The sequence below is a fragment of the Dermacentor silvarum genome, chromosome 2 (genome assembly GCF_013339745.2).
Source record: "Dermacentor silvarum isolate Dsil-2018 chromosome 2, BIME_Dsil_1.4, whole genome shotgun sequence".
NCBI classification, from domain to species: Eukaryota; Metazoa; Arthropoda; class Arachnida; order Ixodida; family Ixodidae; genus Dermacentor; species Dermacentor silvarum.
Genome location: NC_051155.1, coordinates 29,279,160 through 29,567,517, shown reverse-complemented (window position 1 = coordinate 29,567,517; position 288,358 = coordinate 29,279,160). Strand labels below are relative to the sequence as shown.

Genomic DNA, 288,358 nt, shown 5'->3' with positions numbered 1-288,358 from the left:
AATGTGCTATTCCTGATAATACTTATGTTTTGTTTAGTTTTTTTTTACTTTCAGTACCAAGTCGATTGGCTTTTTCTTACTATTGCACAATTAACTACGCTTACAGTACTTAATTCAACTACGCTTACACAATTAAATATAATTTACCATTACCGATACCACCACTCTGCTGAGTGCCAAGTGCAAGGTCTATCTACTCATGAACTCGCCGTACACCCAGTCAGCCTACGCGGCTATCAATTCGACTGCGCACAAGTAACTTCGAGAGGTCAGTTATCTTTGACTCACCTCCGTATGAGTACGTTTGTTTGAACCGTATAATGTGTCCAAGTCACAAGTCATCACAATCATAATTAATTGTACTCTTAGTTAAAGGCTCATTGCCGTTTATGACATGAGGCCGGCAGTGTTAAAATATGTTGACGTTCAACGGTCAAGTGAGTTGCTACATGAAATGATAAATTGTACAAACACTCCCTGAAGCAGTAAAAATAACTAAAACCGTAACAGTTGAAGATAAGAATACTAAACAACAAATCAATGAAGAGAGATATGATGCAGTACATTAAAACCTCGATTAACAAGTTTTTCACGTTTTACGATCACAACAGGGGTCACCATACAACTCCTCGTAGACCAGGGAAGCTGCAATACAGCTTGTAAAAAAAGGACAAAGCTGGCTGGCGCAAGAACAGAGGCGTAAGACCAAGGTTTCATTTGACGTTTGCAAGCGAAGCTTGTTATAACTCACACATTTTGGTGACGTCCGTGTACGCACAAAATTATCATCACCAGCATTGGCTCGAGCGTCGTCGTCTTCTTCCGCAGCTGGTTCGTTGGCGCCGCTCGGTTTGCGCTCGTAGGGAGCCTACTCTCTATGCGGTCGTGTCACTGCTCACGCGTTCGTCGTCGTCTGCTTCCACAGCTGGCTGCGTTGCCGCTAGCCATTCCAGCGTATAATTTAACTTCTCTTTTGTCGTCGTAATGGGGAGGCCGAGTTTACGGCGGTATGAGCCACTGCTTAAGGGGATTGTACGTAACGTACAGATTTAATTTTGAAGCAATTTTATGGATCTTGTTGACTGACGATGGGTGGGTCGCGTTGACGTAACGGGCCAGGGCAGACCAAGGTAGTCACCGGGGCAGCGGGTTGTGGTTGTGGTGGTCCTTTTTCCGGCATAATGAAGACAGGCTGTAGTGTCCGGTTGCGAAGTTCCAGATTTCCTGTTGTACCCAGCACTTCCACCAATTGTAAAGGGGGTTTATTTGGGTCGTAGAGCGGCAGCGGACAAACACAGCACCAGCAGGTAGGGCGTAGCCAGAGAGCTAACTGGGTACAAGCCAAACGATGGCAAGGGAGCTGTTCAGCGTGCCGATCTTCTTCCTCACAATCACCCCACCGTTATGGAAGATTAGCCATCCTGGCGACCTAGAGATAGTTCAGCGGATCGTAGTACGGCTTGAGCCGGTCAATGTGTACAGTCTCTCGCCCGCGACAACGGGGATCGGAAGATGGCGACACGGATTCAATCACGTAACTAACTGGTGATGTTTGCGCAACCACGCGGTAGGGCCCGTGGTACTTGGGAAGGAGCTTCGACGAAAGGCCAAGAGCACCAACAGGCGGGACCCAAAGCCGCACGAGGACTCGATGGCGAAAGGGTGAGGATGTGGTTTGAGGTCATGACGCTGTTTTTGGCGACACTGTTGAGCAGACGTCAACGAACGGGCAAGTTGTCCGCATTTCTCGGCGTGCTGAGCGGCCGCAGCAACAGGTGAACAGTCGGCAGGGTCCAGCCGATACGGGACAACCGTATCAATGGTGCTGGAGGGCTGGCGACCGTAAAGCAGAAAGAATAGTGAAAACCCGGTAGTGGCTTGGGAGGCAGTGTTATATGCGTATGTGACGAAGGGAAGTACAAGATCCCAGTTGGAGTGGTCTGACGCCACATACATTGATAGCATGTCACCAAGAGTTCTGTTGAATCGTTCTGTTAGGCCATTCGTCTGTGAGTGATAAGCGGTAGCTGTACGGTGAATAATTTGGTATTCCGATAGAAGTGACTGCAGCATGTCCGAGAGGAATACGCGACCCCGATCGCTCAGCAGTTCACGAGGTGCACCATGGCGGAGAACAAAGTTCTGTAGAATGAACGAGGCGACGTCTTTTGCTGATGCGGCAGGTAAGGCGGCGGTTTCAGCATATATCGTGTCAAATCATCTACGGCGACGACAATCCATCGGCTGCCAGCACCAGTAGATGGAAGAGGCCCGATAAATCAATGCCGACACGGTCAAATGGGTGAGCTGGGCAGGGAAGTGGCTGGAGAGGTGCGGTGGAGAGATGCGAAATACATTTCCGTCGCTGGCAGGCAATGCAGGAGCGTACGTATTTTCGGATGAAGGTGTACATGCCACCCCAATAGTAGCGTAGGCGAAGCCGTGGGTAGCTCTTGTGGAGATGGGTTTGCACAAGGCTTACCCTACGAGCGACGGTCAGAAAAGGACACGAAGCTCCTCCACTCCGCAACGCACAAAGGCGCTACGGCAGGGTTCGTCGACTCTCCGACACGGCGCAGAGAAGGCTCCGGAGTGAGATCGCCAACAAACACGGGTTTATTCACCCAAGATACAGCACAGTGTGACAGTCACGGCGCTTACGGGCCAAGGCTCAGCGCAAGACCGATCGAGTACGCGCGCCCGCTGCGCTAGGGCTAACCGGGTAGCGGTCTACCAAGTGCGAGAACGAGGAGTCGCGAGAACAAAGGTCTCATGCAACCACCTCGTTGCGGACCTGTGAGCATCTGCCGAGGCGAGAAAGCGCTCAGCGGACAAGAGCTCGGGTGGAGAAGGTGCCCGGGGGCCGCCGCTCGGGAGGCCAATCAGGGCGCGTCTCGCGGGAAAGTAGGTCCGGCGCGCTAGCCATGTCGACATGTTGCCGCTACGGCGGCGGTTCCCGGAGATCGAGTTAAGCGGAACGCGCGAGCTGGGGGACGAGGCGCGGGAAGGCACCTCAATCCCCACATTACCCCCTCCTAAAGACCGAGGCCAGCCTCCAAAGGTGGCTGACCGAGGCCAAGTGGCAAGGTTGACTCAGCCAAAGAGGGCTAAGCCAACGGGGCAAATTCCAAGAGGGTGTCGTCATCTTCACTTGATACGAAGCCAGGGGCTTGCCTTAGCTACCAAAGTTCCACACACCAAGAAGGGCTCACTGGCAGGAGGAAGAGTCGGCAGTAGAGCACTGCACGGGCCCGCTTTACGAGGCCCGAGCCCAGCCCGGGCCCGTAATACAAAGCCCGAGCCCGGCCCGGGCACGGGCGTACATGACCGAGACCAGCCCGGGCCCGGCCCGGTCCCGTGGTTCCAAGCCCGGGCCCGGCCCGGGCTCGGGCGTTCATTAGTAAGCTTAGCTAGTGCCCGCGTGTGCATGACCAGGCCCGGCCTGTAAGAAAAAAATTCTTTTTTTTTTACTTACAGATTGTACCGTATCTGTCAGCCTCACCTTCTCGAGGTTTAATCAGCTGCAGTATATAAGCAATAAAAGGCCGAAATCTTTGTTTCTCCCACGGAAACATCAGTAATCCGGCCCATTGCCTGTGCGACTATTTTTCTGGTGGTGCGCATGCACTTACCTTGATTTGCACAATATGGTTTTATGATGTCATTTAGCATGCAAATATACCGGGCGTTTCATTTTAGCTGAACCAAATTTTTAAAGATTGCCTGTGGCAGATAGCACAGTTATAATCCTTGATCTAAACAATAATTCACATATATTTGCAGCTATTGCTGGAATTCCTCATAGACGAAATAGCTATGAGCGGAAAGACAAAGAATATTTGCGTCACGGCGAGTTAACCGAATTGGAAAAAGTTTTAACAGAATGCATTTTAAACAACACTAGCTATACAAAACAACGCAACACCAGCTATACAAGATAGCATGAGACTGAATTTTACAAGATCATCATTTGCTAAGAAAACGAAACAGGATTTACACTATATACTCAGAACCATACATATTAACGACTGATGCTTATAAAGTGTTCTGAAGTATGGAATTGAGCATATATCTCAGGATTTCTTGTGTTCGCATTATTGCGACTACGCTCTAAGGAGGCTAATTGTTTTATGTAGTTCCAAGCTAATTCTGGCATGGATGGCCTAGTGGATGGTCGAAACGCCTAATTGAATATTTAACATAATTACGCGAATAAACTTTTTATTAATTAGTGTACGGCACATCTTTCAATCTACGAATTATAGCCGCTGAGTTCGCAAGGCGTATCCACTTGGAACGAATTCTCAGGACTGAACTAGTTTCGAGATATTAATTTTCAAAGTGTCCGACGAAATGCGTGGGCGTTCCAGTTAACTTTTTGAGGGAAACGCTGTTTTATGCATTTAAGCACAAAAGTAACTGGCCTTAGCGCTAAAATAATGCCATAGTATCGACACTGGTAATAGTGCGATCGCAAAAGCGGTAACATGGAAATGGTTTTAGGAGTGGTTCTTTGTATAATTAAATTTTCCTTTCGCGGAAACAATCTTCGTTTTTGCGGAAAAGAAAAAAATTAGCGTAGCTTGCACTGGCGGCGCAATGCTAAAGAGACAGCCGAGATGATGGTCACCTAGCTAGTCCTGGCTTTTGGGCTAGACTAAGCACTACCAAGTCATCCCCAGCATTTCCCGGAATTTATTTATTATTGATTGATTATCGATTAGCTATTGCTTGGCTATCGATTGTCTACTGCAAGATATTGGCCAAGTACTTGGGATAGGCTAAGCACTACCAAGTTATCCGAATTTATTGATTATTGATCCATTATTGATTAGCCATTGATTAGCTGTCGATTGGCTATCGTAAGATATCGGCCACGTATTTGGGCTAGGCTAAGCACTACCAAGTCATCCCCAGCATTTTCGGGAATTTATTGATTATTGATCGATTATCGACTAGCTATTGATTGGCTATCAATTACCTATCGATAGGCAATTACTCCTCACCATTCTTAGCTAGACTTATCCAGCGCAGCTTCGCTAGTTCACAGGTGTATGTGCCATTGCGCTTGGACCCTTTCTGCACTGCTGCCAGGATCGGACCACATTTTTGGATTCAGCGGACACATTAGGCCCGGCTGAAACAGTTCCGCTGTTAAAAATGAGAACTTCATCTGTTTTAGCATTTTCTTTGATAAGATATAGTCATGTGATAAGATATACTGTCAAGAGAGCGGTGTGGATCTGAGAACAAACGGGGATAACCGATATTCTAGTTGACATTAAGCGGAAAAAATGGAGCTGGGCCGGCCATGTAATGCGCAGGATGGATAACCGATGGACCATTAGAGCTACAGAATGGATACCAAGAGAAGGGAAGCGCAGTCCAGGACGGCAGAAGACTAGGTGGGGTGATGAAGTTGGGAAATTCGCAGGTGCAAGTTGGAATCAGCTAGCGCAAGACAGGGTTAATTGGAGATCGCAGGGAGAGGCCTTCGTCCTGCAGTGGACAAAAATACAGGCTGATGATGATGATGACAGTCATCTCGCACGTGTCACTTCAGCTTGGCACAGAATGCACTGAACCATGCAATGCATAACGGTCGCGTGTGCTCGAAGGCCTACTTGGGCCCTTCAATGAGCGGGCCCGAGTCGGGCCCGGCCCGTGGTTTCAAGCCCGAGTCCGGTCCGGGCCCGCGTCCTCAAGCGCGAGCCCGGCCCGGGCCCGTGGCTTTAAGCCCGGGCCCGGCCCGAGCCCGACGACAAACGCTTCGGCCGGCCCGGGCCCGTGCAGTGCTCTAGTCGGCAGCCTAGGAAGGACGGGATGGGGCAGCACCATGGGACAGCCAGCAACACTTGAGGTCCGCCGGCCAGGAGCTGCCAGGAACGCGCGCGGTGTCGCTGCCCTTTTGGCGCAGCAGCTACCACGGAGGTCACAGGGCTCTCCGGATTGCGCGCTAGCAGCAACAGCAGGCCGGGATGACCGGCAGCCAGGTCAGCAGCGGAAGCCGGAGTGACCATCCTCGGTCAGGGGTCAGCGTCTGACTGGGCGGACCAGCCACAGTTAGCGGCAGCCAAGGCAGCAGGAGGCAAGGCTGCTCGAGTTTGAGGCCCCCAAGGCAGGAGTCAGTCATGGCTGAAGGACCAGGAGCAGCAGGCCTTGAGGTGAGCAACAGACTGGCATGGTAGGACCTGGGACAGCTGGCTTCGTGGTCAGGAAGACTGGTGGCACAGTGGAGCCAGGCACGGGGAGAAGACTTGACGACAGAAGGGAAAGGACAGGAAAACCCCCCGGCATAGCTGGCGTGCCAAGAAAGTTGCCCGCCTGGCTGACTGCCCAAAAAGGGGAGTTTGCCAGGCTGAGGCTTGGGCAACACATAAGAGGGTTTACTAGGCTACATGGGCCTGTCACCGCTTCCATGTGCGCCCTCGCACGGTAGCTACATTTCTCCATTCACCGCCATGGTAGGGAATGAAGTAAAGCTACCGGCTAGTGGGAGAAAGCTGACTAGGCGCGTCAGAAGGCGGGTGAGCACGAGAGGGTATATTAGGCCAAAAGGGCCTGTCACCGCTTCAACGTGCGATCTCGCACCGTAGCTGTCTCTCACCGCTCACCGGCGTGGTAGGGAATAAAGTCCTGCTACCAGCTGCTGGGAGAAAGCCTGCCTAGGTGCGTTTCCGCAGGTTGTACCGGTGGCGTGGCCTGGGGTCAGCCGTGTCACGGTTTGCCTGCGGTTCGTTGACCGCCTCCCCCTCTCCCCAGTCGTTCCTACGGGCAACGAAAGGTTTGTGGTCGGAGACGTGAACTGGACCGCCGACTGGTCTCCCTTGGAGGTCAGCCAGCTTATATACCAGAGGGGACATATTTTGGTCTCCACTCGGTACGGGGCCAACCATTTGGCCGACAGGGAGGCAGAGATGCCTTTGGCGGCATCACTCAAGACATGGTTGCGTCTGAGGACGAGATCGCCGACACCATAGTGCATGTCCCGATGTGACCGGTCGTATTGGGCTTTTTGTCCAGCTCGCGCTTTTGCCAAGTTAGAACGGGTCAGGTCATGGATGGATGGATGGATGAATAACTTTATTAGTGTCCTTTAGGGCGCGTGCTAGCGCGCAGCGGGCCGCTCCCACGTCGGGACAGAAAGGCCGAGCCTCTCCGCCGCGTCGCGGGCCCGTTGGACAGCCCATAACTGTTCTTCGAGGTTGGGGCTGCGTAGAACCGCATCCCAACGTGAAGAACTGTTGCTTTCATCGCCGCGTAACGCGGGACACCGCCAGAGCATGTGAGGTAAGCTCGCTAAGTCATTGCATAGTGCACATGTGTTTGTTGTCTGAATTTCGGGGTACATTTTGTGAAGAAGTAGGGGGTTTGGGTATGCCCCCGTCTGTAGAAGCCTTAGTGTTAAAGCCTGAGGTCTATTGAGTTTACAATGCGGGAGGGGGTAGATCCTGCGAGCCAAGTAAAAATGCTTAGTAATTTCGTTGTACGAGAGAGGAGAGTCCCGATAGTCAGTACCCCCAACGTCATGCTGCCCGGTGGTACTCGTAGCTACGCGGTTGATAATTCCTCGCGCAGCATTGTGTGCCGACTCATTGAGGTTGGGTGGGGCACCCTCGATCTGTCCCATGTGGGCTGGAAACCAGATCACTGTGTGTGGCTTGATCTGCTTGCTTCCTAGTATCCCTAGGGCCAGCTCGGATATGGTTCCTTTGGCAAATGCCCGAACGGCTGATCTCGAGTCACTGTAGATTGATGTCCTCTTGTCGTCCAATAAGGCCATCGCTATTGCAGCCTGCTCTGCGGTCTCAGAGGACGTCGTCCGAATCGAGATTGCGTTCGTTACTTTACTTTCATGGTCTACGCTAACCGCAGCGAAGGCCTGTCCGTCGGCGTAGCGAGCTGCGTCTACAAAACTGTTCTCCGAAGCCCGTTCCCGAGCCTTTTCCAGGAGGGCCTTCGCGCGCGCCCGACGTCTTCCCACGTTGTGTTCCGGATGGACGTTTCGTGGGATCGGGGCGACAGTGATGCGGTCCCGCTGCTCTCGAGGGATGCTGCAGAACTTTGTTTTGACTACTGTGGGGGGAACGCCCAGCTCCTGCAGGATGTGTCTTCCAGCTTGTGTGGTAGATAGCCTGACGAACTGGGCCCTCTCCTGCGCTTCCGCCAATTCCTCGAGCGTGTTATGCATGCCGAGTTGAAGTAAGCTTTCCGTGTGTGTGTATATGGGGAGCCCGAGGGCTCTCTTGATTGCCTTCCTGATTAATGCGTTCAGCTTATCCCGCTCCGATCTTTGCCAGTTGTGCATGGCCGCGACGTAAGGGAAATGACACATTACGAACGCATGCACCAATCTCACGAGGTTGTCTTCTCCGAGGCCTTGCTGCCGGTTGGCCACTCTTCTTATTAATCTGATGGCATTGTCCGTCTTCTTAGTGAGACGCAGCACTGTCTGGTTGTTAGAGCCACTCGACTCGACCATCATGCCGAGAATCCGGATGGCATCCACCCTCGGAATATAGCCTCCGTCGTTTGTCCGTAGTTTGATGTCGCATTCGGCGAGTGGCTTCCATCCCTTTGGTTTGGGGCCTCTGCGCTTGGGTCGATATAGTAGCAGTTCCGACTTGTGAGGTGAGCACCGAAGGCCCGTGGACTCGAGGTATCTCTCGGTAGCATCAATCGCCTCTTGCAGGGCCGTCTCTACCTGTCCATCACTACCTCCCGTACACCAGATGGTAACGTCGTCTGCGTATATGGTATGACTGATACCGTCGATAGCAGAGAGTTTCCTGGATAGACCAATCATGGCGAGGTTAAAGAGGGTTGGGGATATGACTGCCCCTTGTGGCGTCCCCTTAGACCCCAGCTTGATCATGTCTGAAGTCAGGTCCCCGATCTTTAGGGTGGCTTCTCTGTCTGACAGAAAAGATTTCGTGTATGAATGGAAGTGCTTCCCCAGGTTAAGGCTCGAGATTGTGTCTAAAACGAACGAGTGAAGAATGTTGTCAAAGGCCTTTTCCAGATCTAGACCTAGTATGGCTCTCGTGTCCCGCGTATTAGAGTCAATAATGTGATGCTTGATGAGCTTCATCGCGTCCTGCGTCGATAGCCCAGCCCTGAAGCCGATCATGTTGTATGGGTAAATGTCGTGCTCCTCCAGGTAGCGAGAAAGCCTGTTTAGGATTGCGTGTTCAGCAACCTTCCCCACGCACGATGTGAGCGAAATTGGGCGGAGGTTATCGAGGCTGGGCGGCTTGCCTGGCTTGGGGATGAGAATGGTGTTGGCCGATTTCCACATTTCCGGAACTATACCACTGCTCCATGCTTGGTTAATGATGTCCTTTAGGAATTCGATAGACTTGTCGTCCAGGTTCCGTAGAGCTTTGTTCGTGATCTTGTCCGGACCCGGAGCCGATCTGCCGTTGAGGGCGTGGAGCGCCTGCCTGATCTCCTCAATCCCGAATTCTGCGTCAAGTTCAGGGTTCCCGGAGCCGTCGTAGTCAGGAGAAGGTGGTGTAGGGCCCGATGCGACAGACAGGTATTTCTTCACGAGTCTGGATAAAATTTCCTCGCTCGAATATTCTCGCTTGGCTGCGTGTAGGGTGCGCGCCAGTGTGTTGTGTTGGTTGGTTTTAGTGTTCGTCTCGTCGAGGAGATGCTTTAGGAGGTTCCAGGTTCCCCCGTTACGCATCTGCCCGTCGATCGAGTTGCACACCTCATCCCATTGCTGTTTAGAGAGGGCTCTGCAGTGTTCCTCTATAGTTCTGTTGATTTCTGCGATCTTTTTTCTGAGCCTGCGGTTGAGCCTTTGTCCCTTCCACCTGGCGAGGAGGGACTGCTTGGCCTCCAACAGGTGAGCCAGACGACTGTCCATCTTTTCCACCGGGAGGTCGGTACAAACCTCTTTTGTGGTAGCCTTGATGTCGTCTCTAACTTGTGCCACCCATTGTTCGAGGCTAGGCTTGCCCTCACTCTCCGTTCGCTCTTCCCTAATCTTGCGAAACTTGTTCCAGTCTGTGTACTGGAACATGCGCTGTCTCTTCTGCTCGACCTGGAGGTGTGTGGCCAAGATATAATGGTCGCTACCAAAGTCTACCCCGAGGTTCGTCCACTTAACCGCTGCGATGCTCCTGACAAAGGTGAGATCCGGTGTCGTGTCACGGCTCGACGAGGTCCCGCATCTGGTGGGGAATGCCGGGTCCGTGACTAGCATCAAGTTTAGGTTTAGAGCCTCACGCCAGAGGTCCTCGCCCTTGTTAGTGTTGTATGGGTAGCCCCAGGTGTGGTAGGGGGCGTTGAAGTCACCAGCTACGATCAAAGGGGAGTCTCGCGCTAGTTGCGTGGCCTTGGTGATTAGGGCTTTGAAGCGTTGTCTTGGGTTTTTGGGACTACTGTATACATTTAGGATGAATATACTGGCGCGGTTCGCTGGGCTTGGGATGATTTCTATCATTATATATTCCACTTTACTTGCGGTCATCCTAAGGTCGTGAGTGATGTGGGTCAGCTTGTTGCTAATCAGTACATCGACCCCCCGTCCTTCTTCGTGCTTCGCTACGGGCCTGTAGCCGGACAGCGTGACGTTAGATGTGAGTGTTTCTTGTATAATGATGACATGTGGCTTCTCTGTGTGTGATCGAATATATTGCTGCAGGGGAGCCCTCTTGGGAAGGAAACCCCTGCAATTCCATTGCCACATCCTGAATGAGCTAGTTTGAGTGGCCATCGTATTGCTGTGGAGCTGCTGTGCTAGCCTTCGGAGGCCCGATTGCCCCCGTGCTGTGAATAGTCGATGCTGTTGTTGGGGGCGTAGGAGCTTTAGGTACCAGCACAGGTGCTACGACGTTTTCCAAGAAGGATTCAATTTTGCTGATGCGCTTATTAGTGCGCTCCTCCATGGAAGCCATGTTGCTTTGGAAGAGCGAGAACTTCTCATTTATCTCTTTAATGCTGTCACTGAGAGCGGAGAGCATCTCGCGAATCTCAGATTTGGCCCTACCTGATGCTCTTTCTGGCTCATTAGTGATTGCCCTCTTTTTAGCTGGCCTCTCCGTATCGCTCGTCTCAACCATGGGGACTTCAATTGGCTGGGGAGCGGCCGGTTGATTATCCGTATCGTTCTCCTCCGCCATGGCGACTTCCATTGGCTGGGGAGTGGCAGGTTGCTTGTCTGCCATGGCCGGTTTCCTATTGCTGCCCCTCTTAATCTCGGCAATTTCTGTCATGAGTCGAGCTATTGTGTTCTTCATCATCTCGTTTTCGCGCTCAAGTTGTGCTAGTCTGTTGTTACCTCTATCATGCTCTGGCGGTGAGCCCCGCGTTACCTTTTCCGGCGTTCCTCGAACTCGGTCGGCCCAGGTCGGGTGGTACTCGGGTCGGCGATCCCTGGAGCAGGACCTCGAGCAGGACTTGAACCGGACTTGACTGCCTCGGCGCTGGGATCCGGAGCGACCCCTGGAGCGGGATCTGGTCCTGGTTCTGGAACAAGAGCGCCCTCTGGATCGAGAGCGTCTCCGGGAGCTCCCTCTGGAGCGAGAACGTCCCCTGGATCGGGAGCGTTCCCTATGCTCGTGCGGTGGAGCTTGCTGCAACTTATTTTTGATCTCGCTGCTCTGTGGTGGTGGCGAAGCCCCATTTCTCGAAGCTTCCACAGTCGCTCTCTTCCATCGTCTCCTTCTGACGACGTACGGGATCTGGAATCTCTCCTTGCATGTTTTGTCCGCCGTAGGGTGTGGGCCCCCGCACAACCCACACTTTGGCGTGCACTGGTGTTGATCGTCCGGGTTGACTGCCCCACATCCCCTGCAGGTGGACTCTTCAGGAGTCGGGCAAACGTCGGCACGATGGCCGAGCTTGCCGCACGCGTACCAGATATCGACTTGTTTGCAAAAGAGAAAGCACTTCACAAGGACTGGGCCATAGCGTACGAAGTTCGGAACCTTGAGCCCGTCGAAAGCTATGATGATTGTGCCTGTGTTCTTAATTCTCTTGACCGCCAAGGCCAGCGGGTTTCTCTCGTTGACGATGTTGCGTTCGAGGTCCGATTGACTGTCGTTCAGGTCGATGTGTCTGATTATTCCTTTACACGTTGTGTGGGGAGCGGCCTCGTATGCACTGACTTGAAACATTCTTCCAGCCACATGAAGTGTCCTGATTCTCGTGTATTTTGAAGCGTTGTCTCGGTTGGGCGTGCTGGCCACCATAATGTTTTGTTGTATGTTAGGACAAATTACGTCCGAGCTTATCTGCGTCGAGGTAAGACCCGCCGCTTCCACGATCGCCTTACCGATCACGGTCGGTCCTGTCTTGGCAATATTCAGCCCTCCGCGGGGTCGTATGATAATTTTGGCATGTTCCTTGGGCATGGGAGGCATCCGCGACGCCCTGATGATCTTGCTCTTGAGTTTATTTCCATTGTCCTGTGTTCTGAATAAGGCGCCGGCGTTAGGCCTATTCTCCCATATGCCGCAGCCAGGGCGGTTGGCCGAGTCCACCTTGGCAGACATACGCTTCGAAACTGCCGACTGCCATCCAAATTCTGGCGAAAATTCTTCAGGAGGAAGGTCCTCCCCTTCAACCGTCATCTGCATAGTCACTGACATCTCGGAATCGTTGCTCTAGCAACACTTGGTGGCGCCGATCGGCGCTACGCCGGGCTAGGCTTGTCGTTAGGGCCAGCAAGGCGGCAGCGTGGTCCGAGCACAAACACGTTCATAAAATGGAAAAGAGACCACCCACCGGAGAAAGTCCAATATCGATGTGATCCTCTTCCGCTTAGACGTGCGTTGGTACCAGCATTTTGGAGATTAGAAGCGACAATCTTGCCGAAATCATTCAAGAGTGCAGGAGCCGAGATGGAACCGGGTCAGGTCATGGGCCACATCCATCATGGGCCACATCCATCCGTGAGCGCAGTTCCGCCGCGTAGCCGGAAAGGCCGCCTTTCGTGGCGCACACCCTGCTGCCGGGCCGCAGAACACGGACCATGGGGTTTGGCAGCTCTCTCCCGAAGTTAAGGAAAGCGGGCGTGTACCCAGTCGAACGGTTCACCGTGGACTGCAAGGAGAAGCCTATCTCGTTAAGACAGACATCCCAATCCCTGTGTTGCTCGACAAAGGCAGCGAGCAAGGGCTTGAGGTTCCGGTTAATCCGCTCTGTCGGGTTGGCCTGTGGGTGATACGTGGTTGTCTTGCGGTGCTTAATGCAGCACACGCATCCACGAACATCTTGGCCGTGAAGTAGGACGCGTTGTCCGTTATCAACTCCGTCAGAAAGCCGAAGCGGTTAAAGACCTCGGTCAACTTGCCCCAGATTGCGGGTGCGGGTGCCGTTAACTTCCGAAGAGGAAAAAGTTCAACCCATTTCGTAAAGTTATCTGTGACAGCCAGGAGAAAAACTTAGCCTCGCCGGCTTCTGGGAAACGGTCCCATAATGTCACAGGCCGCGACTTGCCAGGGTAGCTGGCTGTCGATTGGCTGCATAAGCCCGGGGGGTTCGACCGCGCGAGGCTAAACACATTGGCACACGCGGCATGAGCGGATGTATTGAAGAGCGTCACGCTTCATGACTGGGCAGGTAGCGGAGCGGCACAACCTTTGGATAGTCTTAAGGCCACTCGCATGTCCGGCCACCCGCGAGTCGTGGAAATAGCTCAGGGTGGCTTTCCTTACAGTGCGGGGTATCACCACCTTGAAAGACTCCTGGGGAGCCTTATCAGATAGAATATAGCGCAGGAGAACTCCATCGGCGTCAAGCAGATACGTATCCAACGTGCCCGCAGCAATACCAGCTGCGTCGCACTCAGCGCCAACAGCAATACCAGCTGTCCGGGTGCGCCCGGCGGCTTTGCCGCCCCGCTCCTCTTTGGAGCTCGGCTCTTTGAGCCTGTCAACGATTTATATTTACAAAATGGATCGTTCTGCTTAAGCAGATACGGATCCTACGTGCCCGAAACAATACAAGCTGCGTGGCACTCGGCGCCAGCAGCAATACCAGCTTTCAGTGTGCGCCCGACGGCTTTGCCGCCCCGCTCCTCTTTGGAGCTCGGCTCTTTGAGCCTGTCAACGATTTCTATTTACAAAATGGATCGCTCTGCTGAGCCTTTAGCAGCTCTTGTCTGCTGAAGACGATACCAGCGGGAGTAATGGAGTTCGCCGGGTATATACGTCCTCTCCCGAGGCTGGCAATCCAGGGATCGCTTCGCCGTCGGGGGTAGCGCCTTTCGAGTTATTGGAGACACAGGCTCCGGTCTCTACTAAGTGCGTGAGGTTCGCGCCTTTTGAGCCATTGGAGACTGAGGAGTCCGCCTTCTACTTGATGCGAATGCTCACGGGAGTGGCAGACCAAAGGATCAGACACCGAAACGGTGGCTCGCGACAAGGCGTCTGTCACAAAAGAGCGCGTAATCCAAGCGCGCGCCGAGTGTCGCGCAAGCCAGCGAAAGAACACGCCGGCCCCGCGGCAACTTCAATAGAGGGGGAGAGCGCATACGCCTCAAGCAACAACGCTAACAACGGCGCCGAAACGTCTGGAAGAGGCTCGACAAAGCGACGTTAACCGGAGAGAGAGAGAGAGAGAGCACACGCGCGCGCCGAGACACCTTTTCACCCGGCGAGTCGACAGACATAACTACAGCGTGAACGCGCGTTAACAGCATGAGTCATAAACCCCCCCCCCCCCTCGAGAATGCTCCGAAAGCGGCGGTCGAAGGTACGAGAAAAGAGTAGAAGCTTCCCAAGCTTTGGCAATGCTACGAGATCACGACACCGATAGGAATGTTCGAGAACGCCTGTGGAAGCTATATAACCGCCGTGCGAGAATCGTTTAGCGGAAATCCAGGAATTCGGGAATTCAGGAGTTCAGTCCGCACCGGTGAAGTGATGTAACGTGAAGACCGAGCGTCTGCGGAAGAAGGGGATTCCCCGGCAAGCTAGTCGACGGGTTCATCGAGCGTCTGTATTTCCGGAAGAAGTTCCTTCTTCGAGATTTGCCCTGAGTTACGCCGAGATCGTCTGACTTCAAGACCAACACGGTGAATACGATTGGACACTTAGTGTTCCTATTTATTTTGTACTTTATGTGTTGGACTCTTAGTGCTTGTCGTTAATTATTTTATTGTGTTTGTTAATACCCATCTGATTTGTATTGTGTTGTGTCTAGCCTAAGTGTGCAAGTGTGTGTGTAACTGCCTTGTGTGAAGAATATATTTTGTTGTGTTTTGACAACTCTGGGCTCTGACTCGGTCTTTGCACAGCAACCGGCGTTCGCTGGTGCACCAGAGGGCCCACTCTTAATTGTCCTTGCTTTCGTGGGATTATTTTCGGAAGCTGATAAGTCGGCTTTGGAATTTAGTCCGGCGTCTGCGCCTCGTTCACCGGGGTCTGTGACAATATTTCTGGCGTCCGCGACAGGACCTTTCTGGTGCAAATTGTGTGTCCATAGTAGGGAGAAAGAGCCTAGGGTCGTTTACATTGCTATTGTAAACGATTTTGAGTGTTGCACCACGTTTTGCTAACTTGTGTGCAGAGAGCGGTTCGATTGTTGAAATCTAGACAGATAATTTTTGCACGCGGCTAGATCTTTGAAGGGCATTATGGATCTAGAGAAATTAGTTGCCCTTGGTGAGAAGATGGGTCTTTCCGGAGCGGAACTACGGAAGTGGGTTAGTCAGAAGGAATAAGAAGCTGTAGAAAGAGAAAAGCTAGCGGCCGAACGGGCCAAAGAGGAACGAGAAGCAAAGGAGCGACAGATAAGAGAGAAAAGAGAAGCAAAGAAGCGACAGATAAGAGAGGAAAGAGAAGCAAAGGAGCGACAGATCAGAGAAGAAAGGGAAGCTGAAATAGCTGAGAGAGAAAGACAGAGACAGCATGAGTTAGAACTCGAACGACTTCGATTGCAGCAGCTTACAGACGCTCCCGCCCAGGCAAGAGTCGATAGCACTGAAAGGGAAGAAACTAGCTTCCGTCTGAACCCAAGCAAACTGCTTGTGGCATTCGATGAAAGAAAAGATGATCTGGATGCTTACTTGCACAGATTTGAGACAGTTGCTAAAAGCCAGAATTGGCCAGAGGATCAATGGGCCACTGCGTTGAGCACGTGTTTGAGTGGCGAAGCACTTAGTGTGTACGGTCGGCTGACGCCAACCGATGCCTCTAATTATGGAAGGGTGAAAGCTGCTTTACTGAAAAGATTTAGGTTCACCGTAGAAGGCTTCCGAGATAAGTTTAGGACTGGAAAGCCAGCCGATGGCGAGACTGCCACGCAATTTGCCGCGCGGCTCAGTCACTATTTTGATAGGTGGACCGAACTTTCAGAGACTGCACAGGAGTACGGTGCGCTTGGAGAGCTTCTGATCAAGGAGCAGTTCCTCATCAGTTGCCACCCGAGCCTGTCCTCTATCTGAAAGAAAGGAAAGCTAAATCGCTTCAAGATATGTTGGAATTGGCAGATCAATTTTTGGAAGCACAGGGAGGAACGAATCTCTCCAAGATCAGAAAAGAGGAGCCAGGGGACGCAAAGAAACCGGCATCCGATGAAAGAAGAAACCCTCCGAAGCCTGTTCCGAGGTGTTATCTCTGTAACCGACTAGGCCACCATGCTAGCAGTTGTCGAACCAACTTTACGCGCCCCAACGAGGTTAAATGTTTTAAATGTGGGCGAACGGGGCACAAAGCCGATTCATGTCGCAACGGAGTGAAGGAAACTCCCCAAGCATCCTGTGTGTATGCCCCGCCAAAACACCAAGAAGACATAAACGCCGGATTTGTAGAACTACGAAATGGGAAAAGAATTCCGGTAGTTAACGCTGTGATGACACCACGCCCCGAATTTCTAGTTATAGGAATGCCTGTACTTGCGGGGAAAATCGCAGGAAAACAAGTCACGGTGTTACGAGATACCGGCAGCAGCACAGTGATTGTGCGAAGAGACTTGGTCAATGACGACGAGCTCACGGGTGAAACCAGTTTGGTTTACCTGATCGATGGCACGGTTAGGAAGCTTGCCGAAGCCAACATTGAGGTCGAGACCCCCTATTACAGTGGGAATGTCACAGCGCTTTGCATGGACAGCCCACTGTACGACCTAATCATAGGAAACGTCGAGGGAGTTCGCGCCCCAGACGATCCGAAACCTTTGGAAGAAGAGCCGAAGACCGAACCCTCGACGATTGAAGAGCCACGCGGAAAAACATCAACTGCTGACGAGAACAACGCGGCAGCTGTCACCCGAACTCAAGTGAAGGCCCAGGCAAGACCTTTCCAGCCCCTTTCCAGACCCAATTCCGAAAATAAACCGACCGGGACCCATAACCACGCCAAACACCACCATCGAAAAACCAAGGACAGGAAATTTAAATTTAAGAACCGTTAACGATTAGTGTATGGTGCAAAGTGTTTTGGTTGAGTGCACCGAGTGTTTGTTTGTGTTCTGTAAACTACCCTGTCATAGTTTTGTATACTTGTTGCACATGTTATATTTCAAATGATTGTCTTGTTACGCGAGATATGTATTATTGTATAGTGCAAGTGTACATGTTATGCGAGGGATGTGTCATTGTGTAATCTAAGTGAACCTGTGTGACTTGTGTTTGTATTCGATGTATCGCGAGTGATGTGTGATTTGTGGTGGACTGAATTATGGACCTACGGACTCGTGCGCAGTGGACTTTTGTGCGCGCTTCTTTTGTGGTTTCTTGAACATTATTGCATAATATTCTTAAAGTGGGGGGCAGTAAAAGAGCGCGTAATCCAAGCGCGCGCCGAGTGTCGCGCAAGCCAGCGAAAGAACACGCCGGCCCCGCGGCAACTTCAACAGAGGGGGAAAGCGCATACGCCTCAAGCAGCAACGCTAACAACGGCGCCGAAACGTCTGGAAGAGGCTCGACGAAGCGACGTTAACCGGAGAGAGAGAGAGAGAGCACACGCGCGCGCCGAGACACCTTCTCACCCGGCGAGTCGACAGACATAACTACAGCGTGAACGCGCGCCAACAGCATGAGTCATCAACCCCCCCCCCCCCCTCGAGAATGCTCCGAAAGCGGCGGTCGAAGGTACGAGAAGAGAGTAGAAGCTTCCCAAGCTTTGGCAATGCTACGGGATCACGACACCGATAGGAATGTTCGAGAACGCCTGTGGAAGCTATATAACCGCCGTGCGAGAATCGTTTAGTGGAAATCCAGGAATTCGGGAATTCAGGAGTTCAGTCCGCACCGGTGAACTGATGTAACGTGAAGACCGAGCGTCTGCGGAAGAAGGGGATTCCCCGGCAAGCTAGTCGACGGTTCATCGAGCGTCTGTATTCCCGGAAGAAGTTCCTTCTTCGAGATTTGCCCTGAGTTACGCCGAGATCGTCTGACTTCAAGACCAACACGGTGAATACGATTGGACACTTAGTGTTCCTATTTATTTTGTACTTTATGTGTTGGACTCTTAGTGCTTGTCGTTAATTATTTTATTGTGTTTGTTAATACCCATCTGATTTGTATTGTGTTGTGTCTAGCCTAAGTGTGCAAGTGTGTGTGTAACTGCCTTGTGTGAAGAATATATTTTGTTGTGTTTTGACAACTCTGGGCTCTGACTCGGTCTTTGGACAGCAACCGGCGTTCGCTAGCGCACCAGAGGGCCCACTCTTAATTGTCCTTGATTTCGTGGGATTATTTTCGGAAGCTGATAAGTCGGCTTTGGAATTTAGTCCGGCGTCTGCGCCTCGTTCACCGGGGTCTGTGACAGCGTCCGCCACCACGTTGGAACTCCCTTTCCGGTAGCGCATAACAAGGTACCGCTGCCATGTCAACGCCAAGCGCGCGAGGCAGCCAGATGTCTCGCACAAGCGCTTAAAATGACACTAAAGAGAAACAGGAAGTTCAGCTGGAATAAAAGAGGGACCTTTTGGGATGCATGCAGTTTTTGTTGGGTGCAAAAATATGAGTTATTAGCGGAGAAATTCGTAAACAAAGACGAAATATCTCTTCCTCAATTTCTCTCACCCCAGATTTGGCGCTGAAGCAGTTTCGTCACAGATTTCATTGCTCTCAGCGAATCAGAATGTGCCATGATACGTCACCGCTTGCGTAAACGGCCGAGGCGCTGGATGCATCATGGCTGCATGCATGGTCGCTGCGTTTGCGTTCGCCGCGATGAATACCGTTGCTGCAGCTGACCCTTGCAACGAAGAGCTCGCCAGGGAAGCAGGACTGCATTTCAGCGATATTCAGCGAAACGGAGCGCGAAATGATCCTCCGTGCTCGAGCGGTAGGTGTTTCCGCGTGCGATGGTGGTGAGCCGCCGGCCGCGCCGGCGGAAGGCAGAGCTTTGTTTTCGTCGACGGAAGGCGACGATGTTCCCGACAGAACAAGCGTAGAAAGTTGCTCACGTACTCGGTATGGTTATTTCGTGGCTTTATTTAATGACATTCAGCACTCACCAAGCCGCCAGTTTGCTGCTGCAGGGACACCGGTAGGGGGTTTAATGAAGGCCGCATTGACAGAACAGCTGCTCGATAAAGGACTGGCCTCTGGGGCACGCCAAGATACTTTCCGAGGGCAGGATTATACACATAATCCGAGGGTGAGAAATGCAGAGAGCACACCATCGGTTTCTCTGGCTCTTTTGCCGTTTTATCTTCGGCAGAGCACTGAGCCATTGCGAACGCCGGGGAGCCGGGGCTCACCGCGCGACACCACATGAAAGGACACAATCGAGTTAACACTGCCGCTGCCCCTGAGCAAGCGCCTTGGGCCATTTCAATACCAGGAATTAGGGACATTTCGTAAAGTTTCCTTTTTTCGCCACCACGTGGCGTATCGACCTTAAAGAATTCGAAATTCCCGCTATGACGTATGCTATGACGCTCAACTAAAGAAAGCGCAATAACAAGAAACACACCCTGAAGCTGTCGCTTCACCTCGGTGCATGGAAACGAGCGCGCTTGTGTATCAGCGTTATCTCGAAGACGGCCAGCTTAAAGCCCCTATATTTATAAATATAGGGGCTTTAGGCCAACTACTTGCTCTACTGACAATGAACCGACGGCTTTGCTAGACACCTGGCCAGAAAGCTCGTCCGCATTCTGGAGAGATGTCTGTCTAAGATAAAGGCTCCCGCGAAGATTCCGTTGAATATCTATTTTTTTTTCCTTGAGCAGACTTTTTATTTGTGCACCACTGCATCCACGGTCTTGCATATACGTCAGGGTTCTGTTTCATGGGTTTCCTATAGAACTGGCGTGATCCATTGTTTAAGAGGAAGCTTTAGCTCGGGCCTATCTTCGATGCCGGATTCTCAAATACAAATAAAATTCACGAATGCTTTTATGAGAAAACCGCTGAACCGATTTGAATGAAATGTGTTGCATTAAGAGGGAAAGTTAAATTGCAGACACTGCAGCAAATAGAATTTTCGTTTATATAGTGTAATGTTGTCAAAGAATCGCAGGATGTTCGTAAATTTGAAAAAAAATAGAAGCATGAAGTTTCCAAATCCGCAACTCAGCCATTAAAAACAAATATGGCATTTCTATAAACTGCACCCGTTGGAGCATCAAAAGCTAAGAATTTTTTTTGCTATACCTTAAAACTTACGTGAATTTGTTATGTTTGGAAGGGTTTTGCAAATGCAACTTCACAACATAGTGGTATATTTCAGGATGGTGTATGATATATGATTGCTATCCGTTTTGGATGTATTATTAGGTGCAGTTTACAGAATTTCGATATCATTTTTGCTGCTGAGGTACATAGCTCTATAAGTCAAGTTTTCTTTTTCGAAATTTGGCAATTCTTTAAAATTTTACGTAAAAAAGTAGACTGCCTATAATAAAATATCCCTCTCTGGATTCACTACATTTTATTTTTTTTCAAATTCAACATAACTCATCAGATTTAGTGCATCGGTTGCTATGAGAAACTATTGCCGATTTCCCATGTATTTCGATAAAAGCCCCCAAGCTCAATGTTCCCCCTAAGTTCGAGCTTGAATAATATACTTGTTGGCAAGATACGTTTGTAAACGTGTGGTCGTGGCCTAATGAGCTAGAGCACCGGCGTACTGAGCTCAACGGCCGAGGATATGTTTGTAAAGCGTCTTGGGAAGGAATAGGAGAAAAGAAAGGGAGAAAAGAAAGGGAGAAGGCTGGTATGTTATTCAGAAGCGTGCCTGGTTGGCTAAAAATTACTAAATGCTTTGGTGGTCATACCACCTTACGTTCCATCAGCAGAATTTCTATTTCATTCCGCAAGTATTGTGCTATTATTGTCAATCAATCGAGATTAGATCACCGGCGTCATGGCATTGTATCCGTCGCAATTATTTATCGCCATCACTTCAGAATCACCTCATCATCGTCATGCCGTCGTCCTTATATGCCTGAGTCGTTCTATCGACATCATTCCTACCTCGTAATTCCAGCGTCGTCACTGCATGCACAGTCGGCCTGCGGTCCTTGTTCTACCATCGTGAGGTAACATTGGCGAGCGATGGTCATAACAAAGCGGGTCAATCAGGGAGACAGTGCATGTCCGCCTATATCCGAATCACTTGAAACATCAGGGGAAACACTATGGATTCTAAATAAAGGTGTCTTAGCTATAACACGGTGTGTCGCTTCTTGCTCGCTAGATTGTGTGAATGTTAATCGCATTAACTTCTATAATCATATTAACATGGGTTCTGCAGGAATTCTTTCGTCTTCGCGACACTAACGAACTCTTAATTTATTTATTTATTTATTTCAAAATACCTTACAGGCCCCATGAGGGGCATTGAGTAAGGGGGGCAATACTGCAAGACAGTTTTACACGTGAATTCCAAAACTCGAGGACCACAAAAAAGAGCAGAAATCATCGTCGCAATACAGGATACAAATGAAGAAGACGTGTTAGCGTACAAAACATCAGCCAAATATTATCACGCATATCGTTCGCGCACATATCGAATATCGTGTAAAAATGTCTATTTCAAAGTATGAAAGAAAAAAAAACAATACAAACAATACGTAGATAAACAGAAATAACAGTTCAAGGTAGTGTACAAAATACCAGATAAATATTCCCAAGCACATTGTTCACGCATATAATCAAACATTGTGTAAGAAAAGTTTACTTTAAAGCATGAATAGGAAACAATAGTCAGCGTGACGTTACATACAAATAGAGAGCATGGCATACAGAATGACACATTTTTTGGACAGAAACTGCAAGTTCAGGAGTTTCCTAAATTTATCGCTGTCCGTTTGCATGACAGCGCTGTCAGGGAGGGAATTCCACAAGCGGATGGCTCGTGGCAAAGCCGACAAATTAAATTCATCAGTGTTTCCGTAGATGCGAGTGAAACTTAAATCATTATTCAGTCGTCGGGATATGCAGGTTGCACGTTCTAGCAGCAAAGACGATGACTTCAATTGTTGAACATATTTATGGAAGGACAGCAATGCCACGTCACGACGACTGCTTAGTGCAGGAAGCGAAAGGTCAAGTTTGATTCGAGTTATGCTTGACTGCCTATTGTAATTGCGGGAAATGAAACGACTAGCTCGGTTTTGGATAGCTTCTAGCATGCAGATTAGGTACTCATGATGAGGAGACCAAATCGGGGACGCGAACTCAAGCTGTGGACGGACGAACGTCAGGAAGGCTTACTTGCGGATGTCAGATGGAGAATTGCGTAGGTTGCGACGAATGTACCCTAGTGTTTTTGAATCATTAGCGCATGTTTCTTATATGAGAGGCACAGGAAAGATTTGGTGCGAGATGAACGCCTAGATATTTGTACAGTGAAGCTTCGGATACTAGATCCGCATTTATATAATAAGTTCCCAGCCTATTAACATTGTTCCCAGCCTATTAACACCTCGAATTCCTAGAGGTGATCGTGCTCAGGCATGTGATGGACGACGCGAAGTTTGATGGAGGTAGCGGTATGATTTCGACAGCGGCGCCGCCAATCGACAAGGGGAAACACATTTGGATGGGTGGGCATAGCGGCGAAAGGCACACTTCAAGAGTGCCAGAGAGTTAGAAATATATATGCATTGCCGTCGCGCTAAAGAAATGAAAAACTATTGGATAGGTGTGAGACTCGCTGCAAAAACATTCATTAGACTGTTTCAGGTATCCGAGCTATCCTTAACGGGCATCAATGAGATGAGTTTCGATTGAGCTCGTTACATTTTTCAAAAGCGGAAGACGTGCCTATATAGAGGCAGAGTCGACTGCAATATTTTGTTGCTGCACAAAAATATCTAGATTTTCGGCGCGATCATTTTAAAGGAAAAACAAAAATTAAATAAGTTTTCAAAAATTACTTAGAGTACCTCGATAAAATTGTAGCAAATAAATCCTGAAAAGTTCAATTGCAACTTTTTTGTATCTTAAGGCACAGGGCAACTTACTACTGGTTTCCATTAATTTTCTTCATTATATTTTCAAGCGAGTTGAATATTCTGCCGTAGGTTAATTCACAATTAGCCCAACTAATTAAACTGAGACTTTCAAGTGTATATTGTTCTTACACAAATGCTTTAAGTCTGCGCGGATGCTGCAAAATTTCTCAATATTAGGGAGGGGAATATGAAAAACAAAATAGAAATGCAGAGCATTTTATTGCCTCAGTAAATTCTTATTTTGAATGCTATTTCCACTCGTTAAGTGGCTCGACCCTCGTGTTCGCAGCCTTGTATATGTTTTTGTAGCACTAGGTGCGTTGTCTGCGAATTGACCTGAATAAGCAAGCAAATCATACTTTAATCTGGGCGGAGAAAAAAAACAAGGAAATCCTACGCTGTAGATGTACTGTACTGAAACACAATTAGGCAGAGTCTAAATTTGCATATATTTCTAAACAAGGATGCCTAAATTGTCGATTAAAAATTGACATAATTATAATGAAGCCGAATAAATCAATAAAAATGACATGTCCCGTGTGAAAATATGATGAGCGTTAGCCTTGTCGGTCAACAACTTCTGTTTAATGGAAAAAAAAAAGCTCCTAGTGGCCGTGTATTATCGTATTCCTGAAAGCCAGTAACCAGCGTATCTAAATTTACATTCGCGCCAAAATTATTGGCTCGAGTTCCATCACTGTATCCGAATGACTATACGAGATTCAAAAGTGAGATTAAATGGCGGGCCACGGCGTGTACGGTAGTGTTCACCTATGCCTTCGCTATAGTATGTTGCCGCACTCTTTAAAGCACGAGCATGGTGATCAACCGATGTGCTTTTCTACAACTTCATCCCTAAATGTAAGCCGGGGTTCTGCCACTCCCGGTGGTTGTTAGCCTGATCCCTCCTTATTTTCTTAACTGTCGATTGTATGGTTTGTTTTCATACCAAATATTCATATAATAATCTGTGCGTGTTCGGCTAGTAATGAAATGTTTATTTCTCTCACAGTTAAATTAACAAGTAACCAGCAAGAAGGGATGCAGGGCAAAAACCTGCTTTCATGCAGCTTGAAGACCACCCGGCGGCCGTTGATCACATGACAGTATATTCACAATAATCGAGAACTCGAGCTATCTTCGTATAGGCAAAAAGGCTAATGGGTCAAACAGAACCGGGCCGGCCGACATATGTTACTTTCGGGCTCGGGTCAGGCCCGGACTTGAAAAACCGGCCCGTGCAGTGCTCTACTTCAGATAGATTCCCATACCGTCACGTAGTAGTGACGTTGAAGTAAACAGCCGTAAAACTGTGTATGACGAAACTGATTCTTTATTGGGCAAACATGTGCCCACGAAAGCAAGCTACACTTGAAGCACAACGAAAGCGGCGAATACAGTCGGCGATCGTCGAAATCTGATCAGCGGCGAAACGCGTCGGCTTTTATACATGAGTCATTGAAGGCCCCAGAATAATCCCTGGTACCCGCATTTCTTCCAGAAAGTTCTAGATAATTCGCGTCGCTCATACAATCAGATTACATCAGCGTCGGTGACAAGAGACAACCGATAGAAGCATCGATAACGTTCGAGAAACTTCCCATACATGCAGGCGCGTACTGTGCCTAGCGATAACGTCTAACAATTTTTAGCCGGTGAAAAGCGGTCACCGGTGAAAGATAAACATATATACGTGTCAATACCCACCCCTTAAAAAACATCGTCCCGATGCTACAAACAAGAAAGCGAAAACAAAACCACGCGTACAGAGTGAGAGAAAAAAACAACAACAAACAATAACAAAGTAACAAAGTACCGAAGTTCTTTAGCGGGCGTAGAAAGGGTTAAGACGCACCACGTAGATCACTTCAGGTCGTGCCCGGCGCCGCTGTGCGAAATGCCGTCTGGCACGACCTCATAGTCCAGTGTGCCAATACGTCGGATTATCTTGTATGGTCCGAAATAGCGACGTAACAGTTTCTCGCTAAGTCCTCGTCGGCGTATCGGAGTCCAGTCCCAAACACGGTCGCTGGGCTGGTTACGCGACGTAGCGTCGTCGAAGATTGTAGTGTCGGCTGTCGGTCCTCTGCTGGTTCTTGATGCACAGGCGGGCGAGCTGTCGAACTTCTTCGGCATGCTGCAAATAGCTGGCAACGTTGAGATTTTCTTCGTCGCTGACGTCCGGTAGCATAGCATCAAGCGTCGTTGCCGGGTTCCTTCCGTAGACCAGGTTGAACAGCGCCACGTGCGTCATTTCTTGCACGGCCATGTTGTATGCGAAGGTCACGTGTGGAAGGATGGCATCCCACGTCTTGTGTTCGACGTCTACGCACATTGCCAGCATGTCGGCGATGGTCTTATTTAGGCGCTCGGTGAGGCCATTCGTCGGTGATGAGAACTTCTGGGGCACCGTGACGCAGGAGGGTGTTCTCAACGAATAATCGGGCTACCTCGGCGGCGCTGCCTTTGGGCAAGGCTTTTGTTTTGGCGTAGCGGGTGAGGTAGTCCGTAGCTACGGCGATCCATTTATTCCCAGATGTCCACGTCGGAAAAGGCCCCAGTAAGTCCATCCCGATCAGCTGGAACGGTCGGCGAGGTGGCTCGATCGGCTGTAGAAGTCCGGCTGGCCTTGTCGGCGGTGTTTTGCGTCGCTGACAGTCTCGGCATGTCCTTATGTATTGGGAGACGTCGGCAGAGAGGCGAGGCCAGCAGTATTTTTCTTGTATCCTCGCGAGCGTGCGGGAAAAACCGAGGGTCCAGCGGTTGGGTCGTCATGGAGAGCTTGCAGAACCTCTGGACGCAATGCTGAGGGTACCACGAGGAGGTAGTTGGCTCGAAGAGGCGAGAAGTTCGTTTTTAAGAGAATGTCGTTTCGCAAGAAAAACGACGCCAATCCTCGCTTGATCACCTTGGGCACAATGACGGTCTTGCCTTCCAGGTAGTCTACAAGGCTCCTTAGTGACCTTAGTCATTCTATATGCTAATCTATGGCCGTAAGCCGTACGTGGAATTTTTTTGTTTCCAGTCAAAACTTCAAAAAAGAAAAAGAAGAAAGAAAGCCTGCGCGGTAGCCTAATTAGTGCCTATATCGTGGATACGGCTTTGCGCTGCTAAACTGGAGCTCGCGGGTTCAATCCAGGTGGGAACGAAACGGGAAAAGACTCGTGTACTTCTATTTAGGTGCGCTTTAAGGAACCCCAGGTGGCAAAAACTAAACCGGGCACCTCATAATCATATCGTGGTTTTGTCACGTAAAACCGAAGAATTTGCTTATATTAAAAAAAGAAAAAAGCAGGTGGCTGCGTTCTTCGGCTTATTTCTGGGGGTGTAAACAACATAAATTATTCTCCAGTCTGATTTCCGAGAAAAACATGTTACGCTTATCCTATATTTCATACTTTATATAAAGGTAATGCCGTTCTCAAATGTATGACCGCTCAACTCTGCAGCTTGTATATCATAAACGGCTGCGTTCAGTTAACCGGTGCACTATCATAACGACCCTAATGAAACAATTAAAGGAACGGCTTGTCTCACATACACGCAGAGATATGTGCAGATCTGTTGCGTTCGTTGAAGAAGACTACGTACCACATGGGGCACCCAGTTTTAATGGGTTGCAAACATGGTGAGACTTTCAAACTAAGTTTTCCTTGTCTGAATCAAGTTAGCAGATTTACAGGCTGCCCCAAAACGGGGCGTTTATATTGAATGAGAGCTAGGAACTTGTTAATCAGGACTTATTAACACCCGTCTGTTAATTCTCTCAGGAACTCCGCCTCTACGCAACAGCCACGACTCTTCGGCAGCACAATCATCCGGAATAACAGTCCTCACTTGCACGCAGTCACTCACCTTTGAGATTTCAATAGTGCTGTCATGCGTTACATTCGAACGGAAATGACTATTCGGCGTCGTACAGTATATCAATGACACTTGCAGACACACACACACACACATTATATATATATATATATATATATATATATATATATATATATATAAGATGGTTTTGCCTGCTAAGAATATTATTGTTGCGAATGAGAGTTTTATTTCCAGTATTCACTAATAAGTGTGTTTGTTACTGCAAACACGTGCGCTTATTCCGGTCGCGAGTTCTCACTTTGTCATTTCAATTATTGCGTTTAGAATATTTATTTTTCCCTTACCTATATATATCGTAAATATATATGTCTATGTACCCTTTGATTTAATTATTTAGAAATACATTGGTCCTTCGTCGCGCCACGCAGTTAATAAATCTGGTTTATTTCACTCTAATAATGTTTTCTTCGATCATTGGCCCTGATCAATATCCACCAACAAGAAGCGCGCGTAAAATGACACGATATTAATAATAAAATGTTCTTACGTAGTAGCTTCATGTAGCAGAGATACTAGTTACTTTCAAAAGACAGTGGTAAAAACAGCAGTTCAATTGGCTAAAACTACACTTGGTACGTGCCTTCAAGAGTCATGGGCGCACCAAAGCAACTAAAACATTTAAAAACGTACTGCACAGACGTTCTGCTAGAAAAACTGGGCGTCCACCAAGCAACACTACATTTGCTAGTAGGTACAGCGTTTGACCGCTGGCGCCACGCTGCGCCGCTCGCACGTACCGCGTTTCTAGGTGGTTCCGTTCACCGAGGGCGCTCGAACACAATGATATGGTTTGCACGAATACAACCCCTGGAAGCGTGGCTGTATGGCTGAGTGGTTACGGCGCTCGCTTCGAGATCTTGCGTACGCGGGTTCGAAACTCGCTCTAACTACTTTTTTTTTATTGCGATAGCAATTATATGGACACTTCAACCGGATTTCTGACGTTGGCGTCGTCGTCGCCATCGCCGTTGCCGTCAGGTTCCCTATAGATAAAATCTTCGCCGCCCGCCGTATGCCCGAGCGGAAGCGTGCGGGGACGCGCGCTATCATGGAGAGCGAACGCACTCAATCTCCCACGCGCAAGCAAGGAAGCGGGAAGCCAGCGCCGGAGGGAGCTGGGGGGGGGGGGGGGGCGCACTTCTACTCTGCCAGCAACCGCGCTCGTCGCTCGCTCGCACCGTCGCTTATCTCCACACGGCTCTGACCTTTATGCGCCGTGCATTCGCCGCTCAGTTTCCGTTGAAGCGATAGACCGCACGTACCTTCGCCCGCTGCTTGCTGCCAGAGTTTTGACAGTCGTTGTCTGCAGTCATTCAGTGTGATCTATTCATGTTTGTTTGTGCGCGCTCACACCACGCTTGTTCATTCAGTTAGTAATAGTCGGGCCACATTTTCCAACGCACGCTACACATGCAATGCTGCCCGGATCGGCAGTGCAGCGCTACAGGTGTGTCCCTTCGCACGCGCTGCCCACGGGAAGCGCTTCTCATCAACACCACCGTTTCACACGCGCCTTCTCGTGGTCATCGAGTCTCTCTTCATGTCGGTCTACTTACGGCGCAGCACACCTGCTTACTTAATCAGCTCATGTTTACTACAATTCATATTGCTACCAAAGCCGCTCACCTTACTCCGTATGGCATTGCTGTGTTGCTGTCGCATTCATTGCTTCGCCCTTAGGGCGAAACTGTGTCATATTTTTTAATATCACGCTTTTCCCTTTTTTTTCTCTCACTGTTTGCCAGCGCGGTCGCTTGAACCCCGGCGCCACGGCGGCAGCCGTGGTGCCGGGCGCCGACGCGAAGCGGCGGTCGTTGGGGTGTTGCGGAGCGCAGCGTAGCAACACCCCAAATAAAAAAATACTGCTCCAGTCAGGTAGACTGCTCCCTCCCTGAGATTATATTTGGATCATCAAAACAGTGATGCGTTTATAATACCACCGATCCCAACGGCAGGCTAAGTCACCACCAGCCCAGCGTTTTCTCCGTCAACGCCTCCTCCGTTCCAACGGCGGCGGCTCGAAACATGGTACGCGCGAGCGGCGCAGCGTGGCGCCAGCGGTCAAGCGCTGTACCTACTAGCAAATGGAAATACGCGTCCGACAGTGCCCGCGCAGCGAACGCGCACTCGCTAGCAGACGACGCACTTGACAACGACAGCAAAATTGAAGATGTCGCGTTGTATAATGCATGCCTCAAATATATATGTTTGGCAAAATGGTGTAAACATAACTTTGCAGTTGAAATAAAGCACTATTTGAAGAGCGCACTATGCGCAATCGGCCTCGGCGCCCGCAGCGAAAGCACGTTGAATATGCCGCGGAGCGCGTCTCCGCCCCAATCCAGTTAAAGTTTTAAATCCAGTTCGCTCGCAGCGCCCTCGCATAATTTTACCACACGCGGCGCCTCAGCGGGAGAGCGCCGTTCGGCCCACTCGACCATTGTCTAGTACACTCTAGCGCGGGGGCGGTCAAAGGATGGCACCACCCTGAACGGCGGCGCTGGCATCGAGGCACCCTATGCCGATCAGGCTGCCCACGTACGTCTACGAAGCTCCTTCATCACAGCGGTATGGAGGGGCTTTAGTTTACGCATCTGGATATCCGTGAAAACACCCAGCCCTTCTGTGGTTACCGGAATACCGGACACGCTCGGCTCGGACACGCTCGCTGCTTGATCGCTCTCGCTGGGTATCGACGGCCGGGCGGCTAGCGGAGAGGTTGGCGAGCCTTCGCGCGCTGGAGCAAAGACAACCGGACGTCACAAAATGGCGTAGAGCCAGCGCAGGAGGAGCTTATCCCCGATCACTCGGCGAGCGAGTTGAGGAGGAAATGCATGGCTAGGAAGGAGGGTAACTTGTAATCGTCCGTAGCTCTCTTAATATTCGCGTCACTTAAATTGTGACGCGAATGTTTTACTGTAGCTACACCCTACGCGTCTACGAAATTTGTCCGAACCGTTTCAGGGACCCTTTAACATATTTTGTACTTTGAGGTGGGTGAAATTTCACCCCTGCCTTGATTTTAGCCACCAATCAGATAACCTCCGTTTGGTTATTTCTACCCGCTTAAAGTCTATTTTGCCTTCACTGTCCCTAAATCCCAATGCTTTGAAAAAAATCAGCCCCGTTAGTTTGCACTGTAGGGTTAAGCCCTTTACAGAAAAGTATGAGGTGTTCAGCCGTTTCCTCTTCTTCTCCACACGCACAGCGCAACGTGTCTATACCTTGGTACTTGACTCGGTACATCTTAGTCCGCAATACTCCCGTCCTGGCTTCAAACAACGAAGAGCTTCCCCTAGAATTATCATAGATATTTTCTTTGGCAATTTCTTGCTTGAAAGTTCTGTATGTTCCCAGTGCTGATTTCGTCTGCATCCCTGTTTTCCACAGACCCCTCTCTGTTTCTTTAACCTTTTTCTTAACCACTGTTTCCTGGTTTGCCCTCCTCCTGCAGTCCAAATATTTGATTGACAATTTTCTGGTCAGCTTTCTCCATTTTGTGTCAACATTCCTCATGTACAAATAACTGAAAGCTCTCCTTGCCCACCGCTTTTCTGCCATTTCTCTCAATTGCTCCTCAATTTCTATCTTGCTGCTGGCTTCCCTGCCCTCGAATGACGTCCATCCCATGTCACCCTGTACCCCCTGATTTAGTGTATTTCCGTGTGCTCCCAGAGCCAGTCTACCTACCCCTCGCTGCTTAACTTCCAACCTTGCTCGAATCTCTGATCTCATGCACAGGATCGCGTTGCCGAAAGTCAAACTAGGGACCATCACCCCTTTCCAAATCCCTCTCACCACTTCGTACCTATTGTAATTCCACAGTGCCCTATTTTTCATCACAGCTGCATTTCTGCTACCTTTAGCCATTACATATTTTTCATGTTCCGTTAGGTCATTGTTTATCGACACTCCAAGATATTTGTACTTATCCACCACCTCCAGCGTAACCTCCTGTATCCTATGCTCGCTGCCCTGATTATCATTAAAAATCATGACTGCCGATTTTTCTTTACTAATCTTCAAACCTAAGCTATCTCCCTCTTTACCACAGATGTCCATTAATCTCTGCAAGTCTTCCTTGATGTCAGCCATAAGTACAATGTCATCTGCGTACATCAGTCCTGGTAATGACTGTTTAATCCATTCTCCTTGCTTGAAAAAGGAAGGGGACACAATGGAGCGGAGTCACCTAGTGGTGATAATGGTCGGAGTGATTGACGTACTGCACGGACGACGAGCAGGGATCCCAAAGCAAATAGCCAAAGGTGTCACCGACCTGCGGAATGTTTCAAAGGAAGTACAAATCGCGGTGTGCACCGTGCCAGAGGTTGAAAGGCAGCATTATTAAATTGAAAGGGCAGTTCTTGCAGTAAACAGGGAAATTTGGATTCTAGCTAAAGCAATGAATTTTACGGTCGTTGACATCAACCGAGAAGTGCACCGAGCAGGCCGCGAAGGCGCTTTTGTGCGTGACGGGATACATATTTTAGTGAAAGGGTAGCAACACCGGTCGGACGTCGATTTGCGGCGCGAACTGTAGCTTTTTTAGGCGGGCCCCAGGCAATCAGGAAGCAGAATTAAGTATTGAACGTAGCGAAACACCAGCAAAGGGCAGAATTAGACGATCAGGAGTAGAGATGGGTTGCTCAGGAGCGAGCCGGATCTTGTGAGCGGCTCTTTTTGAAGAGCGAGCGAGCGGTCGTTCAGTAAAAATGAGCGGCGGTTCTTTTGGAGAAAGGGAGCCTGCCGATGCGTCCTGTCAGAGCCGGGTCTTCTGCTGGGTGCGACTTCCGCGCCATCTATTAGCCGTACGAGAAAGCAACTGCCCTCCCGCCCTTCCTCGCAAGAGTCGCCTTCGCCCCCTCGCCTTTGGCTGAAGAACGGAAGAACCGCCGCTCACTTACTGAACCACCGCTCCCTCGCTCTTCAAAAGAGCGGATCAAAAGACCCGGCTCGCTCCTGAGCGCTCAGGAGCGGGCCGCTCTTTTGAAGAGCGAGGGAGCCGTGGTTCAGTAAGTGAGCGGCGATTCTTTCGGAGTGAGGAAGCCGGTTCTCTCTCCTTGAATGAGCCATGCCGAACCGTTCAGAGCTGGGTCTTCTGCTGGGTTTCGATGTTTTTCGATTTCTGACCGACGAATGGTGGCCAGTGTGGGCCGACTCGCGCTACTGGTACTCGCTCGCAGTGTGCGCTGTGCGCAGCAGTCCCCTTGGTTTTTTTGTGCGTCTTATGGTGTGGCACCCGATGCCACCGAGGGGAGAAGTAAAGAATCCTTAATTGGCAAACAATGGTACCGTTCGTTGCCTGCTGCTGTTCGAACGATGTCGCACGACTCTCACCGATCGCACATCGTGCGCTGGTTCAATAACAGAAGATAGCGTCAACCTTTCCTTTTCCATACGAACCACTTACTACTCCAATAACACTTCGAACATGGTCTTCCGTGTCTTTAAAGGGCCCCTAAACCACCTCAGATATTTTTATTGCGATAGCAATTATATGGACACTCCAAAGCAGATTTCTGCCGTCGGCGTCGCCGTCGCCGTGAGGTTCCGTATGACGTCCGTGCTCCCTTAAGGGCTGCAGAAGTAGGCGTCTCTTTCCTCCTTTACAATCACCATATATGTAGAGCAAACGCGCCTTCTTCCGACGCACGAGAGGCCTTGGGGGAGGTGGGGGGCAGGGGGAGGGAAGGGAGGCGACGTTTAGCTGGGGCACCAAGTGCCTATTTATATCACAGGCTCCGGCAACAGTCACCAACGCCGCACGCATTTTGTGAGAACGCGGGCAAAACGCCGACGGCGTCGACAACAGTTCTGCGTGTTGCCGGTGCTGCTGCATGTCGAAGTTTATACTGATAAGTCTGCTATCATTACTCCGTATAGCTCTCTACAAATTTGCTATCGCAATTGATGCTTCGCCTTTCAGGTGAAACTGCGACTGCCATAGAGCGAGTGATTAGAACAAAGAATATTCCCGTTGGATGGCGTGAAAGCAAGATCAATCTCATCTACAAAGGCAAAGGAGATAAGGATAAGACGAGCTCGTACAGGCCAGTTACAGTAACGTCGGTGATATATAGAATGGCAATGCAAGCCATAAAATTAGAACTGTCGAAGTGGGTGGAGAAAAACGATGTGTTGGGGGAACTACAGAATGGGTTCAGGCCAGGCAGACGCTTAGAAGATAATATGTTTGTACTAACTCATTGCATAGAGATCTGTGATGTGTGGTGCGCGACGGTGATATTTGTGGTGTGCGACAAGGTGCGGTGCATTGAAACAAGGAGCAGACGACAACTAGTGTGCACGCCGAGGCGAATTCCATGCTGTTGGAAAACGACGACGCCGAAGACAGTCCGGCGCGTGAACACGCGGCACAAGAAAAACAACAAAAGAAAGCCAATCCAATCACAAAGAAACACGGAGCTTCGAGCAGCCAATGAGAAATCGACGAATCGACCAGAGCAGTAGAAAAAGGAGCCGCGCTGGCAGCAGAAGGGAAGAGTTCCAGAAGCGGCACCAGGACAAGGTCGGTCACCGGATCGGGGGTTGAAGACGGCCGTCGGGTTCTGGACCCGAGCCACCAGGGCTTCAACCGACTGGGGCCTCCTGCCAACCCATTCCTGGGCGTCGCCATTCCATCCACTGGGGAACTGCTGCCCGAGGCCGATGAGCGTCTACGCCCGTGGGCAGAACGAGAGCTGTCGGGCTACGGGCCCGAGCTCCACGACCAGCTGCCCGGCCAGAACGCCGCCGCCGTCAACCTGTACTGCCAAGCCGCCTGCCTTCCTGGGCATCGTCATTCTGCCCCAGGGGCGTAGCCAGGGGGGGGGGGGGTTCAACCCCCCCCCCCTTACCCACCCTTTGTTCTCGTCGCTTCGCGCTGACATAATTCATGAAACCGGTGCTACTATCACAATTTCATTCCTGGGCGCTTCCGTTTGGGTTGGTAATTTACAGCGAATCATGTCTGCATATGGAAAAAACTGTCACGCTGTTTGTCAAGGCTTTGACACTCTGTGAAGTTTTGGGCGAGAATGTCGCGGCCGCATTCTGAAGCAACAAATGCACAACAAATGAAGCAACAAATAATGCAGCCGCATTTTAGATGATGGCGAAAACGCTCGAGGCCCGTTTACTTAGATTTAGGTGCACGTTAAAGACCCCAGGTGGTCGAAATCTCCGGTATACATTTCCGCCGCTGCCCTTCATGTGCCGGTTAGGCCGCGCTCGCGCAGGATCTTTTTGTCTGCGCAAGAAACGTCTCTTGTTTGCGATTGCGCCCCTACGAAAGGCTGGTAATTACTGTTGTGTTGTTGAATCCCAAACCAGCAATTACGGAAGGCTGGTAGTTGCTGTTTTGTTGTGAAATCCCAAACCAGCAATGTACACACGAAGGGGTTGATGACAGCAGTGAAATTCCACCGACTCGCAACAGAATGCACGAAACAGACAGCCGACAAGCATGAATTACTGCTGTGCGCAGTACAGCGTAAGTAAACTCTTGTTGCAGGCGCTGACAGTTCTCGTCGGAGTTCACGCGTCCTGAGAAATTCATTATGTGCACTATGCACTGAACAAGACCGCAGTTCATTCCTACATCACTAGTACACCAATCAGTCGAGATTCTGTGAGGTACAAGGCCGCTTCCTGTTTGCACCGGCGTAAGTAGTGAAGCAGAAATGAGTTGCACGCACTACTTAAAATGCGTACACATACCATATCTATGCTGTGCGGTGAAATATTCTGTACAATTCTGAATCTGCTGACGTAAAGGCAAATGACGGCTGCACGCTCGCACACAGCCGAAGACACAGCGGCCCACGTACTTGCCGCAGGAAATTCAACCCTGTCGTATGAGGGAGCAGGGCGACGAAAGCTTCGAAAAAAAAAAAAGCCTTACGCGTTTTTGCGCGTATTTAAGTTTTCTAGCGCAAAGACGCAGCGAACAAGCTATTGCTACGGGAGTAGGTATAGCCTGGTCACACGTGCATTTTCACGTGAAACTCAATTCGCCCCGACGAGGTCGACGCCACCTACGCTTAACGGAAATTAACAATTAATTATGTCTTCTCCGATCGCACGGGTCGTCTCAATGATGCGTTTTCGAAGACTGGTCCATTCAGTGGTGCGTTTAGAGAGCGTTGCTCCAAACGCCCACTGTACCTGTCGTACTTACTCTATTTACTGCGCTTACTTTACTTTTTAATTTCTGCACAAGCACACGCGTATGCGAGGGGGGAGGGGGCGGTCCCATGTCTTTGATATACATGTATAGAGTCTGCTTCAAGTACCGATATTTACTATCGATCACGTGACGTAGAGGACAGCAGAAGCTTGCCCCCCCCCCCCTCCCCGGTCGGGCCGGTGACCCCCCCCCCCCGAAAAAAATTTCTGGCTACGCCCCTGCTCTGCCCGATAGTCAACTGCTGCTGCCCGAGGCCGGTGAGCGTCTGCGCCCGTGGGCGGAACGAGAGCTGTCGGGCTACGGGCCCGAGCTCCACGACCAGCTGCCCGGCCAGAACGCCAGCGCCATCTTCCCGTGCTGCCGAGCCGCCTGTCTTCTCAATCCACACCAGAGCTGCCCCGCACTGGTAGCCTGTACGACGGTCCGATACAACGACCTTCTATGGTGAGACCAACACCACTTCTCTCGTCGTTTCGTCTCCGCTGCTTCGCGTCGAGACTATAGCACGCACACACGCCCGCTTCCTGCCCGAACTTTCCTGTGTTTGTTGCTGTAATGTCTCGCTAAGTGTTTACTTTGATTCTTTATTCTCGCTTCTAGTTTTATTAAAAGTTTGTGTGTTTTTCAACAAATGGCTTTGTCCTCAATGGGGTTGTCCCCCAATTGAAGAACCGTCAGCAGTCACGCTGCATCACAAATTGGCGTCCGCGACAGGACGAAGCCGTTTGTTTTCTTTTATTGCGATAGCAATTATATGGACACTCCAAAGCAGATTTCGGCCGTCGGCGTCGCCGTGAGGTTCCGTATGACGTCAATAGAGATGAAATTGTCGCCGCACGCCGCCGAACGCTGTGTGTGCGAGTGAAAGGTCGCGAGGGACGCGCGCTTTCACGGGGAGTGAACCCACGGCGGAGAACAAACGCGCGTTCTGGGCCGTGCTCTCTTAAGGGTTGCAGAAGTAGGCGTGTCTTTTCTCCTTTACAATCACCATATATGTAGAGCAAACGCGCCTTCTTACGACGCGCGAGAGGCCGTGGGGGAGCGGGGAGGGAGGCGACGTTTAGCTGCGGCACCAAGTGACTATTTATATCAGAGGCTCCGGCAACAGTCACCAACGCCACACTCATTTTGAGCGAACGCGGGCAAAACGCCGACGGCGTCGACAACAGTTCTGCGTGTTGCCGGTGATGCTGCATGTCCAAGTTCATACAGCTGATAAAGCTAATATCATTACTCCGTATAGCTCTCTACAAATTTGCTATCGCAATTGATGCTTCGCCTTTCATGTGAAACTGCGACATTTTTTGTTGTTGTTGTTAGTTTAAGAGCGTAGCACCATGGCTAGCCCACGAGAGTTATTGGCTTTAGCGGAGCGCATGGGGCTTGAAGGGGCAGAGTTAAAATAAGCGTGGTTCGCCGAGCGGCAGGCGCGAGCGGGAGAAGAACGCGCTGCGGAGCGAGAAGGGAAAAGAGAACAGATTGAGCGCGAGGCACGTGTTTTGCAGTTGCGTCTGAGGGTCGCGGAGGCTGAAAGGGCACGCTCACTGAGAGAGATTTGCGAGCTGAAGTCGTATGCAAGCTCTATTGCGCAAGCATTTGACGCGGGCTCCAGACTCAGCAGTTCGAAAAATCTGTCTAGCGATTGCCCTGAACGCCGTCGCGGCCTTCCGTTCGAAAAAGGCACTAAACAAGAGGGCAGCAGAGAAATGAACAGGAAAATAACCAGCCTAGATCTTGAAATTAACCTCAAGGAGGCTGAGGATAGCTCGGAGAGCAGGGAGCAGGCAACTACCAGTGAAATCGAGGCACCCATGCGCATCTGTGCTAGTAAAAGCACCTTGAATAAAGAGGCACAAATGCCTTCAGAAAGCCCGATTGACTGGGCAACGGTGCGCAGTGGTAGTGACCTCGAAGAGGACACCACCGACAAGGAGGTACGCTTGCGAACCAGTGCAGTTGAAAGCACATCGCATAAAGAGGCGCAGATACCTCTACAAAGCCCGACTGATTGGGCAAAGGTTCGTAATGCCAATGACCTCGAAGAGTGCGAGGCGAGCAATGAAATGCTCCCCCACTCTTCCGGTGTACCACCTGCGGTGGTGATAAGTGGCCTCAATAATTTTGAGGACGACTCGAATAGCTTACCTCAATTGAGGATAAGTTCGCCTGCCTACAACCTCGACGGCCACATAGGCCAATATAAAATGAATTTGAGTACCGAGGTACTCACAAATGAGACGTGTGCAGATGGCTCACCTCAAGTGAAGGTGATCTTGCCTGTCTGCTTCCATGAAGGCCACATAGGCCAAGATGCAAGGATGAGTACAGAGGTACTCGATAAACAGATAAGTGCAAGCTCGAAAGTAGGGGCTCGTGACTGGCGAAGCAGGTCACCATTCATGTCAGCACTTAGTGATGACGTCTGCATGCTAGATGTAATGGAATGCATGATCGGAAATATTGAGACAGGACAGTGTCGTTCCACTGGGGAACACAATCGGGTCATCTCACGGGGTGATCTCCGAGATGTTAGCATAGTGCCTTTGCATTCCTGTTCTTGTAATGAGGAAACAGATCAGTCCTCTCTGTCAGCAGAAGCAGAAAGCATTTCCGGTGAAGTGCCGGGTACAGGTTCTGCCGATAGATCAGAACTTCAATCGAACGCACCCAACCCAGTGTCTAAGACATATTTCAGTCTCAGTGCATGCAGCTAAAGGGTTGTGGATCCAGAGTCAATGATGTCCTGGACAAGACTAAAGTGGTTCCAGGGCGGTCGTCCCAAATGCAGAAGAGACGCGCGGTTCGTCTCATCTGGGACGGGATAACTTAAGTAGCTGATAAACAGCCGGTCGCCATCCCGAGATCTTTGACCCTGGACCGAATAGAAACATTTGAGTGTATTACTATTTTCTTTGGGCCTGGTGTTACCAAAACTCATGATTGTTATGCATTACATGCCCTGTGAACCTTCTTTAGGACATGAAAGTGCTATGTGTTTGAACCAAGATTAAGTGAACTTTAAGTGATAGCTGTGTGAACTTGTCGCGCACTAGCGGCAGTTTTTCTTGTGGAAAAATTTGTCCCAAAAAGGGGCTTATGTGATATGTGGTGCGCGACGGTGATATTTGTGGTGTGCGACAAGGTGCGGTGCATTGAAACAAGGAGCAGACGACAAGTAGTGCGCACGCCGAGGCGAATTCCATGCTGTTGGAAAACGCCGACGCCGAAGACCGTCAGGCGCGTGAACACGCGGCACAAGAAAAACAACAAAAGAAAGCCAATCCAATCACAAAGAAACACGGAGCTTCGAGCAGCCAATGAGAAATCGACGAATCGACCAGAGCAGCAGAAAAAGAAGCCGCGCTGGCAGCAGAGGGGAAGAGTTCCAGAAGCGGCACCAGGACAAGGTCGGTCACCGCATCGGGGGTTGAAGACGGTCGTCGGGTTCTGGACCCGAGCCACCAGGACTTCAACCGACCGGGGCCTCCTGCCAACCAATTCCTGGGCGTCGCCATTCCATCCATTGGGGAACTGCTGCCTGAGGCCGATGAGCGTCTACGCCCGTGGGCAGAACGAGAGCTGTCGGGCTACGGGCCCGAGCTCCACGACCAGCTGCCCGGCCAGAATGCCGCCGCCGTCAACCCGTACTGCCAAGCCGCCTGCCTTCCTGGGCATCGTCACTCTGCCCGATAGTCAACTGCTGCTGCCCGAGGCCGGTGAGCGTCTGCGCCCGTGGGCGGAACGAGAGCTGTCGGGCTACAGGCCCGAGCTCCACGACCAGCTGCCCGGCCAGAACGCCAGCGCCATCTTCCCGTGATGCCGAGCCGCCTGTCTTCTCACTCCACACCAGAGCTGCCCCGCACTGGTAGCCTGTACGACGGTCCGATACAACGACCTTCTATGGTGAGACCAACACCACTTCTCTCTTCGTCTCGTCTCCGCTGCTTCGCGTCGAGACTATAGTACGCGCACACGCCCGCTTCCTGCCCGAACTTTTCTGTGTTTGTTGCTGTAATGTCTTGCTAAGTGTTTACTTTGATTCTTTATTCTCGCTTCTAGTTTTATTAAGTTTGTGTTTTTCAACAAATGGCTTTGTCCTTAATGGGGTTGTCCCCCAATTGAAGAACCGTCTGCAGTCACGCTGCATCACAAAATCTCAGTAGCTCAGAAAAGACCTTTATGGATAGCATTTCTAGATATTAAAGGAGCTTATGACAACGTAGACGGGGAATTGTTGTGGGATATTCTTCAATACGAAGGCATAGATGACGATTTCGTGGAGCTGCTGAGGGAGATATATAGAGACAACCAAGTACAAGTGGTCTGGGAAGGCCGAAAAGGAAATGAAATGGTGGGAATTCACCAAGGATTGAAGCAAAGATGCCCTGTGTCACCAATGTTGTTCACGCTTTACGTCAAGGGTATAGAAAGATGACTGGAAAACAGCGAATTAGGTTTTATTTATCCTACATGCGTAATGGACAAATGGTGCAACAGAATGTCCATGGACTGATGTACGCAGACGACATTGTGCTACTAGCGGACAATAAAAAAGATTTACAGATACTTGTGAATATCTGTGGGAATGCAGCAACAAATCTAGGTCTTAAGTTTAGCACAGAGAAATCGGGAATTATGATCTTTAATGAAGAGACGAGCAACTTCGTGGTGTCAATTTAACAGCAAGTAATACCCATAGTGAAGCAATATAAGTACCTCGGCGTACACATAGGAAAGAATTACTCAAGCAACCACCAAGATAATCTTAAAATAAAGGGGAAGCGGAATGCAGCAATAATGAAACACAGAGCACTGTGGGGCCACAATAAGTATGAGGTGGTGCGTGGAATCTGGAAAGTAGTAATAGTGCCAGCGTTCGCAAATGCCATTCTGTGCTTAAAATCGGATACCTTGTCGGGTTTGGAAGTTAACCAAAGATCAGTAGGCTGGTTGGCTTTAGGAGCCCACGTTAAGACAAGACTACAAATGAGGCAGTGCAGGGTGACATGGGTTGGGCATCTTTTGAAGTCAGAGAAGCACAGAGCAAAATTAGTTTTGAAGAAAGGCTCAGGAAAATGGATGAAAATAAATGGGCGGCCAAAGTGCACAAGCATCTCTACATGAAAAGTGTGGACACAGAATGGAGGAAGAGGTCAAGGAAGTTGGCAACCAAGTACAGGATAATCGAAACTGTAAATAGACAACGAGGAGTCATCAGAGAGAAAGTGAGAGAAATAGAAACCGTGAATTGGATGCAAAGAATGAGAAGAAAGAAATTAGAAGGGTAAATCTGTACGATAACACAATGGGCAGTGCATTGCTATTTGAGGCTCGAGCCGGTTGCCTAAGGACCAAAATATACCGGAGCAAATATTCGGAACTAGATGAGGCATGTGTATGCTCCAGTAAAGATCTAGAGACCACTCAGCACATCCTAATGGAATGCGACGGGATCCACCCAGCGAGAATCGTAGGTAACGTGCAACTCCCACAAGTGCTTGGGTTTAAAGTGGAAGGGAACATCAACAGATCAGCCGTAGAGATAAGCAAGAGACGATTAGAGTGCTGGTGGAAAAAAAGCAGGGAAAAGATGGATACGACCTGATCTCTTAAAATCATAAGTAGCGGTACAAGGTAAATTTTTGAAAAAGAAAAAGAATAATGAGAGGTACGTGTACAAAAATGCTAGATAAAGGACATGTATAGTATACCTGATTAAATCAAGCAGGCTAGGTGACTATTTGTCGCCGCCCCGTTTCAAAGGGGATGCCAATAAATCATCATTATCATCATCATGCTCGGGGTTCCATGTTCAAAAGCTTCTTGTCATTCAGAGCGCTTTTTTTTTTACTTTAGGAAACAGGAGATGTGTGTAAAGTGTATGTGTAAAGTGTATGACAGTGTACAAACGTATTCACTGGTTTGAAGATGATTCATTGCGACCTTATGCTTGTTTTTTTTCCAGAGTTGTACATATGTGCCCCTTGTACAATGCTTTTCATATAAACCAAGAATCACTTCCTTGGTTACTTGAATGAAACTTTCAGTGCAATAGTGTTAATTTCCAGGTTTATATAAGTTTGTAATATGAGGCTTATACACCCATGTCTCGTGTACTAGAATGCTAAGATTATTGTATTTATGTAGCATTGCTCAGTCTCATCGTACACTGCAATAGAATGGTGCACACTTGTGACACTGATTTCCCCGTTTGAGTATTCTATACTATTTTTACTTGATTGTTGCTTTTTGGTTTTATGGTTCTTTTATTTACACCATTACATTATCTGACGTATCCCAAAGGCAGTATTGTTTATTTTAACATGTTCCCAGTGTTTGTTTTTGATACTATGCGGCGTTATTCCTTTTTGTGTTCTTTTCAAGCTTCTAGATTATTGGTAACATTACTTGTAGGCAGCTACCATGCGATTAAATCTCACATTTCTCAGTCTGCTTCTTGCAATTGCTGTGATATCAATCTCTGAATAACTCTAGTCTGTTCATCTAACTGCATGGGCTGTTTACTTTGCTAAATAAGAAACTTTACAAATTTTGTTTGTATATTGTAGTTATTGTTTATCAGTTTCTAGTTCATTAGGAATTGTATCTGTGAACTTTAGTCATTGTTGGGGTACTTTTAATTTAATTTACTTTGTATTTCTCATACATTTTGCTGAAATCTTGCACTTTTTCAATAAACTTTTGCTTCGTCGTACTGTCCTCATTCCATGCGCATTTGGCGCAGAAGCCCTGGCCTGGACGCTCGTCCAGACACGCCTATTTTTTCTTAGCGGGATTTCATTTCCATTTTGGTTGTAAAAATCGTTGCTCCATACCAAAGACAGTATTCTAGATTCATTTTTATGGACATGTTCATTTTCATGTGACTTGGTTAGAGTATGCGTCGGCGGGGATAGTCAACAGTGCTTGGAACTGCACCAGGAGCTCTTTTGCACTCGACACCGACGCTTCAACTCATCTGGAATCCCCGAAAATTAGCTTCAGATTATCGTAAACCTTCCAAGACCATTTCTAGACCATCTTTTTGATAACGTCTTAAAAACGTTTAGAAATTGGATATGAATAGCTTTGGCAAATGGCTTATTTGTTTCTTTCCCAATCGTATTTCTAGACGAGCTTTTCGAATACGTCTTTAAGACATGTTATAGATCGTCTCAGAAAAGTAATTAAGCCGGACGTTAGCCGATATATACGACGTTTTACCGACGAAGTTGTCTCACTAATGTCTTTTTTAAACCATTGTTATCGTCTTGGATAAACGCTACGAAAATGTTATGCATCTCTTTTGTCCTACCAGGGATATCAAAGGTGTAAAGTAAGTTACACAAATTTCATAGGCACACTTATCACTCAATATTACCGGCCGTTGCTCAATGCACAGTATCAAGTTCCGGTTAAGGTCGGCCGAGCCCAGACTTGGTGGACGGTGAAGTTGCCATTTCGCGGTGTGCTGTTGCTGTGTCATGAAAGCTCGTTGCCATTTGGCAGTGGCAAAATGCCTCGTCGATGTGCTTGTTGTACCTTTTGATACGCGCCGGTGAAATATCAAACTATGCGACCCCTCTCTGATGCGCACTGATTCACCAAGAGCGGCAAAGAAGGACGTCACATTGAGAACGCATCAACTTGTTTGTTTTGGCGCGGGCGATTCAAATTGAGCCACTACGAGACCTTCGGTGCCAATTTCCTAATTAAGCTACATATTGGCACACAAAAAACTCTAGTAGACTTTAGACGAATATTATATCGATCTAACTCGGCTTAATATTTGCGCTTAGCATCCCTTTAATTATTTCATTAGCAAGAACTTCGCCTTACCGGCAGTTATCGTACGTCTACCACTGGTGGTCCAACCACTGGTGGTCCAACAAAACTTGTCATTTCGTCGCAGATTAGTCTTTTTCAAATAGGGTAACCTGGTTACCGAGACACCGCATCCGTCTCTTACCACGCATTGAGTGCAGAAAAAGTCCAATCAGGGTATAACGGCGCTGACATACTGTGGTTAGCACTATGCAGTGAAATATTACCGTTACTGGGAGGATCATGATTGGAATGATTGCAGAAGGAATGATTGCAGAAGGCGACTTGGGTAACTGGGTATGTGCCCCTTTTCGGTGACGATAAAGGTCCTTTAAGATTTCTCCGGTGCCAGGCGGAATCACACCCGCACCATGCGCACACTTCGCGGTGGTGCCGCTAGATGGTGCAGCGTGTGCAGTGGGAGGCGCAAAATAGAAGCCCTGCAGTGTGCACGTTTCGGCGTCGGTACAGGGTACATTGCATTAATGCATATCGCATTAACCTCGACATTCACGCGAGTCGGGCTCTGCCCAAATGTTTTTGTTAGATATTTCTTCTTCTGCTGCATATACATGGGACGCCAAGAAAAAAGTGAGAGCTCGCAATTGTTTTCCGCAAACGCGTCTTTACTTACTTTCAGCACCTCTCTTCCTTGAAGACAAGAACAGTGCTTGCCTTCGTTTATGTTATTGTTTTTGTGCTGTGAATTTGCCTCCAGCAGCACCAGCAAACTGATCAGTATGCAGTCATCTTATATATAAAAGTGTCGAGGTTGTGGTTAAAGCTGCTATATAATTGAATCAGAATACAGTTTTTCTTATCAAGAAATTATTTTATTCTGACAAGAAAGTGTTCTATACCAGCATGTTGTTGGCATTAATTCAGAAACACTTCCGCACATACCTTTCAATCCAGGCACCTTAGAAAATTTGACTAAGCAGCTATATTTACATGCTATGATGCACTAATAATGTAGTATTTTCAGGTTGACGTGCAGGCCTGTAGTGTGAACAGCAGTTCTATGAATTTATTTTGTCAAAACGGTTTCATTTAGTTTCCTAACTAAACCATCCACAAACACAAAACCAGAGCCACATATGCTCCTCTCTGCAGCACACTTGATTCCAGTGACATGAACAGTCAAATATATGCACACGGCATTAATTACTGTTGTGCACATAAAAGACATAACATTAATGTGCTCAAGTATACAGTCACAGCGTTAATTTTGTGTGGCACTAATGCCTTCAATACACAACCTGCACAATCCTGGGAGTGTAGCCTATATATAATAATCATAATTGACAAACTTCTTTCGAGCCACATGCCGATTAGCAGAACTCTGCACAATTTAGGACATTTTACAGTGGGCACTTAACCTGTTGGCAATATGCAGCTGCCTGGTAGACATAGAATCCTCACTCTGTTCCTAATCTCTTTCACATAGGTCAAGCAGAGGCCCTTTTTGCAAACTACCAATGCTATGATATTCACCACATTGACTAAAACTATGCTTACATTAATTATGCACACGAATACAATACAAGCTTTTTTGTGCATGAAATTACCAACTCAGGAAATCACCTTACGTTATACCTGAAACCACGCTCCTAACTTAATGCGAGATCTTTCCCTCTCCACTACTTGGTGAACTCAACGACTCAGCAGAGTGGGTTGAATTAAAAAAAAACAGCCTCTCAGACATCGTAGGTGGAATGCAGCTATGCATAGTGGCACGTGTCTGCACAGATGCGTAAGGTCCCTGTGTACAGTAATAGCAGCGCCATTATTTCATACTGCCGCCGTCCTCCTCCATGCCTTGACCTTTCAATGCTTTTTTTTGTTTCACAAATCAAATGGTATATAAAAACATTCAGAGCGCTGAATGGCCCAATTGCAACCTTCTTCTAGGTATTAGCCAATGACAGTGATCGCAGTTGACAAGTATGCACAAGAAGAAAACAAATCAAGAAAGAGGGAATTGCACAACTTCGAAAAATGAAAGGGTAAGAATACGGCGGTGCATAACAGCTGAAGGCCCGATTGTGTATTGACAAACCATATCTTGTACAAGTTCTACATGAGAATATTGTGAAAGTGATTATATTGCCTGTCAGACGCAATCACCATTCACTGAAACTGACATTCCTGGAAGTGATTCAAACAGTGTAAGGCCAATGATATTTGGGACTTGCGATTGTCATTATATGTGTACTGCATTGCACACACTAATGGGCAGACTCGAGACTCTGCTTAAACATCAGTGAGCAGTGCGACACAGGCACACACATAATGACAGATGACATGAAGCGCTACTTCCAATTTAATTTACCTTAAACTAGCACTGCTAAATGCTGCTGTGACTTATTTTCGTATGAACTGACCAAGAACTCTGAAATAGGGTTATAACAGCGAAACATATACCTCAGTGTTGCATCTATTACACTTCCAAAAATCAAATGCATCTTTCTGAACCACAAATAACAACTATCATCTATATGTGCAATATGCAATATTTTGAGTGTCCCATGTTTTATGCAGTTCTTTCACTCTCTGACACATCTGCCCATTCAAAGCATACTACAACCTAGAGTCGGAAATGACACTCCCTGCTGTCTCTCTTACCTCATTTGTCCTTCCACATCGCAATAAACTTCTGAACACCACAACATTAATTGCTTTCCAACTTAAAAGCGAATCCTTGCAGTGAAATTCGGCGCAGTAAATTAAATGCACACCACAAGCACACCAAAAGACAGCACATGCCAGCAGGAATGCGAGCAAATGCAAGGCACCACATTGGATTTTGTGCCATGCAAAAGTAAAAGCATTGCCCGAAATTATTTTTCAAGAATAGGGGCTTTGGTCTCCTACTCTTCAGCACTTGCTCACTCACTGTGAATGCTGTCTACATCATATTCTTAATAAATCACTTACTTTCTGATGTAAGCCACCAGTCACTGACACGATGAGCGGTAAAATTGCTATGACAATAACGAGAAGGCTCAGGCACCCAAACTCTGTAAAACTTACTACACCATCATACTCACACTTATAGCACTTGTGTGGCATTGCATTGCGCTGACTGGTACTACCTCACAAATAGCAGAAGTCTGGACACTTGGGCTACTTGGTTTTTGCTAAATATTACTTAAATAAGAGCACCACATATACATGACTCTTTTGGTTAAACAGCTGGCTCATTCGCACTCAAGTTTCAGAAAATTGCAATTTCGTGGTGCGTGCAGTTAACACATTTGGGTGCATCACTTTGCCTGTTTTGTCCAGAACGAATTGCAGCCGATGTAGTACATGAGTCCTGTATAGCCGGTACTCTTATTTACGTAGCAAAAGGTACCAAAGCATTGACGAAAACAGCATTACAGTTGCCAATTTTCAACACAATCCCTTCACTGTGCCCTTTCCATCAGACCGGGAATGATTCTTACCATGTTTTGCTCCCGTGAGGTAGCAGCTAATGTAAATAAATAAAAGAGAAATAATATTTCTGCAACAACTGCCAGGGTGCCGCTGATAAATGCACAACACACTTTTCTGAACTGAAAAGCCTCCTTGAAGCCCTTGTGGCCAGCAGCTACCTTGTTGTATGTACAGTCACTGACCGATTCTTTAGACACAGGCAGAACTGCAAAAGTGTTTCAATACTAGGGCAGTCGAGAAAAAACTTCGCATTTAAAAATGACGGACATTATCTGTCTTGCGATGACAGCGGCATGGAAAGCTGTTGTGGGCTTTTGCTCGGTCTTGCACTTCATGCAATAACATTTTCATGCCGGTCATGTATTTCGTGTTCACCTGATTTCTAGATTTATGTGTGTTGTATGGCACTGCAGCAACATGAAGTGCAGATGTTGCATGTGACACGGATAACACACCGCTGGAACCAATTGTGCTAGTTCACTTTTCAAAAGCCTTCCGCTAGTGCGCGAGCTTTCCCCATTCCACCGAGCAAGTGCAACTGTTGTAGGGTATGAACTTGCAGTGGTTTATAGCCAGTATGGCCAGACATGCTTGACCGTGCACAAGGACTACCATGATTATTGTGCTCGCTTTCAAAAGAGTCCAGCTCGGTCACCCCACTCGAGTGCAATGTCTTGGAATAGCAGCATTAAGTGAGAAACTGGCACAAATCAAGCTGGAATTTCTTGTTGCAAATAAAGAATAAGCTGCGCCGAGTCCGAGCAGCGGCTACAGGTGCTGGCTCACTCAATTGCCTCCAGATGGCAAACGAGTCAGACGTCCGAGTTTGAGTCTAATGCCTGTCGTTGTTTAGACACAGTTTGTGTGGTGCTGCAACCCACCCTGCCATCTGGCCCTCGACTTCCGACAATAGAGCAACTGAGTGAGCCAGCGCCCGTGGCCATTGCTCGTGCTTTGCACACCTTCTTCTTTATTTGCAACTATTCTCAATGTTGAATGTCTCCATGCCAACATTCATTCAACTATAACGTTTTGTAGGGAGCCTTGCTGGCCCGTAGAGTGCATCACCTGAATGTTGCTGCTGCGGTGCTGATTATAAATGTCTCTTCACTATTAGTCGTAGAAACCAAACAGATCTCACAATGCCGAAAAATAATTTTCCTAATTAAGGCAGCAGCTTTGCTGATGATTGTAATACAATGTAGACAACTTATATACAACGCTAGTGTCAGGATTTACAGATACCTGCACTGCATGTAACGAAAACAAGTTTTCAAAGCCTGCACCGATGCAAAAGACGTGGACCATGCAGACACACGTATTTGACAATCATACATGTGACCAAGATGTTTGCACCCTTTTAGATTTGCTAACATCAAAATGTTAATGCCTTTACAGGCGCGCATGAGGCGAAAAAAATAGCCCATAAAATGTAAAAGAGGAACATATTTACTTTCCATATAAAGAAACTGGTAAGCTGAAGAGTGACAATGCGCATGCTAGCTTGAAAAAAATTTTTGTAAAAATACACAAAAGAAAGCTCGGTGCAGAGCGCACGTGCTGACCCCGCTAACCTGTATGGGTCCGAAGAGCACCATATACCTAGTGACTTATCAGTGTCTCACTGTGGCTGCCACCATAACAGGCACATTGTCGTTTTGTTTCTGCTCCTTGTTCAATCACTCTGCGTGTCGCCCTCTTCCACACTGACCCTATTGCTCTCCCCTCTGTTGATGCATCCCACTGACAAGCGCATTTTCTGCCTTACTTGGCTGCAGGATTTTCTGGCAGCTGCATTATAACCGGTATCTCGTCTCATGAAACTGCAGCTTAAGCAGTATGCATATACACTGAGTTCTATGGGAGGGTAAAGGGGGCTCGGAAAAGATCTACATTATGTTCAGCCCTGCACTATACACGGTTAGGTTATAAGTGGGCTGAAACGTATTTAAAACATTGAGCATGTCTTAAATATTGAGCACTACACCGCCAACATCCAAAACTTCGTCCATTGTCATTAATTTGTTCTATAATGTACGCAGTGGCGCAATAGAAAGAGCACGATAGTTCAAGATTTGAGTGTCTGGAGAATCGGTCAGTGACTGTACTAAATTGGCCTCGACGTCTGTTCCTACTCACAGCAAAAGAGTTCAATACTTTCCTGAGTGCAACCAGAACAAGAAGTTCAATATCTGCTAGAGAAGTTCACCAGTGTTTCACACCATTTTGTAATGCAAAGCAAGAACAAGTATGACATACACACACACATACAAAAAAATACACACAAAACAGCAAACAGCTGTGCCCTGTGACCCTTTAGGGTGCCGCTCACAGCTGGCAAAAATGAGACTGATTATATACATATTTTTTGTCATATGACAATGACTTCGTGAGGACAGGTGAAGACTCTCAGGTAAAAGTGTGACAGTGACATGCATGAATGTACAGTAGTGACAGGCACAGTAGAACTGCCCTTAACAGGTGTAAAAATGAGTATCCGAGGCACTCGAGAGATGAGGTACCGGCGCTGCCGAATGTTCCCAACAGTCTGCCAGCAGATGCATAATTCGTCTGCATAAACATGACAGAACTCAGCAAGCTCCTTTGAGGTGTTCGCTGTGTCTTTGTTCGAGTCGTGCAGCCTGGTCAAACCTGGCTCTTGTTCTGTTCATCACTCAGGCGTCACCTGGTCTCCTGGATCCACACATAAACTGGTTTTAAGCACGCACAGTTGTGCTTGTTCCACGATGACAATGGCAGTGATGACAAGCCATTGCAAGCAGGTACTTGACTGTGACTGCCGTACAACAGCGCTCACGGTGGATGAGAGATGAGCCTCGCACACTTGTCAACGCACTCCAATGGCCGAATGCCATGACGAGCGTGAGTGCAGCTGTTCCCACCTCGCACGTCAAGTAATGCGTGCTTGAACAGTTCACAGTTGGTGGCAACATTGAAGACGACAAATGTCTGAGGGCATGGTAGCGATGCAGCCGACGTGTGAGGCTCACGATGGGTTCTCTTCGGCACAGTCCACGAGGCTGGTTGAAGTCTCTGCCATGCTGCAGGGTGGGCCACTGCCAACAGAGTCTGTGGTGGCGTCAGATGAAAGAGGTGGCAATAGGCCGTCCATGCCTGTGGCCACCTTGAGCCTTTTGACGGTGTTTTTGAATGCCTGGCGCTTATTGCAGAACCAGACACGAACCACTTCACGGTCGTAATTGAGCTGCTCGGCCAGCTCGGTCATCTCGGCTCCTGCACAGCACAGGTGGGCGAAAAAGGCTTACTCACCCGCCTGCTTCGTCACGCTACAGCAGTGAAACAGTGTCAAGTAGGAGTGTGCGAATATCGAATATCACGGAATCAAATCGATTAGTAAACATTAGAATAATTCGATTTATACCATTGGATTTTTAGAATATTCGATATATTAGAGGCAAAGGTACCCGTGCAGTGCCACATGTTGCGTGCACCACAGACAGTGCTGCTAATCCTAGGGGAAGTTCCCTAGATCTAGGGTTTCTAGGCTTTACATAGGAAAAAAACAAACTCAGCGACTTGATAAACCACTGCGGCAACGCCACAATGACTGATATGATGAATTGCTGATGTGACATGACGGCGTTTTTTAATTTCAGTCAGCCAGAATTACTTTTGCATTAGCATGCTAACTATGACTTGTGGTCGCATTGCAGTGCAATGGATGCCTCTAGTCAAGTAATTGACAAGGTGTGGATGTCCCCCTTTAAATCAAATATTTATCTGTAAATGGCAAAACAAGCATATGCTGCAATTCCAAACAAAGCAGCACCTGCGAATCTCGGCATAAGCAGACACATATACTACCTAGCGCTGAGCATGACTAGGTGGCCTAGCGCTGCGTAGCCAACTATGAGCTCAAATTTACCGTTCGTAAGCAGAGCAACAGACTCGCATTGTCGAGTTCCAGTGGTCACACGTTAGGGTGAGTTTTGGCATAGAGGAACGAAAAAAACTGGAGGTGTCAGTGTGCTTCGCTGCAAATGACTTGCAAGCACGCAAACGTGGTGCTGCTACGTCGGTACATCCCAGCATGCAAGAAAAATTTATTGCATATACTTTTTATTGGAGTCGTGAAGGGACACACTGTTTTGACATTGCTACATATTCTGTAATCCAGGGTAGTCCAGTGCCAGCTTCCTTATAATTCAAATAAGGTTCTGTGTTAATCCGGGCATTTTGTTGCTGTGCAAATTTATTTTACACGTGGAGTGAGCATGCACGTGCTGACGTCTCATTCTGTTATTGTAGTTTCAAGCAGCAGCCTGTGTTATTAACACGAAGAATTCAGGTTAGCATGGCTTGCACTGCAGCATCATTTCAGCTTGAATGCAGCAACTTTATTTAAATTTATAAAACGAGCTTGGGAATAAATTGAAAATATAAACTGTCAATCTATTTGCATAACAAAAAAGTATATCTTTACAAAAACCATATTGACAGACTGAACAAGTGTATATTCCAAAAATCTTGCGAAATCTAGGGAATTTCTTTATCCTATTTAAGGGAAAGCTGGCTTCGGAGGTTGGCAGCACTGGCCGCGGAGCCCCTCATGTGTGATGCCCCCAAGTGAGCGTTTCACTTCGTTTTCAGCGCAAAAGAAACACCGAATGTGCTGTGAATGAGCATGGCATGAAGTTACTGTGGCCCTGCAGATTTCACAATGTTTGACAGGTGGCAAATCACTGCCAACCTAATGAAACGGCTCAGACAGCGCCCAATTTTTACTGTCGGCGCAGGCTATGTGCGGAGTGGTCACCGAGTCACGTGATGCCTGGTCCTTTCGTCTGTTGCGCACATTCGCCTTACGATAACCCATCTGCCGTAAAGCTGGGATAACACTTCTGTACTTTGGAGAAAAACTGGAAAGCAAAACTTTCTACGCAATAAATAAAAGATTGATGCAAGAAACAGATCCACCATTAAACTGACAACCCCATTGGTATTTAGTACAAGAGAAAGTCACTAATTCATTAGTTTCAGAGGAAAAAAAGCACTGAATTCTATTCAACAGAAATTCTATTGATAAAAAAAAAAACATTTTCCAGACCTTCATATACACACTAGAAATGAGCTGTAATCAGTGGCACATGAATTTGTTGTCCCCTTTAATAAGATTACACTGTACTGCATATCTTGCTTTCTATGTGCCTATGTTATTGATAGCTTGATACATTCTTGTTATGCAATGCTAGGAGACCCCCGAGTAACTGCTGCACCGTATTGTTCTTGCCCAAAATTTGTAAGCATTAAATTTAGTGACAAACTTTTTTTCGATTCCATATTTCACTTTTTTTTTTCTTGATTCAATTTGATATTCCATTCGAAATCTACCATTCGGTATTCATAGTGTCAAGGTATCCTCAACTGGGATGGCTAACAATGGCCCCTGCAACATCTGTGGTCGCAGAGAAACAACTGGACATCTATTTGACTGCTTTTCCGTTGAAGGTAAACAACTTGCTCTCCACGCCAGCCTTGCCCAGCAAAATGGAAGGTCTTCCTCTGAGAGCAGTATCTTGGGGTCGTGACCTCACAGCAGCAGAAAGCCACAAGAGTACTGCTGAGGTTTCTGAAGTCTGCCAGAGTAAGCAGCCATTCATGAGGCAGTGATGAACAATACAGTTTGCCCTGCAGCTGAAACTCTGCCCTCTCTCCTCTTTATTTCCCCCAGTGAAGGATACCTAATTGGGCTCAGTCATGGTTAACCTCCCTGCTTTCCTTTCCACTTGTGTGAATGCTAGTGAATAAGCATTTATTACAGACTCGTGTAAGGGCTGCAGTTTTTTTTTCTCACTATTTTCACGACATGTGGCCCTTGCATGGGGGCAAACCTTTTGGCCTAAATGGTTCTAGCACAGCCGGCGACTTGTGCACACCGTGGCTCTAGCCATCTAGTAGTGGCACAGGGAAGTACGCAGCATGCAAAAATTCACTGATGCGCATGCGTGGCATCGGAGCACCGAACGCGATTGCTTCTCCATTGGAAATTTTTTTCCACAAATTTTGGGCTGCTAAGTTGGGGGTGCTGCCCTTACACGAGTCTATACAGTATGTATATATAGCATTACGGTTTCATTTTACATGCTTTTACAGCCATCTCAAGCTGTTACACAAATAATTTCTCAATTTTGTGCGCAGTGGCATCAAATTAGAATTGTGATGTAACACTCCACGCATCCATGTAACCATTTTCATACTTATAAATCGACTAAAGCACCATGCATTTGCTTTATATAGATAAGGAATTTCAGCGCTAGTAGCCCAAGATGGCAGCACTCAAACACACTTCTGTAAAAGAGTCTAGACGTACATGTGTGTATGTATATCATAAGAAGCCACCAAACAAAGACACCAAGGACAGTATAGGGGAAATTACTTGTACTTAATGCATTGAATTAAAGAAGTGACCGCTTACAGTGACCGCTTTCAGAGAAAAAGAAAGCAGGAAACAAATACGGATTTCTTTAGTAATTTCGTCACAGTCCTTCTTTCTGTATCTTTTACAGAATGAAAATAAACTTGATTGATTGAAATAAAAAGTGATGGTTCCATAGGTGCCCTCCCACTTCTTTCATCATTAAATATAGCCTTCTCTTTATCACTTTCGTTAGTTCGAATTCAGTGAGCATCACCGTGAAATTCTAAATAAAAAATTTACAGTTTAATCCCTACAATCACTGTAGTTTCAAAGTACTGTTATTCAGACATTTTCACGTGAAAATGCAAGTTAAGCACTTTTTACAGCCCAACAGCACAGAAAATTTGTTTACTGACTTTTGCTAAGTGTTGTCATTCTGTCTACTGGAACGTTCGCAATGGTTGAGGCCGCAGGAACATTTCGCATTCACCCATCGTCACACTGGAAATTTTGGCTATGTTGTGGAAATTAAAGGGTGGTATTCTTGGGCGATCAACTTTCGGAAGTACTATCACTTCCGCAAGATTTCACGTGACTCGGCATCGGACGTGTCAAAGGTTCTATCTTGTTCTATCTGCACTGTGTGCAGATAGAACAAGATTACGGTTTCGTGCCGAGTCGACGCAAATCTATTCGCAGCGGCCGTACGGTTCTCGGGAAGTTGATAAACGATATTGCCAGTGAAAGTAAGAGCATGAAGAACAAACTGAATGGGGCAATTTTTCTTCACAGCAGCCATTATTAACAACATCGTGCATTTCTTGGTGCACACTTTTTGACAACTTTTGGCATCCGTAACTTTGGTGACTGTCATACACTGGTTCAAGAGAGGCCATGAGTCCGATGTTCGAATAATCAAGCAGGTGTAAAAGCAAAATGAATTCTCGTCTTTGGCTTGTCTTGGCTATGAGCCGTGTTATGGCAATGAAACTTGCTCACTGAAACTGTTGATTATATGTGTTTTTAAATTTATATTCGTTCATTTCGAAAACTTTGAATTCTGAAATTCAAGCTGAAGCGAATATCAAATAGCATAATATTCGATCAAATATACGAAAATATAAAATATCTGCAGGAGCCTAATTTAGATAGAAGCCCCAAAGCTAGTTTCCTCTAAAAGGATCTGCAACATCTAGTAAGGAAGGCCTAAAATGCATCTCGGGCATCCCCTCAGGAATCTGTTCCAACTAAATGTTTTTCCAATGTGCCTTATATTAGGTGACAGCAGTTAGGCAGTTCCCCTTACTCTACTGCATAGAGTAAGGGTAAAAAAGTGGTTAGGGCTTTGAAAAGTTGAATAAAAGCAAGAGGTCTTTGCACTGTAACTATGAGCTGTCAACTGCATTTACAGGAATAATATTTGGCCCAGATGTTGATGGCCGTATTGGCTACTCAAGTTTATTTACCATGTTCAAAAAAATGCTGCGGGGCCATGGCAGGGAGGGTGGAGTGCATCGTGATGCTCACCGGTGGGATGCGTGCTCTTCTCGAAGAAGCGGTTGAGCACTTCGAGGGCTTGTGGCGTGAAGGAGGTCCGCTGCTTGCGCTTCTTGGTCGGCTCGACCCCACCCCCACCCACAAGGTCAGCCAGGGCATGGCTGCCACCAGACTGCAGTCGCTCCTCAGCCTCGCGCATCCATCGCTCCAGCACGGGCTTGATCTTCTGCGCACTCTTTGGTGTGATGTCCAGCTTCTCGAACCTGCAAGGAGGCACCGCAGAGCAGATGATCACCCGTTGCCTCAGACAGTTCCCTCAAGCGTTTGGACAAGTTGCAGGTAATGTATCAGCATGACGAAAAAGGGCAGATGCTTACCAAAGACAAGTTTTTTAAAACTTGGGTGTTTCAGCCCTCACATATGAACCTTGCTCACAACAAAGGAAAAAACCAATGAGCGCCGGGTCACATGTGGCTCGGCATATAGATGAACTCTCATGGTGCCGTGCCCGAGTAAAGCTGTGTCACGCTTTCTGCATGCTCCCTCCTTTTCCCAATATACACTTGAACCTCATTATAACGAAGTTGAAGGGGAGCCGAAATTACTTTTTTTATATTCGTTACTTCGTTATATCCATTTTCCCATTTACTGCAACATATGCCCAATGGGGTGCACAATTGTAAATGTGGAAATAAGAAGACGGCCTTGCGGCCCGCAGAACCGCTATACGGCCACGCATGCGATGAAATTTGAATAAAACAAAAAAGTCCTCGGCGCGTGCAACACGCAACCTGACACGACAGTCTTTAGATAGCTGCCTTCTGTTCCATTGTGATGATCTTTCACGTCCCCTTTCCATTTGGCTCGTCCCGGTTGAGCAGCACGTGGCACGCAACACAGTGCTCCATTGTGTGATCGAGGAGACAAGCAAATTTTGCTGCACCGGCTTGGCTCGGACGGCTTGTGGCTACCGAGATTGCACCGATGCCAATGCGATTTCGGAGGCCACGCCCAGCTGTCAGCTCGCTCGGCATGCCGCAGGGAGAGGGAGAAGCGAGTGCACAGCTTGGGCGTGACGCCCGAGAGCGCTGGGGAGGTCTCAGAGACCACACCTAGCTGCGCCTGCCTGCTTGGCGCACCGCTGAGAAAGATAGAAGTGAATGCACAAATCTTTCACACTGCCAAGCGTAGCCACGCAGCATGCCACGACTTGCACAAGCATGTGCGTGACCCGCGAGGGTGTGTCGGAGAAATCTCAAAGGTCACACCCAGCTCTGCCTGTCTGCGTGGCGCACCGCGCAAAAATAAATGCGCTAATCTTTGGCACCACCGTCCGTTGCTGCACAGTGTGGTACGGCTTACACAGCCAGACACGCGCAAGAGAGGGCTGCTGCTTGTGTGCAGGTGTGCGTGGCGGTGAGAAGGACGAGTGTTGCTCGACGACGCATTCGACACGGGGAAAGAGTGAATTTTCAAATGCCGCAACGAACGAGTGCAGAACCCCACGGAAAGCGATGTACTCAGTGCGCAACGGTCAGTATTTTTGGTTTTGTAGATTAATCTACTTCGTTATATCTACTGGCAGGACAATTTCACTTCCTTAATACGAGGCATACATGTACCTCTATGGAGATTTCAAGGGGAATCTCATTTACTTTGTTATATCTCGTTTTGTTATAACAAGGTTTGAGTGTAATTCAAGAGCGCAACACATCCATAGTCTCACAATATCATTTAAACAAAAGTAGGTTGCACTAAAATTGTATGGCAGCTCTTATTGACCATTGGTGTTACTTGTGTCTTCTTTTTTGGCATGATGGACCAGCACAATAAGCTCATGTGTTTTTTGAACGACGCAGAAATTCAAGAACTGCAACAAACTACACTGAGAGGCATTGGCCGCATGCCTTCGTAACTGTGTAGGCGCCATCCATGATCGCGTCAATAGCCACCACGGTTTCATCCGCAGCGGTTGCGGCAAACAGTAGTTTCGTTTTGACTCTGTGCGCGCATCGGCTGCGTGCCTTCGCAACTGTGTAGTCGCCATTTATGATCGCGTCAATAGTGGCCGCGGTATCGTGTGTAGTTGTTGTGGCAAAGGGTAGTTCCGTTTTGACTTGGTGCACGCGTCGGCCGCGTGCCTTCAAAATTGCGTAATCGCCATCCATGATCGCATCGATTAGCTGCCGCGGTGTGTCGTCCGCAATTGCTACAAATAGTAGTTTCGGTTTGACTCGGTTCGAAACTGTCGAGGATGGGAAGCACCGGCTACGTTGTGATGGATGGGTGATCTGTTGGTGACCAGCTCACTGGCTAAAAAATAACCAGAATGTGCGCGCTGTAGTGAAAAGCGTGTCTCGGATGAAGGCACGCGCCGCGACCGCGTTGAGAAGGAATTCTCAAGGCCATTGCCGCTGCGAGGGCCAATCAGTCACGACGTGACGAGAATTGCAGCTTCAGCACTGCTTTTGAGCAAAATAAAAACAGGATTTGCTCATTCGTTCAGTAAATAAAAGTGTGTTGACGTAGTAAGCAGTTTATTGTTTTTTTTATAGCCTCGATAATTCGAGATTTGGTTAATTCGGACATTTTTTTCAGTCCCGTGAAATCCGATTTAACGAGGCTTTACTGTAGTGCAGAAAGGGTCCAAGCTCAATGGCACATACCAGGGACAAAAAGAAAGAGAGAGGAAGAAAGAAAATCACCACAAAGGTCAGATACACAACAAGCTTCGCTTAACCCCATTTTTTCGACAGGGGAAGGGCTGGTATTTGTCTTGATTTTTCAACCACTCAGTAAATTTTTGATAGGATGAGCCCATGCTATCGCCGCAGCTTCCGTGATGTAAACGCAGGTTGTGCATGCTCAGTCACTCCCTCACCCACCTGCAGATGGCACTCTGGCTGTAGGAAGGCCCCTCCGAGGAAGTCAGGGCCAGGCCAACCTGTGTCTGGGTGAGGCCCAGGCTGAGTCGGCGCAGCTTGAATGCCTTGGCAAAGTGCTTGATCTCCTCCAGGTCGATGCCGTCCACCATGTTGGCCGACGTGTGGCTGATGGTTGCTGCAGTCGGATGGGCGGATGCACTTTTTTAAACACACTCACCTCTCATAAGGGAACTATCACTTCTACTCAAAGCAGCCCCAGCAGCTTGATTGGCTACAATAAACCACATCACACACCAAGGTGAAGCGGTGCCACATGTAGGTGGGATAACGCCACCATGGTACGTGGTGCGCAAGAGAGGCCAAAATTCTATAACCTTAGTGAGCAATTCATTGCTCACAAAGCCCATAATTGTATTCACTGCAAGACAAACACCTTTCCAAGCAATCTCCTAAACGTGTGTGTTGCATAAAAATGGCAACTTTACAACCTTCCGTGCAAGGTTTGGCAACTGGACCTGTCAGGGACGCAATCACGTTTCAATTCTATGGCAAACTAATCTTACATTAGGATTCTGTCACAAGTTACCCATCTAACCCAGTTTCATAGAGTAAACCAATGCCCTAAACTGCATAATGATCTCATTGCTCAACCACAGCACATATCATTGCAGCGATCATTGCTATTTTACATGAGAGCTTTTTCTAGTCATTTCTGTCTTGCATGTCTCAAGGCTGGCATCATCTTCTGCCAATATTGTTGACATTGTTTATGATAAATACGCTTTTGTGCCCACATGAATGAATATTGTACAAGTACAGTGGAACCTCAGTTATGCGTCCCTCGATTTTGCGACATCCCAGATTTTATGATGAATTAATGCAGTCCCGCCGAACTTTACACGGAGAGAATGCATTGAAAACCTCGAATAAATGATGCTAGATTACGCATGTCCATGTCATACAGCGACCGAACCCGACGGCGGGCGCATGTGAAGGCTACCAGCCATAGGAAGCTCCCTGCGGCTCCGTCCCCCTCCGTCAGGAAAAGGAGAGCGACCTTTCACATGCGGAAAGCTCCGACTGATTTCCAGGCTCCCTCCTAGCACGGTGGCTGATTGGGTTAGTTGGTGATCTCTCCTAACCTCCTTTTTCCTTCCCTCGTGTTCGCTGCCATCTCACTGTTCACTTCCCTTCCCCCTCTTCGCATCGCCCAACTGCGGCCTGCCTTTGTCCCTTCATTGCCATCTCACTGTGCTTTCTCTCTCAGTGTTTTTATTGCAATAGCAATTATGTAAGGACATACCAGGTGAATTTTTGGGCGTCACCATCCCCAATGCTGTGATGTTCCGTGTATGTTTAAATACAGTTATACCTCGATATAACGAAGTTGGTAAAATCGGCACTTTATTTTCGTATATCAAAATTTCGTTACATTAAAATTTTACCTTTTATGTAAATAGGTACAGCAGCCCACACATATTTTTTACACAGAAGGGGCCGTAAGAACTTCCGGGTTATCTGACAATAAAAAAAACATGCAAGTTTCAAAGACAAAAACAAAAAAAAAAATTTATTGTGTTCAATTTAAGAGTCAGCAACCAAAGATACGGTCTCATGCTGTGTTGACGATATCTTCACATTGGCGGGACGAAACAAAGCCTGCAAAGCTCTCATGTCCACTCCGCTGCCACGACTGATAGTGTTGCCTACGGTGAGACAACACCATCAGCAGCACGATCTCTACACAGTACAACCAATGCAGCATGAAAACCCGGTCGGATGCCGCAAAGAAAACTTCGCTTTAAAATAGCATGAAATCAAGGTGACGGGTGACAGCGCGTTGTTCACTGCTGCCATGTTGGTTGTAAATTTGCGACATTGCACACACCTGTCATGTCCAAGAGATCAAGCTAGACCCGTTATGCCATTTGAGATTTCAACAGCTGTTGTGTTGATTCTATGAGTAAAGAAGTTGCAGTTTCGCCCGAAAAGGTAAAGCACCGATAACGATAGCAAAGTATTGGACAACTAATGAACATTCTTAGTTTTATCAGCCATATAAATTGCAGCAAACATCCGCTTACGAATTAAATTAACAAAGACGGTGGCACGCGTGCACAGACAAATATGAACATATGTCCCTCGACTGTGAACACTCGCTGTCACAATGCTGGCATGATAAAGCACGCAGGCAGAGGGGAGCGAATGCTTAGTCTGCCTGATCAGTGGGCACGGCGGACCTGGCAATACCATGACGCTAAACAGCAAACTGTTTTTTGTACTGCAGGGTTTGCTGGGAATTGCCGCTGGTTTAACAACCACTGGTCACGTGTGCCACGAGGCACACCACACCAACGATGCATACCAGCTTCTGAACTTGATCCCATCAGCAAATCAACAAGCGTCATCTCATGATGGTGTGGAACTACTAGCGACACCTATCAAACAACGCGGTGTGACGTCATCAGCAGCCGAGCACATAAAAGAGACACTTCACGACTACAACTTCAGTGGGCACGGCGGACCTGGCAATACCATGACGCTAAACAGGAAACTGTTTTTCGTACTGCAGGGTTTGCTGGGAATTGCCGCCGGTTTAACAACCACTGGTCACGTGTGCCACGAGGCACGCCACACCAACGATGCATACCAGCTTCTGAACTTGGTCCCATCAGCAAATCAACAAGCGTCATCTCATGATGGTGTGGAACTACTAGCGACACCTATCAATCAACGCGGTGTGACGTCATCAGCAGCCGAGCACATAAAAAAGACACTTCACAACTACAACTTCAGTGGGCACGGCGGACGTGGCAATGCCATGACGCTAAACAGGAAACCGTTTTTCGTACTGCAGGTTAGTTGCCATTCCTGTACATTTCGAAGTAACTGTCCTGGCATTGTAGTCCTGCCGTGCCCCAAACGGTGTTATAGCATTGCCCATAATTGTTTTTTGATGATCAGATTGTTGTTATGTGGCGATGTGGAAACTAAACCCCGGACCTACACAAAAAGAACTTTTTGAAGAGCTACTTGAGGGTCAGAAGGCCATGCGATGTGACATGGCTGAATTAAGGGCAGAAATAGCAGAAATGAAAAAGACAGTAGAGAAGCGGTACGATAGAATGTTCGAAAACAGCTCTCAGCCCTCCCTCCCTGTAGGACAAGCTGATAAAGTGCAGGCGGCACTGCAATCAGTAGAGCATATCATAAACTTTCAAGCAAAAAACCAGCAGATCTGGAGGACCGAAGTAGATGGTCTAACCTGATAATTCACGGAATACCCGAATCGTCCGATGAAACAGAAATTTCACTTAAAGACAAAGTGGTCAAAGAGATATTCGAAGAAAAACTTGGCGTGAAATGTAAATCCATTGGCCGCATCCAACTTGGACAGTGGAAGGGCAAACGCCCAGTAATCATTCACCTTCAAGATTTCAATGAAACGAAGGCAATGTTCGCCAATGTCAAAAAGTTAAAAGGCAGCACAACGTTTATCCAAAATGATTATTCAGCATCAACGTTAAGAAAACGTAAACTGCTCTGGGAAAGTGCTAAAAATGAAAAGCAGCTGGGAAAAAGGGTCTCGCTTATCCACGACAGAATAAGAATTGACAAGGAATTCTTTTTGGATGAATCACTCAACAAACGTGTTAAAGTTGTAAAAAACGGATCATCCACGCCCGTGGAAGGTGAGCAAGATAATACATCCGTATTATCTTGCGATTGACATGATGCCTGTGAAGCTCATAAACGTCTCCGAATGTTGAATATAAATGCTCGCAGTGTCAAAAACAAAACCGAGGCCTTAGAGATCTTGCTACTAGAGTACGATCCTCATGTAACTGTTTTAACAGAGACCTGGTTGAACGAAGAAATATGTGATAACGACATTTTCCCTCCTTCTTATAAAGTTTATCGTAAGGACCGGCACACTAGGGGTGGTGGTGTAGCGATTTTAATTAAAGATAGCGTTCAGGCTGTTTTGCTGGACGATATTGTCGACCTCAAATGCCTGCACGTCAAAATCTCTTACTGGGGTCACAGTTTTACATTATACGCTTTTTATAGACCTCCGGATGCTCCACCAGATATATTAGAGAGACTGAGTATAGAAATGTCCATGCATGAAAGGAACAAAATTGTTCTGCTTGGTGATTTTAACCTGCCAGGAGTGGATTGGGAACGCCTTATGGCAAGTAGCCAACATAACAAACATGTCAACATTATGTTTGAAATTATGTTGCAATACAACTTGATGCAGGTAGTCCATGAACCAACTCGTGTACAAAATGCATTGAGCTCGGTGTTAGACTTGGTATTCATCAGTTGAGCAAGGGCTCTCCGATCACCATCTCGTAAGCATATTGCTACCACTAGTACCACTACGTAAGCATAAACCCCCCTCTGCGCTCTACTTTAAAGATTTTTCTAATGCCAATGATGCAAGCATTGTCGAATACATGCAAACCTGTTTGGGTGATTTCGATAGCACCAATATTCAATTACTTTGGAACAAGTTCAAGGAAATGTGTCATTATTGTCTAGTTAACTTCGTCCCAAACAAACTGAAAAAAGTTAACAAACAAACGCCTTGCATGAATCAGAATATCATTCAACTGAAACGCAGAATAAAAAGATTTAAAAAGAAGCATGCGCAGTGCAACAAAATACGAGAGATGCAAGACAACCTCGCACGTGCAGTTCACACCGCGAAAGATTATTTCAAGATATCGCTTCCTAACTTCATAAAAAATGATCCTGCTAAGTTCTAGCAGTACATAAAAGAAAAGAAGAAACCAGTTTCGCAAATATCAGTTGACAGGAATGCAGTGACGGATCGGAGTGCCATTTCTCAGCACTTCAACAATTACTTTCAAAGTGTGTTCTCTGGTTCAACGGTGTGCGCATGCGACGTCACACCGCTCCATTTAATGGATGTAAATTTCATATCTTATGCTGGTGTAATTAATATGCTGCTTAACTTGAAAACAAAGAGCTCATGTGGTCCGGATGAAATTCCTAACGTATTTCTCAAGCGATATGCTGAAATTCTTGCCAAATTTCTTGTGATTTTATTCAGTGTCTCACTCATTACAGCACAATTGCCAAATGACTGGAAGACTGCCCGGGTTGTCCCTGTGTTTAAGAAAGGCGACGGGTTACTTATGCATAATTATCGACCAATATCACTAACCTCCCAATGCTGTAAACTTGTAGAACATATAATTGCTAATTGTATACACAAATGTTTGGAAAATAATGCCACATTAACCGAGTACCAACACGGCTTTCGAAAAGGGTATTCTACAGTAACCCAACTTATAACGGCAGTTCACTCATTCGCTTTATCTCTTGATCGTAACGGCCAAATAGACGTAATATTTCTTGACTTTAGTAAAGCTTTTGATAAGATCCTGCATGATAAACTAATTTTAAAGCTTAAAATCCTTGGCATCCCTGAAATCTTTATCAACTAGATTTCCGCATGCCTGACTAACAGGAAACAACACACTGGCATTGGAGGACAACTTTCTGGCAGTCTTCCAGTCACGTCAGGGGTTCCACAGGGTAGTGTCCTGGGCCCCCTGCTCTTCTTGGCTTATATTAATGATATTGTAAATGTAATAACTCCTGGTTTGCAAATCTGGCTGTTTGCAGATGACTGCGTTTTGTTCAAAGAAGTTTTTTGTTCCGATGATCAAATTGAGCTGAATAACAACCTGAATAACATATTGAAGTGGTGCAAAGATTGGGGGATGGTTGTTAACAATGACAAAACTGTATTCCTCCCTATAACACATAAAAAACACCGCTGTCTTTTACTTACAGACTTGGCCCATCGTCATTGAAAAAAGTCGACAATTACAAATACTTAGGTGTTATATTAACAACTAATTTATCCTGGAATATACATGTTAGCAATATTTGTTCATTGGCCTTTCGAAAGCTTTGCTTCCTAAAACATAAATTTCAAACCACCCCAAGCAATGTTAAACTACTTCGCTATTATTCCTTAATCAGACCCAAATTGGAGTACGCCAGTGCAGTATGGGACCCGTATATTCAAATAAACATTAAGTGTCTTGAAAGAATACAGAGGAAAGCAGTCCGGTTTATTTATAACAAATTCTCACGAACTGACCCTCCATCCGATATAATGATAGCCAATGACATTCCCCTTCTTAAAACATGTCGAAAACAGTTCCGAATCCACTTCCTCTCACTGCTTCTTAATCACGAACTTGCGATAGATCTATCACCGTATCTATCACCCTTACTAACCAGACCTACAAGGCACCATCAGCCCAACTCTTTAACACCTTATTTTGCTAGAACTGACACTTATAAGTATTCCTTTTTTCCACACACGGTCTTAGATTGAAATGAATTAATCCAGACATCTTAGTCTCTCCTACCACACCGAAGTATCACTGTTGCACTATTTCACATCTGTTATTGTAGCACTATTTTTGCAAAAATCTACCGTAAAATTCCGAGCAAGCGCCCCCCTTCGAGCAAGTCGAAATTACTGGAAAAGTTAGGAGGGGCGCTATCCCGGAACGGCACCAAAATTCAAGATGGCCCCGACAAAATTTTCCGGCAAAAAAAAAATTCGCAGTGGGAATAGCATTAAAATTTTATTGAACATGAACTTTATTAAGCCAAAGATGTGTTAGTGGTGTTTATCACTCTCAAAGCCACCGAAAGAACTACAGAAAGAGCGCATCGATGCTGCACGGGCGCGTCGCCGCGACCGGCGACACGAACATTGGTTATGCAGCTTCTATTCCAGGCAAAATTATGTCCGCTAGAGTAAAGTGACGCGTAATGTTCACTTTATTAAAAACCATGGTCACGGTGAAACGTTTAGCACTAATGAGAGTTTCGATACAAGTGAAGCTCAGCTGCAGTGCATGGCTACCGACGGCGGACAGCGAACCGCGGCTCGGCCATGCTCGCATCGCAGCTGGTGGCACCGCAAATATCAGCATGTTTTCTTCATCGTGTGAAATTATTGCGAGGAGAGGGTAAAGCGGCAATGACGGTAACAAAACATTGCTGCTTGGGAGCGTCGGCGGTTCGTGCTGAAGTGCCGTCCGCTACAGATTCGAAGTGAACTGAAAAAGGCCTAGCGACGATATCGGTGGCAAGTGACAGCAGTGGTGAAGCTAACGGCGATGCCAGAGCGTAGCCGCGACCACTCCTCTGTCGCCGAGTGGTCATGTCGCTGTGCCGCAGGGAACTCCTTTGTGCCGTGCGAGAGGTAGAACTCGCCGTCGGCCAGCGGTCCGTGAACTACAGACCGCCAGCCGCAGTTCGCCCCGATGCACTCTTGTGCCCACTGGGGCGCCTGGGTACGACCATGATTCGATGAAATGGCTCATCGGGGTGCCCCGATGCGCACCAGTGTTATTTGCCGAATTTGCGATTATTTTCGTGGACTGGATGTGGCAGGCCAGTGTTGGTGCGGAGCGGGAAGGGGAGGGGGGCGCTCTCCCGGAACGGCACGGAAATTTGAAATTAGCAGTGAAGTTAGGGGGGGGGGGGGGGCTATTGCACGGGTGGGGGCGCTTGCTCGGAATTTTACAGTAGGAACAGATTCCGTTGTTGTTTTGTATTCAGTTGTATTATATCTTATTGCACTAATCTTGAAACAGATTCCATTGTTGCTCTTTTGTGTTTTATTATCTATGTTATTGCGTTAATCTTCAAACAGTTTGTATTGTCGCTTTTTGTAATATGACTGTTTTTTTGAAACTACCCACCTGCTTGGACTCAAGGGTCTGCAGTATGTAATAAATAATAATCCCGCTTCAACGTGTCTTGACATTGACATTACCTTGATATTACGACCTCCAGCACTAAATGCACTGGAAGACTGCATATTACCTCCCAGATGCACATTATCTCCCAGAGAGGTGACGTCTCAGGTTAATGCACTAGTCGAAGATGACTCTGATCCTTTATGTAGCACAAACACTGCAGTTAAAATGATCTACCAGAACATCAGTACACCTGAATAGAGGTGCATATGTTATTTGTATGGCAATGTGTGTCTAATATGGCAACCTAATGTATATGCAGTCTATTGGTCACTCATTCAAATTACTACTTTTTCAGTGTTTTTATTTTTTGTACGAATAAATGTTCTCAGTACATATGTAAAAGTACTGAAAGTTGGGCGAGTTGGCAGCTATTCACTAAGCGCTTGTGCGTTACCTTTGCCTTGTGTCCTACCTTTGCCTTGTGTCCTTGTTTCTTATGTGCGCGCTTCAGTTTCATAATGAATACATATGTGCTTCTCATTAACTTCTTGTTTGATTTATGCTATGCCAAGTATGCTATTGATATCTTTTTGTGCTTTTTTTCTGTGGTTTTTCTTAGCTGTAAATATTTTTCAAATGTCTATTAGGCTGTTTTAGGAAAGATGCTGTTTGCTACCGTGCTGTTGATTGTAAAAGAGGGCAGGACCCTTGTCAAGCTGCTTCAACTTTTTTCCTGCCTCTTTTTTTCACATTGAAAAGAAAACAAAAGTGATTGATTGATTGAGGTAGAGCATGCAGGCAGTGTAGTTCGCAGCCTGTGTTGTGCGCAGTGATGGCTGGGCTAGAGGAGAGGAAATGCGCACTCACCCATCTCCCCCAGCGAGTGCTTGATCCCATTACCGCATGCTCGCTCACCCTGTTTTCGTGCATGAGAAGATGGTGTGCATCAAGGCACCATCCTTCTTGGCTCGCCGTTACACACTTTACCTCGCACCCACAGCACGCTGCGTGCAGTGTAATAGGATCTTATCACTCTTGGACTTTACACGGAACCGCTACTCAGGTTTATCAGATGGTGCTCCACTTCAGCGCCCACTCTCTGTCACGCTGCGCACAATTTCAGAGGTGCCTTCACAAGCAACATCATGTAATTCAACCATTTCACCATCTGAGCCCACAGCAGTTTCTTTTCATTGCCTCAGAATTCCTTTGCGACAGTAGTGAAATTTCGTTATACAGTAGCCGACCTAGTTTCCCGATCTCGCGGGGACCGATAAATAGTCCGAAAAACTTGTGAAGCTAAAAAATAAAATTTATAAGGCTTAGAGCGGCTTAAAACAACTCTAATAATGCCCTACCTCATGCTACTCTTGAGGCTATCAGATTTGCTTCGATTTGCACAAGAGTGACGTCGTCTCCGTACAGTCGACAAGAGCGTCACCACGTTTGCGATCTCCGCCAACGGAGTTTGCCATGGAGATCAAAGAAACGAGCCACGTTTTTTCGCACCTCTTGGCTCTCGTGAAGGCACAGAAGGTGGTGCCAATCACACAAATGCGAAGCCGCACAAACATACACAAAGATGCGTCAACGTCTCCGCGACACACCTGCTCAGTGGACACACCATGTGCAAAATAGCAACCAAAACTTTAGAAAAGAGAGACAGACAAAAAAAAAAAGAAAAGACACAGATCTCGCATAGTGATTACGACGAGAGTGCTGACCAAAAAAAGAAAGAAAGAAAAGAGAAAAAGTGCCATCCCCTGGAGCATTTTGTCAGCGAAGGAAGAGCGGGCATGGGCTCCAAAATGAGAGGATGGCACGCCTCCCAATCTTGGAGGCTATAGCGTCGGCCACTGGAAGCCAAGCCTTGCCAAGTCAGTGAAATATCCAACATGGTGGCATCCAAGATCAGATAGCGAGGCATGGAACGAGCGATTTAGTCTGGAAAATCTAGCTTTTGCGAGAATGCATTAGCTCTATGGGAACCCTGACGGCACATTTATGAAGTCCGGAATATCCATGAAGACCGAACTTTTGGAGTCCGAAAAATTTGTTGGCTACTGTACTGAAACCACATATAAACACATTTTGTTATACAGTCGAACCCACTTATATTATACCGATACCGCTTTTAACAATATATCAGTTATAACAATGAGAAGCTTCTGCACCGTCAGCTTTCGTATCTTTTCTTGGTCAAATAACCCGCTTACTACAATGAAGTCTGGCTAATGGGTGTCCGTGCTGGAAGAGAATGAAATGTGAAATCCTTGAAAACAAAAAAAAAAGAAATTCAAGCTGCTGCATGCCGCCGCACGCTGTTTTCCAGCATTCTTCGCATTGCCAGCCTCACGCGCCTCTCTCCCGTCACCCTTCCACCCCTCCGAACACGAATGGGCTGTGCCCATAGCTTTACGCCGCACCACCCTCTGAAACACTAATGGACCGTGCCAACGCACTGCGCAGTTCTGCCGACGGATTACTACGAGTGTTGCACGGCGTACTTTTTATCGCAATCAAGCCTGTTCCGAATCAAATTTCTCGGTCGTGATTGACTCCTTTGCGCAAGTTGCGCGAGGAAGTCAATCGCAGCCGAGAATTTCGACGCGGGTCGGGCTTCATCACGATAAAAAGTGGTCGTGTGACACCGATATAAGTCGTTCCGGGCCACGTGGTTTCTCAGCCTCGTTTGATTCGCCGCCGAAATGGAAGATGGCTGATCCACCCACTGATCATCAGCAATGCACAACGTTGCCAGTGAATAGAAAGCGCACTGCTATAGATTTGGAAACGAAGTGCTTCTCACTCATGAGGTGATCGTTGTGAACGTGCTTGCATCGTATAGCAACAGCAGTATCGACAAGGATGAGGCCTGCAGACGATTCAGTCCCTCCGGGGCTTCGTTTTCACGAGGGACCTTCACGAGGGACCTTCACGAGGGACCTTCACGAGAGAAGGATGTCGGCAAGCTTCGCGTAAAGCAAGCAAAGGTGACGGACATGGGGTTTTCTCGTGCAAGCCAATGAGAAGTACGTGGCGAGATGCTTGTGACGATCTCGCCCCAGCATTGGTTCTGGATTTCTTAAGCTGAGAGGCTGCTGCGGCAACCTTCTTGCATTTTTTAACAGGCCCCGTTTGAGCCCAGCAAAGTGATGCCTTGGCGGAGACCGCATGTCACTTGCCGCCCGTGAATACAGCTTTGCAGTTGTTATTGCAGTATCATTCTTGAACGCTGACAGCCGCGGCATGTTACACGCAATCGGAGCGCACAGAAAGCAAAGTTAAACAGTTAAACGAGTCAACACAATCAGCAGCCGGATGGAGGAACGTGGTGGGAAGGGGCACTGCCATCCCCTTCATTATAGTTTTCTCAAACAACTCTGCCATGCTTCTACCGTATTTACTTGCATAATGATCGCACTCGCGTAATGATTGCACCCCTAAATTTTGTCGTAAAATTCGATTTTTTTTTCCCCCCGCGTAATGATCGCACCCCGAACTTGCCGCAGCAATATGTCGTGTGCCAAGTCTAGCTGATGATCATCATGTTTACCATCTGTCGAATGTTACGTAAATAACTCTTCGAGACTCCAAGTGAACTGCACACACCAAACACATTCCCAATTTTTGCCCACCCTTGGTGGAAACGTGCCGTATTAGCATAGCAGTAAACACAAATGTCGTAGTTTTCACCACATGCCCGCCATGTGTTTCTACGTCTGTGGCAGCTGAATGCGCCCATCTCTGTTTCTGTCCTCTAAAAGTGGACATGGCTATGCTGTTGCCGCAGATTTACCGATTTAAACGAAATAATTCATTATTTCGATGGAAGAAACTGTTCTGACGCGCGTGACGCACTCACGACCTCCATGACTCACGAGAAAAAACGCGTTCGCTTTGCTCTGTCAGCCGCTATGTTTGTTTTGATCACGTGGTTTTGATATCCCGCAGTGTTACAGCGGCAGCCGCCTGTTGGTTGACTTGTCCTCCCGCAGCAACAAGCTGCCGACGCGTTCCCATAATTCCTGAATAAGCCGCGTCGCCGCCATCTCCACGTTTTTTCACCATTCTGTAACGCAGTGATGCTACTGCGCACTTATGATTTGGAGCAATTTTTGGAGCATCAGAAATTTCATTTTGGAGCACTTTGGAGCAGACAATTTGGCATTTTGGAGCAGCTTGGAGCAGCTGAATTTTCACATCCTGAAGTATTTCGAAAAAGTGAGTTGCAATTTACATTCAATTACCTGAATAATTCTTATGTTCTCACGAGAAGCTTCGTAAACATTTCCATCTATTGCGGATCTCGTGGAGAAAAAAATGCACTTGTGTGCATGCGACACACACAGACACAAATTGATATCATTTTGTATATTGCTAGTTTTCCCAGATGCCATCGGTAATATCCAGAAACAGAAATGATGGACACATTGGCGGCACACAGTTATTATAACCACGTCATGCTGCGCTTCAAACAAGCTACTGGCTGCGTTTCCGGAGTAGATAACGTCCGCCGATGAATCGCCAATTAACCTTGAAGCCACGAGCCTCGGCAGAAACCGCACTTTGCCGTCGAGCCGCCTTGCAAGGCAGACACCGCGTCGGCGCCGTACGTGGCACTGCTAAAGTCACTGGAACCTGGAGCTCTGAAAGTACCGCAACCGCCGGAGCGAGCGCAGGCAACACTGCGCGGAAAAGACGAGCAGCTCTTCCTCGGGTTTTCTAGGCTTGCTACAGGGAAGAACAGCACGATGGCTGCCGCAGTGGGCCCTGTGAAATCCACAAATAAAACCGCACTTCGTTTCGCTAGATACGATGTAAATTACAAGTACAGTAGCCGACGGATTTTTCGGACTCCAAAAATTCGGACTTGTTGGATATTCCGGACTTCATAGATGTACCGGCAGGATTCCCATAGAGCTAATGCATTTTCGCGAGCGATTTTTCGGACGAATCTAGGAGCCAATGTTCGATTTTCCGGACTAAATCACTCGCTCCGAGCCACGCTACCCGATCTTGGAAGCCGCCATGTTGGATTATCCGCTGGCTTGGCTGCCAGTGCCCCCCTGTATAGCCTTCAAGATCCGTACACGCACGCTATGCCCTCGTCTCCGAGGCCATGTCCGCTCTTCCTTGGCCGACAAAACGTTCTAAAAAGCTGCACTTGCTTTTCTTTTCTTTTTGTTCAGTCTGTACGCTGTCTGCGGGTGAAAGCTTGCGAGGGTCAGCCAGCAACCGCAATTTATTCTCACGCACGTGAGAGAAGAAGGCGGCCGGAGGCGCGCGCGGACTTCGTTCGCTCGCGGGGCATGGGGAGAAGGCGGCGGAGATAGTGGGTAGTTGCATTCTGCTCTTGCGGCTGCCGACGGAGCTGCCGCGCAGGCACCGTATCTTGAAAGCGATCTGCCATGTGGCCAAAGTGTGCGCCCGCGATCTGCGATGGGTACAAAGGGAGTGCGCGGAGTGCCACTAGCTTCGTATGCGCCGTTATTTCCCCCCTTTTTTTCGACGTCCGCGTTGAAGCGACAGAATAGACAGCGCGAAGGTCAATATGCCCGCGGTCATCGAGTGAGATGTGTTCATGTAACCTGCGCGCGCGTGACACCGTGCTTATTTAGTTAGTAAGCGCATATTTACAACTTTATACGGCCGATAAAACTAACATCCTTACTTCGTACCGCTGTCTATTAATTGGCTATCGCAATCGATGCTCCGCCTTTTGGGCGAAAGTGCGACATTTTTCTTAAGCCGCTCTAAGCCTCATAATTTTTTTTTCTCTTAGGGGGTGGGGCGAGTTTTTCGGACTGTTCGGTTTTGCGGACTGCTCGATTTTTCAGTCCCCGCGAAGTCCGGAAAATCGGTCGGCTACTGCACTCGGAAAGTGAAGCATTCAACTGTGCGCCACCCGTTCTAAATGCAAAGCGATCCCGATGCTCGTGTGTCACACAAGATTTTTTTTTCGGATGACTAGGTATTAAGCGCTGCCACAAAATCGTTTGTATGCGTGGATATTATCGCTTTCTAACGTGGCTACTGATTTAACCGCGCACGAAATGTTCCATGCAGATATATTTCGACGAAAATAAACGGTCCTTGACTGCACTACAAGAAAAGGGATGCTAAAACAGAATTAACCAGGTCATTTTCGTGTTGTTTTAAACAACACACGAGAAAATCTATATTTTAATTTTCAACATTGACAGGTCGATCGATCTTCTCACTACAGTTTGTTATTTTTGACACAGCCGCCCGTATTGCGTTACTCTTCGGTTTGCTCGGTTCTGCATATTTCTGAGCATCTCCTCGCTTTGTTTACTCAAGGCAGACCGCAGTCTTTGAATGCGCGAAGAAGCTTTTCCATCACATTATCGCATTTAGGGAGTTCGATGAAATACCGCAAGGAGCTTCTCAGCTTTGCGATATCAACAAGTTCACCAAGTGGGAGTGAACTTGTCGCTCTTTATCCGGTGCCGCCAGAGATAGCACGGCGCTTGCTGTCGCTCTTTCCGCTTAACTGGTATCGCGAAAAGCGCTTTCCCGGACTCCCGGCGGTTGCTGCACCCGAACGTGCAGCACCCGGGCATTTCCTTTCGTTTTGTTTTAAGTCTACGAAAGTTACATATACACTAAATTATACAAAATGCAAAATCTGACCTCGTTGATGACTCGTACGCGCAGCGTGTGCGAGCGATGTCTGTCTGCTTATCTCCTCCGACGCGGCTTAGATCCGCCATCTATAGTGGAAAGTGATCACCTGACGGCAACTGACCAATCGGCGGCGCAGCGGCTAAGAGAAAAGGGCTGCGGTACTTTCCAGGTTCCAGTGACTTTAATTAGGACGTACGCGCTAGAGCTTTCTTGTCTCCTGTTTGCAGCTAAGGTTGCAACTAAGGCTCGCCCTATCGTCACGTTGAACGTTTTAATTCCCCGGTGGTGCAATTGGCGATAGACATCGTCAAATCCGAGACTGTTTGGCGCAGTTAGGCGCAATTTTCGTCGATTGTATCAGGATGGCGCAGTAAATCCCAATTGGCGCAGTTTGGCGCAGTTGGCGCAGGAATGGAATCACTGTGTAACGTGGTGGCGTGCTTTGTAGTTGCTTGTTTGAGTGCCGGTTCACGATGGGGCGATACGCCAGTTTCACTGCCGCGTTTAAGCTGAAGGCGGTTGATTATGTGCTCAAGCACGGCAACCGCGCTGCCGACAGGCATTTCGGCGTCGACGAAATCAGAATTAGGTATTAAAAAAATCAGCGTGAGAAGCTCATGGCTACCAACAGCACGCGCCGAGCTTTCCGCAGACCCAAAACTGGCAAGTTCCCTCACATTGAGAAAGCAGTCTTCAAATACGTGAGGGACATGCGTAAAGACGGTTGTGCAGTGTCGTTAGAAATGATACGGACGCAGGCACGTACAATTTTCCGGAGGCTGGGAATTGCCACAAAGGACTTCCGCGCTAGTTCCGGGTGGATGACACGCTTCATGCGGTGAAATGGACTGTCACTGAGGTGGCAGACGTCGTTGTGCCAGCGACTCCCATCCGCGTACGAAGACAAAGTCGACTTCCATAGGTTTGTCATGAGAATACGTGAGAAGAACGGCTTCCTGTTATCACAAATAGGCAACGTGGACCAAACACCTCACCTTTGACATTTGACATGCCTCGAAGCACTACCGTCAACGAAAGATGTGCTCGGAGTGTCCTCGTAAAAACGTGTGGTGCGAAGAAGCAGCAATGCACCGTGATGCTCGCAGTGACGGCAGACGGGCGGAAGCTGCCGCCATATGTTATTCTAAAGTGGAAAACTATTCCGAAGGGAAAGTTTCCACGTGGGATCCACATCCGCACTCAAGAGAAAGGGTGGATGACAGCAGAACTCATGGTAGACTGGATTAGGACGGTCTGGGGACGAAGTGCAGGAGCGCTTCTGCTTCCTTCACTGCTTGTGCTGGATAGCTTTCGAGGCCATCTCGTCGACAGTGTCTGTGTTGAACATAAGGAGCGGCGTACGAAACTTGCAGTGATCCCTGGGGGTCTAACGTCGCTGCTACAGCCTCTGGAGGTATCACTGAACAAACCGTTCAAGGACAACGTTCGGAGGCTGTACGCAGAGTGGATGGTGGCGGGCGACCATGATTTCACGCCAAGCGGGAAAATCAGGAGACCGTCCGTGGAAGTCCTTTGCTCATGGATTGTCGAAGCCTGCAGTAGCATCTCTGACGAGGTAGTCACCAACAGCTTCAAGAAGACAGGCATATCTAACGCGCTCGACGGAACGGAAGATAACCTTCTGTGGGACTGCGATGACACTGCCGGTTCCAACAGGGAATTGAGCGACGACGACACTGACGCCACTGACGCTTCAGACTCTGAATGAAAGTTAGGGGGTCAGTGAATGAAAAAATTAAAGGGAAATATGCAATGCATGTAGTTCCTGTGTAACGTGTGCGTTTATTACAAAGGTAAGCTTTACTCTACTTTTATTTTTGGTTATGTTCATGATAGCTATCATAAGAATTCTGATACAAGACTTGTTTGCGTTTTCAGTGCTCAAAATATTATTTCGCGGAAAATTTACCCCGCGTAATGATCGCACCCGGAAATTTGCGTCAATTAAAAAAAAAAGTGCGATCATTATGCGAGTAAATACGGTATTTTGATTTTTTTCATGCAACCCGGTTAGAACAATTATTGGTTTTAACAATGGAATTTTTTAGGCACGTGAATATTGTTATAAGTGGGTTTGACTGTACTGGGGATCAAAATACACGGTGTTCTATGGACAAGAAATTATAAAAGGTTATATACTTTGTTATATTGAGAATTTCATTATAATGAAGTTAATTATGTCGAGATTTAACTGTATATGTATGCTATAGGTTTACTTTCATATGTACAAGTTAGATAGCAACCCCTTTAGTAGCAGCGTCTGTGTTGGTGGAGCTTAGGGGACAATGAATGCATTGACATGTCAAATCTCGAGTTGAAAATGCCTATGTTTGGCCTGCCCTAGAAATATATTCAACCATACCTGTAACTCACAATGTCTGATTAGAGTATTTACATGATTATAATGCACAACTTTATTTCTTTTTTCCCTGAAAATTGGGGCCGGAAATTTCCTGCGCAGTGCAATCGGACACGAAGCCAAAACTGCCTTCAGAGGGTTTGTATGCTTTACAGCATAACCACTGTGTACTGCAGTGAAGCTGACTTTATGAAACCGGCCACCATTGTGCAACACATATTAGACCCTTGCCCATTTTTATTGCCGAAAAATCAGGTGCACGTTAGACTTTTACCTTGATTAGGAGCTTTAATGTCATTTCTCTGTTAGTTTTCTGCTTTGGACGCATAGAAAATAGGCATGCGTTTGATTCAGGGGCTTTTAGGTTTAAGCAAATACAGTAAAATCTTGTTACAAGAGACACTGTTACAAGAGACACTCAGTTATAAGAGACGTTTGAAAATGGTTTGGTTGGATTTTTTATGTTCGCCATGTTAACAATACAGTAAAACCTCGTTATTTCAGATTTCACGGGACCGAAAGAAATGTCCGAATTAGCCAAATGTCGAATTATCAAGGCTATCCAGAAAACAATAAGTAAATGCTTACTATGTCAACACGCTTTTATTTAGTGAATGAGTGAGCAACTCCTGTTGCTATTTTGCACAAAAGCAGAGCGGAAGCTGAAATTATCATCTCAATGAGTCGCAGTAGCGATCGAGGCCTGCGACTTCCTTTGCCACGGCGCGTGCCTTCATTTTTGACACGTTTCGCACTATTGTGCGCATATCCTGATCATGACTTGCGCAAACATAATCGCGATGTAGCCGGTGCTCCTCATCCTCGACAGCTTTTCACCAAGTCAAAACGAAACAAGTGTTTGTCGCAACCACTGCGGAGAAAACCGTGACCGCTATCGACGCGATTATGAACAGCGACTTTGCGGTGGTGAAGGCACGCAGCCCCCGCACGCACCGAGTCAGAACGCAACTACCGTACGCTGCAACAACTACGGACGAAAACACGCTCGCTATCTATGCAATCATCGATGGTGACAACGGAGTTTTTTAGGCACACGGCCGACGCGCTGTCATGAGCCACAAAAGGGAGAAAGAAAGAAGAAGAAAAAGCAGAAGAAGAGAACAAGAAGAGAAGTGGAGTCGATGGCAGAAATAAAGAAAGAAGAAGTTAGAAAATAAGAGCGTCTGAATAAAAGGAATACAACACGAAAGCAAAAGAAGAAGCGCAAAAGTGCACGTGCAGCTACCTGGCCAATGGGAGAAGGGACACGTAGCCGAAGAGAGCAGCCCAGCTACGCTCTCAGACGACGAGGGGCAGAAGGAGCTGGAGGCCGAACAGGATGGGTGTATCGCGGAGACGGCGGCAACCCAATGGAAGCTGTGGTTCAGCTGCCGCGGCCACGACCCGCGAGCTGAGCCCCATCGGCCCATCGGAAGCCGCAGCTACAGGATGACGGCGCTGCTTCCCGGATCCCCTGCGGCTACGATTCGCAGGCTTGCGGAGTTGACCGGGTGATCCAGGCGCGTCGGTCACCCCACCATCCTGACCTCCTGATCAGCTCAACCAAGGGCCGAACATCGGAATCAGCGACGCCGACTCTACGACACATCAGCGGGCCCAACAACATGTCGCCGGAAGCAGCGACGACGAGGTGACATGGCCACGTCGATGGACTTCATGTAAATATTTTGAACTGCTTAATACGTCGTGTGAGAGGACTTAAAATAATATAACCAGTTTTGTACATAGTCTGTTGTGTGTTAGGGTTTGGGTATTGGGTTGATAACACATGCTTTTTTTAATATTTGTATTTTTATTACGCTCTTGCCCCATAAAGGCTTTTCCTAACACAAATGTTCCTTGCGTCGTGTTATACCACCCTGAGACCGTGACACGCGCATACAGAGTAAAAACGAAACTACTGTTTGTCGCAACCACGGCGGAGAAAACTGCGGCCGCTATCGACGCGATCACAGATGACGACTCCATAATTATGAAAGCCCGCAGCCAACGCGGCGTTATGTGTGGCGGTAAACGCAAGAATAAATCCTTTAAGGGGGGAGGAGAGGATGAAAAATAACTTTTTTGTTTCTTGACAGAAAGGGCTGAAATTTGGCACACACGCTGGTTCGCCATACTTGGCGCGCTGGTTCGCCAAGACATTGCAATAGAGAGGCAAATATAAAATTTCATTAAGATATCTTCATTAGTTTTTGTTTTATAATAATTTACAAAAGTTTACAAGTTCCTTGCTCGTGGAAAGCCTGGCACAGTAACGAAACATGGTACGGAACTGGGAATACTGTGTACGTTTGCCCAAATGTCTAATCTATATCAAGACAGCGTTAGATTTTTTTTTTAGTGCCCTCATAATTTTTTACTCGATATGACATGCATGTGACTTGTGTTTCACTGCATAGAGCCATGTAGTTATTCTGAAATAATTCAATAATTCAAAAATAAAGGAACATTTCAAGACTGTCTTGATGTGCAGCACAGTTTATGGATCACAGCAAAACAAACTGGACCAATATCGGTCCAGCCATTGTTGTGCTATGCTTTCCACGAGCGAGGTGACCAACAAAAAAAAAAAAAAAAAACACTATTGAGAAAACGACCTGCAAAGTTTTGCAAGCAGTGCAGGTTTATTAGAATGCATCAGGGCGGTAATTTTTGGCATCAGTGCTGCCAAGCATCTTCTTGCACCTTTGCCTCTTCGTTTGGTGGGCTTTGAAAATTTCATAGCCTGGCTAGTCCGTCAAATTGAACTTCCGTTCAGTTGTCGACACCGCGTGAAGGAGTCAGCGATTCTGCCGTCACCGCTGACACGAAACGCGTCTGAATCGTGCGCCGTTCGGGCGACTATTTGTCCGGTGAATCTTCAGTTATCACACTGTAGCTTGTCGATGGTTGGGGCTCGCTCGGAGGCGGCGTGTCCGTGTCGCACGATGCACCAAACTAAGTACAGTAAAACCTCGATAATTCGAAGGTCGCCGGACCGCGAAAATTCTTCGAATAAGCGGGTTTTCGAATTAACCGAAATGAATAATAAAAAAAAGAAAACAAGCAAGAACTTGCCGCAAAAAGAAATCACCTTTATTTTCCATGTCCGAGAAAAATTACTCAATGTAATCACCGATGCGGGATTACTTGGCGCGCTGGTTCGCCGCTCCTAGTGCCATGCTCTCCAGCTGGCTCAAAAAATGTAGCATACAAATATCACCCGCACTGCACTCAACAAAGTTGCGGACGATGTTCATGGAATCGATAACTGCCGCGAAAGCGGGCGTGGTGGTGCTTGACTCCAAAAATTTGGACTTGCTGGATATTCCGGACTTCAAAAATGCACCGTCAGGATTCCCATTGAGTTCATGCATTTTCGCACCCAATTTTTCCGACGAATTGAGACCCCAAAGTTCGATTTTGCGGACTAAATCGCTCTTTCCGAGCCGCGCTACCCAATCTTGGAGGCCGCCATGTTGGATTTTGCACTGGCTTGGATTCCAGTGGCTCGCTGTATAGCCTCCAGTCTCGGAGGCCATGCCCGCTCTTCCTTGACTGACAAAACGCTCCAGAGTACTGCTCTTTTTCTTTTTTCTTAGTATATGCGCTCAGCACTATCGTTGTAAGCATTTATTGTGGGATGTTTTTTTATTGCGACAGCAATTATATGGACGCTTCAAGCGCGGATTTTCGCCGTCGGCGTCGCCGCCCTGAGGTTCCATACAAAGTCCAAGGGCGATAAAATCATCGTCGCGCACCAGCCGTATGTGCGAGTGACAGCGCGCGGGGGACGCGCGCTTTCATGGAGAGCGAACGCACGGCGGAGCGTAAACGCGACTTCCTCCCTCGTGCGAAAGGCCTTGGGGGTATGGGAGGGATGCTTCTACTCTTCTAACAACTGAGTACTTAGCGCCGGAGCAGTTTCTCGCGCGCACCGTATCTTGAAAGCGATCTCCAGACGGCTCTGACCTTTTGTATGCGCTGTGCTCTCGCCGCTCAGTTTCCGTTGAAGCGATAGACCGCACGAACCTTCGCTCGCTGCGGCGGCCGGGCTCGTTCGTGCGCGCTAACACCACGCTTGTTAATTCAGTGAGTTATTTTTTTTTTCTCAAGTTTCGGTTGCTATTTTGAACATGGCGTGTACACTGAGCAGGTGTCTCGGAGATCCATGTCTCAGTGATCGGTGCTACTTCCTGTACTTTCGCGAGAGCTAAGCGGTGCGAAGCTCGTTTCTTGGATCTCCATGGCGAACTCCGTTGGTGGAGATCGCCAACGCGGTGACGTTCGTGTCGACTGTACACGGAGACGTCATTGCTGCGCAAATCCAAGCAAGTCGATCCCCTCCAAGCGTAGTATGAGGCAGGGCATTATTAGAGATTTTTTTTAAGCCGCACTAATTTTTTTTTTCGGACGAACGAGCTTTACGGACTATTTTTCAGTCCCCACGAGCTCGGAAAATCGGTTGGCGACTGTACGGAGCGCCCTAACCTAACCGCCGCACGTTGCTACTAGCCGGAAACTTCAAATTATCCGAATAGAGCCGCGCGGGCCATTCAAATTATCCGGTAGAATTTGCATTGAGAATGACGGGACTCCTCAAATTCTTCGAATTAACCGAATTTTCGAATTAACCGAGTTCGAATTATCGAGGTTTTACTGTACACCGTCTTTGCCGGCGATGGTGACCTTCGACCCGCGTCTATACAATCTCGGCTGATTCGCGCGGCCGTACGCCGAGGCGCGGGACCTTCCCTAGGCGCGTCTTCCGTCGACTGCGTTGTCGGTACCGATGGCACAGGGCAATTGTCGGTTTCGCTGCTTGAGTCAGACGGTGCAAGATAGCGCGGCACGTAATCCACGGTGCAAGGTAGCGCGGCACGTTCAGTCGGGTGCTCCTCCGCTTCTCCCGCTAATCGCCGTATTTTTCTCGCCGTAGGAGGCTTGCGCTTCCGTATTCTGAAGGCGTGCTTCGTCCAAACTTTCATCTCCAACAAGCGACGATCCATAACTAAACTGGCCACTCTCAGAAATCTGAATTCTGCGTGCCAAGTGAAGACGCCGGCATGGTTTGTGAAGCAGACAACTGCGGTTGCCATCTTGCCCGCTGCCGCAGCAGTAACCAATGGGAAGACGCCTTTCACCACGGCAGCCAATCGGAGGCCCGCTTTCATCGGAGGGTCCGTGTGACTACCTCCAGCAGACCCGCGCTACTTTTGTGTTTGTGCGTTACAAGATGACGACGACCGATGAATTGAGAAGCGGAACGGCGAAACTTTGAGCTTTCGAACGATACCAAGATGGCGGCGCTCGGTGGCAGGAAATACGAAATATGGCTCCGTGAACGGCGGTGATTTTGCGCGATTTAAAGCTGTTTTCTCGCCCTGCGCACTAAGAAATTAATTTTTTTTCGGGCACTTTTAGCGCGTTTTCAGCCGAACAATTTTGATACAGCATAGATTAGGCGTTGCAGATACCGAAATGCGGGTTTTCCAAAAACCGATTTTTCTCATGGTTTTCGCGATCTGATCCCCGCGTCCCACCTTAAAGACACAAACAGGCACGAAGCTTTCTGGCAATGCTGTCATTCACGTACGATTTCTGCTGATGACTATGGCGATGCGGATTCTGCCGCTTCGTTTTGGTTGGACGCTAGCGCCGTTCTTGCTCTTTTGCGTTGCACATTTGCAGTGCTCCTCGCTCGTCGAGCTCCGAAAGTTGTCCAAATTAACCAATGTGCAGCCAAGTACGTCCGAATTAACGAGAGTTTGATTGCATTGAATAATGCATACGCTGGCCGGGACCAGAGGACGAGTCCGAATTATTAGATTTTCCGAATAACGAGGGTCGAATTAACAAGGTTTTACTGTATTGCATACATGAGACATGGTTACAAGAGACATCGGTTACTAAGGACAACATTTTTAGGTCCGTAGAGAAAATTCTTCGCTATTTAGCAGAGACGCAACCCAGACACTCACGAAACGCGGCCAATGTTGTACCAACCGGTATGCGCTGCAATTTTCATTCCCTTGGCTCGATTTTGTTCGTTCCGCAGCCAGCTGTTATTCCTCGCATGGTTGCAACTACAAATTGCACTGAATTTTCTGTCATTATACTTTTATGATTGCTGTCGCGCTCCCACACCGACTCTGCAACAGAGTACCATTGAGTTGGATTTCCGTCACAGCATCTGCGGTGCTGGTCGCTTTGTATGCCGGTAGTCGGACTCCGGAGCCATCGCCATGTTTCCATGAGACAGCTCTGTTCACATCAAAGATGTGTTTAAACACACTTTTATGCTGATGTATATTAAAGTGGTCTAGTTTGACTCCTCAGTGCTTTTAGAATTTTTGGTTACAAGAGACCTTGGTTACAAGAGACATGTTTCCAGAGTCCCTTGAGTGTCTCTTCTAACAAGGCTTAACTGTACTGCCAAAGAATTAGTGGTATGTTTTGATGTTTTTTCTGCATCTTGTTTAATTTGATCCACTGGATAATTGATCTAATTTGCCAACAGCAGCTATGAATGTCTGACACCCTCCCAACTTCTAGAGCTGTGTACAGGAAAAAGCAGGTGACAGCGCCTTCTCTACATCCTCACACCTCAGCTTCCCAGTTGCAGAGACCGTCCTGAATTAGGTTTTATTCTTCTACATGAAATGACATCTATGGCACGCATCTGCTTTGTCTTCATCAATCTTCTTCTCGTGTTTGCTAGATGACGCTGACGTCTTGTTTGTGACAAGAAGAGGAACAAAAAGCTGCATCTTTTCACTTCACCACCACAGAGCAGCACAACTTCTACAAATCAGTACTACTCACACTTATTTTTCTTCCCGAAAGTAGATTGCCCGAAAGTAGATTGCCAGCAAGCATTTTCGAGTGTTTACTATAACCAATACTGTGCAATGCAGTGAAAGGCTTACAGCGCATCATATTTCACCAGCTATTGAATAATTACTTTGCATTGCAGGCAAAACTGCATTATTTCTTAAGGTGAAAAAAACTGAGCAGCAAGGGGTAAGGGGGTGCTGTTTTTTTGCTTTGTACTCTGTCTGTTTACAGATAACGGCGTATACCTTCTGGTTTCGGGGCACTGCTACTGATGGGCACATCAGCTGTTGGTGAACTGGTAACAGGCACACTGCTGGCTGGTGCAATGCTCACTGGTGCACAGCCGACCAGTCCACTGGTGACAGGTGTGCTGGTGACTGGCACAAGACCAACAGGAGGCGACGACGCCAGGGCAGGTGTCTCAGCAGCTGAGCACATCTGTGCATCATGACAGAGCAAGGAAACACATAGTTCTAGTAGAGAAAAAGAATACATGTGCACAAATAGTAAAATTTCAGCTTGAATAAAATTGAAAGCAAACAGCGCTAAATAATAGTAAAACAACATTATGGTCAAATCAAGTTCGAATAGTACCATATTTATTCTATTGTAACGCAAGTTTTTTTTGTGACTTTCGTCGCTTGAACTCGACCCTGGCTTTACATTTGAATAATGGCAAAATTGGTCATTTTAAAACAATTATTCTAAATGCTGCAATTTTAGCATAACGTTGGCAGCCTATAACTTTACGTCTTGATCCAATCCATAGACAAGTTGACCGAAGTCGGAACTTGTTTTTCATTGGAATCGACGCTGTTTTCGCTGTGCTTGTGACTGGTTATGATGCTGTAATACCCTACGGACTTTTGAAGTTAAACTCCATTCATTCGTGACGTTCTGGTGACACGGTGCATTTGGTATGACGACCGCTTCAAGAGACGAGCAATTTTGATGGCTGAGGAGCTGGAAAAGTCCACTGCGGCTCGATGTCGCGACGATTTGCAGATGGCGGGAACAGCGGCAGGCCCTCTTTAAATGTGAGGCCAGTTGGAAAGGCCCTGTGGAAATTGAAGTGGCCTGGTACTGACCCCAAAGGAAATGGTTGTGTGGTTTTTTAAGAAGTACTTAAATCTCACACAAGCTCGACGGAACGGAAGATGACTTGATTTCAGCGTGCCAAACGCTTGACACACAATGTTTAGAAGTATAAATAAACGTTTAATTTGTCACAGCCTACTTTCTACAACGTCGATTTTTTATCGCAAGTGGCAAATTTGATTTTGGAGCTATAGAGGTATGTTCAGCCGCTTTTTTTTTTTTATGGCAGTCCAGATAGAGCGATGATCGGTTATAACGGTCGAATTTTTCGTTCTTGACATTATTATAAGTGGACTGCACTGTATGCCCCCTGATGCAATATGCTGAAAACTGTACTAACCGTGTTGCTACTTTAAAATCACAGGAGGATGGTGTGTATTTACATGTCAGGTAGCCTAGTTGAGCCAGAAGTGCTAGCAATGCATGGATGGAAACCTCTAGAAAAGGCAGTCCACCTAAATCGAAAACAGTTATTTTCTTTCTTTTGGCTTCGTTCCGGAGTGCAAAAAAAATCATAACATCCTGGCAAAATTTCAGTTCAAGCAAAAATAATGTTTTTTTGCTGGTTTAGGGTTCAGTTCCAGTTCGATACCCTGGTCTTATGCAGACTAATGTCTGCAAGAGACTTTCCTTCCCTGCCTTCTCCCAGATCAATGCTGAAGGCCTGCGTCATACAGTACAGTAAAACCTCGTTAATTCAACCGTTGTTAATTTGGAAAATCGGATAACTCGGACTTGTCCTCTGGTCCCACCCAGCATATGCATTATTCAATGCAGTCAAACTCTCGTTAATTCAGATGTATTTGGCTGCACATCAGTTAATTCGGACAATAATTTTCAGAGCTCGACAAGCGATAAGCGCCGAAAATGTGCGATGCAAAAGAGCAAAAACGGCGCTCTTTCATCAAAAACGGCGCTCAGTCATCAGCAAAAAAGGCAACACCGGAATGCTTCGCACCTATTTGTGCCTTTAAAGCCTTTATTCTTGCGTTTACTGCTGCGCATAACACCACGTTGGGCGCGGGCTTTCATAAATGCGTAGTGTAGTCGCCATCCATAATCGCGTCCACAGCGGCCGCGTTTTTTTCCGCAGCAGTTGCAGCAAACAGTATAGTGGAACCTTGTTGATACGATTCTGCGTAATACGATGGCAAACTGGTCTTTCTGAAACTTGTAGCTTTATACTCAAGTGTACTAAATTAAATTAAATTCCAACAATCCACGAAAACATGTTATGAGCCGGCGACACTAGCGGAAAAATGCGGGCCACAAAAGCTGCCGCGAAGCAGGTATTTTATGCTGTGAGAGGGATCGGTCCTGGACCGATTTTAATTGCCACGCGCCCCAGCGGTAAACGAGCCGCGAGCGAAGCAGACCAATGAAAGCTACCCCTTTCAGTGATGTACACGCGGGCACGGTCGGTCTGGAGATGCACGCCTCCAGACCGGCTGTTTGCACCGAGTCAAAACGAAATAACTGTCCGCAGACAGTTGTTACGTTTTGACTCTGTGCAAAGCTGTTGAGGATGAAGAACACCAGCTACATCGCGATGGACAGACGATCTGTTGGCGATCAGCTCACTGGCAAAAACATAACCGGGATGTGCGCGCAATAGTGAAATGCATGTCGCAAATGAAGGCGCACGCCACAGCCGTACCGCGAAGGAAGTCACGAGGCCTCGATCACCTCTGAGAGAGCCAATGAGTCACAAGATGATGAGAATTTCAGCTCATTAATTCACCAAGTAAAAGCTTGTTGGAATAGTAAGCATTTGCTTATTGTTTGCTGGATACCCTGGATAATTCGACATTCGGTTAATTCGGATATTTCCCTCGGTCCCGTGAAATCCAATTTACCGAGGTTTTACAGTTACGTCACAAGCCCCAACTTCCGTTTTTTTTTTTAGAGGTGCACTTCCAGTCATAGTTCTGTGAGTTTGTGCCAGAGTTCTCACACATCTTTCTTGTTATTCGTTCCCCTGAATTGGATTGAGAACATACGATGGCATCGACAGACAAGGCCACCACCAAAACACTCGTTCGGCCTTAGATTACCAAGGCACCGATATGAGACAGTGGGTGCAAGAAGCAATGTGCGACAAAATAAAACATCCAAAAAAATAATAAAAATATAATAATAAAATTATATATATATAATAAAAAAATAAAACATCCAGTGCATGCTTTGGACACCACCCAAAGCGCCTTCACTGCACATCATGCAACATGGTACAGAATCTTGTGCTCCAGAAGAGGGGGGCTAAGGATGCTTGAGACTGGCAATGTGATGCTCACCACAGTGTGGTTTCCCTGCAGCAAGACAGCAGGGGATCCAGATGCTGGTGGTGACTGGATGTCTGGGCTCACTGCACTCATGCCCAAGATCTCGGTGGGGTCCGAACCCTCGTCCTCGTCCTGTGGCTCTGCCAAGTCCTACCAAGGGCGAGACGTAACTTGTGAGGTGCAGCAGAAAAAAGAAAGGGTGAAGAGGAACCTTATGTTTTGCACCATCATTCGCAATTTTCTCTATAGCTGAACCATCTCTTTGAATGAAATGAGCGAGTCTTCTAGAAGGGTCGTCTAACCGTTAAGACTGACTGAGCCTTTTTCCCTTAGTGCCCTCCTTTCAAGTAGTGTTTGCAATGAAACAATCCAAAGCAGCTGCCTCACCCTGGGGGATTCCTCAGTGTACATGTCCTCAGCTGGTTGATGTGTCTGGTATTCATCATCTTCGTCCTTGACGTCACCTTCAGACCCTTCCTCTTCCTCTGTCACCACCATCTGCTGCTGCAGATGCCAAGCAACAAGCAAACTGTCAAGGACCCATGCACCAGCACCGGATTTACTGATGTCACATCAGGTGACAAGTGGGAAAGCTACTGTGGAAAAATTTGACGGGAACACGAGTGCTCTTACGAGGAAGCTTTAGCTCTCAGGTCAACTCGAATTTTCCCATTCAAGTTATTGCACATGAAATACAGAAATGCTCTTGTTACACAGTTAACAAACTGATCCTAATGACATCTGCTGCATTCAAGACAGCAAGATAAGTATACAGTCGGGGTCCGCACAGGTTTCCAAGGCAAAAATTCAAGGATATTCAAGGACTCGAAGCGGCATCCAAAGTAGGATTTGTTTACTCTAACATTTCCAAAAATGACTAGTTTTATTGCACTTACAATAAATAAATGTATATCACAATTTTAATAAAAATGTCTAGCCTTAATAACTTCTCAAGATCACAACAGAAAATGATCGCTTACAACAGCGACTGAGATTTCTCCGGTATAGGCTGGGTAAAGTTCACCAAAAATATTCACAACATTCAATAGGGTTGTTGCACTAAAATAAGAAGAAATAAATGTATATCCCAATGATGTTAATAATGTCTAGCCTTGATCACTTTGCAAGTTCACAACAATGCAAAAAAAAAAAAAGTTCACAAAACACAATGAATGCTCCCAACAGCTACTCTGACTTCTCCAGTATTAACTAGGCAAGTTCACCAAACATTTCCAAACCATTCAGTGTAGTCTTGCTACACATCTATATTATAAAAAATAGATGAATATTGCAATTTAGTAAAACATGTCTTGTCTTGATCATTTCTCGTCTGCAATATTAACAGTTAACACAACGAACACTGGCAACAGCTGCACAGGCTTCTGCAGAATAAGCTGGGTTGGTTCATCAAACATTTCCAAAACATTCAGCATAATGTTATTGCACTTATTCTATATATTATGATAAATAATATAACAAACCTCCACCCAAAGGCACTGAGCATCAATGGTAAAGTTGCTCTACTATCGCTCTCTTTAGCATCACAAGCTTCACCTCGCGTGCAAAAGTGAAAGTGGGACAAGGCAGACCGACGGGCGAAGAGTGAAACGAACGAGAGGGTGCGGAAAGCAGCGTAAACATCATCAGCCGAGCCACTGAGCCAGCTCCGAAGCGTGCACGGGTCCCTCGCTCCATTCGCGGTTTGACATGGTGAAGCCTTTTCTTTTTTCTGCGCAGTTCTGCAAAACCATGTGCGCTCGCGCTGGCGTATTGTTTCTGAAATGGGGAGTTTATCAGATCAACGCTGATCTACTAAAGAAAGGAGGTCGCAATGTCGATATCAGAGTGCATTGCTCGCGAAATTGAAGGATTTTCAAGGAAGGAAAAAATTCCGGGACTTTCAAGGGCCTTGAAAACGCACTTTTCAATTTCAAGGGTTTTCAAGGATTCAAGGATACGCACCCTGCATACTGGTGTTTGGAAGCAGAATACCGATTCATAAACTCAAATATAAAAAAAAGATATTGCATAAAATTGTAAATTAGGAGACAGAAAACACCTACAGCAAAAAAGTTTGCAAATTTGCATAAAGAACTTAACAATTAAAGAACTTAACAATTCTGTAAAGGCTAGTATCTGTTAAGATTGTCCAAAGAGGCCATATGTGATCTACAGTAGGCGTCCATTAATTTGACTGGCTACTTCAATAGTGACCACAGGTCCTAGCGGGCGCACACGCAATTTCTAAGGCTAAAGGCTATCATTACTTTGATCCCTACTCGCACCTGACCCCAGTCATAAACCCAATGGCTGCAGCATCGGTCCAGACAGGGCTAAGGGACAGTGACCTGCATCAAAGACAAATTACCTGTCTCTTAACAAAACGTCGACTTCTGGCCTGCCCTTAGCAGAGCTTCCAGTGAAAACAGCAGCTCACAATGAATGATTACAGTGCAGTCCACTTATAACGATACCACATATAACGATATATCGGTTAAAACAATATATCAGTTATAACGAAGAGTCAATTTAAAAGTATCAACTTATGCATTAGGGCAGGGGTTCTCAGGTACGTTCATCCCAGGGAACCCTGCTAAGCTCCATAATGTGCCAAGGACCCCCCCCCCCATTTAACCGAATTATCGAGGGTATCAAGAAAACAAAAAAATGCAGCACTACGTCAACACGCTTTTATTTACTCAATGAATCGTCAAATCTTGTTTCTATTTAGCACAAGACCAGTGCGGAAGCTGAAATTCTCTTCATCTCATGACTGATTAGCGCTAGCAGCGGCGAAGGCCTCGCGACATCCTTCGCGGCGCGAGTTTTCATCTGAGACGCGCTTTGCACCAACGGGCGCACATCCCGATTATTTTTTCGCCACTCAGCTGCTCGCCAACAAATTGTCCGTCCGTCGCGATGTAGCCGGTGCTTTTTATCTTCGACAGCTTTGCACTGAGTAAAAGCGAAACTACCGCTTGCCGCAACCGCTGTCGACGAAACCGCGGCCGCTATCGACGCGATCATGGACGGCGACCTTGCGGTTCAGAAGGCAGGCGGCTGACGCACGCACGAAGTCAAAACGAAACTACCGTTCGCTGCAAGAAGTGTGGACAAAACCGCGGTCGCTATCGACGCGATCATGGACGGCCACTTTACGGTTCAGAAGGCAGGTGGCTGACAAACGCACCAAGTAAAAACGAAACTACCTTTCGCTGCAAGAAGTGCGGACGAAACTGCGGTCCCTATCGACGCTGCCAAGGGAGGCGACTACGCAGTTGTGAAGGCACGCAGCCGACGCGCGCATCGAGTGAAAATGAAACTACTATCAGCCGAAACTGCGGTAGTTATCGACGCGATCAGAGATAGCGACTACGCACTTACGGAGGCACGCGACTAGCCGCGAACGCGGTGTTACGCGTGGCGATAAACGCAAGAATAAAGGCTTTAAAGGCACAATTAGGCACGAAGCGCTTCGGTGTTGCTGTCAGTCACGTGCCGCGTACGATTGCCGCTGCGGACCACGGTGCAAGCTGAGGACCACGGCGATGTGGACTGCGCCACTTTGTTTCGGTTGGACGCTACACCGTTCTTGCTCTTCTGCGGCGCGCATTTGCGGTGCTCCGCGTTTTTTTTTTTCCTCCAACGTATAGGTCAGTGCGCACGCTATCGGCACCTACCCTATCTACAAATAGGAGAAAGGCGCATGGTGGTAAGTTACGGCCTCCGAGATTCAAGTGCGAAAGCTTAGGCGCGCTGCCCGTTCTCAGAGGTTGGGTGGCTACAAGCTGCTTGCGTATTTATTGCGCAGTTCGCGCGTTGCTGTTACGCACTGTGATGTTCTTCTTGACACTCGGGCATGGGTAATGGAGGTTCTTTGGATCAAGCGCACCTCATGTTCGCCGTTTTAGACACTTGTCGAGAGCAGGACCAGGGAAAATTTATCAGTGGCTCGCGGAACCCCAAGCAGGGGCCTGCGGAACCCGTAGGTTGCGCGGAACCCACTTTGAGAACCCATGCATTAGGGCTATGAGAAAAAAAAACGTCATATTGACCCTTTTCGCGGAGCAGTTTGTTTTAGAGAAACGAGGTGGCGCTCACGGCGGCGCGCCATACCTCTCCTCAGCGACCGCGCACGAATACGAAACCATTACCGCTTCTATCTTGCTTCTGTGCGATCAGCTGTCGGAAATGCAACTGAGTTTTCGCTAACACACTGTGCTCCAATCATGCTAGATTGAATCATGTGGATTGAAGACGTGTGCAATAGTTGGCTGCAAAAATAGTGACTGGCATGTTAAGGAATAGAATGAATCTACATGGCCAAGTGCGCGGACCGCTGCTGCAACTGTCCGAACGTATTAACGGCACTTCGTGATGTACGTACGGCTTTCCTCGAGGATACAGAAATCTGCTCATCCGCCAGCTTTGTATCGCTAACCTTCGAAGAAAGGGCTTCATCCCCAGAACGTCGGCAAGAGTGAGTACCACTCGTTAAACAATGACAAAGGGAGTAGCACCGCTTCCTGTCATAGTAAGTTTCGCGCACGTTATCTATACACATCTGTCCCAAATGGCAGGAAAACTTATGCCCACTCTATCGCCGACGTATCAAGAATAAGTGAATGAGCTCACACTTGCATATGTGCACACTGTATACGCACAATAAATGACGGACTACACGGATCGCGCACGAATTGTCGAAGCTGAATGTTTCGTGACGGTCCACAAGAGTAAGCGAGTTACTAGCTGTAATATATATTTGCTACAAGGTATTACAATGTCCACCGGTTATCCATCCTAGGCCATATAATGCGTAGGATGGATACCAAGAGAAGGGAAGCGCAGTCGAGGATGGCAGAAAACCAGGTGGGATGATGAAGTTAGGAAATTCGCAGGTGCAAGTTGGAATACGCTAGCGCAAGACAGGGGTAATTGAAGATCGCAGGGAGAGGCCTTCATCCTGCAGTGGACATAAATGTAGGCTGATGATGATTACAATGTACAAAACAGCTACGTTTCAAGCCTTGTGCGCAGCAAGAACAAATCTATCGGAACTGAGCACACCCGCGAGCGATTAGGCAAAAAATAATCAGATAGTGGTCGTACCGAAGAACTTCACTGAGTCAGAAACTGACAAGCCGCGGCTTCAAAATATTTGCCAAATAAAGTACAAAGAGCAAAACACACTAATCCTGATTCAATTCATGAGCGGAATGTTTGGATAGCTTGGAATACATATTTAGCCCCGCTTTCAGAACAAGCACCATATACGCTGCTTGCGCCGTTTGGACATAGCTTAATCAGCTCCGAAAGCACTTTTGCATGTTCTCTGAAGCTGTGATCAAAGCTTCGTGTCGTCCACCTAGTCACCGTCGACGATATCTCCGAAAACAGAGGTTTTCTAAGCCGCGCCAGCGTCATACACTTCCATTGTAAACAAGGAGGCAACGGAGGCAGTTGAGGCAAGCAATGGACGCGTCACCACGTGATCAAACAAGGCAGCGCCCACGGGATCGCCGCGAAAAGGGTCAATACAGTAGAACGCCGCTGTTACGTTTCCGGGTGCTGCGTTTTCCCGGCTGTTACGTCGTTTTCGACCGGTCTCGGCACAGCTCCCATAGAACCCAATGCATTGCTAACCCCGCTGTTACGTCGCAACTGTGGAACTGTTCCCGCATCATACGTTGCGAACTCCCACACCGCGCCGGCCCGAGCGGCCATTTTGACTTTTCATGTCGCTTGGCTTGGTGGCTTGACGATGGCATTGGCCGCCCAAAGTGCCGGGGGCGACACTTAATAAGTATTTTCGGTATCCGCCAGCAAAAGTATGGCCTTTGAGATCCGCATTTGCTATCTAAAGATGGTGTCTATGACGCGTTGCGGCCCTAAAATTGGTTTTGGCTCATAGACGTTCCGTATAAAGTCCAAGGGCGATAACACTGTCGCCGCGTGCCGTATGCTTTCTTTCGCGCGCGAGACGCGGTCGTCTGCTCCCCTCGCACGCTTTCACTCGCGCATGCAGCATACGGCGCCGTATGCTGCATGTGTGAGCGAAAGCGTGCGAGAGGAGCCGACGACCGTGTCTCGCGTGCAAAAGAAAGAAAAGCAGGAAGGAAGCGCGCCTCCTTCCGTTGCGCTTGAGGCACCGGCGAGGGAGCGAGGCGGGAGGGATAGCGGGCAGCATTGTGCTCTGGCATCATACTGCGCGGCGGCGCGTGGTCGCATGGGCCGTATCTTGAAAGCGATCTGCGTGGGGGCAGAGTCTACGCAGTGTAGGTGCATCAGCGGCTCGTAGCTTTGTGCGTGCTGCGTGTTCTCAGCGCTCAGTTTGCGTTGAAGCGATAGACAACAGCCCGACGGTCACTTCACTCGCTTCTGCAGTGGCGCTTAACTGTGCAGACAACTGCGCGTGTCCGCGCTCATCGAGTGTGATGTGTTCATGTTTGCCTGTGGGCGCTGACACCATGTTTGTTAATTAGTTAATAAGCGAATGTTTACAAGTTTATACGGACGATAAAACTACTATTCTTACTTTGTATAGCTCATTGCAATCGATACTTCGACTGTCGGGCGAAACTACTTTTTGTTACACGTAAGAATTAAAATAATATTGTGTGCAGTTCAACACTACTCCCATTTCTAAATTTTTCCTGTTTCCTGGCTCTTGTGTTTCTCGGCTCTTACTGTTTTTTTTACGGTCCCGTGAAAAACGTAACAGCGGGGTTCTACTGTACTATAATGATATGTTATTCACTGCATATGGGATATAATGATAGAAATCTTGCCTTCTGGGTGGTGTTTTTCATGCAGAATAATTGTGAAATTTGCATTGCTAGTTCCCCTTAGCCGAGACAAGGCGAAAAGTTTGCCTACACAAGTTTACATCTACCGTCATTACCGCACAGTGCGTCCCGCCTACGCGCCGTGAAAGCCACAGAAAGCATCACAAGTTGGCGCAGTATGCCACAAGATGGCACCAACTGCATCGCGTCCACGTCGCCGGTGATTGTGTGAGCATCCAGAGAAGAGAAAAGGGGGGCAGATATAAAAAAAGCAAGAAAAAAAAGCAAGAAGTGAACGGCACCTGCACTTCCTTTCCACACTCTCCCTCTCACTCAGCGAGCGCGGAAATACACTGCGGAAGCAGAGGCAGGTGCGCCAACGAAGCTGCAAATGTTGCAACACTCAAAAAAGTATGAGCTCACACAGTCGATGATATGACAATTCTGAAAACCGGGAGCAATATGATTATGAAGGCTAGAACCAGTGGCCATGCCGATCGACGGTGCGTCTGGGCGAAACCCCCTATGGGTGAAGCCAACACGGTGGAAGCCGCTCACATTACCGAACTCTGGGAGCTGGTCACTACTGACGATGAAATATGTGGTGCTTCAATGGAGGAGTTTGAGTGCAGATAGTGCTGCCTCGTTCTGCAAAGAGATCTCCGACGGTCATTGTCCCGACAAATGATGATGTTGTGCAATGGCCGTAACGACAGCAGCGGCAGTAATGACAAGATTGGTGTCTGACATCGGCCACGATGTTCACCCAAAGTGCACTGTTGTCGATCGAGTCACTCATTGATTTCATGCACGCTAAATTATAACCGCCAGTGTTAACGCAGCAGCTGGACACAATGCACACCGCAGTAGTGAACCTGAAACTTCCGTGAAAGCAAGCGCAGATTTCTGACTATTTCAGCGCACCTAACGCTTGACACACTGTTTAGAGGTATAAATAAGCGTTTCATTTTTCACAGTCTACTTTTTATAACGTCGACTTTTTATCGCAAATGGCAAATTTGGCTTCGGAGCTACAAAGATTTAGCGATGATCATCGGATTTTTCGTTCTTGATACAGTTAAACCTGGATATAACGAAATTGACAAATTCCCGAAAAACTTCGTTATAAAGAGGATTTCATTATATGCAGGTTCAGCACGAAAATTCGAAAAAGAAATGCTTACCGTATTTACTCGATTCTAACGCGCCCTCGATTGTAACGCACACCCGTTTTCCGTTTTCGTCGAAGCACTCATCCTTGTAATGTCACACCAGGTACTAGATGCGTGGACGCGTGTCAATTCGCACAAGCGCGAGGCATCGGAAACGAAGAGCGAGCGTCACGATGGCGTCGTAGCGTTGTATAGTGTTACAGTAGAACCCCGCTGATACGTTCCCGGGTGCTGCGTTTTCCCGGCTGTTAGTCGTTTTCAGTCGGTTCCGGCACAGCTCCCATAGAACCCAATGCATAGGTAACCCCGCTGTTGCGTCGCAACTGTGGGACCGTTCCCACATCATATGTTGCAAACTGCCACCCCGCGCCGGCCCGAGCGGCCATTTTGACTTTTCATATCGCTTGGCTTGGTGGCTTGACGATGGCATCGGCCGCCCAAAGTGCTGGGCACCGGCGCCGGCGAGGGAGCAAGGCACCGGCGAGGCACCGGCGAGGGAGCGAGGGGGGAGGGATAGCAGGCGGCGTTGTACTGTACTCTGGCATCAACTGCATACTGCACGGCAGCGCGCGGTTACAGAATTCTAGCCACTGTAGCACGGTCGTGCGGACCGTATCTTGAAAGCGATCTGCATTGGGACAGAGTCTAGACAGTGTAGGTACGTCGGCGGCTCGTAGCTTTGTGCGTGCTGTGTGTTCTCGGCACTCAGTTTGCGTTGAAGCGATAAACAGGACGAAACAGGACGCCGCCAGCGTTTGACAGTTCGTGTCCACGCTCATCGAGTGTGATGTGTCACAGCGTCTGCTAGCGCTTCGGCAACATCAACTGGAAAAGGAGAGTGCCAGCTTGGCGGGTTAGGCCAGCTGCAGCAAGCGGCAGGATCAGGTTTGAATGAAGGGAGGGGGAAAGGTCACGCCCGCGGCGGCAAGATCGCAGGGTCGAGGGATGCAGGCCCGCCTCGCACATGATCGCACGCACGCACATGCGCGCTCGCTTCGCATTCCGTCCAGCGGAGAAGGTGCTTCTGATTGCTGCTAGCGCAAAAATGACAAAATCTGGGGCGAAATCTCTAGGTTGTTGGCGGGGAAAATTCGTTATATCGAGGGGGTCTCCCGCTGCCACTTCATTATGTAGAGGTCTCAAATACATGTGCTTCTATAGAGTAATGGCGGGGAATAGAAAAACTTCGTTATATCCAGGAATTCGTTATATGGTGGTTCGTTATAAGCAGGTTTAACTGTAGCATTATAAGTGGAATGAACTGTATCATATTTAGGCAGTCTTAACCTGCACTTTATTCCGAGGAAGTGGCAAAAAGTGCCAGCACATTACAGTCGCATAAAAAACAAAACCATGTTTGTGGTGTTGGCAAAAGCATACCATCAGAATCGTGTCAAGAGAAGAATTGTGATAATGGGCTTTGACCTGGCCTGAACTTGTGCATCTTCACTCACCTGTCCTGCTGCAGTAGTGGGCTGTGCTGGGAGTGCAGCGTTGAGCATGAGCATTTGGGAGAGGGGCATGCCTTGCGGCTGTAGCACTAGTTGTCCACCGGGCATCGGCTGTCCCAACACCTGCACACAATTGCCGAGTGACGATGCTAGAAGGACACAGGCACTCTAGAGAACAAAGCATCAGGCTCACTAAAAGAGAAAACCCACTCAAAGAAGATCACACTCTTAAAGGAAAGTTTTGAAGTGCCACCAAGTTAAAGACACAGAACTAGGCTTGTGTGACTATCAATTTTTTCAGTTCAAAGTGAAGTCAAAGCAAATGCTCAGTGGTGTTGAATAATTTCGTCGCCGACCAATTTTGCGGACCTCGCGGAGACTGAAAAATAGTCAGAAAAATCGAAGTCTGGAAAAATCTTTCACCAAAAGAAATAAAATTTATTAGGCTTAGAGTGGCATAAAAAATATCTAACAATGCCCTGCCTCATATTACGCTTGGAAGCGATCATATTTGCTTGGATTTGCGCAAGAGTGACGCTGTCTACGTATACAGTCGACAAGAGCGTCGCCGCGTTGGCCATCTCCGTTGACGGAGATTGCCACGGAGATTGAAGAAACGAGCCATGATACTTCGCACCATTTCGCTCTCGCGAAAGCACATGAGCTGACGCCGATCACACAAATGCAAAACCATACAAACAGGCACACATATGCAACAACATCTCCGAGACACACCTGCTCTGTGAACACACCAGGTGCAAATAGCGCAAGAGCGGAATCTAGAACACGTTGTGTTTTTAAATGTTTAAAATGTTTTACACTTGGTTACAGCAATATTAGCTCTGTGTTTGGCTGGTTAAGCTCTGCGCCACCAGGTGGCTGGACTGTGCATGCCAATCCAGCCACTCATGTACGTCTACACTAAAGCTCCTTCATCACAGCGGTAGTAGTATGGAGAGGCTTTAGTTTATGCCTCTGCCTATCTGTCAAAACACCCAGCTCGCCTGTGGTTACCGGAATACCGGACATGCTTGGCGCTGCGACAGAACAGTCGCAGCGCACGCTGCTTGGATCACTTTCGCTAGGGATCAATGGCCAGGCGGCTAGCGAAAAGGTTGGAGAGACTGCGCGATGGCTCCAAGACAACCAAAAGTCACAACACCACGTGACATCATGACATAGAGCCAGTGAAGGCAGAGCTTAGCCCCGATCACTCGGCGAACAAGTTGAGGAGAAAAAGCATGGCTAGGGAGGAGGGAAACTTCTAATCGTCCGTAGCTCTTTAAATATGAGACACTTCACTTAAATTGTGACGAGAATGTTTTATTGTCGCTGAACCCTACGCATCTACAAAATTTATCCGAACCATTTCAGGGACCCTTTAAGGGGGGACGCGGCTTTCGGTACCAACTTTCTTGTTTCTTGGTGGATGTCAATGAAAATTGGTACATAGAATAAGAATGGCTCTATGATGCTTTCATAAAAATTTTAAAGCGGTACCATGAAAACTTTTTGCTAGACAAATTATTTCTTTCTTGAACCTCGTGGAGGGACTGGAGGATTTACGAAATCAAGTGAAAAGTTTGTTAAATACTGTATGCACAGCCAAATGTATGCAGAAGGGGATAGCGTTCTCGAAATAATTTTTTTTCAACACTAAAATTTGTAGTTTATGTTTTCTCCAGTCCCAGTGCAGTGAGCACGCTTACACTGCAAACAAGGAACGCTACTACGAATTCTTAAAACACTAGGATAAAAAAAGAAGAGCGCTATCCACTAAAGTACAGTTCAGTGAGTCTGACAAAACAAATGCAATCAAAATGTGTAAAGTAGTTACCAAGATATCTGCTCCACGAGCTGAGCAACATGCCAAAAAAACTGTACTGAGAAAACAAGGTTCAAAGTTGTCAAAATTTAATAGGCACCAGGGTTATAGTCCTTTGTGTCCTTTGCGATGCGGCATCGCTTGACCATCTGACCTGACGGTCTGATGAGCTTTTGCAGCTATCTTTTTCCGCATTGCATCTTTTTCGGCTGGCTTCCTGAACAGTTTCGCCAATACGCGCGGACGATGTTCCATCCGTGCTTGAGGTGCTCAGCTGCACGTCCGCGTCGCGCTGCATGCCACCGTCATTGTCACTGCTGAAGTCGCCGGAGCAAACTTTGTTTTAGAGATCGGTGGCTTCGACTTACGAGCACCAAATTGATGCGCAGTCTTGCGTTTCTTCTTGAACAATCGCCGGCCCATGATAACAGACGAGAGCCGTTCTCTAAGCTAAGAAGGGCTGAGCTTGACAACGTTTTTCGTTTCTCTAACAAGCGAGCGCCGGTCCGTTATCATAAGTGAGATACAATCTCTAAACCACGCCGCGACGACTTAAAAAGACGCGAAATCGGCTCCTCAGCGCCGTCAGCGCGGCGATTCTAGCCACCGTAGCGGCGAGCAGACGACCTTTCCGCCGGTTGCTAAGGGCAACCGCCCGGGAGACCAATCCGGAGCCGCGTACAGTCACGTGGCGCGCGCTGCCGATCAGAAACCGCCGCGAGACCTTGAAACTTTTGCTTGCTGTGCGCTTGCTCTTGCCTGGTGCAGCTGGCCGAGGCGCCAGATTTGAAGACGGAGAATCGCGCTATCCATAGAGACCAAGATGGCGGCGCTAGGTTACGCGGTTGCGGAGATATCGCGGTTTGAAAAATGCCGTTTTTTCGCTATTTTCGAGAAACTCCTCGCCACCTTAGCTTCGATAAACATTTTTTACATCATTTCCGCGCGATTTTCCGTGACGAAATTTTGAAATAAAATAGAAAAGAAGTCATACAAACTGAAAATGTGATTTTCAAAAAATCGGTTTTTTGGCCAAATATCGCGATGCGAAAGCCGCGATATTAAACAATTTGTTTAAGTTGGACTCATTCATTAAAAACTGAGTGTAGTTAGCCAACATGTTTGTTCCATGCTTTTGCATTGACATCTCTGGGCGCTCATATGACTGGCGTGTGCGCATGCCTTGTTCGTTAGAGATTTCTTGACATGTGGGTTCAGCCCTTCTCTGCTAACTTGTATCTTCTCATCCCCGTCTTCGCTTTCACTGCGTTTTCTTAAGATGATTTGGACGGTTGCTCGTTACAAGGCAACAGGCAGTTAGCACCTATGACAGCGCTTATGCACAACTTGATCACAACATATAGTTTTTGTCCAACTACCATATTTACTCGAATCGAACACGCACTTTTCTTCCGATAAAACGGGTCAAAAATGGCGTACGCGTTAGAATCGAGTACGACTCTAAATCTGCGTTACCATATCGCCATTGGCATTTCAAAATGGCCGCCTCGTGCGTGCTTCAAACCTAGCTTCCTCGATGCGCTGTAGTACGTGTGCTTAGGCATTGGTCTACTATCTGTCTTCCCATTTTCTGCATTTGCTCTATCAGCACGAAGTGCCGAGTTCATAGTGATGTCGCATTTAAAAGAAAAGTGATCATGTGGGCCGAGACAGACGGAAATCAGGCTGCGTTAAGGGAGTTCGGAGAATCCGAAACCTGCATGCAGGACTGGCGCAAACAGGAGGAGAGGATTTTCGCTAGCAAAGCAAACGCGGAAGGGTTTCAGTGGACCGAAGCAGGACGTATTCTGTGACGGTCCACTTCGGCAATATGATCGCCTTGGCCCTATCTTGAAAGCGATCTGCGACGGGGAGAGTCGGGCGCGCGTTGTGTTTTTGCCGCTTATAGTTCCCGTTGAAGCGAGAGGCGTGCTAGCACAAAGGTCAATTCGCTCACCGTTGCTGCTGCGCTTTGCCACTCCAGCGTTTTGACAGCGAGTTTCTGCGGTCATCAAGCGAGATACGTTCACCTTTGCTTGTGCACATGTGACACCATGCTTGTTAATTTAGTTAGTAAGCAAATGTTTACAAGTTGACACGGCCGATAAAAATACTATCCTTACTTCGTATAGCTGTCTACTAATTTGCTATCACAATCGATGCTTCGCCTTTCGGGCGAAACTAGAAAGTTCATACGATATGCTTCTGTCGCATTCATGTAAACGCTGCTACGGTAAACCTTACTACTACGCTATACAGCCATGCTTGCAGATCATGCATTTGTGCGAATCATATGATTGCATTCGAGCATCGTCGCTGTCATCCACAGCTGGCGTGTTCACACGGTCGTGCTCTGCGAAGTGAAGGAGAGGTTTTACGCGCTATGAGAGCGAGAGAGAGAGAGAGACGCATTAACACAGCGGGTCTGCTGGAACGCGTTGTCGGTATTGCAACGCGGTGGAACGCGGTGTCGGCATTGGTGTTGCAAGCTGCGCTATGCAACGCGCTGTGACAGCCGGAAGTCCGAGACGCGCGAAAAGAAATTATCATCATCGTGAGTAATAAGATGAAAAGCTCACGCGCATTTCCGGAAAATGCTGGGCTACGATCGCCCAGCTTCCCTGTTTCAAGCGTTGCGCGGCCGAGTGCAAGGTTATTTGTTTCCATCGAATAAATGCATTAAGATTATTGAAAGGATACCTCACCAGTCTGAACTGATTATGTAATACTTCATTTAATGGTTTAGTGATACTCTCTTTAGCGCCTCTTTGAGGGCTTTTGTGAATGTTTGAAGGACCACTACAGAGCACAATGTGAACAACGGACAGGCCTTCTGCAGTCTGCCTGAAAAAAAAAATGTTGTTTACCTGAGGTGACACAGCCACCAGCTGGCCATTGATGTTGGCGTACAATTGAGGTACGGCGGCTGAAGCCATCGCAGCCGAGGAAGCACCAGATGCCAGGGCAGCAAAGTTGCTGGGCGTGGCAGCAAACAGTTGCTGCAGTTGCTGTTGCTGTAGCTGCTGTTGCAACTGCTGTTGCATCTGTTGTTGCTGATGCATCTGCTGTTGCTGATGCATCTGCTGTTGCTGATGCATCTGTTGTTGCTGATGCATCTGCTGTTGCTGTTGCTGCTGCTGTTGTTGCTGCTGTTGCTGCTGCTGCTGCTGTGAATGGTGGGCTGCCATGGCCACTGCAGTAACACAGACATGGGGCCTCTTCAGGTCACTTGTTCTAAAGTAGTGAATTTCGAATAGGGGCCCTTAAAGGGCAACTCCGGCGATATTTTGATCTCCATTGACCTTACTAGACTTTGAATATGCATTCTCTTCTTTAGGCCTCTCATTATCTGTGCCAGACAATATAGCTGCGAGTCATTTAGTTTTCCTGAAAATGAATTTTAAAGAATAGTTCCGTGTTCCCGACTCATGCCCACGAGTGTATGACTTTTTACTGGCCACCATGTGTTTGTCGCGTCAGAGGCTACACCACCACTTTGCCCAGAATGACGAAGCTGGCTCATTTTTCTATGAGACGACGGCCGACAATCGTCATTTTGACAGACGTGATAACCGGTAGTTCTATTCGTCTTGCCGCAGCATTATGTGCTGAGCTTGGGCACGTCAGCTGCCTCGCACGGCGGCGGCTGGGCAAAAGCAAACCGCGATCCTTCAGTGCTCATACTGTTGCTGACATCATCACTGAAATTGCTGCTGTCTAGTTCAAAAGAGCTGTAAGAGCTCCCTGTGTCGCCAGAAGACATCATCAGCTTCGCTTTTTTGGCGCTAGCATGGTACTACTGCATGTTTAGCACGCATTCTGTGTGTTTACGTTACGGTAGTGTAGGATCTGACCGTCATCGACTCATCGTGACGTCACACGAAGCAGCTACTCGTTTCGGCACTTCATTTATTGGCTATTTAAAATTACTGATGCGTATCTAAGACACCAAATTGGACCACCCTACCAGTGACAGGACTGTCAATGCCATTCTAAAATTATAATATCCTAATATGGTTAAAAAAAAAGCCGGAGTTGCCCTTTAAAGGCTTTATAGGTCAGTTAAGATGCATATTAACAAAAAAACCAAGTACTATGGGGACACTCAACCCTCTTACATCCATTGCTTTCCACCCAAATTTCTCATGTCTCCTGGCATTTGGCGTTTCAGCTTGACACACATGCAAGAGCAGAAGCTGGCATCATAGTTACACAGCGACAAAAATAGATGGTGTGAGTTCTCCAAGGCCGGAAGCACCTGATGGTATCAGTAGCTCAAGAAGATAAGGAGGGGGGGGCAAGGGGAGGGCACAAGAGAAAGTTGCTTCCTCTTCTTTGCTTTCGAAATGTCAGTGCATGTCGTCATTTGTGAGCCTCAGGGGACTATCCTATGCAAGGCATTACTTTGAAATTATAGTGGGGAACCACTGAAGCAAAATACATTCACTCATGTCTTCAATTCATGGGACTGCACCGTCCAGACTTTGGCCTTGAAATTCATTGGTGAACGTATGCTAAGTGCCCTGAGCATACCGAGTCCCGAGCACACAAATCAGAGGTGCACGAAATCCACCAATGCTGTGCCACAAGGTGAACACAAAACCAATCATGGTGCACATACCGTGCCCATTGTGTGGCTGCTGCTGCTGCTGCTGTGGTGCCACCTGCTGGAAGTGGTGGGGCATCGCGAGAGTGGCCTGCTTGGAGGCTGCTGCCGTGCCACTGGCCGAAGCCAGAGCTGCAGCCAGAGAAAGCTGCTGCGAGAGGGCAGGCAGGTTGGCCAATGTTGTGGTGAGTACCGTGCCATTAGCTGCCACCACCTGTACCACCTGCTGGCTTCCACCTGCACCCAGAGGCAGTAGCTGGCCCAGCAGGTGGCCTGCGGACAAGGCTGGGAAACGAGGTTGAGGAAATGATTGAGGAGAGGACACATATGACACTGTGCATGCCTTTCTTTCTATGTCCCTGTCTTCTATGCTGTGCTTGTTTTGGAACGATCAACAACTTGCGTTCTTGCACGAAAATGTCTGAACAGCACCACCTTGAAGGTAAATGGTTCGAGAGATGAAAGTGTTTTCATACCTTTCCTAGTGAAGAACTCCGCCCTCCTTTCTTTTTAATTATTCAACTTCTGGCTGTTGTGTCAAAGCTTTATGCAAATCGTGCATCTATTCAAACTATCTGTTCAAACTATTATTTGGAACTAATTACCATTCATTTCGACTTTGCTTCGAAACAAGAAAATTATATTCACACAAGCCTACCGATATACTAATGCAGTTAATTCATTAATCTTGATACACAATGCAATAAAAAAAAGGTGACAACTGCATCAGCGCTACTTCTGTCGGTGTCTTCCAACAACAAAAAGGACTACTGCAGATTAGTGGCACACACGCACAGTTGAAGTTGTTTGGTCTGGTTTCTGGTTTGGTCTGACTTTTTTGACGTTCCAGATAATTCGGATTTCTTCGCAACAGTGCCATGTTGCCATTTACCCGATAGAGCCAATGTATAATAAGGACATCTGAAATTTCTGATGATGGACCCTTAGCTGTATAATTTTTCAGACTTTTTGCCATTACCACAGGTCTGAAATGGCATCAATTGAAGCCATTTTAATTATCTCGCAGCCTCGAACCAGCACTCTCACATGCAGATCTGCTGGCAGCTGTAGCCAGCCATATCCCCTGTGGTCACTGTAGCCACTTGTGCTTGGCCACATGGTGTTTGGTGGGTGGTCGTGTGGTCATTTTGTGTGCTGTCGTGCACTCTGCAATGCTGTTGCAGAGTGGCCAACCCTTTATTAAAAGAGCCCTGAACCACTCTTTATCGAAGTCGAGAAATGCATTTGAAGTTAAAATAGACCATTTCAGAAATACTTTGTCACGAAAAGTACTTCAATGCATTCAGCTGAAGTGAGTTTTTGGCAACTAAAGGTTGCATATGATCCCATTCACGGTGCTTCTGCTCCTTCAATGCCTCGCACTGTGAAGGCTACAACGAAGCAGGGCGAGACCACAATGCTCCACCTACTGAACGTCATCATGGCATGCCATTCAAATTTGTTTTTCGATGCTCACATAGACACCATTACTTCCAATTTTGGCACCAACAACGTGCCAAACGTAAGCTAAATGCAGTTGTCCTCAGCGAGCTACAGTGCGCTCAGCCAGCAGACTCATCGCAGCACCACGCGGTGGCCGTGGTATCTACGCTACGTAACAGATTGCAGCTATACGTAACTGCAGTGCGTATGCGCAGCGTTTGTTTTGTGCACAACAGGGTGTGAATGCACATTGGCACTCATATGCTCCAGTCTGGCCGTGCTCCGTGGTGCAGAGTAGCTTTGCCCTGCACCAGTTTGAGTGACGGATAGTAGCCACATCCAATTTGTGCATTTTGAAATACTCAGTACGAAGCAGAGTCTGCCAAGGCATCTGCCTTGGCAGATGAGTGAGTGAGTGCCCAGCATGAGTGAGTGAGTGCCAGAAAGCGTGAGTGTGGTCTGACCTTAATTTTGACGTGGTTCGAGGCTAGTTGAGTGTTCAAAACTAGTCAAAATTAGCAAGACCCAATGTCTAGGACAGGGGTTCTCAAGCATGTTGGTCCCAGGGAACCCTGCTAAGCTTCATCAAGTGCCAAGGAACCCCCCTCCCCCTTTCAGTAATGATGCTAGGCGTAGCGTGCAACATTTTTGGGGCCGACGGTGAGGGTGGACAGGCTATCTTGATGGTGACATGCAACCCGCGTGGTGCAAACTGGGTGCAATCGTCATGACCCAAGACAAGACAGCATCGCAACCAAGGCACACCACAAAAAAGAACTTATATACTTCGTAACACCTGAAAACTCGGTTAATTAGGCCATTTTGTTTTGGTTCCGTGAAATCTGAATTAACGAGGCTTTACAGTACGCAAAGTAGAGCTGGCACTAACTCTAAGACTTCTTGTGATGAAAGGTTATAAGTCTACCTGTGCGATATACACTGAAAACTCATTCTTTTTACATAAAGAATGAGCTTTCAGTGCATATCGCAGAGGAAGAGTTGTAATTAGTTATAATTAGAATTAGAATTAGTGCCCGCTCTACTTTCCGTACTGTAAAACCTCGTTATTTTGGATTTCATGGAACCGAAAAAAAAAAAAAAATTGCCCGAATTAACTGAATGTCCAACTGTCACGGGTATTCACTACGAGAAAAATGTCCATGCATCAGTCCGTTCATCTGTCTCTCACGTTAGACGATCGCTTTTAAGATAGAGCCCGCAGCAGCGAGCGACTTTACCTTCCGCCTGGCACTTCAGCGCAAACGAAGTGGCGAAAACACAACGTGCGAAGTTAGCAGCAGTCGGCCCTGTCTGTCTGCTTCGCAGATTGCTTTCAAGATACGGTCTGCGCGGCCGTGCCAGAGTATGTTTGATCGGTTTGTGCCACCGCCGGAGTCCTTTGATTACAGTTCATAATGGTTGGGCCCGTGTGGACAAGGAGCTTAAGAGCGATAACGGCTTATGGTGATCGGCACGTCATCAGCACACATGGCGCCGCCACCTGCAGTACTTTGCTTACGTTATCAATGCGCATTGCGCCTCCACCCACACCAGTTCGTGTTGCCGCAGCACTGTCGTTTGTACGGGTCGGATCAAGTGTCTTAGCACTGATAATGACACCAGGCTGCAGGGAGATGAACAAGTGGCACAATGCTTGCACATACGCAGAGAACTTCCAGAGAAGTTTCTGCTTGACATTTTTTAGACATTGCTCTAGTCGCCAACAAATTGTCCGTCCATTGCGTTGTGACGGTGCGCTTCATCCTCGACATCTCTGCACCGAGTCAAAGCGAAACTACTGTTTGTCGCAACTGGTGCGGTATGAAGCCGCGGTCAATATCACCGTGATCATGGATGGCGACAACGCATTTTTGAAGGCACGCAGCCGACGAGTGCACCGAGTGAATACGAAACTACTGTTTGCTGCAACCGCTGCAGACGAAACCTTGGTGGGTGTTGACGCAATCATGTATGGCGACTGCGCAATTATGAACGCACATGGCCAGTCACCAACGTGGTGTTATGCGCGGTGATAAACGCAAGAATAAAGGCTTTAAAGGCACAATCAGGCACAAAGTGTTCTGGTGTTGCTGTCACGTACGATTTTCGCTAATGACTATGGCAACACGGACTTGGCGAGCGCGGAACCAGGGAATATTTTTATCAGTGGCTCGCAGAACCCAGGAACCCACTTTGAGAACCCATGGTCTAGGACATCAATAAGTAGGTGACCAAAGTTTAATTTCTACACGGGTAGTCGCAGCTAAGCGTGAGCAGACAATAGTAGGCTTCTTCCGGCAGTATATAATTATTATTAGAATTCGAAAACAAATTTCTACTTACTTCAGCTTGTTTATTAAACTGCGTCAATAAATATACATAGTAACAGCAGGGAGAAGCGCACTGAACCAAACACCCTATTTGGTTTATGTCAGTTATTAAATAAAAACAGCCGCATATGGGAATCTGCTATATTATGAAATAAAGCAGCCCAAAAAGCATGAGCAGCAAGCTTCTGTTGAAAATTGACCGATTGAGAAAAACGTGACATTATGCTCTGCTTGCGAGGCCCCTCACACAAATGCAAAATTTGGCTGAAATGTTCACAGCAGCATATGCTCAAAGCAGCATCCGTGGACTGTTTTTTCACGAAGCCTAAGAGGTTGTTCAGGACCCCTTTAGGAGTAGCCCATACTGCTTATCTTGATTTCTATGTACCCAAGTTACAGATACAATGGAACCCCGTTGATACGTTCCTCGCTGCTACATTTTCCCAGCTGCTATGTCGCATTTTCACGGTCCCGACCTAACTCCCATTGACTTCCACATATTATGTTCCCCTTGATACATCGCCAATCTGTAATGTTCCTGCATCTTAAGTTGCGTTTGAACGTAGCAGTCACTTAAATTAGTGGTGCACCCAGCTTGCACATTGCAACAAGTGACCGGTGCATTGCACATGTTCAGTGAAGCACCCTAAGCAAAGTGTGCATCAGTTAAAGCCTACCGGGAACCACGCACACTGGGCCAGATCCACCAAGTGCAGCAGTAAATTTATTTTCGAGCCAGCAAGGGTCTAATATGCGTAGCATAATCACTGGTTCTCTTAAGTCAGCTTCACCACAATGGAGCCATGTTATGCAGTGAAGCATATTAAGATTTGAAAGGGGCCACTGTTGCAAAGCATTGTACAGCTTCCGGCTTTTTCACTATATTGTGCGAGAACACTATAATATGGTCATACGTCGTCCTGAAGGGAACATCGCATTAGACGACTCTTGCACAGGAGAGTGCTTAGTGCACTTGAGAGTACTTCTGCCGGTCTCGCTGATTATCGCCGCTTAAAGGAGCTAAAATGATGCGTAATGGACGATCGCGTGATATAGTTAAAAATGCAGGAGGCTGTACATCTCCCTTAATTGTACACGCGCTGTCCTTGGTCAGAGTACGTGCCGAGACGTCTGTAACTGTACTGGCAGCCATTGAGAGCTGTTTCTGACATAGCTGTGACCCGATTGGTGGCCTTCCTCACAATTACGTTTTCCCGGCTGTTACATTTTTTTTCACAGTCTCTTGAAAAACGCATCAATGGGGTTCTACTGTAGCTTGCTACATTCTTGTTATGCAATGCTAGGAAAGTCCTGAGCATGTGCAGCACCGTCTTTTCTTACACAAAAATTGGAAACATTAAATTTTGTCAGAAATGTCCTGATAATTGATTGTAAGCTTTTTTTTCTTGATTTGATTCGAAACTTACTATACGGTAATCGCACACACATATGGAATATCAAACGCTCTAAATGAGTACCTCTTGAGTGGACCTGTCTGGCCATGCGAGCAGGCTGTGAATGAGCAAGCTTTAATAAAGAAATGTCAACTGTGGTAAATGTACTATATGAGGATAAAGCTTTTTTTTTTTTCAGTCCTAAAATTACCCATCGTATTAAATTTCAGTTGTTATGATAAATGTCCCTTACAATTCAACATTTCTGGTGTCTGTGTCCAACTCCTTCGATGCCCTTAAGTACACCGGTAACAAGTTTCACGGCAGTTTAAAAAAGACACAACTAGCCAAAGGTGTACTCACGACTGGGGTTGGGCAGCAGGAGTTGCGTGCTCTGCGGCTGCGGCGCCAGAAAGATCTGCTGGGCAGAGTTCACCTGAGCTGTAGATCCAGCTGGGCCATTGACCAGTTGCTGCAAGAGAAATGCACTATAGTTGAGAGGCACCAGCTCTAGCTAAACCAGCCTTCATCATCGTCGGCCCATTTATTTCCACTGCAGGACAAAGTCGGCGATCTCCAATTACCGTCGTCTTGCATCAGCCCACTCCCTCCTCTGCCTGCAAACCACTAATCCTATGCTTTTTCGACTGCATTGCCCTTCTCTTGGTGGCTTTGCGTTACTGAAAAAGATTGTCCGCTCTAGACATTACATGACCTGCCAAACTCCACTTCTTCATCGCAGCCCACCTTTGGTCTCTAATCAATACAGTTGTCTTCCTGTCTCACAATGCCATGCCAACTTTATTTCATTTCAATGCTTCTTGTGCAGTCCAGCCTCGCTCAAAGAAGCTGCTGACCCAGACTGAATTTGAGGAGCATAAACGTAAGCTTGCCAAAGCTGCTGCTCTCGGGCTACTCTGGCCCCACCAGTTCCATACACGTTGGTGTCTCGCGCTGCAATGATACATGTAATGCTTCACCTTACGTAGATGTCAACTATAGTTGAGCCTGCCAAATTTTTTAGTGACTTTGGAGAGTACATTTGCTCAGTTAGTGCATTTTTTTTTCTTTGTGCGCTTTTTCCAAAACGTATGAACGAGGTTCTACTATAATGGATATAATCAAGTAAGTGAAATTCCCCTTGAAATCCCCATAAAGATTCACACTGCACCACATGTGATAGTGGGTATAACGAAGTAATGAATATAACGAAGTAATTCTGGCTGCCCTTCATTTTTGTTATAACATGGGTTTGCAGTATATCAAAAATAAAATTCGGCCCAACAAAGCAGAGTGCATAGTCTTTGGAAATTATTGAACTTGAAACAAAATTTCCGTTTTCTCTAATTAAGCTTCACTTCTTCTTGTGATATTTTTCTTGAACATCATGTTTTGCTTTCAAAGGGCACCAACAACCTCCAATATTTTTTACACATTTCATATAAACATGTGCATCGTGTAAAGAATGCCGTGACAATCATCTTTAGGAAGAACGGCAGAGCTACGCAGTGCAAATTGCCACAATTTCAAAAAACAATTCCGTGCACCTCTCCTGGCCTTTCTTGTGCCTCTCTGGGCATTGGGATGTCAACAGGGTGCTCCAGTTGACATCAACAGGGTAAACGCTGTCGACTGGTCGACCTATGAGAACCTATGCCTTCCAGTTCGTCAGCTAGTGCGCCTCCGTACAGGTTATGCCGTCGCATGCCTGCTCTTTTTAGTTGTGTTGCTTGCTTGTCGTGCGCATATGTGTTGCGTTTATTCGGTTTGTGATTTGCAGTGCCACATGCATCACTCATATTTCAAATACACATTTACAAAAGGAAAATGAAACGTCCATGCATGTTCGTTCCTTTCCGAGTCTGTGTTCCTCAATCTCTGCTGCTACAAACCTCGAAGAAACACGTAATGCAAGTTCTTTTTCACACTGACACGATGCTTGAGCTTTTGTTTTTTTCTCGCAGGCGCTGGTTATGTACACCCTGCAAAACAGCAGTGGCATGTCTCTGCGAAACAAGGTGGTACAGTATTCTGTTGCGGGTCTGGCACAGCGTCGGCGAGTAGCTGAGCCTCCTTCGTCTATTTGCTCACACTTTCTCATTTCTATTTATGCAGTGGGTTATCATGCCTCTAACAACGTATTGTAAGCAAAATGGCAGTGGTTGCATATCATTCACAACACACGGTCCATCGTGGCACTGCTTCGCAGGATCACGGGACACGGGCTACCACAGCAGAGACAGCGGGTAGCCGCTGTCTCTGATAAAGTCATGATAAAATCATGATAAGCATATGTGGACGGTGTTATGAAACAAGAAAAAAGCATTGAAAAGCGTGAATGTGACACTGATAATGACGTAGTGTCCACGTGCCGTTTAGAGGAATACACGGCAAGGAGAAGAGACCACTCAAGGAGAGACGCGAAGGAGAGGGAGAAACGAGCAACGGCCACAATCTTGGTCATCAAACACCTGTAACTCTGCATTTATGGCATCATTTTCAAAAATACTTGAGGCTGCATGTTCGTTGTAGACTTGTACACAACTGCTACTGTAAACAAATGTTCGACCTCGAGGTGGTCTAGGAGCCCTTTAAGCGTAGATTTCAAATGGCACTCAGGCAGACAGTTTTTTTTCACACAAGATATTTTAGGAGTACAGTAGCGAAGGTGACAGGCGAGACGACAAGCCACAGCCTCCAATACAGAAACTATGCCTGCCGTATCGACCCGAAATCGCCGTCGTCTCTGGGGGCGCCACTTACGTACAGGTGGGTCCCTATGTTGAGAGTAACGACAACCAGTGACGTCCGGCCGTCCTCAGGTCGTCCTACGACCCGATGACGAAGGCAACATCATAGAGTGAAAAATGTCCTTACTCTGCAGACAATAAAGTTTAAGGCGCGCGCACACCCCCATCTCTATGCGCCCCTATGTAAGTGGCGCCCCCACCCACCAGCAACGGTGTCACTTTATTAGGAATTTTAAAAAATAATTTCGCGAATATAACCACTTTTCCGTAAAAATTGAGCCGACATTCGTAAAATTGTAAGACAGGTCCAAATTCGTACATTTTACGAAAAATTCTGAAGAGTTGGCAGGTAAGCAATTGATGCTTCGCCTTTCGGGTGAAACTGCGACATTCTTTAGCAAGCAAAATGGGCAAGGGTCTAATGTGTGTTGCACATTCGTGGCCAGTTACCTAAAGTCAGCTTCGCTCCCATACATCCGTGTTAAGGCTGTTTCACATGCTGCAACTGGAGCGAAAAAAAAATTGGTGCGGTCGCACGCGTTGCAATGCGACTTTTTGAGGGCTCAATTCACATGATTGTGATTTCAACAATGCGACTGATGCGACGCCCAGAGTTGTTTGCTGCCAAGTTTTGTCGGACACGCTGCATAATTCTTTTATTGTAATGAAAAAGACGTGCGGGTTATAAGATTGAGCTCTCTTCATTAGGACCAAATAATATGTGTTTTGTAATTTTAAAATGTTTTGAAGTTTAAATTTGTTTTGGAGTGTGCAACGGCGGCTCCTATGCATGACGTACGTAAACAGCTGCTCGCAGCTGGTTGTTCAGCGCTGTGTGTTATCTCATGTGCCTTCTAGGTGTCGCTCTGCCTGAATAGGATAAAAGGTCCGCAATATATTCAAGGTTTATTGGTCTCTGAGTAGGAAAAAAAATTCCCCATCAGAGAAGATAGAACTTAACGTGCATGGAGTATTCGAAAACAAATTAAATCTGTTTATTCAAGCCACGGAGTTAAATATGCTGTCGTAGAAAATTCATTAGGATAGCCTGCACGCTTGGCATGTCAAATTTAATAAGCAAGTGAGGCAAGATAACTTTTCAAGATGCATCGGGAAGTTTACGCGTGTGGAAAACCGACAGGAAAAAAATGCATCTAAACGGCCGCACGTTCAGCGCAACGTTGAAACTTCGGGTACTGTGCTGCTTTGTCATTTGCCCTTGCAGAGGTTTCAATTATTTAAACTGCTCTGTACGCGCAATTTTTGTAGGCTACTCAACAAATTAATATTGTGACTACCCCAAAAGACCATGTCGTTTCGTGCAGATCGAACACCTCATAGTATTGGGAACTCGCATAGGTGTGTCTATAGCTTACGAAGCAAAGGTGAAAATTCACTTCGTTTGCTACGTAGCGCGTCAACGAACGCATAGAAATGGGAGAATGGAATCTGAGGCACAAGTTTTTTATTGTCCCTTCGCGTACGTACCAGATTCAGCAATTCACCTCCGCGCGCCTAACACTCGTTGAGCGAGACGCCATTTTCCAAATTAGACCGCGAAATAGCTCTCGGCGCAATTTAGACGGAAAAGGGCAGCGCTCGCTGCGACGTTGCGACCAACCGGTTGGTCGCAGCCGGTTGGTCGCAGCCGAAAATCGCAGAGTCGGCACTGCGACTGCGATTTTCGTCGCATGCAACGGAAATCGCAGTTCCGGTGCGATGAAAATCGCATCATGTGAAACGGCCTTTATGCGGTAAAGCATACAAATTCCGCAAGGCCAGTTTTGGCGTCGTGTCCAATTACACCGCACAGGCAATTTTCGGCCTAATTCTCTAGAAAAAAAAAAAAGAAGGTGCACTTTAGATTAAGGTAAATGCAATAATCAAACATTGTGAGCTACACTTATTGCTTTAAAATCCTCCTAGGGCAGGCTGAAAATAGGCGTTTTCGACAGGAGATTGCGTGTCATCAAGGCATGCACTGTCCCATAGGCTCCGCCATGCCTGTGTGCTGTCTGGCCAAGTTCGAATTATCTGGCGAAGGCCAATTTTAGGATCAAAATAACGATAGGCTGGGCTCATGTAAATCTATGGGTGCCAGCCAGGACTTTCGTTTAGGATCAAATTAATAAAAAAATCGGTCTACTGTACTTACATTCGAGTCAACTTACAACAGTGTTAATATGGTAGATGTCTCTTCTTACATCTGCTTCTGTCTCTTCTGCTTTTTCGTTTTATCGCTGTTTCATTTATTACATTTTGCTGTGAATATTTAGGCACACCAGAAAGAACAGCTTCCGAGTTTTGTGGATCACTCCTGTTAAGCCAGACTTCTGATAAGACGAACAGATTTCCATGGTTTCATGGAGTTCGTATTAATCGGAGTCTACTGAATACCTTTATCAACTTTTTTTATTGTTGTATGGTTCACATCTGAGAAATTGAGACCAATGTTTAAAAAAAAAAAAAAGGCTGCAGCATTTACATGAGAAGATGCATATTTGTCTCTGGCATACATGGTACCACATAAGTGGAACTCATGTTACGCTTCACCACAGCTTAAACTTGGGCATCAGCTTTGGCTCAAAGTTGACTCAAGAGTTGGTCTTCAACCCATTTTCTAGTCAAAGACTCGTGATGATGTCTTTTCCCTGTGATAAGTACCTTGCAAGATCTGCAGTGTTGCAGAGTTACGTACGATGCATCTAGCCACAACAGTATCCCAAAGGCTGTATCACTCAAATAGGAGGCAGTATTTTTTGCCTACGCAGAAAACTGCCATGGCAGAGAGTAGACTTGGTGTCACAGAAGACGCTGATTGGATGTGTTAAAAGCGTCCTATTTTGGTGAAGAGTTGTGCAGGTTACTGTCGAGATGATTAGCAAAAGGTTAGGAAGAGTTTAGCAAAGTGCTCCATTGCAACAACCCTTTGGCTAGTTAGCTTTCAACAAAACAGCACTGACAGCAGCAATAATTCTGGCGGACCAAACAGACCTCCAAGCCAACTATCATTTAAATTTCCACAGGCACATTGCATGTTGATAGATGCCTGAAACATTCAAAGTGGCTGCCCACCTGCCATCAAACAGAGCCTTCATTCTTATGAGAGTTTGAAGCTGGTCTAATTGCTTTTCATTCAACATAGCGAACAGAGCAGACTGCAGGACAAGAAATACAGACAACAAAAAGAAACAGCTTATGACATGCCCTGCTAGTATATTTCATCCCATACTGTTCCCATTATACATGCATTCACATTATAGTACTTCTTGTCATTTGAGCTGTGACCAACAGGAATCGACAATGAGTGTCACTCACTGTGTGGGTGCCGCGGGATGCCACCACCACTCCGACGGGAGAAGCCTGGTGTCCCTGGACGAAGGTAGCACCCTGTGGGGGCGCTCCAAGGAACTGCTGACCAGGCAGCAGCGTTGCCAGCTGCTGCTGTTGCTGCTGAAGAAGAAGAGGTAGACCAACTCACAATTTTTATTTATTTATTCAATCAATCGATTGGCTTTATTAGTTCATTATGAAAAAATTCAGTGCCATTCCACTCTGTGAAGATGGATGACCAGCGGAGCTGTATACAGTGTAGACCGCTTATAACATAAGTCGCCGGAGTCGCGAATATCTGCACTATAATCAAAGCAACAATTTTAAAGGCCCGCACATATGCAAAACATGTGCACCGAGCCGCCACGCGTATGCGACAGTCGAGGAATGCGGCTAGAACGATTGCATTCAATTTACAGTCGAATCTCGTTAGTTCGAAACAATTCACGCGGCGGTGCCTCCGACCGGCATTGCTCCGGCACCGCCATAGAGTAAAATTAGGAGAGACCCCTGAATGTCGCACGCGAACAAATAAAAAAAAAATGAAAGAAAGAAAGAAAGAAAAAACGCTGTGGAAATTTCACCCTCTCTCAAATGGCAAGGTCGCCGATTCTGCGTTGCGCCCACGGTTTAAGTGGTTGCGCCCGAAGATGCGTGTACGTGCCGACGTCTCAGCCACGCTACCGTAGCCAGCCACGCGTAGAAAATGGCAGTGAACCCTTCTTTCTCCTTTATGCTTCCTCTACTTTCTAGTCACGTGTTGACCTTGCATGCTGCGGCTATGGCGCAGAGGAAGCAGCGGCGCTGTCCCAGGCCAGCCAACGAAACTGCCCACGCCGGCAAACGCCCGCTTCCCGATAACGGCAAAAAACGAAACTTCGGGGAGCTGGCGCCGGGCCGGCTGGAGCAGCGGCGCCTGCATGGCGGCGGGCTCGCACGGTGACAGTCGAAAGTGAGGGAGCTACGAGGGAGGGCGAGGGGAGTCACCGAAGCGGCGGAGTTGCCGAGGCGAAATCCGCTTCCATGCCGCCCTCCTCCCTCACATTCCACGGTCTCCGCGTGCGCCCTTCGCCGTGCCGTGCCCGCGCCGCACGCTCCCTGAAGTTTCGTTTACTGCCGTTATCGTGAAGCGAGCGTTGGCCGGCGTTGGCAGTTTCGTGGCCCTCGCTCGCTATGGGCGCCGTGATATCTCACGACTCGCACTCAAGATTCTGGTTTCAGCCTCACTGGCTGTTTGTTCGCACCACGTGCCCTTCTCCTCCACTTCATCTCTCTTTCTTCCTCAAGCACTCCTTGGGGCGCCCGTTTAAGGGGAGTGTTCGCCGTCTCCGCTGACTTCCGTACTCCCAGGCAGCCGCACTGTAACCGGTATTTCGTTTCCCGCAACTGCACTATAAGCGATACGTATATACATGGAGTGCTATAGGAAAATTAATGGGAGTCTGAAAAGACCGCACTATATCCGGTCCTGCACTATAAGCGGTTACGTTATAAGTGGTCTATACTGTATATGGTGATAAGACTATATTGATTGAAATAAAGACACATACTGCATGAATTGTCATTTTCTACCTTCTTTATTATTTTGTCACTAAGGTGACTATAGCTTTGTGATTGCTATGGTAGATGTCCATGTGTTCTGTAACGACTCTGGAAAGGTTCTTCGCGAACGTCAAGTCTATGCAGGACCGATGAAGTGTGGAAGGCTCACCAATGCTTGTATAGCACTGAATGCCGAACGTTTCTAACAGATACGCCAAGAACCACTTTCCATCTGACCGAGACAGGTGCACGTTGAAATCACCCACAATTACGATGAGAGTGGAGTCAGTAGGGGTGATCCAATCAAAGGCTGACGTCATAATGTTCTCCAGGTCTTCCTTGGATGTCCCAGGAAGAACGTAGACTGTTGCGACAACGATTCCGTCCTGAGTCTGCTCGGCACACACCACGGCAACGACCTCGTCTGCAGTCGATAAAGCATACGGAGTAACGACGCCGCAGCCAGTCTTGGAGATACATTCATTGGCTATTCTCAGTTTTTTGCACAACGGAGCTAACTGTGGAAGAACATCACGATGAAGAACGCACGTGCAGTGGCACGAGCACGTTCGCGCGGTTGTGTGGAGGAGCGCAAACGAGCCAGCTGCGGGAGTAGACGAGGACGCTCGAGCCATTGCTGATGATGATAGTTTTTGGTCTACGTACTCGGTGTACGCACGCAGCAATCCGCTGGAAACTAGCGTATAACAGCTCCGATGTAAAAGTGTGTGCATGACAATTGGACTGACAGACGACGGGCTAGTTGGCAGTCCAAAACAAAACTGCATATTAGCACAGTAGAACCCCTGATACGTTCCTAGTTCATATGTTTTCCCGGGTATAACGACGCTGAAGCTCGGTCCTGGAAAAAGGCTCAAAGACGCCCATGTATTAAAGCCCCTTTGATACGTTGTTGCTCTTACAAAATTCCCGCATAATACATTGCGACTTTGATGCATAAATACAAGAAAATATCAATTGTACGGTGTATAATGTAAAAGTATATAAGCAAAAAATATCAACTGCGCTAGACACCTTATATCTGTTCGCTTCCGACCACCACCAATGTGCACTTTTCACGCGCCATGGTCTAGGTGGGTGTGGCCTTGGCAGAAATTCCCGAAATTTTAAGACACCTTATAGAGCGCTGCTCAATATTAGGGCTCCACCTGCACAACCGTGTGCCAATCTGGCCACAGAAGCGAGAAAAAATAGCTATATTTTGGTTTTAATATCTTGCTGGCATGGTCGTCAGCCATGTCACTGGCTCCTCCTCGAAACCGAAATTAGCGAAGCTTAGTCAATCCAGCAGTCCCCAAATGCAAGCTGCAGGACAAGCCAAGCCGCTAAGTGTTGAAAGGCTGCATCGGCAACATTTACTGTTTGTCGTGCAAGCTCCGTGCATCTAGTGTTTTAGGGGCGAAGCTCCTTAGGGTGTGGGTCTGTCCCTCCTCTGTAGTAGTAGTAGTCGTCGTAGTAGGTAGCCACGTCTACTTTTATGAGAAAAAAAAATTCCGAGATTTGTGGCCGTAGCGGAATCGAACCAGGGACCCCTCGCTTCTGAACGCGTGGCGCTAACCACTACGCCACGAAGCGCACACAGACGCACCACGATGGCAATAAATACCCAACATTAACGAAAGACTGCGCGTTTCTAACGCGTTTGTGCTAGCGCGTTACGGCCCGTGCAAGAAGCTGGTGTAAGACGCTGTGGCCTCTCCGCCTTACCCCCGTATTCATAAACGCTGATGGCGTCGGCAAACGCGGTGCACGTTCCGGCATGTGTAAACGGCTGCGTAAGACGCTGTGGCCTCTTCCCCTTAGAGTACTGCATGTTTCTAACATGTTTGTGCTAGCGTCCCCTTAAGCGGGAGATGGTGCAATTATAATGAAGGGCGCTGTTATAAAATAGGAATGACATCACATATGGCGCGTGTCATTGGTGGAAGTCAATCGTTCGATTTAGTGCGGCGAGACTGGGCGAATTACACGGAAGATTCACGGTTTACCAATGATTCCCTCCGGAGCTTCGCCCACTCATCATCATTCACCCCGTGGATATGCGGTGTTTTTTTTCATTTACATATTAAATAGTGACATGATCCCCGGCAACTTCTTCAAACAGTTTTCAGTGGAGCTAACTCTACCCTTGATGTCAGCACCGAAGAGGGCGGTGATTACGTGAAGGAAGCGCCAGACAATCACTGATGCAAGAAACCCATGATCACTCGGCTATTGCAACTCGGTAAACTTCGGTCCTGTTGCCACGGGATGAAGATTCAGCGCATGCATTGACTGTGCTTTCGTCTATCTGTAGTGACAACATGACAATGGTCGAGATGATGACTGACTCGGTCACAGCCGAGCGTATGTGCGAGCAGCAATACATTGACAAACTTGGACCGTATTCTCGGACAATCACTTTCGAAGTTACTACAGTCCACACCCGTTACCATGGATCTGTATGCAACATACTTTCGGATATAACCGATTATTCTTCTCATTTAGTTTGGTCCCCCTATATTATCAATGCAACCAACTCCACTTCTATTGCACCTTGCTATAACTGACTATCACCTACAGCACACAAATTTAGGGAAAATTTTGTCTAGATGGTATAAATACATCATACTTTGGTGCAGCAATGTGTACATGTGGCAGTGCGCTGCACGCAGCTATTTCTGATCGCTCGCGGCATTTGCAAAAATTTACTGTTTCTTAAGGAACGAATACACTAGCGGCAAGATTTCCGCAACGGCGTGCCATGCAACGCCCCGCCGGTGAAGAGTTTTGATGTTGACTACGCAAGCGGGCCACCACCAACCACCGCTGTCGGCTCAGTGCTGAGGAAGCACCGAGGGTGCCGCTAGACCTAAGCAGCTTTGAAGCAAAGCCCTAGCATATGGTGCTTAAAAAGCAACTGCCAACGACTGCACAATGCACCATTTTAACACTTTTTTTTATCACATCAATTCACACAAAAAAGAAGCTATGCTGCTATTCACAGCATCAATAAACTAGCTAGAACGTAACCAACTGGGAAATCATACTTTCAGTTTATGAACCCATTTAAGGAAACTGGAATGAGTTATAGCTATATATGCATGCAGTACTAAGGCTATAGCAAACCTGTTTCTGACAGCTGGAATCATATTTAGGTTTGCTTTGTGGGGCATATATGTGTATTGGTATTTCCCACTGGTGCAATTGTCCATTCCAACCAATTGGTTTCAAACCAATTGGCACCCATTGGGTACAATTGGTCCAGTTATGTACTAATTTACGATTGGAAATTTTCCAATTGTCTAACAAAAACCAATTGGTCACATTCCAGTTGGTTCAATTGGTCCAGTCATGTACTAATTTACGATTGGAAATTTTCCAATTGGAGTCAATCGCTTTTTTTGACTGGGAACGCATTAAGGCTGGCCAATAGGTACGGCAGCGCTGGCCTGCCATTAATCTTGCTGTTGTGCGGGCGTATATACGTTCTGGTATGGGGAAACTTCCATTTGTCATTAATAAGCATCCGGAAACGGTGCACAGGACGACGCCGTGCTGAGTGGTTGTACTTTTAGGTGTCTCATTTGAGTGCACATCATCAGTCGGCGACTGTAAATCCTTTTTAGGCTGAGCCGTGCGTAGTGTCTGTGGTTAATACTTCACAGCATTTTCGTGCAATAGACTTCCCAGGATATACATTTTTTTCTCGCAGTCCCCTGGAAAACATATTTGAGGGCTTCTACTCAATATATCATGGAATCTCATTGATACGATTCTACATAATATGTTTTTAATATAATATGTTTCGTTTTCTTTTCCCAATAATACGATTTGGTTGGATCATACGATTTTCGGATGATACACTTTATTTTCCTGTTCCCGTGAAGATGGTATTAACGAGATTCCACTGTAGATAAGTGAAAAAGAGAAATTAACTCGACAATATTTAAACAAACAAAAAAGAAATTTCATATCCATAAACGAGGACACATTCACAATACAATTACTAATTCATCATCAGCACTGACGTGACAACAAAAACAACTGTATCCAAGCATCCAGATGCTTTGACGATTTAGATAAAACAGCTTACAAGATGGCATTACACATACACATCCCCAAGCAAGATGCAGGCTATGAAAGACATCGTAATGAAGGGCTCCAGTTTAATATTGGCCACATAGCTTTCTTCAACACGCACACAAGACTTGGTGCATTTTTTTCTATGGTCAAAAAGCATTTTGGAACCTTTTACATGAAATAAATGTACATTCAGTGAGATGTAAATCCCCATATTCAGAAGAAAGGTGTGTGTATAGGTTCTCAACAGGATACACAAGGACATGCACTGACTTACAACTCTGTGTGATTTATTGACAAGACAACATATGTACTATTGGCGTCAAATGAAACATGAATTGGCGTGGAACATGCCCGAAGCATAACTGAAGGTGCAGTGCGCATTGTTGGCCAGTCATCGAAAGACGTGCACTTCTGGTTTCACCGCACTGTGTGATGATGCTGGCCCTATACTGGAATATTTTCGTTTCTGTTTTGCTTCTCTTTTATTTGAAAGTGAGAAAACAAAAATACAAGAAAACAGAAGAGAAAATACCGCAGTATAGTGCGAGCATCATCGCGCAGTGCAGTGAAACCGGATGTGCACTTGTTAATGGTGATGACTGGTTGACAGCAGGCACGGTACCTTCAGTTTTGCTTTGGGCACATGCTCTGCTGCTCACATCACACCCATAGAACCTTACATATTAGAAAACAGAGCATGAACTATAAGACAGCTAGGGACTTGTAAGGAAGATGATACGGGCAGTTTTTCGTGACAAATTTCTATTACACAAAGTAAGAACATATAGGCATAGCAATCAGATTTTTTTAACCTATATTTTCAAATACGAATGCGATCTAACCTGCAGTTTTCCTCCAATGTGTGCCTTAATAGCTTCTGGCCAACTGACATAATTTTGCAACATACCGGTTCTCAGATCTAAAATTGGAACAGGACATTTAAGCAGGAGGAAGTTGGAGTCTGATGTCTTATGTAGTTGGTATGACACCTGTAGAAAGGATGCTAGGCTCTCTCACCTCCCCCAACATTCATTTACCCCACACAATTCTCGTGTTGCTGTCACCATCCTATGCGTACTCGTTTTGCCGCCATCTTGTGATGACAGTGGCAATGACGTTGGCTCTAACAGTAAGCTGTTGATAATGGTGAGAATGTGGTTTTGGTTTCGTATCCGATTGTAACATGCAGGCGATTTTCTGACCAATTTTCTCAGAAAAACCACATGTGATAATCTGGTAAACACTAATAAATAACCATTGGTTGTGAGCTGCGAATTTCACTTCGAAATGTGCCAAAGGCAGGCCGAAAATAGGCATTTTTGCAACAGATAATGTATCTTTGACACATTCACTGACCCCAAGCATCACCAAGACAGACGCTGCAGCCATTGGGGTCACCACTGAGGTCCCCATTGGGGTCAGTTGCTTGTGTTCTCACCAGACAAGTTTGGATTATCTGGTGAGGACTAGTTTCAGAATTGAATCAGTAGGACATGGCTTTGAGTGAGTTGTTTCTGCCTTATTATGACCAGCGCGTAATAGGAGACAACATGCAAAAAGAAGACGAGGCCAGGTGCTGTCATAGTCTTCTTTCTGTGTTGCCTCCTGTTACGCGCTGATCGTAATAATTCATTATTGAAGCAACGAAAGTGTTGGCCCACAGAAAAGTACCCAAGTGTGCGCCAGCCTTTGCGCTCTTAGACGGCTCCATTTTCAAGTCACTGACACCAGAAAAAGAGGCCAACTCATGTTGATGTGTAGTGTATGATAACTATAGGCAGAGAGTGAAGAAACAGTGAGGCACGCCCACTGCATTGCCTGGCTTACTGACCATGGATGCATTTGGTGGTGCGATGCCAGCAACGCTGAAGATCGATGGTTGCCCTCCTGCTGTGCCCACGAGCGTGGCTCCCATGGATGTCTTGATAAACTGCAACCCATTGGCTGCAGAATGCAATGAGGAAAGGTGCACAATGAAAAAGTAACTATTCATTGTTGCAAATACATAGCTGTACAACAGGTTATCGTGCATCCCTTCCTCTACCCTGGCCTTGGCTGCACATGGCTGTCCGCGTGACTGAGCAGACACGCGAGCCACGCGCTGTACCTTGGAGGTAATCTGCAGCGGGTACAAATGTTGGACGAGCCGAGATGGCTAGCCGCTTCACGTACGCTGTATTTCCGCACACCTAGTGTTGGAGGTCATGTAATCTTAAGTGTCGAACACGTGTTGAAGCGAGAGGCAACCCAAAGCATTCATTCCTCGAGGCTGGCGTTCTTCAGCATGCCAGTGTTGTGACAGCAAGTGTTCGGGTCATCGAGTGAGATCTGTTCTTGTTTCATTGCGCAGGCGTGATACTGTGCTCGTTCATTTAAGTAGTAAGCGAATGTTTACTGCAATTTATATGGCTGATTAAATTAGGAACATTACTTTGCTGTCACTATCAATGCTTCATCTTTCGTGTGATACTGAGACCTTTATGTATTTGAATAACATTTAAAAATGTAGAAGCATCTGGAAAAACCTAATGATGCTTGTTTACTTCAAGCAACAAATCTACTTCCTGAATATTATTCAATACATCATTCGAAAGAACCAGATATTTGCATAACACTCGTAAGAAACATTTGTACAAGTGAAGTGTGCACGGGAAAGGAGCAGGGTGTAAATGCTAAAGCCAAGTGAACTGCTGAGCTTGTGCTGATGTTTGAGCATAGGGCTTCTGTAATTAAGTTGTGTTTTGACAACTCATCATTTAGGCAACATAGCAGCCTTCATAGTTGGTGTAATTATGGAATGCCTGAAGACAAAAGAGCTGGATTGTTCAACTAGGGGGGGGGGGGGGGGGGTGACATTTTCTCAAGTTCCTCAAGCACTGAAGAGAACTCATATTTTTGTATCTCACATTGCCAGCTGCATCTGAGGTAAGCATTCTTAAATATCATACGACCAATGGTGGTTGGGGCGAGTTATTCCATGACATTTCCTTGATCTTAGCACAGCTCAGAATTAATGAAGGAGAAAAAAAAAACTAAATCAAGAAGCATTAGTGCCCCCCCCCCCCCCCCATTTATATTATTTATTCCATTTGTTTCCTTCACTTCTTGCAAGTCTGCTAACGTGAACGAAACACCCTGAAATGCCAGTCCGCAGGACACTGGTCATTCAGGAGGACAGGATTTCAGCACTCACAAGACATAAAGAATTATTAGTAAAACAGGTCACTGACTGATGTCACCAACTCTGTGCAAAGCAAGAGATCTGTTTGGATCCCTTGTTTGTTGAGATTTTTACAGATACGATTGAACATATTCCAAGGAATCCATTTAGGATATGTACAGATATTTTGTTCTACATAGCGTCGCCATCTGTACAGATTGTATATGTGTGTTCTTGACATCAGTGACCTGTTCTACTCAGCGTGCTTTCACTTAACCAGATGGTTCTCCGTCAAACCTTCGGCTACAACACATCAAGAAAATTTGATGACCGCTGATCAGTCTCCAGTGGCATGGCCCCACTGGACAACCAATAGCAAGGCGTCACATACAGGCTACTGGAGATGGGCTTACCCTGCTGAGACTGGAGAGCATCGTTATGCCTCTTAGCCGCCTCTTGGTGGCTCGCCAGTGCCACCAGCTGGCGAGGCGCTGGCTGCATGCCCACTGCATGTTCAGAGACCACAATCATCAAAAGCCCACCTGCAAGTCACAACTGGCAGGCTGGCCAAGCATTTCTACTGAAGGAACTTCACAACACGTCAGTAGTGTGCCAGCATGAAAACCACATGGAAAAAACAGTACAAGACGCATTGATTAGTGCTGCTTGATAGATGACATCGCAAGTGCTCCTGGCAAATTACACTTTATAGCATGCCGGCACCAGATGCTGGTGGAAAAAGGGAACAGTGCTGCCCTCTGTCCATCATCAAAGCTGTTGTTAAAACTGAGCACTTTTACAATCCACACCACCAGATGCCATCTCTGAACTACACCCCTCTCGATATTCTTAACCCTTTGAGGGTCACTGCCGTGCATGAACAGCAACAGAAACAATCGAAGACGTATGTGTATGGAAACTGTACATTGAGGAAATGTTGTTTTAAACAAAACGCCACTCAGAATTGCCACGAAGGTGCTGCTGCATCCTGCGAGTTCCGAGAAAATTTTATTTTGTAGCTCTTGGTTTCCACTACAACTGATCTTTCTCTGCATATGGCGATTGTCACAGTGATGGCTAGTAGTAGATGCACTTCTCCTTGTTTATACGACCGCATGCACGAGCCCTGCATGCGTGCGCTTTGGATTCAATATTGTTGATCTGCCATTTTATAGCTTTAACATTCTGTGGGTACTTTGTGCTCTTTTCACACCATCAGCGGCTGCCACTGGTAGTTAGGTGCGAGGCATTGTGAGAGAAACGAGTGCTAGGCTACGTGCGTCTCACACACTGCAGGCAAGGCGACTCTTCGGCGCTCTGACTTCCCATACTGTGTTGCCACCACCGCAGATGGTGCACGCATATTTCTAGAGAGGTCCATCACCAGAGGGAGGTTTCTGCCTCGCTTGGTCTTTCTGATGCCATTTTTCAGATATATACAGGTTGCGTTAATTTTGCTATTTCGAAAAAAGGAAGAAGAAACTGTACCCATATATTGAATAAAGCATGTATACTGTCCATATAAAAAATGTTTTGTCCTTAAAAAAATATTTACAAGTGTTGAAGCTCTTCTAAAGGTTTTAAATCTGCAATTTAAAAATAGCAATCTGGACTGCCCATAATATGTTTTCTTTTTTTTTTACCACGTTGTAATTCAACACATTCGTACTTCATCCTACTTTTATAAAAGTGCACTTATGTCATATTTGTAACTGTGAGGCTTCATAAAAAAGCAAGAATAAAGAATAAATAAGGAGCGATACCAGCTGACCCACGGATCAGCAGCTTCATGTAAACATGGCCTGGGTAACTCTCCGTACCTCCTCCCATGGCACAGAATCTCGACCCCATACCCAGTCTACCAACTCCATGCAGTGGAAGGTATACACTGAGCCAGTCAAAGGTGTGCAAGTGCATTTACTTCCATCACTGCACATTGTCTGCAGTAGATCCAATTTGTTTTGACATGAATAAGCACTACACAGAGATGTTTGGACCGTTTGTTATACCCCAAGTAAATGGTTCTAACAAATACCACACAATGAAAATATGTTTCATTCAGGTCAAGACTATAGTCCCTCAATAAAGGGGCTGATTATTCATTCCATTTGAGGTTCAGCTTACATATTTTGCATGAAAGCCATGAAAGTCTCCACAAAACAATAATTCTGTGACCTGATGGTGCAGTGGGAGCATGCCCCATTCCCATGTAAAGTAAGGTCCACTCTCACAAGGAACATCTAATTATATACTCAAACGAACACAACTTGAATTTATCAACTTCGTAAAAAAAAAAAAGAAAAACCTTCGTGTGACGCATTAGATAGACTTATAATGGTAAAATATAATTTTGCAGATCAACGTGCATGTTGAAATCTATGTGAAGCGAGCTTTCGTGAACCGGTTTATAAAATGCTATAAATTTGTCCATTTTGTGCCTGCATTTCTGGCGTAAAGGAAACTGGCACAAGCATGCGCTCTTGCACTCCCATGCTACGCAATGCGACAAATCTTAAACATTGGCTTGTATTTCTTCGTTTCTTTTCAATCATCTTCAATGTACCGGCCACTTCTTGGCCAATCGCCCATTGCAGGTAGGTGCCATAACAGAAATTATATTCATCATCAAGACGCGGCAGTTAACTCAAAGAGAGAGTTGGCAATGGCACGCTTCTTCGTCTCGTTGTGGGGATGTGCCACTGTACGAAAATTATTATCGTCATCTTCAACATGCAGACCGCATTGTGACGGATCCCTTGTTGTGGGCATGTGCCGTAGAATGGAAATCATGGTCACTATCAACACGCACTGATCATCTCAAAGAGTTGGTGGCATGATATGTACTGCCCGCTTCTTGGACAATCACCCATTGTGAGCATGTGCCGTAGTATAGAAATAGTCGTCATAATCAGCACCCGGACACACTTCTTTGTCAATCCTCTGTTATGGGTATGTGCCACAGTATGCAAATCATCATCAAACTCAACACATCGGCACACTTCTTGGCTGATCTGTTGTGGCTATGTGCCACAGTATGGAAATCAATGATCAACACATGGTGGTCATCTCAAAGAGATAGCTGAGGGCACAATATGTATCAGCCACTTTTTAGCCAACTGCCCCTCGTAGTCATGTGCCACTGAACCGCCCAATTCTCAGGTATGTGCCACTGTACGAAGATCATCATCATCATCAACAGGCGACGATTATCTCAAAAACCTAGTTGGCGATGGCACGATTTGTCTCACCCCCTTCTTGGCCGTTGTGGGCATGTGCCATAGTATAGGAATCATCATCATCATCATCTGCACATGGCAACCATCTGGAAGAGCTAGCTGGTGTTAGCACGAGAGAAGTGCACTTGTGGCCGAATGGTTAGACCATCGAGCTGTTGCTCTAGTGGGCCGAGCTTCGAATCACGCCGCCGGATGCTGTATCTTTTTTTAAAATGACATTGAATCCGCTCGGCGAGAACTGGACCACTGACCGACCAATCGACAGATCGACCCAGGTGAAACCACGGGATGGTAGGTAAAGAAGGCTTCACTTTAAAACTGCTGCTGAGGCCTTTGTGTCAAAGCTGAACTGTGTAATAGACCCGAAATACTAATTTAGCATTTCCTCTAATAGTGGAACACACTGTACCGCCTAATCAACTTCTTGCAAAACTGTTCGCTCCCCTATTCTGAAAACAGCTCTCCCGTCCCTTGTTGCTCAACCTTAACCCAAAATTAACAGTGAATTGTGTCCCCTTGCACACTAATAAGGGGTGCCTAAGCACACTTTACCACGCTAAGCATGTGAGTAATTGACGTAGATAAAGGTACTCCAGCCTCTAGAGCCTGTGCAGGAGTACTTTTATCTCAGTCAATTATTCACAGAGGACCCTTATCACGAGAAGGAAAATTACAGAAGACTAAAAATTGGTTGGAGTGCATATGGCAGGCATTGCCAAATCCTGACTAGAAGCTTACCAATGTCGTTGGAAAGAAAAGAGTACAGTCACTCCATTCTACCACATGGAGGTAAACAAAGAAGCTCGAGAACAAATTAAGGATCATGCAACGAGCGATGGAATGAAGTATGTTAGGTGTAACATTAAGAGACAGAAAGAGAGTGGTGTGGATTAGAGCGGAAACGGCGAGAGCCAATATTCTAGTAGACATTAGGAGAAAAAAATTTCAGATTCCACGTACTATGGGCATCGAAGTTATGCGAGGTATTTTGCAAGTAGCTGGCTATGGCATCAACCCTGCGGTGGTGTGCCTCGACCAGCTCTTTGACTCTCTCAATGAATTCGAGCAGGTATTCATTGTGAAGCTCGGACATACCGAGGGTGAGAAAGAGTGTGGGCTTGCCTAGCTGCTCGATCATTACAAACACATTCCTCTTCCTTTGCGCCCAGTAGTACCATAGCAGTGCGCCATCTTTGAGCTGCTCAAGTAAACCCCTTAGGAAAGCAAAGTCCGATTTGACGTACTTTTTGACAAAGCTGTGGCCTTCTAATAGCTTCTTTGTCAGCGTCAAAAGCCAAGGTTGTCTATCTGAGTTGCTGTAATAACGATGCCATGCTGGAGTTTGGCGCTGCATTACCGTAATCAGACTCCAGGTGCAGCACAAAAAAGCACGCCTCGATGCATGATTAAACCTGGTAAATACATGAAGGGCCGAGAAAGTTCGGTGCGAGCATGGGTCGAAACGAGGAGGCGGCGCATTGCTGTGTCCAGCGATTGGAAATCAACGCTCGTGGGAAACTTGATTTTGAATTGCTGTTCGTACGGAGGCAACCCCCACCCACCCAGTGTTCCGCAGCCAAGGTACCTTCCTACGCGCCCCTTGACTCGAGTGCAGGTAGTAAGCAAGTATCAGAGGCGAGAGTCGAATTACAAAGCTCGAATGACAATGATGCAGCGACCGCCACAGCATCGTGAACATGAGCCTTTACCCAGCAGCTCAAGTTGGTAGGCACCGCCAGTACCACCGCGTAGGAGGCTAGACAGATAGACACACTCAAAGCGCCTGAAGTTTGCAAAGAATGCTTTGCACTAAAAATGGAGCTGGGCAGGCCATGTAATATAGGGCAGATAACCGGTGGACCATTAGAGTTACAGAATGGGTGCCAAGAGAAGGGAAGCTCAGTCGAGGATGGCAGAGAACTAAGTGGGGTGATGAAGTTAGGTAATTTGCAGGCCCAAGTTGGAATCAGCTAGTGCAAGACAGGCGTAATTGGAGATCGCTAGGAGAGGCCTTTGTCCTGCAGAGGACATAAAAATAGGCTGATGATGATGAAGGACACTTTAAAGGTGTTCTTGGGAAGCAATTTGGGGCAACCTGCCAAGAGAACACCATTTCCTACACGGGGAGGGAGCCGTTACAACCACTGTCTCCGGCTGCTCTACTGAGCTGCTTTTTCCTTCTCTGTTAGGACATATTCCTGTGAGGGCACTAGCCCTCCGTCTTACCACACACAGAAACAAGGAGCATCCATAGATTGTTCCTCTGCAAGACCTCTCCCATTTCATGATGCAAAACACTCATTCACAGGTCTTTCTACGTCCTCCGACATTGCGACACGTCTTCTTTCTCCCTTAGCCACACCTCTCTCTAGATGGTGTTCTTCACCCGCGCATCTGCAAGTGCTTGTCCTCTCTCAAACATCAGAGCTCAAGTGTTGTACAGTTTTTCTAGAAGGCGCTGACTGTATGCTCTACTCAGAAAGAACCGTGTTACCAGAGGCAAAGAAAGCTTCACTTCAAAGCTTGTAATATTTCTTCAGTAAGCTGGTAATAAAAGGCTTGCGTTTGGACTAGTTAGAATAGCATAGTTAGAATATGGCGCTGCAGAGGTAAGACACAAACACAGCATAAATACGAATACAGACGAGGAAGCACTTCCTCGCCCCTGCCTGTCGCTGCTGCTTCCTCGTCTGGGCTCGTGTTTATGATGTGTGCCCGTCTTACTTCAGCATCACTGTCTTCCAATTATGAATCTGTGAACCTACGAGTCTGCCTGAGCGAGCCTGCCTCAGTCTGAATTTCTTCAGTTTGAGTCTGAGTGATTTTGGATAGGTCCAATTACTGGTGAGTTATTAAACTTGGAAAGTAATTTGTCGTCCCTCGTTTAAGCTTTGACTTCATGCGGGCAGCTTTGAGCCCGAGTGAGCCATGCCAAGTCTGACTTTCGTGACATTGAATGAGCCTTAAGCTAAAGGTACATTTTGAGAACAAATCTAGACAGGTTCTGTTCAATTCCTAGCTCACAACTACTATTCACAGTAAAACCGTCCCCAGCAATGCTATAAATACCCAAATTAACTTAGCTAAGTAAACATTACCAATGGTCGCCACCTCAGAAATTGAAATAAACGACTTCAGTTTCCATTTCCAGCCTTGTGTGACTGTCTGCTCTGTTGATTTCACAGCAGTCATAACTAGTTTACACGCTTTGTTTTCATTTTTTTTTCTTTTTTTTACTCTATTCCCTTGCATGCTCCAGTGCCTCTTGTACCTCTGAAATCTGTGTTACTGTGGAACCATCATCACGCACTTGTTTACACCCTTTTTGCACCAAAAATTACACCCTCTAAAATGTTGTAATATTGAGCCCGGAATGCTATTATACTCCATCTCACAAGTCGTCTGCAGCACTGTGGAAGCTGCAGGACTCCTTAGCCAATAGGAAGGCCGAATGTCCCTCGAGATGTGCTCATCCGCACTGCGTCATCTGCTTAGCAGTTGCTGAAATTTGTGGTATTGGAGGTGCATGTGCAAAGGTCATAACATGTCTTGTGTTGTGCTGTAACACATCATGCGTAAAAAAAGCAGAACAAAAAAGAAAAGAGCTCGCTAACCCTGCCACTAATCAGACAGTAACTGGCACTACATTCTGCTGCGCAAGGATATTGCCTGTGTACACCTTGTACCTTCAGCAGCGCCGCAAATGACTAGTGAGATGGAGCACAGATACTAAAGTGTGCACAGTGATCCTGACAAGTAGTGGACACACAGCGTTAAACTTGACAATGATTATCCTTCTGATGAAAACTGCACCCTCAAGAAAGTTCTTTTTAAGCTTGTACACTTTAAGAAAAACATGAACTTTTTGGGGCTTATATTGTCACCAAACAATAACAACTTGTGTGGTTTATCTTTCTTAATACTGTGCGCATAGTATGTTCACGTCACGAATGGCATGCACTGCCAACACATGCGACATGTGCCAACAGTTGACAGTGCAGCATTATACCAGTGTCACATGGGGCACTTTCAATCGCAATCGAGCCCGACCCGCATTGAATTTCGCTATTGCGATTGGCTCCCTTCCTCAACCTGCGCAAACGAACAATCAGGATGGAGAAATTCGATCATGATCGAAAGTGCCCCGTGTAACACCGGTATTAAAGATACAAAATGCACAGAAGGCAGATGATAATTATTGTTTAAGACAAGATAAGCCCCCAAAAATGCAAATTTTTAAAAATAGATGACTAAGTTGGTTTTGTTCTCAATGTTAGGTTATTTCATACAGCATTCAAAGTTAATTTCAAAGAGCGTTCTTTTCACTCGTGGTTGTGTGAGACACTGAAATTTTAGAGACACAGTCTGTCGATTACAACAATCAGCAACAGCACTACAGTCAGGTACAGCTTTAGAAGGCAGCGGCATCTGGACGGGTCTTATCCAAAGCAAGCAAAAATGAAGTGAGAGTGGCCAGAAGAAACAAAAGGGAGGACTCTTATTACTTATAAGGCAGTGTTGCCACATGGTGAAGAATGAAATCACTGTGTTGATATTGTGCCTCACAATATTGGGCAGTGTGTCACAGGGTTGTGTCACAAGCTCTATGTCATGCCAATACTAACGTTTGGCACAATGGTGGATGAAGCGTGGTGCTTTTTGTGAGCACAGTTTATAATCTCATAACATTTGAACAATGAAAAGGAAGGAAAGACCACAGGGGCGTGGCAGTGACAGAATTTGACTGCTGATAACTGCATTCGTACAAAATGCATTCTAAAAGTCGTCGTTGGAAAAGATTTGTGAGGTTTAAAAGGTTTTAATACCAGACCAACTCTACACCTTTCACAAATGGTGCTGCAGGGCCTCTTAAAGGCAGTCGTTTTACAGGTTTGCAAACACAATTTAGTAAGGACTAAAGACACTATATATGTGCATATAGCTTGCATAAAAAAATATTTTGTTCTTTTTCAGAAGAGAACAACAAGGCACAGCAAAAGGTAGGTATAGAATGGCAACAATAAAACCTAAACTACAAGATTCAGTTTATGCATTTGATGGCTTCTTGCTAGCATCTTATATCTGTGCCACACATACAAGGTTAATGTCATTAAGTGTCTCAGACCTTAAGTTTCTTAATGCTAACAATGGAACTTGCTGCTCCATGAATACATTTAATGACACTAAATTTTGTGACGGCAATCGCTGCAATGACTGCAGCAAGTTTGTTCGGCAATAATGTCACTGAAAAATATATTTAGCGGGCAAAAGTTGAAAAATAATGCTAAAAACATTAACTGGCATATTTTATGTAGAAGAAATGTATCTCTCATGTGCAGCTTTAAATGATAGCAGTCAGAGCAAAAGTACAAATTCGACAGTCGAACGAGTTGCGAGAATGTGCAACGTCTAAAATGACATTAAGTATGTCCATGTGTCTGTGCACCGATACACATCTTGATGGTGTACTTAGCATTTTTTTATGATGTCACATACGAAAATGCCAAGTGGGAAAAACAGCTAGATTGCCAACCTCCCAATTTGATAAATACAAAATACAAAGGCTAGAGTGGCCATGTTGCATAATTAATCAAGCTCACTGTAGTGTAATTTATTCAGAAACCTTGACCTTGAGAATATGAGTGTCTAGCAAGTCCTGGCCCTTATTCTTGCTCTGACCAGCGCGGTCATACTCACCAGCTCCCCACACGTTAACTTTTTTTTTTTTTTTTCTTCTTCTTCGGTTTCTGCATGTTCGCAGCACCAAGTTTTGAAACACGCGGGAAAGCGACGCAATTATTATTATTATTATTATTTATTTATTTAGTACATGTGGTGCCGCCACTCCCGTCTAACGCAGCTTCTCCGCTGTAGGCACCTTTTGCTGGATAGCAGCTGGCTGTCTACAAACAATTTAGAGCTAACTTAGAAAGAGGCCCTCGGTGGAGGTAACGAGCCTCGGAACCTAACGGGTTACGTCACCTACAGGCAACACATGTGAATCCGTGCACATAAATTGTACGCAAGCGCCCTCCTCCTCACAAGGCAGCATGTCGAACGAACAACAAAGATCTTGCAATGTTACTTTTTTGCTTTTTCAGCCGCTCAACTGAGCCAACAGGCGCGGCAGCGAGCAAGCGCGATGTGCGCGCAACTTTCCATAGCAGCAGTTTTCTTTCAGTTTCCCTTTTTCGCAGCGACGTCAAGGCGCTCGTGTAGCCAGAATGACGGGGTTGGCGGTACGAGTAAGGTAACTGACCAGCCGCAACAGGAACTGGCCAAGTTTTATTCGCCGACAGCCACTCTCGGCAACTTTTTTTTAGGCGCGGCGATGCTCGCAAGTCCCCACACGGGACGAGTCTCGGTCCCGCGCGGACAAAGGCGTTGCGCCGCTCGGAACCGTTGCCTCTTCAGTCGCGCGTGTACAAACATTGTTGCACGTGCTGAAGACAAAACAATGCGCGCATTCTCCGTGGGATGCAAGATAAATTATGCAAATAGTGCGCCCCGGGTCTGGCACCGACCGAGATGCGGTCGCGCTAATTGCATGCCACCTTCAACGAGGAAAGCATCGGTGGCGCGCACCCAGCGCCTTTCTCTCTTCCGGGACAGACGGAAGCGTCGCATCACGCGCTGCGCCCCGCGCGCGCATCTGCGATCAGGCGCGGGCGCCCGGCGATAAATTATGATAACTGTCAGCGATCGCGTCTGCGCGCGCGCGCGCATGCACGCCACTGCAAGAACTCGAATACAGCCGCCCGCGGACGGCATCGACTCACCACGGATGCTAATTGCCGCCGATGAGCAGCCACCGCAAATTGCGCCCCCGCGGGCGCCTGCGGCGGCGCTGTCCCTCCGTCAACGTCGGCGCGCCGCTCCACTCCGGCCGCCCCGACGAAGCACTGCGGCGGCGCGCGGGCTTGCCAACCCCCGCCGCAACTTATAAATTATGATAATAAACGAGGCCCGCTTTTGCGATCACTTCTCACACCGGCGTCGTCGCACTCTCGGAGTCGCCGCCGCTGCCACCAAATCCAAGAATATTCCACGGCGTGGTCACGACGTGATGCACAGAGGTGAAAGCGGCCAGCAGCTCGCTGCGGGGACGCCCAGATTCAGGCCGGCCGCGCGCGCGACATTGTTGTGCGCTGGCCGAGGTCGGTGGCGATCAGTCTCCGCGCGGCGTAGCCGAAATCCGCGCGCCGACTGTGCATCGCGGAATGAGCTCGTCACATTTCACCCGTGCCCAGGTCGGCGCGGGCAGTTCGGGAATCGCGAACATCGTTTATTTTCGACAGCGCGCATCGGATCAACAGGCGCGTAATTGCAGACGAGTAATTAATAATATATTCTAATTAGTATACGGCCCCTTTACGTCAATCACGCACGCGCGCGCGACGACAAAGAGTTCCACTTTGAGAAGGCGTTGCTAATGGGACGTGGCCCGAAAAACTTTGCATTCAAGCATAATACGAAGCTTCATTAAACATACAATCTATCTCCTGCGGGCGCACTTTTGCAAAATGGCAATCCGGAACACTTTCACGCCGTAATGCGCTCGTTCTTATCGGGACAAAGCAAGCTGTCCTTTCGATTATCATATGCTTCTTATTCCTAAGAAATATAAACGAAACAGCGGCCTGGCACTTGCAGCTGCTGCATGAAAACCGCTCTTATGACTAGTGCTGATGCTATCTAGAGTTTGTGACTTCTTTGCGAGTACTAATTTTGTAAACATAAGCTAGTAATGTTTTCATTTCTAATTGTAGCCCTCGCTAGTCAACTGCCAAGCCAACTGTAGCCATGATGGGGGGTCACGTGGGCTCCCAGCTGCGAGTGTCCGCTTGTCGCGAAACTAGACCCAATAACTAGCCGACAAGGAGGACCGGAGACTGTGTCAGCTCCCATGCGTAATTTCTTTCTACTGTACACTTGCTGTTAACTCGGGTACGGCATCTGACGGACATCCTAAACTGTGCTTTCAGTCGACCTCCAAAGGCGACGTGCTAGTGGCTCCGACGCGCGCATTGGAAAGTCATGTTAGCTACTGATCGGCCGAGCTGAGTCTACTGTCTTTCTTCGCGTAAGAACAACAAGACTCGCAGAAATGGAAGCCGAGAGCGCGGAGCAGGTAAGCACTGCCCCGTTCTTCTTATCTAGTGCACATATAGGAAAGTTGAAATGGTCTCTGCGGAGGAATGCGCCAAAAAGTTAACTCGTGCGAAATGACAATTGCGGGGGCGGACCGCACTAATGTTTACAAATGCTCTTGACTTGAGAAGTGTGTTTTCCGACAACAGTGTGTGACATTCTTTATGGTGATCTCCTCTTTGACAGGACCAGGAGCTGTCCGATGAGGAGGAGGTAAGCCTGCTTTAATTCATTTCATGGAACAGGCAAAAGTTTGCTTTCACGCTTCCTCAGCCAGCATTAGCCGAGTGCATTATTCATAGGATCTTGTACCTGTTCAGCCAGGCTAGAGGACAGTTAATGTTAGTGAAATATTTACCTTTCGCGTTGCCATTTTCAGCTCGATCCCAGAGCCACTTTCTCTTTCAGCATCCAGGTAAAAATGTTCCGCTAACTTTGATTTCGAAATTTGTTTATTTCACCTCATCAGTACACGAAATGCACCATAATGGTGAAGATAACGGGAAAAAGGGTGCACTGAAAAGCCCCGCCACCCCCTGGTAACAAAAACGGCAACGAAACAAATGGTGCAGGATAATTTTTCTACATTACATAACTGAATATACATAATAAATATTACTGAAATGATAATGCAAAAGAAACACCAGAAAACACATTTAGGACACCATTTCCAATATGGCTTTTCTAGATAAGAGACTCAAGCTGTCAGCCTTTAAAATCTGGACTTATTTGGTATGCTGGGTAGACAGAAATGCAACAGTTGCAGATCATAATTAGTATGTGGTCGTGGAATAAATTAATGTTGCGTATGCCTTGTTGTGCGAGAGGTTGGGTGAATTGTTGAATTCGCCAAAGTGTGTTCGTGGTTATGATGTTGAATTGCTTCAGAACTTAATGGGGGAGGGGGTGGGGGAGCTGCTAACGAGTCATAATCCTAAAGAATTATAATTTTTATGGCCTTCAATCTACCATATAATTCGGTTGTGTGCTCATTGTATGGTAGACCTGCGAAACAATGCGAGGCACCTTATTGTAACTCGACCGATTTGTGCGGTGGCCTCATGCCAGTAGCCGATACCAAATGGCAGTAATTCAAGTGCGGAGAGAAAACAGCATTGTACAATGTGAGTTTTTGAGGCTGGGGTAGTGTATTTGCTAGAGGTGTGCGAATATTCGAAACTTTCGAATAAAGAATCGAATTGTGTCCTATTAGATATAGTCTTCGAATCGAATAGTCACTATTCGTCAATGCAAATATTTTTCTAATACTTTTCAAATATTTCTAAACGTCAACTGCTCCCAAATAAACCTAAAATTGGAGCAAACGCAGGGTGAATTTTCAACCCCACGGGCATAGTATAGACAAAACATAACTTGCATAGTGGGGCAGGCTATGTCACTTAGATGGCCATGCTTTATAGGCTGTACAGCGATGATTCACACTCTCTGGAGAGCCCATGTGCATGTGACAAAACTACTTGTTTGCTTCTAATGCTCCATTTTTGCTTTTAATAAGCAACGCTTCATAACATACTATGTAATGACAGAAACTTGTTCACTTTAAGAGTAGTGGGATGTGAACATCGTATTATATACATTGTAATAACGGCTATTTATTATTTGAAAACTATTTGAAAAGTATTCTATTCGTATTCGATTCGGTCTCAAAAATCACTATTCCCACATCTCTAATATTTGCTGACACTTTCGTAATATGCCCAAGACTTTGCAAAGTGTACTTATATCATTTCAGCTGAACTTAACTTCATCTAAATAACTTAGCTAACTTAACCAGGCTAACATGATGTGGACCTGGGCGAATTAGTAATTTATAATAAACTTGCAAAAGTGCACTACGGGCACCTGTTTGTACAGGCACCCTAAGGGCCAGTACCCAGGATCTCTGCCAAGGGGGGGTCGACAGTTTGCCAATACCATCTAAATAGCACTAATTCCAATTTCTTCACGGGAAATTGTCAAAAAATGCGCTTTTTGTGAGTGTGCAGACGATCGCGCGTCTTATATCTTGGTTGCAGTACTCAAATGCACAGGAAAAGGGTTTAAACAAAAGAGGGGGGTTAAGTCGGCCTCAGGGGGGGGGGTTACAACCCCCGAACCCCCCCCCCCCCCCCCCCGTCGGTGCGTCACTGCTAAGGGCTGTACAAAAGGAGCTTTTGTACAGGAGCCCGTCACGTACACAGTAGCTGTTTGTTCCACTAGAACGGGCTTAAGTGAAGGGTGGCTCCAATTTGGTGTCTGTCCATTGTTCTGCTTTGAACGCATTGATATCTGTAAAAGCGGGTGTCACTGAGGCAATGAGATGATCAATATCGTCGCAGTCCATTGTGGTAAGCGGCATACGGAAAATGCAGTCTGCGTCAGCATGTTTTCGGGCACTCTTGTAGGAAACAGTGAAGTTATATTCCTGCAACCTCAAAGCCCAGCGCGCAAGGTGACCACAAGGGTCGCAAAGGTTCACGAGCCAGCTCAGGGAATGGTAGCCCTTGACGACTAGGAATGGGCTTCCGTACAAGTAAGAGCGAAATCGTTGAACTGTAAAGATTACAGCCAGGCATTCTTGCTCTATCACCGTGTAATTGCGCTCAGGTTTGCTTAATGAGCGGCTTGCATAAGCAATGACATGCTGACAGTCGTCATAGCATTGGACCAAGACAGCGCCTATACCAACGCCACTAGCATCTGTGTGTATTTCTGTCAGCGCAGTAAGATTGAAGTGACGAAGAATAGGTCGGGAGGTCAGCAGGAACTTCAAGTGAAGAAATGCAGAATCACACTCTGGTGTCCACTCAAATCGTGCGTCTTTATATAGCAGATATGTCCGAGGATAGGTGACGTCAGCAAAACCAGAAATAAATCGGCGAAAGTGAGAGCAAACACGCAGAAAACTACACAGTTGCTTCACTGACTACGGTGCACAGACTGCCTCAACAGCTGCTGTCTTGAGGGGATCAGGCCAGATACCGTCTTTGTCAACAAGTTCACCCAGCACAAGGGTTTGATGGTCACCAAAGTTACATTTCTGGAGTTCAGAACCAGGCCAGCGTTTTTGATGCAGTCTAAAACAATATCCAGGCACGTATTGTGCTCATTGAATGTTGTAAAGATAGCACATACGGATGTTCCACTTTAACCCATGCAGAATAGTGTCCAGCAACCTTTCAAAGGTTGCTGGAACGTTGCACAACCCAAGTGGCATCACATTGAATTCGAATAATCCATCCGGGGTTATGAAGGCTGTTTTCTCCTTGTCTGCCGGGTGCATTGGAATTTGCCAATCAATCTGGGGCAGTGGACAGACTTCTTTCTTAGTCATGGCGTTTAATCTTCGATAATCGACGCAAAATCTCAAGCTACCATCTTTCTTTCTGACGAGTACGACCGGGACTGCCCAAGGACTCGAGGACTCTTGTATTATTTCATTTTTCCTCATGTATCTCATTTGTTCCCCGATTATCTTGCACTCATTAGGCGAGACGCGATAAGGCTTCTGCCTGATCGGGCGCACAGATCCCGTGTCGATAGTATGGCTTGTTCTAGACTCTGGAATCGAGAACGCTTTGTCTGGCTGCGCAAAGTCAAACACAGATGCTTAGAAAGTGTATCCACCAAGGTATGGCGCTCCCTTGTGCTAAGCGACTTGTTTATCATAGACAGAAGCTTGTTGTTTGAAAGGTGGCGAAGGTCAGCAGTTTCACACGGCGGATCTCTTAGTATGGCGACGGACAAAGATGTGTATTCTGTAAAGTAGGTGAGTTTCAAGCCGTTTGGAAGCAACACAGGTTCTGTTGAGCGGTTAGCTGTCCACAGGCCAGCATGCCTGTTGCCAATGGATACCACACAGTGAGGGACAAAAACTCTTTTTCACACAGTTTAGATGAATTGGCTCTATGGAGGCATCGAAACTGTCTGGAACTTCACCGTGACATACAACCGGAATGCACACAGAGGTGGAGGCAGGCACAACAGTATCTGCAGAGGCACAAAGTTCACTTTGACAGCAAGTCTCCTCTAAGAGCCCGGACTAAACATCGCAATCGACGAAAACTTCCCTCGTGCGGCAATCAACGGTCGCGCCACACTGTTTCAAAAAAGTCGATGCCCAAAATCACTTCCTGCGTTGACCGGGGAATAACTACTAATTTGGTCGCGAAAACTCCACTAACCAAGGATACTTCTGCAGTGCACACACAAACAGGGCACAATGATTTGCCACTAACTCCACGAAATTTTGTAGCCTGGTCCCACCGAAATACAACTTTGTGCCCTAACAGACCTTTAAAAGCCAGACTCATTACAGATACGAATGCTCCGGTTTCCGCTAAAGCCATTGCAGACACACCATCAACAAGTACATGCACTTTGTTCTTAATCAAAACAACTGCAGGGGGCATTCCTGTCGATAGCATGTGTCGAGTGACCTCACCCCCATCGGCCGCGCTAGCTAGTTTTCCGGATGCGAAGGCGAGCCAGAGCAGCGCACGGGCGATTGAGATTGAGGTAACCGGGGCGCACGAGAGGATGGTGGCGACGTCAAAGGCCTGTCAGATGCCGGCAAGTGGCTCCGAAAGCTTCTCTGCCAGTAATCGTTGCTGGGAGGAGCGCCAGCTGACCAAGAGGTGGGGTACGGCTGTTGAGTCGTCCTTGTAAGAAGTGTGGTCCTCGTTGAATGAATGAAAAAATTTATTGAATAAATAATAAAGGCAAGGGAGCAGGAAGGGTGGGTCCCTAGTCCAGGACTCCAGTGGCCATTGCCGTACACTCAGCCTGGTCTAAGAGACCCTTTTGGATCTCCAAGTCAGCTCGAGCGAGGACGGCCTCCCAAGACACCCTGAGTGAGGTCAGTATGAGGGGCGAGTTAACGTTCGGTGGCCTACATATACATTCCCACGTAACGTAGGGAAGAGATGGCCGCCTCCCACACCAGGGACATTGACCGGCACATAGTGTTCCCCACGTTGCACGCCACAGTCCCAAGTGCGGAAAGGTGTGCGTTGTGGGGTCTCTTGGGACAAAGGAACGACAACACAGTAGTGCAAACAATCAAAAGGGCATTTTTTGCACCTTTCATACACTAATACACACTAGCCGAATTACAACCAATAGAACATTCACACGGGCGCGCGACAAATCAAGGAAGTCCGACTCACCGCGACCCGATAGCGAGCGAATACATTCGCCCCATGCTATAACACCATCGCCTAGTTGTTCACGTGTACAGTCATGCAAACGGTGGCGCGCACGAACGATCCGTGTTCGTCCATACCGGTGTCCTGCTCTTAGCCTCGCGCGACGGTCGCGCGAAGCGGGCCGGCGCACGCGTGAAGCGTTCGTGCGTGTTGGCCGCCGATCCCCCCGCCCAAGAGAAAGCGCCTTCTTCCTTTTGCGCCCAAATCACCCCGCCGTTCGGTGGCATTAGCATCGCGATAATTCTAGGGGAAGCTCTTTCTTTGAAGCCAGGACGGGAGTATTGCGGACTAAGATGTACCGAGTCAAGTACCAAGGTATAGACACGTTGTGCTGTGCGTGTGGAGAAGAAGAGGAAACAGCTGAACACCTCATACTTTTCTGTAAAATGCTTAACCCTACAGTGCAAAGCAACGGGGCTGATTTTTTCAAAGCATTGGGGTTTAGGGACAGTGAAGGCAAAATAGACTTTAAGCGGGTAGAAATAACCAAACAGAGGTTATCTGATTGGTGGATAAAATCAAGGCATGGGTGAAATTTCACCCACCACAAAGTACAAAATATGTTCATAGTCATGGCTAGGTGGCGTATGCCACCGCCTGATTTAAAGGTTTCAGCCTCATCCATCCATCCATCCATCGCGCCATCTCTCGCAACGCGCCGCAACCACTACGAACGCCTCCAGCGCTTAGCCACGCGGAGAAGCCGGACTACAGGAGACGCGAGCTATGCGGAGAAAACAACATCACGGGACGCGCGAGAGTCGTGCATCCCCACATCCCCCCAACCTTAAATCACTACACATACTCCGGCGAAACATGTCACAAGGTCTATCAACGCGCGCATCGCGAACAAAAGTTAGTACATGCGACAGTGGCGCCGCCGAGGAAATGTCCACACGTTATCCACGACATGCGAGCCGACATTGTCTCTGGGGTTCACCGCTGGCGTCCGTTGGTCACAGCACCAGCTCTGCAGATTCGATGGCACGACTCCAGCACAGGACTCCGGAAACGGCGACGTAGAAGTCGGCACGAGCAAGCATCGCTCGCGCCGACGAGAGTCGCAGTAGCCGTTGGTGACTGCCGACTCTTTTCCCAGCCGCCGACCGTTGCAAGCCGGACATAGGCAGCTGCCGAAGTCGCTGCGCCGAACTGGCCACAGGCATCTCCATTGCCAGCGGTGGCTCGTTCGTAGGCCGGGGCAGCAGCGCAGACGATGTGCAGGTGACAGCAAACCAGGGGTGAATCCGCTCACGCTGTGTACACTCAACGCACTCGACAAACACTAAAGTAGTGCAAGGGAGAGGAATTCGGCATACGCATCGCCCACGTGGTAGAGATGGGCAAAATGGCTCACTTCAGTGAGCGGCTCGGTACAGCTCAGCTCACTGAAATGAACCGGTTCATTTGAACGGCTCACCGGTTCACTTAAACGTGTAACCTGTGTTATGCATATTCTATAGTTATGTGGCTTTGAAAAAAAAAAACGATATATGCATAATTTAATAACCGTGTTATTGGTATGTTCGCTATGTTTAGAGAATATTTTTACGTATAATAAAAGCGTTAATTTTTAGTTTTAATGAAGCTTTCTTTTCTTATATTGGGGATAAAATGCTTATGATACTGTGACAGGCAGAATGCGACGTACTTTTTCAGAAAAAAAAAATATATAACTTCATCATCATTACAGAAGCTCGGCCGTTTTTGTGGTACTTTAAAATCAACTTTTCAAACTAAGAACACAAAATGATGTAGTACATTATGTTTCAACTTTATTCATTTATTCACATGTACGTTCACTATAATATGAGTAAGCTGTAACGCCATGCAAAATGAATGTAGAAATCGTTTCTTGAAGTACAATACAAAAATCATACGAAAAATCCACAAAACTGCCGCACGTACCTTTCGTTTTTTTTTTTCTCTTGAGTGCACGTGCGATACTGGCGATCATGCCATCATACGTACACCAGGACAAAAAAAAAGAAAAAAAAAGAAATGAAGTTCTATTACAACACAACAGATCATTGGCCTCGTTTTATTGATGTGCTAATGATACACGCTCAGAAAATGCACTGAAATGGATGTCATGGGCGACATTTTCATGACTACACTAATTAGCACAAATGTGAAGACCAGGACGTAAACTGTGCGTTCACCTCTTGTCGTTAAAGACCCCTAAACCACCCAGAGGTCGAAATTTAGTTGTGGTGTTGCAGTTGTGCACGAGTCTACAACAAACGCATAGCCGCGAGAATTTTTCGAAGTGGTGCCGTAATAGCGGAGTTGCACGCATTTGATGATCGAAAAACGGCTCTGGCTCGTTTCGCTCTTTCCTTCGCTACTCTCCTCATCGGCTGCTCTCCCCTCCTCGCCGAGTGCTTCTCGAAAGGTCACGTGACATACGTCATCGCCAACGTGCTTCTCAAAACACTGCATACTTCTGGTCACGTCCACGCTAGCGGCACATATACCGACAGCGAACCGTCCGCCAGTGCTGTAGAACGTCTGCCGCTCGAGAGGTGTCCAAAGTAGACGGCAGTTTGGCCGGCGCCCCACCCGCTGCACCATCAATGGCCCAATCGACGACCGCGAACCTGCGCGCCTCCGCCACCAGCAACGAAAACATCAGCTGCAGCCGGGAGATGACGGGCTCGGCTGTGGTCGCATCGCAGCTGACGGCGCCGCTAATATCAGCGTATCTTTCTTCTTTGTGTACAAGTACTTCGCAAAGAGTGATAACAACAATAAGAAAATATTGCGGCTTGTGAGCGTCGGTATTTCATTTCAAAGCGTCGTCTGTTTTAGCTTTGAAGGGAACCAGAAAAGGCCTAGTGACGATATCGGCGCCGTCGAGCGTTCAGCGGCGATGAATCTGACGGACAAATGAGTCCCGGTCTCATCCTCTCTACGTACGGCAAGGAAATCTCGCCGTTCGCGAGCAAGAACCACTGTCGAACGGCGGCCCGCGAATGGCAAACGGCGTGCGACGAGTTACCGTGCCGGTAACGTGGACTCAGCGTTTCTCGGATACCCGCTGTTGCTGCGGTGCCGGCCCATGTTATGCGAAGCGTACCGCTATAGACCCTGTGTTGCGCGCACGTCTGGAAAGGCCAACACTGTTGCACTCTGTTCGCGCAGTTTATCAGACCACTAAGCACGACTGTGTTGGAACGCGAGCGATTTGGCACTTGCGTTGCGGGCTGTAATTATCGATTCGCAAGGGTGCACAAACGAGCAGCATGACGAGGAAGAGCAGAAAGCGCGCTTACCTGCTAGCAGACTAACCGGAAGTCGTAGGTTCTTGTTCAACCAATAGACATCGTTTCCGCAGTTGACATCACCAGATTCCCCCTGCTGACATCGTGACGACCGCGGGGGATTGGACCAGCGCACGATGTGCAATTGGTGAGAGTCGTGCGACATCGGTCGAACAGCAGCAGGCAACGAACGGTACCATCCTTTGCCAATTAAGACTTCTTTACTTCTCCCCTCGGTGGCATCGGGTGCCACACCATAAGACACACAAAAAACCAAGGGGACTGCTGCGCACACCACACACAGCGAGCGAGTAGCAGTAGCGCGAGTCGGCCCACACCGGCCACCATTCGTCGGTCAGAAATCGAAAAACATCGAAACCCAGCAGAAGACCCAGCTCTGATGGAACGGTTCGGCATGGCTCATTCAAGGAGAGAGAACCGGCTTCCTCACTCCGAAAGAACCGCCGCTCACTTACTGAACCACGGCTCCCTCGGTCTTCAAAAGAGCGGCCTGCTACTGAGCGCTCAGGAGCGAGCCGGGTCTTTTGAAGAGCGAGGGAGCCGAGGCGAAAAGAGCGGCTCGCTCCTGAGCGCTCAGAAGCGAGCCGGAACTTTTGAAGAGCGAGGGAGCCGTGGCGAAAAGAGCGGCTGGCTCCTGAGCGCTCAGGAGCGAGCCGGATCTTTTGAAGAGCGAGGGAGCCGTGGCGAAAAGAGCGGCTGCCTCCTGAGCGCTCGGAGCAAGCCGGGTCTTTTGAGCCGCTCTTTTGAAGAGCGAGGGAGCCGCGGTTCAGTAAGTGAGCGGCGGTTCTTTCGTTCTTCAGCCGAAGGTGAGGGGGTGAAGGCGACTCTTGCGAGGAAGGGCGGGAGGGAAATTGCTTTCTCGTACCGCTAATAGATGGCGCGGAAGTCGCACCCAGCAGAAGACACGGCTCTGACGGAACGCATCGGCACGGCTCTCTGAACGCGAGAGAACCGGCTCCCTGTCTCCAAAAGAACCGCCGCTCATTTTTACTGAACGACCGCTCACTCGCTCTTTAAAAAGAGCCGCCCACAAGATCTGGCTCGCTCCTGAGTGACCCATCTCTACCACGTGGTACGATGTTCAATTCGGCTAGCAAAATTTCGGGCGGCATTTCAGATACTAAGTTCACGTGAACAAAGCTTACTTTCTTGAGTCGAACGAGAATTTCAATTCGTGCGAGGTGAACTAATGAGGGAAGCAATGTGCGACACCTCACCACCACGGTCCACCAGGTTGTGTCCCTCCACGTGCGATAGGCGGCTTCGTGCAGCCTTAGGCCTAATGCGTCGCTACCCTGACAACCGGCATCCAAAAAAAAAAATATCACCCAAAATGGGCACAACTGGCAGCCACGAGGAGACAGCTCTGTGAGGTGGTCCTACCCCGCTCGGTGCGCACAGCATTCGAGTTGGCGGCGCCCACCGTCCCAGACGGTGTCGGAGCGCCCGGTGCCAGACCGCAATACCAGTCAGCCCGTAGCGGCACCCGTGGCCCGCGGCCACCCGGCTCCCTGAGCCGCGACTTCCGAAGTCAAAGAGATAGAAGAAGCTATTTACATAAGAAATTCGGACCCCCCGCGAGGCTTCCGTACTCACTAGCTTCAGGCTTGCCAATGCTCCGCGGCCGCTAGGCCTCGCTCTCAGGATGCAGACCACGTGGCTCTCGTACCAACGAGTGTACTTCAAAACACTCGCGAAAAGGCTTAGCATGTTGAAAAGTTCAAACACGCTACAGCAACCGTCGCCTTGCTCAAGAAAGCACGCCGCCGACCCTAGCGATTAAAATTCATGCTAGGAATATGCTTCGGTTCAAACAAAGGTTGTCTCGAACCGAGCAAAACTCAACATTATCGTCCGATGTCCCAAGAGGTCCGCGTTGGGCAGCCAGATGTGGGGTCTCACACATGCTCTTGGGACAAAGGAACGACAACACAGTAGTGCAAACAATCAAAAGGGCATTTATTGCACCTTTCATACACTAATCAACACTAGCCGAATTACAACCAAAACAACATTCACACAGGCGCGCGACAAATCAAGGAAGTTCGACTCGATAGCGACCCGATAGCGAGCGAATACGTTCGCCCCATGCTATGACACCATCGCCTAGTCGTTCACGTGTAAAGTCACGCGAACGGTGGCGTGTTCGAACGATCCGTGTTCGTCCATACCGGTGCCCCGCTCCGAGCCTCGCAAGACGTCTGGCGAAGCGTGGCACACGTGGGACGTCCGCGTCGCTCACCGACCTTTTTCTCCCAAATCACCTCGCCGTTCGGTGGCGTTAGCATCACGACACTCGCGCCATCTCTCGCAACGCGCCGCAACCACTACGACCGCCTCCAGCGCTTAGCCACGCGGAGAAGCCGGACTACAGGAGACGCGAGCTATGCGGAGAAAACAACATCACGGGACGCACGAGTCGCACATTCCCACAGAGTCTGGATTTTTGTGTACTTCCGAGCATTTCCTACTCTGAGCTGCGGATGCAGAAACACGTAGATTTGTTGTTCGCGACGCTGGTGCTCCAGGATGTCGTGTGGGGTGTGGTCCTTTGGTTTTTTATTTGAGGCATCGTCAGCTCGGTTCGCTAGTTCGCGAGCTAGTGCGTTCGCCTTTTCGTTTCCTGGGACTCCCGAGTGTCCCGGGCACCATGTAATGCTGTGTGATGCACGTAGTGTTTCGCCTAGTAGCTTGAGGGTTATGCACGCTAGACGTTCGTTTATGAACATCCGGCACGCTGCTTGCGAGTCTGAAAACCTGGATCGACCACACCACGATGTTGGGCGACGATTTCAAAACATTGCTAAGTGGCCCAGGACACTGCATTGGAAACACACCGGCAGAGGCCGCAAATTTCGATGTTCCTCAATGTAGTCAGGCATGTTGGTGTCAACCGCATAGCTAGCAGGTGGGTCACATTCATCATGGCTAGGTATCGGCCGCTGGGAGGAGGGCGTGCGGCGAGGGCGTTGGCCGTAGTCATGATCTTGATAGCTCATGGGCCCTCTTGTCTGCGAGGTAGACCTATACTCAATGGTCGCTGCGTGAACGGTTGCCATGCGGTCGAAACGGCTGTGCACCTCATCTCGTGTGGTGAGTACGTACCAGTGATGCTGGGTGTGCGACAGCACATCTCTTCTCGATGGAGCAACTCTTCGCGATCAATCTGCCGTATTGTTGATGGAAGGTCAACACACCAGCTCGTGTCTACACTTGCCACCGTTGTGACATTATCCATGTGTCAAATCTTCGGTATTATCCGTCTCATCTTCAGCGCCTCAAAGGTTTTGCATTGGCGAATGATGTCATACACGGAACCCAAGCTTTCTTTGCCGATCAAAAAAATTGTAGACGTCTTCGACTACTCCTTTCAACGAATGTCCAACTTTATCATCTTCCGACATTACAGAGTTGCTATTTTACAGTTCCAGCACTTCTTCGATATAAGTCGTACAGGTCTTGCCGAGAACCTGAGCCCTTTGCGAAAGCATCTGTTCAGTGCGTTTCCTTTTTGCACTGGAGTCTGAAAAACACACTCTGAGCTCCTGGACGAAAAGCTCCCATGAAGTGAGCGTGTCTTTGTGATTCCCATACCAGACGAGCGCTGTGTCGGTAAGGGAAAACACAACATTGTACAATTGTGCGTATGAGTTCCAACCGTTAGACCAGCTCACCCTGCGGTAGTTCGTGAGCCACTCGTCTACATCTTCTCCGGCTCTATCTCCGAAACTGAGTGGCACCCAGTAGTACTGCCATGGAACACCTTGTGCTGGCCTTGGAGCCGTGTCGGAGCCTTCGGGAATCTGGTGGCAGGCTTCTTCAGGCATGGTCAGGTGGGAGTGGCGGAAGTCCGACAAGTCAGTGGTTTCGGCAAAGTTGTAGCAGCGTAGGCTCCGTGGTTATGAGGTGTACCCAGCACCTCCACCAATTTGTTACAAGCACGGGGAAAAGAGGTTTATTTAGGCATGCAACAGCAGGAACAGCAGGCTACGAACAGTAGGAATGGCCGCTGCACAGTCGTCGTCCTCCTCTTTCTCTTTTTTTGATCCCATGTCCCTTTTTTGTGCTTGGACGCAAGAATATATTTCATGTGTTTCCCTATGCCACTATATTATTTCGTCAAGGCGGTAGTCATGGAAAGTCCACTCAATACACATTTTGTGAGCGAGGGAATTCATTTTAATTCATTGCCATGAGCACACATCAACTCGTACCACCACTTATGGCCTCGGATTTGAGCTTGTAATATGCAGTGTTCATGATCATGATAGAAAAGTTTTTGGTATTCATTATGTTGAAAGGAAGCCGGTACATTTCTACATGCTATCAGATCTTTCTCAGTGAATCTCTTAACTGGACATGCCAAATACAATGCATTATACTGGCAACTGAATGCAGTAGTTGCCTCGTAGATTGCTATGAATTTTTTTCGAGCACTGTGGAAATCACTCGTGTTCATAAGGCAAACAGCCATCCAAAAATTTGGTTCCAGCTGTGCGAGATAATTGTCCATGGGTTCAAGATGATTGAGAAAGCCAGCTGAGAGCCTTAACGAATCTTTGTACCCCCTTCTGAATTTGTTATCCATGGATACATGCTAAAGTCTGCCACAAATAGAACATCTCCAACTGTAATTCATTGACGTAATGTTCTTTGTGGAAGAGGTAGGTTGCATAAGGTCATTTACGGGTTGAAATAGCCAGAATTGATGCCACTTTTAAAACATACTTTGGAAAATTTACACCGGTCTTAGAACGTGTGCCTTGCTTTCGATGCCACAGAACCAAACAGATAACCATGTTTTGCAAGTTCGAACAGAACTTCCTGCTGTCATAGTCATACAAATGTAGAAGTGAATGGCTGTCGTAATTAGTAACCATGTCATAGAGTAAAAAAGAGTGCAAGGGCAAATTTACAACAGATTTGTTTCTATCTTGTTCCTACTGGGGCCAGTATCACCACAGCAACAAAAAAGAAGTTCTTGGAAAGAGATCAGAAAACACACTTAGCTCAAACTAAGCAGAAGTAGACAACCCTCGCATCACGTTCTGCCCAGTGTGGTGGGTCATTAGCCATGGTCACACAGAATGTGTGTGGAGAGGGAGTACCACAGCTTGAGATAATCTCTACCCAATTGTCTCTCTTGCAATACAGCATGCTGCCATAACATTTTTGTGAGAAAGCTTTCCATGAGGGGATACCTTGTATGTCTAAGCACTTATTTTCAACATGCCAAAAATCCTTTCATGGACCTTTTAAGAATCCCTCAGCACTTGAACATAGTAAATAAATTCGCGCAGTTGCTCATAATGTGGTCATCAACATACTAGCCGAACATTATTCGTCTACATGCCCACAATTTCACTTGAATACTGCCTACCCTGCTTTCAAAAGTTCTGCCACTTTTGTTAGCCTTATGCAAGAGTAAACGTGATAGCCATTGCGGACTTATCAATAGTGGTGTGTGGATGTTTGTCCATGAGGTCACTTGAAGAATACCGGTGAAGCAGTCATTTTGGAAACGCAGTGCGATACTTTTTTTTTTTTTGCAGGAAATGGAGCCAAAGCTGCGCTATGAGCGCATTCTCAACGACATGCCCGAAATCCTGCGCAACGGTGCTGCCAGCTGCATTGCAGTGCACCCCAAGGTGAGGACAGGATCCTTCAAAGGGGGCTGTGCAGCACTTCTTGATGCTTGTACAGAAACCTACACGATCACTACTATATATTCAATGAAAACTTCACAGTGCAGCAGAGGTTCCTACGAAAAAAATGAAAGAAAAATTGTCATACAGCACCTACTTTTTGTTCCTGTGCACTTTAAAAAAAAATTGTTCACTTACCATTCACAGTGGCACAGAGAGGAGGTGCCCCTGCTTCTCTGCAGCAGTGAGCATACTGTGATCATGCACCACATGCGGAAGCAGCCAAGATCAGCAAGTGCAGAGGCTAAGAAAGTGGCTCACAGACTATCGCAGATCCAGTAGTTTGGAAAGGGATTAGGAAAGAGATTTCCCTGATCCTCCCCCAGTTGCCGCAAGTCAGTAAAGCAGCCAGGATGTATATGAACCATGGAAGGCCTAACGGCTCTGTTGGCCCTTTCGTAAGAAGGCACATACATGGATCCTGAAGGGAAAGCTTCCTTAGTAGAGTGACAAGTTTTGGGACAGTACAGTGCCTGAGGCAATTCAAAGGAAGGAACACGTGCATCGAGGACAAGAAACAAGAAGACAATGAGCTGGGGAATGTATACATGCTCTTTCAGAGGGTACTTGCCATTGCATTCTGGACTTGTCAGTGACTACGTGGTCACATGTTTGCTTCACTTGGTAACATTTTTTTTTTACCTTTCTGGTAATTTTTTTTTTCAATTAAGAGTATTGGTTGCCCAGTACAATTGCTTGCACATGCTGCAGAATTAAACTTCCTTTTATTATTTGTCATTTATTTAAATGACAACGCTGTTGGGACTCGGGATGGCATTTGGGCCGGTGATCCTTCAGTCATAGGGATGAGTACGTTCGGGAGTAGGAGTGAGAGAAAAAGGGTTTATTCCACATATTTACAGTGGCTCCAAATATGGAATCCCACTCCATGGGGGAGAAATTTGAATGTCTCAGCTCACTACATGGCTGAGCACATAACAGAACACGTCAGGACACGCCCACTGAACTAAATGTATCCGCTTATAAAGCAGTAGTCTTCCCTAGTTGGGTCAACTAGGGAATCTGATCACCTTAGTGCGGCTAATCGGAGGGGTTGTATTGTTCACTGAACTCCGCCTGTAATGTTGCACCCTCGCATTTGCCGCAACTGCGGGGCCATCTGGAAAACCGAGATCGTCACCGTTCCCACGGTAGTAATTCCACGAAGTTGGCCTCTCGCATCAATCCTTGGCATCTCCGTGATGGTCGGCTTGTAATAGTCGGTGTCGGGTACTGTCGCCGTCTGGGCGGCGCTGATGAAAGGGGCTGCCTCGATGGAAACAACCAAAGAATGCGCCCTGCAGATTCAGGATGCAACAACGCTATGTACAAAACATCTCCCAGTGGCAGTATTATTGTTACATATTATTAGTAGTGGTGGTAGTAGTAGTATTGCATTACAAATAATTGTGACTAGGAGTAGTGCTGACGTGAGCACAGGATGAACACTGGAGCTGAATGTTACTGTTACTCCCCTGCATGCAACAGTGGGTGTCCTGCACTCAGTGTTGCCAAATTGTGTGAAATTTTCCTCATAGGGGAAAACATCAGACGTGCAAGAGAATTGGTTCATTCATTCAGTGTTAGTACTGCAGGAGCTCCCAGAGTTGCAGGAGTGTCAGAGGGACTTGCTTTAAGTATTAACAATATAAGAACGCATTATTGGCAACACAGCAGTGAGGAAAAAGTAAAAGACAAGTAATTAGGAACAGCAGATGTTTCCAATATATGAAGAGCAAGAGCGGTGCAGCGAAATAAGGCAGACAGTTCAATGTGATGTGATAGTTCAGCAGAAACCCACTAGGTGGAGAAAGTAATTAAATGAAAGATGAGACATCCACCCAATCGTAGCAATTGCTACAAAGGAAACCTATACTGGTTCCTTGAAAGCCTCGCAGTTGAAGAAATATTTGTCCTGGTCCGGGACAAATTTTTCTTCAACTGCGAGGCTATCAAGGAACCCATATTGGTTTCCTTTGTTGCAATTGCTACGATTTGGTGGATGTCTAATTTTCCATTTAACAGTTCAATGTGCAGGAAACATTGTTTTTAGAGTAATTCATTGTCACTATACTTTTAAATAACCATAGAAAATGGGCTTTAGTGGCACGGGAAGGAATTCCAGAAGACGTGCATGATTCGTGTCAGCAACAGCTCAAAACTTGAAAGTTACAGTGCAAACGTCATAATTTACACATCATTATAAATTATGCACAAAAGAATGAAGAGACACGCAAAGAATGACAAGGCTGCTGCACTGCCTTATTGTCATTCTTTGCTTGTGTCCTCATTCCTTTGCGTGTTGTTTATAGGGAATCCGTTCTGGCTTGCCCAACTTGCAATCATTCTACAGGCTGCGGAATCTGACACGTGGTCTTGGGACAAAGGAACGACAACATAGTAGTGCAAACAATCAAAAGGTTGTTTATTGCACTTTTCATACACTAATGCATGCTAGCCGAATTAATACCCATGGAGTTCGTCACATGGGCGTGCGATAAATCAAGGAAGTCCGACTCACCGCGACCGGATAGCGAGCGAATATGTTCGCCCCCATGCTATGACACCATCGCCTAGTTGTTCCCTTGTACGGTCACGCGAACGGTGGTGAGTTCGAATGATCCGTGTTCGTCCTTACAGGTGACCTGCTCCTAGCCTCGCTAGACGGTCTCGCGAAGCGAGCGGGCCCACGCGCCAAGTGTCCGTGTGTGCTGCTCGCCGATCCCAAGCCCAGGAGGAAGTGCCTTCTTCCTTTTGCCTCCAAGTTACCCCACTGTTAGGTGGCGTTAGCAGCACAGCACTAGCGCCATCTCTCGTAATACGCTGCCGCCTTAAAGCCACGCGGCAGAACTGGATTACAGGAGACGGGGGCCATGTGGGGAAAACAACATCAGGGGACACGTGACAGTCGCGCATCCCCACATGGTATGGCATGTTACGCTGTCCTTTCAGTCATGCACTGATATGCAGACCATGTTGTCTGTTTGACCTAACCGCTAAGGGGCCTGGCTCATACGGCAGCTTCTTCACTGCTGTGAAAACTTGCAGTCCATAATCTTTTTTTTTTAATCATATTCAAGGTAGTATACCATGGAAAATGATAGCCGTAGCAGAACGAGGCTCGAAGACAGCAGGATTAGAGAGCAGCTGCATGCACCCGATATTCTAGTTGGGATTAATCCCTGAACTCCCGTGACAAATTCCGAAAGCATATTTAGAAGTGGAAAAAAAAAAGAAATTGGTGAAAATTATTTTTTATTAAAAAGTATTATTTTCTTGTCAAAATTACAAGAAACTGAATACATACATATCTGCAAAAATCCACAACTAGTTATCTCGTCATCGGCAGCTAAATTAGAATTAATAGAACAAATGAACTTGAGAAGGACATCATATCCATAGCCCAGGGAATAGCCTATTAGAGTACAGTCGATTTCCGTAAGTTTGATCCTGATGGGACCAACGAAACTGCTCAAATTATCCAGCAGGTCGAATTAAACAGAAGACAAACAAAAAAAAAAAACGCCAAAACACGCCGTTGATTCACTTGGCAGTATTTGCCTTTAAAGTTAGCTTCGCCCTAGTACTGCCATGTTATGAGCTGAAGAATACTAAGCGGGGAAAGGCGCCACAGTTACGGGACATAGCATGTGTTTCTTAATTTGCACACACATATGCGCCGTATCCGGTCACAGTACAAGTACCGAGACGCCTAATGGTCTCCTATACGAGACACGTATGGCGGGCGAAACGAGGGCTCAGATTGCCACAGCAACATCAGAAACAGCTCTGAATTGCTTCCAGTATGCTTATTAAGTGTCTAGGTGCTCTTACTGTGACCGGAGACCGCACGTGTGCGCCTGTATAATTAGGAAACGCGTACTATGTCCCATGACAGTGGCCCCTTTCCATTCATGGTAAGCTTCACTGCATAACACGGCTGTATTGCGGCGAAGCTGCCGCCAAGTTCGAATTATTCGGCGAAGGCCAAAGGAGATCGATGGCGGTGGTTTAATTGGTGCGGTCAAATTTTGGAATTTTCAGGCTTAGAGGGGTGTCAGCTGGTGCAAAGCAGGGATAATTGGAGATAGCTGAGAGCGTCTCGCAATAGAGAGAGAGAAACGAGAAGAGAAAGGTAGGGAGGTTAACCAAGGACGTGCCCGGTTGCCTACTCTATATACTAGGCTGATGGTGATGGTGCTACTGCAGATAATGTTTCCGTGGTGTCACTGTGTGCCTTATAATCAGATCATGGTTTTGGTGTGTAAAACCCCAGAATAGAGTGTGTGTGTGTGTGTGTGTGTGTGTGTGTGTGTGTGTGTGTGTGTGTGTGTGCGTGCGTGCGTGCGTGCGTGCGTGTGCGTGTGTGTGTGTGTGTAAATATTCTTGTAAACCTGACCTGCACCTGTCTGCTGTGTAGATAAAAGATAGCAGTGCGTCATGCCTAGAATAAAAATCAAGACACCTTCAAAGGAAGCCTGCACGAACAAAGATGAGCTCATCATGATGGTCGTTGTAAAGCTGGGCAAATTGATGTAATTAGTTTTTCACAGCTGCTACCAAAATTGTGACTGCTATCCTTACCACAAAAATTTTCTGTCGGTGTTTTTTTAAACCAATGGAAAAGTATCTGTGAATTGCAACTCTGACAATTAATAAGTGCCGTCAAAAAACCCAATTAAAGCTTTCAGAAATTATTTTTTTATTGCTCATCTGGATAGCAAATTTATTGCAAATGCAATAAATGCAAAATGCACTCAAACCTCGTTATAATGAAAATGGATATAATGTAATAATGGATATAACAAGTAAATGAAATTACCTTTGAAATCCCCATAGAGATCCATCTATTTAAAACCTCGTTTTAGCGGAAGTGAAATTGTCCTGCCAGTAGATATAACGAGCTAGATTTGTTTCCAAAATCCAAAAATACCCAACCGTTGTGTGTCAAGTACATCGCTTTCCGTGGGGTTTGGCACTTGTTCGGCGTGGCAGTTCAAAACTCCCTGTGTTCCAGCGTCGAATACATCGTCGAACAACACTTGTGTTTCTCACTGTCGCGTGTAGCTGCACGCCTGTGCACAAGCAGCAGCTCACTATTGCACTTCTCCACTGACCTCTCTCTCTCTTTTGCGTGCCTGGCTGCGCGAACCGTGCCTCGCTGCAAGTAGTGCATTCACGTCTGCGTGCCGCGCAGGCAGGCGGAGCAGGGCGTGGCCTCCAACATCTCCCCGTGAAATCTCGGGGATCACGTGCCAGCCTGCGCGAGTTGCAAATGAGTGCATTTATTTCTCTCTTTCTCTACGGCACGCCGCGCAGGCATCCTCAGCTAGGCCTAAGCCTCCTGCTTAGCTAGGCCTGGCCTCGGAGACGTCCCCGGCACGACGCCCCCGGCATCGCGCCGGGGAAAATCACCTTTCTCTCAAACGCTCTCGTTTCAGAAGACCCCCTGATCCTCGCTCTTTTCTGTGTGTGTTATTTCGTAATAAAGCGCACTCCAATACACTGTTGCTATTGGTGACGCTGCGGTCGGCTACAACGCAGCCGCCGCGAGGTGCCGCCACAAGTCCAATGGCTAAGTGCATTGCGGCTCGCTGAGGACAACCACATTTAGCGCTTCGGGGGCACCAAAATGAGAAGTCTGAAATGAAATTTGAACTGCGCCCTACGGTGACGTTTCCGAGGTGGAGCATTGTGGCCCCGCCCCACTCCGCCATAGCCTTCGAAGTGCAAGACATTGAAGGAGGTAGAGGAGCAGAGCGGAGGCCGTGTTTGATTGCCAATAACTCTGCTTCTGCTGAACGCATTGAAGTATTTTTTGCGGCAAAGTGATTCTGGAATAGCCCATTGTCACATCAAATGCATTTCTCCATTTCGATAAAAAGTGGTTCAGGGCCCCTTAAACAAAAACTATAGTTCCAAGTTTTAAGGATGACTTTGGCACTTTGTCTTTGCAAAGCCTTCCAAATGATCGTAAATGTCAGAAATGAAAGTTATTGCAGCTAGTGCCAAAGTTAATCTCACCTTTTTAATGTGTTGCCTTTTTCTTTTCTTTTTTTGTTCTCGAAGATAACGAAGTTTGCACTAAAACTTGAATTGGCACTCTTGTAGCATGTTGGGCCAAAGAATGTGAAGAGGTGTGCACATCCTAATGGAATTGCAGGTCCTGTCTTTGTTCTGCCATTTTGGTGTGTTTTTATTACCTTTCCACCATGTAAATTGGGCTGTCCTGTACCTGTATAGTTATTGTCATTGGAGAAATTTGTGACTAAAGAGCAGCATCAGTGTAAAAGGTGGGCATTGTTACATTTTCAGTTCATAGCCCTCGGCATGCACTCTGGTGTAGTGTACATCCTGGACCACCAGGGTAACAACATTCGCAACAAAGAGCTCCAGCTGGTAAGTGCCGATTATCCATCAGTTGTAGTGTTCTCACATGGCCTGCCAATATTGTGTTTTGCCTACTGGCATGGCTACAGATTTCCTGTGCAGTCTAAATGGAATATAAAGGGACACTAAAAAGTAAAATAATTTGAGCTATATTGGTAAATTATCATTCTATAATTCTGGAAAAGCCACTCTTACCAGAAGAAGAAGTAAGAAAAGATGCAAAAACTAAAAAAAAGGTGGCAATGCCACCTTAAACTCGTCGTGGCTATTTATGGCGTCTGCTAAGGCCTAGTGAAATTTTAATCAGGGAAGATTGAATGCATTGTATTCTAAAAGAGCGAAAGACACAACATAGCAAGTTTTCAGAACCATAACGCCGTCACAACAGCCTGAATTCAAATAAACTACTTTGAAATTTGTGACATCACACTGGCATATCTGCCAACTCTTCCGAATTTTCCGTAAAGTGTACGAATTTGAAACCGTCTTACGCTTTTACGAATGTTGGCTCAATTTTTACGGAAAGGTGGTTATATTCACGAAACATCTTTTTTTATTCCTAATAACGTTACACCGTTGATCGTGGGCGGGGGCGCCACTTACATAGGGGTGCATAGAGATGGGGGTGTGCGCCGTAACCTTTATTGTCTGCAGAGTAAGGACATTTTTCACTCTGTGACGTTCCCTTCGTCATCGGGTCGTTGGACGACCTGACGACGCCCCGAACTCGATGGTTGTCGTTACTCTCAACATAGAAACCCACATGTACGTTAAGTGGCGCCCCCAGAGACGACGGTGATTTCGGGTCGATGCGGCAGGCATAGTTTCTGTATTGGAGGCTGTGGCTTGTCGTCTCGCCTGTCACCTTCGCTACTGTACCTTCGCTAGGCTTTTTTCGCGAGTATGACCTGTTTTGTGGGCCTCGCTTTTTTTTTTTTTTTTGTGCGACGTGCTGCTGCATCGGGCGCAGTGCTACTCCGGCACTCCGGTGTTTCGTAGCTTTAGCGGCCGCGAAGTGTGATGGCGTGCTCGAAGCCTCGTCAGTAGACTCTATCAGTACTTCCAAGTGTGTTTGAAGTCGTACTCCTCGGCAGAATTCCCGTGGCTCCTCGGTCGCGAGTGTACGAATTTGAAAGTCTTGAGGTTGGCAGGTATGCACTGGTGAACCGGCACTGGGGGGCTTTGGCGTGAAATTTGAGAAAGGGAAGGGAACTTTGTCATTGATTTTTCTTTCTAAATGATCAACCCGTTATTGCAAAATTATTGAGGACTTAGTATGCGGCTTCAAATCAAAACACAGCTTACATTCAGCTGTAGTGGAAGCTGTCTTTCTATTGTGGCCTTTGCACGACAACCGGCAGCCGCCCTTTTCAACAGACATGTTACTACCGTTTCAATTGCCATGTGCAGTGCACATTAGTGCACCACTGGTAGCGACATCTTCTGGTACATTCTTCAACCACAATGTCTGAGAAAATTTGGTGTTGCGTCACTGTTCATGCAGAAGGGGGAAAGGAATTGAGTATATGCTGACGATTCTTGCTACCGGTGGCTTTGCACCAGCTGATAGGTCGAACATGTCCACTGCAGTTAGAGTTGTCTCTGCTCCAGTTCTCATCAGATTCTCAAAATGGCGTCACCAATACGGCTGTATGCATCTGTCTCCAGTGTCGCAGAATTCAGCGAGCTGTAACACATTTTTGTGCAGGTTAAAACTCTCCAATGAGTTCCTCTCCTGGCGTAATGTCAATGAAATATCCTGAAAGAAAGTGAGCCACTATGTGGTGAGCAGGCCCGTAGCCAGGCCCCCCTGCTGTGCCCATGTCCTATGGCGCTGGCCACCACGTATGCGACCCTGAGCATCACAAAAGAGCAGAGGACACCGCCCCGGACAGTCGGTGCCCGATAAACCGAGAGGGGCAGCTGCGCTGCCAACTTTGTCGCCAATGCGACCCCTCCCCCTTTCTTCAGCCACAAAGCTACGCGTGGCCCGCTTCGTGCTGTCATGCTGTCAACTATTCATAAAATAGTATTCAAAAAGTACCATAATTTACACACTGCGATTTTTAACGAAAATAATTACAGAAAAATAGGTGCTGTCCTCAAATAGTCAAGGCCTTCAGCAAGTGTCCCCCCCCCCCCCCCCCCCTCCCCTGCGTGAAAAAAATTCTTGGCTACGGGCTTGGTGCGAAGCATGAAATTCAAAAATTGAATGTGCTGCCTTCATATTTTTTGTGAATAATGAGTTTCTTTTTTACCACATATATACAAACATTGCTTTGAGGGAATACCGTGCTAGCCTTAACCGACTCAGTGTTCCTCTCTAGCTTCTCATTAATCCAAGTACTAACACATTTAAGGGGAAGCTTTAGTTCGGGAGCTCCTATTTAATGCATGGGAACGGAGAAATCATTTGGTCTTAGCAACCACTGCACCGAATTTGATGAGGTTTGTTAAATTTCTAAGTAAAAGCTAAAATCTACTAATTTTAGGAAGCAAATTCCTTATTAAGGCTGTTGATTTTTCAGCAACATTTTTTTAACGTTAAAAAAAGCTAAAGTACCAAGTTTTCAACTCTCTGAGTAATAAACCACGATAGTAAATCAAAATTTTGTCAAGTGCGCCTATTAAGAAATCTAAAGCATACAGCCATCTCATGTATTATACGCTGCTCTCAAATAGCTCGACTAATTTGTGAGAACTCTTACGAAACACCCTTATAAGCATTGTAACAATTTCATGTTGGCGCTCGTATATCAATTTTCACTTGTATATCAAATTTGTTTTGCTTGGGAGGCTCTAACAGATGCAGTTGCAGAATTAACTGCAATAACTGAAAGCTGCAGTTTTCTAAATTTTGTGCATCTATTTTTGTTAAGCTTACTGATATTCAGCAATGTTTGCAAAAAGTATGCTGTCCTAAATCAAAATTTTGCTTGTTACAGTCGGTAGCATTTAGTTTCTCACTCAAATGCAACAAAATTTATTAAATTCGGTCCAACAGTTGTCTGATGAAGACATTTTGACGTTTTACGTGTATCTTAATAGGGAAATTGGAATTAGGCCCAAGTTAATGCTTCCTCTAAGGCATGCCGGATAGTGTAATACTTGTCAGAATATATTGCCCAAGCGCCACATACATTTTAATCCAAGTGCCTGAAGTCAATTTAGTCCATGTGTGAAAAGAGTGTAACATGTAATTACAGAGCAGAAACATATCCACTGAATGCAACAAGCCTAAGTGAGTTTCTGGGACTGCAACTATCTTTTGTGATGTCACTGCATGGGGGTTTTGGTTCCTTTGTGACAGTAATGTCAAGAGTCAAGCACTCTGTTTTTGTCGGCTTTTCTTCCTTCGAGATAGAAAGTCCAACCTACACTTTATTTTCAAAGTTCTCAGTATTCATCTGCTGATTCATCCGCAGCACTCGGACACGGTGCTCCAACTGAGCATCGATGAACAGGGTGACCACTTGGCCAGCTGCTCACGTGACGGCAAGGTACGTTCTGCATAGACAACCAGTGACAACTGCCACGTCACAATGACATCTGAAGGGTACAATGATGCACTATGGTGTGCCTACTGAAAAGTACTAAAAGAATAGCTCAGGCTAGTTGGTCATATGTCTTGACATAAGAAGCCATAGCATTTAAACAAGGACAAGAAATCTCATTTTTGTTAGTGCAATGTACAGTGCACTAATAATTGGACTGTTGGCACTTGTCCCATCCTATTGATTTTCTATGTTTACTGTCGTGTTTTTGTGACGTAGTTTCGTATGTCAAGGTGGAGACAGTTGAATGATGCACATTTAGGTTTCCAAGACGGATATAAAAAAAATTTTCACCTGTTGCTAGGCTATAAACTTTCTTCTGTGGGGCAACACATATTTACAGTGGAATCTCGATGATACGAATTTCACGGGGTCACGAAAAATTTTCTTATTAGCCGAAATTCGTATCATCGAAATGCAATTAAATCTAGCCAAATTAAGGGGGGACGTGGGGATCAGATTGCGAAAATCACGAGAAAATTTGATTTTTGAAAGCCACGTGTTTCGGTATCTGCAACGCCTAATCTACGCTGTATCAAATTGGTTTGGCCGAAAACGCACTAAAAGTGCCCGAAAAATATTAATTTGTCAGTGTGCAGGGTGAGAAAACAGCTTTAAATCGCGCAAAATCACCGCAGTTCACGTAGATATATCTCGTATTTCCCGCCACCGAGCGCCACCATCTTAGTATCGTTCGAAAGCTCAAAGTTTCGCCGTCTCAATTCATCTGTAGGCGCCATCTTGTAGCAAACGCACAAACACAAAAGAAGCATGGGTCTTCAATAGGTAGTCACACGGGCCCTCCGATGAAAGCGGGCCTCCGATTGGCTGCCGTGCTGAAAGGCGTTTCTCCATGGGTTGCTGCTGTGACAGGGGCAAGATGGCAACCGCAGTTGTCTGCGTCGTAAACCACGCCGGCGTCTTCACTTGACACGCAGAACTCGGATTATTGAGAGCTCCCAGGTTAGTGATAGATCGTCGCTCGTTGGAGAATAAAGTTTGGACGAAGCACGCCTTCGGAATACGGAAGCACAAGCCTCCTATGGCAAGAAAAATTCGGCTATTAGCAGGAGAAGCGGTGGAGCACCCGACAGAACGTGCCGTGCTACCTTGCACTGTGGATTACGTGCCGCGCTATCTTGCACCGTGTGACTCCAACAGCGAAACCGACAATCGCCCTGTGCCATCGGCACCGATAACGCAGTCGATGGATGACGTGCCAACGGAGGCTACCGCACCTCGGCGTGCCCGAGATCGTATCTCGGTAGACATAGCTCGCTGCGACTAGGCAAAATGGCGCAAGCAGAAAGAATGCAGCCCGAAGCACAGCAGCCACTCCGTCCGGCCGATGGCACGTGGAAAAGGAGGAAAAGCACAAAAGCAACAAAAGTGCCACCGCTTAAAACTCTTCGCGCCCAGTCGCTGCCTCCGCGCTGTCCGGCGCCGCGTCCGCGCCTCCGCACCAAAAGAGAAAGGGAGAAAGCATGTGACTGCGCGCTGTTCTCTTTCGCGGCTGTCGGTGGGGCGGCATTTATTCGGATCAACCGACGCAGGTCGAAAATCGATTCATAAAAACCGTTCTCTAGCACGTTGTAAAGTAATGGGGCTCGGCCGGGACCACAGAAAAATTCGTATCATCCGTAAATTCGTATTAGCCGTGATCGTATCATCGAGATTGCACTGTATTCTAAAATGGTGAACTGTAGAAGGAATAACGTCGACCGTCACGTTTGTTGATGTGCGGTGAAAAAAGGATCGGAAGACGGTAGTAGGAAATGTACAACAGGTAAGACACATAATTAGCAGTACTCTTATACATATAGCAAGGCTCACTAAGACAGAGAACACTCTAACATGCGAAGTCCTGGTGACACGGCATACTGCACAGCTCAGTTCGCTCTCAGTTCGGTAGTATCCATCGATGACAAAAGCAAAGCGTCTGTGGCAGAGGCGGCTTGGAGAGCAACCTGGTCAGCAGCGGAAGTGACTTGATGAGAAGCCACTTAAGCGGTGGCTTAGGAACAACCAGTAAGACAGTAACCACTAGAAGTGCAGGAACCAGCCAGGAACAAGACATGGGCAAGGCCTTGGCACGATAGGTGACTGACGTGGACTGTCTCCTGAAGTGTGACCCCATCAGGAGGCTGCGCAGCAGTACACCCGGGTAGCCCTCTCGGGACTGGCTCCTCACATCTCAATGTGCTCGTTCTGTCGGTCTCTGTGGCGGCAGTTGCCAGCTCGCTCAGGGCTATCGCTTATTTTTCTGCTAACACCTCCTGACCTCCTATTGTCTGCGTCGCACCACATGTGTAGATGCTGTCATCGTTTTTCACCGCACTAAACAAAATTATTTCTCTCTCCCAGTGTATTTGCTTGAGAATGGCCGAGGTAACATTTCTGTTTTATGTGCACAATTTACTGTAAGCAAAAAATCTTACACAGAAGTATTGGGTAAGTTGAATTAATGTGCAAGGGCTCAGTTTTACAGCGAAAGCTGTATATGGCTAGGCGAAACGAAAAACCGTTCGTCCTATGTTTCGCTAAACGTCTCCATTGGCTGTGCCGTCAGTTATGTCATTCTCTATGTCGCACCCAAGCGCGCGCGCCATTGGCGGCGCTGTTAGTGACGTCGTTAGCAAACGCGTTCGCATCATTGCCACATTGACGCTGCTCTGCCTGCAACGCCTTCTCCTCGGCTCGCCGTTGTCACATGCGTTCTATATCTCGAGTTCTGCCACATGCGTCGTGGTTAGCAGCATCGGCCCGCCACTGGCGCTTGCGTTCCACTAGAAACACAAACATGTAACCAATAATTGAGAAACGCTTCAATACAGCGTCGGGATTAATCCACTGCTAAACACTGGGGCCGCATGTTTCAGCTTCGCTGGTTAACCATCTGTACGGAGTGCTTGGGAGGAGTTTTTTGTAAGCAAGATACATTGACAGTGGACCTCTTTGATTCCTGTAGTTCAGAAATTTGTCTGGCTTTGAAATCACAGCCAGAAAATTGCTGTCCTCTTCGGCAAGATGTTATGATCGTGCCAATTGGGAACTCAATGTATTGAATTCTTTCGGGAAGGAGGGAGAAAGGAGCCAGCTTGCTGCTGTGTTGTATGCCTGGAAGCAATGTTGTCGTTGTCATCATTGTAGTTGTTGTTGTTGCTTTTAATGTATGATGTAGGAAGCAAGTTCCCCTGAGCACTGCAATGATAATGTCTCTCTCTCTCTCTCTCTGCATGCACCTCTGCTTGCGAACTGCAGATGGTCAGAGGAGGCCAATGTCAGGCAATTTTACTCTTTGACCCTCTGACGGGGCTTTTGTAAGTTGTCTGCTACAAACGAATTGAAATTTTTTCTTTATTATTATTATTGAGTTGATTGTTGCCTGTGCCTTATTGCACACAGGTGGTGGTCCATGGCCTCTACTCGAGTGACCAGAACCAGAGGCTAACCTTTGACCGTCCCGTTGGTGCCGTGGCCATTGATCCAAACTTCTATCGCTCTGGCTCAGGCAGGCGTTTTGTCACAGGCGTTGACAAGGTGATCATGCACTGGACATAAGATTTACACGCAACCACAGACATGAGACTGCATGATGTGTATTAGAAGGCAGTCTGTTTTTAATGGAAACATGCTTATTAAGCATCTTCTGTATTTGATATCGTAGTTCTTTCACATCGGCTAGATTCCTTGGAAAAGGTGGACAGTACTTGCAACAGAAATTGCACAGTGATGCTAGCTAATTAACAAAGTGTTTATAAATAAATTTAGCATTAATCACTTCAGAGCACATATCCCAGCTGCAGGATTGAAGTTATGCAATAATTAATATCCATATAGCAGAAATCCTGTGCTTAGCATCATTTTCGAGAAATTGGTCCTCAACATCAGAGACGAAATACTGCATCAATGTTCAAGCTAACACTTTGCAGTAGGGGTGTATGAATACCGAATAGTAGATTTCGAATTGAATATCAAATCGAATCTAGAAGAAGAAGTCAATATCGAATTCAATATCGCAAAATTTTTCACAAGACTTAATGCTTACAATTTTTGGGCAAGAAAATTTGGTGCTGCACATGATCTGAAGTCTCCTAGCCTTCCATAACAAGAATGTAGCATGCTATCAGTAAGATAGGTACACATAGAAAATCAAGATATACAGTACGGTCTACTCTTATTAATGGGAGCACCAAATTAGTATGCCAGCACTGATTACAGCTCAGTTCTAGTATATGAAGCTCTGGAAAATATTTATTTTCTTATCAATGGAATTTCTGTTCAATAGAATCAAGTTTGTTTTTTTTACTCTGAAACTAATTAATTGGTGACATTCTGTTCTGTTGTACTGAGTACCAATGAGGTTCTCAATTTAACACTAGTGTTTCTTTAGTCCTTGCAAATTCCTGGTTAGGGCATTCTGATTCCTTCAAGACCTCCGAATTTTTTCTATGAAGCTGCCACGAATCTTGAGTCCCTATGCTGGTGTTCTGGTATGTTAAACGCTATCAATCTGTCAATACATCATCAATAGATTTGTGATTTCTTCTACTTTGTTGTGAATGCCACTTCAGGTGGTGCTATACGAGAAGGGGTTCCTGTCCCGCTATCGCACCACCATCCTGCACCAGGGTGAGGGCCCAGTACGCAACATCTCCTGGAAAGGACGCTTTGCTGCCTGGGCAACCGACCTGGTACGACACTACACCAGTGCTGTGGGCATGTACACCTGGCCAATTCTTTAACCCTTTCAGAGTCGCTGACGTACTGGTACGTTGCCGCATTTCTGTCCCACCATGTTCCTATGACATTCTTTTTGTCACACAGGAATGTGAGGACAACACCAAGAGAGCATTTGCCAATACCCATGTCACTTTTTTCATTTTGGAACAACCAAAATTAAACCGTTGTGTTTGTTTTATAATATCCGAAGGGGTGGTCATTTCCGAAAAACCCCGACACTGAAAGGGTTAACATTTATGCAGGATGCAGCTCTGGTTCTAGCCACACTCAATTGCTGCACAGTGCTTCCCCATCCTGTAGTGCAAGTAAATCACAACTACAGCAAGTTCTGGTGAATAAGGCAAAATAATGCTGTGTACAGTGAAAGCTCGATGATACGAATCTCACACGGTCATGAAAAATATTCGTGTTAGCCGAAATTTGTATCATCGAAACGATTAAAACTACAGTCGAATCTCGATAATTCGAACTCGAAGGGGCCCGAAAATTTGTTCGAATTAAAAGGACGTATTTTTGAAGTATTCGTGCACCATAGCACGATGCACGGACGGTGCGAGTCGTGAAATATCACGGCGAGCAAGCGCATAGCAAGCGCGGGCCACGAAACTGCCCAGGCCGGCAAACGGTCGCTTCCCGATAACGGCAGAAAACGAAGCTTCAGGGAGCGGGCGGCGCGGGCACACGGGCACACGGGTGCGCGCGGAGACCGTCGAAGGTGAGGGAGGAGGGCGGCAGGGAAGCGGATTTGGCCGCGTCAACTCCGCCGCTTCTGTGGCTCCCCTCGCCCTCCCTCCCTCCCTCTCAACTACCTCGTAGCTTTCTCACCTTCGACTCCGAGCGCACATCTCCGTGCTCGCCCGCCGCCGTGCTGGCGCCAGCTTATTTTAGCCGCTCCCTGAAGTTTCGTTTTCTGCCGTTATCGGGAAGCGAGCGTGTGCGGGCGTGGGCAGTTTCGTTGGCCCGACTGCGCCTCCGCTACTGCTTCCCTCTGCGCTGCTGCTGCAGCGTGCAAGCTCAACATGCGACTAGAAAATAGAGGAAGCATAGAGGAGAAGGGTTCACTGCCATTTTATCCGCATGGCTGAGACGTTGGCACTAGTGTTTGCTAGAATACGGTTGTCTAGAACACACTAGTCGGCACGTACACGCTTGTTCCGGCGCGATGCAGAAACGGCGACCTTGCAAATTGAGAGAGGGTGAAATTTCCGCCGCGGGTTTTTTTTTCTTTTCCGTTCCTTCGCGCGCGGCATTGAGGGGTCTCTCCTGAGCTTTTGCTCTACGGCGGTGTCGGAGCAAAGCCGGTCGGAGGCGCCGCTGCGTGATTTGGCGTTCTGCTAAGAGCATTGTCGGTGCGCGGTATGTTCAAAATAAGCGTGTTCGAATTAACGAGATTCGATGTAGCTAAATTAAAGACGAATAGAGGAAGCATAGAGGAGAAGGGTTCACTGCCATTTTATCCGCGTGGCTGAGACGTCGGCACTAGTGTTTGCTAGAATACGGTTGTCTAGAACACACTAGTCGGCACGTACACGCTTGTTCCGGCGCGATGCAGAAACGGCGACCTTGCAAATTGAGAGAGGGTGAAATTTCCGCCGCGGGTTTTTTTTTCTTTTCCGTTCCTTCGCGCGCGGCATTGAGGGGTCTCTCCTGAGCTTTTGCTCTACGGCGGTGTCGGAGCAAAGCCGGTCGGAGGCGCCGCTGCGTGATTTGGCGCGCTGCTAAGAGCATTGTCGGTGCGCGGTATGTTCGAAATAAGCGTGTTCGAATTAACGAGATTCGATGTAGCTAAATTAAAGAGTCAGAGGTGAACTCACTCAGGCACATGTACGTGAAAAGCATTTATTTCTTGAAGAAAAAGTCTCTAATGTCCTTCTATCTCGGTAGACAATCCTATCTCGGTAGACATAGCTCGCTGCGACTAGGTAAAATGGCGCAAACACAAAGAACGCGGCCCGAAGCACAGCAGCCACTCCGTCCGATGGGCGGCCGCCGAAAAGGAGGAAAAGTACAAAAGAGCTACCGCTTCAAACTCTTCGCACCCAGTCGCGAAGTCCGCGCTGTCCGGCGCCGCGTCCGCGCCTCCGCACCAAAAGAGAACGGGAGAAAGCGCGTGACACTGCGCTGTTCTCTTTCGCGGCCATCGGTGGGAGCGGCGTTTATTCGTATGAACCGACGCAGGCCGGAAATCGATTCGTAACAACCGTTCTCTAGCACGTTGCAAAGTATTGGGGCTCGGCTGGGACCACAGAAAAATTCGTATCATCCGGAAATTCGTATTAGCCGTGATCGTATCATGGAGCTTTTACTGTATTCAAACATTGTTTATTGCTAAGAGTGATAAAGTACCAACCACTGGGAGGAGGGATGTGAATGAAGGATAGTGGATTGTCGCACATGGTTGGGCGATGAGCTCGCTTGTGAAAAGGGCACGTAATCCAGGTCGCCCTAGGACACTCACAGCCGGAGAGAGCAGTTCTCCCTTGGGGATGCTCTTTTATACCTTTCCCTTTTCTTCTACAAGAAGGTTGTCCTGCTCGCAAAGTGATGAATGCATTTTCTTTTTCCGTGGGTCTGGTGGAAACACGTTCCGGGGCATCAGAGACATGCTGCCGGGAAGCGGTAGGAAGGGGGCATGGCGCACTTCCCCCAGCTTCCCGTTGCAGGTGTGTTCGTGCCATCGTGTGGCTGTGCTGTACACTGCAGGAAATAGGCGCACGTACTCCCCCACAATATGCCATTCTCTCGCAAACTGCACCCTCCACCCGAGGATCATTAGTGCAGTGTGGCACAGCCTGACCACTAGAGGCCACGTTGGGAACGAGACAGCATGTGCTCAAGCAGAAATCGTTTGTTACTGTGTAATGATGTAATGATACTAGAAAATGATAGATGCTTGGATAACAATCTCAAGTGTGGGGATGCGCAACTCTCACCTGTCCCCTGATGTTGTTTTCGCCGCGTAGCTTTACGGTGGCGGAGTTGCGGTGGATTGCGAGAGAGGGCGCGAATGTCGCACTGCTAACGCCACCTTACGGCAGGGTTACTTGGTGGGGCACTGCTAACGCCACCTAACGGCGAGGTTCTTCGGCGTGGGGGCGACGGGCAGTGCAGACCTTTTGCGTGTGTGCCGACCCGCACTGTCCCGAGAAGGCTTAGGAACACGACACCGGAATGGACGAACACGGATCGTTCGAACGCGCCACCGTTAGCGTGACTGTACATGTGAACGATTAGGCGCTGGTGTCTAGCATGCGGGCGAACATATTCGCTGGCTATCCTGTTGCGGTGAGTCGGACTTCCTCGATTTGTTGCGTGCCCGTCGGCGTAGTAATTCGGCTAGCGTGTATTAGTGTATGAAATGTGCAATAAATGCCCCTTTGATTGCTTGCACTACTGTGTTGTCGTTCCTTTGTCCCAAGAGCACGTGTGAGACCCCACACAAGATACAGTCGACTTCCGTTAATTCGACCCTGGCGGGACTGACAAAATTTATTGAACTATCCAGTGGATCAAGTTAAACAAGATGCAGAAAAAAAAATGCTAAAACACCGCTGATTCATTCTGACACCCCCCTGAATCAAACATGTGCCCACTTTAAGAAGCTAACTCAGAAATGATATTACAGCTCCTAAGCAAAGTAGAAATCTAATGCGCACCTGAGTTTTTTTGTAAGAAAAATGCACAAGCATCCCATAGGCATTAAATCACGATGGCTGGCTTCCTAAAGTCAGCTTCTTTGTAATACATCTATGTTATGCGCTAAAACACATGAACGCCGCCAAGGCGGTTTTGGTATCGTGTCCAGTTGCACAGTGCAGGCAATTTCGGGCCCAGTTTTCTTTAGTAAAAAAAGGTGCACATTAGAATTGGGTAAATACCGTAATCAGACATTGTGAGCTATGGTTATAGCTTGAAAATCCTCCTAGGGCATACTGAAAATAAGTGTTTTCGGCGGAAGACGATGTTTTGTGGTGAAATGCCTAGAGACGCATGGACAAAGAAGTGGCGATGAAAATATGCAAGCATGTGCACCGTTGACAACATGGACACCTCGCTGCATGTGCGCTTGTGGTGCAGCGAAATAATAAATCGAGAAGACACTTACGATAAGCAAGCGCCACAAAAGAGTAGGCAGCGAATTGGCAAATAACACGTGGCTCAATTGGCCTCCAGAAGAAGACGAGCCACTTTGACAAGACAGACGGAGCTCAGAAGCTGAGGAAAGAAGACGCGTTGCCTTGGGTCGGACGTCAATGTTTGGGAGGCCAACAGCTGTCGGAAGGACCCGGTCGAGCGCCAATGCACGAGGGGACCTCTTAATGACACGACTTCCGCTCCCGCCAACCAGCCGACAGACTTTTTTAATTTGCACTTTTTAACAGCGGAGCTGTTCAAGCTTTTGGTTAGGCCGTGTAGTGCGACCAAAAAAGTGCACCTGGCGATGACGTCATCATGCGTTGCCAGCAACCACCTCGCGCAGCAGCGTGTGCTTTGCCTCCTCGTTCCGTGCACATGTTGCCTTGACATGGGACGTAAAGGAGAGGGAAGGAGAGCATGCGCGCGCCGTTCACTATGCTCGGGAGAGAGAAAGAGAAAATTAGAGCGAGAAGAACTTGCAGCAGCACCAACGAGGCAATGCGCAGAGCTGCTGCCGACTCCGTCCGCGTTTTCCTGTGTTCGCGCCGAACGCGCGTGGTATCCGTGACTGCAGCCGGCACCTTTGGCAGCGACTCGGCAGGTTTCGACTAGCCACGCCCTGGCAAGTGTGGAGGCGCAGCTTGGCCGTGACGTCACCGGGGAGATAAAGATCGGAGCCGCCACAACGGCGGCAAAACTCTCGTTAACTCTGTGGCAAGTACATGTAGCCTTCACATGGGACGACCGAAGAAGATCCGGACACCCGAAGAAGAAGCCACTCATATTGAAGCACGTAGTGCGGCCAAGCGAGAATCTGCACATCAGCGGTGAGCTGATTCGGAATACCGTGCCTAGCAGCACTTAGCATTTCCTTGCAAAATCTTAGCCAAGCGTAGTAAAACCTTGAAGAAGCTAGGTTGATCAGTAGCTCCGCTGTTTACTCCAGCCTTGCACCACTAGTGCAAGCTGACTGCATTGTTTATGTTTGAATATATTGTAGTGAGAAATACAGGTGCCAACAGAAGATGAAGAAGAAGACGGTTGTTGTTGGTGCTCGCACTCGCTTCGTTTGGCCGTTGCCTGTTTGTGTGCATTCATATAAGTGCCACGCGCATCTAACCTTAAATGTTTACTATCAATTGGTGGAGCGTGCTGGTTCCATTTTTCATCCTGGAACTCCATACCTGGACTCTACCCCCAGCCTCAGCAATGACTGATGACGTGCCACAGCAAGCTGCTCCCGCACCACCGGCGGTCACCTGCTCCGGTGTACCACAATAGCGAGACCCTATCATTTTCAACGGCACCAATGACCACGACGTAGAGGACTGGCTCACTTCGTATGAGCGGGTAAGCACTCACAATAAGTGGGATGACTGTGACAAACTCGGCAACGTCAACTTTTGCATTCTTTCCGCCGCTCTTTTTCCATTTCATTTACAATAGATCGGTGGAGAATAATGTCAGTGTTGCCGCCACCGAGTACCTGCCTGTCAAAGCTCCATGCAGCTGTGGTGGGGTCTCCGACGCAACAAGCGTCCAGCCAGCGCGTGGGGCCACTCATACGGGAGAAAGCGACGGTGGCGCCACCAACTTTTCAATAAAAAAAGCCGCAGCGGGGAGCCTGCGTTGGACCCACTCCCCCAATCTAGTGCACTCTAGCTGTGGGCTGACACGCTGGCTTCTTTTGGCTGCAGTGCGTGGGCTGATCGCACCTGCTCAAAAGTACCAATCATGTTGCCTAAGGTAACAGTTAATACATTGTCACGATTAATACATTGATGCATCGCCGACAGCGTCCTAAATGAGAGGGAAACAAAAAAACACCGACTCCCAGCTCACCACTGCTGTGGGAAGTCGCAACTAAGCGGCAGCGAGCAGCCGAGCAAGTGTGCATGAGCGGTGACAGATAGACAGAAGGGGGCGGGAAATAAGCGGAGTGAACGTCCTTCTCTTCTCCCTCCCCCCTCTTTGGGTTCAATCCATCGACCCTTTTATTCTACTGCTGTGGTCACAGCCGCTGTAATTGTATGTTAGTGCAGCAGCCTTACCATAATGTGGGTTCCGGGAGGTCTTGTGAGCACTCAAGGGTTATCATCATTGGATAATATCTATAGCCATTGTTTAAATTGAACCTCCAGCAACCCCGTATAGTTCTAAATTTTTGTTTTTTCCAAATGAGAAGAAATTGCTGTTTTTCGCTCTTACCATGAAAATATGGTGAGCTAACAATAGAGTATCTTATATTTTGCATTTTTTGAAGTATGAAGTTCGAGGTGCACGTTGCAGTCGAGGGCGCATTAGAATCGAGTAAGTGCGGAATGTTTCATTGCACGTAGGGCAGGTTTAGTGCAGTTTTTGTCGGTGGAGCTTGCACAGAATTTTTTTTAATTGTTACCGAGTGCAGTTGTCTGAAATGTGTTCTTCCACTGACCAGATTACTTGAGTTACTATGTCCCTATGTTTGCAGACGATCCTGGTGTACGACATGCAAGTGCTGGATATCATCTGCATGATTAGCAGGGACCGCGACCCCCTGTGAGTGCTCCTGGCAGTTTCACCTGCACAAGTCCATTACACGCATGTCCTGCTCAGCGCTGCCTACCTGCTGTGGAGGCTCAGTAGCTATGGCATTTCGCTGCTGACTACAGGGTCATGAGGTTGATGCTCAGCTACTGTGGCTATATTCTGGTGGTTCTGGAATGCAAAAGTGCTTGCAAACCATGCTGTAGGTCCACTTTAAAGGAGTACTCACATGACATCTTCTATTTGTCATTTTTGTACGTTAAATGAATGTACAAATCTGCTAAACTCTAGAAAAACTACCGGCAAGCATCTGTGCATCCTGACTAATGGTACCTGTTGCTGACACATCATTGTTGGTTTCAGTATCCAGGAGGGGTATGTATTATGGTGGAGTAGGTGGTCATGTGGAAGCAGAGCATTGTGATGTTCTTTGCACTTGATCTGGCCCCCTCGGTCATCTGCTTTGCCACTACTCATTGTGGCTCGATGTAGTAACTTACCAAATGACTGAGCAAGCCAGAGTGAGTGCAGATTGGAGTCTGAGAAATTGTGCTCAGGCCAAATGTTCAGTTTTTCACCAGAGCAATCGGACGCCGGAAGCAACAACACATTGGCACTCCTTACATTGCTTTAAAAGAGAAAAAAAAGCCTTAGCAGACACACAAGGCTGTGCGCTTAACTGCTGCCTTGGCAGACGCTATGCAAGTAACCTTCACCATGCAATTCTGTTGCTTCTTCCTACACTGTTTATGGTCACTGTTAGTGAGCGTCACAATCTACTATTCGGTATTCGCACATGCCTACTTAAATGATTTTTAAGTCTTGCCATGCATCAGCGTGCAGTACAGTTGAACCCACCTGTAATGGTACCGGCAGGGGTGCGACTCCTGCGCCAGTTGCGCCATTTTGATAGAAACGCAGATTCCTGCGCCAAACACAGAAAATTGACTGAAATTGCGCCACGCTGCGCCAGAACGGCTTAGGCATGTGTGCTCCTGCAGTGGTTGCGAACAGCAAGCGAATTCGCTATCCGAAAGAAAACAAAAAAACGGGCAAGTTTGGACTCGGTTGTGCAAAGCTTAGGCACAGCGAAACTGTCGATCCTCAAGTCTTATGGGCTGCTATTGCTAGGTATTAACTTGGTGGCTGCTAGGTTACTTGAGGGTCGACAGTTTCGCTGTGCCTAAGCTTCTCATGCCTGAGTGCAAACTTGCCCGTTATATTTAACTTAACTATGCATGTAGGGAAGGTATTCTCGAGCGATCATTTTCGGAGGTACCTTCCCTTTCGCGACATTTCGGGTGAGTAGCGCTGGACGCGTCGGCGCCTACGAGCGCCAGCATTCCTGGCATGCCACAAATGCTGTTGGTTGCTGACGCCAAATGCATTGGAGGCTAGCGAAAGTTGACACGACTAGGTGCAGCCCCTTTTATGGCAAACTCAGAGGCCAAGCGCATGAACACTGGGTGTTTACGTCAGTTATAATGTAGATGGTTGCTAGGCGACACCTACCAGCTATTTTGGATAGCTTCGGCGTGGCGGGAAGTGATTTACCAGCTGCTGTGGTAGCTCGACGCGGCAGCTGCGTCGAGTGTTCCCGTTGGTGGGCGTGGCTTGGCAGCGGCTGCTGCGTTGCTACTGCTTCGGCGCATGTGCGGCTAGGCGAGGTTGGGCCAGGTGGTGCGCAGCTGTGGCTTTGTTGTTGCTATGCAACAGCATGGAGTTTTCTGTGGACTTCGGACATTTCTCCTCCAACTTTAACAGCTTCGCTGTTAAAAAGAGTGCGGCCATTCACATTCCGCAGACCATGTTACGGCACCTCCCGCACAGTTTCTCGTGAAATTCGTGCTTTTAACACTGGACTTTTCGGTGCTTCCAGTGAGTGGCCAGCACGAGCGCGGCCACTCTCAGCTGTTGTCACTGCTGTCGGAGCGGCCAGGGCAGCTGTATTTAGAGTGTACTAGAATACGGTTGAGTGGGCCGAGTGGCGCGGCGCTCCCTAGCTGAGGCGTAAGATAACGAAAAGCAGGCTTACGGCACTGCGAGTCAACTAGATATTAGGGAGGTGCATGCTGCCGCTGGTTCAGCGGACGGCCGTCTCTGTCCCCAGGGCCAGTATACCGTAAAAATATTCCAATCTGTTTTATGCCCACATCGGCGAGGCCTGAGACATTTTGACATATCGCGAAGGGCAAATTGCAGATTTGGAATAAAAAGTCGCAGTTTCGCCCGAAAGGTGAAGTATCGATTGGGATAGCACGCAAATTAGTATATATCTATACGACGTAAGGATAGTAGTTTTATCGGCCGTATAAATTTGTAAACATTCGCTTACTAACTGAATTAACAAGCATGGTGTCACGTAAACAAAAGCAAACATGAACACGTCTAACTCGATGACCGCGGAAGCTGGCTGTCTAAACGCTGGAGTAAGGATGCGCGGCAGCAGCAGCGATCGAATTTACCTTCGTGCTGCCTCTCCCTTCAACTCGAGCTAAGCGGTGTAAACACAGTGCGCACATAGCTATGAGCACTTGCACTCTGTCCCCATCGCAGATCGCTTCTAAGATAGGGCCCGTGCTGCCGCGCCATACACAGCAGCCGCCGGAGAACGCCCCCCTCTCTCCCCACGGTGCCTTGCTCGCGACCAAAGACGGCGCGCGCGAGACTGAGCTGCCATTGTCAGCTCACCCTTGCACGCTTTCACTCGCACATACAGCATACGGCACATGGTGACGAGGTTATCGCTCTTGGACTTTATACGGAACATCATGGCGACGACAACAGAAATGCGCCTGGAGTGTCGATATACAGTGTAGACCGCTTATAACGTAAGTCCCCGGAGTTGCGAATATCTGCACTATAAGCGGTACCGCACTATAACTGAAACAACGATTTTCAAGCCCTGCACGTATGCAAAACATGTAGACCAAGCAGCCGCGCGTATCCGAGAATCGAAGCGTGTGACTGGGAGTTTTGCATTCGCTGCAACACCATTCGCTGCAACAACTGCAGTCGAAACCGCGGTCGCTATCTATGCGATCATCGATGGCGCCTACGCAGTTTTTTTAGGCATGCAGCCGACGCGCGTACCGAGTAAAAATGAAACTGCTGTTCGCCGCAACTGCTGCGATAAAAACCACGGCCTCTATTGACACGATCATGGATGATGACTACACACTTACGAAAGCCCGCGGCCAACGCGGTGTTATGCACGGCGGTAAACGCAAGAATACAGGCTTTAACCCTTTGAGGGTCGAATTGTTTTGCCAAATGCGACCCCCCAGGGTCGATTTTTTTTATTGCTGATTTAAATTCTTCGAAAGAATCTGTTTCGAAAAAATATGGTCGTAATTTTTTAAAAGTGACAGTAAAGTGAGGAAAAAATCGTTTGTGTTCTAAAATACACAATGTCTATTCGTGAATAAGAAGATAAGCGCGCTGAAAAATGGTTGTGTGCACGTCCGGAAACCGAAACAAGTGAGAAGCCTTCGTCCTATCGCCAACAACAGGCTATAGAGCTTTTGTGGTCTCCAAAAAAGGAACCGCAAAAACGGCAGCATCGTTTGTGTATATAGGCGGCTGCCTGGGAACAGGTGTAATCGCGCCGCGGTGGGCGATAAACGATCGAGTAACAAGCGGTCACCCTTTGAGAGATTTGAAACCAGATAGCCATCAGTTTAGTGCAACAAGCGGGATCCGCAGCAGGAGAAAACCGTTGCCGCCGGTGCCGCGCGCGCCCGGATGCGCAAGCGCGAGAGCTGACGTTGCCATAAAAAAAAAAAAAAAAAAAAAGAAAGAAAAAAAACGGAGAGCCATTGGCGCAAGTAAAAATTCCACGTCTTCACGTCGAGTGGCAGCACATACCAAGCGAAAGAAATGATAGAAAGAAGAGCGGTGTTCTGTGGAAGAGCGCACTTGCCGCCGCCGCGCGCGCGCGCCGGGACGCGCGAGCAGTAGCTGACGCGCCGTTGCCATAAAAAAAAAAAAAAAAAAAGGCAGTGGCGCAAGCAAAAATTCCACGTCTTCACGTCGAGTGGCAGCACATACCAAGCGCAAGAAATAATCGAAAGAATCGTGCACTTCGCCGCCGCGCGCGTGCGCGTGCGCCCGGATACGCGAGCGATAGCCGACGCACCGTTGCAAAAAAAAAAAAAAAAACGGAGAGGCCTTGGCGCTAGTAAAAAATTCCACGTGTTTCCGTCGAGTGGCAGCACATGCCAAGCAAAAGAAATGATCGAAAGAGGCGCGCTTTTTAAATGTACAAGCGACACCGTACATGTACGCCATTGACCATTTTGAGGGTGTTCGCGGAGGTCGTACATGTACGATATTGACCCTGAAAGGGTTAAAGACACAAATAGGCTCAAAGCGTTCCGGCGTTGCTGTCATTCATGTACGATTTCAACTGATGGCTGTGGCGATGCGGACTCCGCCGCTTCATTTTGGTTGGACGTTAGCGCCGTTCTTGCTCTTTTACGTCGCACATTTGCGACACTCCTCGCTCACCGAGCTCCGAAAGTAGTCTGAATTAACCGATGTGCGGCCATATAAGTCCGAAATAATGAGAGTTTGATTGCATTGAATAATGCATACGCCGGCCGGGACTAGAGGACGAGTCCGAATTAACCAATTTCTCCGCATCTCATGCTCCTCCTCCACATCGCCCTCGTTGATCTCCTCTCCCATCGGTGGGCGCACCTTGTTGAGAGGCGTGCTCGCTGCTGCCCTTGTCGGCGAGATTTTCCCACGGAAGCCGCATTATAACCGGTATTTCGTCTAACAAGGCTGCACTGTAAGCGGTATGCGTATACATGGAGTTCTATGGGAGGGTAAACGGGAGTCAGAAAAGGCCGCGTTGTAGCCAGTTCTGCACTATAAACAGTTACGTTATAAGTGGTCTATACTGTAATTGATATCGCAATAAAGACAGATTGGAATAGTGTTACGTTATACCAACGCAGGGTTGATTGTGACTCTCTGGGTCTGCAGTGATATATGATGACCCATAAATTATGTTAGCGCGTCGATTGGACCGCATAATTTATTTATTCATATTACCCCACAGTCTCCAGTGGAGCTTTGCGTAGGGGGGGGTTACAGAAAAAAGGCAATAAATAAGGCATAAAAAGAACTACATAGTAGGAAAAAACAAGTAAATTTGTACATTGGAAGGGAAATAGGAACACTGGTAATCATAAAAAAAGATATATTAATACAAAGTCAAGAGAACATACGAAGTTGCAATTGTTCACGAAATTTGGCAGAATCTTTTATTGAAACAATATCATTTGGAAGGTTATTCCATAGTGTGATGGCGCGTGGCAATGCAGAATTATTGAATGACTGTGTGCGGCCAAAAATTCGCCTGAAGCTGAGATGATTATGAAGTCGACCAGATGTGCGAGAAGGAATTTCAAGTGACAAACGGCTGGACCACGAATTATAGAAGTATTTATGAAAGAGGCATAGAAGGGCAAGAGAGCGGCGGGAATCCAAGTCAGGAAGGGAAATATCACGTTTAATTTGGGTAATGCTATATTGACGACTGTAATTAGAAGTTATAAAGCGGGCAGCACGATTTTGGATGGATTCCAATTTGTCTATTAGATACTGTTTATGAGGAGACCAGATCGATGAAGCATATTCTAGTTGAGGGCGTACCAATGTTTGGTAGGCCTGTTGTCGAATGGTAGAGGGGGAAAGGTGCAGATGACGACGTAAAAACCCTAAAGTTCTGTTAGCTTTAGCGCATATCATCTCGATGTGAGTACACCAGGAAAGATTAGTACAGAAATGAACACCAAGATATTTTTAAGTAGAGCCACGGGGAACTTCAGCTGAACAGATTTTGTACGAGAACTTAAAAGCTGATTTCGCGCGAGTGAAGGAAAGTACGCAGCATTTGGATGTGTTAAGTGACATTTGCCAACGGTTGCACCACAGATTAACTAAGTGAAGGTCATTTTGTAAAGTTAAATGGTCACCATGACAATCAATGGTTCTGTAAATTATGCATTCATCCGCAAAAAGTCGTATAGAGGAAGAGATGTTGCTGGGTAAATCATTAATAAAAGTTAAGAAAAGAAGAGGGCCTAATACACTACCCTGCGGTACACCTGATGTTACTACTGATGTAGAGGAGCTAAAGTTATTCTCAGATACGAACTGCTGCCGATTAGATAAGAAATTGCGAATCCAGGATAATGTTAATGAATCGATCCTAAGAACAGTTAATTTAGCTATTAGGCGACACTGAGCGACTCTGTCAAATGCTTTTGCATAGTCAAGGAAAATGCTGTCAATAATTTTGCTATTATTCATGCCATTAAGTAGATCTGACGTAAATTCCAATAGTTGAGTGTCACAAGACAACGCTTTACGGAAACCATGTTGATTTTGAAAGAAAAAGTTATTAGATTCAAGATGGTGGAAAATATGGGAGGCAATGATGTGCTCGAGAAACTTACAACAAATGCATGTTAACGAAATGGGGCGGTAGTTACCAGGAGAGTGCCTGTTTCCATCTTTGAAAATCGGAATGACTTTGGCTATCTTCCAGTCAGCAGGAAGAAGACCAGTTGATAAAGACTGCTGGAAAATGTGGTATAAAATCTGACTGGACATAGCTGACGTGTTTTTTAGGATTTTAGAATTAATATTGTCAACACCGCACGATGTAGACACTTTCGAATCGCGTATTAGTTTCGAGATGCCATCAACACTAATACTTATAGGAGACATGAAGCGATAATTAAGGTCGGAGACACAGGGAATGGAGGAGCAGTCTTCATTGGTGAAAACAGAGCAAAAAAACGAATTGAAAGTAGAAGCACACTCAGATGCAGAGACAGGAACATTGTCGGCGTTATGTAATGTAACAGTATTACAGCCACGGTCAGGAGAAACAGGTCGCCAAAACTTTCTAGGGTTAGTGCGTAAAAGTGAGGACAGATCGGTGGAAAAATACGTCTTTTTCGCTTCAGATATTGCAAGACAGTAAGTCTTTAAACAATCTTTATATTTAGACCATGATGAAGAACATGATAGCCGTTTAGCAGTAGCAGAAGCGTATAACCTTTTCTTTTTATTTCTGAGTGATCTAAGCGATTTATTAAACCATGGGTTATGTTTGTCGTTAGATATTGTGACTAATGGCACGTACTTATCTACTAGAAGTGTCATAATATTTTTAAACGAATTCCAATTTTCTTCAACAGACCTGTTGGTGAATGATGGAAGAAACGTTTTATGAAGAACCTCAAGTTCAGTGTTCATTTTTTCATAATTTGCCCTGTTATAATCCCTAATAACCTTACGTTCAACACCAGCAAAATTTCGTGGAATAATAATTGAGAATTGCGGTAAGTTATGGTCGCAAAGCCGTCAAGCTGCACGACAGGGCTAATGCTATGTGGCTCTGTTGTGAGGATAAGATCTAATATATTAGTGCCGTGAGTAGACTCTGTAACAATCTGGGTAAGATTAAACTCTAAACACAGCTCAATAAAATCACTTGATTCACTGCTTGATGATGACAAGCGAGACCAATTAATATCAGGAAAATTAAAATCACCAAATACTAGGTAGATTTTGTTAGTGGGAAACTGTTGAAGAGCCCTGGAAATAGTTTTTTGAAGATCAGATACAAACAGGCGGTCAGAGGCAGGTGTGCGGTAACATACACCCATCAATAACTTTCAGAATAACGTAGGACAAGCTACCCAGACTACTTCAAGAGCAGAGTCAGTGTCAAAAAGAAAGGAAGGTATAGTTTTATTGATGGCTATCAACACGCCGCCACCTTTTTTATCTGCACGATCATGGCGTTAAATGGCATACTGGTTAGAAGTATGATATAACTCGGAGTCACATACATCGGCGTGAAGCCAAGTCTCGGTCAGCAATACAACATCGGGCTTACTATCTTCAAGATATGATTCAAGCAGGACACGTTTTGGCAACACACTGCGGATGTTAGTAAATGATACTGAAAATGAAGGTGCACGTGAAGTTGATGGCCGCTGCACTTTCGCACTGCGCACATCGGCAACTAGCTATCGAGCAGTTACTACAGAGTCAGAAACACTGTCGTAAGTATATGTAATATTATCAATACGAAGTTTGTCGACATTCAATTTATAAGGGCAACTCTGTTCTCTGGCAAATTGTAACAGTTTCCTGTGTGCCTGTCGTGTAGCCAGCGAAAAATCTTCTCTAATAGAGATCCCAGAATTTTTCAGCTTATGTGCACGGGTGAGGATTTCCTGCTTGTCCTTAAAAAACATAAACTTAGCAATTATTGGCCTACATTTATTTGAAGCAAATTTTCCCAGCCGGTGTACACGTTCAAACTGAGAACTAGTAGTTGTCGTTTCCAACTTATGTGTGCACAGGGCAATAACTTTTCCCTCTGTAGTTGCCCAGCTCTCTTTATCCTCGTCGGGAATTCCAAAGAACAACAGATTGCACTGTCGCATTCTGTTCTCAGCTTCATCACACCTTGACACAACTGCCTGAAGTTGATTCGCAAATGAACCAGCAGCATGATCCGAGGAGTTGGCTAGTGTAGGGGCATATGAAACAAGCTTTGCTTCCAAAGGGACCACTCTCTCGGTCAAGCCATTAATTTCTTTCTCGGTTGCATCTTGCTTTTCTCTCAGCCACTTAATTTCATCGATTAATGTATTCTGACCAACTTCTAGCCTACGCACAGTTTCAAGGACAAGTTCAAGTGTTTGTTCCACACTAGGTGCGGCGGGATTTGATTCAATGTCACCCGAAAGCAACAACAGACATGCAGATTTCTTGCACAAGCATGAAAAGAACAGCAATAAACGACGCATCATATCACGCAAATCGGTCGGGCACGACACCGCTACAAGGCAGTAATGGCTGCTTTTTAGACAGGAAGCATCTTTGAAGTAACCAACCTGGAAATACAGCAGCGGTAAGCGTCCCATCCCTTCAGCGGCGTCGTGCCCAACCGAAGTGGTGCCTGGCTGGCCTATATATCCCTCTTCATATCTTGCGGGGGCGTCAGTGAATGAGCCATGTTGCCAACCGCCAGTAGCTGAAGGAACCAAACTTGGCCATCCTTGCACTTTTGGAATCAGGAACAGAAATGCTTGATCAGAACTGCGCGGCCGAGGTTCGAGAATCCACGGAGATACGGCACCGAGGAACGCAATCTGGAAATACAGCAGTATCAGTAAATACAACAACAGCAGTAATTTGAGAACATTTTCCGCTATCACCATGAGCGTCAGCGCGGGAATATATAGTTTTATTGTAGTTCCACCAATGTTTTCGGCTTTACAGGAAAACAAACGCCGTGCTGCAGCTGAACCCACTCTTCCATATTCTAGTACGCTATAGCTACAAAGCGTGCTTCTACTACGCGGTTTGTGTTGGTTGATTCTCTGTTTCATCGTGGTTTCGAAGTGTGCTGCCATATTCCATTATTCCACCAAAATTCAGATTGGCCTGCTCCAAAATGCAATTTTGTCAGCTCCAAACTGGTCCAAAACGCAATTTTACTTGCTCGAAAAATTGCTCCGAATGACTTTGGGCAGTCGCACTCCTGTACCGGTTTTAACAATATATCGATTATAACAATAAGAAGCTGCTGCATCGTCAACTTTTGTGTGTTTTCTGTGGCGATATAACCCGCTTACTATAATGCCCCATGCTGCATTATTGGTTATAACGATGCAGTCTGGCTGCTGGTTGTCCATGCTGAAAGGTAATCGAATGTGAAATCCTTAAAAATAAATAAAGAGAAATTCGAGTCACTACACCCTCGGCACCACCCCAATGGCCACCGCATGCCCATACAATAAAACCTGTTTTCCAGCCTTAACTGTGTCGCCAGCCTCGTGCGTCTCTCTCCCATCACCCTTCTACCCCTCCGAACACAAATGGGCTGCGCCCATAGCTCTATGCCGGGCCGCCCTCCGAAACATGAATGGACCGTGCCAATTTCGCTGACAGCACTGCTCCCAAATTGCTTTCTGGTTGTGATGGAGGTTCTTTTCTTTCTTTATTGTTTCAGACCGTTTTGTGAGGCAGAGCCTCTGAGAACCCAATTAAGGACAAAGCCGTTTGTTCCAAATCGCACACAAAACTTTTAATACAAGTGTAAAAAGAGATGCATAAATTAAACACTTAAAAGTACCAACAGCATGCGAGTTCAGGCTGGCCGTGAGTGTAAGCGCGCGCAACAGTTGGGTATGGGTGGTGGCAAAGCGACGAGAGAAATGGCGTTCGTCTCACCAAAATGTTGATGGTGTTGACCGACAAACGGGCGACCAGAGCATAGCAGCTCCGGCTCAGAGAGGGGACGCAGGCGGCTTGGCGGCATGTGCGGATGGTGGTGGCGTTCTGGCATGGAAGCTGTGCGTAGAACTCAGGCTCGTAGCTCGACAGCAGCCATTTACGCCGTCGCATTTGATGTCTTGCCACGTGAAATCTCGGGAAAGTGATAGTACTGTCGAATCCACTTATAACGATCCCAGATATAGCAATCTATCAGTTATAACAACCACATTGTAGTGCATTTAGGATTTTCTGACCCTCCCTGTGGAAACTGCTTCTGGATATAAAGAACGTTTTTTAAATCACTGTACTGCTACAACAAACCCGTCGAACCTGGTCAGGGTAAAAAGAGGGCACACGCAAAGTACCAAGGCATGGAACCACAACTAAACTAGGTGCAAGGCAGCATGCGCACCGCTGCAATCCAACCGCAGCGATGATATGGCCTTCGAGATGAACGAGCGACCGCCTCGAGCGGGTTTTGGAAGCCGCGAAGAAGGTCGCACGTCACACGTTTTCAAGGCATGCCTGCAGGGCTGAGGTGTGCCGCGTACAGCATGAACAGCATGGCGTGGGGCATGCGCAGGTGCGTGGGCCGGTGCGATATCTGAAGCCGTGACGGCGTCACTCTCGTTTTTGCGCATTTGTCCGTGCGGCACCATGTACATTAAGCCTGTTTCAACGATTTGGAATGACCATCTATGTCTTTCCACCATCGGAACAGCAGCCACTCAAGCGTTCCTGTCGATGCGGACCAAGTTGGCGAGAATGCTGCACCACGCTGCCTCCACACAATGTTGCAAAAAGTCGGCTGTTACTACACCGTTATCAGGACATCACGGTTCAGCGGCGCTTCGTTTACGCATTGCCGATTGCTGATAATGGTTTGCGGTGATGTTTTACCGTTCGAACATCGCATTTTTTTCGCCCGAAACGACATGGATAACGTAATTTTACGGCTCTTGTGTGGCTGATGCACAGTCATAATGCCAAGACCATGATGTCCGAGACCTTCGCAGAATGGTGGCATGCTGCTGTAGTTTCTGAAGTTTTCGCTTCCAGCCAACTAGAATGCTTCGCTCACATGTGCAGAATACAGTCATGTCCTGCTGGTAGTAAAATATATCACCAGCTTTCAAATAAAAATTGCCGGCTGTGCTTACAGTTTCGAAATGACAGGTGATCGAAACAGGGCACTGTTTTGAAATAGCTACACGACACCACATTGCGTTCTTTATATGGGTGTCACACAGTGCAGTTGTGATTGTGATCGAGCCCATTCCGCATCTAATTTCTCGGCCGTGGTTGGCTTCTTTGCTCAATGTGCGGAAGGAAGCCAATCGTGGTCGAGAATTTCTATCCATATTGGGCTCAATTGCGATCAAAAGTGGCTGTGTAACACTGGTATAAGATGGACATTTCTAACGGAAGTTTCCAGCTAATGTGCGGGAACACCCCAGGAACAAAAATGACGCTGAAAATCTGGTTTTCGTACCAAAATGCTGCCGAATTGTAACTGCTGATGCCAGCTTCAGTGCGGTTAATTTTTGTGCGTTTTTATGGGCGAGTTCAAATATGATGAACTACTGATATAGCGAACACTTTTCGGGGAACTATCGAGTTCGTTTTAAACAGGTTCAACTGTATCTCCGAAAGTGATTGACTGAGAATACCGCTTCAGATCGTAGTTGAGCCCAAAGTGAACTCACAGCAACCTTCACGAAAACATGCTCTGTTGCCATCCTATGATGGCGATAACACTGCGTTTGATTACTCTGGAAATAGGCTGTTGCCAATGCTATGAATGCACTTTTGGTTTCGTATCCGATTGTAATGTGCAGGCAATTTTTGTACCCATTTTCTCGGAAAAAAGGTGTGCATTAGATTCGGGTGAATACTGTTACGGGGATAACGTTTATTTAGGGAGTGAGTATGGCTATATACAAGGTTTTGGACAAGCAGCAGCGACGGATGCAAGGCTGTCGCGCGCCTCTGGCCACTTCGTCGCCGTCGTCTTCGTCCGACCGACAGTATCAGCCCCTTCACTGTCTCGTGGCACTACCCCCCCCCCGGCGCGAGAGCGCCGACCCGGTGCTTGCTACGACAGACCAGAGGGTCCAGTTATGTATGGCTTAAGTCTCGCAACGTGCACGATAGCAGAGGTTGGGGGCGTAGACGGCGCTGGTGCGGTGACTGGCTCGATCTCATACGTAACGTCGGTTACTTGACGTAGCACCCTGTAAGGACCATCGTAGCGGGACAATAGCTTTTCGGAGAGACCGATGCGGCGGGACGGAGACCACAGTAGCACGAGAGCGCCTGGGGAGTAAGAAACGTCTCTGTGGCGACTATCATACAGGGCTTTCTGGGAAGCCTGAGACACTGTGAGCCGTTCACGTGCGATCTGGCGAGCTGTGTCGGCGCGCGCTAGGGCGTCGCAAACGTACGTGGTGGTTGAGCTGACAGGAAGTAAAGTATCGAGAGGCAGGGAAGGTTCGCGTCCATACAGGAGATAAAACGGGGAGTAGCCAGTAGTGTCATGTCGGGACGAGTTGTAGGCGAAAGTAACGTACGGCAAAGTAGCGTCCCAATCGCGGTGATCGGCGGAGACGTACATGGAAAGCATATCGGTCAGAGTTCGATTCAGGCGCTCTGTGAGTCCATTCGTTTGGGGGTGATAAGCCGTCGTGAGCTTGTGGTGGGTAGAGCAGGAACGAAGGATGTCATCGATGACGCGAGACAGAAAGTATCGGCCTTGATCGGTCAGAAGCTGTCGAGGAGCACCATGATGCAGGATGATGTCATGAAGGAGAAAGTCGGCGATATCCGTAGCGCAACTGGTTGGGAGGGCACGGGTAATGGCGTATCGCGTCGCGTAGTCGGTCGCTACGGCAACCCACTTGTTGCCTGATGTCGAGGTTGGAAAGGGACCAAGAAGGTCGAGCCCAACACGAAAGAATGGTTCGGCGGGAATGTCTATAGGGTGAAGCAGACCGGCAGGTAACATAGCTGGCCTCTTGCGGCGCTGGCATTTGTCGCAGCTAGCGACATATCGTTGGACGGAGCGATAGAGACCAGGCCAGAAGAAACGGCGCCTGACGCGATCATAAGTGCGAGTGACACCAAGGTGACCAGCAGTGGGCTCATCGTGAAGCTGGCGAAGGACATCTGACTGCAGATGGGCAGGCACGACAAGGAGGCGTTCAGGGCCCTCAGGATGCATATTATGGCGGTATAAGGTGCCGTCCTGAAGGAAGAACAAGTGGAGGGAAGGGTCGGGTGTGGTGGAGTTGAGACTGTCGATGATAGACCGTAAAGCCGAGTCGCGGCGTTGTTCATCCCGTATATTAACGAGGTCCGAGATAGACAAGACGCAGGCGTCGGTGTCTTGCTCGGAGACGTCAGGGGAATCCACGGGATGCCGTGAGAGACAGTCGGCATCTTGATGAAGCTGACCGGACTTGTGCACCACTGAAAACGAGTATTCTTGGAGGCGCAAAGCCCAACGACCAAGGCGTCCTGTAGGGTCTTTGAGCGAAGAAAGCCAACAGAGGGCGTGATGATCAGTTACGACGGTAAAGGTGCGGCCAAACAGGTAGGGACGAAATTTGGCGACAGCCCAGACAAGAGCAAGACACTCTCGTTCCGTGATGGAGTAATTCTTCTCCGGTGCGGACAGGAGGCGGCTAGCGTACGCAATAACACAGTCGTGGCCGCTCTGACGCTGAGCGAGGACGGCACCGATTCCATGGCCGCTGGCATCTGTGCGAAGTTCCGTCGGAGCAGTCGGATCAAAATGTGCTAAAATAGGGGAAGTCGTCAGGGCATCTATAAGCGCCGAAAAGGCAGCAGCTTGGGGTGAGCCCCATGTAAAAGCAACGTCTTTTTTGAGGAGCGCAGTAAGGGGACGCGCAATGTCGGCGAAATTACGAATAAAACGTTGGAAATAGGAGCACAATCCTATAAAACTGCGTACGTCTTTGGCCGAACAAGGTACAGGAAAATGCTTCACGGCGCGAACTTTTTCAGGATCGGGCTGGACACCTGTCGCGTTGACGAGATGGCCAAGTACGGTTATTTCACGGCGTCCGAAACGGCATGTTGAGGCGTGGAGTTGGAGACCGGCATTGCGGAATACCTCGAGAATGGTGGAGAGGCGCTGAAGATGGCTGTCAAATGTTGGCGAAAAAACAATGACATCGTCAAGGTAGCACGTGGGTTGAAAGACCAAAGTTCAAAAGCGGCAGACAGGTTTTGTTGTCGCGTACGGTAACCACAGTGTGCGGGAGAACGACAGAGTGCATCAGGACCACGTCGAGAATCGGGGAAACAACGTATTCACCATCGCACACAGGAGGAGAGGGACTTAATGGGACGTACGTGGAGGCTTGCGGTGGCAGGTGGAGGAACTCGACAGAACATAAGCGGCTGGGAGTGTCCGATAGTACGTGGGCGTCGAAAGGGAGCTCCAGTTGAAGTACACCTGTGGAGCAGTCGATAAGGGCTGAGTGCGTCGAGAGAAAGTCTAGGCCGAGGATCACGTCGTGGGGACACTGCGCAAGCACGGCAAACAAACCAATGGTCTGATGGCCAGCAATGCACACTCGGGCGGTGCACATACCAAGAACGGCAGACGAGCTGCCATCAGCGACCCGTACTGTGCTCTAAATTGCGGGCGTAATCACTTTGCGGAGCTGAGTACGGAGAGCAGCGCTCATTATTGAAATCTGCGCTCCGGTGTCTATGAGGGCCGTAACGGTAACGTCGTCCACTTGAATGTCCAGAAGGTTTCGGCGCGTAGATACAGTCAACAGAGGATTTGTATATCGGGTCACTGATGCAGCGTCACCTCCGGGAGCTGCACGGCTTAGTTTTCCGGAGCGTAGGTGCCAGGCCGTGCAGGGAACGATGACCGGTATGGTCGCGGCGATCGAGATCGACGGCCTTGTGGGGACGGTGAGCGGCTAAACCTGGAGTGTGGAGCGGCGGCATCGGAAGCATCGGAAAAATGTGGATCAGAGCGAGGGGAAAACCGTCGAATGTTGCCTCCAGGACGACGCCAAGATCCAGTGCTCCAGTTTGAAGGCGACGACCAGCTACTGCGGCAGTGACGGGCAATGTGTCCAACGCGAGAGCAGTTGAAACATATGGGTCGGTCGTCTGCCGTCCTCCAGTCAGCCGGGTTTCTGTAGCGCGAAGGGTAGACCTGGTTCTGGGTGACATTTGCAGGGGTACGTTCGGATGTACGAATGGAACAGACGGCCGATGATAATCCCATGTTCGCGAACTCCTGGCGGACGACTGCTTTTATGAGTGACACGGTGGGCAGGTTGGCTGACTGAACGTCTGGAAGAACGGCCGTAGGAGCTAGAGCTTCAAGTTCGCGGCGGACAATACGCGTTACATCTTCTGACGCTGTAGCCGGTACAGGCATCGGTGGGTCTTCGCATGATGATGTGGCGGCAGTGTTAGGTAGCCGAAGGAACTGGCGGGTGATGCGGCGACTCTTCGCTTGTTCAAAGCGCTGGCATTCCTTAACTATGGCGTCGACCGTCGTACAGTCCTTACACACCAGTAGATTAAACGCGTCGTCGGCTATTCCTTTCAAAATATGCGAAATCTTGTCATCTTCGGCCATTTGTGCGTCAACTTTTCGACAAAGGCCCAGGACGTCCTGTATGTACGAAATGTACGATTCAGTGGTCGTCTGGATACGAGATCCCAACTCCTTTTTAGCGGCCTGCTGTCGGTCAAATGATCTGCCGAACAACTCACGCAGCTTCGCCTTGCAAGCGTCCCAACTTGTAAGATCTTCTTCATGCGTCCGGTACCACACGCGTGCCGTCCCTTTCAGATAGAATATCGCGTTGGCTAACATAACCGTGGGGTCCCACCTGTTGCGGTTGCTGACGCGTTCGTACATGTCGATTCAGTCTTCGACATCCAAGCCATCTGTGCCAGAAAAGGTTCCCGGGTCTTGTGGGTGCAAAAGAATCACAGGAGCCGGTGGCTGCTGCACCGTCGACACTTCACTGGTCATCGCGGAGCAACCAAGACGGCGACCGCTTCGAAGTTCCGTGCTTGGTTGACGGAGCCGGCACGTTGACAGGTTTACCCAGCACCTCCACCAAAGATGTTACGGGGATAATGTTTATTTAGGGAGTGAGTATGGCTATATACAAGGTTTTGGACAAGCAGCAGCGACGGATGCAAGGCTGTCGCGCGCCTCTGGCCACTTCGTCGCCGTCGTCTTCGTCCGACCGACAGTAGCAGCCCCTTCACTGTCTCGTGGCAATACTGTAGCCACCACATGAGTGCCACTAATCTGAGCTGCAGTTATGAATGTATACTTCACCATCTCTATGTGATAGCACAGCGTGTGGCACCGTCTTTGGTGGCAAGTTGTCAGCAGGGACCTGTTGCACGCAGGCTGAAACAACCGGAGCTCCATCGGTGCATCCTGACGTGGCGTGATGAGCGGTGCCTGCTTGTGGGTTGGGCTGACCGTGTCAAGGTGTGCTGCATCCGTCAGCGAGACCCATCGCAACGCACCGTGGCCGAGAACAATGTCCAACCAGAGCAGGACTCCACACAACGCAACCAAGCTGATATCTACGTCGAGATCGGTAAGCTTGCATCTCCTGCTCTTGGGGCCAGCCTTGATAAGCCCTGTCTATCATTCAAAGTGCTCGGACATGCCTTTACTTGTAAACAAAGTTCTACCTTCAATAAAATAGAATTGTTGCATGTGACGATCGTGTGATGTAACCCCAGCCATATTTTTAGTTGGCCTGCTAGGCTCAGTGGCCCGCCGAAGCTCGGTGGGCAACATTGGTTCACTGCATTGAATAAACATCGCGAGCACAGCTGCTCGGCGGTCAGTCATCGTTCATCACCACCACGCTGCGCGTCGTATCTGGGACGGGGGTTCCTCGGCCCCTCCCCTTTCGTTCACGGTCCGGAGCGGATCGTGACACTGGCAACGAAGGAAGCCCACGTGTCGACCCAAGCCACCAAGAGCGGCGAGACACCGCCCCCCGTTCCTGCCGCCATGCCGCTATACAGGAGGCTTAAGCCATTCGAGGGTGATGGGTCCGCCTGGCCAGTCTACGAGGAACAAGTTCACGTGTTTTTCTGGGCGAACGACACACCCGAGGCAAAACAGCGGGATATTTTCCTGGCCAGCTGCGGGACCCGCGTCTTCAGTCTCCTGCTCGACCTTCTCAAGCCGGCAACACCGCATGTCAAGACAGTCAGCTGCTCAACACATTGCGGTCGCACTTCAGCCCGGCACCGTCAATGTTAATGGAGCGTTTTCGCTTCAACAACCGGAGCCGCCGCAACGTAGAGACCCTCGGCCAGTTCGTCGCTGCGTTACGAGGGTTAGCGAGTGCCTGCGCCTTCGGGGACCAGCTCGACTCGCTGCTCCGGGACCGTTTCGTCTGTGGGATAAACAACCCCACCATGCAGACACGACTCCTGGAGCTTCCTGATACCTCGCTGGACGACGTCGTGAAGGCAGCGCCGGCGATGTACGCTGCGGCCAAGGACACCGGCGAGATTGCACGTGCGACCGGCTCACCGTCGACGGAAGCAACGGTCAACGAGATGACGACTAAGGGTGTTACGTGCAGTCGCTGCGGTGGTGACCACTCCCCCTCACAGTGCCAGTTCTCCCAAGCACAATGCTTCACGTGCGGAAAAACTGGGCACCTCGCACGGGTTTGCCAAGGGGGGAGGACGAACAGCGGATAGCAGCAGCAGCCTGGATGAAGCCCAGGTTCCACACAAGCCCGCTGTCAGGGTAGCCGTTGCAAGGGTTCGCGACGAAGACGTGCGGCAGCAGGCGCAGGTCCTTCAGCGGCCAGGCTCCACGTCGTGGCCGAGAACCCGCCAATCTTCAACATGTGGCACACAGGCCTTGTTCCGTCGTCTGTGCCACTGTATCTGCTGACCGTTGTAGTCTGTGGGCACCCAATTTCCATGGAGCTGGACACAGGGGCGAGCGTGTCGGTCATGGCCGGGAAACTGTTCAAGCGTACTTTCCCCGACGTGTCCGTTGAGGCTTCGGGCGTGATGCTGTGCAGCTACTCCGGACAGCTCTCCCAGGTCCAGGGGCAGGCCCAGGTCAGCGTTCGCTTTGGTGACAAGGAGGCAACCGTTCCCCTTTATTTAACCAAGGGGTCATCACCGACACTGCTGGGCCGAAATTGGATTCACGCACTGGGCGTTTGGTTGCCGGAGTACCAAGAGGCTGTCTTACATGTGGTCAAAGATGTCCCAAGCCTCCTGACCGATTTCAAGTCCCTGTTCCAACCGGGGGTGGGCACATTTGCTGGCACGACGGCTAGCATTTACGCTCCTGAGGGAGCCCGGCCTCGTTTTTTCAAGCCTCGCCCACTGCCGTTCGCCCTGAAGGACGGGGTCACCCAGGAGCTGCAATGGTTACAACGAGAGGGCATCCTGGTGCCCGCCAAGACCTCCGAGTGGGCCGGTCCCATAGTTCCAGTCCTCAAGCGAGATGGGAGTGTCAGGATCTGCGGGGATTTCAAGGTCACCATCAACCCCGTCGCTACCGTCGAGAAGTACCCGCTGCCCCGGATTGAAGATCTCTGGTCAGCGTTGTCCGGGGGACAGAAGTTCACAAAGCTCGACCTCAGAGACGCATGCCTCCTGGAAGTATGTCACGATATCGACAACTTTGGGGCTCTTCCAGTACACGCGCTTACCATTTGGCGTGGCCTCAGCCCCAGCCATCTTTCAGAGGGAGATGGACAACCTCTTCAGGGGCATGAGTGTCACCTTTACTTGGGAGTGTGGAGAGTTGCGTGCATGCGCTACTCTCGATGGAGGAGAGACACGACTGGCGGCACAGCAAACGAGGATTTAATATGTACAGGGACGGTGAACGCACGCGGCATGCAACACTAAAACCATAACTCAAAACTAAAACGCTTACTCAACAGAAAATGCAAAACTAGCTAAATACAACACTACCAGAAGATAATCTATCTCTGTCTTGGAGTCTAACTCCGTCTTAGAGTCTCTACGTCAGTCTTAGCGGTGACTCGTCAAAGTCTGGCCACCTTGGCCCCGGCCTAACTGCGTCGTGAACAAAACGTGATCGTCTCTTACGGATCGTCTCGACGTTCTAGTCGCACACGTGTCGGGCTCGTCGGAAGCGTTGAGAGTGCCGTAGGTGCCGACGCCTCGCGTTGTCTCTTTATCGGCGGTGAGCTCGTCGGCTTGTCGGTGAGGAGCTCGTCGGCTCGTTGGCGATGGCGTTCGGCGTTGCTTAGGCCCACCTGCCTAGGCCTAGCGTCGAGATGCGTCGCAACTTCTTCAGAAGTGCCGACGTGTCGTCCCGAGGAGATTCGAACCTGCCGGTCTGCCGCAGAAGGGGGATGCTCTCTGGGGTGCCTGGTCCTGCCGTGAGAAGTTGCAGCCCGTCCAGGAGCCTCGCCCGAACTTGCCGAGGTTGACGGCCACACCTAGGACGGCCAGCGTCGCGGACTCAACCAGACCCCCAAGTCTCCCGTCGCCAGAGCATAGCTGGAGATGCGACCTTCCTGACCCGGTGCCACGTCGAAACTCCACGGACAGCGCCGTTCATCTCTCGACTATGCCTCGGTTCGTGCGCCTCGCGCGCTCGCGCCGTTCCGAACACCAGGCATCGCGTGCTCCTCTTCTTTTTCGCGCCACCGGCGGCCTCTTACATGTGACATAGGCCCCCTCTTCAAGAGTTTTTTCTCAAAAAACTGCTCACTCTTGGCGTTCAGGCGATGACTGTGACTCCTCGTAGTGACATTGGTGCTGGTTTATTGAAGACTCGATGCACTACACAACACCACACTGTTGCGCACGGTTCACCAGACGCACTGTTCACCGCGTTTAAGAGTTCACTTTATGCACTTTTCACCACCTAATGCATTTCACTCAGCTGTTCACAATGTCCACTACTTCAATGTTTCGAAACACTCTACATGAATAAACTTTGCATCATAGCATGTTTTACAATACTCTACCTACTCTATATCTACATAGGTACTGTTTCACTTCTTTCCTCTCTATACACATTTACAAGTTCTGGAATCTTCCGCGTGCCAGTCCTACATGGTTTTCCTTTTCGTTCTTTCCATTGCACCTGCCCTATTTCTTTTCCATCTTCCGCGCTTGCGCGTTACACGTTTAGGGCGATTTGGGTATCTATCTCCTTCGCCCTTTTTCTCGGAGTCCCAATGTTCCATCGTGTCTGGTGCATGATGCTCCCTGGACTCAACTGCACCTATCAACTTCCTATCTTTCTGAGGTGGAACTACTTCTTTCTTTACTCTCTTCTGCTCTTCGGGTAAATGGACCTCGATCGGGATGTTGTCCATCCTCTTATCCCGGTTAACCTGAATCAAGGGCTCTCTAGTCATGAGCTTCTTTACGGCGTCACGGGCATTATCTAGTATGTCTGCGTCCTTCCCTTCAGCAATCATCATGCAAACACTAGTCTTCTTCTCGTTTTTCCCCTTAGCCATTGTCTTTTGACATACAACGCATGCCCTGACGTATCTCCTCACGTCGCTCTGTACCCCGATCCAAAAGAAATCTTCTGTTATTTTTTCCAAAGAGTCTTTTATTCCCTGGTGGCCTGCCATTGCGTTATCGTGCTCTAACTTCAGTACTTTCTCTCTCAGTTCCTTTGGGACCATCAACTGCTGAACCTCTCTTCCCGAATTGAACACACATCTCCGGTATAATAAGTCGTTCTTCTTGAAAAACTCCACCATGTTTCGACTTCTTTTCCTTCGTACTACTTCTCCTATCTTCTGTACGCACTTCTGCAACGACTCGTCTTTCTCCTGTAATTCCTTTAATTCGGCCGCTGTTATGCTCAACCCCTTAATGTTCGTGACTGGTAATGGTGTTAAGGGTTTAGTACTCTTACTCATAGCTCGCGTTTGTACTTCCGCTGCTACCTCTACTTCAGGTGTCTCCTCTTCTGGCGCTTCTGGCTTATTCCTCTCCTCTAAATCATCTGTCCTCTTCCAGTTAGGGTCTGGGTCATCTGCCCTTCTCACCCCTGGTAAATTTCCCAAAATCAAGTCAAACAGAGGATCTTCTACACACCTAGCTGTGATTACTCCTGTGAAATATGGTGTTGATACTTGAACTCGCGCCTCTGGTAAATACTTAACAGACCTGTCCGCCAACATGACTGGTTTGAAATAGCCGGTCATGTTCTCGGATGGTACCAGACTCTCCCTGACTAAGACTGTGTTCGCCCCCGTGTCTCTCAATACCGTGGCCCTGCGTCCTTGAACTTCTCCCTCCACCACGGGCATGTTCTTTTCTCTCGGCTCACCCTCTTTACCTTTCATCATGCATGCAGCTTTGTCTGCGTATCCTGATCTGCATTCGTGCGCTCCATGCCCTCTCTTTTGACATAGCTGGCAAACCACTGGTGGACCACGTCTACTATCCTTCACCCGACAGTTCATTGCTATATGTCCCAGCCGGTTACAAAGAAAACATCTTTGGGGCGTCCCTTGCCTGTTCATTGGACCCCGATTCCTCGTCTCACCTGCAGCTGCCATCGGCGCATCCTTGCCACTCTTTCCTAAATTTCTTAGACCCTGCGCCTCTACAAACTGATCTGAGTGCACTGCCATCTCCTCCACTGTTTTTAATTTCCTCTCTTTGAGGAATACCGCCAGACTGTCGCTGCACCTGGCGAGAAATTGCTCTCCTACGACCTTGTCCCGCACCCCTTCATATGTCTTGTTCGCCTCTGACAACTCCATCCATCTTTCAAAGTAGTTTGTCAATCTACATGCAAACTGTTTTCCAGTTTCCGCGTCTTCCGGCTTGCATGACCTGAACTTTTCGCGGAAACCCTCAGCAGTTAGCCGGAATCTTTGTAATAAAGTGTTTTTCACCTTGTCATAGTCTAGACTCTCTTCGGCGGGCATCCGTCCGAACACACTCAAAGCCTCACCAACTAGACACAGGCTTAAGGCGCTAGCCCACTCGTTCCTTGCCCAGCCTTGCCCGACCGCTATTCTTTCAAAACGATGCAAGTACGCATCTAAATCGTCCCTACGCTCATCAAAAGGAGCCATTAATTTCCTAGGGCAAATTTGCTTTGGTCTGGGTGAAGTTGAGTTGGATGACGCCGATCCGGGTGAACTCGCGCCGTCACGAGAACTCGCGCCCATCTCCGCTAGTTTTAACTTAAGTTCCAAAATTTCTTTTTCGCTTTTCTGCTGTTTTTCCTTTTCTTGTTGCGTGCATTCAAAAAACGCCATCGTCTCCTCCTTCGACATATTTAAATCCTTCGCTACCGCCGCCAAACATTCCCACTCCATCTTTACAGCTCCTGAGTATCGGTGACTGGGCCGTATCAATCCTGGAATGGATATCCTGGCAGGCTCGCCAATATTTGTCACCTTTACTTGGGAGTGTGGAGAGTTGCGTGCATGCGCTACTCTCGATGGAGGAGAGACACGACTGGCGGCACAGCAAACGAGGATTTAATATGTACAGGGACGGTGAACGCACGCGGCACGCAACACTAAAACCATAACTCAAAACTAAAATGCTTACTCAACAGAAAATGCAAAACTAGCTAAATACAACACTACCAGAAGATAATCTATCTCTCTCTCGGAGCCTAACTCCGTCTTAGAGTCTCTACGTCAGTCTTAGCGGTGACTCGTCAAAGTCTGGCCACCTTGGCCCCGGCCTAACTGCGTCGTGAACAAAACGTGATCGTCTCTTACGGATCGTCTCGACGTTCTAGTCGCACACGTGTCGGGCTCGTCGGAAGCGTTGAGAGTGCCGTAGGTGCCGACGCCTCGCGTTGTCTCTTTATCGGCGGTGAGCTCGTCGGCTTCGTCGGTGAGGAGCTCGTCGGCTCGTTGGCGATGGCGTTCGGCGTTGCTTAGGCCCACCTGCCTAGGCCTAGCGTCGAGATGCGTCGCAACTTCTTCAGAAGTGCCGACGTGTCGTCCCGAGGAGATTCGAACGTGCCGGTCTGCCGCAGAAGGGGGATGCTCTCTGGGGTGCCTGGTCCTGCCGTGAGAAGTTGCAGCCCGTCCAGGAGCCTCGCCCGAACTTGCCGAGGTTGACGGCCACACCTAGGACGGCCAGCGTCGCGGACTCAACCAGACCCCCAAGTCTCCCGTCGCCAGAGCATAGCTGGAGATGCGACCTTCCTGACCCGGTGCCACGTCGAAACTCCACGGACAGCGCCGTTCATCTCTCGACTATGCCTCGGTTCGTGCGCCTCGCGCGCTCGCGCCGTTCCGAACACCAGGCATCGCGTGCTCCTCTTCTTTTTCGCGCCACCGGCGGCCTCTTACATGTGACATAGGCCCCCTCTTCAAGAGTTTTTTCTCAAAAAACTGCTCACTCTTGGCGTTCAGGCGATGACTGTGACTCCTCCTAGTGACATTGGTGCTGGTTTATTGAAGACTCGATGCACTACACAACACCACACTGTTGCGCACGGTTCACCAGACGCACTGTTCACCGCGTTTAAGAGTTCACTTTATGCACTTTTCACCACCTAATGCATTTCACTCAGCTGTTCACAATGTCCACTACTTCAATGTTTCGAAACACTCTACATGAATAAACTTTGCATCATAGCATGTTTTACAATACTCTACCTACTCTATATCTACATAGGTACTGTTTCACTTCTTTCCTCTCTATACACATTTACAAGTTCTGGAATCTTCCGCGTGCCAGTCCTACATGGTTTTCCTTTTCGTTCTTTCCATTGCACCTGCCCTATTTCTTTTCCATCTTCCGCGCTTGCGCGTTACACGTTTAGGGCGATTTGGGTATCTATCTCCTTCGCCCTTTTTCTCGGAGTCCCAATGTTCCATCGTGTCTGGTGCATGATGCTCCCTGGACTCAACTGCACCTATCAACTTCCTATCTTTCTGAGGTGGAACTACTTCTTTCTTTACTCTCTTCTGCTCTTCGGGTAAATGGACCTCGATCGGGATGTTGTCCATCCTCTTATCCCGGTTAACCTGAATCAAGGGCTCTCTAGTCATGAGCTTCTTTACGGCGTCACGGGCATTATCTAGTATGTCTGCGTCCTTCCCTTCAGCAATCATCATGCAAACACTAGTCTTCTTCTCGTTTTTCCCCTTAGCCATTGTCTTTTGACATACAACGCATGCCCTGACGTATCTCCTCACGTCGCTCTGTACCCCGATCCAAAAGAAATCTTCTGTTATTTTTTCCAAAGAGTCTTTTATTCCCTGGTGGCCTGCCATTGCGTTATCGTGCTCTAACTTCAGTACTTTCTCTCTCAGTTCCTTTGGGACCATCAACTGCTGAACCTCTCTTCCCGAATTGAACACACATCTCCGGTATAATAAGTCGTTCTTCTTGAAAAACTCCACCATGTTTCGACTTCTTTTCCTTCGTACTACTTCTCCTATCTTCTGTACGCACTTCTGCAACGACTCGTCTTTCTCCTGTAATTCCTTTAATTCGGCCGCTGTTATGCTCAACCCCTTAATGTTCGTGACTGGTAATGGTGTTAAGGGTTTAGTACTCTTACTCATAGCTCGCGTTTGTACTTCCGCTGCTACCTCTACTTCAGGTGTCTCCTCTTCTGGCGCTTCTGGCTTATTCCTCTCCTCTAAATCATCTGTCCTCTTCCAGTTAGGGTCTGGGTCATCTGCCCTTCTCACCCCTGGTAAATTTCCCAAAATCAAGTCAAACAGAGGATCTTCTACACACCTAGCTGTGATTACTCCTGTGAAATATGGTGTTGATACTTGAACTCGCGCCTCTGGTAAATACTTAACAGACCTGTCCGCCAACATGACTGGTTTGAAATAGCCGGTCATGTTCTCGGATGGTACCAGACTCTCCCTGACTAAGACTGTGTTCGCCCCCGTGTCTCTCAATACCGTGGCCCTGCGTCCTTGAACTTCTCCCTCCACCACGGGCATGTTCTTTTCTCTCGGCTCACCCTCTTTACCTTTCATCATGCATGCAGCTTTGTCTGCGTATCCTGATCTGCATTCGTGCGCTCCATGCCCTCTCTTTTGACATAGCTGGCAAACCACTGGTGGACCACGTCTACTATCCTTCACCCGACAGTTCATTGCTATATGTCCCAGCCGGTTACAAAGAAAACATCTTTGGGGCGTCCCTTGCCTGTTCATTGGACCCCGATTCCTCGTCTCACCTGCAGCTGCCATCGGCGCATCCTTGCCACTCTTTCCTAAATTTCTTAGACCCTGCGCCTCTACAAACTGATCTGAGTGCACTGCCATCTCCTCCACTGTTTTTAATTTCCTCTCTTTGAGGAATACCGCCAGACTGTCGCTGCACCTGGCGAGAAATTGCTCTCCTACGACCTTGTCCCGCACCCCTTCATATGTCTTGTTCGCCTCTGACAACTCCATCCATCTTTCAAAGTAGTTTGTCAATCTACATGCAAACTGTTTTCCAGTTTCCGCGTCTTCCGGCTTGCATGACCTGAACTTTTCGCGGAAACCCTCAGCAGTTAGCCGGAATCTTTGTAATAAAGTGTTTTTCACCTTGTCATAGTCTAGACTCTCTTCGGCGGGCATCCGTCCGAACACACTCAAAGCCTCACCAACTAGACACAGGCTTAAGGCGCTAGCCCACTCGTTCCTTGCCCAGCCTTGCCCGACCGCTATTCTTTCAAAACGATGCAAGTACGCATCTAAATCGTCCCTACGCTCATCAAAAGGAGCCATTAATTTCCTAGGGCAAATTTGCTTTGGTCTGGGTGAAGTTGAGTTGGATGACGCCGATCCGGGTGAACTCGCGCCGTCACGAGAACTCGCGCCCATCTCCGCTAGTTTTAACTTAAGTTCCAAAATTTCTTTTTCGCTTTTCTGCTGTTTTTCCTTTTCTTGTTGCGTGCATTCAAAAAACGCCATCGTCTCCTCCTTCGACATATTTAAATCCTTCGCTACCGCCGCCAAACATTCCCACTCCATCTTTACAGCTCCTGAGTATCGGTGACTGGGCCGTATCAATCCTGGAATGGATATCCTGGCAGGCTCGCCAATATTTGTCACCTTTACTTGGGAGTGTGGAGAGTTGCGTGCATGCGCTACTCTCGATGGAGGAGAGACACGACTGGCGGCACAGCAAACGAGGATTTAATATGTACAGGGACGGTGAACGCACGCGGCACGCAACACTAAAACCATAACTCAAAACTAAAATGCTTACTCAACAGAAAATGCAAAACTAGCTAAATACAACACTACCAGAAGATAATCTATCTCTCTCTCGGAGCCTAACTCCGTCTTAGAGTCTCTACGTCAGTCTTAGCGGTGACTCGTCAAAGTCTGGCCACCTTGGCCCCGGCCTAACTGCGTCGTGAACAAAACGTGATCGTCTCTTACGGATCGTCTCGACGTTCTAGTCGCACACGTGTCGGGCTCGTCGGAAGCGTTGAGAGTGCCGTAGGTGCCGACGCCTCGCGTTGTCTCTTTATCGGCGGTGAGCTCGTCGGCTCGTCGGTGATGAGCTCGTCGGCTCGATGGCGTTCGGCGTTGCTTAGGCCCACCTGCCTAGGCCTAGCGTCGAGATGCGTCGCAACTTCTTCAGAAGTGCCGACGTGTCGTCCCGAGGAGATTCGAACGTGCCGGTCTGCCGCAGAAGGGGGATGCTCTCTGGGGTGCCTGGTCCTGCCGTGAGAAGCTGCAGCCCGTCCAGGAGCCTCGCCCGAACTTGCCGAGGTCGACGGCCACACCTTGGACGGCCAGCGTCGCGGACTCAACCAGACCCCCAAGTCTCCCGTCGCCAGAGCATAGCTGGAGATGCGACCTTCCTGACCCGGTGCCACGTTGAAACTCCACGGACAGCGCCGTTCATCTCTCGACTATGCCTCGGTTCGTGCGCCTCGCGCGCTCGCGCCGTTCCGAACACCAGGCATTGCGTGCTCCTCTTCTTTTTCGCGCCACCGGCGGCCTCTTACATGTGACAATGAGGCACGTGGCAGTGTACTTGGACGACATCCTGGTTACTGGCACCGACGACGGGGACCACCTGCAGAACCTGCACAACGACCTGGCACGATTGCAGGACGCCGGTCTCAAACTCAAGCTGGAAAAGTGCATTTTCCTGGCCCCCAGCGTTGAGTACCTGGGACACGTCATTTCCCAGGCTGGCCTGTCCCCAGCAAAGTTGATGCTGTGCTCAAGGCGCCAAAGCCTCACAACAAGAAGGAGCTTCAGAGCTACCTCGGCCTCATCAACTTCTACAGGAGTTTCCTACCGAACCTGTCGGCGCATCTACAGCCCCTCCATCTTCTACTTCGAGATGGTCAGCAGTGGACCTGGAAGAAGGAGCAGGAAGTGGCATTCCAGCGCAGCAAGGAGCTAATCACCAAGGCTCCAGTGCTGGTGCACTTCGATCCGGACAAGCATGTCGTCCTAACAGTAGATGCGTCACCGTACGGCGTGGGAGCCGTCCTGGCGCACCGGGACAACGATGGCCAGGAACGCCCTGTTTCGTTTGCTTCCCGTCGGCTTCTTGCTGCAGAGCAACGTTACAGCCAGCTGGATAAGGAAGGCCTGGCTCTCATGTTCGGGGTCGAGCACTTTCACCCAGTACCTGTGGGGCAGAGAATTTGAGGCAATCACGGACCACAAGCCGCTGCTGGGTCTGCTGGGGCCGGACAAGGCGGTTCCCGTGCAGGCCTCGCCTCGAGTGGTACACTGGGCCTTGAGGCTTGCGGCCTACAACTACCGGCTGGTCTACCGTCCGGGAAAGGACCTGGGACCTGCTGATGCCCTTAGCCGCCTGCCCCTGCCGGAGGTGCCAGCTGCTACTCCAGAGCCTGCCGAACTGTTCATGCTGGAGCACGCGTACCCGGAGGTACTCTCCAGATCTGCGGTGTCACAGGCGACCAGTCGGGATCCAGTCCAGTCCCAGGTGGTCAAGGCGGTGTCCCGAGGGGAGGAGTTGGTGCAGCAGGCTTACAGCCACAAGGCTGCCGAGCTGAGCCTGCAGCAGGGCTGCCTACTCTGGGTTTCCAGGGTGGTGATCCCACAAAGTCTCCAGTCCAGGGTCCTGCAGTTGCTGCACGCGTGTCATCCTGGTGTAGAAAAGACGAAGATGGTGGCCCGGTCTCACGTTTGGTGGCCTGGCCTGGACCAGGACATTGCTCACATGGTTGCAGAGCTGCCAGGCCTGCCAGGAGCACCAGCAGGCCTCACGTCATGTGGAGATCACCCCCTGGCCACTCCCACAGAGACCTTGGTCCCGCTTACATGTGGATTTTGTGGGTCCCTTCAAGGGCCACTACTTCCTGGTAGTGGTGGGCGCCTTTTCGAAGCTGGTGGAGGTCCTACCTGTCACCACTCCTTCAGCAGGCACGACCATTGCGGCGCTGCGACAGGTCTTCGCCGCCCAGGGGTTGCCGGACGTCATCGTGTCCGACAATGGCCCCGCTTTCGCCAGCACAGAGTACCTGGCCTGGCTGACAAAGAACGGAATTCGCCGGATGATGGTTCCGCCGTACCACCCTGCTTCAAACGGTGCAGCCGAGCGGGCAGTACAGACAATCAAGGACAAACAGAAAAAGTGTACGGCTGGAGATTTCCGGACGCAGGTTGCTCGGGCGCTGTTTCAGTACAGGACCACGCCCCACGACGTCACTGGCCGTGCCCCCTGCGAGCTCCTGCTGGGTCGGATGGTAAAGACACCCTTGGACATCCTGCATCCGGACCTCCGGTCCACAGCGCTCCTGAAACAGTTGAAGCAGAAGCAGGCTGCTGACAGAGGGTGCCGTCCCGGGCCTTTGTCGGAGCCGGAAGCTCCGGTCTTCACCAGGAATTTCCGTCCTGGTCCACCCTGGTCCGCCGGAGAGGTGCTATCTCCTGCCAGCGCCTCATCGCTGCTCGTCCGCATGCCGGACGGGAACACGTGGCACCGGCACGCCAACCATGTATGTTCGGCCTCGCCTCGTGACCCAGCCTGCAACCTTGGGCGCCACTTCAGAAGGCCAGCCCGCAGGGGGGCCAACGGCAACACCGGTCGCTGCCAGCGAAGCACCAGAGGCGGCAAGCGTCGCCAGTTGTGCGGCACCAGTTGAGCCACTACCAAGTTCGGCGCCATTTTCAAGGCCGGTCACTGCTGACCCTCCAGATGGAGCTCAACTGGCTCAGGAAGGAAGCACCCGGCGTTGCCACACCCGGATCGTCAACACCCGTGCCCAGGCGGAGTACTCGACAGCGGAGGCCACCGGACTGTTACTCGCCTGGTTAACACTTTTTGTTTGTGTTGTTTGCGTGGACAAACAAACTGGGGGTAAGCGGGTGTGACGATCGTGTGATGTAACCCCAGCCATATTTTTAGTTGGCCTGCTAGGCTCAGTGGCCTGCCGAAGCTCGGTAGGCAACATTGGTTCACCTCATTGAATAAACATCGCGAGCACAGCTGCTCGGTGGTCAGTCATCGTTCATCACCACCACGCTGCGCGTCGTATCTAGGACGGGGGTTAGTCGGCCCCTCCCCTTTCGTTCACGGTCCGGGGCGGATCGTGACATTGCACAAATCATTGAAGATGATCGTCAATGTCAGCGACCTGCCGTCGTTGCTTAGTGTCTTTGGCATTGCGCAGCTAAGCACGAGATCGCAGTTGCGGCAGCCGCATTTGGACGAAATGCAAAAACGCCCGTGTACTGTGCATTGGGTACACATTAAGGAACCCCAGGGGGTCATAATTAATAAAGGCGTCTCCCACTACAGAATGCCTCATAATCAAATAGTGGTTTTGGCGTATAAAAGCCCAAAATTTATATATATAATGTCAGCGATAGTGCACTAAGGTCTGAATCTGAGCTAGTTGGTAAAGCATCTAGACGAGAATATCTTTTGCACTGTTTCGTTCAAAGATGTCAGTGATAGCTTTTTTGTGGGATCTTCTGCATGCCCTCATGCCATCCGTGAATCACGAGCTCTTACAGGTGCATCAGCAGCATCTGATCGCAGGAAAGTGGGCACAAAAGTAGGTGCTGCATTGTGTGTACAAAAAACAAAAATGAAGCACGCAGGCTGTGCATCCTATTTTGGTCCACCAATACAAAAGATTGGAAAGTCCAATTGAGCTGACACCTGTTCACATACCAACAAGCTGTTGAGTTGAAGGACTCCCACCTGATTACGGGACTGATCAGGTGGGATTGCATCAGAGCAGATCGGTTTCTTCTTCCACAACCGTGCTGACCGAGTTCATCTTTAACCAGCCACAGATTTGCAGATTCTTCCATGGGGACACCTTTGAGAGTGCAGATGCACATATCCTGAGGCCACTATCACCCGGTTGCCATTTTAACCCTCTCTCATGCATTGTGGCAAGGACCATGACGATTGGTCCCTTAGCCATTGCTGCTTTAGGGTTCATGCATTGCTTATGATGCTTTGGTGCAGTTGGCTGTAGTGTTAATTGTGAGAGCAGTAGGTTCCAGGTTCGATACTGGTATTGGCGCTTTTCTTTCTTTGAACTTCTATACAGTGGACTTATTAATGAGAGGGTAGCAGTCGTCATAATCAAGCTTATTAGCAGGTATAGAATACAGGTAATACAAGCCTACTCTCCAACCTCCAGTCATGATGATGAAGAAATTGAACAGTTGAATTAGTAACGTTGAAGATGATGTTAAATGAAGATGATGAATTAGTGATGAGAAATGTGCGAACTCAGTATACTGTAGTCATGGGTGACTTCAATGCAAAAGTGCAGAAAAAGCAGGCTGGGGAGCAAGCAATTGGCAACTGCGGCATCGATTCTAGGAACACTAGAGGAGAGAGATTGGTAGAATTCGCGGAGAGGAATAGGCTCCGAATAATAAATGCCTCCTTCAGGAAGTGCAGTAACAGGAAGTGGACCTGGAAAAGCCCTAATGGAGAAACAAGGAATGAAATAGATTTCATACTCTCTGCAGATCCCAGCATAGTGCAGGATTTAGAAGTGTTAGGTAGGGTTAAGTGCAGTGACCATAGGTTAGTGAGGTCTAGGATTTCTCTCATTTTGAAGAAAGAAAGAGTAAAATTAGTCAAAAAGAAAGAGGCCAACGCAGTAAGGGTAAAAGCAGACAAATTCTGGCTGGTTCTCACGAACAGATAGGCCGCTTTGGAATGGGAAGATGAAGCTAGCATAGAAATAATGAATTAAACCGTAACTAGGCTGATTTCAGAAGCAGCAATTGAAGTGGGAGGTAAGGCACCAAGGCAACCAGTAAGTAAACTCTCCCAAGTAACAAAGAACTTCATAAAGAAATGACAAAGCATGATAGCGTCTAATTCAGAAGATCAGATTGAATTCTCTTAACTGTCAAAACTGATTACAAGAAGAAAGTAAGGGATATTCGAAATTATGACGTGGGAAATATTGAGGAAGCAGTAAAAAATGGCCACAGCATGAAATCAGTGATAAGAAAACTTGGCATAGGACAACGCACGATGTACGCATTGAAAGATAAGCAGGATAATGTCGTCAGCAATTTCAATGATATAGTAAAAGCAGCAGAAGAATTCTATACTGACCTGTACAGTACCCAGAGCAGCCACACTACCTTCAATCGATGTAGTGATAAACAGGATACAGAACTACAGAGCAGGATACTCCTATAACTAGCGGTGAAGTTAGAAGGGCCTGGCAAGACATGAGCAGGGGAAAAAAGGCAGGAGAAGATGGAATAACAGTCGATTTAATTAAAGATGGAGGAGATATTATGCTTGAAAAGCTTGTGGCTCTTTATACGCACCTCACGACTTCAAATGTACCAGAGAGCTGGAAGACTGCCAGCATTACTACTATTCCGTAAGAAGGGAGACGTTAAAGAATTGAAGAATTATAGGCCTATTAGCTTGCTTTTAGTATTGTATAAAATATTTACCAAGATAATCTCCAATAGAATCAGGACAACACTTGACTTTAATCAACCAAGAGAACAGGCTGGCTTCAGGAAGGGATATTCTACAGTGGATCACGTCCATTTCATTAATCAGGTAATCAAGAAATCTGCCTATATGGGTCCCTATATGAAACCTCTCTATAGAAACCTCCCTATATGGCTTTCATAGATTATGAAAAGGGATTTGATTCAATTGATATACCAGCAGTCATAAAGGTATTGTGTAATCAAGGATGTTCAGGAGGCATACAGGAATACATTTGGAAATATCTACAAAGATTCCACAGCTACGTTGGTTCTTCACAAGAAAAGTAGAAAGTTTCCTATCAAGAAAGGGGTCAAGCAAGGAGACACAATCTCTCCAAGGCTATTTACTGCATGCTTAGAATAAATATTCAAGCCATTAGACTGGGAAGGCTTAGGAGTGAGGATCGACGGCGAGTATCTCAGCAACCTCCGGTTTGCAGATAATATTGTCCTGTTCAGCAACACTGGGGACGAATTACACCAAATGATTGAGGACCTTAACCGAGAAAGTGTAGGAGTGGGGTTGAAGATTGATATGCAGAAGACAAAGATAATGTTCAATAGCCTGGCAAGAGAACAAGAGAGAGAGAGAAGTCATAAGGGAAAGGCAGGGAGGTTAACCAGGCTGAGCCCGGTAGGCTACCCTGCACTGGGGAAGGGGGAGAAGGGATTGAAAGAGGAGAAGGAAGAGAGAAGTTCAGAGAGAACAAGAATTCAATATCGCCAGTAAGCCTCTAGAGTCTGTAAAAGAGTATGTCTGTCTAGGTCAATTACTTACAGGGGACCCTGATCAGGAGAAAGAAATTTACAGAAGAATAAAATTGGGTTGGAGTGCATATACGGCAGGCATTTCCAAATCCTGACTGGGAGCTTACCACTGTTGTTGAAAAGAAAAGTGTACAATCATTGCATTCTACCGGTGCTAACATATGGGGCAAAAACTTGGAGGTTAACAAAAAACTCGAGCAAGTTAAGGGCTGTGCAAAAAGCAATGGAACAAAAAAAATATTAGGCCTAACGTTAACGGACAGGAAGAGAGCGGTGCAGATCAGAGAGCAAACAGGGATAGCCAATATTCTAGTTGGCATTAAGAGAAAAAAAAAAATGGAGCTGGGTAGGCCATGTAATGCGTAGGGTAAGTCACCAGTGGACCATTCGAGTTACAGAATGGGTGCCAAAGGAAGGGAACTGCAGTCGAGGACGGCAGAAAACTAAGTGGTGTGATGAGATTATGAAATTTGCAGGCGCAAGTTGGAATCAGCTAGCGCAACACAGGGGTAATTCGAGATCGCAGGGAGAGGCCTTCATCCTGCAGTGGACATAAAAATAGGATGATGATGATGACAGTACACGCATTTTTGATTCCAGTTAATTTGATTCTGACGAAAGTCTCGGCCAGCGCCCATGCATTTTTGTGGACCCATACTTTCTTTATTTCGATCCTAAAATTGGACTTCACTGGATTATTTGAACTTTCCGAGTCGGCACGCATGCGCCTGACCCCTATGGTGACCCCAATAGTGACTCCTTTAGTAGCATTGTCTGTCTCAGCGAAGCTTAGGGTACAGTGAATGCGTTGAACAGACGTTATCACCCATCAAAAATGCCTATTTTCGGCCAGCCCTAGAAAGATTTTCAAGCAATAACTGTAGCTCATCATGTCCGATTACAGTATTTACGAACTCTTAACATGCGGCTTTTTTTTTTTTTTTAATAAAGTGGGCCAAAAATTGCCTGTGCAGTACAATCGTATTTGAAATCCAGACCGTGGCGTTTGTAAGCTTTACCACATAACACAGTTGTACTGCGGCGAAGCTGACTTTATAAAACCGGCCGTCATTGTGCAACACACATATTTTTCTTGCTAAAAAATCGGGTGCACGTTAAGTTACTACTTTGTTTAGGAGCTACTTCGTTCTACTTGGTTTGATTCAGGGAGGTGGGGGGGCGTGTTATACTGCCAGGTGAAATGGCGATGTGTTTTGTCATTTTTGTGCATCTTGTTTAATTCAACCTGCCGGATGATTCAATCAGTTTCATCGGTCCCATCGGTGTCGAATTAATGGAAGTCGAGTATATTTTATGTTATTGTTGTTATGGCAATGTGATGATGATTGCACCTATTGTGGCCAGGACGAGGCTGGACAGCTTTGTCGTGAAGGCATTAACATCTGTTTGCAGCAATGCAATGAGCAAGATGTCAACAGTCATATGTGAAGAACAATACAGTGCAGTAAAAACCATGACTGCGGCAGTGGCTTTGGTGGTTCAGTGAATGGTTGACAGTTGTTGTGTAGGAGGTTACGAGGTTACACACCAGATGGAGAACAGTTTGCTGCGTGAGAATTAGTTGGGGGCCATGAGATTAGAAATTCACAGACATAGGATGGAATCAGCTAGTGTAAGACAGAAGGGATAATTGAAAGCTAGGAGAGGCCTTCATCCTGCACTGGACATTAAACATACCGACAGTTATGATGACGTTGAAAGGAATCGTAAGTGACCAGCAGTTGTGCTTGTCACTTCTGCTACCACTGAGCTCTTTACTCATCTTGTTGCTGTAAGCTCCACTGGTAGACAGTTTTTGCTGTCAAGTTTTTTCTGTGTCATCACTGCTGCCTGACAAGACTGTTGTACCTTGCTTGTGCAGTGTCCATGTTCCAGACCGACTATTACGTGTGCGGCCTGGCACACCTCTGCTCGGGTAGCCTGGTGGCCCTCACTGTGCTGAAAAACACCGACAACTCAGCCGTGAGTGCCTTGCTTTGCTTATCGTCTGCCGCAGCTATCCAGTGTCTGGGACATCCTGCGGCTGAGCACAGAGCTGTGGGCTGCTGCTGAAAAAATTTGAGGCCACAACTTGAGGGGAGGTTGGGGGAACTGGTTACTATTTTATGCAAGGTGCAAAGCTCTGTGTGTGTGAATCTATGTGTCACATTGCTTGAATTACCTTTCTGTTCTCGGTAACACAAGTCGCTGCACTTGTACCTTCGCATCTCCATTTCTTGTCATAATTTGGGGTCTTCCTGGCTCCCTCTCATGATTTCTTGCTCATTGCACTCATTAATCCAGTTTTTTCTTCTCCTGTTAGATTGTACAGGTAAACCTGCTTATAACGAACCTCCATATAACGAATTACTGGATATAACGAAGTTTTTCTATTCCCCGCCGTTACTCCATAGAAGCACATGTATTTGAGACCTCTACGTAACGAAGTGGCAGTGGGAGACCCCTTCGAAATAACAAATTTTCCCTGCCAAAAACCTAAAGATTTCGCCCCAAATTTTGTCATTTTTGCACGAGCAGTTACCGGAAGCACCTTCTCCGCCGCGACGGAATGCGAAGCGGCGGCAGCGCGCTTGGCATGCTCGAATTAACGGCGACTGTCAGGCGAGAGCGAGCGCACGTGTGCGTGCGTGTGAGCGTGCACGAGGCGGGCCTGCATCCCTCGACCCAGCAATCTTGGCCACCGTAGGCGTGACCTTTCCCCCTCCCTTCATTCAAACCTGATCCCGCCGCTTCCTGCAGCTGGCCTAGCCCGCCGAGCTGGCACTCTCCTTTTCCAGTGATGTTGCCGATGTTGATAAAACGGGTCCAAAAATTGCTTGTGCATTAGAATCGAGTACGACCCTAAATTTGCGCTACCATTTCGCCATCGGCATTTCAATATGGCTGCCTCCTACGCACTTCGAATCTAGCTCCCGTAGCTTCGACCATGTGCTGTAGTACGTGTGCTTAGGCATTAGTCTACCAATTTAGTTAAACAGCAAATGTTTACAAGTTTATACAGCTGATAAAACTACTATCATTACTTCGTATAGCTGTCTGCTAATTTGCTGTCGCAATCGATGCTTCGCCTTTCGGGCGAAACTGGGACTTTTTTGTTCATCGCAACTTTAGTGTATGGGGAGTAAATCTTGAACGACAGTTGTATTTCTGTATGAACGCATGAGGTGCACGGTACTGTAAAGGAATTTTTTTTCCTCTCTTTTGGTCACTTAAAACAGGTGCGCGTTACAATCGAGGGCGCTTTAGAATCGAGTAAATACAGTAAGCGTTTCTTTTTCAAATTTTTTTGCCGAACCTGCATATAACGAAATCCTCTTTGTTATATAACAAAGTTTTTCGAGAATTTGTCAATTTCGTTATATCCAGGTTCAGCTGTATTTGCAGCTGCATTCTTGGATCTTGCTGGTATGCATTGCTCTATCATTTCTCCTGTGCAGTGCTCATGCTGGACCTTGGCACATCCGGTGTGGAGTCATATGAAATCTCACAAAAGGGGTCGAATCCCCGAAAGTGGTTGCTTGAAAATACACACTTCTGCTCCTTTGCATGCCTCTGTTTAGCTTACTGTGAGCAACCTCAGGAGGAACAAAAGGCAGTAGTAGTAGTAGTAGTAGTAGTAGTAGTAGTAGTAGTAGTAGTAGTAGTAGTAGTAGTAGTAGTAGTAGTAGAAAACTTTATTTGGTGTTTTGTAACGAAGTCCCAGAGGGTGGAGCCCTCAGTCCAGGGCCCCATTTGCTGCTGCTATCCGGCTGGCCCAGTCGATCAGGTATCACTGGTCGTCGAAGGCTGTGCTGGAAAGAGCGGCTTCCCACTGGGATGGGGAGGCATTGGGTATTCTAGGTAAGCCGGGTGGTTTGGAGCATTCCCACATAGAATGGTAGAGGTTTGGGTGTCCATTTCAGAAAGGACATTTGTCGGGGTACTGGCTAGGGTAGAAGTGTGGCAGAGAGCAAGGCTGGGGAGCGTATTAGTTTGGAGCTGGTGCCAAGCAGCTGCATTTGCACGGTTTAGCTTCATGTGTGGTGGAGGGAATGTTCTACGGGATAGTCTGTAGCAGTGGCGCACCGACGGGGGGGGATTCGGGGGTTGGAACCCCCCCCCTGAGGCCGACTTAACCCCCCCTTTTGTTTAACCCCTTTTCTTTCCTTACGCATTTGAGTACTGCAACTAAGATGTAAGACGCGCAATCGTCTGCACACTCGCAAAAAGCGCATTTTATTGACAATTTCCCGTGAAGAAATCGAAATTAGTGCTGTTTAGATGGTATTGGCAAACTGTCAACCCCCCCCCCCCCCCCCCTGGCAGAGATCCTGGGTGCGCTACTGGTCTGTAGTGTTGTAGTATATGCGTGTATGCAAGCGGTATCGTTTCCGCCTTGTCTGGGTTGGACTGGCCTTGCACTGGTGCCTGGAGGGTTAGGCCTCAGGCTGTCGCATGAACGCGCTCATTGCCAGGGAGAGACACATGCCCAGGTGTCCAGACTAGGTGAACTAGTGGAATAGTTTGCTTCTTGTGTAGCATTTTATGAGCGATCGGTGAGTATCGACATTTGGGGGGGGAGGGGGGGGGTTTGTATAACCGACTGACCCCCCCCTACCCGCCTGGGCGGAAGATCTTCCGGATTTAGTTTCTCCGAACTTGGCAGGTATGAAATTATCTCTGCCCAGTAGTGCGTATTGTGAGACGTCGACCGATGCGACGCCTTTATTTCCGAGCAGTCGCCCGAGTGAGAGACAAAGCACCGCACGAGACAAAAGATGATGATGAGTCGTATGTACAGATGACGACGACGATATGCACAAATAGTGCTCACACAAGGTGATGAGTCGTTTGTAGAGATGACGACGACGATATGCGCAAAATGCGCTCCCACTATAAATGTTAGCTTTAAAAAGTGATAAACTGCATCAAAATTGGTTCATTAGATGCCGAGCACTTCACCTTCATGTATGTACGCAGGAGCTTCTCAGGTAACGGTTCCTTTGAACTCTACTGCCCAAGTGTTTTATTCATGAGGTTAAATCTCCCGAAGTGGCACAGACCAAATGATCTGTAGAGAGAGAGAGATAAAACATCTTTATTGAAAAGTCCCTGCTAGGTTCGAAAGGGGAATGGAGAGGCCGAGAGGCTAGTCCTGTAGAGCTCCACTTTCCATCAGACGCAGGCCAGGCCTTGAACCGTAGCGGCGTCCTCCGCCAGCTGGACAGCCCAGAGCTGGTCTTGTGGGCATTCGCTGAGCAGTATAGCCTCCCACTGCTCAGGGGTTTTTATTTTAGCATTGTGGTTTATGTGGTGTCTGATATCGTTTGGAGCTGATGGGCATGCCTATATAATGTGATGAAGGTTGGCACGATGCATATTGCATGTCTTAAAGTGTGATGAGTATGCTTTTGGGTTTATTCGATGCATGAGTAGTGGTGTAGGGAAGGTGATTGTTTGTAGAAACCTCCATGTAGTTGCTTGGTGTTTGTTTAATGATTTTTCAGGAGGAAGGTATCTATAGCGAGCATTTCTATAATACAGTTAAACCTGTTTATAACGAACCTCCATATAACCAATTCCTGGATATAACGAAATTTGTCTATTCCCCACCGTTACTCCATAGAAGCACATGTATTTGAGACCCTCGAAATAACGAATTTTCCCCGCCGACAACCTACAGATTTCAGCCCAAATTTTGTCATTTTTGCGCAAGCAGCAACCGGAAGCACCTTCTCCGCCGCAACGGAATGCGAAGCGACGGAGTCGCACTTGGCGCGCTCGAATTCACGGCGACTGCGAACCGAGAGCGAGCGCACGTGTGCGTACGTGTGAGCGTGCGCGAGGCGGGCCTGCATCCCTCGACCCGGCCATCTTGCCGCCGCGGGCGTGACCTTTCCCCCTCCCTTCATTTAAACCTGATCCCGCCGCTTGCTGCAGCTGGCCTAGCCCGCCAAGCTGGCACTCTCCTTTTCCAGTTGATGTTGCCGAAGAAAAAAAAACGTTTTTTTTTTTTTTTCAACACGCTGGCAGCGCCACACTTTGGTTACTGCGCAAGTTTCTGCACTTCACTTCACTAACCTGACACTAGGTGACACTATATGACGCTCCGACACCATCGCGCTTGTGCGAAACAACACGCATCCATGCATCCAGTATCTGGTGTGACATTCCAAGGATGAGTGCTTCGACGAAAACGGAAAACGGGTGCGCGTTACAATCGAGGGCGTGTTTGAATCAAGTAAATACGGTAAGCGTTTATTTTTCGAATTTGCGAGCCGAACCTGCATATAACGAAATCCTCTTTATAACAAAGTTTTTGGGGAATTTCTAAATTTCGTTATATCCAGCTTTAACTGTATTTCTTTAGCGTTTTAAGAGTTCCCTCATCTGCATTCTTAAGAATTAGATTTGTGATGGCTCTTCTCCAGGCGCAGAATTGGTGTTAAGTACTTATACCATAGGTACATTTGGCCATCTCTGCATTTCTTTACAGACAATATGCCATTGTTGATTAGTTAGTTGTAATGCATATTGTTCTGTGTCTTAGTTCAGTAGCGCTATTCTTTTGCAAAGTGTGTGGTTGAGCTGCCTTTTACATCTTTTCTGAAGCCCGTCCAATGTTTTGGCATGTGTACAAGTTTATTATCTACTTGTTGTAGACCAGTTTTTTTAGGCACATCTGTGGTTGCTTTTTGTGCATCGTTCAATAGCTTTTTTGTCCATTCTTCTAGACTGGGCTCCAATTTGTCTTTGGACGTCTGTTTTGCTCGGATTGTTTGATGTAAATGTGTCCCAGTTTGTGATTGATAAAGGACATCTTTCTTGTCTTTGACATGGACACGCTTCGATCTGAGTTTGGATGATGAAATTATTGCTTCCGAGATTCTTTTCTGTGTTTAACCATTTAGCTTTGTCAATGCATGTTTCAATGTGTTTCAAGAGACGCGACACCATGATATGTAGAGACAGCTGATTATGCCAGCCACCCACTGCTTTTATGGGTTGTTGCCCATTTTATCCGAATAGCCAGTGCTCATGTGGTTGAGTATTGATCTGTACCTGTGTCTGCACAGGGCTACAATGTTGCCAACTCTTGGTGAAGTGATGCCCCAAGTGAAGTTACCGAATGTGAGCAGCAAGGCCTGTCTTATGTAAAGTGGCTAGCAGGTGGTGTGGGAGAGTAATGTAGTGTGTATGCCGAGGGAAGAAGGTCGTAGGTCAGTAGGGCACTAATCATAGTAACCAGATTAGAAAATTATTACGCTCCTTGGGTGGGCATTATTGCTTTTTTTTATCTACTGTATTCAATTACTGGGGCTAAATACAGTAACAGTGCATGGGACAGCATGAATGGAAGGTTGTTGTTGTTGAAACATTTACCAAAATAAATAATAAAATATATCCATCCCCAGGAAGCATATCTATCAAGGCGAGAGAGGGACGAAGAAGGAGACCAATTTAATATGTTGTTGAACTCCTTCGGGGGAAACCAGTATGAAGGCGCCAGGTGGAAGGAAATGGTCGTCCTGTTCGTCCTGTCCCGTGCACTGTTACTGTATTTACCCTCGACATGCACCAACCTGCCCAAGTTAGCACTCTTTTGCAGTTTAATTTCTGTGGTGGTGGGGATGATGCAGGAGGGCAGCCGACCCCAACTGAGGGTGATGGAACCCCACCTGGGTGAAAGTGTCGAGCGCTCAAGTGACATCCTTTCGGTGCGGGGTTTCCGGGCTTACCGGGCCAGTGACTACCGCCTCGGTGAGCACTCCTCTCTGGTTCCCTAAACTTTGAAGGACCGGGGCATACAGTACATGTGTAAATGCACAGAACAGGGAAGTGGGACCAGGAGGGAGGGGAAAGCATGATTCTTGGCAGGGAGTTGCACCTTGACGGCACCTTGAGAAAGGGGGTTCACAGACATTTCAGGAAAAGGGGTTGAAGTGTGTATAGCTATCGGGGGATTAATATCAAAGGGGATAAGTGTGCACATATTGAATATCACCAAATAGAATCGAATAGTGAATAATTTCATTCGCGAATAGAATATCTACTATTTCATTTTTCAAATATTCAATAAATTCGGTGTAGGGGCCCACGCAGTGCTACATCTCGCATGTGCCGCTGAACCCCTCATGCTCGATGCCGCTCAAGCGAGCGTTTCACTTCGTTTTCGGCTCTAAGGAGCACTGAGAACGCGCGTCGTGGACGAGCCGCCTCGGCTGACACGGTAGCGGACTTTGTCACTACGAGCGCTTCCCGACGTCTGCCCGATGTGGGGATCACACACACAGTGCCCGAACGCCGCAATTCACAAAACGGCACCGCGTTGGCCAGGGCCGCTTCTGTCACTACAAGGTGCGTCTGGGTTGACAGGGCCGATTGAAATGATAATGTGACAACTGGACAAAGGGAACATTAACAGAAGAAGCACATATTGCGTAAAACGCTAAAGCATGTGTGAAGATCAGGCCTAATGCGAACGTTGCGAACTTGCTGTGACCTGCAGACTTCAGATTTCTGGCATGAAGCGCGGTCCTTTCGTCTGTCATGCAGATTGGCCTTACAATAGCCCACCTGCTGTAAAGTTGGTTTAGTCGTTCTGTATTTTAAAAATAAAAAAAAAGCTTTCTGTGCAATAAATAAAAGATTGCCGCAAAAGACAGGCCCACTATTAAACTGAGAACCTCACTGATATTCAGTACAATGGAATGTCACTAATTCATTAGTTCCAAAGAAAATAAAGCACACATGATTCTATTGAACAGAAGTGCTAGTGATAAGAAAAAAAAATATTTCCCAGATCTTCATATACTAGAACTTAGCTGTAATCAGTGCTGGCATACTGATTCGGTGTTCCCATTAATAAGAGTAGACCGTACTAGTATGTACATCTTGATTTTCTATGCACCTATGTTACTGATAGCTTGCTACATTCTTGTTGTACACTGCTAGGAGATTTCCAAGCATGTGCAGCACCGTGTTTTCTTGCCCGAAAATTGTAAACATTGTAAGTCTTGTGCGAAATTTTGTGATATTCGATTCGATATTGACTTCCTCTTCCGGATTCGATTTAATATTCAATTCAAAATCTACTATTTGGTATTCAGACACCCCCGAGTGTAAAGCAGAATGTAGGAATGTTCTGCGGAAGTAGTTATTAAACACGCCCCTTGTATTCATGGCACAAGTAATCCTTTTTGTTTCCACAACATCACTGTTTCTAGTTCTCTTACATGTGTTTCATAAATTCAGTTACAGTTCGACTCGCCCTGTGGGTAACTGAGCAAAAATACATTCAGGCCTGTTTCCAAGGCTTACATCGTTTACAGGTGCAATGTGCGCCTGGTGGCAGATCGCTGGACGTTTCTACTATTACTCGTCTTTCTTTTGCCTTGCAGACAGCCTTCCGGAGGAGGGACTTTTCTTTGTTGTGAGCCCTAAGGATGTGATAGTAGCCAAGCCTCGCGACCAAGACGACCACATGGACTGGCTCTTGCAGCACCAGCAGTACGAGGTATGCCTGCGCAGTACTACTTCCAACTGTCCTTGTGCACTTCAGGAGCTGTAGTGGTTCTCAAAGACTCTCGAATACCAAATTTAGTTTTCAGTGCCTTGAGAACACTTCAGTTTTGTGAAGTGCCTTAGAGGGACACTAAAAGAATATATTGGGTTGAGCTAAATTGAGAATATGCTTCTGTAATAATGAATTCGTCATACTTAGTGAGAACAGTGCTTTTATAAGCAAGAAAATGATGAAAAGTGAGAATTGTAGCGGCGCCACCTGTTGTGGACTATGGTACCCCTCTCACATGACGTCGGTGTTTCGGGCAACTGGCACCACTGGCAAGCACGGAGATGGAGGCAAGATGTGTGCAAGCGAAGAGCGAGCAGCAGAAGACGAGAGAGCCTACACTGCACACAGTGACAGAGGGAGTGGGGAGGCGAACGGGAGACGTGCGGATCGAGGAATGCTATACCGGTGCAATTGCTGTGGCTGATTCACAGAAAGTGGCAGAGGAGAAGGTGACGGGGAGATTAAGTCGAGGCCCTCAGTTTTGGAGCAGGTCATTGAAATTGAAGAGTGGCAGCAGTACTTTCGGTGCCAGTTTTGTACGCAAAAAGCCATATATTGGCTCCCAGAAAATGGTGATGGACTTCCAGACAGATAATATATAGATCCAACTCAAGCTAATATTTTCCTTTAGTGTCCCTTTAAAAATTTGCAGATTTCTTATTCGGCTTTATCAAAATCTTTTTGAATGCCTGGACTTGAACTTTAGGACTTGAACATTGTTCAAGTCCTAAAGTTATGACTATATTCTGGTTGGCAGCCTTGTGGTAGTTTGTGGTCATTTCCTTGCTAAGCCTTTTTGTCATTGCTATTTTTTTTTTTTTTTTGCTAGGGCAATAAAATAATATTGGAGCTCATTGTTGAGTGTTTTTTGTCGTTGTTGTTTTCAAGGTGTAAAAATAGAACAATTCTTTAATCCTTGAAAGTGGTTTATGTTGAATACATTTCCCACAAAGACTTTTATGGATCCTTTTTCAGGCTTGAAGCTTGCGTAGCATTGCAAAGATGAGGTGCTGGCAAAGGATAAAGCAGACCTTGCATGGTGCATACTGCAGATGTGGCTCTCTCGTAATTTCTTCATCCCTTTTTGGCACCTTTTTGGCAGCATCAGAGAGCGTTTGCAATGTTTGTAGTGTGCAGGCACTTCCTTGCATACTGCCGAATGCACATCATCATCATCATGCATTCGCGTGTGCACACATAGACCACAATGGGCCGTGCTCTTTGGAGCAAATGACAAAATGCAGATTCCCTCACAAAAAAAAAAGGCTTGTGTACTCATTTAAAATAAAAGGTCCTCAAAGAAAGAGATGAACTCACCACATGAGGTACTGAGCGAATCTTTGTTCACCCACATCACATTCATGCTGGACTCTTGAGGTCTAATAAGGCTATTGTTCATGGGCACCGTTCCACGAATAGTCTACATGATGTGAAACTTCATTAAGGAATTGCCAAATAATTGATGCACCAATATTATAAGACAGTGATTCTGATTTTTTACTTATTCCCTATGTGCAGGAGGCTGTGCAGGTTGCACTGTCCAGTCGTGATCTCAAGAGGCACACATTACAAGTGAGTCACCAGCGAAAGTGACAAGACATGTAATAGGGCACGAAACAGTATGAAATAAGACCAGGAAAGGAAAGAGCGTCACTCACAACTTTAGTGTACTAGTGTCATTTCATATTGTTTCGCATCCTTTTACACCACAAGTATAAACCAACTAGTCCAGCAACAATAAGAAATTCATGGCAAGGCAGTAATGCTCTATCACATGGCTGAGCATAAATGTCCACAACTGCACAGTTATGCCCATTAATACCCTACATATGGTTGAGCATAATGTACAGTTGCGTGCCTTCATGACTGCCATGTCACATATTTTTTGCTGGTTGTATTCATTTTTGTCTTGTACAGTATTGACCACTTATAACGTAACCTCTTATAGTGCAGGACCGGATATAGTGCGGTCTTTTCAGATTCCCGTTAATTTTCCCATAGCACTCCATGTGTACGCATACCGCTTACAGTGCAGCCGCGTGAGACGAAATACTGGTACGGAAGTCAGCGGAGACGGCGAACGCTCCCCTCAAACGGGCGCCCCAAGGAGTGCTCGAGGAAGAGAGACGAAGTGGAGGAGAAGGGCACGTGGTGCGAACGAACAGCCAGGGAGGCTGAAACCAGAATCTTGAGTGCGAGTCGTGAAATATCACGGCGCGCATAGCGAGTGAGGGCCACGAAACTGCCAACGCCGGCCGACGCTCGCTTCACGATAACGGTAGTAAACGAAACTTCAGGGAGGGAACGGGCGGCGCCAGCACGGCACGGCTAAGGGCGCACGCGGAGACCGTGGAATGTGAGGGAGGAGGGCGCCAGGGAAGCGGATTTCGCCTCGGAAACTCCGCCGCTTTGGTGGCTCCCCTCGCCCTCCCTCGTAGCTCCCTCACTTTCGACTGTCACCGTGCAGGCCCGCAGATGCCGCCGCTCCAGCCGGCTCTGCGCCAGCTCCCCGAAGTTTCGTTTTCTGCCATTGTCGGGAAGCGGCCGTTTGCCGGCGTGGGCAGTTTCGTTGGCTGGCCTGGGACAGCGTCGCTGCTTAGAGGAAGCATAAAGGAGAAAAAAGGGTTCACTGCCATTTTCTACGCGTGGCTACGGTAGCGTGGCTGAGACGTCGGCACGTACACACATGTTCCGGCGCAACGCAGAATCGGCGACCTTGCCATTTGAGAGAGGGTGAAATTTCCGCTGCGTTTTTATTTATTTATTTTTGTTTTGTTTTTTTTTTGTTTTTGTTCGCGCGCGACATTGAGGGGTCTCTCCTAAGCTTTTACTCTATGGCGGTGCCGGAGCAATGCCGGTCGGAGGCGCCGCTGCGTGATTTGCTTCGAATTAACGAGATTCGACTGTAAATTGAATGCAAACGTTCTAGCCGCATTCCTCGACTGTCGCATACGCGTGGCGGCTCGGTGCACATGTTTTGCATGTGTGCGGGCCTTGAAAATTATTGCTTTGGTTATAGTGCGGTACCGCTTATATTGCGGATATTCGCGACTCCGGCGACTTAGGTTATAAGCGGTCTACACTGTATTTACTTCTTGGGGGCAAAATAAGAGAATGCAGTTTTGAAGCAGAGTCCACATGTGAGGAGCTACAGTTGAATCTTAATAATTCGAACTCGAAGAGGCCGAAAATTTGTTCGAATTAAGCGCATTCGAATTAACGAGATTCAACTGTAGTTGCTGACTTTTCATGGCAAAGAAACAGTGCAGACATGCGACAGCGGATTGAAACTTTGTACCCCCTCCTAAAGATTAACAGCAGAAGCATGCACTCACATTTTTTTACAGCGAAGCTGTATATGGCCAGATTCCAGAGGATCGATATCCGTAGACCAAAAATCTCGAAGATAGTAGTGCAATACAGGGCTTACCCGCGGCGGAGGGGAAGCAGGCTTCAAGCACTCTGGTGATCGACCTAGCTTCTTCCAGGTTTTACTAGGCTTGGCTAAGTTTTGCTATGAAATAATAAGTGCTGACAGGCACGGTATTCCGAATCGGCTCGCCGCCGACGCGCAGATTCTCGTTGGCCGTGCTACACGCTTCAAGATGAGCGGCTTCTTCGGGTGTCCAGATCTTCTTTGGTCGTCCCATGTCAAGGCTACATGTACTCGCCACAGAGTCAACGAGAGTTTTGCTGCTGTCACGGTGGCTTCGAGCTTTATCTCCTCGGTGACGTCACGGCCAAGCTGCGCACGCCTCCACATTTGCCGAAGCGTGGCTGGTCGGAACCTGCCGAGCTGCCGCCAGAGGCGCCTGCTGTAGTCATGAACACCGTGCGCGTTTGTGCCGAACGCAGATGCGGACGGCGTCAGAAGCAGCTCTGCGCGTTGTCTCGTTAGTGCTGCTACAATTTCTTTCTCTTTCTCTCTCTTGCTCTCATTTTCTCTTTGTCTCTCCCGAGCATAGCGCGCGCTGCACGCATGCTCTCCTTCCCTCTTCTTAACGTCCGATGTCAAGGCCACATGTGCACGACACGGAGAGAAGGCGAAGCACACGCTGCTCCCCGAGGTGGTTGCTAGGCAACGCGCGATGACGTCATTGTTCAGTGAGGTTTTTTGTACATGCTCCACAGACTGATGGTTGGCTTAAAGAGCTCCGCTGTTAATAAGTTTAACATCTTGTGCCCAAATACAATCTGTGTCAGACATTAAGCTGATAAGAACAGATACTACACTTTAACCCTCTTCAGCTATGTCTACGTTCGCACCATACACGTGTCACCATCCTGAGTATTCAAACTAGTACCCACTAATGTTAGTGTCTTCTGTCTCCCGGCGTCATGCTCTGTGTAGGCTCCTTTCCTCAGTTCTGCTCTGACTGTGGAATGGGTAGGCCGCATGTTGTACGGTCTGCAGAACAGCATGCTTACCAAAAAGGGTGGCGTGAACAGAAAAGGGAATGGGTGTGGCGGTGGCTGAAGGAGACCACCAACGATGAGCAGGCTGAGCACGCCAAGAGTAAGCGTGCTACCCACCAGGGCCGCAAAGCGAAAAGAAATTCGAACCATCCATGTGGCCCCGATCACGCAGACTTGCAACATTTCACTAGAGCAAAGGTCAATCACCATATACACACCTTCGCTGGTCATCCACCTTCACAAAGTAGAATGGCGCCGAATTTTTTTTTTTTTATCTTCCTGGCTGTCTTGCTGCTTTTCCTGCATGTTCAATAGTGTATACAGGGTGTCCCAGTTAACTTTAGCCAAGCTATATTCTAATGCAAAAGCCAATTGAATTTTGTATTGGTCCAGTAGAGCAATCCTATGGGTTCTATAGATAACTTATTGGAACTCGATGGAATTTATTTGGTTTCATTGGTACCAATAGGATCCAATAGTGACATCTAATTGTCGCCTATAGAGTTTGTCGCCTATAGAATTGTCGCCCCAATAGAGTTTGCATTGGTACCCATCACAGTGTAAGAATAAGTTAGGTGATGACACTGCGGCCGGCACATCATCTACATTTTGTTCGCCGTCTATGCTGTTTCTTTTTCCCGGTGACAGGTGGCACTAATTGTCGGAGGCTCACTGATTTCCGCTGCGTAGGTTATTGATGCTGAGCTTTGCTCGTTTGTCGCACTCGATATCGAGGTTTGAAGAAAAGTATGCACGTGGATGAATACATCAGGATTCTGCAGTAACCAGACCGATTATCTAAGTGGATGTGCAGATGATTTCTCACTGATGTTCTTGTAATAATAGCTCCCATAGCTAGCATACGTTGAAACCTGTATCATCGATCATATTTTCTAGTTGCTCCCGCCAATGTCTCAGCAAATTAAAGCAAAAGAAAAATAAACTTCCTCAAAGCATTTTGAACCATTGCATCTTGAAGCTTACAGATGTGTTTGGGTACAAACTTCTCTCAACCCACGACTCCTGCGCAGTCTTCTGCTTAGTGTAGAGTGGATGATAGCTATACTTTAGGCTAGTACAGCAAGCAGTGTGCAGTACAGCTTGATGAAGTGCATGTCACGTGGTTAAATCCAGCGCAGCTCCTGAAGCATTTATATTTTGTGCTCCTGTTGCCCATCGATGTGCATAACTTTTCTATCCTACTCTGTATTTTGGAGAGAATAGGTGCTTTTATATTATAAAAAAAAAAACACAAAAAAACGGCCAACTATAAGTAGGTCGGTGTGTACAGTGCTCTTATACTTGCCGTATATAATGTTAAGAATGGTATGCTGAAAGACGGGCTGGACATATACTTTAGTTCGTCGTTACAAAACTATACATTACGTGGCACAAAAAACATACATTTGTATATGCAAATGCAAACATACAAATGTATGTTTAAAACATACATTCACAAGAAATATAACAAAAATTAATATGTTCTGTAAACTTGGCAACAAAATTCACGAACCAAGTTTTGCTAGCTTTTTCTTTCTCTTGAGCTTGTTTCTTCAAGTTCATGGTTACGGCCTTACAGTGCTGCCTCGTTCTCATTGTAAAGAAATAGTGCAGAATTTGTGCAATGACCTCTTCTTTGTGCTGAGCACATGGAGAAGTCACGGTCTTTGTGTTGTGGGGATGCGCGACTCTCACGCGTCTCTTTTGGTCCGGCTTCACCGCGTGGCTGGGCGCCGGAGGCGGTCGTAGTAGTTGCGGTGCGTTTCGAGCGATGGCGCGAGTGTCGCGTTGCTAACGCCACCGAACGGCAGGGTGACTTGGGAGAAAAAGGTCGAAGGCGCTCGCTCTTGGGCTTGGGATCGGCGGCCAACACGCACGAATGCTTCGTGCGTGCGCTGGCCCGCTTCGCACGACCATCACGCGAGGCTAAGAGCAGGACACCGGTATGGACAAACACGGATCGTTTGAGCGCGCCATCGTTCGCGTGACTGTACACGTGAACGACTAGGCGATGGTGTCATAGCATGGGGCGAACGTATTCGCTCGCTATCGGGTCGCGGTGAGTCGGGCTTCCTTGATTTGTCGCGCGCCCGTGTGAATGTTCAATTGGTAGTAATTCGGCTAGTGTGCATTAGTGTATGAAAGGCGCAATAAATGCCCTTTTGATTGTTTGCACTACTGTGTTGTCGTTCCTTTGTCCCAAGAGCCCGTGTGAGACCCCACACGCCTTGCGAACTCAGCGGCTATAATTTGTGGATTGAAAGATGTGCCATAAAATAATTATTTAAAAAGTTAATTAGGGTAATTTTGTTAAATATTCAATTAGGCGTTTTGCCCATCCATTAGGCCATCCATGTCAGAATTAGCTTGGAACTATGCATAAAACAATTAACCTCCTTAGAGTGTCGTCACATTAATGCGAACACAAGAAATCCTGAGATATGGTCAATTCCATACTTCACAACACTCTATAAGCATCAGTCGTTAATACATGACCTACCATTCACTTTGAATAAATACAAAAATGCCGATAATTTCAGTAAGAAAACTCAGCTCATACTTTGGTCGCTTGTAATGTACCTGATGTGATTATTATTCGGCCTTCGTGTATGGTTCTGAGTATACAATGTACATCCTGGTTCGTTTTCTTCGCAAATGTTAATCTTGTAAAATTCAGTCTCATCTATGTTGTATAGCTGGTGTTCCGTTGTTTTGTATAGCTAGTATTGTATATTGTATATAGGCTGCTGCTGCTGCTGCTGATGATGATGATGATTGCTATTGTAGTGTTGTTTAAAACGCATTTTGTTAAAACTTTTTCCAATTCTGTTAAGTCGCCGTGACGAAAATATTCTCTGTCTTTCCGTTCATAGCTATTTCGTCCATGAGGAATTCCAGCGATATATCTGGAAGTATATGTGAATTATTGTACATGTGCGCACACTGCTTGCTGTACTATTGCCTTGCCTGGTCTTTTAGGTCACGTCAAGCTATGTATGTAGCTTTTAGTCCAAAATGACCATCCAGCATGTAAACTGGGGAATAAATTGATTTGAATAATTTCGTCGGACACTTTAAGAATTATCTCGAAACTGGTTTAGTCCTGAGAATTCGTTCCAAGTGGATACGCCTTGAGAACTCGGCGGCTATAGTTCGTAGATTGAAAGATGTGCCGTAAAATAATTATTTAAAAAGTTAATTAGCATAATTATGTTACTTCTTCAATCAGGCGTTTTGATTTCTCGTGGAAGTAATGGCCGCCTCATCGAGTAGTTTAGATCAAGGATTATAACTGTGCTATCTGCCACAGGCAATCTTTAAAAATTTGGTTCAGCTAAAATGAAACACCCCGTATATTTGCATGCTAAATGACTTCATAGAACCATATCGTACAAATCAAGGTAAGTGCATGCGCACCAGTGGAAAAATAGCAGCACAGGCAATGGGCCGGAAAACTGATGTTCCCGCGGGAGAAACAAAGATTTCGGCCTTTTATTGTTTATATACTGCAGCTGATTAAACCTCGAGGTGAGGCTGACAGATACGGTACAATCTGTAAGTCAAAAATAAGAATTTTTTTCTTACAGGCCGGGCCTGGTCATGAAGACACGGGCCCTAGCTAAGCTTAATAATGAACGCCCAGGCCCGGGCCGGGCCCGGGCTCAGTAACACGGGCCCGGGTTGGGCCCAGGCTTGGAACCACGAGCCCGGGCCGGGCCCGGGCTGGTCTCGGTCATGTACGCCCGGGCCCGGGCCGGGCTCGGGCTTTGTATTACGGGCCCGGGCTGGGCTCGGGCCTTGTAAAGCAGGCCGGGCTCGGGCTCGGGCCGAAAAATCAGGCCCGTGCAGTGCTCTACGGCGTACTTCCTCCCCGCTTTGCTTCCTTGCGCGCACGAGATTGAGCCGCCATCGTCAGCTCACTCTCGCACACTTTCACTCACACATACATCATACAGCGCACGGCAACAATGTTATCGCCCCTGGACTTTAACAGAACATCACGGTGACGACCACAGCAGTAATGTGTCTGGACTATCCATATAATTGCTATTGCAATAAAAACAGATAAAATAGTTTTACGTTATACCAGCCCAGGGTTGATTGCGGCTCCCTGTGTCTGCAGTGACATATGGTGACCCAAAAATTATGTTACCGTGTCGATTGGGCTGCATAATTTGAGAACATCTTCCGCTCGTCGGCATTGGAATGTATAGTCGATAGTAGTGCCATCAGTGTTTTCGGCCTTACAGGAAAGCATGCGCCGTGCCACCACTCGACCCACTCTTCCATATTCTAGTACAGTATAGCTACAAAGTGAGCTTCTACTACCCGCTTCGTGTTGGTTTATTCTGTGTTTCGTCATGCTTTCGAAGTGTACTGCCATATCCCATTACTCCTACAAAATTCAGATTGGCCAGCTCTAAACTGCTTCAAAATGCAATTTTACTTGCTCCAATAATTGCTCCAAAATATTTTTGAGCAGTCACACCCCTGAGAATGCCTTGAGAACTGTCGTAGCAAAGATATACCATATTTAAGGACATAATCTATCCCAACAACACAACCACAATGAAAGACGCATAGGCACATATCACTATAGTTGTGTCATTGGGGTTGTGTCGTTATGCTAACTGTGTCCCTAAACAAGCACCAACTAGCCCAACATATCCTCATGGAAATGTATCGGTGCACAAAAAAGGAAAGTGAGGTAGTTGCTTACCTCTCTTCAAAAGCACTAATATAGTATTCAGGCATAAATATTAGATCTCCCAAGCAGTTCTCAAAACATACTATACATTTGTAAAGAAAAGGAACACTGTGTTAGCCAAATGTCTGTTTATGACATTCCGCATGAGAAATAAGCACAGTTTCTGCACATAGCATTTTCCTGAGTTCTATTGCAATGATTTGCCATGTACAGTTCATGTAACATGTATATTTCATGCTTGTTTATATTAGTGTTACTGCATCAGTGCACTGATCCGTCATGAAGTACTGTTACCAACTCGCCCAAGTCACACTCTTATTGAGAACTGTGCTATATGTTGTAATATAGTTATTGAAGGCTGTGTCCATGTGTTTGCAGGGTGTGGGCAGGCAGTACCTGGAGCAGCTGATTGAGAGGCAAGAGTTTGAGCGAGCAGCTGAGATGTGCCCAACTGTGTTTGGGGCGGACGCACGCTTCTGGGAAGAGCAGGTGTATCGCTTTGCGCGCCTTCGGCAGCTGCGCTGCCTGGCCCCTGTGCTGCCCCAGGGGGGCCTCGATCCCACTGCCTACGAGATGGTGCTCAACGAATTCCTGCAGCTAGACCCCGAGGCTAGTATGATCTGCTGCCTACAACTGTCACTTTATTTTCTTGCCAGTATTGTTTCACGTTCAGTTCAACTGTGCACCCTCATGTCAGTGCTCGTGTATCACAGTTGACGTTAGGGTTACCAAATCACGAGTGGACAAAGTCAGGACGGAAGAGGGGCTGCCAACGACCGACTCTGTCAGTGCCTCCAGTTTGTACGTATAACACTGAAATATTTTAACGCGATTGGCATTCTTAGGGTACTTCAAACACTTTCTGGGGGCTATCTATCTATCTACCTAACCGTTTTCCCGCGAACCTGACTCTCCGGGTAGTCCATGATCGAATGGGCAGTGTTTCAGGCTGCCATGTTGAGGGAACAGGGTTCAAAACCAACCGTCGGACCAACTTGTATCATGGGTGCATGGTACTGTGTACCTATGTACAGCTCTTCAACCTACCACTGCATAGTGTTCCAATGGATCCCGGGACTCTCTGGGCTCAATGGAAATGAGATGGTCGATGCTGAAGCAAGGCGCGCCCTCTGCAATGGCCAGCGAACTGTAGTGGCGTTCTCTAGACCGGACATCATATGCCTCCTGTCGAAATTAACGAGGAGTGCGACGAGAACATACTGGGCTCAGCCAGACGCTCGTCACGTCCACCTTAAAAGGCTGGATCCCGATATGTAGTTTCCTGTTCTGCGTGGAATTCCACGCCCTCATACATGCCTGATACACAGACTGCGATTAGGCGTCGCTTTCACATGCAAATACTTGCACATCATTGGACGGACAGACTCCCCGGACTGTTCAGTGTGTGGTGTTGTAGAGACTATAGACCATGTGCTCGTGTTGTGCCCGAGTATGCACGCAAAAGACTGACACTGGCAGCTACCTTGAGGCATTTATACAATAGACCACTGTCGGAGGACCTCTTGCTAGGCGCATGGCCACAGAGTAGGCAGACGATAAAGGCAATGCGTGCTTTTTCACGTTTCTTAGGCGACACGAGCCTGGACTCACGCTTGTGATAACATTTGTGCAATGTGTCCTTTCACCTTGTTCCTCCCATTATCATTCCCCATTGTGACCCTCTTTCTTCCCCTCTTCCCCTTCCCTTACGTAGAGTAGCAGGCCAGATGCTCCATTTTCCGGCCGACCTCTCTACTTTTTCCAATCATTAAACTACTTCTTCTTCAATGAACCTCTTTGATGCCAACTTGAGTCACTAGGTATGGGCCAGTAGGTGTGTGCCGGTCTTCAATAAACATCTTCGACTCCGACGTCAGTAACTAGGTACAGTAGAACCCCGCTGTTACTTTCCCGGCTTTTACATCATTTTCGGCCGCTCCCGGCACAGCTCCCATAGAACCCAATGCATTGGTAATCCCGCTGTTACGTCGCAACTGTGGGACCGTTCCCGCATCATACTGTCACTTAGTAGTGACGGTGAAGAAAACAGTCGCAAAACTATGATGAAACGGACTTTATTGGGCGAACCTGTGCCCACAAAAGCAAGTTGCACTCGAAGGTAAACGATAGCGGCGAAGACCGTCGGCGATCGTCGAAAATTTGATCAGAGGCGAAACGCATCGGCTTTTATGCGTGAGTCATCGAAGGTTCCAGATTAATCCCTGGTGCCCGCGTGTCTTCCAGCAAGTTCTAGACAATTCGCATCGCTCATACAATCAGATTACATGAGCGTCGGGTGACCACAGACGACGGATAGAAGCATCAATAACGTTCAAGAAGATTCCGATGCAGGCGCGTCCTGCGCCGAGCGATAACGTTTAACATTTGTTAGCCGGTGGAAAGCGGCCACTTATGAAAGATAAACATGTATACGTGTCAATACTCTCCCCTTAAAAAGCATCGTCCCGATGCTTTTTACCACGCGTACCACGCGTACAGAAGGGGAAAAAAAAAAAGTAACAAATGACCTAAGTTTGTCAGCGGGCGTAGAAAGGCTTAAGGACGCATCACGTGGATTACTTCAGGTCGTGCGCAGCGCCGCTGTGATTGCGAAATACCATCTGGCACGACCTCATAGTCCAATGCGCCAATACATCAAATGATCTTATATGGTCCGAAATAACGACGTAAGAGTTTCTCGCTAAGTTCTCGTCGGTGTATCGGAGTCCATACCCAAACACGGTCGCCTGGCTGGTACTCGACGTAGCATCGTCGAAGATTGTAGTGTCGGCTGTCGGTCCTCTGCTGGTTCTTGATGCGCAGGCGAGCGAGCTGTCGGCCTTCTTCGGCATGCTGCAAATAGGCGGCAACGTCAAGATTTTCTTCGTCGGTGACGTCCGGTAGCATGGCGTCAAGCGTCGTTGCTGGGCTCCTTCCGTAGACCAGGTTGAACGGCGCAATGTGCGTCGTTTCTTGCACGGCCGTGTTGTATGCGAAGGTCACGTACGGAAGGATGGCATCCCACGTCTTGTGTTCGACGTCGACGTACATTGCCAGCATGTTGGCGATGGTCTTATTTAGGCGCTCGGTGAGGCCATTCGTCTGCGGGTGGTAGGCGGTGGTCCGGCGATGGCTTGTCTGGCTGTATCGCAGGATGGCTTGAGTTAGTTCTGCCGTAAAAGCCGTGCCTCTGTCGGTGATGAGGACTTCTGGAGCACCGTGACGCAGGAGAATGTTCTCAACGAAGAATCGGGCTACCTCGGCGGCACTGCCTTTGGGCAAGGCTTTTGTTTCGGCGTAGCGGGTGAGGTTGTCCGTAGCTACAACGATCCATTTATTCACGGATGTCGACATCGGAAAAGGCCCCATTAAGCCCATCCCGATCTGCTGGAACAGTCGGCGAGGTGGTTCAATCGGCTGTAGAAGTCCGGCTGGCCTTGTCGGCGGTGTTTTGCGTCGCTGAAAGTCTCGGCATGTCCTTGCGTAATGGGTGACATTGACAGAGAGGCGAATCCAGTGGTATTTTTCTTGTATCCTCTCGAGCGTGCGGGAAAAACCGAGGTGTCCAGCCGTTGAGTCGTCGTGGAGAGCTTGCAGAACCTCTGGATGCAATGCTAATGCAAGAATGTCGTTTTCCAAGACAAACGACGCAAATCCTCACCTGAACACCTTTGGCACAATGACGGTCTTGCCTTCCAGGTAGCCAACAAGGCTCCTTAGTTCCGGGTCGGCTCGCTGTTGTTCGGCGAATTCGTCGGCACTGATGGGTCCCAAGAAAGTGTCGTCATCCTGGTCGTCCTGTGGCGGTGGTTCGACGAGGGCGCGAGACAAGCAGTCGGCATCAGAGTGCTTTCTCCCAGACTTGTAAACGATGGTGATTTCAAATGCTTGAGGTCTCAGACTCCATCGTGCGAGGCGACCTGAAGGATCCTTCAAGTTAGCTAGCCAACACAAGGCATGGTGGTCGCTCACAACTTTGAAGGGCCACCCATAGAGGTAGGGGCGAAACTTTGATGTAACCCAGATGATGGCGAGGCACTCCCTTTCTGTTGTAGAATAATTTGCTTCCACCTTCGATAGCGACCGGCTAGCGTAACTTACAACCCTTTCTAGTCCGTCAGTCCTCTGCACAAGCACGTCGCCGAGTCCTACGCAGCTTGCGTCAGTGTGGACTTCGGTATCGGTGTTTTCGTAGAAATGCACAAGTATTGGCGGCGATTGCAGGCGTCGCTTCAGTTCTAGTAACGTTGTGTCAAGCCAAGTGCCGGGGGCGACACTTATGGCGTATTTTCGGTTTGCGCCAGCAAAAGTATGGCCCTTAAGATTCGTATTTTCTATCTAAAGCTAGTGTCTATGACGCGTTGTGGCCCTAAAATTGGTTTTGGCTCATAGATGTTCTGTATACAGTCCAAGGGCGATAACGCCGTCGACGCGCGCTGTATGCTGTATGTCCGAGTGAAAGCGTGCGAGGGGAGCCGACGACCGCGTCTAAATCTCGCGTGCGAAAGAAAGAAAAGCAGGGAGGAAGTGCTCTTTCTTCCGTTGCGCTCGAGGCACCGGCGAGGGAGTGAGGGGGAGCGATAGGGAGCAGCGTTGTACTCCAACATCAACTGCGCGGCGGCGCGCGGTCACACGAGCTGTATCCTGAAAGTGATCTGCGTTAGGGGCGGAGTCTACGCAGTGTAGATGCATCGGCAGCTCGTAGCTTTGTGCGTGCTGTGTGTTCTCGACGCTCATTTTGCATTGAAGCAATAGACAACAGCACGAAGGTCACTTCGCTCACTTCCGCAGCGGTGCTTCAATTGCTCACGCCAGCGTTTGACAGCGCGTGTCCGCGCTCATCGGATGTGATGTGTTCATGTTTGCCTGTGGGCGCTGACACCATGCGCGTTAATATTTTTAATAAGCAAATGTTTATAAGGATGATAAAACTACTATTCTTACTTTGTCTAGCTGTCTACTAATTAGCTATCATAATAGATACTTTGGCTGTCGGGCGAAACTACGACTTTTTTTCACTCGTAAGAATTAAAATAATATAGTGTGCAGTTCAACACTACTCCCATTTCTCAATTTTTCCTGTTTCCCGGCTCTTGCATTTCCCGGCTCTTAAGTGTTTTTTTTTTTTTTGTTTTTTTTTTTTCGGTCCCATGAAAAACGTATCAGCGGGGTTCTACTGTATGTGCCACTGGAAAGGTGCCACTCTACAGTGACAAAAAAGATCCTTTTAGTGTCTCCAATGCTTGGCAGAATTGAACCCGCACAGAATTTATGGCGGTGCAGCGTTCACAGTGGGAAGCAGCGTGCCGTAGCAGCAGTGCAGGAGGATATGAGCCCAGCTGCATTTTGAGCAGCCAACTTCGCGATGGGCAATTTGGACCAGCTGAATGTACCATTATATAAACCTTTGAAATTGCTCCCAGGCTCAGTAAAATTGAATGCACTTCACATAGATTCCTCAAGGACAGCACCCTGACGCTGTAACAAGCTGCACCATGCATGCACTCAGTCTGTGCTGGTCTTCAATGAACCTCTTTTATGCCTACTTGGGTCACTAGGTATGTGCCAGTAGGTGTGTGCCACTCTTCAATAAACGTCTTTGATGCCGCCAACTTGGGTAACTAGGTATGTGCCACTGGATAGATGCCGCTCTACAGTGACAAAAAATGTCCCTTAAATTATCTCCGATGCTGAGCGGAATCGAACCAACGTCGTAAGAGTTCCTTAAGGACATCACCCCGATGCATTAGCAGACTGTGCCACGCATGCACTGGGTATGTGCCGCTCTTCAATGAAGCTCTTGCCAACATGGGTCATTGAGTGTGTGCCAGTGAGTGCGGCAAGCGAGGGGACAATTCTCAACGTTCGCAAGCACCGGAATGTCACGCTTCTCGTCTCGGAGGCCATGCACAGACTTCTTGGTAGCGCCACTAGGTGGCACAGCGTGTCCAGAAAGAAGCGTGGGAGAGGAGTCCGGTAGCCGTATGATGTGTTTCTCAGCGTTTGCATGCACCGGCATGCGATGCATTTTGGAGGCCAAGCGCAGGCTGCAGCTCTAGAGGGCACCGAGTTTTCTTAGGGAAGCATGAAAGAGGAGTCCCACCCCGTGCGTAACTCGTTTTGACTGTGGCAGTACGTTGTGTCGCTATATTGATGCAGTGCTAATGCATCACCGTCGACGGTCATTGTCGCATTTTTAGTCCTACCGTGTCGCAGTTAACTAAAGTGGTGCAGTAGCTGCCTGGCTAACACGGTTACCGATACAGACGGATTTACTGTGAATGACCAGGGCCTGTAACTGAACTAGAACCACAACCAAAATGAAACTTACTTTATGTTTATGACAATGTAACAGAAGACAAAAGACAAGAATGTACAGTCAAACTGTGAGGCATTATAAAAAAAATTGATATCTGGTTTACTTATTGTTATTAAGTAAAAAAAAAAAAAAGTCTGGACATTTGGTTGTCTCGGCTGGATCAAGTTGGCACTCGGGACATATACTCAGAAGTCTGGACTTTCCCACTAAATTTGGGGCAGTTGGCAACCCGAGTTGATGCTGGTAAAACTAACCGTAGTAGTTCAGTGGGAATGGTCCATGATACCCAAAGTCCATTCTCTGCAGCATTACAGTTCTGATATGTTGTGAAATGGCAGAACTTGCATAAACCATCGCTAAGTGTTTGATTATTGAAGCCTGGAAGTGATTGAAATCATAATGAAAGGATTGGGAGTTGAAAAGAAAAAAAGTCTATGGCAATGCTACAAACACACTAGTAGCATGGCGCCTTAATGGTGTCCACAGTTTTCTGGATGCTGGCTGCTGACAAATGGCAGTTTCCTCGCACAGTGGCAAAATGTATCTGTTGGCAAGAAAATGGGACCAAACAATATTTCTGCTGTGCTGGCCAACCTAAGCCTGTCGCCGCCCACACAAACAACGGCTACAACAGTTTCTAGTGCAAAATAGTGCTTAATAGAATAATATGATGTCTTAATATAATCTTTTGTGGCAAGCGACAACCACTGTTAGCCCTGTAGCATGAATGGGAGCTGCGATACGAAATGTTGTGTCATCATCATCATCAGCCTATATTTATGTCCACTGCAGGCCGAAGGCCTCTCCCTGCAATCTCCAATTGCCCCTGTCTTGCGCCAGCTGATTCCAACTTGAGCCTGCAAATTTTCTAACTTCATCACCCCACGTAGTTTTCTGCCGTGCTCGACTGCGCTTCCCTTCTCTTGGTATTCATTCTGCAACTCTAATGGTCCACCGGTTATCCATCCTACGCATAAAATGGCACATTGTAAACTGTGCCAAGTATTACAAGACCCACAGAAAGATGAAGGAGCTCACACATATACAATGAGCGCACAGATTAACAACTGTTTATTTCACCCACAGAATTTTTTCAAAAGTGGGAAAAAAGATGAAAAAAGGACAGGTAAATAGTACGACAAGAAATCAAACAAGGTTAAGGTCAGCAAAGTCAGACAACTGATTTAAAGTGTATGATCAAGTTCTTGCTTTGGTACGTGTCCTTATTGCTTCTATGCGCAATCATGCACTTTTTGAAGATTTCAGCATCTGTTATTAAACCCATAGATGATGTGCTAATGCATTTTCCTTGTCTGGATACCAGGCTAGTGCTAATATGTTATACTTAGACATACAATCATTATTTGCTTTAGTTCGAATTTTAGTATGTGAATTTTAGAAGTATTTGAAACAAGCAAATAATAATTTGAAAGCATGTGATATCGTCAGTTTCAGTTTCGGCAAGCAAGTCATGTTGCCATTAACCTGGCTCACAGCCAAGACAAGCCAAAGACAAAGCATTCCTCTGTAGTCGCCAGTCGATTTTTTTAACCCATTGGATTATTCAACATCCTTGTGGCAACACAACATTCTTTATTGAACTACAGTTAAACCTGCTTATAACGAACCTCCATATAACGAATTCCTGGATATAACGAAGTTTTTCTATTCCCCGCCGTTACTCCATAGAAGCGCATGTATTTGAGACCTCTACGTAACGAAGTGGCAGCAGGAGACCCCCTCGATATAACGAATTTTCCCCTCCGACAACCTAGAGATTTTGCCCCAAATTTTGTCATTTTTGTGCGAGCAGCAACCGGAAGCACCTTCTCCGCCGCGACGGAATGCGAAGCGAGCGCTCGTATGTGTGCGTGCGAGCGTGTGTGAGGTGGGCCTGCATCCCTCGACCTGGCGATCTTGCCGCCGCGGGCGTGACCTTTCCCCCTCCCTTCATTCAAACCTGATCCTGCCGCTTGCTGCAGCTGGCCTAGCCCGCCAAGCAGGCACTCTCCTTTTCCAGTTGATGTTGCCGACGCGCTGGTACACGCTGTGACACATCGCACTCGATGAGCGCAGACACGCGCTGTCAAACGCTGGCGGCGTGTGGAATTAGCGCCGCTGGAGAAGCGAGCGAAGTGACCTTCGTGCTGTTGTCTATCGCTTCAACGCAAACTGAGAGCCGAGCACACACAGCACGCACAAAGCTACGAGCCGCCGATGCACCTACACTGCTAGACTCTGCCCCAAGCCCCCAACACAGATCGCTTTCAAGATACGCAACCGCGCGCCGCCGCGCAGTACACAGTTGATGCCAGAGTACAGTACAACGGTGCCCCGCTATCCCTCCCCCCTCGCGGGTGCCTCGAGCGCAACGGAAGAAGGCGCACTTCCTCCCTGCTTTTGTTGCAGGTGCGAGATTTAGACGCGGTCGTCGGCTCCCCTCGCACGTTTTCACTCACACATACAGCATACGGCGCGCGGCGACTGCGTTATCGCCCTTGGACTTTAGACGGAATATCTATGAGCGAAAACCCAATTTTAGGGCCACAACGCGTCATAGACACCATCTTTATAAAGCAAATACGGATCTCAAAGGCCATAATTTTGCTGGCGGAAACCGAAAGTACGTCATAGTTGTCGCCCCCGGCACTTTGGGCGGCCAATGCCATCGTCAAGCCACCAAGCCAAGCGACATGAAAAGTCAAAATGGCTGCTCGGGCCGGCGCGGGGTGGCAGTTCGCAACGTATGATGCGGGAACGGTCCCACAGTTGCAACGCAACAGCGGGGTTACCAATGCATTGGGTTCTATAGAAGCTGTGCCGGGACCGGCCGAAAACGACGTAACAGCCGGGAAAAAAGCAGCCCCCGGGAACGTAACAGCGGGGTTCTGCTGTAACATTATTCGACGCTACGACGCCATCGTGACGCTCGCTCTTCGTTTCCGATACCTCGCACTTGTGCGAAACGACATGCGTCCACACATCCGGTACCTGGTGTGACATTCCAAGGACGAGTGCTTCGACGAAAACGTAAAACGGGTGCGCGTTACAATTGAGGGCGCGTTAGAATCGAGTAAATATGGTAAGTGTTTCTTTTTTGAATTTTCGTGCCGAACCTGCATATAACGAAGTTTTTGGGGAATTTGTCAATTTCGTTATATCCAGGTTTAAGTGTAATGCATAATGGTGACCAAATGTTTCGAATGCCGCACGGAATCTCACTCAATTGTTTGGATAGGATCCATCCACATGATGTCAGAAAAAGGAAAGCCATGAAGAAAGTCAGCACTGTTCACGTTCACCCCCATACTCACTTTTGTAGGTGAGGTGGTTTAGGCTGTTTGGGTGGTTTCTCAGCTTTCCTAGAGCCGTGCAGCCATTGCAAATAGATGTGTGTCGACCCGCCACTAAACTGTAACTTTGGTTGCCAATATCCTGCAAAGCAGCACTTGTGAGGCTAAACAGCCAAGGCAATGTAGTCGTGATGAAATTTTGACGCTGACCTGTGTTACAGGTTGTTACAGGTTATTTACAAGGTGCGGCAGCGCTGCGTACACAAGGTGGCTGCCCGAACCTGCCGCACGTCTAAACCCCATGTCGCACTGCACCGTAACTATATTTACAAAGTTCTAGAAACTCTACCGTATGCTTCTCGCACATAAAAGGATGCCACTTGGTAAGTGTGAAGGTTGGAAAACACTTTTAAGGTGTACCAAAAATTGTCTTAAAATGCCCCACCTGCCGTCATCGACATTGTCATGACAGCGAGGTGTCATGTCGTGGTGTCATGACACTGCAAATATTGCAGACGCTTTTTAGCAATATGATGGTGATGCTCATAAAAAACCAAACAAGAGTGCTGCACACATTTCTTCTTGCTGCACTCGTGTGTGGCAGCTGCAGCAATTGCAGCAACTGAAGAAGCTACCGTATGTCATGATGCGTATTCACTTCCTGCATACTGCAACTGGCTCGTAGAAGCAAGTATATTATAATAAGGCTGCGCTTGCCAGTATTTTTTTCTAGGGTTGAGACAGCTTGCAACTTCATTTATTGAAAAACATTCGGCAGTTTTGCTTGAGTATAAGCATTGCGCTTATACTCCTCGAGCGATGTTAACTATACACAGGTGCAACATGTTGGCATGGCATAGCACACAAGGCAGCTCCTGCTGGGCTGAAAGAACAGTGCCCTGGCATCTACCAGGCATCTCGTAATGCTGGTGTCATGAGGAGTGCCTACAGTGGCATTGTGCCTCATTGGTGCACACGATGAGACTAGCGGAAAACTGACGGCGTTAATTAGCACCCAGTGAAGCATTAGATAATATTAGCTTGAGGTTTACTGTCGATTTTGCTCAGGCCAGAGCATACATGCAGCAGCTCAGCAGGAGCGTTGGTTTGCTTATAGTGAGCGTACCTTATTTATTAGATGAAGTGATTGCAATTATAAGGCCACGATGCAGTTCGGAGACCCGAGAAAAGAAAACAAAAAAACTTAAGTATGCACACTGGCGCAAAATGGCGACCAATAATAGGGGGAAAGAGAGCTTCACCATGCGGAGTGCAAGTTATCTGCAAAGTTTGCCGTTACGTGTGGCTTCACAGCATAGCGGTGCTCACTGCCATAAAGCCACACTATAAGGAGACATTCGCAATGCTGTGAAACTGCACCTAAAGGCGAAATTTGCGTATAAGGCGGAGGGTGACTGGAGGCTAAGGGTTCTGGGAGAAAAACCTCACCTTATATTCGAATAAATACGGTACGCACAACGCTTGTGTTATCAGCAGAAGGCAGAATCCTGCCTTTGCTCCGCCACTGAGAAGACTGAGCAAAGCGTTGGGAGTGCATCCACTTTCCTTTATCATTTTTGCAGCCTAACGCACTTTGCATCTCTGGGGACCCTTTAACCATCCATGTGCGAGCCACACATGCGTCCTAAACGGGACAGCAAGACAATAGCGGTGGCATCGACGGCATGAATGAGTCTTGAGCATCCGGTATAATTGCCATTGCAATAAAAGCGAGAAGTCTGAGATGTCATGCCATTACTGCTTTAATCCAATCAGACTGGTAATTCTGTCACAATGTCTTGCTTTCATTCTGCTGCTAGTCTTAGGACAGGTGTCTCTCTTCGCGCAGGGCTTTCTCAAGCTCATCTGTGAGTGGGACTCGGCATTGTACAGCGTGCCAACTGTGGTGAATGCCGTACGGGACCGCCTCACCTACGAGCCGGCCAGCATGCCTCTGCTAAAAGGGCTGGCCCACCTCTACTCCCTCGAGGGCAAGTTTGACCTCGCCATCGCCATCTACCTCGAGTGAGTGTCACTCGGAATCTGGAGACTTCGTTGCATACGCAGGCACAGATCGTCATATCTGCCAACTTTCTCGAATTTTATTACGATAGCAATTATTTTGACACTTAATCTCTCTCTCCCCTTTTCCCTTCCCCCAGTGTAGGGTAGCCAACTGGGCTCAGTCCTAGTTAACCTTCCTGCCTTTCATTAAATCATTTTCTCTCTCTCTCTCTCTCTCCAAGCGCATTTCTGCCGTCGTCGCCGTTGCCGTGAGGTTCTGTATAAAGTCCAAGGGCAATAAAATCGTCGCCGCGCGCCGTACCCTGTATGTACAAGTGAAAGCATAGGACAGTGAGCCGGCAATCACCGCTCACGCACGCAAAGGCAGGAAGCGGGAAGGAAGCACGCCGTCTTCCAGTCGCGCGCAACGCTTCGGAGGGAAGGTAGGGAGGTGGAGGGTCCGCTCTTGACTGCACCCGTGCGCTCCCGCCAGGTCGGAAGGCTCCGGAGGGGGGGGGGGGGGTTACGGCAGGGGCAGAGTCCACCCTTCCTGTGTTTTCAGCTGAGATCGCGTTGATGCGAGCGCCGGCACGAAGCTCAATTCGCTCACAGCTGCTGCCGCGCTGACTCACTCCAGCGTTTTGACAGCGAGTTGCGCGGTCATCAAGTGAGATGCGCGCATGTTTGATGGTGCGCGCATGATACCACGCTTGCTAATTTAGTTAGTGGGCCTATGTTTACAAGTTTATGCGGCCGATAAAACCCAGCCGACCCTTACTTTGTATAGCTGTCCACTAATTTGCTATCGCAATCGATGCTTCGCCTTTTTGGCAAAACTGCAATGTTTTTTTCATACAGTTTACAAATTCGGGCTCATTCTTTGATTTCATGGATGTTGCATCAAGTTTTATGAAGTTATTTCAGTTTTCTAAAAAGTTTTAAACTTATGGGGCAAGATTGCGAAATGTTGTGGGGTCTCACACATACTCTTGGGACAAAGGAATGACAACACAGTAGTGCAAACAATCAAAAGGGCATTTATTGCACCTTTCATACACTAATACACACTAGCCGAATTACAACCAATAGAACATTCATATGGGCGCGCGACAAATCAAGGAAGTCCGACTCACCGCGACCCGATAGCGAGCGAATATGTTCGCCCCATGCTATGACACCATCGCCTAGTCGTTCACGTGTACGGTCACGCAAACAGTGGCGCGCTCGAACGATCCGTGTTCGTCCACACCGGTGTCCTGCTCTTAGCCTCGCGCGACGTTCACGCGAAGCGGACCGGCGCACGCGCGATGCGTTCGTCCGTGTTGGCCGCCGATCCCAAGCCCAAGAGGAAGCGCCGTTGACCTTTTTCTCCCAAGTCACCCTGCCGTTCGGTGGCGTTAGCATCGCGACACTCGCGCCATCTCTCGCAATGCGCCGCAACCACCACGACTGCCATTGGCACTTAGCCACGCGGTGAAGCCGGATTACAGGAGACGCGTGAGAGTCGCGCATCCCCACAATGTGCATGCAAAAAAAGAAGGAAATTCAACCACCCTCTTGTGGCAGTGCAAGGTGCCACCACATAGAAGGGAGGCCCCCCCCCCACCCAAAAAAAAACGAGGTTTCTGAGAAAGTTAGTGTGATCTAGCAAAATATGTGCCGTCGTCCCTGCTCTTCCAAGTTGGCCGTTGCATGTGTATTGTCTAAAGGTAAAATATCTTTAATAAAGTTCTTAGTGTGTACCACAAAATGTGTGTACTCGAGTCAAACTTTAAAGGGACAATAAGGAGGAAACTGATTTCTCATCTATTGGTAGATTGCACTTGTGCAATGCCAAAAACGCCTCTCTTGCCTCCCGAAGAGGCTTGGCAAGCCAGAAAAAGTGCAAGAAGGAAATACAAGTGGCGAATCCCAGCTTGAAGTTCCTGCACCAGCGTCACTGTGATGTCATAGATTTTGACGCCGTCTGCTTGGGCCTAGTTAATTGTTTATCGGTAAAGTTGGACTGCATTGTGTTCTAAAAGAGCCAAACATTGAACATGGCAAGTTCCTGTAACTTTTTATGAGCAACGTGGCTCAAGTATATAAAAAAAGACTGAAATTTGTGACGTCACACTGACTAGCTTTTAAGGTTCCAGTGCCAGATTTAGAAAATGGGACATTGGCCTTCGTTTTCTTTAATAACAATAAACCTGTGTAAAGGAAGTAATGACAATATTGTTTCGAAGGTATACATTATCAGTTTAAGCTAAGTTACTGTTTCTCTGTAGTACCCCTTAAAAAAGATGTGATATCCTCTCTTTCTCCCACCTCATAGTGTGTGTGGGATTTTTATAAATTTAAAAACTTACAGGTTAGCAGGTATGGGTAATTCATACCTGCCAAGTCTCCCTGATTACCCGGCAGACTACCGGATTTGGACCATTTCTTTCAGTTGTACGGTTGTCACAGCTGTCACCTGTTCATCGTCGGCGTGAAGTTGATCGACGGGGTATACAAGCCGGTTGGTCGTTCTGTACTCAAGTGAACACAGTGAAAAGAGTCAGAGTTGGGAGTGAAGAAAAAGACAAGATTTTTGTCGGCTGATAAATATACACAAATTAATAAAATAAAATAATAAAAAAAGACACAAGACAGACTAACACACCTGAACTTAATGTGACACAGTGATGAAGACAAATAAATATGACGAGCTATTTAACAGTAGATAAAAAATGAAACAGTGCGAGGATCAAATACACAAGAATACACTTAACAGTATTTCATTAAAACAAAGTTCAAAAGAAGTCAAAGTTCAAAAGAAAAGAAATGGTGTCATACGCATGGCCAGGCAGCAGCAGCAAGTCCATAAACCGTGAAGTCGGCGCGCACAACTTTCCCGAAGAATGCTGGCGGGCCGATCTTGTCTAGGTGGATGCGATTGCTGGGCTGGGTTTCCTGGGAGTCTAGATCTGACGACTTCCCTCAAGCAGGTTGAGCTAACTTGAGGCAAACTGCCGTGAGCTTCGTTGCAGACGCTGGTTTGACGTCTCGTATGTCAACTAGTTACTTGGAGTTCCAACGCGGCTAGGCGGCCCAGGCGATTCTGGACGGCACTAGCTCCTTGACTGCTTCTCAGCAGATTACAGGCCCAGCTTCTAGACTGATTAGCAGGGCCCAAAAGCTGCGCTTAAATAGCCTCTCTTTTCCCTAGTTCCCTATGTAGGGGAACTGCCGGTATGCAGAGTTCACCTAATTATTTCATGGCTCCTCCCAAAAGTCTTGGCTGCACCCCTTTCACCAGGAGCAAAGGACGGTAGATTCCCCTCTCTCCAAGGTCGAGCCCCGGCACTGCACCACACGGGTGCAGACGCACACACCTGGATCCGTTAATCGGCATGTCGCTTTCTCAAAACTAGATGCTGCCCCGTGGGGCCACAACGTTCTTGACGCCTGTGAATCGGCGTGTCGCTTTCTCGAGACTATATGCCGCACCGTGAGGACACGACGTTTTTAGCGGCCGTTAATCGGCGTGTCGATGTCTCGAGAGACTATGCCGCTCCGTGACAACGGTTGACAGGAAAACCTTCTGGAAATTGTAGTTGTGTCCCATTTCTACCCGCGTCCAGTGCTTTGTCAGGCCACATTGGCAAAAAGAATCAAACCCAATACAATCCAGTTGAAAGTTCATCGTGCAAAATATTCTTAAGAAAAAAGGAAACCCTATACGGGTGCTATTTCGTTAACCGGAGAGCTGCTCCTTACGCTCGCAGGGTTGTTGGGTGCCCTAGTGGCCCTAGCCTCATTAAGCTAGCGAACGAATGCTGCGTTCCACAACTAGCAGCACTAGACTCCCCATTTAACTTCGGGGAAAATACTGGGACGCAGTGCCGCTCGTCTAAGATGCTGGGTAACGTCATCCTCGCAAATTGTGAGAGAAATTAAATTTCGTACAAGCAAACATTATCTGAAGAATTTTTGAACACCCACCGTGGTTGCTTAGTGGATTTGGCATTGCGGTGCTAAGCACGAGTTCGCGGGATCAATTCTTGGCCGCAGCTGCTACGTTTAGTTGGGGGTGAAATGCTGAAAACCCCTGTGTACTGAGATTTAGGTGCATGTTAAAGAACCCCAGGTGGTCGAATTTAATTCAGAGTTCCCCACTACAGCATGCCTCATAATCACATGGTGGTTGTGAGATGTAAGACCCGAGAATTCAATTAAATTTTACAGAATTTTTGAAGACAGAATTAGCAACAGCGAAATGCTTGCAGAAGTGAGACATTCATGTTCATGTGGTCATTTGTATATCTGTAAATAAAATTAGAATGAAGTTCTCCTCTCTACTTGAAAATGTAGACGTCAGGAGGGGGGGGGGGGGGGGGGGTTGTGAGCGGCCCCCCCGGTCGGAAGATCTCCTGGATTTAGTTTCTTTGAACTTGGCAATTAGGGTAATTTCTTTTCAGTGTAGCAGCTGTTGTTTTTCAGAAAAATCCAGTTTCAACTTTAATTTGTTTAGACAAATTAACATCATACATTCCATATTGGAATGTAGAAGACAATTTCTCTTGCACTTTCCTCGTGCTCGGATGAGTGGTTGGTCGCTTTTTTCTGGTACTTCCTTTTTTTTCCCCCTTTATTATCACTCATAAATAAAAGCCTAAAGTTGCTATCTTCTACCAATTACAAACTTCCTAATTTTGATTTCTTCTAGCACAGCCATCTGATGTGGAACTGCCTCAATGCATTGCATTGGTTGAACAGCCACACCTGAGCTGTACCATTTGATGTCAGTGTGAAGGCCTAGGGAGAAAATAACTTCACATTACATCTGTGGCCTCCAAACAATTGTTTGTCAGTTTATTATCCTTGGCTTTAGAGATTGTCGGCAAGAAAGTGAGTGAAAATTTACAGAGCTTACACTGCTACTTTTATGTGAACACTGAGTTGGGGGTGGGGGCATCATGCTGTTTTTCTAGAAATTTGTTTTACAGGAGTCCTGAACCACCCCTCGGGCTTGGTGAAAGAACATAGTCCGCGGATAGCATACGTTACTGTGAACATCTCAACCAAGTTTTTTAGTCGTGCATGGTGCGTGGAGCTCGCAAGTGGAGCGTGAAGTCACCTTTTTCTTAAACGCTGTCTTTTCAAACCAAGCCTGCTCCTCACTCTTTTCTAGACACTTTATTTCGTAATACAGTGGATTCCCATACTCAGCTCCTATTGGCCAATAGCTGACATCAATCACGAAGGGTGTTCGGATCAGTGCACTTCTTCCTACTGTTACCGTGTTGCTACTGCTGTTGCGTAGAGCAAGACCGTAGAATGTCCTCGATCACCTTCGAAAGAGACTGTCTGCCCTGGTCAATTAGGCATTGCCGAGGTGCACCATGCTGCAGAATGACGTTATGGAGCAAGAAGTCTGCAATGTCGGTCATGCAGCTTGTGGGTAGAACGCAGGTGATCACCCATCACGTCGCATAGTCTGTAGCGACAGCGACCCATCTGTTTCCTGAGACAGGCAGAGGAAATGGGCCAAGTAAGTTGAGACTAATGCGATGAAACGGCTCATATGGAACGTCGAGAGGCTGAAGATGGCCAGCAGGCGGAAGCGGCGGCTTTTTCCGGCACTGACAAAGGTCACAAGAGGCCACGTAATGGTGCACCGAGTGGGACATGCCTGGCCAGTAGAACTGACGGCGGGCATGATCGTATGTGCATGAAACGCCGAGGTGACCCGCTGTTGGTGTATCGCACACATACGCAGTAGAGCGGATGTGTGCCAGCTTGTAAAGTGCCATCGTGTAGCACAAAAAGTCGGCGACAGGCATCATGAGCCTGGGAGTTCAGACGGTTAATAATCTTGTGTAGGACCGGGTGTTGTTCACCATGCGTAGCAGCATTTTTTAGCAGTAATGTTGAAGAGTTCGGAGATGGCAAGCACAGAAGGACTGTAGTCACTCGGTGCAGGTTCCGGTTGGTCGACGGGGTACCAGGAAAGGCAGACGGCATCCCGATGCAGACGGTCAGATTTGTAGATGACCGTATACGAATGCAACCCATGGGATAACCCATGGGATATTTCAGCGAAGATAGCTAGGCGAAATGCGAAAACACCCGTGTACTTAGATTTAGGTGCACGTTAAAGCACCCCAGGTGGTCCAAATTTCCGGAATCCCCCACTACGGCGTGCCTCATAATCAGATCGTGGTTTTGGCACGTAAAACCCCATAATTTAATTTTTTTTTTTTTTTTTTAGCGCAGATAGCTAGCAGGGAGCGTGATGGTCGGCGACGACGGTAAAAGTTGTGCCATACAGCTAAGGGTAAAATTTTGCGACAGCCCAAACAAGAGCGTGGCACTCTCTCTCTGTAATAGAATAATTCCGCTCAGCAGCAGAAAGGAGGTGGCTGGCATACGCAATAACACAGTCCTGACCACGTTGACACTGAGCTAGAACAGCGCCGATGCCATGGCCACTGGCGTCTGTACGGACTTCCGTGGGAGCAGAATCGTCAAAGTGAGCCAACACAGGTGGCGTAGTGAGTAGTGGGATGAGCTGCGAAAAGGCAGACGGGTGGGCAGGACCCCAGATAAAAGGAACGTTTTTCTTGAGCAGGCATGTGAGAGGCCATTCTATCTCTGCAAAGTCTTTCACAAAGCGACGAAAGTAAGAGCAGAGGCCAAAAAACGAGTGGACGCCTTGCGAACGGGTCGTTGGAAAGTTAGTTGCAGTGCGTACTTTGGCAGGAGCGGGTCGGATACCAGCCGCATCAACAAGATGACCAAGTACAGTGATCTCTCGGCGTCCGAAGCGGCATTTGGAGGAGTTCAGTTGAAGCCAGGTGCTGCGAAACAGCTGCAAAATATCCGATAGTCGTTGGAGATAACTGGGGAATGTGGGTGAAATAACGACGTCATCAAGGTAACGTAAACAAATAGACCACTTGAACCCATGAAGGAGGGAGTCCATCATTCTTTCAAATGTTGCGGGTGCATTATACAACCCAAAACCTGCCGTGGTTGCTTAGTGGCTATGGTGTTGGGTTGCTGAGCACAAGGTCGCCGGGTTCGAATCCCGGCCACGGAGGCCACATTTCTATGGGGGCGAAATGCGAAAACACCCGTGTAGTTAGATTTAGGTGCACGGTAAAGAACCCTAGGTGGTCCAAATTTCCGGAGTCCCCCACTACGGCCTGCCTCATAATCAGAACTGGTTTTGGCACGTAAAACCCATAATTTTTTACACAACCCAAAGGCCATGACTTTAAAGTGGTAGAGCCTATCAGGCGTAATGAAGGCTGTCTTTTCACGATCCTGCTCGTCAACGGCAATTTGCCAATAGCCGTACCAAAACTCTGTGGAAGAAAATTACCTTGCACCATGGAGAGAGTCTGTGCATCGTCTGTGGCGCGTCTGTGGCACATCGTCTATTCGCAGGAAGGAGTAGACGTCCTTTTTAGTTATCTTGCTCAAGTGCCGATAGTCAATACAGAACCGCCAGGTGCTGGCTTATTTTTCTTTTTTACAAGCACCACAGGGGACACCCAAGGACTCGCAGATGGTTCAGTGATGTCCTTAGTCAGCATTTTCTCAATGTCGGTTTGAATGACATGGCGTTCGGATGCAGACACTCGGTAAGGGCACCTACGGATGGGTCTAGCATCCGCAGTATAGATGCAATGGGTTACGAGTGATGTCTGGCCAAGAAAAATCAAAAACATAGCGATAAGATGCTAACAAGCTGCGAAGATCTTTGGACTGAGAAGAGGAGAGCTCAGGGGCAATCATACCATCAAGAGGGTCGTCAAGCGGGCTTGTGTCCGGGCTTCCAGGCAACGACTGTGGAGCATCGATAGGCAAGGCCAGAGGGTCGTTGTGCGCCTAAAGCTGATATGCTGCCCAACGTGATGCATTGGGGAAGAAATTGTGGGGTGCGTCCAAAGTTAAGAATCGGTATACACGCCCGTTCTCCGCAGCAGTCACAATAGAGTGCGGGAGTACAACACACCAGTCAATAAAGCGTCTAGAGAAGGGGAGATCACATAGTCACCGTCACAAACAGAGAGCTCCGAGGTCAATGTGACATACAGTCGCAGTATCTAGTCGCAGACAAACAAATTTGACGACACATAAATGCGGTGGCGACACAGTGTTGAGGTCGGGCACAGAAGGGAGTTCCAACTGTAGAAGACCAGATAAGCAGTTAGTGAGGGCAGAATGGGTGCTCAGGAAGTCATGGCCGAGAATCACGTCATGGAAACACTGGTGTAGAACGGTGAATAGAACTGAGTTCTGGTGGCCAGCGAAGCTCACACATGCAGTGCACATGCCAGTGACGCAAGGTTTACCGCCGTCGGCAACGCGAACGACAGGCGACGTGGCGGGCATAAGAACCTTGTGGAGACAACAAGAAAGGTGAGCGTTCATTACAGATAGTTGCACCGCAGTGTCTATGAGCACCGAAACAGGCATACTATCCACTTCTGCATCCAAAAGGTTTTGTTGGGTAGCCAGGGTCAACAGAGTATTCCCAGGTCAGTTGGCCAATGCAGCATCACCTTTGGGAGCTGCACTGGTCAGTTTTCCGAAGATGGATGACGAGGGTATGGCGACGGCGAGTGACGGGGCAGCGGAGAGCGCGAATGCCGGTTCTGTGGGGATGGCGAGTGGTCGTAGTGTGGAGTCGGGGCAGGGACATCAGGGCGCGGTAAGTCATTGCGAGCTCGAAACAAAGAGGACAGACTGTCTTCCGGGCGGTAAGTGTACGCGGGATGAGGTGACGACTGGTGATAGCGACAATGGCTGGAAATGTAGCCTATCCTATTGCAGTTGAAGCATATGGACCTGTCGGCGCGCTTGCGCCACTGGTTTGGATCACAGTATCCGGAATAGGTCAATTGTGGGCGGGGAGGTCGAAAGAAATTGCTGACCGCAGGGTGACTTACGCCACAGATGAGATGAATGCCTGTGTTCGCCAGCTCTTCGCATACGACGGCTTGGATCAACGATACTGCCGAGCAGGACGCGTCGTAAGAACGGGCCTGAGGAACAGATGGAGATGAGGCCTCAACCTCACGCCATACAAGATGCAGCAAGCTTTCGGTACCAGGCGGCTGGACATCCTCACACATTGAGGTAACGGCGGTGTTAGGGAGCAGCACGGATTGTTGCGTGACACGACGGCTGTTCACTTCCTCAATGTGTCGGTACTCTTTTATTATGTCGTCGACGGTAGCGCTGTCCTTATATATCAGTAAACTAAAGGCGTCATCGGCATTGCCATTAAGTATGTGGCTGATTTTGTCAGCTTCAGGCATTTTGGCATCAACCCGCCGACACAGAGCTAATACGTCCTGAATGTACACGGTGTATGGTTCAGTTGATATTTGGGCCCAGCACGAAAGTTCCTTCTTGTTGGCTCGCTGGCGCCCCACTGGCTTCCCGAAGAGCTCCTGCAGTTTGTGTTTGCAGGTGTCCCAACTAGTCAGTTCCTCCTCGTGTGTTTGGAAACAAACACGGGCCGTTCCCTTGAGGTAGCAGATAACGTTAGCCAGCATGATGGTTGGGTCCCACTGGCTGTTCTTGCTGGCTCACTCATATTCCATTAACCAGTCTTCGACGTCCATGGCATCCGTACCAGAGCAGGTACCAGGGTCTCGGAGTTGGGCCAGGACAACCGATGTTGCGGTAGCCGAGGCTGAGTCATCGAGCCTCTCAGTCGACATGGTCGTATGGCCTACAAGATGTGCGCTGCGAAGTTCCGTGGTGTCCTTCAGATATACCCCGCACACTCCACCAAAGATGTTACGGGAAGATGTCAAAAAGGGTTTATATAAACTATTTACAAGTCACAGCGAGTGGCACCACAACAACAAAGATGGCGGGCCGGGATGCAGCTCCTCCTTTTTCTCGTCTACCATGCCACGTCTATTTTATCCGCAGGATAGTTGCATGGCTCATAACAATGTTTATTGATGCAGTTTGATAAGCTGGCTGAAGTAAGCAAATATCCTATTTGGAATTTCGATGAAAATTACAGTGAAATCTCGATATAACGAACTTCAGTGGACCATGGTAAATGGTTCGTTATTCTGAAAAGTTGTTATAGTGAGAGCCCCCAAAATTAACCATTTCCCCTATTAACCAATCAGTTCATAAGTTGTCACCGTATGGGCTATCCACAAAGACGTCGCTGTTGGCTCTCGGCCCACCCTGTTGCTGTTTGCCATAGATTCTGTCCCCATGCACCACCGAAGCACCCTGTAATAAGAGTGATGCTTTCAAATCTTTTTCAGAACTCGTGGAATAACTATCGTGGCGATTGGCCTTTCGAGAGGTGGCCACCTCGCTTTCTGACGCTCAGATGCTGCATGCTAGCATATTTTTTCTTTTTTTTCCTCAGGCACCGTCTCAAATTTTCCGCACCCGTGCGCCGCGGCATCCGCTTTCTGTGCCTTGTCGTCTGCTAGTCTCCTGTTTCGGCTGCCGTGACTGGATACACAGAAATCTAACAATCCCTAGATTTTGGAATAGTTTGTAGTACTGAGGTGTTGTTAACATGACACATAAACAGAATAACAATCGTTGTTCTAAAAAGTTCAGTATTCTGAAGTTCGTTGTACTGAAATATTTTTACATTGAAACTATAAGAAGTCAGAGGAGGATTTCTGAAAAGTTAGTTCATCTGAAAAGTTTGTTAATGTGGGGTTCTTAGTAATAAGATTTTACTGTACATACTTCCACAAGAAGCTGACTGTCCTTTGCTCATGTTTGGCCGCGGCCGCCCACCCTGCTTATCAATCTAGTGGCTACATATTGGGTCTTGTGAATTTCGACTAGCTTTGAACACTTAACTAGCCTCGAACCATGCGAAATGTAAGGTCATACCACATGCATGCTTGCCAACGTGCACTCACTCCTGGCCACTCCTGGTTAAATGCCTTGGCAGACTTCGCTTCATATTGAGCTATTGATAGCACTTCAATATGCGCAAGTTCGGTAAGGCCACTATCCGTAGGTCAAGCTGGTGCAGGACAAAGCCGATGCATTTCTCCCTTTGTGCAATGCATTTGTGCAATGCTTTTCTCCCTTTCGATGAAAAGTGGTTCCAGGATCTCTTTCATTTTTTCATTAATGTTCTTGTGAGTTTGATTCCTGGCCACAAGAACCTTAATCCAACGGAGGTGGAGTGCAGCAATGTTCATGTACTGTGCTTTGGGATTATGCTAAAGGAAACCAGGTGGCGAAAATTATTCTGAATCCCTCTCTATGGCACCCTTTGTGTAGCCCGTGTTCCTTTGGGAAATAAAACCTTGCCCTTCAACTATTCCACCTTCTGAGCTCACAAACGCCAGGCGTGCACCCTCTCCCAACTTGTGCACCCACCCTTGTACAACTGCTACCCCTGCCCAATCATTTGTGTTTCATCTCGCACACTCCCTGCCTCTTCTGAAGCAACTAATGAAAATATAGCTCTGAAAGAATACTTTGCCTGTCTGCACTGATTTATTGCTGCTCTTTAGATCCCTTTAAACTGCGCCACTTGCTCGGCCTATTAGGCCTTTTAGGCCTTTCTCTCCCAATGACGAGTCCAGTCATCACGAGAAAAACTACCCTGCAGTGTGAAACAATGACATTACATTCATCAGCTTGCTTCTAGTTGCAGTCTTTGACAATAAATTGTGGCACTTGTCAATATTGATGGCATTCTGTGTGGCCCTTCTTTTTATTAGGGGCTGCTTGAATGGAACCTTAAGGGTGGCAGTTTTGGATAGTTGGTGTGCCATAATGTTTTATTGAATTAGCACATCTCATAAATATGGAAGGAAAAAGAGAAACACGACATAACAGTTGTCGGGAAGCACTGGACACCTTAAATAAAAAAAGCTGAAGCCATAAAGCAAGATTTGAACAGATGTGTGTACGCTCACCGTCTGTAGCTTTATCGTGTAAAGAATTGAAGTTTTTTGGCTTGCCAGCAGGTGTACAATGAGTTGTGTGTGTATTTTGTTGTTCGCACTGAGCTTTCACTGGTGTCATGGAATAAATCAGTTGGAAGTTTAGTGCTCTCCTTTCTCCCGTTTCGTCATGTTCACCTTTTAAGCGAAGCCTTATAGGCTTACTTGTGTCGGGGTCGGTGTACGTGTGTGCGGTATCATCATCAGCATTGGCTTGAGCGTCATTGTCTTCTACCACAGCTGGCGCCGTTCCAGTGTTCCTTTGTTCCGTTCCAGTGTTCACTTTTCTACTGTCATCATAATGGGGCAACCGCATTTACAGAGGTATGAGCCATTGCTTAAAGGGGTATGAGCCATTCATTGTCTTATGGGACGGACAGATTTAATTTTGAAGCAATTTAATTTCGAACAATCGCAAGCGGCAGTGGCGGTCAATTGCTGCTAACCACGCCGCTGAGCAAACTCGAGACATCGAACGCAAGCGACAACAGCGACGAGCAGAGAATCGTACAACGCAAGGGAAAGAAAAGTTGCACGAAAGGGAAGGGAAAGTAGAAGGAAAGGGAAGGGAAAGTAGCAGGTCAGGTACACACACGACAAGCTTCGCTTACCTCCATTTTCTGAACAGGGAAGGGCTGGTGATTTTTCCTTCACTCTTTATGAGATGCACTAATTCATGAAAACGTTATTGGAAACATGCCTACCCATGTGCAACATTTTGGGAAGTTCAGTACATTTAATTTTCTGTGGTACAAAAAATTTTAACCCTTTCAGCCCTGATTTTTTTTAATGTGCGCAAAATTTTTTTGCCATTTTGTATTGATTTACTACGGCCTAAGAAACACAAAAATATTTAGTTTATTCGGAGTACTCCATCACCAAAAGATATGGCGTCATGTCCTATATATAGGACACCAGGGCTTAGTGGTTGTAAAGACCAATATGAAGTATTTGGAAGTTGCATATTATTTTCACCTATATCACACACTTAAATATATAAAAACTTGCATGATGGTGATTTGACAGTGGTTCTTTTGCACCAGAGGCCTAAAAAATATTCTTCGTGCTGGTTATACATGCCTCATCATTGCACTTGAATGGCCTCCATCTACTTGATAGTCGCTTTGTCGGATGATTTTTCCTCATAGATGGCGAATTCTACGTCTGTTGTGCAGCAATTACTGTTCTCCAAGCCTGCAAAAGCAAACTCTGCGTAGCGCCCACCGATGCCGCAACGCGGGGACGCAGGGTGCTGTCGGCCGGCGCCTTGGTGCCAGCTGCGAAAAACGACGAAAATAAAGTTGGGCGGCGCGTGATCGATGCGTAAGCACGGCACGTGCTAGTCCGTTCTAAAAGCCTGCTGCGCTGGCCCTCTTGTTCTGGCGCTCTGCTGCGACCCCTCGGTTCCGGACATGTGTATCCTGGTTTTCATCGTCGTCGTCTTCTACTTCCAACACGCACACTTCCTTCATCTTTGCACTTGAATGGCCTCCTTTTACTTGATAGTCACTTTGTCGAATGTATTTTCGCCATAGATGGCGAATTCTTTGTCTACTGTGAAGCAATTACTGCTCCCCTAGCCTGAAAAGGCAAACTGTATATACAGCTTACCATCGTCATCGTCTTCTACCTCCAACACACACACTTCCTATCGTGCCGCGAATATATTTGGGTCCTTGATGCACGTACTTATTACTATAGGAGTCCTCTTTCCTCTGAATACAGAAGTTCAGGCTGACTTAGCACGTCGGGAATAATAACACAAGAAATCGGAAGCTGTTACAAGCAACAGCGTCCTCACTGTACATTCAAGTTATTCAGTGCCCCTCACAACCATTGAGCCCTGGTGTACTATATTTAGGACACACAGATCATGGCGTGCTGCGGGCTATGCGCAAATAAGAGGCAAAACTTCCCGATATAAATACACCTATACACATATCAGAAACAACACACAAAATTATGATCGCTACCGAGACAATAGGTATTGAGTAAAATATTATCAAAAAGCGTGGATACTGCTGCAGTCGTGTTTCTTGCCTTCCGCCATTTTGATTTCTCCTCTAGGTCTTTCTGAGGAAGACAAAGATGAAGAAAATATCGCCTATACTAGCGGAGGTGCATGGAGAATAGCTCAAATTCCTTTTTGAGTTTTCTAACCATCTACGTAATGATTAGGAACAATTTCTCTTCGTGTCCTTTTTATAGGATGCCAGGGCCTAAAGGGTTAAAGAGGGATCAACCTGAACGTTTGTTGAACTCGGCTACACACCATTGTCCATTGTGCCAGCCAAATTTTGAGTGGCCACCATTTTTGGCGCAGGATCGGTGCAGCGGATGCGGTGTTCACGTTGGTGCAAAAGCATGGCCTGTATGGTGTGGTACAGGAGAAGCTGGCACTGCTGATCCGGCTGGACGAGGAGAAGGCCAACCAATTGTTGGTGAACTCTACTGACCGGCTACCACCAGCCACTGTCGCTGACCGTCTGAGGCCGCAGCCACAAGCCTTGTTTCGTGTGAGCATGTGCCGCCCCACGTGGGGTTATTCTGGCTTGGATTACTGGCATGGAAAGGGACAAGTTGAATGCCCTTTGCATGCGCTGTTAGTAACAAGTAAAAGTAAGGGCGGGGATATTAATTGGATGCAAATTTCCTGTTTGCTATGCAAGAAGGTGAGGTAAAAGGGAAATGTACTCAATGTCATACATAGCAGGCAACACTGAGGAAGCTGTGCAAGTAGTCTGTTCATAGAAGGCTCGCTCCACGCGTTCTCCAATTATTTTTGTATCTGCAATGCTTTCTACAAAAGGAAGTAAACCTTTGTTATAACGAAGCCGCTTTACTTAAATTATCACTTTATTTGAAGTTTCTCCCAGTCCCGGCCCAAACGCATGCATTTTAAACCAGATTACTCGAAGCATACCGATAAGCGGCTCTTAGAGCGAACTGGCAAGGGGCGTGTGCGCACTCACGGGGGCGCTCGGCGCAAAAGCTTTGTGTGCCAGGCGGCCCTCTTTATCACCAGCTATGCCATTGCACTGCCTTTGCACCTTTTGCCTCCATATAATAATAAATACTACTGCAGAATCATGAGGATTATTTATTTCATAAAGCACATCCTGAGATCCTTGCAAGAAACTCACCTCTGTACACTAGAGATACCTTCTGAGATTCTGTGGAAAGTTTTTACACCTGTTCACTTTTGCACAGTCTCTCAAATGCACATGTGGCCAACCACACATACATTAGCTAAAGCAATAACCAACATTCACAGTGCTTGGAAACCAAGTCACCCTCTTTCATGCAGGTTGTGACCAATCTGTTTCATACTGCAATGGAAATAATATGTCATGGTATAATGCTAGTAACAGCTAAAGCGACGAATAAATATTTTTGTGAGGCACCTTGGTTGTTAGTTGTGCCCAGTATTTTTCTATGCTTGGGGGGTACACCAACTTTTGTTGCTTAAACACAGTGACATCACCCGCCACTTTTGAATTGTAGGCATTTAGCTGGGTAGACAAGGATTCAGGATATTACTGTATGTAGTTTTCAGGATCCATTAATGGTCTTACATGCATACGAGTAAAGTTGCCCCTCATTTTTTGAAGGCATTGTCAGAACAGTTTCCCATTAGACCTGTAGGAATGACACCCATGTAGAAGGCACTGTCCAACTAATTTAGCTTCTTGAGCTACCATTAGCTTGTGCACATACCCATGCATTTTCATCAGCATTATAGGCTGGTGGATGCAGATTTCTCCTTGGCCTAGCAGAGGAGCTGTCAACCTCCCACCTAGACGGGAAACGAAACTGAATACACTGGATTATATCTTCAAAAGATGGACTAGGAGAGCAAGAAAGTCTGTTGCTGCTGATGGATTGTCATAACAGTGTCAAGGCACGATGCTGGCGCACTCATTGTTGGCACAGCAATGGACCAACAGTTCGCCTACACACTTGCACTTGCATTGATGCCATTGAAGCGCTACAGTGTTAGGTGTGGCAGCCAGACGTCATTGCTTGCATTGTACCAGATGGTCGCTCGAAGCAGCGGGGAGAGAAAGAGTTTAACGAAAGGTGAAGATGACAGCCCTGCTAAGTCCAGGACTTGCTACTTCAGATAAAGGTGACTGCAATTATACAGAAGTAGAGCAGGAAATAAAAAAAAAAACGTACTGAAACATGAGCAGTGGGGTTCACAAGTAGGGGGGTGTAACATGAAGCAAACTTGTGGCTTTGAGGTGAGCCACATGGACCATGGCATAGGTGTTGCATGATGGAATGGGTTGCTCAGCTAATGGGTGAGCGAAATGTTGTGAATAGTGCCTTGCGGCCATGCGGTATTTGAGCTTGGGTAACTGGGACGCATGCAAAGCCTGTACACAATTATATGTGCAAGGTGTTCTCTTAGAGTGCATGACCTTCGGACATGAATACGGGAAGATGTTCTTTGGTGGTATTTCGTGGTGTAGTAGGTGGTAAAGATGGTAGCTTATAGGAAACCATAGGATTGGAGGAGTGTGAAACTAGAGGGCAGATGAAGTTGACCGCAAACATCTGGACACCAGTATCACATCATTGCAGGCAGCAGCAGCCAGCTTTGATGACATGAAAACAGATGTATTGGAAGTTGGACTTTTCGACTTGACAAAAAAATTGAAAAGCAACTGAACAACTTCTTAACTATGTTGGTGGGGCTCAATTGTAATCAAGTATCAGGTTCACGAGGCTTAACAGACCACTGCCAGATTGGATATTGTTACAGAATTGAGACAGAGGTGTCGATGTCATCAAAAGCAGAGAGGTACTTTCCAATTATCTAGATCCTTGGAATTAAAGGCCTGGATGTTGTGAGGCTGGCTTCAATAGGTGGGCTTCTAGGACTATCAGCTTGTGAGGATACAAATGGCCAGGCCAAAAGGCGGAAGTAAATGCAAACCCACAATAGGCAGAGAAAGATGTGATAACAAAGAAACGCTTGGGTTTTCTTTCTCTGTCCCTGATGGTTTTGCTTTTTACAGCGAAGCTGTTAAAGGCTCAAGCTTTGATAGTGGCCTCAGGCAATAGAAAAAAACATTTATTGACTGCATGCTGTATGTGCGAGTGAAAGCGCACGAGGGAGAGGGACGCGTACTTTCACGGGGAGCGAACGCACGGCGAGGAACGAATGCACGGCAGGGAACGAATGCACGGCAGGGAGCGAACGCACGGCAGGGAGCGAACGCACGGCGCGGAGCGAACGCACGGCGCGGAGCGAACGCACGGCGCGGAGTGAACGCACGGCGCGGAGTGGACGCACGGCGCGGAATGGACGCACGGTGCGGAGTGAACGCACGGTGCGGAGTGAACGCACGGTGCGGAGTGAACGCACGGTGCGGAGTGAACGCACGGTGCGGAGTGAACGCACGGCGGGGAGTGGACGCACGGCGGAGAGCAAACGTGACTTATGTGTGAGTGAAAGCACGCGAGGGCGAGGGACGCACACTTTCACGGGGTGCGAATGCACAGCGGAGAGCAAACGCGACTTCCCAGTGGAAGGGGAGCGGTGGGCGAGGAGGGCATCGAAGCACCCTAGACTGTGCGTGTGCGTGCCCGCTCTTCCACTGCGGCGCATGCGCGCAGCCCTGCCGGCCTCTGCATCACGTAGCCCTGCTGGCCGTCATGTAGCCAGTGTTTTGACAGCAGTTCGGTGCGGTCACACGAGCAACGCGCACAACTGTTGTCGACGGCGGCGGCGTTCTGCCCGTGTTCGTACTGAACGCGCGGCATTGGTGACGTGTTTATTAAGAGCATTCCAACCTTTGCCGTACACCCTATGGCGGTGTACCGTAACGACTATAAGACCATGGTCCCTGTGGTCACTAAATAAATGAAAACCACCGGATCATATATATTTCTAATTCTTTAATAGTTCAAATAACCAATTACACCATCACATCTTAATAGTCATAATTGGAAATACTTAATTCCCACCATAGTACAGCTTCACTGGTTTTCCATCTCCACCCCAGTGGAAGGGCTGACAGTTTTTTTTTTTTTCACTCCCTTGGAATCCCAAAAGGGTCTAGATGACATAGGCAAGTGTTGTGACCTCAGGGCTCGTGGGCAACATGCCCCTGGTGACATCAAAAAGCAGCTGTTACAACGCAGTTAAGTTGAATGTTCTAATATGCAGGATACAGTCTTGCCTTGCTCCAGGTAATTACCACATTGAATACAGTATAGACCGCTTATAACGTAACCGCTTATAGTGCAGGACCGGATATAGTGTGGTCTTTTCAGACTCCCGTTAATTTTCCCATAGCACTCCATGTATACACATATCACTTATAGTGCGGTTGCGGGAAACGAAATACCGGTTACAGTGCGGCCGCCTGGGAGTACGGAAGTCAGCGGAGACGGCGAACGCTCCCCTCAAACGGGTGCCCCAAGAAGTGCTCGAGGAAGGAAGAGTGATGAAGTGGAGGAGAAGGGCACGTGGTGCGAACGAACAGCCAGGGAGGCTGAAATCAGAATATTAAGTGCAAGTCGTGAAATATCACGGCTCGCATAGCGAGCGAGGGCCACGAAACTGCCAACGCCGGCCAACGCTCGCTTCACGATAAGGGCAGTAAACGAAACTTCGGGGAGCGGGCGGCGCTGGCACGGCACGGCGAAGGGCGCACGCGGAGACTGTGAATGTGAGGGAGGAGGGCAGCAGGGAAGCGGATTTCAACTCGGCAACTCCGCCGCTTCGGTGACTCCCCTCGCCCTCCCTCGTAACTCCTTCACTTTCGACTGTCACCGTGCGCGCTCGCCGCCGTGCAGGCACCGCCGCTCCAGCCGGCCCGGCGCCAGCTCTCCGAAGTTTCGTTTTCTGCCGTTATCAGGAAGCGGGCGTTTGCCGGCGTGGGCAGTTTCGTTGGCCGGCCTAGGACAGCGCCGCTGCTTCCCTCTGTGCCGTAGCCGCAGCGTGCAAGGTCAACACATGACTAGAAAGTTGAGGAAGCTTAAAGGAGAAAGAAGGGTTCACTGCCATTTTCTACACGTAGCTACGGTAGTGTGGCTGAGACGTCGGCACGTACACGAATGTTCCGGCGCAACGCAGAATCGGTGACCTTGCTATTTGAGAGAGGGTGAAATTTCCGCCGCATTTTTTTTTCTTTTTTTTTTTTTTTGTTTGTTCGCTCGCAACATTGAGGGGTCTCTCCTAAGCTTTTACTCTATAGGCCGTTTCACATGCTGCGACTGGAGCGAAAAAAATTGGTGCAATCGCACGCGTCGTGATGCGATTTTTGGCAGTGCCGGAGCAATGCCGGTCGGAGGCGCTGCTGTGTGAATTATTTCGAATTAACGAGATTCGACTGTAAATTGAATGTAAACGTTCTAGCCGCATTCCTCGACTGTCGCATTCGCGTGGCGGCTCGGTGCACATGTTTTGCATATGTGCGGGCCTTGAAAATTGTTGCTTTGGTTATAGTGCGGTACCACTTATAGTGCGAATATTCGCGACTCCGGCGGTCTACACTGTATATTGGTTGCCACAGTTGGAGCATCCAGTTGACGAGTGATGTGACCAGTGCCTTGGTGGGGCAATCGACGGCAAAGATATCTAGTGTATTTTGGGCAAATAAAACATGCACGTCCCCATTGCTTGTTGTGATTAACAGTGACTGGACAACGGATAAACGAGGAACAATGGGACTTGTCAAGCCTTTGTCTTGTTCACATTGCTTCTTGTCACACTTGGTCCTGCCACTTCTTGTTGCAATGTTTATCTTGTTTGTGATGTAACCATGAATGTAGCTCTTGACAAATGTGGGACACTGGGACCATGACAAGGTTTTTAGTGATAATTATTTTTTGGACTGTGACCACATGATAACTTCTTTCACATACATATTCTGTGCTCTCGCAATGAAAAATTTTAATTTCTAGCCAGCACCATATGTTGTCGCCACTCTTTAAGCGTTCTGTTCCCCCCGCACTGCTTCAATCGTGAACGTACACCAACCTGCCCAGCTCCTTGTTCCTACGAATGTGGCTTCATAATTGTCATCTCTGCCTGCCTTGCTGCAGTACCTGGACGCGCTGTTCAAGCGTAGCCCCGCATTGTGCGAGGCACAGCACATGGAACTGGCGCGCTTGTACGCCGAGTTTGAACCTGACAAGCTGCTGCCGCTGCTGCGCCAGTCACACAGCTACCCTTTGGAAGAGGCACTTCGGCTGTGCCAGGAACGGCAGCTCACACCGGCTACCATCTTCCTGCTCAGTGGGTCTTTTCTTCTCCCACACCTACTGTCTAGGTTTCAGATGTTAGCCATTGGGCAGTGGTCTGCAATTGCTGCAAGAAATAGCTGCAAAACACAGGGTTCTTTCATACCTGCCAACTCTGCCATATTTTCCGCGATAGTTACGAATTCGGACTCGTTCTACGAGTGTTACATCATGTTTACTAAAAAAACGGACTCCAAACATACCTTTGGAAGTCTTTTAAGGACTTTAAAGGGGCACCGGCTGAGAGTGGATTTATTCAGACATGTTCCTGAAGCAGGCAAAATCAGCAACATCCAAGTCGCTGAAAAAGTCCTTAATCTGGAAAGAGTGTGTTGCTTGTCAGTTTTGGCTGTTCCAAGTTTCCTGCTGCTTCTGTGGTGCATCTAAGGGCAAATTATCGTTATTGCAGTGTGTGTGTGTCCCTCAGGAGCTGTGGGCTTGGGGCAAAACTTAATGTGAACACTTTTACCCCCTTCTCCTTTGCAGTGTTGTGTCCACGAGAATTTTAGTAATTTGAAACTTCACAATTTGTTCTTCACAAATGTTCTTCATGGCATTTTCAATTATGTTAGAGAAATTGACCTGCCATCAGAGAGCTACAGTGCAAAACAACAGATTTCTGTTCTTTCTGTTTTCTTTTTTTCGTTTTCCTCAAATATCAAGATTTTAATAATGAGTGTATTGTCATCGTGTACCCAGTAAATGAAAATGAATGTAGAAGCCACAGCCAGGAGGATTTGAGTTCACTGCAGAGGGTTGTTTGTTGCCAGGCAACACATGTGTAGTGCATCTTCATGACGCGTATGGAGATTGGGTAGCAAGGCCTGTAGTAACAGAATGCTCTCGCCCTTTGGAAATAAAAAATACAAGCATTCACTGTGTCACTTGGCAGTGTGACATTTTTGTGGTGCATCTTCCATCTTAGTATGCCACATAGATTTCATTACACGAGTGAAAATACCTTATATGATTGACTGTAACATAGAACTTAATGCACATAAGATTTTCACGATCAGAAATGAAAAATGCGATGCCCTTGACTGTTTGCTACCAGGTTTTCATTATACAATAGAAAGCAATGACGATTCCTTCTCACTTGGCAAAAGAAAATTTTTTTTGTTACCGAATCGCTTAGAATTTTATCGCTTACCGAATGACCAGGTGCGTCTTAACACCAGTGCGACCTATATACGTTTTTTTTTTATTCGTAAAAACTGCCATTTTGAGGGGGGTGCGACTTATACAAAGGTGTGACTTATAGACCGGAAAATACGATATATGTGATGCCACGACCAGAGCCAACTGAGCAGTCAGTGATGCCCAAGAGGGCAGCGGATAGGTACCATACTCCATCGAGTGACATGAAATGGGAAGTATCCCGTCACGAGGTGGACCACGCCATTACTGGCATTGCGGCAAACAGTTCCCCAGGCTTGGACAAGATCCCAGCAGGGCTCGCGAAACACTTTGGAAAAAAAAACTCGACTACACTAGCGAAAACTTTCACGGGTATGATAGAGGGTGACCTGATACCTCACGATTGGCACAGGGGATGGATGTGCTTGATACCCAAGAAAGGAGGCAATAACAGTCTCATCCAAGACTACAGTCTCCTCACAGTGACTACCGTGCTCTACAGAGTCTTCGCATGGGTCATAAAAGATTGGCTACTGCATAGGCTGAAGTGAACAATACTCTCACAGAGCTGCAATATGGCTTCCGCAGAAACAGATGCCTGTCACAGATTTATACTGTCACAGTGCATCGAGATCGCTCGCAAGGAAACACAAGGCCTCGTCGGTTGCTTTTGCCTTATGACAGCGTGCCACACTCGCAGTTACTCCAGTACATGGAAGACATAGGAATACCAGCAGAACTAGTGTAACTCCTGAAGCGTCTATACTGGGGCAACACTGTCGTAGCCAAATTTGGCGACATCCATACTGGCCCTGTGGCAGTGTGGAGGGGACTGAAGCAAGGCTGTCCGCTCTCTCCACTATCGTATATGTTATGCACAGCGCAACTAGAACGTGCCATCATCCCATCTGAAACTGGCTTCAAGCTTCAGTTCTCTTGGGAGGGCATGCCCGAAGTATGGACAATTCCAGCTCTTGCCTTTGCCGACAACCTGGTACCGTTAGCTGGTGGGATTGAATTTCGGCCACGGCGGCCGCATTTCGATGAGGGCAAAATGCGAAAACACCCATGTACCTAGATTTAGGTGCATGTTAAGGAACCCGAGGTGGTCCAAATTATTCCAGAGTCCCCCACTACGGCATGCCTCATAATCAGATGGTGGTTTTGGCATGTAAAACCCCAGAATTTAATTAATTTGTTTTTACTGTTAGCTGAGGATGGACGACAACTACAGAAATTGGTTGATATAGCAGCCAATCACCTCAAGACCCTCGGCCTTGCCTTTAAGAAATCGCTAGTACTGAGGTTCTCCAGAAGTGGAAACTGCACCGACAACCTCTGCCTACCAGACGGTGAGACCATCCCAACAGCAACGACCTACCGTTACCTGGGTGCTACAATCAGCGCCAGTGATGAGCACCAGTGGTGTCACATGGAGCATGAGGCACACTTGAGGCAGTCCTCCCAACATGCCAGCAACATCTTACGTAGACGATGTGCTTGGGGGTGCAGTCGCTTCATGATGGTGCACGAATTACGGAAGGCAGTACATGTGCTGAGCCTGGCATTCGTCAATACAGTGCTATGTCTGTCGGCGTCGACGCAGGCATGGCTTGAGTGCGCCAAGAGAGAGGTTGGCCCACTGGTGCTAGGATGCCATGGCCACGTTGCAGTGGAGGCGGTGCAGGGTCCTCTTTTGAGACCCGAGAAGCTGCAAGCAAGATTAACTTTGATCGACGGCTCCACTACATGGGCGACACTCGTTAGGCACATACGGTGCACCAATACCTAAACTTCAAGGGCATTAGGACACAGTAGAGTGTTCGAGTGCAGTTCCTATGTCGGAGATATGGAATACCCAGGCCACATGCTGATGACACCAGTAAAGGCAACAACCAAACAGTGCGAGAGTGGATAAAGGAGGCAGAAACCTCCCAGTGGAGAGCTCACATGCAGGCAAAAACAACACTTGCTCTTTACCGAGCCCACAAGGGAGAAATCACCATGGAACCCCTGTATGACAATGGTGGCAGAAGCGCTCTGCTCTTTGAAGCCGTGCAGGAGCACTGCGCACACTAGTATACTGCCAGCATTTCGATCCCACCCCTGAGGTCCAGGTGGTGGCATGTAGGACATGTGGTCAATACGCCGAAACAATCGAACATCTCGTCCTCCACTGCAGGCAGCTCTCACCATCCCAACAAGAAGACACCCGCATACAGCAGGCACTTGGATTTGCGACAGACAGCGTACACTGCAGAACTGCCACGTCTGCACAAATGACAGACTACAACAATGGTGGAAAGTGACGCAACTCCGGACAGCGAACCAGTGAAGTGCTGTGCTGGTGTGTGTGGTTTTTATTTATTTATTTATTTATTTATTTATTTATTTATTTATTTATTTATTTATTTATTTATTTATTACTTATGTTTTTTCCTCTCTCTCTCTCTCTCTCTTTTCTTTCAGTTTTCTTTTGTTTTTCTTTTGTTGGCTAGGATGCAAACATTGCATCCGCCCAATAAAAAGGGTGTAGCCACAGATCGTCATCATCATCGCCGGCTATCATGGAAGCATCCATAGAAGAGGAAAAGAAAAAAAGAAAAAGCGATAAGGCGGTCAGCACCTGTGCTCCCTTTACAATCACCCTCTCTCTCTCTCTCTCTCTCTCTCTCAACGAGCGCAGAAATGCACCACAGAAGCAGCAGGAGGTCCACCGACAAAGCGCAAAGCTGTGTGACGAAGCTGCAAATTTTACAAGACTCAAAAAAGTACAAGCTCGTGCACTCGATGATATCGACGATTATGAAAACCGGGAGCGCCATGATCATGAAGGCTAGAAGCAGTAGCCATGCCGATCAACGGAAAAGGCGCGATATGTGCTCCAGGGTGAAACCCCCAATGGGTGAAACCAACTAAGCCGCTGACATTACCGAACTCTGGGCACACGTCGCTACTGACGATGAAATAGGTGGTGCTTCAATGGAAGAGTTCCTGAGTGCAGAGGGTGCTGCCTCGTTCTGCGAAGAGATCTTCGACGGGGCGATTGTTGTCGCGACAGACGACAGTGTTGTGCGACGGAGGCGACAACAGCAGCGGCAGTGACGAAGACATTGACGACAGCTCGTCTTTGACACCGGCCACTATGTTCACCCAAAGTGCACTTTTGTTGATTGAGTTGCTCATTGATTTCAGGCACGCTAAATTATAGCCGCCAGTGTTTGCGCAGCAGCTTGACGCTATGCATACCACAGTTGTGAAGCTGAAACTTCCGCGAAAGCAAGTGCAAATTTCTGACTATTTCAGCGCGCCTAACATTTGTGGGGTCTCACACATGGTCTTGGGACAAAGGAACGACAACATAGTAGTGCAAACAATCACAAGGGCATTTATTGCACCTTTCATACACTAATGCACACTAGCCGAATTGCAACCAATTCAACATTCACACGGGCGCGCGACAAATCAAGGAAGTCCGACTCACCGCGACTCGATAGCGAGCGAATATGTTCGCCCCATGCTGTGACACCATCGCCTAGTCGTTCACGTGTACGGTCACGCAAACAGTAGCGCGTTCGAACGATCCGTGTTCATCCATACCGGTGCCCCGCTCCGAGCCACGCGAGACGTCTCGCGAAGCGTGGATCGGCGCATGCGCGGGACATCCGTGTCGCTCACCGATCCCAACCCAAAAAGAAAGCGCCCTCGACCTTTCTCTCCCAAGTCACCCCGCCGTTCGGCGGCGTTAGCATCGCGACACTCGCGCCATCTCCCGCGTTGCGCCGCAACCACCACGACCGTCGCCGGGCTTAGCCACGCGGAGAAGCCGGACTACAGGAGACAGGCGGGGAAAACATCATCAGGGGACGCGTGAGAGTCGCGCATCCCCACATCCCCCCAACCTTAAATCACTACACATACTCCGGCGAAACATGTCACAAGGTCTATCAACGCGCGCGTCGCGAACAAAAGTTAGTACATGCGACAGTGGCGCCGCCGTGGAAATGTCCACACGTTATCCACAACATGCAAGCCGACATTGTCTCTGGGGTTCACCGCGAGGGTCCGTTGGTCACAGCACCAGCTCTACAGATTCGACGGCACGGCTCCAGCCCAGGACTCCGGAAACGGCGACGCAGAAGTCGGCACGAGCAAGTGTCGCTCGCGCCGACGCGCCCTGCCAGCGAGAGCCGCTATAGCCGTTGGTGACGGCCGGATCTTTTCCCAGCTGCTGAGGGTAGCGAGCCGGACACACACAGGCGGCCGCCGAACTGGCCCCAGGCATGTCCATCGCATGGGGTGGCTCGGTCGTAGTCCGGGGCAGCAGCGCAGACGATGTGCAGGTGACAGCAAACCAGGGGTATCCGCTCACGCTACGTACACTCAATGCACTCAACACTGAAGTAGTGCAAGGTAGAGGAATTCTGTATGCACATCGCCCACGTGGTACGATGTTCAATTCGGCTAGCGAAATTTCGGACGGCATTTCAGATGCTAAGTTCACGTGAACAAAGCTTGCTTTCTTGAGTCGAACGAGTAATTTGGTCGTGGTGGTTGCGGCGCATTGCGGGAGATGGCGCGAGTGTCGCGATGCTAATGCCGCCGAATGGCGGGGTGACTTGGGAGAGAAAGGTCGAGGGCGCTTTCTTATTGGGTTGGGATCGGTGAGCGACACGGACGTCCCGCGCGTGCGCCGATCCACGCTTCGCGAGACGTCTCGCGTGGCTCGGAGCGGGGCACCAGTATGGACAAACACGGATCGTTCGAACGCGCTACCATTCGCGTGACCGTACACGTGAATGACTAGGCGATGGTGTCAGAGCATGGGGCGAACATATTCGCTCGCTATCGGGTCGCGGTGAGTCAGACTTCCTTGATTTGTCGCGTGCCCGTGTAATGTTCAATTGGTTGTAATTCGGCTAGCGTGCATTAGTGTATGAAAGGTGCAATAAATGCCCTTGTGATTGTTTGCACTACTGTGTTGTTGTTCCTTTGTCCCAAGAGCATGTGTGAGACCCCACACATTTGAGACGCCATTTAGAGGTATAAATAAACTTTTTAATTTTTGCAGCCTACTTTCTTTGTCAATTTTTTATCGCAAATGGCAAATGTGGATTCGGGACAACAAAGATATATTTGGCAGCTGCTCCTTTTTTTATTTTATTTTATTTTTCGACAGCAGTCCAGATATAGCGATGATCGGTTATAATGATTGGATTTTTCGTCCTTCATATCGTTATAAGCACTGTATAACGACCACTTTTTGCGGAACTATCGAATTCATTAGAAATGGGTTCAACTGTATTGATGTTTGACAGTTCAGGTTTGGTTTTGTACTCAATTCTAATGTGCATGCAAATATTTAGGAAGTTTTTCTGGAAGAAAGTGCACATTAGAATCAAGTAAATAGGGTAATCCGTATTCCTGCTTCATTTTCTGAAGGATGGTCCTGTAAGTAAAGAGTTTGATGCATAAAAAACAAATGACTCACCAATACACATGTTGCCCTGATGGATGTGATGGGGCAATGTGCAGAACGCATGGGCAACACCAAGGAGGCCCTTCATCAGATCATGGCCAAGCTGAATGACGTCCACCAGGCCATCACCTTCTGCAAGGAGCACGACGACTCCGAACTTTGGGCAGATCTCATCGAGTACTCACTCGACAAGCCGCGTGCGTATCAGCCTTCTCCCATCTTTTGATTAACTGACGGACACACTGAGACCACTTTAAATGAAAGCTGGAGGAACAATGGAACATTTGTTTCAATTGCAGTAATGCTAAGAATTCACCTTCTAAATTAATCAATTTTTTGAACAAATTATTTTACGTCTTTATTTATTTACTTATTTTATTTATTTTCATTTTGAAGGTAGTGCTTGCAAACATCACTAAAATACAGAACAAGCATAGGCTCATAGGAATCACACACTGAGGTACCCAATTTCTTTTCTTTTTTTTTTTTCGAGGTAAGATGGCGGGGCTGATTAGTCACGTGGCTGATTGGTAATGATCCGGCTTTATTCTGTAATGAGTTTAGGCAATATGGTCTAAAACTGATCCTAGAGGATTGCCTGTAAATATAGTGGTATACTGAGAAAAAAATGGGTCTTGATACACAAATTGCTGTCAACCCCTTAAGTATCTTGAGAAGTTTATAGTAGTTTCATTAAAGCCAGAACTTTGTTAATTTTAACGCGATAGCATTAAGGGCCCCGTGTCGCAGAAAATCCAGCATAGGCGTTAAGCATCAAAGTCTGGCGGAAATAATCGTGCCGAACCACATCATCCCGCGAACAAAAATTGCATTTCTCAAAGTAAAATCCGTCAAAAAAATCGTAAAGTACGACTTGACCACAACCTACAGGCATGATAGCATCAGATTGTAATTTGAATATACGAGAAAAATGCCTGATAAGCAGCCATGGTCTTGACTGACCCTGACCAGCCTGACCAGCCATGGTCAACCAAGGTCTTTGAATGCTATCACGTTACACACTTAAAGGCGAAGCTTAAGCATCCTCCAATTGTGATGGTGTTTGGCTGTACTTTGGTTCTAGGCAACAATGAGGGGAATGTTGAAAACCGAGCCTTTCTAAATTTCGAACACGCATGCGCCTTGGGAAGCACCAACCAATTAATAAAATACTAAAAAAAAGGTCCTAGGGCCTTCACATTTTGATATAAGACAGCTTAAATTGCTCCTATAAAAATGTTGTCTCAGCAATGCATTTGTTTAAACACAAATGCATTGCTGGGACGACTGTAGGGATCAGTGTAAGCTCAGTCTTTGTAAGCTGGCTTTCCCACGTTGTGTGTTGCAGTGAGTCCTACCCATAAAGAAAAATGTGATGTGAACGGAGCCCAATAACGCTATCGCGTTCCACTCTTAAAGGCGAAGCTTAAGCGTCCTCCAATTTTTTTTCTTTTATTATTAGAGTGACTGATTGTATCAAAAGCTTTCCTTAAGTCTGAAAATATGACTACAGCAAATTTATTTTTGTGCATAGATGGGTATATCAGGGTGCGTACAGGTCCTTGAAATCCTTGAAAACCCTTGAAATTGAAAAGTGCGTTTTCAAGGGCCTTGAAAGTCCTGTAATTTTTTTCCTTCCTTGAAAATCCTTGAATTTCGTGAGCAATGCTCTCTGATATCGACATTGCGACCTCCTTTTTGTGGTAGAACGGCGTCGATCTGACAAACTCCCCATTTCAGAAACAATACGTCGGCGCGGGCACACGTGGTTCCGTTTTGCAGAACTGCCCGTAAAAAAATAAAAGGTTACACCGCGTCAAACCGCGAACGGAGCGAGAGACCCGTGCCGCGCTTCGGTGCTGGCTCGGCTGGCAGTGTTTTCGCCACTTTCCTCACCCTGTCGTTTGTTTCACTCCTCGCCCGTCAGTCTGCCTTGTTCCACTTTCACTCTTCCGCGCGAGGTGAAGTTAGTGAAGCTAAAGAGAGCTATAGTGCAGCAATTTACCACTGATGCTCAGTGCCCTTGGGTGGAGGTTTGTTATATTATTATTTATGATAATATAAGCGCAATAACATTACCGTATTTCCCGGTCTATAATTCACACCTTTGTATAAGACGCACCCCCTTCAAAACGGCAGTTTTTCCAAAAAAGAAAACGTATATAAGTCGCACCGGTGTATAAGACACACCTGTTCTTTCGGTAAACGATTTAAAAAAAGTTATGTTTCGCACCGTGAACTCGGGTCAGGCGCAAGCATATGGGTGCCATATATTTCCACTCCACAGCGCAGTTCTGCCGTCGTGGTTGCCGCGATGTTCCGTATGAAGTCCAAGTGCGATAACATCGTCCCCGCGCGCCGTATGCTGTATGTGCGAGTGAAAGCGTGTGACGCTGAGCCGAATCGTGCACAAGGAAGGAAAGCGGAAAGGGGGGGAGGGGGGTGCTTGTACTCTCATAGCAACTGCGTAGTTTGCACAGCGGTGCGCGCCGTATCTTGATAGCGATCTGCAGATGCGACGACTTCGGCGTCAATCGACTCGCGGTCGGCCTAGCGTCGCTTGCGTTGCTGCTCCATCCTTCTCGCACGGCGCTCGGGAACTTGATCACGAGAACCTGGCACCTCGATAGCGCGCACAGAACCTGTAGCAATTAAGTCAACCAGCGCGCTTCGCGTGGCCATAACAGCGGATCCGATTTTGACGCTAGTTTTTCAGGAAAAAAAAAAACGTACATAGGTCACACCGTTCTATAGGACATACCGACGAAAAATTCAGAAAAAGACGCGTCTTATACACCGGAAAATACGGTATGCTGCATGGTTATGGAAATGTTTGATGAACCAACCCAGCTAATACTGCAGAAGCCTGAGCAGCTGTTGTGAGTGTTCGTTGTGTTACCTTTTAATATTGCGGACTTGAGAAATGATCAAGACAAGACATGTTTTACAGAATTGCAATATACATCTGTTTGTTATAATATAATGGATGTGTAGCAAGACTACACTGAATAATTTGGAAATGTTCGGTAAAAGCTTGCCCTATGAATACTGGAGCTAGAAGTCAGAGTAGCTGTTGGGAGCATTCATTGTGATTTGTGAACTTTTTTTTGGTATTTGTGAATTTGCCATGTGATCAAGGCTAGAGATTATTAACATAATTGGGATATACATTTATTTCTTTTTATTTTAGTGCAATAACCCTATGCTGATTGTTCTGAATATTTTGGTGAACTTTACTCGGCCGATACTGGAGAAATCTCAGCCGCTGTTGTAAGCGTTCATTTTGTGTTGTGATCTTGAGAAGTTATCAAAGCTAGACATTTTTATTATAATTGTGATATACATTTATTTATTGTAAGTGCAATAAAACTAGTCATTTTTGGAAATGTTAGAGTAATGAAATACTACGTTGGATGGCGCTTTGAGTCCTTAGAAAACCTGTGAAAGGTCCTGGAAAGTCCTGGAATATCCTTGAATTTTTTTCATGGAAACCTGTACGAACCCTGGTATATACTCGGAGATAGCTCCAACACTGCTGATGATGTTCATAAATTCATTCTGAAGCCATGTTGAGAATCTGTTAACAGCTTGTGTTTAAGTAGTGCTTGAAATGGGTGGCAATGACCTTCTCGTACATGCTTTTTATAACACTAAGCACGAAAATAGACCAATAACTGCTAGGATCATTGATATCACAACGTTTATGATCCGTAAGACTTTCGTTAATTTAACTCCAGTTAATTGGATACTGATTGTAGGTTAATTTGGTACCGACTGTTGGTCCTGGCTGGTGCCCATACATTTCTATGGGCCGAAACTTTCGTTATTCCGATTCTAAAATTAGCCTTTTCCAGATAATCTGAACTTCACTGGTCAGCATGCATGCGTCTGACTGCAGTGGTAACCTCAATAGCAACGCCTTTATTGGCAGCGTCTGTCTTGGTGGAGCTTAGGGGGCAGTGAATACGTTGAACACACACCTTCCCCTGCCGAAAATGCCTATTTTCAGCTTGCCATTGGAAGATTTTCAAGTCAGAACAGCAGCTCACAATGAATAATTTCAGTATTTACACGATCATAACGCACATTTTTTTCCAATAAATTTAATCTGAAAATTATCTACATGGTGCAATCAGATACAAAAGCAAAACTGCATTTGCACAGCCTATCATCACAGACAGTGTCACTACCATTGCTATCACAAGATGGCGACCCACCTACCTTGCTTTCTTAATGTAATGATGATGTACCACTTTCAGTCTTCGATTATGAAGGCTCACCTGCCGGGGTGGCTCAGTCAGCTAAGGTATTGTGCTGCTGAGCACGAGGTCACGGGATCGAATCCCGGCCACGGCGGCCGCATTTCGATGGAAGCGAAATGCAAAAACGCCTTGTGCTTGCGTTGTAGTGCACGTTAAAGAACCCCAGGTGGTCAAAATTAATCCGGAGCCCTCCACTACGGCGTGCCTCATAATCAGAACTGGTTTTGGCATGTAAAACCCCAGAAAGAAGAAGAAAGAAAAATATTATGAAGACTCATTCTAAGATATATTATTTTACATGCTAAGCTAGTGGCAACGATTTGTGTCACAGTTTTTGGCATGCCGGACAATTGCATGCGTCACAGGACAAACTAGCAAATGGGCTAGCCTAGGCGAGGGCCACCATCACGTTTGTGATTGTTGTGGAGTTGTTTGAGAAATGCAGGTTGTCAAATGTGCAATGTAATGTGCCTATATTTCCTTTAACCTGTGGGGTCTCACATGTTCTCTTGGGACAAAGGAACGACAACACAGTAGTGCAAACAATCACAAGGGCATTTATTGCACCTTTGATACACTAATACACACTAGCCGAATTACAACCAATAGAACATTCACACGGGCGCGCGACAAATCAAGGAAGTCCGACTCACCGCGACCCGATAGCGAGCGAATATGTTCGCCCCGTGCTATGACACCATCGCCTAGTCGTTCACGTGTACAGTCACGCGAACGGTGGCGCGCTCGAACGATCCGTGTTCGTCCATACCGGTGTCCTGTTCTAAGCCTCGCGCGACGGTCGCGCGAAGCGGGCCGGCGCAAGCGCGAAGCGTTCGTGCGTGTTGGTCGCCGATCCCAAGCCAAAGAGAGAGCGCCTCCGACCTTTTTCTCCCAAGTGACCCCGCCGTTCGGTAGCGTTAGCATCGCGACACTCACGCCATCTCTCGCAATGCGCCGCAACCACCGTCGGCACTTAGCTACGCGGTGAAGCCGGATTACAGGAGACGCGCGAGTCGCGCATCCCCACAAACCCAACGTAGGTGGGAGCTGTTTGCAGGATTAAAATAATTATTGCCACTATACATTGTTTTATGTTTGTGTGAGCACTCACTTAATATACTGAGTAGAGAACACGGTGTAAGAAATATAATTTAGGTGTTGACACTCCGCCCAACAGTGCAACCAGATATATTTCGGCACAAAACTGGTGCAAAACTGGCACAAAACTGACGAGCGTTCCTTGAGACACCAGCAAACAATGGCCTAGGTTACTGCCCCGACCCATCGGCCCCTGAGCCGCAGCACCCCCCACGCTGCTGCGCCGGCCACAGCTGCGGGGGGTGAGGCTGCCGCTCGGGCCGATGGGCCATTGCTACAACGAACAGTATCTGTTTGCACTCTCCATCGCGGCAGTGAGTGTCAACACCTAAATTATATTTCTTACACCGTGGTAGAGACACATTCGTGATGGTAGCGGCCCCTGAGCCGCGGCACCCCCCCACGCTGCTGCGGCCGGTGCATGTGCTACAGCTACACCGTGGCTGTAGCACATGCACCGGCCACAGCTGCAGGGGGGGGGGGTTGCGCTGAGGCTCAGGCGATGGGCCATGGCTACAGCAAACACTCTCTGTGCGCGCTCCCCACCACGGCAGGCGGCGAGTGTCAACACCTAGATTCTATTTCTTGCACCATGGTAGAGACGCATTCGTGATGGTTTGTGAAAGATGCCCTGTGCATCTGTGTGCAGCCTTCATCACAACGTTGCTGCACAAGATTGGTGCGCATGTCAACCCCATCCTGCTGATTGTGCGCATCCCCATGGGGCTGGACATCCCTCAGCTCCGGGACTCTCTGGTCAAGATCATGCGGGACTACAACCTCCAGGTACCGGTTGTTCACTGGCCGAATGTAGTTGGGGACCCCATTCTCAATTGGCCATTTTTTACAACACAATGCAACCTCATTTTAATGAAGTTGCATTTGATGCAAAAATACTTTTGTTAAGTCTAGTATTCATTATAAGCATATAGTATCTGTTACACACTGATATCGACCGGAAAAATTTTACATTCACTCTCCGGTATTTATATTAAATAATTTGGTATATCCGTCTTCAGTTATTTCAACATTCAACTGTACTTTTGTGTTTGTGTTCTCTAACATCTGCAGTGATGTTTTTTTGCTGTAAAAAGTATTTGTTTGTCACAGCTTTTCTTCTGACCATAATGTTGTTACCTGCAGTCGCAGAATTTAGAAAGACACTGATAACGTTGGGCCTTCCTACTTATGAGTTTAATAATTTCTCCCTCTGTAGGTCTCCATCTGCCCCTAAAAGCAGTTTTCATTATTGGTCAAGTACAGCGCTGTGTTATTTATCAAGTCTCAGTGTTTATTCATCTTCATGGTATCTCAACAAATGGGCTTCAAGGTGAAGGCTTTTTCAGGTTGAAAATAGACAGGCGGTATGAGCAGGCTACATGGATGGTGCCGAATGTTGTGAGTATTTTAGGGCTCGCTGAGGGACAAACAGGCAGAGGAGTGAGGCTGCCATGCCACTTCACTATTCACCTGTAAGGTGCACTTCCCCACCTCACCCTTGGTAGTTCCGTATTGTGCATGAAACATTCGTTTTAGGAATTGCTCCTTGTGATGATTAAGTGTGGGCGCAGGTTAGCCAGACGCACAAGAAGGCAACCAGAGACACAAAGAGACGTATTTATGACACGAACGGCACGTGGGACAAGACATGAACATGAACTATACAGATAAGCTGGTTCAGTGTCACGCTCGAGCACTCGCAGTTCTTCACAGGAGTCCGGTCTCGTGGTGACGGCTCGGCGGACTTGGCTCTGGCGGCGGTGGGTAAACGGGCGGCGGTTGACGTTCAGGGTGGCACCGGGACGTAGCCCGGTTCCGGAGCGTTAGCTCTGAGTTATAGCCCGAGCTCGGCACCGTAGCGGTGGGATGAGAGCCGGGACGAAGCCCAGCACAGCCGTGGGGTAGAAGCCGGGGCGGCACCCGGTTTGCGGAACAGGACCAGGACTCCGGGACGTAGCCCGAGCCTGGAACACGGCAGCGGTCGTGCGAGCGGGAACGAGGCCCAGCTCCGCAGGACCCGCGTCGATGGTAGAAGCCGGGGCGGCGCCCGGTTCGGAACAGGACCAGGGGGCTCTGGGTCGTGGCCCGAGCCCGGCAGCACGGCAGCGGTCGTGCGAGCGGGAACGAGGCCCAGCTCCGCAGGACCCGCGTCGATGGTAGAAGCCGGGGCGGTGCCCAGTTCACAGTGCAGGACCGGGATGCCGGGACGTGGGCCGGCGCTCAGTCCGCTCCATCTCGCTGCACTGCCCGTTCTGTCAGCCTGGCTGCCCCGTCGTTCTAGATGGTCTCTCCCGGCACGCGCGCCGTCCACGCGCACCAGCGACGCTAAATCCCGCGCTTTTCGGCCCCGCACGCCGAACACAAGAACGGAAAAGCCCGCGCATTTCATCTCTCGGCCCCGCACACCGAGCGCAAACCTTAAATTGTCGTCCTCCTACCACATCCTTCACGGGCCTAGAATTTCAACCAGCAATTGATGGCTTCATCCAGGCGCACACTTCTGACCCCTCACTCCCTCTCCCCTAGTGTGCGCTCAATCGTGTCGTCTGAAACATGGGGCAAGTGAGAGAACAGCACACATCAAGCCACCATCCTTCTTGGCTCGCCCTTGCATGTTTTCCCTTCCACCCACAGCAAACGGCACAATCTTATGGCACTTGGACTTTATACAGAACCTAGGTGTCTTCTGGGACCTGTTGGGGCACGCTAATGGAGGAAAGACTTTCAATGCAAGCCCAGTGACAGTTTGTTTTGTGCACTGTACCACACAATTGATTGGGTGCTATATGTAAAGGGGCTCTTCTTAGTTCGAACTTCGTTTTAGTCTAATAAATTTCCGGTTCGGAGTTCGAATTCACGAGATTCTACTGTACTACACCTGACATTGCTACCCGTATTTCATCAATAGCTTGCACTCTATACTTAGCTACTGTTGTCACCAGGATTGGTCATTTGGTGCTACAAATGATTTGAGAAAAACACAAATAAAAATATTCGTTACATAATCTGGCCTTCCTGCTACAGTTACAAAGTGGCCCGCCAGAAAGAATTCTTGAAAATGAACAGTGTGTCATAAGTTTTATATCAACTACTTCAGGGCTTCATTAGTGTCATCAAAAGTCCTGCATCAAACGTTTTATCAAATTTTTCATGGTGCCACACACCGCAGCTACATTACCCTTGCCTGGGCTATATGATCTCCATATAGATAATGTTTTCACACGCCCCCCCTAAAAGTTGCAAGTTGAGTTCCACTGTTCCATGTTTGAACGACCTACCACAGTGGACCGGCGACACTGGCTGTTGAGAACAAAGTCATGGGTTCAATTCCATGCTGCAGGACTGTCCACATTCTGACGGGCGTGAAGTGCAAAAAGGCTAGTGTACTTGGACTAATTTTAACCACCTGGGATTCTTTAATGTGCACCTAAATCAAAGTACATGAGCATTTAGGTGCACAATAAAGAACTCTGGGTGGTCAGAACTTGCATAAAACCCTTCAGTGCACAGTCCCTCATACCCTACTGTGCGGTTGCGAAAGTCAAGTCCAACAGTTCGGATTTTACATGTTTGGATGCAGTACATGCCCTGTTTCATTTGTAATAAACCAAAAGTACACATGATCTGCAGCAACGTTTTTAACACAAAAAGAATTGGGTTTTCTCTGTAAATAGAACAGCGTGACCGGGACAGTGAGAATGCTCCTCATTCTGTCTTTTATGAAGCAAGCATTTCATCGTCCTAGGACAGACTGCTCAAACCATTCAGTTTACTTTTTCGTTTGAGAACTTGCTTTTTCAAGTCCATCGTTACTATGTATGGCCTGTACTTCCTTGCTATTTCGGGTGAAGCGGGTAGGTATTGCCTCGAGACATGGCATTTAGCTGACTGCACCATGGAATGTAACCTCTGTGTAAACTTTTAGCAAAAGTAAGTGCGTCGTTTACATAAATTGCCATTTATACTGACACAGCATTTAGTAATAGGCTACCAAATTGCGCCTGCAGCCACAAGGTTGTTCCACATCTACTGTCGTGACCATGAGCACTCCCAAGGCTAATCTCGTACACGTATACAAATTCCCAAGAAAGTGGACGGAACAATGACTGCCACTGTAGCCTAATTGGCAAAGCACCGTGTGCGTAATGAGACTCCAAACTGCAGCAGGTTATCTTATAGTTCACTTTCATTTTTCTTTTCTTTATTTCTACAGTTTAATTGAACATGACATAATTTCACCTGTGCTTCCTCTGGCTTCATTGTCTGATGGCTTCATATGATTGTAACTAACCTGTAGTGTTCCTTTTAATGTGTTTTTTCTGTATGTCTGCATCACCAGCTTTCTGGCCATTCTTTGCTGGTCTCAAGCACAAAACTCTTCACAATCTTCAGATAACTAAACTTCATTATGTTGTGCCATGGTCTTTCTTGGAGTTGTATTTTTTTCTACAACTCATGAAAAGAATGAAAAAAAAAAAACGCAGCTTTGGAAAGTTGTTTAGCTAGTAAGCGTGAACGGGCATACGTGCCTGACGATCTGTGAACAAATTGATTCCCAAAACAAAGTGACACATGGAGTGTTGATGTTAAGGGGAGACGCTCCTCAGAAATATTTCTTTTTAAATAATGATGCTGGGTGAATGAAAATTCTACCACTTGTAGAGCTTGATCTCTTCATTCGAAATCTACTTTTAGTTTTAGGATATCTCGATAGTTTCATGTCCTAAGTGCCATGCATAAGTGAGAAGCAGTGCATGTTTGTGCAGCTGCTGGACATAGCAGTTAGCATGATAGAGCAGTGCAAAATTATTTTTCCTATCCCTAACACTCCATTGAGTGCTAATAAGCAAGATAATGTGATTCCCTTTACAGGCAACTTTTTAGGAAAATTTCGTATCTGGTGCTTCATATTCAGTGGCTGGTGCCCGAGTACATTAAAAATTTTCATCCTTAAAAAAATAAAGTGATTGCATTAAATTCTAGATAAGTGCATTCTACATATCCTAAAAATTACGCCCATCAAATATGGTCTTGATTGGAACACAATAAGTACATAAAATGTTGTGCACAAACGCCTTGTTTTGCCCAAAATATGAAGTTGAGAAAAATGCGATTGAAAGTTATAAAAGCTGTTTACTTCTGTTAATTATTATTATTACTTCCCGGGGAGATTGTAATGCGGCAAAGCTAACCTTGGAGAGAAAAAGCTTAGGCCTACCACCTTGCATGAGCCCAATGGCGTGCGACACCGCGGTTTGACGCATCGCACGCTTGACAATGTGTCATATCTGTGCATTTTCTTGCCACCTCGAGTGCTTTAACCGAGTTTATTATACTTTTCCCGATCATTTCTGGCTCTGATTTCATCATATGTGAAATAGGAGAGATCAATGTTGCTGAAACAACTAAAAACACAAAACCTGTTTCTTTAATAAAAATCGCCGTTTTTTTACCCGCCTCTCCCCTTAACTGAGTGTTTGGAGCAGTGTCTGTCACAGTCTAGGTTTAGGGGGCCAGGAGCTCCAGACTGACTGTATTCCCGTGTTCTGTGCATTGTGGGCACGTTAAAGATCTCCTGGTGGTCAAAATTAATCCTGAGTCCCCCACTATGGCGTGCCTCATAATCAGATTGTAGTTTTGGCACATAAAACACCTGAATTTATTTTAATTTAATTTTAAATCCTTTTTGTATGAGCGTTGGAGGTTTTGTAGACGCATGAGGCTGTGGTCAAGGACATGGTGGCAAAAAGAAAAAAATTATGGAGTTTTACGTGCCAAAACCACTATCTGATTATGAGGCACGCCTTAGTGGAGGACTCTGGAATAATTTAGACTACCTGGGGTTCTTTAACGTGCACCTAAATCTAAGTATACGGGTGTTCTAGCATTTCGCCCCCAACGAAATGTGGCAGCCGTGGCCGGGATTTGATCCCACAACCTCGTGCTTAGCAGCCCAACACCAAAGCCACTAAGCAACCACGACGTGTAGGTGGCAAAAGAAACTGATAGTGAAGGGAGGACCACTTTCAGTGCTTTCTTAAATGAAGGATTTTGGGTGTGAAGTATAGGGACATTGGGTTTTGTGTATTTAAATATCTTTAGATGAACTTTTTGTGCTTGCCAATCCCTTGTTTTTTACTTAAATTTCGCAACAAAATTTTGTTGGTATGTATTCAGTAAAACGTGCGGCTTTCTTCCTGTCTTGTTTCATACGGTTTAAGTGAAAAACCATCGTTGTATACACACCTTGCCAATAGTGGTGGGGGTGCGAGTTTTGACCTCGGGGTGTTCTTTTTACTTGTAGAAGCGAGCTGCTGCTGTTGCTGCAGAGATGTGAACTGGTTTTGCTGTTAGTTGGCAAAATAAAAGTCTGAACTAACCATGCAAACAATGCTGGCAAGCGTTTTTTCTAACAATGCAGTATGGTAATTCCATTCTTGCTGCAGAACTTCTGCAATAACAAACTAGCGGTAAGCACAGAATTTTCTTTTGAAGTTGTTGGAACAGAAATGCAGGCCACTGTATCCTTGTGAGGCTGTGGCAAAAAAAAATTGCATTTCTTGTCCGGTCCTTTTTTCGTCCTCATTTCTTGTGGAAGGAAACCTAGGTGTGACTTAGGCCATTGGTTGTACATGTTTTCAGGGTGTGTGAAACTGGGCATGCTGTGATTCAGTGTGTATATATTGCAGATCTCCCTGCGTGAAGGCTGCAAGAAGATCCTCGTATCGGATTGCATCGGCCTGCTGCAGAAGCTGCACCGGCAGCAGAGCCGTGGCATTGCCATTGCCTGTGAGTGGCTGCACTGGCTGCTTGCATATGTTTACAGGGTAGTAATGCTGCACAGGCAGAAACGCTGCGCAGAAAAGTGGGTGAAAAAGAATAGAATTGCTTCTCGGGTGCTTGTGCCGAGGTAGTGAAGCTACACTTAGGTGGCAACAATAGCCAGCGTGCACAGTAAGCAATAATTTAGTTCAGTTGTACTGTTCAAGCCTGTCCGACATTTCAGAGCAATGTTCGCTGCTCACTTTGGTTTTAAGATTTTACTACGCTGTGTACATACATTACGATTAGACACACCTGTGAAATAGGCTTGTGCGAATGTTACTTTTTTGGTTCAAGTGAAGTTAAAGTGAATAGTAATTAGTGTTGAATAATTCTAAAGCAAGTAGTGCATATAGTTGGGGGATTTACCACAAAAACAGCTGAAAAATTAAATGAAACCCTGCACATACTTGTTCTTGGAACAGCTGTTTCCCTGGCATGCAAATATGTCTTGCCTGCGGCACACAAATTGCCACCAGCAACATAAACAATTTGGGGAACCCTTGTGAAATGCACTGTGTTCAAAACCACTTCTGGAACTGCACCACGCAGCAAGAAAATACGAAAGAAAAAAAAATCATGGGTTGTGACATAAATATCCCGTGAGCCCTTGGCTCTGATATTAATGAAGGCATTGTAGGAACGTTGCTTGCATGACCTGATCGATGCAGTGGGAGAGAGCTCATGCTGTGGGGAGCTCACCTCCTGACACAATTGCATCACAACATTTCATTTGCCTCCATGCATGCTATTACTCAAGTCTATTTGAAAATTCGTGTTGTAAAACCTCTCATGGATGGTGCTTCGCAAAATATCCGATGTATAACCAAAATTTCCAAGCGGGCCTGTTAAGGGGGCTTTAAAGAGTGTACCATACTCTATCCAGGTAAGTAGTGCTCAGATTAATTAGCTATTTCAGCATAGACTGATTGCCATTTTCAGTACAATGTGTTTATTTATTGCACCGAATGACTGTTTTGCGATCCAGGGGGTTGACATACAGCCTTTACATAAGCTGCTGCTGTTCTATGCATATTTTAGCTATGTTTTACGCTTGTTTCTAGCCAGCTCTGAACAAAGCGTCCGATTTCTTTCTTTCCAGATGACCAGCTATGCCATGCTTGCAATCGCCGGATACTCTCCAAAGGCAAGCACTTATCTCAGCTTGCTGTATTTTTAAGTGCATTTTTCTTTTAGACCTGTGTAGACTTCCCCTGTGTACGATGTGAACCAAATTCACTTTTGAATGGTTGCTTTTGTATGTATGACTTACTCATCTGCTTTGCTTGCACATTCTTGTACATTTGGTATTGATCTTTGTTTCCTCTCTGTTGTATCTTTTACAACTCTTTATTGAGGTTACAATGCACACTGCTTTGCAGTTACAGGTGTTCTGGCTTGCTTATGTCCCGAGTCGCTGTCTGCAGCTCTGTTTGGGTTCGGGCATGGTTCAGGTTCCCAGATACGGCCGCTTGAATTGTGGTGGCCGGAGACGGCAAGAGTGGTGCACGGTGCCTTGCCAATTGCATAAACAGAACTCATTACGGTTGCTGGGCAGGACACAGCACTCTCCCATGTGGTTCACTTACCCTTAGGGTAAATAATTAAAAAGAAAAACGCTTTGTTGATTTGGAACGTACGAACTGCAACAGCCTGTTTCCTCATTTCTCTTTAGGAGAAAAAAAAAATGGTTCTAAATGTATAGATGCTGCCAACAGGAGTGTTTTGGGGGAAACATATTTGTTATTAAAATAAGAAAAGTCTCAATGAAATTATTCTTTTGTGGAGAGAGCTCTTGGTTACTAGTAACATATTGTTAAATCAAGGTTTGGCCTTATGCTATCTAAACAAAAATGGAGCACCAAGCGAGTTGGAACGGACTCACCATATGTAGTGCATAGAAACCAGAGACAAGGATAAAGTAGGGACTAAAGCCCCACCATCTACGCAGCAACACCGCTGCTTTTGCTTAGTAGTGAGCACCTTTGATGTGTGCCACCATTCCCCGATTCATAGCTCATAGCACTTTTGCTTCCACAATTTTCAGCATACCAGATTATTGCTTGAATTTCTCCTTTCACTGCCATTGCACGCTCATATGTCTATGTAGCAGGCAACAGTAGTTTCCACTCGGAACGAGAAGCTGAGATGACGCAAGTTGCAATTGAAGCTGAAGGGATGAGTGAGAAACGAGTGCGGAGGAGAAGGATAGTTTGGCAGTACTGAACCTTGTCAATGGAAGCGAGTATGCAGGGGTTTCAGTAGGGATGGCACGAGTCCCGTCTTTCAACTGAAGGGCGGATTAAATATACAGGGTCACAGAAGAAACAGGAAACAAGACAAAACTGAAAAATGTGGTGACAAAATCAGCTGTCGCCTGAGGCGAGGTGTAGTTACTTGTTAGCTATAGAGCGAAGCTCCTAATTAGAATAATAGGTGCCTGGCTTACACAAGAGTGCACATGCTTTTCAATATAGAATGGTTCGGCAACTTCACGGTTGCAACGATACAAGTGCCTCATGAAATGGATGTGTCAGTGAAATTTGGAGAGCAGCCATGTGACTGACCTAATAAATGAGCTGAGTGTACCATATAGTAAACTGAAATGTTCCCTCAAGCAAACATTGATACACTGGCCAGCTTTGCCACTGTAAGCTTTGTTGCAAGACAGCAGGACCTTGTAAACAACAATTGCAACAGCATGTAAAGCTGGTGCTGTGGTTAACTGTACACGCGTTAGACAGCACTTGTGTCATCCGTAGTTTTTCTTTGTCGCTATCTCTGTCACACTGTAAATCTGTAATATGCGTAAATCTATCTATATGTGTGAACTGCTATATTGAAACAGTATAATAAGACTTGCCATCTGATTTAGTTCAGCTTTCATGCTGGTTGAAGTGGCTGGTTTATTCAGAACCATACAGTGTTCACCTACAATTGTTAGTGAACTTACACTTTGTTTCGTTTTGCCATCTGATTTAGTTCAGCTTTCATGCTGGTTGAAGTGGCTGGTTTATTCAGAACCATACAGTGTTCACCTACAATTGTTAGTGAACTTACACTTTGTTTCGTTATTCTTGCCAGAGTTGTGACTGTAGTAGTTATGTTGTCAGCTTAAGTTCTGTGCCTTTTGAGAAATGTTTATATATATATATATATATATGCTTTTTGGCCTTTAATAATTGCCATGGAGCACATTTTGTGCGTCACCATGCTCTCTGACACTGAACAAGTTTGCCTCTAGTTGAACAGCCTGTGTGTGTTCACGAGGGAGACCTGATTGCCACTACGTAGTATGGTTCTAGTTTCTCAGTACCATTAAGGGCACTTTCTTTCTTAATCTCCGTTTGTTTTTTGGGGATTCTCATGTTCTGCCAGTGGAGCCAAACAATATAGTCTTCTGTGGGTTGTGCAGATGTTCGCCACCTGGAGGACGTGGTAGTGTTTTTCTGCAAGCATGCCTTCCACAGCAACTGTCTTCCCAGTCTACCAGTGAGTGTTTTTGCTGCTTGGCTTGACTTAGTGTGGCAACTTGCATTATTGCTTCAGAGGGAGAAGCACGAAGTTATAACAAGGCGAAGGGCAGAAACATGCTGCAGCACTGCTTTTATTTTCTGTTCCGTGCTTTGCCCTCATTTCCTTCCTCAGCATTCCACAGGTGCACTTGACTTCCGTGAATTCGACTTGGGTTAATTCGACTTTTCGGTTACTTCGATCCCAACAGAAGGCCTCGGCTGGCGCCCATGTATTTCTATGGGCCTGAATTTTTGGTATTTAGACCATAAAATTGGCCTTCATCGGATAATTTGAACTTGACCAGGTAGCACTCATGTGCAGCAAGCCCTATGATGACCCCAATAGGGAGCCCTTCAGTGGCAGTGTCTTGGTAGAACTTGCGGTACAGTGAATACACGTCATCTCCCATCGAAAACTTCTGTTTTCAGCCTGCCCTAGGAAGATTTTCAAGCAATAACCGTAGCGCACAATGTCTCATTAAGGTATTTACATGATTTTGAGGCCCACTTTTTTTATTTATTTTTTTTTATTCAAGAAAATTAGGCCGGGAATGCCCGGCGTGGTGCAAACGGGTATGAAACCGAAACCGCCTTCGCGGCGTTTTTAGGCTTTACCTCATAACACGTAAGTATTGTGGCAAAGCTGACTTTAGAGGAGACATGCAAAGAAGCTGACTTTAGAAAACCGGCCGCCATTGTGCAACACATATTGTCACCCAGCTAGTACAGCTAGAATAGTTGACCAGCAACAGATAGGCAAAAAACACGACAGCCTTTAACAATGGCTGGACCTCGGAGAGCGCGCGCACAACCACGAACTTCGTAGATCTCGCCTCAAGGGGCCAGTGTCACCACGTGCCAACTTATTTCGCGTCATTGCTCCCTTCTCAAAAGCGACCGGCCCGGTCGCCTCAAGGGCAACGGGCAAGCACTATGGGCAAGATTTCCAACATGAAAAGAAAAAAACATAGAGGAATGTACACAATGCTGAAGCGGTTTGTAAGGGTTGCTTATCTCTCGCGTCCGTAGTACGGCTTCATCCGTACTACGTGGACGACTTCAGCATGGGGACGGCGTCGGTTCGAACTAGGATCAGAGCTTTGAGGCACCACCTCGTAGTTCACATCACTCAGGCAGCGTACAACTTCGTAGGGGCCGAAATAGCGACGCAACAATTTCTCCGACAGCCCACGGTGTCGGATAGGTCCACACCCACACGCGGTCGCCTGGTGAGTACTGGACGTTCCATCGGGTCCGGTTGTAACGGCAGGCGTCGGTATTCTGCTGGGTGCGGATGCGATTCCGAGCAAGCTGGCGAGCTTCCTCTGCTTTCTCGACGAACTCTTCAGTGGTGTCATTCCTTGTGGTTCCGTGGTCTACCGGCAGCATGGCGTCTAAGGGGGTTGTAACACGATGTCCGTAAACGAGCTCGAATGGTGTAAACTCGGTGGTCTCCTGCACAGCGGTATTGTAAGCAAACGTCACGTATGGCAAAATTTTATCCCATGTCTTGAGTTCCACATCAATGTACATGGATAGCATGTCGGCCAATGTTCTGTTCAGGCGCTCTGTTAAGCCGTTAGTCTGGGGATGATAGGCTGTGGTCCTTCGGTGGTCGGTATGCGTCAGCGTGACGACTTGTTGCAACAACTCCGCTGTAAACGCTGCGCCGCGATCAGTAATGAGCACAGAGGGTGCACCATGACGAAGCACGATGTTGTGGACGAAGAAGCTGGCGACTTCAGCAGCAGTTCCCCGCGGCACAGCTTTTGTCTCCGCATAGCGAGTTAAATAATCGGTTGCCACGATTATCCACTTGTTTTGCAAGGAAGACGTGGGGAATGGACCAAGAAGGTCCATTCCTACTTGCTGGAACGGCGCCGGAGGCGGATCCAAAGGCTGAATGAGGCTGGCAGGCTTGACGGGTGGGACTTTACGTCTCTGACAGTCACGGCACGTTCGCACATAGCGCTGAACCGACGAAAATAGGTGTGGCCAATAGTATTTCTGCTGTATGCGCGCTAATGTCCTCGCAAAGCCTAAGTGGCCGGCACAGGGATCGTCGTGACACGCCTGTAAAATTTCCTCGCACAGCGCCATCGGAACGACAAGAAGGAACGTTTCTTGGCTGTTCTCGAAATTTTTCTTGTACAGGACATCGTTCCGCAGGCAGTACGATGTCAATCCTCGTAAAAGTGGGCGTGGGACAACAACGTCAGCTCCCTCGAGATATCAGATGACTGGAAGCAGTTCAGAGTCTGCACGTTGGTAGTCAGCCATGCGCACGTCGACGACACCAAGAAACGGCAAATCTAGCTCCAAGTCGGAGGATGTCAAGGGAATAGGAGAACGTGACAAGCAGTCAGCATCGCTATGCTTACGGCCCGATCTGTAGACAACAGTCATGTCGTATTCCTGGAGGCGGAGGCTCCAACGAGCGAGGCGACCTGACGGGTCTTGTAGATTGGCAAACCAGCTGAGTGAATGGTGGTCACTGATCGCTCGAAATGGACGGCCGTATAAGTAAGGTCGGAACTTGCTGATGGCCCACACGACTGCTAAACATTCTTTTTCGGTAGTTGAATAATTAGCTTCTGCTTTTGTAAGACTATGGCTCGCGTATGCAATTACACGTTCTGCGCCGTCTTGCCATTGAACCACAATAGCCCCGAGTCCTACGTTGCTTGCGTCTGTGTGAAGTTCAGTTGCCGCGGTGCCATCAAAATGCACCAGCACTGGAGTGGATTGAAGGCGTTTGCGCAATTCGGTGAAGGCCTGCTCTTGGTCTTCCGTCCACGCAAAGGGCACATCTTGTCGCATCAATATTAGACCCTTACCCAATTTTCTTGCTAGAAAATTGGGTACGCATTACATTTGTACTTTGTTTAGGAGCTTTAATGTCGTTTTTATCCTAATTGTCTACTTTGGATGCATAAAAAGTTTTTGGTTCAGGAGCATGTTAGAATCGAGCAAATATGTACTGTAAAATGAATAAGCTTTGGTGGTATTTCTGCACCTTGTTTTATTCGACCTGCCAGATAATTCAATCAGTTTTATTGGTCTCATCAGGCTCGAATTAATGGAATTCAATTGTATGATCGATGAATTCTACCAATAGCTTTATGATGGGCTGCAAGATATGCAAGCATTTCCATGCAGTGTATATATTGAAGACTGCATTCTTTTATATTTGGTCATATTTGTGGGTTGTTGATGTTGCCTAAGCCATTGAGGCAAAATCTTCGTTCATTGCAAAGAGGAACAAGGACATTTGCATTTGAAAAGACGGTAATAAACTACAAACACAAAAATATATGAATATTGCGAAGGTCTGGTACTTCACAGGAGTACCGACCACCGCAGGTTCGGGCTTAGCGAGCCGTATGCATGCATCAGCCGTCGCCTCGCATTATCTAGCGTGCCACTGTGCACACCCTCGTGACCGGAAAAGGGGGGAGGGGGCAAGGATTGCTGCGCACGGAAGAAAACACAGTATTGCCCTAAGTTAACGGAAACAGTTTATTTGCCTCCGGCGACACCCAGCACTGCAGAAACGCCTGGTCCCGGGGTGGTGCAGGGATCAAAGAGACTCCTGCATCAAGGGTAAAAAATACAGAAAAGGACGCCACTAGGCACATTGCTGCGGGAGGATGGCTCACCGCGATACGCTGCTAGTGAAAAGTGTCTTCATGTCTTCTTATGTCTTCAAACCTCTGCAAGAAAGGCACCAATCCAACGCCTTCGCTTCTCAGCATTTTTACACACACAATATCACTGCAGCACCACTTTTTCTCTTTTATGAAATTGTAAGGAACTGTTGTTTATGAGTAGGGTAGTGGTTTAGGCAAGTTGGTAGCATTCCATGACAGTGTGCACACAAACTAGGGTACACCCGCTGTGGTGGCGTGCTGGCTTCGGCGTTATGCTGCTAAGCCCGAGGCTGCGGGATTGAATGCCGGCCACGGAGGCCGCATTTCGATGCAAGTGAAATGCGAAAACGCCCGTGTACGATGCATTGGGTGCATGTTAAAGAATCCCAGGTAGTCAAAATTATTTTGGAGTCCCCCTATGGTGCTTAAAATGATATTTTGGGTTTGGCACATAAAACCTCAGAATTCAATTCAATAAACTAGGGTACGGAAACAGGAGACAAGCTCAAGTTCTTGTACTTGTCTCGTCTTCTGTCTCTGTACTCTAGTTAGTGCACAGTTAGTGTTGTAGATAGGCCTGTTAAGCTTATTACATGGTGGTGCAGCCTGCACCATGTTATAATTACAGCGCTACTATAGTAGACACATTGCAGCAGAAAGCATACAGTGCACGGGCATTTGTGCGGTGTTCTTTTTTTTTCTGTGTTCTATCTATCAGGTAGTTGAAGTTGCAGTTCTGTTGACCTACTAAACTTGCTACAATCCTTCAATTTGTTGTCAGTTTGTTGGCTGCAGTACAGTAGAACCCCGCTGTAACGTTTTTCACGGGACCGTAAAAAAAAACGTAAGAGCCGGGAAACGCAAGAGCCAGGAAACAGGAAAAATTGAGAAATGGGAGTAGTGTTGAACTGCACACAATATTATTTTAATTCTTACGTGCGACAAAAAGTAGTTTCGCCCGACAGCCGAAGTATCGATTGCGATGAGCTATACACAGTAAGAATAGTAGTTTTATCGTCTGTATAAACTTGTAAACATTCGGTTATTAACTAATTAACAAACACGGTGTCAGCGCCCACAGGCAAACATGAACACATCACACTCGATTAGCGCGGACACGCACAGTTAAGCGCCGCTGCAGAAGCGAGCGAAGTGACCTTCGTGCTGTTGTCTATCGCTTCAACCCAAACTGAGCGCCGAGAACACGCAGCACACACAAAGCCACGAGCCGCCGACGCACCTACACTGCGTAGAATCTGCCCCCACGCAGATCGCTTTCAAGATACGGCTCGCGGGACCGCGCGCCGCCGCGCAGTATGATGCCAGAGCACAACGCTGCCCGCTATCCCCCCCCATTTTGCTCCCTCGCTGATGCCTCGAGCGCAACGGAAGGAGGCGCGCTTCTTCCCTGCTTTTCTTTCGCGCGCGAGACGCGGTCGTCGGCTCCCCTCTCACGCTTTCACTCGCACATTCAGCATACGGCCGCGCGGCTTCCCTCGCAAGCTTTTACTCACACATACAGCATACGGCGCGCGGCGACGTATGCTGTATGTGCGAGTGAAAGCGTGCGAGGGGAGCCGACGACTGCTTCTCGCGCGCGAAAGAAAGCATACGGCGCGTGGCGACGGCGTTATCGCACTTGGACTTTATACGGAACATCTATGAGCCAAAACCAATTTTAGGGCCGCAACGCGTCATAGACATCAACTTTAGATAGCAAAAGCGGATATCAAAGGCCATACTTTTGCTGGCGGAAACCGAAAGTACGTAATAAATGTCGCCCCCAGCACTTCGGGCGGCCAATGCCATCGTCAAGCAACCAAGCCAAACGACATGAAAAGTCAAAATGGCCGCTCGGGCCGGCGCGGTGTGGCAGTTCGCAACGTATGATGCGGGAACGGTCCCACAGTTGCGACGTAACAGCGGGGTTACCAATGCATTGGGTTCTATGGGAGCTGTGCCGGGACCGGCCGAAAACGACGTAACAGCCGGGAAAACGCAGCACCCGGGAACGTAACAGCGGGGTTCTACTGTATTAGTCTGCTCATGCAGAGAGACATAGGTGGTTGTAATATTATTCATGCCTTCTGAGCTCAGTGCTGCTGTCAGTAAAATTGAGAATCATACCGCTCAGTGAAGTGTTCAGGGCTGGTATTTTGTAGTGATGCCTTTTGGCACTTCTCACATTTGTAAGTGAAGCCTTGTTCGACGTTCCACCCTGGAAGGAGCGTCGCTTGACAACTCACGAATGTGAAAAGCGGCGAAAGACATTAGCATCGGGAAAAGGCATCACTAGAATATCGCAGCCCTGTATGGCCTGCATTAGGCACCTATTGTTGACCTGAACGTTGTTGCAGAAACTTCCTGGTACATTTAGTTCCTTTAGCAATAGTGTTCCACACAAGCACCTAAAGGGAAAAGTGACACTGTGGTGCTGTTGCATACACAGAAACATTGAGAATTGGAATGCATTGTATTGACATCTTTCTCTTGGATCCAACCTTGGCACTGTGCTGCACATGTGCCCAACAACCATGATGTGATTCAAGTCTGAGACAACAGAGGATAACAATGCTTCAAAAAGTATTTATTACATTTGCAGCTAATACTGCAAGCAGGTCAGCTAGCTAGCTGTAGTCAACACCACTGAAGGATTATTTTTTTTTAAATGCGCTTCATAATGAGGGCCCTGGCATCTGCTGCCATAATACACAAAGAATTCCTCGCGTGCGAGTATTCAAGCATCGGCGAGCATTTCCATGCTCAGTGCTTGTTGGGGACCAAGGAGATGTGGGCGAGGCTAGCAGGGTTTCATGCAATTCGCTCAAGGACCCTGGTAGCACTCAAGCTTCCTGTGCACAGTCTACACATGGAAGGTCTCCCCTTCTTCCAAACGTGCTGGCACAAGGCTGCACGGACGACGGGAATCTTGGTTTGAGGGGCAGCTGCCTTGATACACAAGAATTCTCACAAGCCCGACTGCAGGCACAAATAAAGTTTGCTCCAATCCAATCACAAACCATGACCATGTTTTCGGCGAGACTACTTTCAAGATAAGCCGAACCACCCATGACCCTATTATAGTATTGTCGTAGTGTCACAGCACCACTTAGAAACTTGCATAGATGGTGGGGCAAGATTTTGCTTATGTACTTAGTATTATAAGAAATTCTCATCCTGGCAATAGGTCATTATGCTTGTCATGCAGCTGAAGAGTTTCCATAAGATTTGAGACAGTGCACCTTACAAGTTAAATGACGTACACTGCGAAACCTGTGGATTTGAAGGAGCTTTTCAGACTAGATGTACAGTCTGTTTCACACTTAGGGGAAATCTCGGAGCGCATTGCATCGCGATGCGGCGAGCGCTGTAGTCGGGTGCCGACTCCAGCGCTCGCGCAGGCGCAGACACTTAAGGCGCGTAATCTTGCGTCGGGAATTGTCGATGCGGTTGGCGGCCAGCCGCATCGAGCAGTCGACGCGGTTCAAGATAACGCGCCTCCAGCGTCTGCGCCTGCGCAAGCTGCTTCCAGCACCTGACTCCAGCGCTCGCCGCATCACGATGCAATGCGCTCCGAGATTTCCCCTAAGTGTGAAACAGACTGTAGATTTCAATTTTATTGCGATAGCAATTATATGGACACTTCAACCGAATTTCTGCCGTCGCCGTCACCGTCACCGTGATGAGGTTCCGTATAGATAAAATCTTCGCCGCGCGCCGTATGCCCCAGCGGAAGCGTGCGGGGACGCGCGCTATCACGGAGAGCGAATGCACTCAATCTCCCACGCGCAAGCAAGGAAGCGGAAAGCCAGCGTCGGAGGGAGCAGGGGGGGGGGCACTTCTCTGCCAACAACCGCGCTCGTCGCTCGACCGCACAGTCTCTTATCTCTCCCACGCTCAAGCAAGGAAGCGGGAAGCCAGCGCTGAAGGGAGCGGGGGGGGGGCGGGGGGGCACACTTCTACGCTGCCAACAACTGCGCTCGTCGTTCGTTCGACCGCACCGTCTCTTATCTCCACACGGCTCTGACCTTTATGCGCCGTGCATTCGCCGCTCAGTTTCCGTTGAAGCGATAGACCGCACGTACCTTCGCCCGCTGCGCGGCGTATGCGCTGTGGGGGTGCGCGATTCTCACGCGTCCCATGATGTTGTTTTCCCCGCATGTCTCCTGTAGTCCGGCTTCTCTGCGTGGCTAAGCCCGGCGGTGGTTGCGGCGCGTTGCGAGAGATGGCGCTAGTGTCGCGATGCTGCGTAGTGTCGCGATGCTGCGTAGTGTCGCGATGCTGGCGCCACCGAACGGCGAGGTCACTTGGGGGAAAAGGGTCGGAGGCGCTCTCTCTTTGGCTGGGGATCGGCGACCAACACGCACGAACGCTTCGCGCGTGCGCCGGCCCGCTTCGCGCGACCGTCGCGCGAGGCTTAGAGCGGGACACCGGTATGGACGAACACGGATCGTTCGAGCGCGCCACCGTTCGCGTGACCGTACACGTGAACGACTAGGCGATGGTGTCATAGCATGGGGCGAACGTATTCGCTCGCTATCGGGTCGCGGTGAGTCGGACTTCCTTGATTTGTCGCGCGCCCGTGTGAATGTTCTATTGGTTGTAATTCGGCTAGTATGTATTAGTGTATGAAAGGTGCAATAAATGCCCTTTTGATTGTTTGCACTACTATGTGTCGTTCCTTTGTCCCAAGAGCACATGTGAGACCCCACATCTGGCGCCCAACGTGGGGCCTCTTGGGGCATCGGACGATAATTTTAAGTTTTGCTCGGTTCGAGATGTTTCAACCGAAGCGTAGTCCTAGCGTGGATTTTGAGCGCTAGTGTCGGCGGCATGCTTTCTTGAGTGAGGCGACGGTTGCTGTAGCGTGTTTGAACTTTTCAACATGCTAAGCCTTTTCGCGAGTGTTTTGAAGTACACTCGTGGGTACGAGAGCCACGTGGTCTGCATCCTGGGAGAGCGAGGCCTAGCGCCCGCGGAGCATTGGCAAGCCTGAAGCGAGTGAGTACGGAAGCCTCGTGGGTGGTCCGAATTTCTTATGTAAATAGCTTCTTCTACGTCTTTGACTTCGGATGTCGAGGCTCAGGGAGCCGGGTGGCCGCGGGCCACGGGTGCCGCTACGGGCTGACTGGTATTGCGGCCTGGCACCGGGCGCTCCGACACCGTCTGGGACGGTGGGCGCCGTCAACTCGGATGCTGTGTGCACCGAGCGGAGTAGGACCACCTCACAGAGCTAACGTCTCCTCGCGGCTGCCTGTTCCTGTGCCCATTTTAGGTGTTTTTTTTTTTTTTTTTTGATGCCGGTTGTTGTCAAAGTAGCGACGCATTAGGCCTAAGGCTTAACAAAGCCGCCTGTCGCACGTTGAGGGACACAACCTGGTGGACCGTGGTGTTGAGGTGTCGCACATTGCTTCCTTCATTGGTTCGCCTCGCACGAATTGAAATTACTCGTTCGACTCAAGAAAGTAAGCTTTGTTCACGTGAACTTGGCATCTGAAATGCCGCCTGAAATTTTGGCTAGCCGAATTGAACATCGTACCACGTGGGCGATGCGTATGCCGAATTCCTCTCCCTTGCACTACTTTAGTGTTTGTCGAGTGCGTTGAGTGTACGCAGCGTGAGCGGAGTCACCCCTGGTTTGCTGTCACCTGCACATCGTCAGCGCTGCTGCCCCGGACTACAATCGAGCTAGGCTTTGGAGATGCCTGTGGTCAATTCGGCGCAGCGACTTCGGCGGCCGCCAATGTCCGGCTCGCAGCCCTCGGCGGCTGGGAAAAGAGCCGGCAGTCACCAACGGCTACTGCGGCTCTCGTCAGCAGGGCGCGAGCGACGCTTGCTCGTGCCGACTTCTGCGTCGCCGTTTCCGGAGTCCAGGGCTGGAGTCGTGCCATCGAATCTGCAGACGTGGTGCTGTGACCAACGGATGCCAGCGGTGAACCCCGGAGTCAATGTCGGCTCGCACGTTGTGGATAGTGCGTGGACATTTACTCGGCGGCGCCACTGTCGCATGTACTAACTTTTGTTCGCGACGCGCGCGTTGATAGGCCTTGTGACATGTTTCGCCGGCGTATGTGTAGTGATTTAAGGTTGGGGGGATGTGGGGATACTTTTGTTCGCGACGCGCGCGTTGATAGGCCTTGTGACATGTTTCGCCGGCGTATGTGTAGTGATTTAAGGTTGGGGGGATGTGGGGGTGCGCGATTCTCACGCGTCCCATGATGTTGTTTTCCCCGCATGTCTCCTGTAGTCCGGCTTCTCTGCGTGGCTAAGCCCGGCGGTGGTTGCGGCGCGTTGCGAGAGATGGCGCTAGTGTCGCGATGCTGCGTAGTGTCGCGATGCTGGCGCCACCGAACGGCGGGGTCACTTGGGGGAAAAGGGTCGGAGGCGCTCTCTCTTTGGCTGGGGATCGGCGACCAACACGCACGAACGCTTCGCGCGTGCGCCGGCCCGCTTCGCGCGACCGTCGCGCGAGGCTTAGAGCGGGACACCGGTATGGACGAACACGGATCGTTCGAGCGCGCCACCGTTCGCGTGACCGTACACGTGAACGACTAGGCGATGGTGTCATAGCATGGGGCGAACGTATTCGCTCGCTATCGGGTCGCGGTGAGTCGGACTTCCTTGATTTGTCGCGCGCCCGTGTGAATGTTCTATTGGTTGTAATTCGGCTAGTATGTATTAGTGTATGAAAGGTGCAATAAATGCCCTTTTGATTGTTTGCACTACTATGTGTCGTTCCTTTGTCCCAAGAGCACATGTGAGACCCCACAGCGCTCGCTGCCAGCGTTTTGACAGCCGTTGCCTGCAGTCATTCAGTGTGATCTATTCATGTTTGTTTGTGCGCGCTCACACCACGCTTGTTCATTCAGTTAGTAATAGTCGGGCCACATTTTCCAACGCACGCTACACATGCAATGCTGCCCAGATCGGCAGTGCAGCACTACAGGTGTGTCCCTTCGCACGCACTGCCCACGGTAAGCGCTTCTCATCAACACCACCGTTTCACACGCGCCTTCTCGTGGTCATCGAGTCTCTCTTCATGTCGGTCTACTTACGCCGCAGCACACCTGCTTACTTAATCAGCTCATGTTTACTACAATTCATATTGCTACCAAGGCCGCTCACCTTACTTCGTGTGACATTGCTGTGTTGCTATCGCATTCATTGCTTCGCCCTTAGGGCGAAACTCTGACATTTTTTTACTAGCAAGCTCACAAGTTTCACCCTCTTGCAGCAAAAGGTGTGAAGCTAATTTTCGATATTCTGGCCTCATACACACATACTTGCAAGTGCACTTCGAAGGTTTTTCTTCAGAAATTCCAGCAATAAGAGGTCAATATTTCTCTTCACTGTGCCTGTAAGCAGTTCTGGACTGACCACACTTGTAGCCAATTGAAAAACAGCAAGCACTTTTTATTTTACTGCGGCATGGTGCATGGAGTGAAGCAACCATGCTGCCAGTCGTAATCTCATTGGCTTGTTCCAGCCACAGCTCTCACCGTTATGCCGAATTACTGCGACACAAAGCCTACATGCGATGAAGCCTGCTATCATAGATTGGCAGAATAAGCGGATACTTACTCATACTCACTCACCAATATTTTTGTAGGCTATGTGCTCTCTCATACTCATGTGCACTCACACTTGTTCCCGCTCACATACTTTCCACTCACACTCGCCGACAGTCACCCGCATTCATACTCGCGGCCACTGACTGTCACCAACTTCTATTGATACTCGCATTAACTAGCACTCACTCCTATTTATACTCGTGTCCACTCACACACTTCATCACTCACTAACGCTCTATCTCACAGCCTGTGAAATGATTGGGAGAGACTATGAGTCAGCAAACCCATGAGCGAGTATGCCAACCTATGCTTACTATTGAGTAAGAACATGCCGAGTGCGTCAATTTCCCTGTTAATTTTCGTTGCACTAAGTGCAGCCACTGAAAGCATGCTCATCTGCTATTATGTATGCTGGGCTGAGCATGTCCATTTTGTCGCAGATGTGCAGCCTCTGCAGTGCCGACAAGCAAGCACAGAGCCTGGGTGCCTGAAGAACAACGCTTGGCGGATGCTGCTCATTCATAATGCGCTACGAGGAGGTTGTGCCGATTGCTACCGGCACTGTAACGGCGTTAAAACTGCGGAAGGGTGGTGCGCATACCAAAGGCAACATAAGGGCTGAGGGAGAGAGTGTTAATAAAAGAAGATGCTGTCCAGAGCACAATTGTGTACAGGGAGTATGTGCATGTGTTGATGATCCAGTTTTCATGTAGTTATTATAAGAAATAGAAGCTCCATGTAACGGACAAGAGTATTATGAAGTAAATAAAAGAATTTTTGCACCTAATTCTTTTTTCAATAGTGTAACAAATATATGCTTACCGGCCTGTTACCAGTAGAAGGGTTAAGGGGCCCTGACCCTCCAAAATTATCACCGTGGCAATATACTGCTCAGCACAACTTATATATGTATAAATTATAATATACAGTATAGACCACTTCTAACGTAACCACTTATAGTGCAGGACCGGATATAGTACGGTCTTTTCAGACTCCCGTTAATTTTCCCATAGCACTCCATGTATACCCATACCACTTACAGTGCAGCCGCGTGAGACGAAATACCAGTTATAATACGGCTTCCGCGGGAAAATCTCGCCGACAAGGGCGGTAGCAAGCACGCTTCTCAACGAGGTGTGCCCACCGATGGAAGAGGAGATCAACGAGGGCGATGCAGAGGAGGAGCACGAGCTGTGGAACAAACGAACGGGAAAAAAATGCATGCGTAGGTTGTCTAGGCGACGGAGAAACGTTTTGCTCGGCTGCTTATGAACGCGGCTTCAGTTTCTGTGCACCCGTCGCGATTCGTGTCGTGAAGTGCAGATATATCACGTCAGCAACGCTGTCAGTTTAAGCACTGTTCTGCAAATTTAGTTTGGAGCTACAGTAAAACCTCGTTAAGTCAACCCTCGTTAATTCGGAAAATAAGTTAATTCGGACTCGTCCTCTAGTCCCAGTCGGCGTATGCATTATTCAATGCAATCAAACGCTCGTTAGTTCGGACTTATTTGGCCGCACATCGGTTGATTCGGTCTAGTTTCGGAGCTCGGTGAGCGAGGAGCGCCGCAAATGTGCGACGCAGAAGAGCAAGAACGGCGCTAGCGTCCGACCGAAACAAAGCGGCGGAGTCCGCATCGCCACAGCCATCAGTTGAAATCGTACGTGAATGACAGTGTAGCGCCCACCGACGCTGCAACGCGGGGAGCTTTGGTCGGCGCTCCCAACCGGTGCCTTGGCGCCGACTCTCAAGGAAGAAAACAATAAAGAAGCGCAGCGCGTGCTCGAAGGGCAAGCTCGGCACGCGCAGTGTTATTCCAGGAGCTTGAGACGCTGGTCGTCGCAGCCTCCGCTCGGCTTACCGCCTTCTGAGTAGGAACGACGGCACGGCTTATTCGCCGCCGTCACGTTAATTCCTACAATGGTGACCCAGACGTGATCTGCCACGACGCACACCGGCCACGGCGCTCACCAAGCCACGGCGCTCACCAGGCCATGGCGCTCACCGGCCACGGCGCTCACCAGGCCACGGTACGAGCACGCTGGCGACGGTACGAGAACGCCGGCCACGATACGAGCATGCCGGCCACGGTGCGAGCGCGCGGTCACGGTACGAGCACGCCGGCCACGCGGAGCGGTGACACGTCAGCTACTCACTCCTCGGATCATGGCCCTGCGCCTAGTGCTGACTGGCCTGACCCTGGCCCTGATGGTTCAAGCGATTTTTACGAGGACCAGTTTTGGCTCAGGGACGCCGGCAGCCTACGGCCCGTGGCCCCTTACGATGCGGACCGTCAGCGGGCTCTGCTCGAAGGACTGTTCCACCGGGCATCCGTGCAGCAGCTAAGCCTCACTAGTCCTACCAACGATCCGGCGCCGTGTTCGATATTAGCAACCTGCAGCGCCGTAAGTCATCGCAGCCATGACCTCATCGTTGAGTGTCCACCTCGGCTGCGGGAGGTTGCGGGTTCGAAACCACGCGGCCACCGGTTACCCACCGGAATACAAATCGGGCGCAAGCGACCCCCGGCCAGACACCCGGCAACGCCGGAACGCTTCGAGCCTATTTGAGTATTTAAAGCATGTATTCTCGCGTTTACCGCCGCACATAACACCGCGTTGGCCGCGGGCTTTCGTAACTGCGTAGTCAACCACGATCATGTTGATAGCGGCCGCAGTTTCCTCCACAGCGGTTGCGGCGAACAGTATATAGTTTCGTTTTTACTCGGTACGCACATTGGCCGCGTGCCTAAAAAACTGCATCGTCGCCATCGATGATCGCATAGATAGCGACCGCGGTTTCGGCTGCAGTTGTTGCAGCAAATGGTAGTTAATTCGGCCAGACTCGGTGCGTGCGTCGGGCGCGTGCCTTCAGCACCGCAAAGTCGCCGTTCATAATCGCGTCGATAGCGGTCACGGTTTTTTCTGCAGCGGTTGTGGCAAACAGTTGTTTCGCTTTGACTCGGTGCAAAGCTGTCGAGCTTGAAGAACACCAGCTACATCACGATTATGTTTTCGCCCGCTCACTGGCGAAAACGTAATCGCGATGTGCGCGCGATGGTACAAAGCCTGTCTACATGCTTGGTCTACATGTTATGCGTACGTGCAGGGCTTGAAAATCGTTGTTTTGGTTATAGTGCAGTACCGCTTATAGTGCAGATATTCGCGACTCCGGCGACTTGCGTTATAAGCGGTCTACACTGTATGTGCAAGTCAATATATCCATTATATGTTTATACTATCATATATGTCACCGATGTGCTCGATTCACACATTAAATTCACTGAATAGAAATCATTCACTATGGCCACTGTTGTCCCCGCAACACCCTTGCCAAAAAATTCAGAGCCCTTCCACTACTGTGAAGATGGAAGCCACCGAAGCTGTGATTGTGGTGGGTCTGCGGTAGTGAATATTGCTATAGTGAATTTATGTATTATCATTACTGATTACATTGAGCGTCTTCAGCATGTCCGTCAAATAGCAAGGACACCGGCGTCTTGTTTTTGCCCGGCGCGATGGCCAAGTAGGCGCATTGGATATGCGCATACCTGCATATGCAATGCGGGTATGCGCCACACGTGATTTTATTATTATTAATCATGATGTAACTGACGAGCATATGATGTTATCGATGTCATGGCCTATTAGTCATGTTAGTCATCCGTTTTGACACCTGTGCTGAGGCACAACTGGCGGAAAACCGCACCACATGGCACCCAAATGATGATAGTTTTTTTCTACACGCGGACACGATGTTGGGGGAACTAGCCCTTAACAGCTTCGCTGCAAAACAATTTCTGGCTATGGCCCCTGTGCTTATAAAGAAATATCGGATATAGCGAGGTATTTTCGTGTTGGAATGCAACTTCGTTATTACAAAATTTGGCCATGAAGTTAATTTAGAGGTTTAAATTAATGGAGTGCTACGTCTATGGCACCATCATC

At 47.7% G+C, this 288,358-nt stretch overlaps 2 protein-coding genes and 1 long non-coding RNA gene across 6 annotated transcripts; 2 read left to right on the top strand and 1 right to left on the bottom strand.

The window, feature by feature from the left end:
- Positions 1–45,360: 45,360 nt before the first annotated feature.
- Positions 45,361–131,225, bottom strand: LOC119439951 (POU domain, class 6, transcription factor 2-like). 3 transcript variants are annotated; one of them, XM_049661227.1, is made up of 14 exons: positions 130,409–131,225; positions 120,807–120,899; positions 119,065–119,177; positions 111,591–111,722; positions 105,886–105,994; positions 100,371–100,640; positions 98,617–98,942; positions 93,928–94,047; positions 84,904–85,020; positions 84,529–84,666; positions 81,382–81,574; positions 57,500–57,674; positions 54,645–54,877; positions 45,361–49,972 (listed from the first exon to the last, which is right to left on the bottom strand). In XM_049661227.1, the coding sequence occupies exons 2-14, from the start codon at positions 120,892–120,894 to the stop codon at positions 49,725–49,727; spliced, it is 2,262 nt and encodes a 753-aa protein (XP_049517184.1). In that variant the 5' UTR covers positions 120,895–120,899; positions 130,409–131,225; the 3' UTR covers positions 45,361–49,724. The 3 variants fall into 3 exon arrangements, with proteins under 3 accessions (XP_049517184.1, XP_049517183.1, XP_049517185.1); XM_049661226.1 differs by having other exon boundaries at positions 111,591–111,725; positions 130,409–131,218; XM_049661228.1 differs by having other exon boundaries at positions 49,844–49,972; positions 54,584–54,877; positions 111,591–111,725; positions 130,409–131,220.
- LOC125942953 (uncharacterized) lies at positions 49,890–52,387 on the top strand. The gene is made up of 2 exons (XR_007465442.1): positions 49,890–49,985; positions 52,107–52,387. It is a non-coding gene; the product is annotated as an uncharacterized LOC125942953 (long non-coding RNA).
- Positions 131,226–131,368: 143 nt separating the features above from the next.
- LOC119441395 (vacuolar protein sorting-associated protein 41 homolog) lies at positions 131,369–285,079 on the top strand. 2 transcript variants are annotated; one of them, XM_037706019.2, is made up of 23 exons: positions 131,372–131,760; positions 131,967–131,993; positions 145,824–145,919; positions 152,292–152,375; positions 155,792–155,866; positions 159,326–159,460; positions 160,495–160,614; positions 167,271–167,338; positions 184,073–184,269; positions 202,247–202,347; positions 208,005–208,125; positions 209,766–209,881; positions 211,460–211,513; positions 219,444–219,674; positions 230,527–230,702; positions 244,944–245,136; positions 250,682–250,874; positions 257,552–257,692; positions 263,505–263,641; positions 269,545–269,644; positions 270,780–270,824; positions 273,093–273,169; positions 284,854–285,079. In XM_037706019.2, the coding sequence occupies exons 1-23, from the start codon at positions 131,737–131,739 to the stop codon at positions 284,902–284,904; spliced, it is 2,562 nt and encodes an 853-aa protein (XP_037561947.1). In that variant the 5' UTR covers positions 131,372–131,736; the 3' UTR covers positions 284,905–285,079. The 2 variants fall into 2 exon arrangements, with proteins under 2 accessions (XP_049517182.1, XP_037561947.1); XM_049661225.1 differs by lacking the exons at positions 208,005–208,125; positions 209,766–209,881; positions 211,460–211,513 and having other exon boundaries at positions 131,369–131,760.
- The last annotated feature ends 3,279 nt before the right edge of the window (positions 285,080–288,358 follow it).

What these genes read in the sequence shown, in the direction of transcription:
- LOC119439951 (XM_049661226.1), bottom strand. Translation starts at nt 120,894, where the DNA reads ATGCAGCCAGCGCCTCGCCAGCTGGTGGCACTGGCGAGCCACCAAGAG. An exon ending in CACCACCAAATGCATCCATG is followed by an intron (nt 111,726 to 119,064) that starts GTCAGTAAGCCA and finishes CTTCTTCTTCAG; the next exon opens with CAGCAACAGCAGCAGCTGGC. An exon ending in CCACTACTGCAGCAGGACAG is followed by an intron (nt 85,021 to 93,927) that starts GTGAGTGAAGAT and finishes TGGCATCTGCAG; the next exon opens with CAGCAGATGGTGGTGACAGA.
- LOC119441395 (XM_037706019.2), top strand. Translation starts at nt 131,737, where the DNA reads ATGGAAGCCGAGAGCGCGGAGCAG. An exon ending in GCAACAAAGAGCTCCAGCTG is followed by an intron (nt 152,376 to 155,791) that starts GTAAGTGCCGAT and finishes ATTCATCCGCAG; the next exon opens with CACTCGGACACGGTGCTCCA. An exon ending in CTGCCTGGGCAACCGACCTG is followed by an intron (nt 160,615 to 167,270) that starts GTACGACACTAC and finishes CTATGTTTGCAG; the next exon opens with ACGATCCTGGTGTACGACAT.